The following is a 288,358-nucleotide window of genomic DNA, read 5'->3' as shown; positions in this document are numbered from 1 at the left end:
AATAGTATGGAGGACTGTCAAAAAAACTAAGAATTAATCTACCATATGATCCAGCAAATCCCTCTACTGGGTATTTACCCCAAGGACTTGAAAACCCATATCCGAAAAGATATTTGCATATTGATGTTCATAGCAGTATTATTCACAGTGGCCAGCATATGGAAGCAACTGAAGTGTCCTGATAGATAAAAAGAAGCTGTGGTACATATATACAATAGAATATTACTCAACCATAAGAAGAGATGAAATACTGCCAATTGTGACAACATGGATGGACCTCAAGATAATCGTGCTAAGTAAAATAAGCCAGACAGAAAAAGTTTAAAATCACATGTTATTACTTATATGTGGGATATAAACCTAAAAGCAACAAATGAGCAGGACAAACAACCAGAGGACTATAGACTAATGGTTACTAGTGGCGTAGGGGAGGAGGGGGAAGATAGAAGGGGTAAAGGGGCTCAAATATATGGTACCTGAAGGAAACTAGACTTCGGGTGGTAAACACACAATAGAATATACAGATGTTAAATTAAAATGTACACCTGAAAATTATATAATTGTATTAACCAATGTTACCTCAATAAACTTAATTTTTAAAAAATACGTAAAGAATTATGGAGTTTTACGTATTGCAAAAGTTTAACCAACTGGATCTTTCAACCTTCAAAGCAATTTTCTATGTCCATTTAATGTTTGCCTTTCTTAAACTGAGCAATTTTTCCTCCAACAAACTGGTGCTTAGAAAATTCTTTTTTATGATGCACAATCACCTCTTTAAAGTTTTCTCCAGGTGTTGACAAATATTCACATTTGGTTTTCTTCCTTATAGCAACAGAAGTGGAAATGTGTATCAGAGTGTCAGCATCAAGCCATCTACTCAAGTTTCACAAGGTTCTCCTACTTCATCCATCTACACTTCTACTGCTCTCATTAGACTCTAATTTCGAATTATGGTGGTCCCCTCTTATCCACAGTTTCAATTTCTGCAACTTCAGTTACTCACAGTTAACCACGGTCCAAAATTATCAAAGAGAAAATTCTAGAAATAAACAATTTATAAGTTGTAAATTGCACAATCAGCATACTTTGATGAAATCTCACACTTATTCCATGAAACATGAATCATCCCTTTGCCCAGCATACGCACACTGTATATGCTACTGCCTATTAGTCACTTAGTAGGTGTCTCAGTTATCAGATTGACTGTTAAGGTATAAAGTAACCCATATTTTACTTAATAACATCTCACTCATCTTACTTTATCTAATCATGTAGGAATTTCATCCTTTCTCATTATCACTAGAAGGGTGAACACAATAGAAGAGAGACCACATTCACATAACTTTGATTATGGATTAACTGTTCCACTTTATTAGTAGTTACTGCTAATCTTTAACTGTGCCTAATTTATAAATTAAACTTTATCATAGGTATGCATGTACAGGAAAAAGACATAGTGTACATAAGTTTTAGTACTATCTGTAGTTTCAGGAACCCATTGGAGGTTTTGGAATGTATCCCATGTGAATAGGATGGAATACTGTATCTTCTTTTTATCTGAATTTCAGTTAAAGAAGGTTTTTAAAAATTTATATTATTTGAATTCAAATGGTTATTGTTTACACATGAAACTCTACAGCAAATCCTCAAATGGTCTTATTATTCAGAGTATATGATTGTTTAGTTATCAATCCAGCTGAAGTTAAGGTTTTTAGGAGGTGGAGCAGTGTTCTTTCAGGATGTCATTTAAATAACACTGATTTATATTTATCAGGAGTTAGGCTATGGATTATCACATTTTAAGAGAAAATCATTTCATGGTCAACCTGATTCTTTGAGGCTAAATCTGATTGTTCACCTCTTAGCCAATCCACTTGATTTCCATGCAATTGCTCACTGATAGAATTGAAAAAATGAACTTGACTGTTTTACAATAAATATTGGTCATGGCAAGGAAACAGAACTATGAAGTCTGTAGTAATTTACAGAGAACAGGTTAAATTGCAATTGGGGTGAATTCAGTTTCATTGATACCAACAAGTCATTGTGTGACATTGAAAAAAATGAGGAGAGTAGTTAAATCTCTCTATAGTTCAATCTATCATCTTAAAAAATAGTTTTAATAATTTGTTTCATTGGTCAGGAGCTATGTGGAATCATTATGCTAAAGTCAACCATTTTCAAGGTGATTTATAAAAAAAAATCTTTCTAACATTTGCGAGAAAACAAAAATGTACCTCATTCCTTAAATACTTTCACTAGTTATGAGAGTCTATTAATATCTTCAATTAGTACTCTCCAATAGCTATAAATTATTATGAATAAAAATTATACACATAATTCAAATAATTTTGGAAGATAAATATATGAAGGCATTATTTAAAATGACATATTAAGTTCCATTTCAACATGACATCTAGTCGAGAAATGCTAAAGAAATAGAACATAACATATGTTTGCTTGGGTGGGAACAGAATGTGTAGAAATATTTAGAATATAAGACTCCGGACAACATGAAGAAACTGAGCAACCATACCCTGCTGTTTTATTAGGGGGTGGGGGGGCGTTGAGAGACAGAATAAATTAATGAAAAGGACATTGACAAGAAATGTGTCCTATTTTATAGCTTCGTCTTGGATGAATTCACTATGGGAGCCAAATGGTTTTATTTATCTGTTTGTTTGGTTGGTTGGTTGGTTCTCCACAGTCCAGATCTCCATACTAAATATTTGGAGTGTCTGATCTAAAATTCAAGAATCTGAGAATTATAGAGTTCCAGTCAAGATGGTAAATTAGATAAACCTGGGCTTACCTCCTCCCATGACATCAAAATTACAACTAAATTATAGACAGCCAATTTGGAGACCATCTGAAGAATAACTGAACAGAAGTCCTATAACTAAAGATATAAAGGAGAAACCACATCGAGGATGGTAGGAGGGACAAAGACATGAAATGGGTTAGCTCCACACCCACAAGTGGTGGTAGAGAATCAGGAAGTCTCAGCTGCAGAGGTCCTTCTTAAGAAGTAACAAGTCCCAGCTTCACACCAGACTCCCCAGACTGGAGCACCAGTGTCAGAAAGAGGAGACCCCACAACATCTGGCTATGAAAATCAGCAGGGAATCTGTCTAACTGGATGAGATATAAAGATGCTAGAAACCTAGATACCCTCTTAAAGTGCTCACTCACAAACTCGCTCACTTTTAGACATTCACCCTGGGCTCTGGTAGAGGGACATTAGCTCAGGAGGGGCCAGAGACATACAGGGAGAAATTGAGTTGTGTGGCTTCAAGGTGAAGGCTGAAGGGACAGCCGCCATTTTCCTCTGTGTTGAGTCCTCCTCCCATCTGGCAACTGGCAGGCTGGCACTATCTTTCTTATGTTCAGCCCTAGCAGGTGGGCATCATCTTTCCTGTGTTAAGCCCTGTGTCACATAACCAAATCTGAATCTGCGTTGTCCTGGTGAAATCTACTAGCTCCACCTAGGTGACTCCTTGGAATGCTGCCTCACTCAACCCAGGCACCACCAGAAGCAGTTTTGCTGGCAGGCAGCTGACCTTGGAACACAACGCAGTCTTTCTTAGAACTCCCAAAGGTCCTCAGGCCCCAGGTGAGTGGCAGTTGGCCTTGATGTGTACTGTGCCTTCTGCTCAGTGGTCCCAGGCTCATCATTGGTGCCAAATCTGAATCTGCATTAACCTGATGAATATCACTCACCCTACCTTGGCAACTCTCTGAGACCTTGCTTCACCCAACTCGTGAATCACAAGGCTTTTTCAGAAGTTGAGCCTTACAGGCAGCCAGCATGTGGCAGCAGACCTCAGGGTGCTCTGTGCCTTTTTCTGAGCAACCCCAGGGCTGGTACTAGTGGAAATTGGCTTTGGTTCTCAGTGCAGCCTCTCCTACATGCCTCCGAGACCAGCATAGAAAGCTACCAACTATAGAGTCCTTTGCAGCTCCTACCAGGTATCCTCAGGCCAGCCACAGGTAGAAGCTGACCTTGGCCTGCACTAGAGCCCCTACCACGAGTCCCCAGAACCAACAAACCTGGTAGGTAACTTCAGACCACAAAAGAGCACCTCCCGATTAATTCCAAAAGTGGCACACACTCTCATTTACAAATGCATTAAAAAAAAAAAATACCAGGAATAAATTTAACCAATGAGGTAAAAACTTACAATTTTCTGTACTCAGAAAATTATAAGTCATTGAGGAAAGAAACTGAAGAAGGTACAAATAAATAAAAGCATATACCTTGCTCATGGATAGGAAGAATTAACATCATTAAAATGTCCATACTACCCAAAGCAAGCTACAGATTCAGAGAAATCCCTTTAAAAATACTAATGGCATTTTTCGCAGAACTAGAAAAAATAATCCTAAAATTTATATGGTACCACAAAAGACCCCAAACAGCCACAGCAATCTTGAGAAAAAACAGAGTTGGAAGTATCATGCTATTTGATATCAAACTATACTACAAGGCTATGGTAATCAAAACAGCATGGTACAGGCATAAAAACAGACACATAGCTCAATAAAACAGATATAGAGCTCAGAAATAAACCCACATCTACATGTCAATTAATCTATGAGAAAAAAAGTGAGAATATATAATGGATAAAGATAGTTTATTCAATAAATGGTGTTCTAAAAACTGGACAGATACGCACATAAAAGAGAAACTAGAATACCTTCTTACATCAAATACAAGAATAATCTCAAAATGTATTAAAAACTTAAATATAAAAAAAAAATCCAAAACCATGAAACTCATAGAAAAAAACATAGGCAGTGATCTCTCTGACGTTGCATGTGTGTGTGTGTGTGTGTTTGTGTGTGTGTGTATATTGCTAGCCATAAGATCTCCTTGGGCAAGAGAAACAAACAAAAAAAAAATAGATAAACAAATGAGACTATATCAAACTAAAAAGTTTTTGCACAACAAAGGACACCATCAACAAAACAAAAAGACAATTTATTGAATGGAAGAAGATATTCACCAAAGATACATCTGGTAAAGGGCTAATATCCAAAATTCATAAAAGACTCATAAAACTTAAAACCAAGAAAAAAAAATCCAATTGCAAAATAGGCAGTGGGCTTGAATAGACATTTCTCCAAAGAAGACATACAGATGGTCAATAAACATATGTAAAGATGCTCATGATCACTAATCGTCAGAGAAATGCAAATTAAAATCACAAGATATTACCTTACACCTCTCAGAATGGCTATTATTAATAAATCAACAAACAACAGGTGTTGGCCAGGATAGGGAGAAAAGGGAACCCTCATACACTGTTGGTAGGATTACAAATTGGTGCAGCCACTATGGAAAATAGTATGGAGTTTCCTCAAAACATTGAAAATAGAATTACCTGATAACCCATTAATTCCACTTCTGAATATTTATCTGAAAAAATCAAAACATTCATTCAAAAAGATATATGCACTCATATGTTCATTACAGCATTATTTACAATAGCCAAGATATAGAAGCAACCTAAGTGTCCATGAATAAACAATTGGATAAAGTAGTGCATATATGTAATGGAATATTACTTAGCCATAAGAAAAGAATGAAATCTTACTATTTGCAACATCATGGACATATCTAGAGAGTATTATGCTAAGGGAAATGAGTCAGACAGAGAAAGACAAATACTATATGATTTCACTATTACATGGAATCTAAAGAAAAACAAACGAACAAAACTGAAAGAGACTGAAAAAAAATGGCATAGATGATAGAGGCTCTGTTCATCCCTCTGGCAACCAAATCAAAGTTGTGATGGAAACAAGGAGCAAGCAGCAAGAAAAATCACCTGGGATCTAGAGGAACAAGCCATACATCTAGGGAGAACTCCAAGAAATCACCCTACAACAGCAAAAGGTACGACAGGGCAAGGACGCGGGGCTGCCCAGTCTCCAGCAGCAGAGTGAGACGGAGACTACGGCAGACACCTCTTAAAGGAGCCATGTCTGCAAATGGATTTTCACGGTGACAGACCTGCTCGCTCTGAGCACCAGTGCCCATTCGGCTGTGTGCAGGGGACACCAGGGACTTACAGGGAGATACTGTCGGAGTGGGGGTCGAGGTGAGACTCGCTCAGTTACAGAAGTGCCTGTGGTATCCATTGTTCCCTGTTGAGCTCTCCCCACTCCCAGTGTGCAGACTCAACACTACATTAACCCTTACATCATTAAACTGGATAACAGAGGTAGCTCTGCCCAGAGGATTCCCTGAAACCCTGCCTTTCCCATCTCATGGCCCCACCCAAGCCACATCCAGGTGTAGCCTCAGCGAGTCAGGTGCTCCTTGCTGAGCAATGCCTAGACTTATACTGGCCTCAGTTTCTGGTGTGGCCTTTTGAGGTAACTATAAGCACAGCATCTGTGGATTGCTTGTTGAATCTTAACAGGTGGCCCCGGAGGGGTAGAGAATTGGGCCAAGTTTGGCCTGCAGCTGAACCCTTCTCAGGACTGTGCCACTGAACAGATACTTACTTCACAAATCCACACTAATAAGACTGGGAGACTTAGGACCTTTGCTTATTGCATAGAAACAGACACAGAAATACAGCCAAAATGAGAAGATAAAGAAGAAGAAAACATATGAAAGAATAAAACAGAGATCCAGATATAAAGGAGTCAAGTAATCTAACAGTTGCAGAATTCAAAACACTGGTTATAAAGATGCTCAATGAACTTTTGGGAAGTGTAGATAAATTCAGCAAAGAGATTTAAAAAAATAAACATAAAAATTGAAAGGGTAATTATCAAAGAGAGCCAGTCTGAAATGAAGAACACATTATCTGAGATGAGAAGTATATTAAACGGAATAAACAAAGGAATAAAGAAAAGATCAAATGCCCTACCTAGAGGATGGGAAAGCCAAGAACATGCAAGCAGAATGTCGAGATGAGATGCCAAGACTATAAAAATAATTTAAGGAGCATATAGGACACTATTAAGAGTCCAAATATCTATCTGATCAGCGTAACTGAAGAAAATCAAGATGTTGAACAGTTGTTTGGAGAAATAATGATGGAAAATTTCCCTAACCTGGTGAAAGAAATGGACATAAAACACCAGGAAGCTCAGAGAATTCCAAAAATCAGGGATCCAAAGAGGCCCATATCAAAACACATCATAATTAAGATGTCAAAGTTTAAATACAAGGGAAGAATATTAAAAGTAGCAAGAGAAAAACAGATAATTACTTATAAAAGAACACCCATAAGACTGGCAGCTGATTTCTCAAAAGAAACTATGTGGGACAGAAGGGCTTGGCAAAAAATATTCGACAGGAAGAAGATACAGGATCTACAACCAAGGATAATTTATCCACCAAAGCTATCATTTAGAGTTGAAGAACAGATAAAGAGCTTCCTAGACAAAAATAAGCTAAAGGAATTTATCATCACCAAGCCAGAATTACAGGAAATGTTGGAGGGACTTCTTTAAGAAGAAAAAATACAAAAGACTCACTTCAGACTAAAAGACACACACAGACTAAAAGGAAGGGGTTGGAAAAAGATATTGCTTTGATGGACCTAGAAGGTATTTAAGTCAGACAGAAAAAGATGAACACTATATGGTTTCACTTATATGCGGAATCTAAGGAATAAAAAGAACAAACTAATCAAAAACAGACTCACAAATATAGTGGACAATTTGGTGACAGACAGAGGGGAGGGTGGTTTGAGCGACTGGGAGAATAGGGTAAAGAGTTAAAGAAGTACAAATTAGTAGCCCATGCATGGTCAAGGGGATGGGGAGCACAGTATAGGGAATGTAATTAGCATTAATACGTTGGCTAGGTGGAGGGTCAGGGGAGAGACAGTGTAATCGTGGGCATTGTTTTATGAATTATATAGATTCTAACCAATGTACTGTATACTTGGAACTAATTAAAGTAAATTTTTAAAAAAACTAAAACTGATCACAGATAGAGAGAACAAACTGATGATTGCCCTACGGAAGTGAAGTTCGGGGGCGGGGTAAAAAAGGTGAAAGGAGTAAGAACTCAAATTGGTTGATAAAAAACAGTCTTAGGGATGTATAGTACAGCATAGAGAATATAGTCAATAATATTGTCATAACTATGTATGGTGCCAGGTGGGTACTCAACTTCTCAGGGGGATCACTTCATAATTTATATAAATATCTACTCATCACTTATATAATGTTGTCCACTTAAACTAATATAAAAGTAATATTAAATGTCAACCATAATTAAAAAATAAATAGGGCAATTATTTTTTTGTAGTAATATAAAAAATAGTATAAAAGCTCATAAATTTGAGTAGTTATAACTTTAAAAAATACCTCTAATGTGATCTAAAAATAGGGAAAAGCTCTGTTTTAAGAGCAGCTTACTTCAGTCTACTTACTTCAGCCCTTGCCCCTGGCGTACCCAGGACTAATGGTGATTTGGGAAACACAAGGTGATTAGAGTTAACCCAGGGGAAACACTATATATGATCATATTAAAAGTAAACAATACAGCAAGAACATTTCAGGTTGTGAAAATGAAAGACCTCATGAACAAATAATCATGCAAATGTCATCTTTAGGATGGCAATCAGTGTCATAATCTTACAGACATGTGAAGATATAGGTAAAAAGTTGGCAAAATGCAGTCCTGCAGTGACTACTACAAATAATTTGAAAGTAAATTTCGGCATTTGAATTGCATTTCCAGATGCCTCGATTTCTGATCCTTCAAAGCAGCTAACAAAATCAACCCAATCTTATTGGTACCTTACAGAGACTGACTCCTCACAGTGGTTGCAGATGGCCTGAAAATACAATCTCCGAGGTGCTGCAAAGGGTATATTTTTCATGTTAGTATCATCTGCCAAAAAGTAATCAGAGAAACAAAAAACCTAAATAAATGCTACAGTAAAGGTGGCTACTAAATCCAGTGATTTCTATAGATAATAGGAGTTTCTTAAAATTTTACAAGGAATATTAGGACTTAAACAATTTTTCCTTAGAGTCTACCTAGTTACATGATTAAATTTTTATTTGTTGAAAAGATTGACTTAATGAAGATACTCCTACTTGATATTATATCCAGCTGCTTCGTGAAATTGTTAAGAAATAAGAATTAAATAATCTATGTAGATACAGAAAATTGAATATTAATGAACCATAACCATTTCTCACTTTTATGAATTCTTGAAGCTGCTACTAGCAAGAAACCCAACTTTAAATAAATAAGTGTTTCATTTTTACAGGTAATGAGAAGCCTAAAAGTAGATGATTACAACAAATGTGTCATCAAGGACCCAAGTTTTTATGTTCTTCTGCCTTTCTATTCTTGGTATGTTGGTTTTTATTCTACACTTGTCACTCTATGACTACAAGATGTCTGCTTAGCTTTGGTCTTCGCATCGGCATTTGAAGCAGAAAAGAAGCGAGAGATAGAAGGGAAGCAACATCCTCATCTATTTCTTGTCATTGTAGCCTTGTTTGGGCTACTATAACCAAATATGTTAGACTCAGTGGCTTGAACAAACTCTCTGGAGGCTGGGAAGATGCTAGCAGATTCGATGTCTGGTGAGAGCGCCTTCTTGTAGACAGCCACTTTCTTGCTGTGTGCTCACATGGCCTTCTGTTGGTACATGCTCATGGAGAGACAAAGATAGAGAGAGAAAGAGAGGTGTCTCTCTCTTCTTCTTCTTATAAGAGCACTAATCCTGTTATGAGGGTCCCATCCTCATGACCTAATCTAAACCTAATTATCTCCCAAAGGCCCTACATCACATTAGGGCCTCGATGTATAAATTTTAGGGGGACACATTCAGCCCATAACAGTCAGGGAGGCAAAAGCTTACCCAGGGACACCCAACATAAATCTATTTCTCATTTGTAAGAACTGATCACACAATCCCTTAGTATAAGGACAAGGAAGGTGAATGTTTAATGGAGCACATCATCACTTTAAATAATATTAGGGCTACCCCAACAAGGAAGTAAGAAAAAGGAAATGGATATCTACAGGTAACTACCATTGTCTGCAATACTTGCCTAATCCAGTAGAATTTGTAAAAGTTTTAGAATTTCCTTTTGCTGTAACGAAAGAGATCTTATTATTAAAACTGCAAGATTTCAAAAAATAGCAGAGAGAAAATAAACTAGGAATAACTTAGAAACACTCAATAACACAGTTTTTTCCTCCATATAAAAAAGTTTACCATTCTCTTAAACTTCTAAATCTCACCATGCATACTATAAACTATACACACACACACTCACTCACACACACACACACACACGTGTGTGTGTGTGAGTGAGTGAGTGTGTGTGTGTGTCTTGGGAATTGGTAAGCCATTTTAAGGACTTCAACTATGTGTTTATATATTGAATTTATAAAGGTTGTACCATGAGACAGAGGGAGACAGAGGGTAGCATCTAGTAATATTCTGTGTCTAGAGGAAATAATAAAATATTTCTTATTTATACTGAGGATAACAGTGATGAAATAAAACCCCTGCTAGCATCAGTTCTTCTAACTGGTACTTAAATTCTCTATTGCAGAGAATTCTCTTTGCAAAGAGAATTCCAGGGTTATTTTTTATAATGCTAGTGTTGAGGGACAGAACTAACACTAGCCTTCATGGCAATTCTATTGGGTTTTTATTTCATGTAGATGCTATATTTCAGTAGTTGGAACTAGGCAGGTTTGTATCTCCATTAATGTAATGTCTGCTTTATCACAGTGTTCTACTTCATTTTTATTTTTATTTTTATATGCCTTAAAAGAAATAAAAATAAATTTCAAAAGTGAGGTAGACGAAACAGATCCCATCATGGTTCCTAAAGCAAACTCTAGTACATCATTGTGGCACTGAGTGTCTCATTGAAACATATTTGAATTCGCCAGTAGCTCAAGATCTTTGTGGAGCAACAGACACATAAACCACCCAAGCCAATAGCCCTAGTTATGGTCACATCTACAGCTTTTCAAATATACAGCCTCTTTCTCCTATGCACCACTGTCTGGGGTGCAAAACACTTTCATGAAGAAACACGCCACCCCAATATCCCTGAAAACATTCTCATTTTGAATCAATTTTATAATATTTTCCTAAATGATATTCGATACTATTCAGTAGCATTTAATAAAATCTTACATTGTGCTTGTTATTTTTTCAAGTAGTTTGCATATTCTACTTTGACATAAAATCAGAATAGAAGCAAAAAAAATCAAGACCAAATTTCCCCAAAGTTAAAACTCCTCTTACCTCCCTCACAAGTTCAATAGAATTTGCATTTTTCTGTATTTCTCAGAGATTGAGTAATGTCATTTCTTCAATTTCTAACCTTTATACATAGATTAGATGGACAAAAAGAGTAGAAAGGGAGACAAGCTTAGCAAACTGGAACTACGTACATATATATATATATATCCTGCCTACGTACATATATATATATATATGTACGTATATGTATATATAGATATATATACATATATATGAAAAATTAAGTTATAGGTGTTTTTTTCTAAGATATACCTAAGATAAAAGTGACAAGGTCTCAATTTTCTACAGCCTATTTATCCAGAGATCTCAATTTTACAGAATATAGTTAAGAAAATAGAAAAGAAGCAAAAATGTCTATGACCAGCTAAAATAATTGCTTCATAGTCCATACTCCTAAGATCCTTACTCTGATGCTAAAATAACAGATTTTCGACATAGTTCTAGTAGGCTTGGTTGTCTAGTTTTGTAGTCATCATGATGTTAGACTTTGGGAATTGGAAATGGGTAGGAGTTGCTAGCTTGAGAGAGGCAGTCACAGAGAGAGAAATAAGAAGTGACAGCTGAAAGACTGTTGATGATCACGAAGATGGAAAACTGATCAAAAATAGACACAACAGCTTAAAAAACACTACAGATGGGGCTGCAGGACAAATATCCTTCATACTTCAAAAGTCCCTGAGGGGCTATGACTCATATGACAACACTGGGTTATCAGAACAGCTTGAAAAGTATTTAATATCCTTTATTAAAAGAGTTTATGACAATACCTATAAATAGGACCACACAAAATAACAAAAATTAAGAAGAGTTGCATCAGACGATGAAGACAGGCTCAGGCCTGGGTAGAAGTTTGGTCCTTTCCTCCCCTGCAATCTTAGACAAGTTACTTAACCTCTCAGAGCTCTAGTGTCTTCTCTCCAAATTTTTAATTTGCATATTAAGACTTATTTCTTATAGTTACTGAAGGGTTAAATAAATCAAGGTTTATTATATATGTAATACCATGCCTGGCAAAGCAATACTTAATGATGTGGATTTTCTTCATTTCCCATAAAAGGGTTAATTTTAGTTATCTGGAAAATTCATTCCTATGAGACAAATTATTCCACTAAAATGCCACACGATCAAAGTTATCTTGGTGTTAGGAAAAAGATTAATATGCGATTACCAATTGAAGCCAAAGTCCAAAATGAGAAAGTAATTCGGCCCATTTTATCATGCTCGTCTAACTCCGCTGGAAAGTTGAGCGAATGTGAAAGACTGTACAAGCAATAACTTCTGCTTTATACATCAAAAATCTCTGTCCCTGTGATTTCTCTTAATATTTTTATTTGCTGAGTCTTGCATCTGTAGTGCTATAATTATGGGGGTTCACTAATGAAAATGGTTGCTATCATCTATGCTTACTATTGCTTATTATTATATTATGGGAAGAGGACAGTGAGGAGAAGAAGCAATTTGAAGACAAAGCTAGCCAAGGTGTGACGCTTTTGTAGAAATTTTGGACTGTCTTAAAGACTCTAGGCAATTGAGGATCAGAAGGTCACCCAAAGGGTGGAACAAGACATAACAGAGCAGAAGTAAAAGCAACAGAATGCTGTGGGAGTCTGTTGTACAAAGATCCCCTGTCACATTTCTGTGTGAAAGAACCATTTCTGTTAATTCCCTTTAGTGGCAACTTATTATTTCAGATGTGTGTTTGTCCTCATTCAACTCTGTTTATATTTCTTTGAAGCTCTCATGAATTGCTTAAACATTCAATTGATGCCAAAAGAAAAAAAAAGTTGCCTTGCCAATTTAGGAAAGTCCTTTTATTCCCCATTCCCCCAAAGTTACAACTGCACCAATCAGAGCACATCTAAATCTCTCTTTATATATTCTCATTAATTTCAAAACATAGTGGCTACCTCATTACTATGTGGGTGTGGATATGGAGTGTGTGTGATTGAGAAAGAGAATAAATCGGAAACAGAGAGGCTACCTCGACCCATCGATTAACAACAGCATGACTATTCTATAGTCCAATGTGGTTTGTAAAGGACTTCGGAATTAAACTAAGCCATCCACTTTAAAGAGAGACATTTTTTCCTCAATTTAATTTCTTTGGAAACATAGGATTCATTCATTGTTTTATTAATGTCAAGCAGGCTCACAATTAGAATACCTAGATTATGGATATTCTTTCTACCCTGACCAAATGTCAATATTTACAAATGTTTTATAAATTTTGTAAAAAAAGTTGATTGGAACTTTTTTTACAAAAAAAAAAAAGTTGCACCCATTTACTTATAAACTGTCCATGGCTGCTTTCACACTACCATGGCAAAATGAGTAGTTGCAACACAAACCGTGTGGCTCACAAAGCTGAAAATATTGCTATCGGCACCTTGAGAGGAAAAGGTCTTGCTCTCGACAGGAGATTTGTCCATTTCAATCCAGGTGATCCATTAAATGTGAAATAAAATGTGGGCAGGTCTATTTTAATTTATATTTTCCCTCCAAATGAATAAAAAATTACAGTTTACAATTATTTAATGCATAGATTGACCAGGATACCTCCTGCCTTTCCAAGGATTAGATGATTACATCTAGATAATGTGGATGAGATGTCCTAAGGAAAGAGATGGGATGATCAGGTCAACATCCTCTCTCACTCGTCCACTTCCAGCCCATGGTGACATGGTATATTTTATGTGTGACTAATTAAGTGAGTTTAAAATCATATTATCTAACCAAATCAACCATCACGAAATGGACAGGTCACTGTAAAAGATCCTACAAAGAAACCAAATAGGATTCTCAACTTGCAAGCAGAAGTGACTAACAAGGAAATAAGAGTTGATACCTCCTTCTTTAAGTACAATACTTACTAAAACAATGACAATCTAAAACAGATTTGACAAAAGGTCAGCTCAGATCTTTCAGCAGTCTTAAGAAGACTGAAATACAAATGTGCATCCTCGGTCCTTTCTGATAAAAGTCACCCCATTTATACATTGTGCCATGAATAATTAGAAAGTTAAAGTCTGAAACTATTGTGCTTATAAAAATATTTTTAAAATAAAATTTATTTACTCTTTCAATCTTTTATACTTCTGTTTTTGGGCACATTTTATAATATGTAGTACAGTGCATGCTAATGTTCATACAGAATGTATAAATACACATAAAAGGATGAAGGCTTTTTTTTTTTTTTTTTTACTGATCGGGTACACGAACTAAAAATTTTTGTACCATCACTTAAGAAGATAAAGGGTATTAAAACTTAACTGAAGCATATTAAAAATTTTAAGAGTTTATCTGAGCAAAAATCAATTCCAATCAGGCAGCCCGTAAACCAGAAGTTATTAGAGCACCCTACCGACCACAGCAAGGGGAAAGGCTTTTATGGAGACTACATGGAATCCGAGCAAGGAAACTATTTGATTGGCTATAGCTTAAGCAATCACTTCATTTGGGAAAGACTGGTTTGTAATTAGTTGTCCTTAGGTTTTAATTTCTTAGCCTTGAGGCCTTTATAGGTTTATGTTTCAATAAGCTGTGAAGGCATTAGAACTACCTTGGTCTAATGGCCTCCTTGTCTAAATTTAACAAAAGGTAGAGAGAGAGTTGGCTTCTGTCCAGATTTCCGTCTGCAGTTAATTTTTCAAAAGCATAGAGAGTCAGGGCAAGTTTATTTAGCAGAAGATCTACTAAAATCAAGAACACAGAAGTGCATGCATTGCTTTCCTTATTAAAACAAAATAATTGGAGGCTTTCAGCTTTTTTTTTTAACCAAAGGAAAAAATATTATTTTATTGTTCACAGATTTGATCACTTATTATCTTTGAAAGAGAACTAGATTTTGAAGGCCGATTATACTATAGAAAGCAAAAACCTATGACTATTAAACAAAGACTGATTTTAAAGAATTCTAAAGCATAATAACATTTAGTTAAGGCTGATCTCAAAAAGAAAACTGAAAACAGGGATATAAAAGAAACTACACCTGGAAAATTAAATATCTTCTTAGCATCAGGGTAGTCTCAATTGGCATATAATTTGATAAGCATTTTTTTTTCTTGCACAAACCCTAGGTATTCTTAAGTAATAGATTTTATCAAGAGAATAAGAACCAGAGGGCATGCACATATTGTTAAGCACCTACATGTACCTGTAGTTATGCAAAGTTTGCTCAATTCATGCTCATCATACTTTACATTTTGAAGATTTAAAAATTAAGACTGAGAGAATCTAACCAACTTGGCCACTGTCACTCAGTTTATAAATGACAGAACTGAGATTTTTAACTTGTTTGTCTAATACCAAAGATGAGCCCTTTCTATAGAAGCATGCTGTATCCAAGAAGCAAAACAATGCTACATTGAAGGCTTTTCTCCAGCAATTATGAAAAATGATAATACCTCAAAACCGATTCAGTAGCCCTAGTTATAATTTTGCCATGCACTAAAATTTTATGTTGAGAATCATTTGTTCCAATTTTCTTCACTAAAACAATGCTATTTGTTGTAATTGGGTTATCTCACCTATACAAATTTATTTACTTAATTGTATATTTGAATAATAATTGCAAATGCTTATCATTTTCCAATCCTGGATCTAGAGTCTGTATATGCATCAAGTCATTTAATTCTCATAGCAACTTTTATGTATATACCATATATGTTATCTTTTTTTTACTATTTTGTCTTAATTTGCAATAAATTGGAAGAGACAAATGTTTTCATTTAATATTTTAAATTCTCACTAAATCCCCAATCTTCTACCATGAAACTGATTTAGTATAGAAGAGCTCTCCTCCTCAAAATCACAAAAAGTCCAAAAAGTTTCTAGATTTGACCAAGAATCTATGCATCAGAGAGACTTAACTTTCCCACAAAAAGTATAACAGGTGAAGAACTTCTTTCTGTGGTGCATAGTGAAAATTTCACCGATGAATTCAACAAAAATGCCAGCCCCAAGTACATGTATAACTTACAACCTTCTTTTATTTTCTGTCTGAAAATTTGATTCTTTGATATTTTCAGCAGGTATTTTTAATTTCCTCTGATCTGTGTAAAATTTCCCAGTACCTCTAAAGAGAGCACAATGAGGCAGAACAATAAACAGATTTTTTTCTAAATGTCTTAGGTTTTCTCTGCTTTCATCTTTAACGACAAGCTCATCATTTGGACAACTGATGCTTTAGAATTTGCAATTATAATCATGCTTTTAAAAACTGACAGAGTGAGATTAAGTAAATCAGTGCACTTTACAGTTGGAACAAATTGAGTAATTTTTTTGGCAATTTAATTTTCCCCCTTTTAAACAGCAAGCCTTAATTCAACACATTCAGTATACCTGGCCTAAGGATACATATGTAGCTCTAGTGGAAACTCTGTGAACTGATAATTAAACCCAAAAACTCTTTTACAAATTGTTCACTTAATATCTTGCACTTAACAGAAATTCAAATTTAAATAAATAGATGAAAGGAGAAAATGATGTGAGCACTCTAAACAAGATAAAAATACTTTATATTATATAAACTTTTGCTTTCTGAAGACTCGACCTTTAAAGACTTAGAATCCATTTCTCTATCAGAGTCAGAGATGAAAGATCAAGGTACATTATGAAACACACCTACAGCACCCAGCTCAGGTGACCAGAGAAACTGGGCCCCTGGCCCCCAAAGGACATCTACTGCATAAGACCACTCTACCAAGACCAGGTGCCATAGAAGCTCTACCTAACACAGAGAAACAAACACAGGAAAACAGCAAAAATGGAGAGTTGAAGAAATATGTCCCAAGTGAAAGAACAGAACAAAATTCCAGAAAAAGAACTAAACAAAATAAAGGTAAGCAATCTACCACATGCAAAATTCAAAATACTGATTGTAGAGATACTCAACAATCTTAGTGAGAACTTCAACATAAAAATGGAGATAGAAAACATGAAAAAGAAAAAAGTCAGAGATGGAGACTACAATAACTAAATTGAGGAATACACTATAGGAAATCAAGAGTAGAATAGATGAAGCAGAGGATGTAATCAGCAATTTGGAAGGTAAGGTAGGAGAAAAAACACCCAATCAAACCAGCAAACAGAAAAAATGAATCCAAAAATTAAGATAGTTTAAAGCAGGGATTCCCAACCCTTTTGGCACCAGGGACCAGTGCTCCTATGAGAATCTAATGCCTGATGACCTGAGATGGAGTTGAGGTGGTAATGCTAGCACTGAGGATGCAGCTGCAAATATGGATGAAGCTTCACTGGCTCTCCCGCCTCTCTCCTCCTGTTGTGTGGTCCAGTTCTTAACAGACCATAGACCACTACTGGTCTGAGGTGCAGGAGTGAGGGACCTCTGGTTTAAGGGATCTCTGGGACAACATGAAGCATACCAACATTTATATCATAGGGGTACCAGAAGAAGAAGAAAGAGAGCATGGAATTGAAAACCTATTTCAAAAAATGATGAAAAATTTCCCTAACCTGGTGAAGGAAATAGACATACGAGTCCGGGAAATACAGAAACAAGGTGAACCAACAGAGGCCCTCACCATAATTAAAATGCCAAAGATTAAATACAAAGAGAAAATCTTAAAAGCAGCAAGAGAAAAACATCTAGTTTCCTACAAGGGAGTTCCCATAAGACTATCAGCCGATTTCTCAACAAAAACCTTGCAGGCCAGAAGGGATTGGCATGAAATATTTGAAGCAATGAAAAGGATCTACAACCACTATTACTCTACCCAGCGAAGCTATTGTTTAAAATCAAAGGATAGATAAAGAGATTCCCAGATGAAGAAAAGCTAGAGGAGTTCATCTCCACCAAACCAGCATTACAAAAAAATGTTAAAGGGACTTTTTTAAGAAGAAAAAAGTAAAGATCAAAAATATAAAAAGTAAAATGGCAATAACTACATATCTATCAACAATTATTTTAAATGTAAAACAAATTAAATGCTCCAATCAAAAGACATAGGGTGGCTGAATAGATAAGAAAACAAGACCCCTACGAATGCGGCCTACAAAAAATTCATTTCAGATCAAAAGACACATAAGACTGAAAGTAAAGAGATGGGAAAAGATATTTTATAAAACTGGAAATGAAAAAAGTAAAGCTGACATAGCAATAGTTATACCAGACAAACTAGACTTAAAATGAAGGTTATAACAAGAGACAAAGAAGGACCCAGCAATTCCATTTCTGAGTTTATCCAAAGAAATTCAAACCACTAATTTGAAAAGACATATACATCTACATGTTCATTGCAGCATTATTTATGATAGCCGATATATGGAAGCAACCTAAGTGCCCATCAATAGGTGAATAGATAAAGAAGAGGTGGTACATATATATGGAATATTAATCAGTCATAAAAAAGAATGAAACTCGCTATCTGTAGCAACATGAATGGATCTAGTGGATATTACGCTAAGTTAAATATGTCAGAGAAAAACAAATACCAAATGATTTCACTTATCTGCGGAATCTAAAAAACAAAATAAAGGAACAAAAAAATAAGAACAAACATATAGATACAGATAACATTTTGATAGTTGCTAGATAGAAAGAGGATTAGGAGCAATGGTGATAGAGGGGAAGGGATTAAGAAGTACAAACAGGTAGTTGTAAAATAGTCATGGGGATGTAAAGCATAGCATAAGGAATATAGTCAATAATACTGTAGTACCTATGTATGGTGTCAGATGGGTACTAGATTTATGAGTGTTATATAAATGTAAGTTATATAAATGTCTAATCCCTATGTTGTACACCTGAAACTAATATAATACTGAATGTCGACTATAGTTGAAAAGTTAAAAATATTAAAAGGAAAAAAGATATGATATGAAATTCGATTTTACTCAGTCCAATGAAAAATCAGCACACTTCAAATTTGTGTCATCTTTTTGCTATTTGTAGTTTATCACTAGGTCCTTCCGATTCACTATTTAATTTTGTTAATTAAATTCACTCATGTACTAACTTTCTCTTTCTCTGCAATTTCTTGTTCAATTTCTTAAATATAATGTTAATAAATTTACAATTCTCTTTGTCCTGAGACCACAGAGAAAAATTTTCAAATTTCTGATGAGAATAACAAGAAACTCATCACTTCACTTTACTCCAACTTAATAATGAGGCTTAGAAAGCAAAGCTCCAGAAAATGATATAATTAGATGTACTTTCCCTTTAATGATGAACCATTTATATTTCTTATATTCTGGACATTTTCACTTCACACGTAAAATAAAGTAGTAAGAAAAAACCTTTTGGAGTGTTTTTAAAGAAGCTCCATCTCTATGTTTCACAGAATCCCTTGATGATTTAACTTCAAAAATCGTAGCACATCTTGTCATTTTTTTAAATTCAACAGAAAATGGCTCATATACTTGCATATGCATAAGCACACACAACCAATAAATACACACAATAAGATCACTATGTATTCTCTACTGTTGAATGCCATGCTATCTACACATATACACAGATATATTAAGCCAACAACCAAATGCATATGTGGGTGGAAAACTGCTTGCAGTTTCCTACTCTTCTCGAGTCATAATTAGTTGACTGAATAATTGCTAAAGTTCCTAAAATTTTAGTTGACTCAAACTTTACTGTATATAAGAATAACCTAGTATGCTTGTTAAAACAGATAGATTTCTAGGTCTCACTGGGAAAATTCAAATTTATTTCATCTCTTCTGGGACGCCTCAATACTGAAAACTGTGGTCTGTGGATCATAATTTGATAAACATCCTCCTCGACAATCCTCACTCCATTTCCAAAGGCCATTTACAGTTTATGGAGGAAAATTGGCTCCTGCAAATGTTTTCCTATGGAAAAAGAGCCTGAAAAGGCCTTTTCATCCCTCAAGGCCAGCCCAAGTACCACCTCTTTAGTGAAGTTTCCCTGATGGCCCAAGGCATATTCTACTCATGCTCTGGCAGTAGCAGAGATGGTGTTCATGGCCTTTATCAGTCATCAATGAGGCACTTCTTAGGTGGGTCCAGAACCAACTGCCAGAGTCTTCAATAGGGCAATAGCAGGCACAGGAGTATGTGATTCCACTCAAAGATGGTAGCAGCTTCTGATTTCTGAATGTTACCCCTTCTTTTTTCCCTCTTCTTATTCTCATTCTTATTCTCATTTATTCTTCCAGTCCTTCCAACACCTGTATATTCAATGCCTTATTAGAGATATTAAGAGTGGCTCTAACAATTTTCTTGGATAATTGACCAAAATCTGACCTCAACAATGACCTTAATTCAATGTTTTTGAAATACTATATCTTCCTTGGCATAATTTACAGAAAGGATTCCATACTCATGTCAACCAACAGAGTCAGCAGAGTACTCCCTTCTCTAGAGCAGTGAACAATCTATTAGTAATCTAGAATTTTACATTAATGAGGGGGAGCCCCAGCATCCCGAAAAGCCCTGTGGCGACTGTCATTGCTATGTAAGGAATGACAGTGGATGATGCTATCGTTATACCAGACTCCTCCTGATTTCAATGGACCCAAGTGGGATTTATTAACTGCTATAAATAAGGTAACTATAATTACTCTAATGAGCAGCAAGGACAGAATGGCAATCAGAATGCTTTGTCACAAAGGGACCTTTGCGAATGGCTAATTGATCATTGTATTTCTAGGAATTAAATAATATTTAAATACTATTTGAGATACACACACAAATATATATATACATATACACATATATACATACATACACACTCTCTCTCTCTCTCTCTCTCTCTCTCTCTCTCTCTCTCTCTCTCTCTCTCACACACACACACACACACACACACACACACAATGTCTAGGTCTCATGTAGACCTTGAGGAGTCATGACCTCTTAGCCTGTCCTCAGTCTTAAACCAATTCAAAGACCCAGAGCTCCTTGACTAAATTTGAGGAAAGGCCATGGCAAGCAAGAGACCTACCACAGTGTTACAAATTATATCCTGTGACTTTTTCTCTAAATTTTTCCCTAAAGGGATTTGTAGCTATTTATCATGGTGACTGTTCACTGGAGGAGGAATAACCTGATCATCTGAAATTAAACATTTGCTGTCAGTTGATGTTGCTCTCTGGATACCCAAAACATTTCAATTGCCTGCCTGATCTAATAGGTATTAATGGAGGTCAAGTGATAAAAAGATGTGGGCCTACCCTGTCTTACTGTGGGACCATGGGGTCTGTAGCCTATCTTATGTTTATTTGCTTAGTTCTTAATTATGTGATTGCAACAGTCATATTGAAAGATGACAAAAATCTTCCATTGGCTTCTTGATCAATGGAATGATGTCTGTAATCATAAAAAGGACCAATGGTAAGCCCTGCATTTTTCCTATACCTATCAGTACAGTAAACCTAAAGCAATTCTGCATCCATGAGGGAATTGCAGACATAAGTGGCACCATCAAAGATTTGAAAGGCTGTGTTTTGTGGTTGCTATTATCTCCTTATTTGACTCCCCTATTTGACCTGTACAGAAGATAGATGAGTGCTGAAGAATGACATAAGTGTAATAAAGTGGTGATTTGAATTTAAGCTGCTAAAACATACATGGCCTGTTTCCTGAAGCGAATCAACACAGTAATACTATATTATCTATATCAATGGCAAAGGCCACTAAAAGTAGTTTGGTTTATATGACAGAAACATTACACATTCCCTAACTTACTTCTAGGTCATGTTAAATTTGCAGCTTTCTATCATAATCTAGCACTCAGGGACCTCAATCATTTTGACACCCCACAGACTACTACACAAACCAGCTATGGTCTGTTAAGTCTTTCACATATTGCATCTCTCTGATATTGACTTTCTTGCCTCCCTTTCTTCATTTAAGGATCCTTACGATTACATAAGCCTTAACTGGATGATCCAGGATAATTCCTTATTTTAAGATCAACTAATTAGAAACTTTTATTCCATCTATTACTTAATTTCCTTTTGCCATGGAAGGTAACATATCCATGGGTTCTGGGGATTAGGATATGAACATCTTTGGGAGGCAATTATTCTGCCTGCTCTAGGACCTTATGACCTGGCAGATTCAACAATGCTTGAAGACTTTGTGGGAAATTGGGAATGCTTTATGAAGACTCTGAAAGTCCCCAGTTAGAGAATCAGAGCAGAAATTCCTAGGATTTTGGAGTAAAGCCATGTTCTCTTAGGCATAGATCTGCCTTTTGAAATAATATCTCCTAGCTTGCTAGTGAGCCCTGTTACAGACAAATGTCTGATCAAAGGATATTACATGGTAAGGGATCTACTCTACACATAATGAATTGAGTGCTGTCTTATCCACAGAATCATGAAGTTGGCCATGCACAGCAATATTCCAACATCAAACAGAAATAAAACAGAAATTGAGCTAGTACCAGAGCAACAAGTACTGACTTATAGATTTTTCCATATTACTAGTTGGCTAAGGAATAAAAATCTTGGATCTGGTTTATAGACAGAGTGACATGACATGCTGGCCCATGCTGGAAGTGGGCTGCTATTCCATGATAGTCCTTAAAAGACAGTGGGGAGGGCAAATCACCCTAGTGGGTAGAACTTCAAGAAGTCTATCTGCTTGTCCACTATATAGGGACAGAGAAAAAGCCCAGTGTTCAGATGGTCATTGATTTATAGTGAATGTCTCTGGTTTAAGCAGGTGGTCAGAGATTTGGAAGATATAAGATAACCTGACTAGTGATAAAGAGGTCTCAGGAAGAGACAGGTAAATTTATGGCTCAGAATAAACAAGAATGAAAAGACATCTGGGTCTTATGTTAATACCTACTAAAGGGTATCCACTACAGAGCAAAGGAGGCTCTCAATAATCAAAAGAACAGGATCACACATTTGTAGATGACAACCAGTCCTTTTCCCAGCCACCACAGTGCTTGTTCAGATATAAAGTAAACATCATAATAAGCAAAGAGGACCCAACAACATGGACTTCCCATCACTAAGACTATTCGAATTATTACCACTGGTGAATATTCTACTTACTAACAGTAGAGGACAGTGTGGATCCCTCAACACAGGATCGCCTGTCACCTGGTTGCAGATTGATGACAATGGATCCTTTTTACCAGGGCTCATTCGTGATGGATAGTATGATATAACGAGTTGAATAGTGTCCCCCCAAAATTCACATCTACCCAAATAATGTGACTTTATTTGGAAATAGGGCCTTTTCAGTTATAATTAGTTAAAGATCTCTAGATGAAATTATGCTGGATTTAGGTCAGGCCTTAAATTAAATGACTGGTATCCTTATAAAAGGAGGGAGAAAATGGAAATGTGAAAATAGTGTTACTGGAGTTTGAAGACTGGAGTTACACTACCACAAGCTAAGGAATTCCTGGGGCCACCAGAAGCTGAAAGAAGCAAGAAAGGATTCTTTCCCAGAGTCTTTGGAAGAGGCATGGCCCTGATGACACCCTGATTTCAGACTTCTAACCTCCAGAATTGTGAGAGTAATTTCTGTTGTTTTAAGCACCCCTCCCCCCACCATGTGTGATTTTGTTACAGCAGCCCTAGAAAATTAATACAGTACCCTATTCACTATCATGCAATCCCATACAATATTGCTTCTCATCAAGGGACTCATTTTTCATCAAAATAGTGCAACAATGGACTCACAGCCAGAGATCCACTCTCATTACTATGGTATAACTACATTCAGAGCAGTTGGTGCAAAATGATAATAGAGTGGCTTACAGATGGCTTTTATATTATCTGCAAAGAAGAGGTGCTGTTCTTCAAGGTATGGCATATGCTTTAAATTGGTAACTAATATATGATGTTGTTCTTGCCATGACCAGAAAATATGGATCACAGAACCAAGTGGTGGAATCAGTAGTGGCTCCTCTATAAACCCTATGAACCCACTCACAGAATTTTTGCCATAACCCCATAATAATGGTCTCTGTTATTTTACAGGCCTTTATTCCCAGGAGAGAATTGTTCCACTGAGGGACACAACAATAGCTCAACTGAGCTAAAAGTTGAGACTGCCACCCAGATATTTCAGGCTTCTCATGTCACAAAATCAAATGGCAAAAATGGTAGTTAATTATCAAAAGAAAATTGTATGGCCACCACATAGTAGAAACAAGGAAGACTGCATTCGAAAACTTTGGGATTTCCTAATGCTTCTCTTATTACTTCCATTCCAATAATAAAGGCTAAAAGAAGACAATAGCAACCGAAGAAAAAGAGTATTACTGATTCAGACACTTCAGGAATGAGATGTTAGAACTTTGAAGGGAAAAGAGGCTGGCTCAAAGCAAAGAAAAAAGTGAAATGTTAGTGGAAGAAAAAAATTATAAATATCAACACAGCCTTGCAACAAGCTACAGAAATAAGGATCATATAACTATAATATTTTTCTTCCTTGTTTTTTAGGTAGATATATTTGCATATTGACCCATTTTACTCCCCCTTTCCTCCCTTATTTCTTTATTCAAAGAGGGCTTGTGATAGGTAACTTTATACTTTCCTTTGTAAAATATGGAATATTCAAGAAGAATTGTTCAATTAATTAGATGAAGAAATAGGATTACTGTTTTTAAAAGAAATGTGTGCATTATATAAAATAGGTAGAAAATTTTATGGACATTAAATATGAGTAGAGGATGCTGAATGTCCAAAAGGGTGGGCAATGTCAGTCATTTGTGTCTTTGTTCTCAGTCCCTATCCTCACCCTTCTTTGCTCTGCTGGGTAAGATAGAAAGCTTAGAAGCTAAAAACTACAGTTTGTTGTCCACCTTATCAACTAGACTCCAATAAGCTCCTGCCAGTGGGAGGCAACATGAGATAATGGAAGGAGAAAGACAGGAGAAGTGAATCTGTCTCCGGTTATTAGCAACATCTTTGGCAACAAGAGCAGCATGTACAGCACAGCAATGACAGACAGCATCGATGGAAGGTCCAATCCTGAGAAAAGCAGGCTTCCTAGAAACTGTCTGCAAATTTGTAACCAATGGCTACCAGTCTTTAACACTAAGCAATATGTGTAGACCGTGGATTCCAGCCAGAAACACCAGCTGCTTTTACCTCTGGGTACCATTTTGATTTGTGTTTTCTGATCCGGTTCCTTTTTTCCTGTTTTGCTCTTCCAGTTACCACAACCCTTGTGTATAAATTCTCTATATGAAAGTCCCTGATTAAACTAACATGCCACTGTAGCTTCTGGAAACCTGCCAGGCCTAACTTGGCATAACATTGAACATTTAAAGTCACACATGCAACTTTTCACAGGCAAACTTATCTTGGGTTTTGAGTTTCTAGATTTGTGGAAAATGCCAAAGAGGCTTAGGCTATTTATCCCTCAGGCCTTTCCCTGTGAGAAAGTAACACTGTCTCTGTCAACTGGGCCTTCACTCTTTCTTTATTTCAAAAACTTATTTTTCTTAAATTTACTTCATTTTTCATTAATCATCTTTCCTATATGAAAAAGTGATAAACATTAATTAAGGGGGGAAAAAAAAAGAAAAACTGTAATATGTGTGATCCTAAAGATTTCCATGACACAGCCAGATAGCCATTTATGTCTCTGAATTCAGAGTAGGTCATAGTGGATATAAATAAGGACACTGGAGTCAGACTGACCTCATTCTGAGTGCTGGTCTTGAGTGAATTAACTTTTCTAAGCCTCAGTTACAGTAACTGTGTAACAGGTCTAGTAAAAGTACCTATCTCATTAAGATGTTATAACCAAAGAAGATAATGAACGTAAAACAATTAAGATAGTGTCTGGCAGGTAGCATTAAGTATTTTTCAGCATTACTTATAATGCCTGTATACTGTTCTATCCCATTGTATAATAAATACTAAGGCCCCACTTACTGGATATTTAGCTTGTTTATCTATTTTTTCCTTTACTAAATAAAGCACTTTTATGATAACCTTTACTGCTACATTTTTGCATACAAAAATTGATTATTTCCTTAGAGTAAATACATCTGTTTAATTAATTACTATTCCCTCCAGGAAGTTGTAACTCTTAAAGAGTTAGTATGTGTAAAGAACTTTATAACTCAAATATACTAGACACTATGAGTTAGTCAGGCATTTTCCTTCATCTTTTAGTGGAACTAAAATTTTGAATAATTTTAAAGTACTGATAGATATTCGGTTTTCTAAGCTTTTTGATGTCTAAAAATGACTTTTTTATAGACTTTCCATGTGCAGGTTACCATGATTCAGTAATGATTCTTTAGCTTACAAACTTCTCCATGCCCTCCATACTCTGTGGGTGTAACTCCATTATTTCCAGGATTTTGAGTAGTATTTAATATGTCTAATCCACCTAATTTTTCACTTTATTTTTACTAATCTGCTTTTTTCTAGTAGGTTAATGCAAAAAGGTCATAAATAGACCATTTGCAAAAAAAAAAAAGAAAACAAATACAAATAATTTCATAAAACAAATGAGAAAATGTTCATTCTCTCAAGTAAGCACAAAAACCACAAATTAAAATAGCATATCATTCTTTTACCTAGAAAGTTAGCAAATATTAAAATAAAATTACACAATCTTGCAGCAAATATTTTGAAGGAATTGACACTCTCATTTCCACTGGTGGGAATGCAAATTGATACAGCTCCTCTAGAATACTTTTTGGCAATTTTCTATATCCTTTAATCATGAAAAACTACTTTTAGTTATTAATAGTAAAGAAATAACTATAGATCTTTTTAAAAATGTTGTAAGTATAATGATATTTACCACAGATTCATTACAATATAAAATTAAGAGAGAAGGGGAAAAAGTGGCATCAGCGATAGAGGCTTTTGTTTGCCCCTCTTGCAACCACATCAAAGGTGTGACAGAAACACAGAGAAAACAAGTAGAGTGGCCTAGGGGTCTAGATGAACAAGTCCTACAACTAGGGAGAGAAATAAGAAATCACCCTGCAATAGTAGAAGATAGGAGGAGGAGAAGATAGGCTGCCTGGTCCCAAGCCGCTGAGCGCGACAGAGGCTGCAGCTGCAGCAGCCGGCGATTGCAGGTGCCTCTTAAAGGGGATGTGTCTGCTAGAGGACTTTTGGGGTGACGGACCTGCATGCTCTGAGCACAAGCTTCGGGTCAGATGCTTGGGCTGGGGGTTGGGGATTAGAGACGTATAGGAGGACACTGAGTCTTCAGAGTGAGGGCCAGAGGCGAGTATCTCTCCAGGGCAGAAGTGCAAGCAGTATCCATTCATTTTCTATTGAGTCCTCGCCGCTCCCAGTGTATGAACCCAGTGCCACCACAGCTGAGATGTCATCATACAGGTTACACATTGTTCCTCCCAGAGGATTCCCTGAAACTCAACCTCCCCCAATTCGCGGCCCCACCCAAGCCATATCCAGTTGTGTCCTTTGCAAGTCCAGTGTGCCTTGCTGAGCACAGCCAAGATTCACACTGGTGACAGCTGGCCTTAGCTTGACACGGCCTCTAGAGGGAACTATAAGCACAGTATCTGTGAATTGCTTGTTGAATCTTAACAGGTGGCCCTTAAGGGGAATGGGGTAGGGCTAAACTTGGCCTGCAGCTGAACCCTTCTTGGGACTTTGCCACTGGACACCTACTACACAAAGCTACACTAATAAGGCCAGGAGACTTAGAAGCTTTGCTTAGTACGTAGAAACAGACACAGAAAGGTAGCTAAAATGGGAAGACAAAGAAGCAGAAACCATATGAGAGAACAGAACAGAGATCCAGGAATAATGGAATCACATAATCTAACAGATGCAGAGTTCAAAACACTGGTTATAAAGATGCTCAATGAACTTAGGGGAAGTGTAGATGAATTCAGTGAGAACTTTAACAGAGATTAGAAAAAAAAAAACATAAAAATGGAAATGGAAATTATAAAAGTGAACCAGTTAGAAATGAAGAATACATTAGCGAAGATGAAGAATATTTTAGAGGAAATCCGCAGAGTGGATGAAGAAGCAGATTGAACCACCGATATAGAGGATGGAGAAGCCAAGGACACTCAATCAGAACAGCAAGAAAAAAGAAGCCAAGACTATAATAATAATTTAAGAAGCTTATGGGACACAATTAAATGTAAAAATATCTGTCATAGGGGTACTTGAAGGAAAACAAGACATCAAAGAGCTATTTAAAAAAATAATGATGGAAAACTTTCCTCACCCAGTGAAATAAATAGATATACAACCCCAGGAAGATAAAAAGTCCCAAAAAGGATGAACCCAAAGAGGCCCGCAGTAAGATGCATTAAAATTAACATGCCACAGGTTAAATACAAAGAAAGAATCTTAAAAGCAGCAAGAGAAAAGCAGTTAGTTTTCTACAAGGAGGCTTCCATAAGACTGGCAGCTAATTTCTCAAAAGAAAATACACAGGACAGAAGGGCTGGGCAAAATATATTCAACATGATAAAAACCCAGGACCTACAATCAAGAATACTTTATCCAGCAAAGCTATCATTTAGAGTCGAAGGACAGATAAAGAGCTTCCCAGACAAAAAGAAGGTAAAGAAACTTATCACCACCAAGCCAGTATTACAGGAAATGTTGGAGGGACTCCTTTAAGAAGAAAAACATGTATCAAAAACCTAAATAAAGAATGGTAATAACTACATTTCTATCGACAAGTACCTCAAATGGAAAAGAATTAAGTGCTCCAACCAAAAGATAGAGTGGCTGAATGGATAAGAAAACAAGACCCCTATATATGCTGCCTATAAGAGACATACTTCAGATTAAAAGACACACGCTAAAAGGAAAGGGATGAAAAAAGACATTGCCTTGATGAACCTAGAGGATATTGTGCTGAATGAAATAAATCAGATAGAGAAAGACAAATATCACATGATTTCACGTACGTGTGGAATCTAAAGAACAAAATAAACAACAACAGAAATAAACCCATAGATAAAGAATATTTAAGGGCTACTAGAGAGGAGTTGGGAAGGACAGTGGAAAAGGACAAAGGGATTAAGAAGTACAAATGGATATTTGTACTTGTCTATTACAAAATAGACATGGCGATATAAAATGTAGTATAAGGAAAATAGTTAATAACATTGTAATAAACATGTAAGGGGAAAAGGAGTGCTAGATTTAGTACCCCTTAGTTAATAACATTGTAATAAATATGTAAGGGGAAAAGGGGTACTAGATTTAGTGGTGCAATCACTTCGTGAGTTATATAGATCTCTAATCACTATGTCGTACAACTGAAACAAATATATTATTGTAAGCCAACTATAATTGAAAAAAAAACCTCATTGAATTACACAATGTAAATATGAGCAACTAATTTTCTGCTGAATTTCAATAAAACTGGGGAAAAGTAATAAAATAATAAAAAATTAAAATATAAATGTCTAACAAAAATTAATATATAAATGATAATTCATGAGATTGCTACAGAATGATTAAAATGTAGTAAAGTAGATATATTATTCTGAATAAATGTCTTTTTTACATTATGAAGTGAAAAAAGCAGTTCCCAAGAGAAAAATTGGTATGATTTCCTCTTTTGAGGAAAGGGGAACATCTTCATCTGGTAGATCCTAAAAAAAGTAATAATAGTTATCTTGGGTAGGAATAGGAGGTTTTCATTTGTTTGTTTTGGATGTTCTTATTGTTCTAAAGTTAACTTTCTTTACTTATGTAATTAAAAAATAAAAACAGCTATCATAGTAAATTAATACCACTTATAATTGGCATACAGTAAGATTCTTTCTCCTTTAATATAGCTTTGATTTATCTGTAAGACTTTATTTCCTGGGGAAAATATGTGCTTTTAAAACAAAACGGACTGCCATAAATTATTTCAAACTTTAGCGCACTACATATTTAACAATTCATACATTGATATGCCATCTTCATAGAACTAAAATGTTTATAAATCTATGTTTACATGACCAAATGAAGAAAGAGACAAAGTAGCCCCATTCTGTTCTCATGACAAATATAATTACGGTAGCAATCATGGACTTTATCTGAGTTGCATTTGCTGCCCAATGTCTTCATATCACAAATTAAAAATGTTTCCTCAAGAAACAATCACAGAGTAGTTTTCATTATATTTTCATGAAGATAATTTATCCAAATCATTTCGGGGAGAAAAAGATATTAAAATAAAACAAGAACAGAACAAAGATAAAAAATGAAAAATTGTACCAAGCAATAGAGGGAAGCAAGGCTGAAGGATATTAAAGTAAAAAAGTGTGGGTCTTCACTTGATCTTTGCCAAAAAGTCAATATTTGATAAATCTCTCATATCTTAAAACAGGATCTAAATTATGTAAAGTATCGCTCAAAGTTGGAAGTCCAAATTAATTTATATTCCCACTCCTTATCAGACACTTTAAGAATCTGTATGCTAGTTTAGCCAGTTTTAATAATGCAAGAATTCAGTGATCTACACTGAGAGGGATTTTTTTTTTTAATCGAAGCCAACACTATTAATTTTTCAGCAGCCATTATTACGCTAATGAGCCATTTCTTACCATGTTTAGATGCTCTGGGTATGAGATTCTTATAACTTATGATAACAATTTAAATACTAGGCTAGGTAAAACAGTCAATCAAAGTGAAATACGATTTCTCACACTTTTGCTTCCTTTCTTTGTCCTGTTTGTTTTCTTTAATACTGATACAGTCTAGACCAAGTAAAGTCCACAACTGAGGAAATTACACAGATAGCTCAGTCCCCTAAATATACTATTAGATGCTGAATTTTCTGATTCCAACCCTTTCTTTCTATGATGAAACCATGCACTAAAACATTGAATAAAAACGACTCCTCTTATGTTTGCTTTAAAGATTAAACATTTTTGTATAGCAAAGAAGAATTTCAAGCATGAGTTGTGAATTTCTGGAGAAACGTCATACTTTAATTATAGTAATTTAATCCTGATTCCTTGTAAGAAGCTTACTGAAATGGCAAGATAGATGATTGATAGAGATAGAAAGATGATAGATGAGAGAGAGAGAGAGAGAGAGAGAGAGAGAGAGAGAGAGAGAGAGAGAGAAAGAGAGAGAGACTAGATTATTTTTAATTGGAACATTCTTAAATCAATGTTGTTGTACAGGAGATGATTCAATCTAAGATGAGGGCAATTCACACCATCCTTCATGGTATAATATCCATGTTTCACAGGAAGAGAGAAAAGATCCCAGCAGCACACTATGACAAACAAGTAAGGACAGGCTATGGGACAAATAAAGAGCAATACTCTTGATGCTCATGAACACTCCTACAAAACATACCTAAATATAAAAGAAAAAATTAAAACCCATAAACAGAAGGAATATCTCCTCCTTGACACTAAATTTCAGAATATAACGGTGCAATTTTTTTAGAACGCATTACTGTGTCCCAAGATTCTATATCTAGCCTAGTCATTCTTTAAGCAATGCCCCATCTCACGAATATTATTTACCTTTGTTCCAAAGGTTTCAGTCAATGTGAGAATATAAGGGATATTGGCAGAACCTTAAAAATAAGCTGAAACTGTGCAAGTGGTCTTCGTTCCATGACTTTTAAAAATTTTTGTCAAACATTAAAAACTCACTATTAGTTATAAATTTATATGAGAATAAAAAATAATAAAACTAATACTTATTTGATACATTGTAATTCAAAACATTAGAAGAGCTGAAAATTAAAGTGTCTTATTTCTTTGAAAAAACCTTATCGAGTTTCAGCAGTACTTGCCTTCTCATGGTATACCATACTATACAGAGAGAACATCTCCTTTATGCTTTTGTAAATTATGTTCCTTTCTGAATTGGATCATCTTCTAATATTTTATTCTTTGAACTTACAATGTCATGAAAAATCTCCGAGTGTTCCTTGAATGGGAAGATTTTTCTCTGTGTCACCTCCCCTAGGATATCTTCATCCTTTCCATGACAACCACTTTCCTCATTTATGTTAGTAAGCTGGGCTTCATTAACTAGGTCTGGATGCACATCTAGAATCTCTGGAGCAGCAGCAGTGGCTACATTTCATGGTCAATTATTTCTTGTATAAATCCATTTATGTCCAATTCGAATTTTACTTCCACTCTTTTCACTGTTGGTTTCTTTGCTGCACTTTCATCTTTGTTGATGAAAGAGGGCCACCCGTTTTTTTCAATTATTCATTCTTGTAAAATGTCACATGGGTTTTTCACTGGTAGGCAAGGAGAAAGCACAACTATATGCTCTGCTGTCTGTGCATAAACTAACAGGTGCACAGTGGCCAATCACCAATAGACCATGAAAGAAGTGATGTGATTGGCTAATGATCATGTTGTGCATCTATTACAGGTAGTGATCTGTGGGCTGAAGAGGTAGCAGAAAATTTGTACTTTATTCAAGTTCACAGTTAAAAATCTCATGGTAACTGAAATGTAAGCATTTGGAGCCATTACTATTTGTTAATATTATGATTTAAAATCATAGAGCAAATTAAAAATTTATAGAAACTATTAGAAATTTAAGAAGGTGCAAGATCACAAGATAATTTTACAAAAATTAATTAGTAGTGTTATATCGTGACAACCACTTTTAAAATTTAAGAGTAAATGATCATTTTCACAATAGCAGTAAAATATAAAAATATAAAATAGAATGACAGATGTTATAAACCTGCTTACTTAGCATCAATTTCTACCTTCTTCTAGCTTGCCTTCCTGTATTAGAGAGGCTAGAAGCCGTAAAACTACATGCTCCAGCCTCTTTTGCAGGTAAACTAACATGAAGCCCAGTTTCCACTCAGCAGAAGGACTGCACAAAACTTAGGGAAGAAAATAAACCACAGCGGGCAGCAGCTGCCAGCCAGAAAACCAGATCTTTTGCCAAGCCTAGTGGCTGAGGAATTTTGTTCCTCCAGAGCAAACCCATCTGTGGCAAGGTTTCAGACAACCAGAATTTATCAGAGGTGCTGATGACAGTGGAACATCAGTAGCATGCTTCTGCCAGAATGGCCCCATGATGTGGTTAAGCAGTTTCCACCTGAGTGGTATTTGCATTTCTGGCATCTCAGCCAGGTTCTCCAACTTTCCCAGAGGCTCTGTAAACTGCTATCTTTTTTCCTGCTGACACTTGCTAACCAATACAATTTATAAACATGTAGAATCCATACTATACAACTTTACTAAGGTTTATGAAAATGAAGACTAATAAATGGAAACTACATTAGATTCCTTTCACTATATAACAAAGTACCACAAAGTTAGCAGCTTAAAATGATACCTAATTACTAGCTCATAGTTCTATACATCAGAAGTTGGGTAAGACATGGCTGGGTTCTCAGCTCAGGATATTACAAAGCTAAAATCCAGGTGTTAGAAAGATGTATTTTCACCTGGACCTCAGAGACCTATTTTAGGCTCCTTTAGGTTGATGGCAGAATTTAGTTCTTTGCTGACTGTCAGTCAAAGGGTCCTCTCAGCTCCAGAAGGCCGCTTCCTGGTCTTTGCCACACAGGCCCCCTCCATCTTCAAAGCCAGCAATGGAGAATCTCCCTCAAAGGGAATCCGCCCTCCTTTGAACTTTAAATCTTTTTTTTGGAAAGGGCCCAAGACCTTTAAAGGCCTACCTGGTAAGGGCCAGCCCACCTGGATAATCTCCCTTTTGATTAACTCAAAAGTCAACTAGTTAGTAACCTAATCATAGAACTGATATCTCATAATATTCACAGGTCCCGCTCATATGCAAGGCCCTGCCTAACACAGAAACCATGCTCTGGGGTCCTTAGTAACTCTAAATTACTTCATAAGAATAATGCAAATTTTATCACAATGTTTTGGTGGATTTTTAAAACATACTAATTTTCAAATTAAAAATAAAAAGCAGGCAGAAACATACAATCAATTTAGAAAAAGAAAAAATTTAATGTATCTTACAGATGTAAATTTATATTATTTGTACTTATTTGAAATTTTTCATTTCAAAGTCATTATAACTGAGAGTGCTGCTCTGAAACAGGACTTAAAGGAACAGATAATTGGAACAACAGGAAAAACAATGGAAAGACTAGAAAGAGTGGGAATATATCCAAATATTTATAAATGGTTACGTATGATAAAGGGTTTATGTCTAATCCATAAGAGAAGAATGGATTGCTCATTAAATGTTGGTAAAACTGATTAAATATTTGTGTAAAAATAAAATTGTATGCCTACTTTATATCACACACTAAAGTAAATTTCAGCTAGATTATAAATATAATTCAGAAAATCAAACTATAAAAATACAAGAGGGAAAATAGACTAATATCTCATTTCTGAATGGAGAGAAAAAATACAGAAAAGTACATTTTTGGTGACAAATACAAACCACCACTTAACAGGCAAACAACAAAAGCTTGCAAGTTTTATGAGATGCCTTAATAGTTCTTTAAAGATAATATGAAAAAGCAAAACACTCCAAAGGAAAAAATAAACAATAGACAAAAACAGATAATTTACTTAAAGAAAAACTGAAATTGCTAACAAACAAGCTTTTGAAAAATGTTTAGTAGAACTATTTAAAAACTAATGCAGTTAGTTAAATAACAACGAGCTACTTTTTTTTTCTTTTGCCTTGCAAAATGTAATAAATTTAAAATATGTTGGTAAAGACATTCAGAAACTAACCTCCTTATTCTCTGCCCATGAACATACAAGCCGCTGATGTTTGTGAAAAGCGATATGGTATTGCTAAAGGCTTTTTAAAAATGTGCATACTTCATGTCTTAGAAATTCTGCTTATGATTTTTTGTAGCCTATTATTTTTATTTATGTAGTGTATGCTATCTGCCAGGCTCTGTTTTAAAGGCTTGGCAAATATTGACCCATTCAATCCTCACAATAACCTAATGAGATCGATACTATTATCTTTACCCCCATTTTATGAATAGGTAAGTAAGGCACAGCCAGGTTAAATAACTCAATGTTGTCATAACCACTGAGGAGAAGAGCCAAGATGTAAACCCAGGCAACCTGCTCCACAGCACAAGCTTCTAAACTCTGTGCTATAGAGCCTCTCATACAATCTATGGAATTCAAAATGAACATTCTCAAAATTTGTCCCACAGAAATTATCCCATCAATGCTCAAATTATCTTTTTAAGGTTCTCTTCCCAATATTCCCCTTCAGCTAGTACTAAATTTCTGAACTCCCTCATAGGACAACTTCTTGAAAAAGTTTTCTATACACATTGTCTCCTCTTCACCTTCCGTTTCTTCCTCAGCTCACTCAATCTGGCTTTCACACCCACTACTTTACTAAAAAGATCTTCAGACTCACTAGAGACTTCTGTTGTGAAATCCACTAGACACTTTAAGGTCTTGCCTTATTTGATGTCTCAGCGACACAAAGTTGACCCCTCCATCTTCCTTGCTGTGCTTCCTTTTGGCTTCCATGGCACTGTGCTCTCTTCATATCCTTTTTACTGCCCTAGCAATTCCTTTATCATCTTGCTTGCTGTACCTTCTCCTTTAGTCCACTTCTCCCAACACCTTCTCTTTTGATGATTTTAACCAGTTTCTTGCTTTAACTGTCACCTATGTGCATACTGCTTCCAAAGTTATTTTCCATCCCAAACCCTTCCTCTGAGTTCCAAACGCACTTGTCCAACTATGTTTAGTGTCTGTAAAGATCAATTTTATATGTCAACTTGACTGGGCTAAGGGATGCCCAGATAGTTGGTAAAACATTATTTCTCCATGTGTCTCTCAAGGTTTTTCTGGAATAGGTTAACATTTGAATTGGTGAACCAAGTAAAGCAAATGGCCCTCCCCAATGGGGGTGAGCAGCATCCAATTCAGTGAGGGCCTGAACAGAATAAAATGATAGAGAATAGGCAAATTCCCTCTGGACCCTTGAGCTGAAACATCCACCTTCTCCTGCTCTCAGACATTAGATCTCCTGATTCTCCTGAGGCTTCCAGACTCAGCTCAGGACTTACACCAACAGCCACCCATTTAGCTCTGGACTCAGACTGAATTTTACTATGGTTTTTCTGGTTCTCCAGCTTGTAAAGAGCAGATCATGGGACTTCTGGACTTCCATTACCCCATGAGCTAATTCTTGTAATAAATCTCTTCTTTATATCTATATTTATAGGTATATAGATGTTAGATAGATAGATAGATAGATAGATAGATAGATAGATAGATAATCTTCTATTGGTTCTATTTCTCTGCAGAACTCCGACTAATAACAGCATCTCTACCTGGATGTCTCACAAGCTTATCAAAGCTAACTTGTCAAAATGTAACTCCTGAATCCATCCCACACCTAAACACTGCCACCACTCTCCTTCCAAATCTTTTGCCTCCCTCCACTACTGACCTCATCACTGTAAATGACACCAACATCTACCCCATTGTTCAAGACTTGAAGTTAGTTGGGAATTCTCAGCTCATTCCCTCCTTCAGCCACAATGTTCTGATTGTTTACCGCCTGAGAAAAATTTTTGTAATCATTCACTTGGCTTCATCTTCACTGCCAACCCCCAGTCCAAACCACCACCATATCTATCCTGGACAATCAGGATAACTTGCTAACTAATTACCATCTGCCATGCTTGGCCACCACAATACGCTCTCTACCTAACAGCGAAAGTGGTCTGATAATGTCAGTCAACTGCTTAAAACATATCAGTAACTTTTCCCATTCAGGAGACAATACAAACTTTTTTAAACCATGCCCTGAGGGATCTAGTCCTTTCCTGCCTCAACAATCTCATCTCAGTGCTCACTCCCTCGCTTTCACAATCTTCCTCAAACATAATAAGTTGTTTTAGATTTTCACATGCTATTTCCTTCACAGGCTTCTCCCCCAACTCTTCTCATTCTCAATCTCTGAGTTATATTTCATTCTCAGACTGGGCCTCCCTGACCACCCCAATCTAAATAAACAAAGAAAAACTTCAAAATTATTATTTGTCTTTATAGCATTCCTCAGTTTGTAATTGCCTATTGCAATAAAGAGACTGACACTTTTCTTCCTATTGGCATATAATTGACATGTAACATTGCATAAGTTTAAGATGTACAGCATGTTGGTTTGAAACTATTGTATATTGCTATATAATTACTACCACTCTGTTAGCTAATAGATTTATCACATTATATAATTAGCATTTCTTGTCTATGGTGAGAACAATTAATATCCAGTTTGTAATACAGTATTATTGACTACAATCATACAATGTGTTAGATCTCTAGCACTATTTACCCAATTGCCCCACTCCCCAACCCCTGGTAACCACCATTCTATTTTCTGTGTTTATGAGTTTGGCTTTTTCAGATTCCACCCATATATATAATATAGAATTTGTCTTTGTCTGACTTACCTCACATAGTATAATATCCTCAAGGTCCATCTATGCTGTCTTACATGGCAAGATTTCCTTTCTTATTATGGCTGAATAATATCCATTATATGATATTACATATGCATATAATGAATATACATATATATAGGTATATGTACTTCTTGACTGATATTTCTTTTAATATCAATATCACATGTGACTCCAATTTCCTTCCAGTTCCACTTCTGTTCCTCACACTAAATGCTTAACTTTGCCTTTGCACTAGGATCCAGCCTTATCCTCCCTCAGTTTGAGGCAGAATCGCATCAGTCTTGACAAAGCTTTGTGACCTCACTGACAATCTGAGAAAAAATGGACAAATGAAAGGAGATGAAATCGAACAAAGTTAAGCCTAGTGTATTAGATTCCTCTAGTCTTCTGGGGAAGGTTTGTGGGTGGCGAGGTGGGGAGGGGCAAGTCATAGGCTGAAATAGCCAAACGGGCAGTACTGCCAGATCCTACATGAAAATAAATAAATAAATAAATAAATAAAGTCCTTTATATTACAGAGTATGAAGTATACATTTTGTTTTTATCAACACCAGTACATATTTGACACATATTCTTAAACATCGTTGCTCTTTTTACCACCACCTGCTTGAGCAATAATAGCACTTTGCAGCCAATGCTCACAGTATTCATTTCGCAAACCATCTTTGCTAAGTGCTCTAAATTTCTACTGTACAGGGCAGGCACAGTCTCAGTGAACCATACTCCCAAACTGCGCTATATGATAAGTCCCGAATAAGCACCATTTCTGCAGGGGATAATGCGTGCTCTACCCCATTAACAGTAATAGTGTGAACGACGATAAGCCATTAATTTTGATGAGATCGGGTTCGTATCACCTCAAAGATTCAACGGAAGCCACAGGAGACATTGAAATGTTCCCACTTTGGTTCCTGTAATGAATAAAAATGTGAAAGTAGTTACAGTCCACCTGACAGCCAGGCACCACAGGCCCAAGGAAAAGTTCACCCTGTCAGCCGCTGCAAGAGAAAAGTGCCAAGGAATTATTGCATTAGCTCAGTACGAGTCTAATAGGCAAAAGATGGGGGTAAAAGGCACTGAACACACCAGGCAGAAATTACCCTGGAGTCCTGAAAGGCTTTTTTTAGGGCGAGCAATTTTATTTCTTAAGAATTCAGCAATATGGAACAAATTATTTGCTCAAGATTCTACAGTAATCCTGGGAAAATATATCAAGATCCCAGGGCTCACTTAACCACTTCATGGACAGCTATTTTCAAAATGAAGTGGGATGAGAAGGCTTAGATGGTCTCATCACTCATGCGCACATTTCCAACAGGCGACTTTGTTTCCGACTTTCATTACTCATTATCATTCAATTTAGGTTCCATCTTCTTTAGATGTGTGTGACATTTGTGAGCATCTAGTTTAATTTTGGGTGTCTGCACCAGCTTGCGTGGGTATGAGATAGAATTTCTGACCTGCCGAAAGACGAGATTCACTGCCCCCTCTCCTAAAGGAGTGGGGGGAGGGAGAAAGCAATGATTTTGCTTTTCTGACTTGCAAATATCTTATAAAGGGAAAAACCATAATTCATAGCCCCATATGTACAAAATGTTTCCAACAGATTTCATTTTGGAGATATAAGCAATGAATTTTCTGCTAAATACAGCAGGTCCAGTCACTATAGTTATAAAACAAAATGCATTTAGATTCTGAATATGAAATGTAATCTCTGGGTGCAACTAATTCCAAATTGGCATCAAAAAAAAAAAAACTATGTAAGAGTAACAATAGAAAATTATCTACAATTACTAATTATTGTTCTATTTTAGATCCCATTTCTTTTCTTGTAAGTTCTACTCAGATAAATAGCATGAAAATTAGGTACAGAGATGGATCAATAAACATTATCGTTAATTTTTACTTCCAACATTAGATATACAGTTTCATCATTTTTCATGTAACTAGTATACTAAGATGGGTAACAACCCTACAGATAACCAAATCTGAGTTCCTAGTACCTGTGAATGTTACCTTGCATGGCAAAAATGGATAAGGATCCCGAGATGTGGAGATTACCTTGGATCATCCAGGTGGGCTCTAAATGTAATCACAAGTGTACTTACAAGAGACACTCAGAGAGAGATTTGATTAAACAGAAAGAGAAGAGGAAGTGATATAACAAGCAGAGAGAGACCTAAAGATGCTGCATGCTATACTCCTGGCTTTAAAGATGTAGAAAAAGGCCAGAAGTCAATACAAAGATACAGCTCTAGAAACTGAGAAAGGCAAAAATTAGATTCTTCCCTTGAGCTGCCCAAGAAAGCAAGGCCTCCCCACATCTTGGATGATAATTTCAATCTGACCTCCAGAACTGTAAGAGAATATATATGGGTGTTGTTTTAATTCACCAAGTTTGAAGTGATTTGTTGCCATAGGAAGATAATATAACCACTTATCAAATTTTTTGTTATTATATTGCTGGTGAGATACACGTTTTTGCTTGCCTGCTTTTATCTTTACTTTTAAGGATGTTAATACAAAAGAACTTGGAATCATGAACATCTGGCTATATGATAATAAAGAGAAATCTCTTTCTACCTACTGGTCACATATTTTATGAGATTTTTTCAAACTTTTTCAAATTAAATGAAGAAGTAAATTTAAGAAGCTAATAAAGGTAGATGAGGAAAAAGAAAAAGGAGTGAGACAATGAGAAGGAAGAAGGTAGAGGGGGAAAGAAGGAAGAGAGAGACAGAGACATAGAGAGAAACAGAGAGAAGGGTGAAATGATAGACACTAGACGCTTGGGCTGTTCACTAGTATGTCCAATTCATCCTCTCCAGGGCACTTACCTGCCCCTTAGATTTAGATTTGAATAGTCTATTTGAATAACGTAGCAATGGATGGTGAGCAAAAGGGACATGCACCGCTTCTACATTGGAGCCTTTAATTTCCGATGCAACACTCTTCAGTTCTCCCTTCACACTACTGCAGTGAACAGGAGGTGGAAGCTCCAACAACCTGGGTAGATCTTTGAATAAAAACAGCAAGCCATGGAGCCCTCCCCCATCAAAAAGCTACAGTTTTTATTCAAAAAATTCAAAATAGAATTACCTTATGACCCAGCAATTCCGCTTCTGGGTATTTATCCAAAAAAAAAAACCCCAAACACTAGTTTGTTGAGGTCTATGCAACCCTATGTTTACAGCAGCATTATTTACAATATTCAAGATATGGAAATAACCTAAGTGCCCATCAATAGACAACTGAATAAAGAAGTTATAGTACACATATACAATAGGATATTACTCGGCTATTAAAAAAATTAAATCTTACCATTTGCAATGACTTGGATGGACCTAGAGGGTATTATGCTAAGTGACATAAGTCAGACAAAAAAAGATAAATACCAAAAGATTGTATTCATATACGGAATCTAAGGAACAAAAGAAACAAACAAAATGAATGAAAACAGAGTCACAGATACAGAGCACAACTGGTGATTGCCAGAGGGGAATGGGTTTGAGGGGTTGGGTGGAAAAAGTAAAGGGAAGAAGCACAAATTAGTAGTTACAAAATAGTCATGGGGATTTAGAGTATAGCATAGGGAATATAGACAACATTATTGTAATGGTTATGTGTAGTTCCAGATGGGTGGTAGAGTAATCAAGGTCACATCAGGTTTGTATAAATGTCTAACATTTTTAAATTTAAAATAAAAATTTTTTAAAAGTCTTTAGTTTATCTAAACAAAAAAGTAAAATTCTGCTGGTCAAAGTCACTGATATTGGTTATTGGCTACCACAGCATAATTTAGCCAATACTGTTACAGATGGTTGGATGGAATGATAGGTGAGTGGATACATACATACATGTATGTATACATAGATATATAAGTACACAGACACACTGAGCTAGAGTAATCAATAAAAGAATAACATGATACAATTCTTGCTGACTGTGTGGCAGAGTTTCTTTGGCCATAAAATAGGGAGAAGTAGGAAAAACTTTGCAGACAGAGTGTTTATCTTATTCATATTTATATTTCTAGTGCTCAGCACAATGTCTCATTGGACCTAACTCATTGGACATTAAGTGATTTAATAAATAATGTATTTTGGAAAGATGGTACCAAAAGTTTCTGACAGATGGTACCAAAAGTTTCTGACAGAAAAGTCTCCACCATGACCTCAAAAGGTTTGGTTCGGCCTAACCTAAATAAAACTTGAGTTGCGATTGAACCCAAGTCAGCCCAGGCCAGACTGGAATTTTAAGTTCCTCTGTTTTCACTGGAACCAGAGATTTCCAGGGTCCCTTCTCAGTATCTCATGGATCTTTGGGAGGAAAAAAAAAAAAAAGCCTCTGTGTTTGTAAACCATTGTACTCAAAACTGATAAACCTGATGCCTGAGTTATCCATTAGTCTATTACCAAGTGAAGGAATGGCTGATATTCTGCAGTTCTGCCTAACATGGGTCAACCAGAGTGACAAATACTGTGAACCACAAACTCTTTCAAAAAAAAAATTGAGAGTGTATAAACATATGTGTGACTTGTTTAACCTGCCCTGCATTTTATTTTTACTGTTTTTAAGTGGTCTATGACATAATAGGAAGGTTCTCATGACATTGGGGAGACATCATTTTTTTTTAATTTGCGAAAGAAAAAGCATTGTAGTGCCTGGGATACCTGAGGGCAGTTTTGGATTTAGCACATCACATATCAACTCCATGTGGAGAAAATAATACCCAGGTGACTGTATGAATGCTCACTGGATAAACAAAGAATGGGACCATGACAGGTAAAAAAATGTATTGTTATAATTTAAACCAATTCTGCCTGGTTTAACAAAAAAACAAATTAGCCAAAAATAAAATTTGGAAGAGTGAGGGTGGAGGAGGTAAGCCCAGGGGTGGGAGTATTGTTGCACAGAACCCAAGAAAGAAAAAGCAAAAAGCCTTCAGAAAGACGGAAGTCACTGTGGCTTCAAAACCTCAGCCAGAGAGAACAATAAACCTTCTCTTAAAAATGTCACAGTTCAACATTTCACATTTCTAAGAGAGAGGACCTAACTGGTTCAGCTTGGGTGAGCCTAGCTCTGGATCGAATATTCACTTTTGGCCATCAACGAGCAGTCTTACACACCACCCACGATTAATGTGGCATCCCCTTCTGTTAGGAGAAAAGGAGAAAATTTTTAGTAAAGATGGAGTCACTATGAGGTAGAATATCAATCAGTACATGAAATATCAACTTTAGGAGAGAAAGGAGAAGTGATGAACCAGAGAGTAATGCTTTGAGCTACAAGATAACAGAAAACACTTAAATAATTATGGTTTGGGGATTTGGCAAGGGTTGATTTTTCTGTTTTGTTTCATTTTGGAGGAGTTTTTTTGCATAATAAGTCCAATCAACTGCTTGGTGTCAGAATTTCCAAAATCTGTAGATTCCTCCCTAATAGTCAGAAGCTGGCTGCTGCATCACCAATCATAACCTCTGTAATCTAGGTAGGAAGAAGGAGAAAAGGGAGGCGATGGTGCCTGGAACAAGAAAATATAACTGTCAACTGGATATCCAAATGCAAAAATATGAAGTTGGTCCCTTACCTTATACCATATGCAAATTCTAACCCAAAATGGATCAGACACTTAGATCTAGGAGCTAAAACTATAAACCTTAGAAGAAAACATTTAAGTATAATTTTTTTTGACCTTGGATAATTGTTTATTAGATGTGGTACCTAAAGCACAAGCAACCAAAGGAAAAAGAAATAGATAAATTGGACTCCATGAAAGTTGGAAGCTTGAGCTTCAAAGGAAAAAATTAAGATAGTGAAAAGACAATGCACAGAATGGGAGAAAATATTAGCGATCATATATCTGATAAAACTCTGGTACCTAGAATATATAAATATTATGACTCAACAATATAAAAACAAATAATCCAATTAAAAAAGGGGCAAAAGATTGAAATATTTATCCAAAGATATTAAAATGTCTAATAAGCACATGAAAGCAAGCTCAACATCCCATTCCTAAAGGGAAATGCAAATCAAAACTACAATGAGATACAACTTTACACCCACTAGCATGTCTATAATAAAAAAGACGCACAATAACAAGTGTTGGTAAAGAAGTAGAGAAGTCAGAATTCTCATACATTTCTGATTGAGATATAAAATGGTGTGGTTGCTTTGAAAAACTGTTTGGCAGTTCCTCAAAAAATTATACATAAGGTTAACATATGCCTGAGTAATTCTACCCTAGGTCCAAAAGAATTAAAAATAAATGTTACACAAAATCATATACACAAAAGTTTATAGCATCATAGCAGAAAGTATACACAACCCAAATGTCCATCAACTGATGTCTGGATAAATATGATTTAGTTCATCTTTACAATGTAGTATTATTCAGTCATAAAAACATATGAAGTACTAATACACACTACAATGTGGACGAATCTTTTAAAATATTATGCTAAATGAAACAAGCCAGATGCAAAAGACCACATATTATATACTCCATTTCTATGAAATGTTGATAATAGGCACATGCATAAAGACTGAAAGTAAACTGTCAGGGTCTGAGAGAAGAGAAATGGGGAGTGACTGATAATAAATAAGAAAATTCTTTTTGGGGGGTGATAAAAATGTTCTAAAATTCGATACTGTTGCTGGTTGCAAAACTCTGTAAATATATTAAAAGTCACCAAATTTACATTTTAAATGGGTGAATTGCGTAGTATTTAAAGCCAGTAAAGATAAGATATACATTAAAAACAACAAGTTTTGGTGAGGCTGTGGAGAAAATGGAACTTTTGTACACTGTTGGTGGGATTGCAAATTGATGTGGCCACTATGGAAAATAGTTTGGAGGTTCCTAAAAAATTTAAAAATAGAATTACCTTATTTTATAACTCAGTAATTCCACTCCTGGATATTTATCAAAAAAAAAAAAAAAAAACTAATTCAAAAAGGTACATGCACCTTTGTGTTCACTGCACTACTATTTACAATAGCCAAGATACGGAAGCAACCTAAGTGCCCATTAGTAGATAATTGGATAAAAAAGAGGTGAGACATATATATGATGGAATATTACTCAGCATTAAAAAATGAAATCTTACCACACATAACAACATGGATGGAGCTAGAGGGTATTATGCTAAGTGAAATAAGTCAGACAGAGAAAGATAAATACCATATGATGTCATTTATACATGAAGTCTAAAGAACAAAACAACCAAAACAGAAACAGACTCATTAGGCACAGAGAACAAACTGGTGATTGCCAGAGGGAAAGCAGGTTGGGGTGCTGGGTGAAAAAGTTGAAGGGATTAAGAAGTACAAGTTAGTAGTTACAAAATAGTCATGGGGATGTGAAGTACAGCTTAGGGACTATAGTCAATAATATTATAAAATTATGCATGGTGCCAGGTGAGTACTAGACTAATTAGGGGATCACTTTGTAAATTATGTAAATGTTTAACCACTATGCTGTACACCTGAAACAAATATAAAAAAATATTGGCTATCGACTCCAATCAAAAAAATTAAAATTAAAATAAATTAATTAATTAAATAAAAACTAAAAGAAAAAAAAAGCAAGCAAAAAAAATAATAATAATAAGCTTCCCTAGGAATCCTACAGCAGAATTTTTGATGAGTCTCATTGACATAACTGATTTTACAAGTAGATTTTCTGAGATTATGATTTTGGGGGACTTGGAAAAGTTTCTATGTCACCAACAATCACTGCCCAGGACAACCCAGCATTACTTATAACAAGAAAGACAAAGACCTGGGCTTTTAAGTGAATTAAACCCTGTTTTTCATTGCAGTTCTGCAGCTTTGGAGAAATTCACATCCTCTCATTAGTCCTCTGAAGATGTTGTCAGAACTCCATCCATTTCCACTCTAAATCCTTTCCATTTTTGCGTAGACTGGCCTATGATGTTCTTCCTTCTCAAAGGCCTGTATGGCATCTCTTTGTCAAAAAAGTTCTCAGGTTGACAAACCCCAATGTACCTGAGGATGTACACAAGCTTTGGCCAGTGACTTATGGGTACGGGGGTATAAATGCCACAGTCACCTTGTCCCTCATAAAGATATCTCTGAATTAAGACCCAGAGCTTCTTAAGTCTTATTAGGACCCAAAGGATTTTAATTAAGAATTAAGCGTTTCCTGTGGTTTTTGAACCAAAGCATCTTTGCTTGACTTCTTACCCTTTTCCATCCAAATTTCCCCATCCCACCTAGGAACATTTCCTAGTATCCCTTCCACAGGCAACCTCATCTCAAAGTCTGCTTCTGGGGAACCAAACTTAAGGGAGTCTCAGTTTCCTTTTCATGAAACAACAATTATAGGGATAATGAGAAAAAGGCTCTATGATATCAACAAGGCAGCCCCTTGATAAGTAGATATTCTCCTCTGACTTCTAGCATTGTCATCAGTAGAACATTCTTATCCTTGGATACCTTCCTGTAGACCATGAACAGAAAGTCTACAGGATAACTAAGATAAAGTAGAATGAGAGAGAATATATGGGCAAAAAGGGCAAACAGAAAGTCTTGGAAGCAACATCATAGTGGTTGATAATGTGGACTCACGAAACCTGACCTACGTTTGGATCTCGAGCTACCTGGGCATATTAGTTATTTCTCTAAGTCTCACCTTCCCCCCTCTGTAAAATGGGAGTAATAACAGTACCTACCTCACAAAATTAAATTAGATCATGAATAGACATCACCTGGCATAAGTAAAAAATAACTATTATTATTGTTGTGGTATTGGTAGCAGTATTTTCTTTTGTTGTAGATATACATAGCAGTAGTAGTAGAAGTAATCTGGGGACACTAAAAACAAACTTTACTGACTTCATAATTTTGCCACAAATTTAAGTTAGATCCAATCTGACAACTAGGCTAAATTCCAAACACCTTAAAGCAGATGTGGTTTTAAATTTTATTCCAAAGGATGAAATTCTGTGCCTCTTGTTGAGTGCTAGAAGTGTTTTACCCGGTGGCAGAGGCACTAGGCTTCTGTTTGAGGCAGGTGACACCAGGCAAAGATTTTAATCAGCCCCCAAGGGAGTCTTCTTAACACCACCCAGGCTTCTGGTACTGGGAGAAGCACCCAGGCTGTCAAACTGACACTTTGCTGAGCAGGAAAGCCTCATAAAATAACATAGAGTCTACGTATATATACTTGTTTTTAATTTTAAAAGGGTGACAAAATGCATGGCAGTGGGACTCAGCCAGGCATAAATTATACAGCGTGGCATGTCAGTCAGTAAGCACAACGAGACAGAAGAAGTTTGAGGAATAGGTAAACACCTGTCAAGGGCCTCCTCACACACAGCTCAGACAGAGCACTCTGAAAGGGCATGCTGTGGGGGTGAGGAATACGAAAGGCATCCTAGGGAGTGATATACACCTCCCCGACCTGAAACAACTCCCCCGGGAAACCAAAAACAGGTTTCAGCTGTACCTGTGTAAAGACAGTGACTTGATACAGTCGACTCAGGCTCAGTTCAACAAGTATTCCCACTTCAATCCTACACAGTCTATTTTCCAGCAGATCCCAACAAAACCTGGCCTCTGGGTCCTTAGTTTACCCATTTCCTGCCCCTGTTGTCCTCATTCACTTTATTCCAACCCCCCACTCCCTTCTGTCTTTCTCAAATTTACCAAGCACTCACCCCACTCTGTCCAGACCTTTGCTCCTATTGTCCTTTCTGCCAGGAATGCTTCATTTTTCTCTCCCCAGGTATTTCTGAGGTTCACTCCTCATTGCATTCATATGATACATTTATTTCCTTGTGTATTTATAGCCTTTCTTACCTTGGATGTAAGTTCCATAAGGACAAGGAATTTATTTTATCCACAGCTGTATCTCCAGTGCCTAAGCCTGGCATGTAGCAGAAACTCAGTAGTTGTTTAATGAATATACAGTTGAATAAATAAATTCATCATGTGCATGTTACATACCAGGCAACTGTATTCAACAATAGAATTCCACAGATAAAGGACCTTCGAATCTCGGTCTCCACTGTCTACACCTTCACAGGTGGGTGGCTATTGAGTATCTGGAAAGGTGACCGTTCAAACTGAGATGTGCAGTAAGTGAAACACACACTGGAGTTTGAAGATTTAGCATGAAAAAAAAGGATGTAAATACCCTCAATAATTTTGACATGATAATATTTTTGATATGTTGGGTTAAATAAAATGTGATTAAAATTAATTTTATCTACTTTTCACTTTTTGAAATGTGGCTGTTAAAAATTTTTAAATTACATACTTCATTTACATTTAGGACTTACATTGTATTCCTATCAAGCAGAGATAGTCCAAAGGGAATGGCAGATAGTAAATGAATTATTTCCAAATAGCATGGATTAAGTGAGGGATCACGTGTACGACCTGAACGTTCAAAGCTTGCCGGAGGAACTGATATAATAGTGTGTCGTAGAAAAATGCTTCTCAATTGAATGTTCACCGGATCACCTGGGGATATTATAAACATGCAAATTCCAACTTAATAGTTTGGGAGAGGGGCCTGAGATCCTGTGTTTCTTATAAGATCCCAAGATTTTGTGGACCACACCTTGAATAGAGAAGTTTCAAAGGTCTGTCTAGAGTTGGCCAGGTGAGGAATGATGGGAAAGAATTCCATTCATTAGAAGCCTCCAGCACCTCCCAGAGGCTTGTGGCAGGATCAGAGTTCTTAGCCACTAACACAGCATTTTAAAAATTCCCCATTGCCCAAAGCTGCTGCCCTGCCATGGATGCCTGGAAGAAGTGAATCAGAGAAAGTGGATTTGGGAATTCATATGATGTATAATTAACTAAGACATCACCAAGCAGCTACCCAGGGTGGGAATTACACATGTTGAGCCTGAAACCTGAACTGCCAAAGTCAAGGCCTCTGCTCAGTAAACCCTGCCCTCTTTCCTCCAAACCCACACTCTGGAATCTAGAGTTCTCTGAAGGGGAAAAATGTGGCACTTACAGGTCTAGTTATCCAATGGCTCAGTCTAAGTGGTTATCTTGCAAGTCACCTGCTTTCCCATCAGTTATGGGATTCTGAAGCTCGTAGTGAAGGAATAGCTGGAAGCTTAGCAGATTTATATAGGCTGGTCCCTGCAAAGAGTATTTGGGGTCACAGGCAGGCACTTATGTTCAAATTGTCACATATAATATATTTGGAACTCAGTGCATCACAGCAAGGTAAAAAAATATATTTGAGAGAAAGGGTATAAGAAGATTGACGTGAGAGTGGGAGTATGTGTACCAGGGGTGGGCTGCTGGTGATATGGTAAGCAGATAAGCGAAAGCAGAGAATGATGTGGAGAGTAGTGAAAAAAGGTAATACCAAGGCATAAAACTCACATTAAGGAACATGGACTTTATTTAGCAGGCAAAGGGATATTGATGTCATGAAATAACAAGGCAAGAATTAATTTGGTCAGGACCACCCTGCAAACTGAATGAAAGGAGCATTACTGGATGCAGGACCAGTAAGCAGGTTCTTACATCATTTAGGTAACAAATTGTATAAACTTGAACTTGGAGGACTTCAAAAACCCTTAAGAAATTAAGTCAGCAGGACTTGGAGATTGAAAGTGGGAAGGTGTGCAGAGAGAAAAATATGGGCTGATTCTCTGGGTTTTGGCACAGATAAAAAGATAGGTGGCAGTGCTATGAAAAGAGGTCACACACACACACACACACACACACACACACACACGCCAAAGTTAGTGTTCTTGGTCTTGTCCTTGGAGAGAAAGATGAGCAGTAGTTCACTTTGGAACATGACAATTTCCAAGTTCCCAGAGAATAACAAAGTGCATTGATGCAGCAAACTTAGATGTGTGAATCTGAAGCCCAAGAGAGAAGTCATGCTGGAGACAGGTTTGAGAGTCATTCTGAACCAGGTGGACATTAAAATCATGAGAATAGATAATATTGCCCATGCATAGCATACAGGAAAAGGAAGGCTATGAGCCAAAGACAAAGGCTAAGATGAAGAAGGAAGGGTGCCTGGGATGAAGTGAGGTACTAGCACAATAAAGGGAAAATATTGGCAAGGGATGAATAACGGTTTCAAGATCCAGTGGTGGCTTACATCATCAAATGCGGGACCCAACAAATAGGAATAGTAGATGTCCATTAGATTAGACTACTAGGTTCTCGGTGACCTGTTCACTAGCTGTTTCAATAGAACATTGGGGTCAGAAGTCAAATTACAGAAAATTGAAGAATAATGAAAAATGAAGGAAGTAGAAAAAGTAAATTTATTCACTTCAAAGAAGCATGGTGAGAGGAAAAGATGGAGCATGACAATTACTCAAGACATGGTTAGTGAGAGGATTTGAAGCCTATTTCTGCTTATTTTGGGGTTGTTTTAGAATGAAAGCACATTTTAAACTTCAAACGGAAAGAAATTTGAGTTTGAAACAATTTTTAAATTCTGGGGCTAGAGTCTGGCATCTAAGAGAGAACCTTTGATTCATAGTTACAACACAAACATACACACACTATCATAACACATGGTGATAACATGCTCATACACATACAAACACATAGCCTTAAAGTTATCACAGTGGTATATATACATACACATCAAAGTTATGTCATATAGTGATAATACACACACAAACACACACACAATCAAAATTAGTTTTAGACTAAAATCTTAAAGTGCATGCATTCATTCCAATTGTGAAGTCTAATAAGATAGATTATTTGATTAGAGATCAAAGACCCAGGGAATAGTCCTGGTTCTTCTTCCAAACAGTCACATAATCTTTCAGTCACTTTGTTCATCTGAGATTCAATAACCTGACCTGAAAAATTAGAGGGCTGAACTGGATAGGAATGACATTCTAACTATCAACACTGATGGTTGATACAGACTGCTTGGCCTGATGTATTTAAAAGATTTCTGAGGCTATATTTAAGATAAGCAAGCAAGACTATTATAATCGGCTAGCAAAGTGGACAGGAAAATAGTAGTGCTAAGTGTTTATCACTTCTAAACTCTCAAACTAGAACATTCCATGGCTCATTAAGTGCATTATCATTCTTGTCATACATTATGTCTTTGGCCCAGTAAAATGCTATATAGCCATTTTGACCCTTTATTTAATCTAAACCCCTAATGTTTTTATTAAGGAAAGAATAGATCTGTGATCACTACCTCTATGTTTCTATTCAGAAACTAAGCCTATTTTTTCCTGTTTATCTTCCTAATGGGTTTCTATAACAGTCATACCACTTAGGAAAGTAAATCATTGGTTATAAAAACTCCCTGAGATATTTAGAACTGCATTGTTTACTAACTATATGAGGCCCCAGATACAGTCTAGATATCTTGGACTGTGACAGACCTTATTTTCAAGCCAGATCACTTGGTTCTTTCTTGCTAAATTCAAATGTCATTTTTACAGCATTTCTAATCTCCAAGTGAGAGATCCAATGCCCTGTCCCTTACATCAAAGTTCATGGCCCAGGTGCAATCGCAGAAGTGTATAATAACTAGTTCCTACAGCACAATGATGGAAGATTCCTGCCCCCTCCCTCAACCACCCTAGTCTCTCAGGGATACTTATTTTCTAATTGGCTACCATAAATATAGCTCTGCTTACATCTTCAAGTGGGCTCAGACCCTGCCATTAACATGTGACATTTCTATCTGGTGGCCTGTAGTTTCTGATAATACTGCCTATAGCACTATAGGGAAGCTCAAATGAAATATAAAGGAAAGCATTTTGTCAAGTCCTTGTCATCATATTCACAAACAGTATTATAACTGTTTCTACTCTCTTCCCTAGCACAGAGTCTCTTAAAAGGGAAAGATGGGATATTTTATAACTGCATATTTTATAACTGCATATATTTATTTTTTATTTTTTATTTTCGATGCTCTCTCTGAGTATGTAAAATGGGAGGTAAAGAAATTTAACTCCTTTTATTCTCCAGGCTGAAGATTTCCTCAGACCAACTAGGAAGAAAGTCACATGCTAAGAAAGGTAAAAGCCAAAGATTTGTTAATTATATTTAACATATTACTCCTATAACCATTTTTAATGCATTGTCAAAATGATCTAGTGGAGAGAGAGAAACCCACGATTAAAGAAAGTATAACTGCATATATTTCATAACTGTAATACTTGGTCAAAGAAGCAGAGAGGCAATTCTCTAGGCTTTCAGCAAAATACTCTCTAACTCAGAAGATATTAGTCCAGTGAACTTTGCCATTAATATCCCTCTTTTATTTATATAAATATTTATAAAATATGAGCACTTTTATTTGTAAGAAAGGTTTATTAAACACAAACCAGGGAGTCCCCTACTCTCTGCCATGTGCCTGTCCCCTCAGGAGGTAAGTAGACAATCTTCGGCTGTCTCTGAACATTGCTTCCGTCCCATTTGTTCTTTTATCTCCTGGAGAAGCTTCACTGACCTGTGCACTTCTCCTCCACTGCTCTCTTTGATATCTCTCTTCTTCTCTCTAGTCATTTCCATCTCATTGCCTTTTCTGAGCGTTCGGAGACTCTCTGGAGCAAGTTCTTGGTATTACTGATGCAATTATACACAGGTCTACTTTACTACTACTCCTAATGTATAACCAGATTCTGCCAACTCATTTTTTATTTCAAAGCCATTATTCTTGTTTCTGTCTGACTTCTTTTTTGATTTTTGCCTTCCTGTAAGCAAGCTTACTTTTGATATTTATTGTCTAATCTCATCTTTAATCTCATGTTTCACAGAAGCCAGGCTTAATTGAATTTTATTGAAAGTACAAGCAGATGCTGCTTTAAATTACTTTTGTTTCCTACGGTAAATCTTTTTTCAAGTATGTCCTTCCTTTACCTCCTGTGAGCTCTGTTCTTCTTTCATACTTCAAAGTCTTTTCATAGTCCCCAAATTAATATGTATAAAATTTTCCTCCAGTTTATCCATACTCAAAAATGAGAATTATAAACAGGCTCGAAATCTCCAGAAATGAGTGTGATTAAGATCTAAAAACCAGATGCTTTCTCAGTTTCAGGGAAAGCCCATGCTTTAATAGGGGCAACCAGGACTAACTACATAATTTTCTGGACTGAGTTCAAAGGGTAAATGCAGGGTCCCTTGTTCAAAAATTATCAAGAAGTTCAAGATAATGACAGTAGAACATTAATACAAGCAGAGGGCTCTTTTCAATGGGACCACACACCCATGAAGCCAGACTTGGAGGACGTCACTGGACCACTAAGTAGCACTTATAAGAAACCCCCTATAAACTGGATTTCAAACCTTAGCCCCTCACCCACTTAAAAGGTATAAAGCATTGAATTATAGCAGCTGAAGAATGAGTTGGGAGTTGAAGGATTTCTCTAGAGCTAAATATCAGTGTGCCATGAGAAACCCTTCCTCAATAAGCATGGCTTTATGGAGATTCCTTGAAAAGCTGTATATACAGGGAGGAGATATAAGTAGGCAGTAAGAGAACAGCCACAACCTCATCCAGAGAAGTGCAGTAGAGTGTTCCCACAGAGAAATGTCTGAGAACCTACATAAGTACCCCTGAGAAAAAGTCTCAGCTTTGGATGTCTGCCAAGCCAGGAAAGCACCAGATCATGGGTGTGCCAGCCAAATTTGTCCTTTCCTGTGCCTGTCTCCTGGTCTGGGTGTGGGGTCCAAGAAACGAGCAGAGCAGAGAGAAGAGGAAAGAAAATCTTTATACTGGGGTTTTGACTATTACCCAGTACTGAAAAGAGACCACTTTGTGACTCTATACAATCAGAACCATTTCTATTATCTGAGAGTAACTGGACCAGCCAGATAGTTCACCAAAGGAAAAGGGGAAGAACCAATATCATGGGCTTGCATAGAGTTGCTTTCTAACTAGAACTTCATCATGTTCTGCTTGTTTAAATGCAGAGGGTTGTGGATCTCATCAAATTCTGTTTATTTTGCCTGAGAGAGACTTCTTGCCAGATGTTTAAATTACGCACTAGTTGCCTTTTTCATGACCCAGCAACACAGCCAGAGCAGAATGAGATGGTCTCTGACAACGTCTGCCAGTTTGGTGTAGCCGCAGCCCCAGGTACCAGGCCTGCTGAGAAATGCCTCTGCTGCCTCAGGACACGCTCCCTGACCCCTACCACTGCCTTAGCTGGACTGACGCACCTCCCCACCTGCCTGCCCACCACAGGGGAATCCCCACTAACTTTCTTTTTTTAATTTTTATTTTATTTACTCATTTAAAAGCCTACAGTATTCCTAAGTGTTCTCCCATCCAAGTACTAACCAGGCCCGACCCTACTTTAGCTTCCGAGATCAGCCGAGATTGGCATGTTCGGGGTGGCATGGCTGTAGACTGATTTGAGCCCTTTCTGTACGAACAAATGTCTGCCACACTCTGCCCATGAGCCTGCCCTTCCCTCCAGTCCCAATCTCTTCTGCACTGAGCTACAGCTCCTCAGCGGGCTGCGATGAGGGCAATGGATCCCCATCCTGACCATACAACAGAATCACATAAAGAGCATTTCAAACACCAGTGCCTGGGCCTCACCCTAGACCAGTTGCAACCAAACAACCAGGGTGCACAGCTCAGACATCTGGGCTTTTCATTATTCTCCAGGCAATTCTAATGTGCAGGGCAACTCACAGACTATTTCATCGTTTTGCTCAATTCAGTCTCATCTTGCAAAAATGTCTCATAGCCCTTGGCATGTGGGCGATAATGTTTCCTATTTTTCAGGGCTGACACAGGTTTTTTTTTTTCATATTATTATATTGAGATCAATTCAGATTTGTCTGTAATACAAGGAAGACTCTCCTAACTGTCAGTGTTAGGAAATAACTGCGTAACCTAAGGGAAATATAAAATCTTCTTCTGCAGAGCTTATAAAAACAAGCCAGAGCCGCCTCACATTCTGCAGCTGTTTAGGTGGACAGTTACTAGGCTCAGGTCCTTTCTCAGGCTGTAGATTTATACTGGAATCCCAATCAACCATAGAAGTAGGGGTTCCTCCATCAATAGAAATCCTCTATGGGCATTCTTTTCTTAGTGAAAGGGCAGAAATGAAGGTTCGTCCCTGTGTACAATGAGTAAACAAATCCAGACACATTTATGATCCAAAGTCCTCATCTCTCCATAACTGCAATATTTTATTGACGTTTGAATTTGAAAAACACATTGTTTACTCTAAAGCTAAATTCAAGACTGCCAGAAAATGTAGAACTTCTCCCAGAGGAATAAAATTGATCTTGATGTCTATTCCATGCAAATTTAAATATTAAAATGCAACGATCACAAAATGCATTGGATTGCATTTAGCCTCTAACTTGTCTCTGTCCATTACCCTGAGCATCAGCAATTATTGTCACTTTGTGCCTTAATAAGCTTTCACATTTGTCCATTCTTTAGGCAACCGAGCATGAATTTCCTCAAAGATTTTATTCACCTCCATTTACCTTCAGAGCTTGGAATGGAAATTGCACCATCGTGGATATCTGGCTTTCTCGTGCAGACCTTTTCTACCTCAAGTACAGCAAGCAGATTGCTTTGTTCCCTTGCCATCCTGAGCACAATCCAGGTGCTGAACACAAGAGGCCGTGAATAAATGATGAAACCAAGTTTTAGCTTAGAGCTTGCTGTGTTCCATTTGCATAGCTATAATGTCAGATTCATTATTCATGAGCATATGCTACAATGGCCCTCCCCTTATAGCTCAATCCTCCACTGCCTCTGACTCTCAGATGTGCAAGATGAACCATCTCTCCTGCAGCTTGGAGCAATTTCTCCTTTCCAAGTGCACGGTGGAATGATGGCCCTATTTTTTATGCAAGTTTGGATCCTTGGATGCATAACATTACAACCTAACATAAAATAAAACTGAAGACTTTGATACTGAAAGTCATAAGCATATTGGGTCAACAGAAAACTAAAGGGCAGGGTCACCCTTTAGAATTCTGGTGGAGATAAGGGTTGGTCTGCCCATAAATAAGGAGTAAATTATGATGGTGTATTGTAGGAGGCATACAGGGAAGACTTTCCTAATCAAATATCTCTTCCCCAGTCTCTCATGCCTGGGATTCCACTATTAAAAGTTGTCAGGAAATATCATGGCTTAGAAGGAAAAGATCCTTGGAAAGAATGGCATTGTGGATACTGTGGTTTACTTTAGCAGATCATTATCCCCACTGTTAATAAGACCAGTCCACTCTTATGACACATTTCCTATGTGCCAGGCACTGTTCTGTGTCTTCCACATATTAAGTCATGTGATCCTTAAAAAGCCCTAGGATACAGATGATATCATCATCATTATCATCATCATCATCATCATCATCATCATCTCCATTTTTCAGGTGAAGAAAGTGAAACATAGAAAGGCTGGGGAACTTGCCCAAGGTGACATGCAAGGGTCAAGATTCAAGCCCACATAGACTGATCATAGAATCTAAACATATGCACTGCACATGTAAAGGGTATCTTTCTGTGTGTCTGGAGATAACAGAGAGAGAGGAAAATACTCTGAAAATAAGAAATGTTAAGAGCATGCTGGATGGAGCAGGGGAAAAAGCATTAAGTTTACTATTGTATATGATCTCTCTTCCAACTCTATTATCTTCCTCCTCATCTCCTCTCTCCCCTTAACTTCTATTCTCACCACTCTGGCCTCCCTGGAGCACCTTGAATGCCATGAATGTTTCCATTATAAAGCCTTCACTCTCACTGTTCTCTCTTCCTGAAATGCTCAGAGATTCACATGGCTTAACTCTTTCCCTCTTTTAATTCTTTCAATTGTCACCTCATCAGAGAAGTCTTAACTGACCACAAAATACAAAACAATGCCACACCATCTATCACTTCAATCCATCATCCTCTGTCCCCTTTCCTCCCTGCTTCATCTTCCTTCACAGTGCTTATCACCATCTAACATATTAAATATTTCCTTGTTTGTTTGCATATTAACTGCCCCCTACTACCTGTCACTGTCATGTGAACTGCGGGAGAGAAAGAACATTTTCTTTATTTGGTTCACTGGTGTAGTCCCTCCACCTAAAACTGCGCCTTCCACATTAGAAACTCAATACGGAGTTGCTAAATGAATTGATGAATAACTCTGAACTACTTACTTTACAATTCTTTGAAAGACAACCTCCAACTGAAAGGTAAACCTTGAGATACATTATAGGTCTACCACGTTATATTTGGTTATATTATGTCTAGGGCTATAATTTATCATGGCTCATTGACAAATAAAATCACTGATCTTTGCAGTGATAAGATTAGACCAGAAAAAATTTTAGATGGAAACCAATATAAATACGGTCACTGCATAAGTAAGATATTTTTCGGCAGAGATGCTGATATATTCTTCCTAGTACAGAGTTTAGAAGTGCTGGGCATGCAATCTACAGGTGATAAAAATAAGAAGATAGATTGAGCATTGCAAAAATTATCAAAGTCTGGCATGGGTTCAAGTCTTGACTCTGCTGCTCACTGTTTTATGCCCTTTGGCAAGTGAATTAACCCCACTGGGCTTCATTTTTCTCATCTATAAAATGGGAATGGGTATGGCAACATCGACCTTGCAGACCAATTGGGAAGATCAAGTCAGACAATACAGGTGAATGTATGTAGCACGTAATCAGTTTCCTATGTTTCCTGAGTCTTAAGCAAAGGTGGCATAATTCAGTGCAAGGTTGAAAGCATAAAGTCATCAACGAGACCCTTTATTTAAAAAAGAAAAGCAAAAACATAAAATCCACAAGATCTCTGACCAAATGCAATGAGCCTTTTCTTTATTCCTGACAGCTCCCATAGTTCCACTTTATTAATTTATTTGAGAAATCATTAACAAAAATTAATTTATTTACTGGACTCTCACTAAGCACCAGGTAGCACCACTTAGTAATGGTGTCTTTATAGCTCTCTTTTATGATTAATACTTCACTTGTAGAGGATATCTTTACTGTTCTTTCCAGGAACATGAATGAGAAAGCATTGTCAGCACTTAAGATGTTCAGGGTTGAATAAGGAGAATGGAGATACTCTATGTTAGTTCTGACATAAACAACTAAAAATACCGTGAGAAATACTTGGTGTTTCAGTATTAGAATAAATCTATGAATAGCAAAGAGTGGATGATGCAGCTGCAGCTTAGAGCAGAAATGAAATGATTAGTTTGGGCCCAGAGTCATTTGCTCTTTTAGTTTATATTTAATCACTGTCTACTTCTCTCATGGGAACATTAACTTCCACATGTATGTGCTCGAGCCTAACAAGAAACACTGCATGTAGTAAAGTCTTATTTTATAATTAATTCACTCTCTCCAGCTCAGGGGATGCTCCATATCTTTCTGTTTTTGCTGGGGACCTGGCCATCTCAGAACTGTTGTCTGACAGCCCTTCATTGGCAGAACTGCACAAACAAAGGACTCTTGTTCATTACAAGGGTTGGAACTGCTCTTGCAACTCCAGGAAGGGATCACTGAAAATCACAGCAGAGGTAATCGGGGACACGACACTTGCATTACACAGCCCTTATTCACCTTCTGCGTACTGTGGATAGTGTGTCACCTAGGATAGGCAAGTCCAGGCTACATCTTACCTCTTTCTGACCAACTCTAAGTTTGGGAGACATTGAGGGTGGTCTATGAAGTCAAATCCTTATCCCAGGGCTTATAACTAAGTGGTGACAGAGTTAGAACTAGAGCTCAATCTTTTAAATTCTTGTCAATTTTTCTTTTTTTCACAGGATCCTTCGCTCTTTCACCCACATTCTTTGGTCCACATGTTGAGCTTTTGTGATTTCTCTTCTGTCAAAGATAGCTTATAATTTTACAGGCCGGGTTTCTTTAAGTGATATCTCTTCGAGGGTATATTTGTGAATAACACATAGCAAAATTGTTCCTAAGAAAATCTCTGAAGTAAGTAAGAATTATTCATTCTCACAACTATTATGGTTCCCACTTGAATGATGGGAAAAGTGAAACATGGTCTTCAGGAGCTGGTGAAATCATTTTTGTTTTTGTTTTTTTTAATAAACTAAGTGCAGAGTCAACAGATTACTGCAAAAGAGTGATCCTTTAGTTTTAGCCAAAAAGCAATATTAATTTTTACTTGCGAACATATTTATTTAATGAAAATTTTGGAACTCATGTTGTTATCAGAAAAGAATAAGAATCAGGGAGTTAGTTGCTTTGATGTAAATAAATGCCTGATGCTTCACAAAATCTTTTGAAAAACAACAGAAGGAAATAAAAGAAATAAGAATAACCCACAATTTCCAGTGGATTTTAACTTTATCGAATGAGCAATTTTGGCTTTTTTCAGAAAGTGTAAATACCACATTTTCATTCCCATCAAGTATAACCTTTTTATTGTCCAAAAGAATGTAAACTCTCTCAGAGAGATGACTATGATTTACAATTACAAAAAAAAAAATTTTTTTTTCTTCTTTAGGGGGAATGAGGCTGAATTATCAATAAATCTAAATATAAAATGGTTCTAACTATTATATTATTTCAAATTTATTACTGACAAATTAGAATTACCAACCTTATCTTTCTTCATGGTTGGTTTAATGGATAAATGAGTCATTTTTAATCAGCAGCACTCTTGGGCATTAAAAACAATTTTGTTTAAATTTTTTTAAAATTTATTTTCATAGTAAACAGATACCCTGACTACTACCCCTACTATCGTGAAGAGAAAACATGTTGACACTTCATATTTCCTTAGCAGCCCTTTGTTTCCAGCACCTACAGACTTATCTCTGAATCTTATTCTAAAGCTTAAGTCAACAAGATTGAGCAGTATATGAATTTAATTATAAATGTTTCAGTTCTCAGAAAATAAAATTCCTAAGACATCACCAATAGTCTTAGCACCTATAGACCTATAGTACTGTTACCATTTGGGGGAGATTTGAACTTCGGTGTCACCCCGGCGGCCGGGGGGATAACGATGTAGAAGTGTGGTTAGTATTTTCCCTCAGTTCTTCCTCACCGACACAGTGAAGAATCACAGGTCAATGAGATTGAAAAAGATTTATTAAAAGTATATTATAGAAAGACAAAGCACACTCCAAGGAGAAACATGGTTTTAGCAGAGAGCTGTAACAACTTAGAAGTTGGAATACCTGAATTATATTTGGGCCATGATGGGTGGTTCCAAAGGCATTCTTAGGTGATTGGCAAGTGAGGTCATTTTGATTGACACTTGGCTACTTTATAACTCTGCCTAGTGTGCATGTGCTTACCCAGAATTTAGTCTGTTATAATTAGATTCATGAACTTCCAGGCATAAACATAGCATTATAATGACAGTATAATGAGGCTTAGATTGTGGGCAAATTAGGGTAGTACCTTCCAAGCAGGTGTCTGTGGCCGGATTAAACCAGCTAAGAATATAGCCATCCTGTCTCTGGGGATGCAGGAGGGATTCTCTAACTACCAATGGGGTGTTCTTTGGGTGTTCTCTAAGCTGGGCATCTATTCTTTTGTTACTCTGTAGCTCTTGTCTGACTAGCTACCTAACACTATGACTAGAATTTTTGTCCTGATTTATACCCTTTAGTTTCTTGCTGCTGGTTCTAAAGCAAGTCTCTAAATCTGTTTATTTAACATCAGTTTTCTGATTTCTAACCTGGCTATTCGCTATATTGTAAGATGCTTGGCAGTATCCTGCCCTCTAACTAGACCTCAGTAGCACCCTTTTAGTTTTGATGACCAAATGTCTCTAGATGTTGTCCAATGTTCATTGACAGGCAAAATCACCCCCAATTGAAAACCGTTGGTCTAGTGTTTAGCCTGGGCAACAAGAAATTTCCATACTCTCCAGGAAGATTCTAATGAGCAATTAAGGTTGAGCACTGCTGATCTAGAGAGTGATACGTTTTAAATGTAAATATGCATATGAATCACCTGGGGATTTGTTAAAATGCAGATTCTGAATTAGTGGGTCTGGGGTGGGCCCAAGATTCTGCTTTTTATCATGCTCCTAGGTGGAGGTTCTCAATCCACTCATTGCATAGCAAAAAAGTGGTCTTTACAATTTGCCTGAGGGCTGTACTTACACTTTGTACCTTTACCTTGTGACCCCCAAGTAGCTTACCCCATGCCCCCAGAGAAAAATGGTTATTGGTGATTGTTGAAGCAGGGTACCTACAGTCTCCACAGTAAGCAAAGATGCCTGAATACATGGTCACAGAGAAATTACTTCAAGTGAATTATTCACTTCTTAGGGAATACTGGCCACGGACCACATACTGCATTTCACCAGGGTAGAAGGTGCCAGCAGATTAGAAGAAAACTTCCCTACAGTTTGCAGCTTGCTGTTGCCAAGGAAGAAAGCCAAACAATGCCTTGAGCTGCCAGCCTTATTCAATAATACACTTTACATTGCCAGTCTGCAGAAAGGCTGTGTGTGCGACCGAGATTTCCCTCTGCTGCCCGAGCTCACCTGCAGCATTCCTTCGGCATTTGAAAGTCCACAGCTTTAACATATGTCACAGGGGTTAAACAAACGAGTCAAGAGAGGAAATTTTTAGTTTGAAGAGAGATTTCAGGAAGTCAATTCTAGTCCCTACAGGACAGAGGTCAAACTACAATCCAGTTAAGACAGACTAGCCTTCTGGAATTTACACAAATCTGTGGAAATATTACATTTTCCTATGTTCACAATACAGAAGAAGAGGGTTTGTGCAACTCTGTTCTGCTTTGGCTTTTGTCCAAGAGAAATGCTCTCATTTCATTTTGGTTGTACTTATCTGCACTAAAATCATTTCAGAAGTGTATCCTTTCTCACCTGTAAATTTTAGCCGGGAACTTGACAAATGCTAATGGCTGAGGAATCTTCTGAGCATATTATTTCAATCATACTGGCTCCAAAGAAGAAAATGGCATTTTATTGTTTGGAGATCTACAGTGAAGCATAAAACTATCTATGGATTCTCAGTTTGGCTCAATGCATGATATGTAATAAGACTGTACTTGTCACCTGAAAAGGGGGTGGGGGGATGTGTATAATCTTGACTACTGACTGTCCAGAGAAACCATTCTAATTAATTTTAGAGAGTGCTTTAAGTATAGGTAAAGATTTCTCATCTTCTGTTTTTTATGTCCCTAAGGGACAATTCTAAACCAATTTAAGTACATGGACACTACTTCATTCCAAATAGAATTTACCTATCTTTTTCTGGAAACCTTATACCCAGTCAGACTCCTTAAGTGGCTCCCAGCTGCCTTTTCTCTTGACTATATCCTAGCTCTTCTCAGATCAGCCTCCAGGAACATTCAGCAATGTCTGGAGACATTATTGGTTGTCACAACTGGGGGTTTGCTACTAACATGTCATGGATAGGAGCCGGTGATGCTTCTGGATGCTCTGTAGTACACAAGACAATCCCCCACAACAAAAGATTATCCAACCTAAAATGTCAGTTGTGCTATTGTTGAGAAACCCTGTCTTAGATTTTTAGAAGTTCAAAGAAGATCCTCAGCTCAAGACTGCTGGAGACTCCAGACCTCATCTTACCCCTAAAATTCTGCTCTAGGAGAGAAGACAGAAAAGGGGAAAGAGAAAGAAAAAGAACTCCTACAAGTAACTCTTACTTCTCCGTGAGGACAGAGCACTTCTCATTTCCTGTTTCTCTGTTACCCCAGAGAACAGTGACTGAGACATAGTAGGTACTTAATAAATATTTGTTTAAGGAATAAATCAATCTCACCCTTCAGTTCAAGGATTTCTTCATATAAGAAGGCTATAAAGCAAGCTTTCTTCCTGTGGTCAGCAACCTGAGAAGCACAGTGCTTCTCAGACTTGAATGTGCATATAAGTTACCTGGGGCTCTTGTTAAAAATGCACAGTTAAAAATGCGGGTTATGATTCAGTAACTCCGAGGTGAAGCCTGAGAGTCTGCATTTCCCACAGCTTCCAGGTAAAGTTGACACGTTTCCGGTCACACTGAGCAGCAAGAGCAGGCTACCTCTAGACTTGGAGCTAGGACGTTTTCCATTTTCTCAGCTTCCATGTCCTATTGTAGAAAACAGGGAGGAAACCAAAATTTCTGCTATGCCTACATGAAAAAAAGTATTGTGATGATTAAATTAAAAAAATTATGTCCTGACATGATCTAGAAATTTCACGAGGGACTTCAAAAATCACATAAACTAAACTCTTCAATTTTTAAATGAGGCAACAGAGGCCCAAGGACCTTAACTTGCCCAAGGTCACACTGGTGATTTATTGGCTATAGAGTCTCAACCAGATTCTCACCCTGATTCCAGATCTGGCCATCTCTCTCCTCTCTGCGTGCTGGCTGCACACACTGCCTGGTGCCCAGAACTGTAATTCTGGCTGTTGTTTACTTGTCTCTGCTTTTTTTCTTGATAGTGTTACATAATGCCTTGGCCAAAAATGAACCCCGACTGCTCCTCCTTCAAGTCCACCTGCCACTCCATCCATATCCGATTGCCACATCCAGTGAGATTGGTAGGCTGAAATCAATCATAACATTCTGCTGCTCTATTTTCTGCATCGCAATGTCCTGATAGTTAGTGGGTTTCACTCCCCTGATGTATGAGAGAAACACAAACCAAATTAACCACAGGCAAAAAGAACAGTTAGCCTGGTGCCAAACAACAGAGCAGACATCGAGCTGGGATTGAAACCCCACATTTAGATTCCCTGTGCTTGCTCCAAACCTCTTCAGAGAGAACACAGCCCTTCACTGTTTACATCAAACCCTCATTAGTCCAACAGCCTGTTGTCTTAATACGAAAAACCTGCTGCTCATCAATAGCAATTTAGGTGAAGGGAAGTTATATTTAAAGAGAAACATTCTATCATTTATAGGTTCGCTTTAAGAATCCTACTCTCCAATTGTCTCAAAATAATCTTGGGTCTGTTTTTCTTCTCCTGCAAAGTAGATAATACCGTTTTGAGAACTCAAGTCATATTCCTGTCCTGAGTCTTGTGCCTCCCAGTTGAAGCATTCCTCTGAGTCTCGTGGGTTTTAAGTGCCATCTAGTGGTCAATCTTCAAATGTTAAAAACAATACAATAAAGTAACGAATAGAGCTGAACTGAGTCTCTAGGTGATGGGATAATCTCTGTACCTGAGAATCACCAGATCTGCCACATATGAATTGTCAATATTTGAAATTTTTAAATATGTTTAAATAATCTGCATATAGGTTTAAGCATCCTTTTTAAAAACTCTCTCGTAACTTCTTGATCAAAAAGCACTTGCAAATCCTTATAATTAGTTTTTCTAATTAGTTGTCTAATATATTGGTTGTCTAATATAATAGACAACTGGAGCATTCTATGTAAAAAAATTTTAATTTGAAAGACAAAGTTTTTAAACCATAAAATTAGCTTAGCCCTTCGTACTACCTTTCATCAGTGTTTTCTATTTGTTTTGACAACTCTACCCACTTCTTCAACTACAGAGAGCAACTCAAGATTTTATTCTACAGAGAGATTAAAAAGTCTTTCCTTGCTTCTTTTTCCTTGGAAAAGAGAGAGACGAGAAAGATGGCACTTCCCTCCTCTTCTTCCACCCACATCAGCCCACAGTATCTACTCCTTCCTAGGTCTGGAATCTCCTGGCCCACCTCTTGCACTCAGGGAATCTGACTGAATGCTATACGATTTGGGCTCCTCTGTAATTTCCAGTGTAATGACAGACAAACCGGGGTGGGCAGAAGTTAAGAAATGTGTCTACAGGTTGATCACCAGATCATAACAGAGTTGGAGATATTATTTAGATTTCCAGCTCCTGGTCTTATGATTCTTCTAGAGCAAAAGGAATTGTAGCAGAAATGCACTTATAAAAGTATGCCCCAGGCACTCGGAGAAAATACGTACGAATGAAGGACAGCTAGAGAGATATGAAAACACAAATGGAGAATGCAAAAGGAATTTTCATTAAAAATGATTAGATATCCTTAAACAGCAACTACTATTAAATGCTGGCTTATTATCATTTACTTCATTTGGTTTTTTAATAACATTTGGGTTTTCTAAATAAAAATGTTAAATATAGAAAATATAGAAAATAGCATAAAGTGAAAGTCATACTTATCCCTCATATATCCAATAGAAAGAGGCCTATTAAAATCCTTTGATGTTGTTCCTTCTATGTGTCTAGGTGTGAACATTGGAATCAAATATATACGAGCTTTTGTCATGTTTTTTTAACATGGTTATATATATGAACATTTTCCCATCTCATTAAATATATCCAACACATAAAAATATTCCATCACGCAAAGGCACCATGTTTAATTTAACCAATAAGTACTAGTAAACATTAGATTGTTCCTGAACTCTAGCTCTTATATCTAAATAATTCTAAGAGGAAATTTCCTGCATACAAATAAGAAAATTGTACATATTTATTGCAAATTTATTTCTAGAACTTGAATGCTGGGTAAAAGGATGTGAATGTATTTAAGTTTTGTGATACACAACAACAAACCGATCACTAGAAATGTAACCGTCGATGAACTCTCACCTGGGCTTTGTAAGAGAATAAGGATGACATTTTCTCTGAGGAGTGAGGCCACTGCAAATCACTCTCCCCTCGTCAGAGTGTCTCCTTGAACATCTAGTAGGCCCAGTTAAAACACTCAGTCTTTTAATTTCACAGTACACGCCTGTGGGTCGTCTGGTCTTGAAATTGTAAATACCTCCAGAATTAGCTCAGAGTCTCTCGCAGGCTCCTCTGGTCTCTCAGAAATAAGAGAAGTTGTAGTTGTTCTGTCTTCTACTTTTCTGTATAAATTTGTATAAAATTCTGTTCAAACTTTGCAGTAACTTTTTTTTCACATAGTGCTACTATATGTGCATGAAAGTCTGATAATTCCTCAATATTAAAATTATATTCTTTCTCTCTGTTTCATATTGGTACAAAAGGGTCTTTTGTTTGTGAGACTGTTTTATTCCCCTAACAACCTCATTAGAATACCTGTGTCCTACAAACCAGCATTTCTATGGACATGGATGCCTGGTAACTATTGTAAAGGTAAAACTGACAATGTAACTTGGAGACATTCCATCCAAATTCACTTAATAGACTATTTTACAACTGATAAATTTTAAGAATAACACTCAGGTTTCCCTGACTTCTTATACACTATTTTTTTCTGGGTAATAGGTGGTATTTATTTATTTTTTCTTAAAAAGAAAACAAAATATTTTAAAATATGTACCAAAACCATTACTCAAATTGATAAATTCTATTACAAATTTAAAGAAAAAAAAATTTTTTTTGTTACAGTTTGCTTTTTCATCCCTATTTACGTTCCCTTCAAGAAACAAGAAAAGTTCAACGGTTTGCCTATCATTAAACTAAAGCAGAAGTTAAGGATTTTAGGTGAAAATTCCCAATTTTTCTCCTCTCCAAAACTGTCAGAGGAGATTTTCAGCTCTGAACTCAAACATAATAACAGGATTGGTTGTAAATGACTAAATCCACATTTTAATTAGGTTTAATGCTCTGAAATGGCCAATATTTAACCATTTTTATTTAGAAAAAAAGGCAGCGATTTCATATGGCATGAGCTAATAGGACAATATATAATCACCAAATCGTAAGTAGTAAATCACTAGAAGCAAACATCCAGAAGTGTTCCTACAATGGGTTCTGGTGCTTGCTGTCAGTCCCTCATTGGAGATATGCTGCTGACCACTAAGCCAGGAGTGGCTGGAGGAGTGTTGTCTACAGGACTGTGGCCCCAGGACTCTTTTTCTGCCAACATCTTCTCATATGGTTCTGCATAGATTCCAATTAAGGCCCCTGCTGCTCTGAGCTATTCTACACATGCTGGCCATTTCCTAATATAATGAGTGGGTAAGTGGGGGCAAAGACAAGTAAGGACCCTACCATTTATATAGAAAATGAAAATCACTGGGCTGGACACATCTTCAGGCAGACCAAGAGGGTAGCTACACTGACTGACTCATCTATGATCCACCTGCCATACTCACTGCCTGTGTCTATTAACAAATGACTAGGTTGAGATCCAAAACAATTATAAGAGTTGGGAGCAGTCCCTCTCAAGTGGAGAACTTCAACTTTTCCTCTTCATTGCATAGAATGGTGAGAGGAAGATCTCCCTCCCCAAGTTACCAAGGAAAGCATCACTCACTGAGATGCAAAGGCCTGCAGGAAGGGGAGACACAGCTCATTATAAAGTCAGCTTTTGAAGCAGACTTGCTGATAAGACCTCCTATGTCTATTTGAGCTAGAGGAGGTAAGAATCAATGAGAAGCGACAGAGCAAAATGGGAGCAACAGGAGGAAAGTCTACAGTCCCACCCTATGTCATGCCAAAGATACGTCATTTCCATTGGGTCAGGTGGGCAGGTATGCAAAGTAGCTGGGCCAGAGCTACCTTCTTATTATTCAAGTAGATTCTAGAAACTGTGGGGAGATAGCTGGGAGGCAGGAAGAGGGAAATGGAGTTGAAAAGCAGAAGCCAGAATCACAATTCCTATGGAGGCAACTGTGCACTTTGGAGGCCTTCTTACAAGGACCTCAGAAAAATTCATACGGAAGTCCCAGGATAAAAACAGCACATCCTTGCTTACACAGAGAGATCACCCATCCATTATTGTTGGCTGGGGAAGATGCAGTGCATAAGAAAGGATTACAGTGTCAAGCCAGTAGGTACAAAGGCCTCTGACCTTCTACCCTGTTTCTTCCCCACCACCCCAACCCAGAGTAACCAAGAGAAGTGTAGAAGCTGACCATACCACCTTTCCACTACAATCCATCTAGCCATAGGACAGGTATCTGTGGGAATTAGGTCAGAGATGATATTAGAGTTGGACTCAATTGAGTTTTAACATCTGCAACTGCTCAAGAGGTAGTTAAGAGGCAAGAAAAAGAGATGTAACAGAGCATGATTAAAAGCAATGGATGGAGAAAAAGTATTTTCATATTTCTATATCACCATCAAGTTCAGACTGTTCAATAAGCCAGTTACACTAGCATCTGGACTGATGAACTCATTGAAATTTCTAGGTCTCTGTGGTTTCATTTACTAAAAGTTTAGTCTTTACAGTATAACTGAGTTCAAAGACAAGAAATCACCAGTATCAATTAGAAGAGAGATGAAGATAAACTTTCATTTGGAGAAAAACTACATCAAATTAAACTAAATAGAATTTGTAATTTTGTTTCGGCTCATGCATGTCACATACAATGCCTGAGGAGCAGATAATCAGTCCAAATAACATTATCGACAGAAAAAAAAGAGATGAATTTAGTTTATTTCATTAATGGGGTATAGAGAGAAAAATAAAGCTACTTGCATCTTGTGTTCAAAAAAGTATAGTTAGTTAAATGATTTTTCACTTTTTAGTTCTCTCAAAAATTCTGATTCATGAGTTACAGATCACAATAATACATTTATTCTAACACGGCTGACTTTCAGAATTTGATTTTGTGAAGTCGAGGAAATTGCAGCCTGATATAAAGAGACTACTTCACACAATGCTTTTCCAAGGTTATAAAAGATGTTAACTACTTTACAAATCTTCACCATAGCCCAGCCCCACCACAAGATAAAATCAAATGTACATTATTTACTCATTATTAGAGATATGTCTTTTGTTAAAATCATTACACCCAAATATTATTTTCTCCAGGTCATTAGTTTGGAAATTTTCTTATAAATGTTAATAATATACTTAGCTTCCTGTGAGACCTTATAACTGCATTAGTTATTTTACTCTCTTCACCTTGGGCATTTAGGATCTTGAGTTTAATATCTCTGAAATTGACGAAGCTTGTCTAAAGAGATGTCCACAGTGATTTAACTTATATGATAAATAGCAACTAGATTTTGGTTGATTTCTCATCTGTCCAGAATTCTTGAACTTCAAGTTGTCACATTCCTCCCAATTTTCTTAAGACAGATCTCTGTTCTTCAGACGCTTGAGACAAGTATGTTTCTTCAAAGCAATTCTAAAGTTCAAATATAGCACATTTTTAACCATCTGCTTCTACAAAACTTCAATGAATGTTTCAAACAAGTTTTCTATGTCCTATAGCTAGAAGCAACGTCTGCATATCCTTCCTGTAAGAAACGGGTAGGGCTTCTATTTATTCGGCAATATATAAGTAATGGTAGTTGAGAGAGGCATGGAATTGACAAACTATACTGTTTATTGCATAAAAATTTATAATTCTTTTTTTCATTTCTTCAAGGTTATCATTGCATTTCATAATTTGCCAAAACTTTGTTTCACGTTCAAGGATCAGAAAACACTTATATAACTACCCTTTGAGTACAACTAACTCTCCATGCTGCTACTGAACAGCACAAACCCAGCATTTTGGGCTCTTGACAGCACTCTGCCTAGAAATGGCATAGACCATGCACTAATTTTGCCTTTCACTATACAAGCCTCAAATTAATAAGATAGGGGTTTTTTTTATGAATGATCTCTAATTATAGTCTTTCATTAATCTAATTTAAATTGGTTTCTCCTATAGTAAATACAAAATAGCTGAATTTTACTCTCCATGAAAAAGCGAGATCCAATCTCTCTTCAAGATAAGCAGAGCCAAAGTTGTAAGATCCGGCTGACGTGAATGTATTTCAATGGTCAGAGATTGCAGGGTGAGAAAATTAAGGCTATATTCAGGGCAAATTTAAAAGCCAAGCAAGGAGTCTACCTGAGGGGTGAATGCAAAAAGGCTGAGCAGAGAACCAGGATTCAGCAATAAGGCAATGGGGACATGGAACAAGAACAAGAATGTACTTGGGATGTTATTGGAGGTAGAGCCTAGGTCAATCTCCAGATACTGAATAGCATCTATAGACTCTTTTTATACAGCACCCATGGCCTTAATAGAAAATTTAGAGGCCTCATCAAAATATATTGATATTGTTTTTTAAAGATGAGGCTTAAAATTTTAAGGTAAATCCAGCCTAGATTTTCTGGAGATGGCACAAACCCTAAAATATTTAGAGTTAACTTTTCTCTTTTGGGAAGTTTCTCTCCTATTATTGATTGAATCATGTCTCTCAAAAATACATATGTTAAAGCCTTAATGTCCAGTGTGACTGTGTTTGGAAATAGGGCCTTTAAAAAGTAAGGTTAAGTAAGGTCATAAATTTGAGGCCCTAATTCAATATAAATGGTATCCTTATAAGAAAAGGAAGGGGCACCAGGGCCGCGCACACACAGAGAAAATGCCATGTGAGGACACAGTGAGAAGGCAGTCATCTGCAAGCCAAGAGGAGAGGCCTCAGGAGACACCAATATATCAGCACTTTGATCTAGGACTCTCATCCTCCAAAACTGTGAGAAAATAAATTTTTGTTGTTTAAGCCTCACAGTCTGTGATACAGGCACATCTTAGAGATATTGCAGGTTAGTTTCCAGACAATATAATACTCACAATAAAGTGAGCATCGCATTAAAGCAAATCTTAATCTTTTTTGCTGTAGAGGGTTTTGCTTCCAAGTTTTAAATATGCAACACCTATAAAGTGCAATAAAGCAAAGTGCAATAAAACAAGTTATGACGCCATTTTATTACGGTAGCCCTAAAAAACTAAGATATCTGAACCTACCATATAGATATTAGACCAATTTTCATATATTCTAAGAGAATACACTTAAAAATATGTGAGTACTTTTATTTACCATTCTGACATCTAATTGAACAAATATTAGTTCATTTTCAAGAAAGTAGCATTTCTCTAAGTTCTTTTATAAGCAGTAAAGAACCATACGAGTAAAGAGTATCATTATTATTTTTAGTTTCTTCTGTATTCTTTGTAACCACTTCTACTGTTACAAGATGTAGTCGCTCTAACTGCTAACATCATTTTTAGTGGTATGCAAACTGATGAGTAGATCATCTTCACCTCTAAGCTTACACCTAATTCCTCAAGCTTCCACTCTTAGGCTCCATAGGTGATACCTTTTCTTTTTGTACCTTTTTTAAGTTCACTATCACTGTCACTTTTTCTTCTATTCTCTTACTTATGAATTTATTCTACTGATATTTATTAAGTACCTATTAATGTTGCAGGTTGCAGGTGCTGTATTAGACACTGGGTACAGATACTTTCCTACTCACATGAAATATATAGCCTAGTGGAGGATACAGAAGAGGAAGATTAACGTGAATTCATAAGTATAACTTATCACATGCACTATGAAAAAATGCATAAATTGCAGTGATAGAGAATAATGAGAGGTGGGGTATGTTAGGCAAAAAGGTTTCTAGTGCTTGATATAACCGATGCCATTTAAGAAGCAGGTTATTCTCAGTGACTGCTAGGGAAGGGTGGGCCAATGTCACCTGAAAGGAATGTTCTTACATAGATAAGTAGGTCCATTAAGTTGTTTACTGCTTTGGAATATATGGCTCTTAACAAGCATGTGCCACCTGTCTGTAAGCCACCTGTGTTCCCAGAGGCTGTATGTACATATCAAGCGCCCTCCCCTTTCGGGTACAGAGATCTACCATCTTGCTGTTGCCCAAGACTCTGCTTCTGTCCTTAAGTTCCCTTAATGAACTCTGTTTAATTCTGGACTTGTCAGCCTCTGTCTTTGGTTTCTGGGCCCTGTCCTTCTTTGGAGGTCATTTCCAGAACACCCCAAGAAATTTTCCCAAATTGGAGAGTATAGATATCCTACCATAGTGTTTAGAGAAGGACTCTGGTCTACTTTAAGGTAATGCTAGAAGCTGCTGTAACAGATAAGCTGCAAAATGTCAGTGGTTTAACACAATAGATTTTTCTTTCTCACTCAAATATAATCCAGTCATTTGTTTAGTAGGCAGCCTTCCACACAGTGATTCAGTGACCCAAGCTCTTCTCTTCTCCTCTGTCTCTATCAGCTCCTAGAAATGCAGAGCCCTTCCTTTATTTCAGCCAACGGACTGAAACAGAGAGGAGAAAAAAAACCAAGGCCACTTTTTAAACCCTGCAGCACAGAAATGGCCACATCACTTCTGCACACATTTCACTGGTGAAAACTATTCACATGACTCCATCCAGATGCAAGGAGAACTGGGAAATGTGGTGCCTGGCTCAGCCACTTCCCAGAGACAACTATACGCTATGGAAAGGGAACACAAATGTTGTTGGGGATGTGGTCATCTCTGTCATCGCTTCTCTCTGAGGAAAGAACATTGCAGAAGAAACATGAAGGATAACAAGAATCCGACCTGTGAAGAGCTGTGGGATCGTGGGTCTAGCCAGCCTCAAGATATAAAGAGCTTTCTGTGCTCAGAGGTTGGAAAGAAGAAACTGAAGTGAAGTAGATATGGAAGAAAAAGAAATTACTGATGTTAAAGTAGAAAGAGAACAGACCTGTGAGTGTTATAGGCCATACTGAGGAGTTTGGATGTTTTTATCATTAAAATATCAAAATGCTTTTAGTAGCATAACAGTCTGATCCAAGTTATTTTTGAAAAATATGTATCTAAAAGTGATGAGAAGGTTGGCAAGAGACAAGAGATGAGGTTGAAAGACCAAAACTAAGCCTTAAAAATGAGACTCTATTATTGTCTAAGCCAATGACTATTGTGGATTGAGTGAACGTAGAGACTGAAAATGGAAAGGACAGGATCTGGCCTCCCCAAGAAACACAGTGGGTCTTTTGCTTGACCAATGGGCACATCTTGCTCATCCGATGGGAGGCATATGGCACGTGGGTAGCTGCCAGACCTTGCATTTTGGCAATAGTCAGACAGATCCTGAAGTCCTGAGACTCAGGTGGCCAGAAAGGGAGACCCCAAATGATGCGAGAAGAGACATATAAAGGATAGAAAAGATAGCAGCATCCCCGTACTCACATTTAGAAAGAAATTCTCAATGGCAGTTTAGAAGATAAATATCAACAAACCAGAATGAAGAAATAGATGGTTAGCTCCTTTTATTACCATGGATATGAACACAGGCAAAAAATAATAATAATCTATGTTTCCAGAGCAGCCGTATTTATTTGGCCTTTTTCAGGCTTAGGCAGTAGAATGTCCTTTCTTCATCTGGACTTTCAGAATATTGCTGTGGATGAGAATTTTAAATGTTAAGGGACACACAGCCCTTATTTGATCTAAGACTGGTTTTGAAAAGTAAAACTGTTAGAGTTCCTTTCACACATTGAAATGTCTTGCCACATGAGACGTATCTGAGTACCAAAGGATCTGAGAAAAGAAGGTGAACATAATTTCAAACGTAAAGGATCAGTGAGAATGTTCACCTCTCGGGATTCAGTATGTTGGTCTCCCAATTTACCTGGAGGATTATCTACCGGCTTAGCTGCCTCTGAGGAATTTTCTGAGGAAAGAAAACTAGCCCTCCAGCTTATTTCAGAAATTCATTGAAAGGGGGTTCATTAATGCTCCATTATACTTCTAGTGTATTTGAAATAACCCAAGATTCTACATGTTGTGTACATGGTGTTTTGCAGGAACACGGAAGACTTTCTTTCTGCCTCAAAAGGTTAAGATACAAACAGGTGATTTGTCAAAAGACCTGCTTACTTGATACAGGATTCGTGTAAATAGAATGAATGGGAAAAAGGACATTGGAGGGCTTTACCTAAGGCAGGCAACCCATCTGACATAGAAGCTATTCCATTCACAGCACTAGGTATAACAGCAGAAAAAGGAATCCAATGTGAAATTATGGTAGTAAGGAAAGAATAATAATTATAATTTCTGGGGAAAAAAATGCTCACTAAGAAGTGAAGCTTGATAAGTCATTTCTTAGAAACTCTGGATAATTCTATTAGACTTCCACATGTAAATGGTATTAATGATGTGAATACTTAACTAAATACTCTGGCAGTTTTCATTAAAGCTTTTGAAGAGGATCAAAGTCACCAGCATGTGGATATGAACAGATTCTGATTTTAAAAAAAAAAAAAAAAACAGTAAGTGTGTGTGTGTCTGTGTGTCTGTGTGTCTGTGTGTCTGTGTGTCTGTGTTTTACTTAGTTTATTAGCCACAAGGACCTCAGTCCCTTTGCAAGAACCTTTGTTAAGCTGTTTTGGAAACAGGCTGATTTGCCAAGTACAATGACAACTGCCAAAGGTTGTAAACCACAGACATGCCTCTCTGCAGGTTCTAAACTCCAAGCATAAGAAAAAGAGGTTTTTAAAAAGAAAAGAAAAAGACAACCCTTTTGTCTTCATTTGCAAAGGCAGTCTTACGGACTAGGAAGTTTAACCTAGGAACTAGAAAATTTAGATTGTCTTGCCAGTGGGATGACTCTGGTAAAGTGTTTAACCCCTTTCAAGCCACACCTTCCATTTCTACAAAATGAAGGAGTTGAAATAAATGACCTCTAAACTGACTCTTTTCCCTTCTAATATGGAGCCTCTCAGACACAGTATGGATTGAAAGCTTCATGTTAAGTGGGCAAAGACAAGAGAAAGCACCATTTAGGAAGGTCTTTGAAGATGCCGGCAGGCTTGGAGGCTTTGTCTGTGCCCTCCTGGATGAGAGAGCCGCATTTGGAGGCTCCATGTTTCAGTACTGATCTTCCACCTGCAGACTGAACCTTTTACACACTCAGAGCTCCAACCAGCATTAATTAATGACAAGGTCCGCACACATCGGTGGCGGATCGGTGGCAGTGCTTCAGAAACCCCCAGTATGGAGCCAAAAGGAAAACCACAGCTTTAATTTAAAACTTACCTTTCAAGCAGACTAGATTTAAGTTTAGAAGGAATAAAATGTCCAATTTTATTGCCTCCCAAAGAATTAATTCACTAAAATGTAGTTTTAGTGAATTAATTCTCTCAAAATGATGATCTCGAAGAACAAAAGACTTTGCTATGGTCTCCCAGTGTTTCTGTTCTCACTATATGGCTTGTCTCATCACATGATAATAATCTGGGATGCATGCCACAGAGGAGAATACAGAACCATTTTAAATCATCTTTTTTATTATTATTATTATTATTTCACTAGTAGTATTTACAGAATTGGTAGCACCCTGGCACAGAGCTTTGCAAATCTCGGTCAAGAAATCATTTCAATAGCCTTTGCAGTTTTTGATAAAAATTAATTTGATGATCAGTCAGATACCATCAGCACATGAGATGCTCAGTATATAGAATATAGTATGAAAGGCCAAAGCAGAATGTTAATAGCATTTCAGAGTTTTCTGGGATAAGATGTACTTTTTAAATAAATAGTGAGAAATAGAGGATACATATCATGTAGAATAAGGTTATGTTAAAAGATATTCCTAGTTTATCTGAATATCTAGAGGGGTTCTTTTCTGTCTACTGCCTTTTAAACATCCTGAATTTCTTCCTTTGAATGCAGCAACAATCAAAACTAACATTTATTAAGCATTTTTGTTTTGGATGCTGTTTTAAATATTTCATTTTCTCATTCAACAAGTAGTTATTGAGCACAGACTGCTTGCCTGGCACAGTATGAGGTACTAGGCATGGAGTGGTAAAACCCTTCCCCACCCACACCCTCATGGACCATATACCCTAGAAGAAAAGGCAAATTTTAATAAACACACTCATCCATACATAATTATAAACTATGAATAGTCTGATTAAAAACATAAATAAATTAAGATGCTCTGGGAGAGTATAACTGGAAGGGAAACAAGGGAAACCCTCCCTGAGAAAGCGTCATTCAAGCTGACTTCCTTTAGCAGCTGGTGGAGGGAAGAGCAGTGCATACAGACAGAAAGCATCGGCAAAGGTTTTGGGGGGTTAATACTATCTCTATCCCCATTTTTTAAAAAAAGGGTCAGCTGATGCTTAGAGAGATTAACTACTTTTTCCTTAGGAAATGCAGCTAGTTAAGTGACAAGCTAGGAGTCAAATACAAGTGTAATACCAGAGCTCCAATAATTAAGGAGCCTATGGAAAATAACAGAAAGTTCACTCTTAATTATTACACCGGTGAGTTCATCACATCTCATGCTTCATATCGAATGCTTGTTCTCTGAAGGTATCAAAAACAAAACAAAACAAAAAAACTTCCCAAGTCATGTACTGCATCTTGTAATGCCTGGGCAGATTATTATTGTCATTAGTATTTGGCTCCCTCAGAAGATCCAGGCATTGGAGCACTGCCAACGACAGGAGATATGGGGTTCACTGAACCAAAAGAATCAGATCATAAATCCCGATGTCGTTTTGAGAACAGTAAAAAGCAAACAACCCATAACACTATAGAGCAAGAAGATGAGCAAATATCACCTTCCCCCTGAATATTAGAATAAAGTGCATCAGACAAATAAAAGGCTGACCATCAAATACAAAGGACACAGAGAACCACTGATGGAAAACAGGTGAACAAAACATATTCCATTCTCCAGACCGGAAAAACCAGGTTACACAGTGATTATCTATGGAACTGCCAGAGATGTCTGAACAGGCTGTGCTCTGGATCAGTAACCATTTCTACTATTTGTCTTAATTAGCACCTAAAAAGTTAATAAGTTCTTAACACATGAATCTCTCCAAATCCATACGGTCAAATTTAGAGCAGAGAATGGAACTTGAGAATGCTGACAAAACTGGATTTGTGCCAGATGTTAAAGGCTAATTTCCAAAAATAGGTAAAATCCAGACTCATATAGATATAAAACGAACACATGTTAATGATTTTACCCAGCTCATGACTTAATAAGGAAACTAGTAAGGTGGGAATCTGATTCAAATAAGAAGCCAAAGAAGAAATGTATCTAAAGATCAGGAAAATTAAAATGAATGCGCAAATGGAGGCAAAACTGGACTCTTCCACAGTAGAGGGTAGGTGTCAATGGAACTTCTATTGGACAAGAGAGAATCACACGTCTATACACAGGAATTATTTTGCATTGTTGTCAGTTATCTACAATTTATAGAGTGGCAAAATATCACAAAGACGGTGGAAGTCTGGGATTAGTCAGCCCAAAAGATGGGCTCTAATAAGTGCCTGGCTTTCTGTTGATATACAAGTTTTCCCCGACACAGATGAAATAACCATCATGTCACAATTGGTCATTTCAGCCAGATCACCGCATGATGTCAAGATAAAGAAAATTTTAACATAAGAGGCTTCATTCTCCCTGTTGAAGATAGGGAAAGAGTTTCCTCACCTCCCTTTTTCCTTAGAGGACTGACTTTAGGAAATGTAAAATTGTAGGTACTTTCTCCTCCCTTTGAAACCTATATAAATCTTTTTGAAAACTAGACATCAGTTTTATGACCCAGGAATGTCTTTCAAGGACCTGAGAGCCACTCTTCGAAATGCAAACATCAAGGGAGATAGCACCCCTATTTCTGTGGGAGGCTAGGAGCCGAACATTGATAGGTACCTTGCTCCAAGTTGTAAAACTACCCCTCGTCATAACGGCATAGAAGTGTTTTTCCTCTGGATAAAGCTAATTAGCTAATACAAATGGTCATCACAATTATAAGCTAAAGTTAAGAGAAAACTATGTGTGACCAAGGGTCTGTCAAGTCTTCTCGCTTCAGGATAAGTTATTGCTTATCTTGAGAACACATATATTATGAGATGTATCTGCTTAGCTATATAAGGGGTGAGGTTCCCGTCTGTCTTTGCAATCTCTTAGCAGATTGCTTGTGATGAGTATCACTTTCTGGTTTAAATCCTATTCAATTATAAAACAATTTCCTTTCTCTACTACCTTTGTGAAGAGGTTTTCTATGTTGGAAAAAAATTGTTAGTAACTGTATTTCCCCATCGATAATTGACCTATCCAGATGCACCGCAAATCCCAGAAGCATCCAACCAGATAAGAACCCTGTGAACCAAACTGCTTAGTTCTGCTGGTCATTGCCTCTTTGCTTCCAGGCACGATATGAACCTCTTTTGCAATCACCAAAAGAGCATTGAACAAACTACAACTATGCCAAGCAAACAGTAGGCTGGGAGTAATGTGTATGGGAGGATGCATGCGATCAGGAGGCCTAAGAGCACAAGGTGGCCCTGGGGAAAAGGGAAACATTGGGAGCAAAGGTGGCATCCCTTAATTGTTTTGTTAAAGAGAAAACTAAAATGATATCACTTGTACTGAAGCCCAGGATATAAAACCTAGATTTAATACCTGATCTAATTGCAGTTTCAACCTGTCCCAGAAATGCAATCTTAACCAATCAGTCTGGAATTTTCTGGCCAAAGACCAGGAAGGTGACCTGTCACATGGTCCCTCTCCATCCATCCATTCCATAGTATGAGGAGGCAACCTGCATCATAAAAACCCTTGCCATTCCAATCCCTTCAAAAAATAAAAATAAAATAATACTTTTCTTTTAATAGCTCCCTTGCCCCACCATCTTCCTATAAAAACTTACCATGTTGTACAACTAGATGGAATCCTACTCTATTCATGAATTATTCAATAATATTCAAATTTACTCATTTGAATTTTGTTTCTTAAGATTCATTACTGTGATCTGCAGTAGACAAGTCAAGCAAGGAAAGTTGGCTCCCCAAATATCACCAACACAAACTGTTGATATACAAAGCTGAGTTTATTGCTTTCAACAGGAGGAAACCACCTAGTACTGCTTTGCCAGTGTCTGAAAGAGGGGAGGTAAGGTCAGAAGGTTTCAAGAATTAGAAGTTTGATTTAAGGCAGGTCTTTTGAGGGGGATTCAAGGGGTGACTTTGGGGCTTGATTAAGGTTGTGTAAGAGTTACAATACAATAGTTCAGAACTGGTGGAAAAGGTAAGGTGAGGATTTAGAGAAAAGGAATTTAAAAAATCTTAGGGCTTAAACAATCTGTTGATGTTTTTCATTGAAGAGATGATGAGCCTTTGGGGAAATTCCTTTAATGAACACTCAAACCATTTGTCTGAATTGTATAGTTATGCTAATGAAGACCAAGGACTAGCACAAAGTCATATTAATGTAAACAGTAAGGCATAGCTTTAACTCTCAATGTCTACCCTAAATATGGAGGTAGATAGTTTTTATGACCAGAAATTCAGATCAAACCTCTTATTTGCAGGAAATATTCTCTTTATTTTTCTCTAACTCAGTTTATTTTCTATTTTAAACTCTGTTAAGTTTTTAACATCCCTATTTATTACTACCCTGAATACACACATGAGGTTTCTGGAGCAGAGCAGGTTATCCACAAACACTGAAAAATATAGGAAGATTTATTTTCCCACAGGCCCTAGATTACACTGGAAAATTAATTTCGGCCTATTAGAGGCCATCATCTCACTTTCCCAGGGCTACATCTAGGTTTCAGGGGCTTTCAAAGTACACAACAAGGAAGGGAGCCATTTCTGGTTCTCTATGCCATCTGTCTTCCAAGTAGCCCTCCCATCTAGCCGTTGGTCATCAGTCCATTGTTCACTTCGGAGGTATCCCTTCTTCCTCTCACCTGGCATGGTCACCCTACAACAACTCTCTCTCTCTCACTTCCATGCTGAGATAACTGCAGCTTTGAGTTGGGTATGGTCATTTCTTAGAAGTTGTCCAACTGTCTCTCTTGATTCAGACTCAACTTTCAGCCCTCCCCATCTAAGTCCTTCTGCCTCCGAGAGTTCTATCCAAAGAACATGGCATAGGCCCCTCCACATAGATAAACAGCTTTCTTCTCTTTCCTTCTGTTTTTACTCCCCCAACCCAGGGAACTTTAGAAAATAGGAGAAGCTGTTGCTGCTTCAAACTCCTGATATTCCATCTGTGCCTCTCTATTTTTCTATCCCAGGGTTTCCTCTACCTTGGCACTATCGATATTCTGGATAGATAATTCTCTGTTGGTGGAGGCTAGTCTTGTGAATTGTAGGACATTTAGTAGCATCCTACACATACCCACAAGAAACCCATTAGTTGGGACAATCAGAAATGCAAGATGTTCCCTGAAGAGAGAATAGCCCCATGTTAAGAACCACTACCCTAAAAACTTGAATTTTTGTGAAACAAAAATCAAGAGGAAAGTCCTAAGTCTCCTTTCTGTTTGTCTCATTTATCCTCTGAGATATTGAACTCAGGACAGCCTCCCTTTGTGGATGGGAAGAAGGCAAAAGGGAAAAAAATGATTGAAGGGAAAACATAGATTAGTATTTCATAATAGTATCCCTTCCTCTCACCACCCCGTCTCAGCACTACTCGAGGTCATCTGGAAGTCTCATTACAAATGGAGAATCACGAGCCCCACCCCATACCTACTGAATTAGAATCTTAGAGGTTATAACTCAGCAATTAATATTTTAAAAAGATCTCTGGGTAATTCTTATGCCTAGTAGAAATAAATGAAGACCATCTAAATGAGAATAAACAGAGGCAATTTATTCAGAGCTTGTTATAGCTAGTAAGTCAACTACCATCAGTTAAATCTGGCAGTGATTCAAAGGCAGTATAAGAGCGCAAAAGCTTTATAGTGAAAAAAAGGGAAGGCTTCAGGTGTGTCCTGATTGGAAGTCATTGATGTTAGGAAGCTGGAGGAAGCTAATTGGTAGTGGAGTGTCCTACGTGATTGGTTGGGAAGCATAATTCACTTTCTTGATTGGTCCTGAGTCTGTCTGTACATCCCATCTCTTAGCCACTAAAGCCTGAGAATCATTGCTCTTTCCAAAATACTTGGTTGAGCCAATTGCTGCAGATTCAGAGAAGCTGCCCTTAAGGGGCTGACAGTTGAATAGAGGAGAATGACACTGAAACTACCTGCTGTGCAACCACACGGAGGCAGAGGGCCATAAGGGAGACCATGAGAACAGGAAAGAAGCAGGCATTCCCTGACAGGGAGATCAGGGAAGCCTCCCAGATGGTATGGCATGTTTGTTGAACCTTGAAGGATCAGTGGGATTGCAAAACAAAAAAGAGAACTAAAATAAATCTGCTACTTCTGAAAAAATAAAATAAAATATTTTTAATCAAGGGAGGGTTTTGTAGGGCTCAAAAATAAAATCTGGTCTCTTTAGGTTAGAGGAAAGGGCTTCGTCATACAATTCTTCTAGCAGCCCACCTATTGTTCTGTGCTTTATCTGTCTTTTTGTACCAGAAAAGACATAAAGGCCAGAGCCAGTTACAGATTGACGTGTGTTCCAAAGCAATCAGCCCTTGCCTTCTATCTGGCAAGGAGCACCTCTTCCCCTAGCCAACACTTAAAGACTGAAGACACTCAAATAGCAGCCCATGTATAGCAGGGGAGGCCTTGGAAAGTGCCAAATCCTAGAACAGAAAAAAGGTAGGACTGTTATATGAATAACTTGTGCAGAGAGTGGAAAAGGGACAAACAGGAAGGTCAGAAGGGTGAATGGAGCCACCCCAGGGACAAAAGAGAAGATGCAAAATGTGGAAGGCTAAATGAGGAAGGGAGAACCTGAGGAGGAGTCTTCCCAGGGAACCCATCATAACCCAAAGGTAGAAGGAAGCAATTTCCATGGGGAAAATGAAGGGGCAGTGGACTGTTTTGTACCATCGGGATTACAGGAAAAGTATGAGTGGCAAGTGATCAACTCTCCAGTGCTATATCCCCTCAGCTAGAAAGGTCCTACCACTCAAAGCCTGTTATCCACCATTCCCACCCATAGCACAGAAGTGGGGAGCCCATTGTTTGGAGCTGTTCAGTGAGTCCCAGGGAAGGTGAGAAGAGAGAGCAGCAGCAGCGGCAGCTGGCACAGGGTTTGCCAAGGCTTCCTTCCCAGGGCATAAGAAGAATACAGCAGCCTGTCTGCCCATCTCCACTTCGGAACCTATCATTTCTTTCCCTTTCCCCTTTTTATTCCAGGGTATCCAACTTTCAACTTTACAATATGAGAGAAGCAAGGCGGGGACACAACTATTCTTTTAAACTCTCTTGTCCTCTAGGGAATATGTTAAAAGACAGATCCTCTTAGATTTTAATCAAAGTCCAAATATGGATACTCCCTCAAATCCACAAAAATATTTTCCCTAATTCCTGTCTCAACAGAAAATTGATTTTCCCAGTGAATATCCTGAAGCAAAGAGACATGGCACATTGATTATGCAGGCACAATTGTCACTGAGAAGACCAGCCCTCAGCGAAATGGGTCGATTAAATTAGTCTTTTCATTAGGGAAAATCCAGGAAGGAAATTAATATTTGATAGCAGCAGTTATGTGCCAAGCACTAGGATAAGCATCTTCATATAAATGCATATTTTATTTTAATAACAACCTAGGAAGTCACCAATATGATCCATTATTTACAGCTAAAACACAGTTTGTATTAAGTGGTTAACAAACCAAACCATCCCATCAGAAAATGGTGGAACTGAGGCCTGAACCCTACTATAATGAATCTCAACTTCTACTCCCTTTACCTTTAGGACAACTTTTCTCTTCCAACCTAGGTGCTTAGCTTTCGCAATGTCTACTTCAACTCCCACAGAACTTTGCTCATTGGAAGGAATTGGTTGCCAGTCATTTAATACTGAGTATATTTCCCCAAATGTGTTCTAGAGAATACTGGTACTATGAACTATGGGTTTCATAAGAAAATAAATTTGGGAAGCATTGGACTAAGCAAAGTTAAACATTTGACTTCTAAGAGCCTTGATTATGGTTATGTACATCATGGAATAAAAGCAGAAATAGCAACAAGGTGAAGTGGGGTAATTGGGAAGGTATATTATGATTTTCCAGAAGAAGATATTGTGAGACAATACAATGCAGTGGTTAAGCTCACAGTCTCTGAGGACAGACGTATTAGGTTCAAACCCCAGATCTGTCACTAGGGTCTTAGACAAGTTACTTAGACTTCTTATGCTTTGTAAAATGGAGATAATAATAGAACTTACCACCTTCATAGGTATGTCATAAAAGTTAAGTTAAATAATACATAAAAAGTATTTTTAGAATATAGCCTGTGTAATGGCCATAAAAATGTGTCTCTTAGATCCCCTGCTGCAGTGAGCGAAGTTGACTGACTGACAGTCACACCTGCCAGCCCTCTGCATCCATCACTATATTTGTGCTGAGGCCACATTTTTCTCTCTGGCAATGCATAGTTTGGGTGCCAATGCAAGCTTATGCCCTTGGGCATGGAACCCTTCTAACAGGTGACTTCCACTCTAGAGCTCCCATCTTCACTGAAACTTTCTCAGCACTGCTCAATAATCAGAATTTCTTCCTACCCAATTCTCCTTTCACCGTCTCCTTTTCTTCCTGTGCCTGCTTCTTCCTCTTTATGCTTCAGGCACTTCCCTAATAAATCTCTTGTGTGCATAATACCGTTTTGGCACTTGCTCCCTGGACAACCTGAACTGACAAGGCCTGGTACAGAATGGCTTACACACAAAGTTCATTGCCCATGGAGTCCCTTACTCAGGAAGCATCTCATGGAACGCATTCCATGTAGCACACTTTGAGGAATGAATGAATATATCTGTATGTTAAATTTTCCCATAGGTAGAGGTGTTTTAGGCATTTGTTACTAACAGGAACAAGGGAGGAAACAAAAGCAGAAGAATCTTCAAGTTAATCTAAAATCAAATTGCACATCCACTAACCACCCAACTAAGCACATGTGACTGGCTCTATCCAGCAGAGTAAACAGACTCTGCTGGTATTTAGAGACATGAAATCATCTGTGAAACTTTAAGTTCTCTTCCTGCCTTAGGACTTAATGAATCTGAATTCATTCTACAATAACCCGAATTGCCCTGGTGAGGCTAGGAATAAAATAGGAGGGAAAGTCAAGGATTGTTTAACAGCAGTTCATAGTCATTCCATCATTCACTGGCTCATTCATTCATTTAACAAACAGGTATTGAGCTCTCCCTCTGTGCTGGTTTCCTTACTAGGTGCTGAAGATAAAGTGATGCAAGAATCAGATGTGGAAACAACTTCAACAAATGCCATAAAGGCTGTCAGAGAGTAGTAAGTGCTACGAGACTGCAAGAAAAAACTTGATTTCGTCTAACACTGAGATGGAGGTTTTTGGGGTGACAAGAAGGTAAAAGGCATTCTAGGCAGAAAGAATGCTATGTGAAAAAGATTGAGAGTGTGAAAGAAAAAACACAGATTGCACAGAAAGCTGACACTGATAGCATCATCCAGAATTAGAGTTCATGGTCATAAAGACAGACAGAATTCAGATTCAAATGGGCTTCTTTCTGCACACTAAGGATTTGTGCACTCATTTAGGGGACCCAATGAGCTAGGTGGACCTAGTGAAATGACTGATAAGGGTTCTGAAGATAATATTAGTGAGGACATGCATACATCGCCGTTTGGGGAATCGGTTGGAAGAACAATGTAAAAAATTGTTGGCAATATCTACTAAATTTGTATGTATGCGTGCTCCATAATACAACAGTAATTCATGCACCTGTGCATCAAAATAAAAGTAAAGATTTTTCAGAGAGAGAGAGAGAGAGAGAGAGAGAGAGAGAGAGAGAGAGAGAAAGTGCTAACCATATAGAAAAGAGATGTACGATCCTACTTGATAGTGAGCCCCAAACGCTGGAAACCTCCTTTGAGTGGGTTGGGCCCAAACCAGTAGTTGTAAGGCCCTATCAGTTCATGGTATGGTGTAATAAAGCAGGAATGGAGCACGTGAGAACTTACACGGAAATACATGTGCATTATGGCTTTGTCCCCCTAAAAAAGTAAGTCCATTCTGTTGAAATCACCTATATAGAACTGATTCAAAGCACTTAGAAGTAATTGAAAGGCCCATGTTTTCTCCTATAACAATAAAATAAATGCTAATAAAATATGACTTCAGAGAGAGCTGAGATTTTAGAGATGCCTCTGAATTTTTAATTCTAATAAGTACCAGGGTAATCTGTAGTTAAACAAAAGGAGACAAATTTTCTAAATTTGAAAAAAAAAATAATTTCAGGGCCCTTGTGTCATGTGACTGTTCTTTGTGCCCTTATTTTACTCTGTGCTCAATTTTTTTTTAATCCCCATTTTAAAAAACCGTGAATATTTTATGAGCTGAGCCTAAAAGTCCCATCATCACAGATTCCTGAGACTCTTTCTGCTCTGGAATTGATCATTAATGAATTCATTTTGTATTCTAGTGGTTGTCAAAGGCAGTTCTGAAGGTGTTGCATTGAGTTTTGACATTAATTGATGAACACTTAAACTCATCATAACTCCGCTGGGATTCAGAACAGCAGAAATTAGAAAGATGAATTTCAGGAGATGAATCCACTGAAAAAGAAATGTGACTTCAGAGTCATTACTGAGTTCCATGACATCCACATAGAATGCAATAAGGGCTCCTTGCTGCAGTTGAGCATACAGCTCTACGGAGGAAAAAAGGCTTTTTCTGCATGTGTCAAGCAAAATTGGACCAAATCAGCAGGCCAGCTTCACAGTCCTAAGTCCTGAGCATGCATGAGAAATAGGTTTGCCTCATTCCGTTAACTAGTTAAAGATGAGTGTGTCTCCACAGGGTGGGGAGAAAACTGTTTAGGTGGAAATAATGAAGAGTTCTTATTTCTATTACTACCAAAGGATTTGTAGAAATGGAAAATGTCAGTCTTAGCCTAGCAGATGGGAATCAGGGCTGTGGAATTCCATCAACTTTGACAAGCAAGTATTAAATAAAATTATGGAGCTAAGAAAGAAATAGAGCAGTTTTCCTTGGGGACAATGGGTACTTGCCTCACTATGCTATTTGAATAGCTCATTGGGAACTGGGTAGGTTTCTTAATATTACAGAGTTTTCTAAAAACAGTAAAGATAATGAAATGATAATTAGACACGTTAACATCAGTAAGTATTCAAAATCCATAACTGCCATCTCGATGTGGGTTCAAACTTCTCTGGGGTCCCATTCTTAGAACCAAAAATCTGATAAACAGAATGATTTTCCTTCTGTTTGCTTTAATCACCAAAACTCCACAAAGGAGTTCGTTTTGTTTTGTTTTGCTTGGCTTTCATTTACTCTAATTTAACAGGCTTTCAATTGGTCAAAAGAAAGGCGATGTGCCAAAAGCTGTGGAAGAACACAGAGGAACTTAGAAGGTTTTATGAAGAGCCTCCTCCACAGTGAGGGCAAGAAACTAATTAGCTAAGCTTTTAGGAAATATTGAATTCATTAAAATAATTAATACCTACACCTCCTCTGGCCCTCTTTATACTTTTAATTCTCATAACCTCTGTGCGAGGAAAGGGATACAATTATGTCTAATTTACAAATGAGTAAGCTCAGGCTCGAAAAGTCTATTGAGTATTTAAAGTCATAAAACTGTTTTATTTTGTACATAGGTTTCAATCCCAGGGACCTTAAACTCAGAGCCCGATATACCATTTTATCTCCCAACTCCTGGCTCAGTTGACTTATTTCTCAGGGATGTCTTGAGAGCCCTTCTAGCTGAAAGCAGAAAAGAATTTGAGATACAATAATAAGTTTGGGAATGGATTGATATTCTTATAGATTACAATGGCGTTACTAGTGATCATAGTAATACAAATCATAGAATGGTCATACAACCTTCTTGTGAATATTGCATTCAACCTTGTCCCACAAAACCATTTATAGATTCAGAAGACAACTAAGTAAACCATCATCATGATTACATTTTCTGGAATTTAGCACATACCTCACATTCCTATAAGTTTGTTAACTGTTTTGTATTCTTTTTAAACATTTTTTCTGATAGTGAAAATAATATGAGCTAACACAAAGAATCATATTGTCAAATCAGATGCACAAGAACTAGAGATCTTTTCCAGTTTTGAGTTTTAATTATAACTTCAAGAATTCAAGTAATCACAAGGCACAGATAGAGAATGAAAAAGTCCAAAACTGCCAATACCATAGTTGAGGTTCTTTTTGCTGCATTAGGACAGATAAAATATACGAGGTCTTATATGATGGGTACAGGTAGCATTTATACAAAAGGGAGATAATTTAATCAGGAAATGTCTCTATGTACTTCAGTAAGTACATAATTTATGTGACATCTTCAGCTCCAGAAATCCATAGATTTCAGGTTTATCTACTATAGGCAATTCTAGACAGACCAGACACCTCTTGCTAAAATTGTATCATAGATGAGTATCTCTCACTATTAAATACCACTAATCTGTTTGCTAGAAGGTCCATCATTAGCAATTTAAAAGGGACTTGATAAGGCCGTCTTTCTCTCTTTCTCTAGGCTACCCTCCATAAAGAATAAATGCTGCTAACACTTTCCTTCCCAAATACCAATCATCTTTGAACACATAGAAAAATGCGAGAAGAAAATAGAAATCACCTAAATTATGAAGCATCGCCAATTCAGAAATATTTACCATTAAAAATTCTTTGCTGTGCTTCGCTCTAATCATTTTGCTATACAGATTATATTCCTATGCAAATTGATTACTGAGAATCATCTATTCTTTATACAATGCATTCAAAACACCTTATTACTCATGATAATTCCTTGAGACTATATTACCATTTCTCTAAATAATCTTCTAAAATATTTTTAATGGTTGTATACTATTATGGCATTTGGATAAACCATTCATACTTAATAATAACCATTATTGTGAATTTAGACTGTTATATGCTGGTGGAGTTTTCTTCCCATAAAATTTGCAATTTATTCCATTTGAATATCCAGTCAGGTATTCAAATAGTAGAACCGAGCTGTTTCACAAGGCCTTTTTTTTTTTAATTTTACACTTGACCTCTGAGTGCCTAACACTAGTGGGACCCTTGTCTCACACTGGCTATATTACAAAAACAAGAACTAAACTGTTATGTTAAGTTCTTGATATTTAGAGGCTGTTTGTTACTTTAGCATAACCTAGTTTATTCCTACTGATACATTTTCAAATGTTTTTTTCCAAGTTTATTTTTAATGTAAATTTAGTTAATGGTGTTCTTATTGTATACATTTTTTAGTAAAGGCAAATATCTTGTGCTTTACGAATTATGAATTCTTTTGCTTTTACTAATTGAAAGCTTTCTGCTAAATGGAGATGAAATAAACATTCATGTATGTTTCCTCCTAGTTATTTTATGCTTTAGTTTTTAAATTTAATTCTTTTCTTCTAAATAGCATATACTACATTTTTATAATCATGGGATTAACACATACTTGAAGCAAAAGATCTTAAAAAATGCAACAATGAACAAATAAAATAAAAAACAAAGATCATATATTATGTAAACACCCAAAGATAACCAGTGCTAAATATTAAATTAGTATATTATCGGTAAATCTTTTTCCCATGCAGAGACATATATTTAGGTAAATAAATAGAATAATACTTTATGAAAGATTTTCAAGCTCACTTTTCAATTACAAAAAAACATATTTTCTCAGATAATGATAAATGCTTTTTAAAATATTCTGCTCAGTACTTTGTTATGTGCATACCAAATGTAATTTTTTAATTTATTAATTTGGAACCTTAAAATTATTTTCAGTGTTTCACTATTATAAATGACAGTGTGAAGATTATCCTTATACATTTAGCAGATAGCAATGATAAGGACACCCATTGAATTCTGGTGTTACAATAGCTGACTACTCTTTTGAAGGCTCAGCACAATCTTCAGATGTCCTCTCTTTATATCCTTTCTCATTCCTCTTTCCTTGCCCGTGGCATCTTTTACGTAGTCTGCATATAGGACAAATAAGATCTTGATTCACCTGATTGATTTCATTCCCTCTTCAGTCTTGTTTTTGGTTTATTCCGGAAATATTATTATGACTTGCATTCATCATTTCAGAAGGTCTCGTTTGTGTAAATTTTCATTTTCCCAATCTTATTCTGGTAACATATCTCATATCTAATTAGTTCCATATATTTCAATAGCAGATGATAGTCTGGCTCAACTTAATTACAGCTATTAATGCAAGATAATGATACAGTGGTAATAAAAAGACCACATTTCTTTTCATATTTTGGAATTCACTATAAGCTCCTCTGCAGCTCAAAGAGAATCATGTTTCATTGCTCAGCTCTGAGACGAAAAGCAATGTCAGAAATCACATTTCAGTGAACCATTAATATTTATTTGCCCAACTGGCAGTGTGGGCTTTCAGATTGCAATCTAATTTGTTTTGCAAGCTTTTCTACCTAATTCTTGGCTTTATCCACACAGATTAAACACTGAATATAGTTTTAGCTGCAATTTTCTTGAACAGGCCATCAGTACTACAAAAGAGGCAATGTTTCTCTTTGCGATCACTTCTAAAGTTACAGAGATATCTGGTATAGGTTGCAGTAAAACAGCTAGGAAAATCTATCGATTAATATCCCACTGTTCACAAATCTCTTAGATGTCCAGGGACAGGTGAAGTGAATAATAAAGGGATGGAAAACTGTCGTATAAGAGGCAGAAATGATTGGGGATTCTTTTACATTTGTTTTTAACTTAAAAATGCCAATATAGACAAGATAATATAATTTAAACCTCTAAAATCAGAAAACCCATGAATAATAAGGTAGCCAAGGAGTTGCTGGAGAAATTCCAGAATTTAGTCACATTTGGTTCAAATGGAGGTGAATGAAGAGGAAGAGAGATCATTGATAATCCCAGATTAAAATTTGTCAAAGCACAGTACAAAATGGATTTAAATCCACTTTTCATTCTATAGATGATATGCAAATGTGTTTTTTAAAAGACACGGAAGTTTAAATTAGTCTGTTGTTATGGTTTCTTATAAAAAATAAAGACTAAGAAATGAGAACTGAATTTAGAAAACTAAACATAGAAATTTACCAAGTCTGTCATAAAAGTAAAGCCTAGCCCCTGTTGCCACAAACTGCTCTGGTAGGAAAAAGCTAAAACTCTAAAAGTTTTAATAAACAAATTGCTTGAAAACTCATTCTGTGCCACTGTAACAATTAAAAGTGACTGTAACCTGCCCGAATCACCTAATCCCAAATCATTAAATCCGGTCCCCAAATTACTCTAGCTCTAGACCTCGGCTGATAAAAAATAAATAAATAAAAATAAAAAACTCTTCTGTAAATTCTTTTTTCAGAACACCATTGAGACTGTTCTTAACAGTTGTCTCCCTTGTTGGAAGACCATAAATAAACCGCCTTCTATGGTTTTCATGGGCTTTCCCAGGGATCTTTGAGAGGTCTGCAACCCTTATTAGCTGGTCTTTTATTATTTTCTGGTTTTGTTGTTCTTCCTTTCTTTATTTTTGAGGTAATATTAATTTATTTTTATTGTAGTAAGAGCAGCTAACATGAAGTCACCCTCTCAAAAAATTTTAAGTTTATAATACCATATTGGTAACTGTATAACAATGTTGTGCAGAAGCTTTCTAAAACTTCTGCATCTTGCAAAACTGAACTCTACACCAGTAGATCAACAATTCCCCATTTCCTCCTCCCTCCAGTTCTTGGCATCCACTCTCTGTTTCTGTAAGTTTGACTATCATAGATATCTCACGTAAGTGAAATCACACAGTATTTGTCCTTCTGTGACTGGCTTATTTCACTTAGCATAATGTCTCTAAGTCTCATCCATGTTATCACATATTGTGGCAGAATTTCTTCTTTTCTTAAGTCTGAATCATATTCATTATATGTATGTACCATGTTTTCTTTATCCATTCATCGGTTGATGGATATTTAGGTTGTTTCCACATCTTGACTATTGTGACAGTGCTGCAATGAATATGGCAGTGCGTATATCTCCTCAAGATACTCACTTTAATTCTTTTGAGTAAATACCCATTAGTGGGATTACTGGAGCATATGGTAGTTCTTTTTTAAATTTTTGAGAAACCTTCATACTGTTTTCTATACAGCTGCATCATTTCACATTGCCATCAACCATATATAAGGGTTCCAGTTTCTCTACATCCTAGCCAACACTTGTTGCCTTTTGAACTTTTTTTTTTATAACAGCCACTCTGATGGGTATGAGGTGATATCCTCATTGTGGTTTTGATTTGCATTTCCCTGATGATTGGTGATGTTGAGCTTCTTTTCATGTCCCTGGTGACCATTTATATGTCTTCTTTAGAGAAATGTCTGTTTAAATCCGTTGCCCACTTTTTAATCAGGTATTTTGCATGAGGGGGTTGTTCATTGGAATTTTTTTGTGTTGTTTTGGTTTGGGTTTGGGGTTTGTGTGTGTGTGTGCTATTGAATTGAAGGAGTTCCTTAAGTAGTTTAGACATTAAGCCCTTATATATAGTTTACAAATATAATCTCTCATTCCATAAGTTGCCTTTTCAGTCTTGATTGTTTTCTTTGCTGTGCAGAGGCTTTTCAATGTGATATAGTCCTACTTGTCTATTTTTGCTTTTGGTACTTGTGCTTTTGGTGCCATATCCAAGAAATTATTGCTAAAACCAATATTGTAAAGATTTTAGTCTCTGTTTTCTTCTAGGAATTTTATAGACCTGGAACTTATATTTAAGTTGATTTTAGTGTATGGGAAAATGATTTAATTTTTTTATGAAAATATCCAGTTTTCCCAGCACTATTTGTTGAAGAGACTATCCTTTCCCTGATGACCATTCAAAGTAATCTTGAAATAAACGTAAGCATATACAATCAACTGATCTTTGACGGGAGCACCAAGATCATACAAGTTTTTAAATTGAGGATTAAAATAAAATCAATGCGACATCTGCTTGCCTTTGTGCAAATTGTCCTCCCACCTACTAAACATTCCTGCTACTGTCTTAGAAAACCATTGAATGTTCACACAATGTGTCTTGCTTGCCTTTTATTTTATGCCTCTTCACAAACATCTACCCAATGCTGTGAAACCATTTGCAAAATGTTCAAACCACTCACTTAAAAGTTTCATTACCCTCCTCACTGATATCAGTCTTGCAACATTTTTCTTCTCTTCCTCACAATGTCTCCTGAGTCTAGAAAAGTCACATAAATACTGTGAAAAAGTGCTGGGTCAAAGTTTAAAAGACAAGTTCTAGCCTAAATTCTAACTGTTGTACAGACTCTGTTTCTCAATACCACTATTTCCCCATTTGGACAATTATACTTCTGGAGTAGAGAACGAATAGATATACATAAATTAAGTCACACTCACTCAGGCTTAGAGAGGGGCTACCACTCACACTCACACACACACACACACACACACACACACACACACACCATCACCAACAATGACAACAATGTCGAAATGACTCAACAACTTTACTTTTGTGCCTTGAAAAACAGAAAGAGCCTAGTACCTAATCCACAGAAAGGTTACACAGAAATCTTTACTTTCTTCATATGCAACAAGTGTTCCTGGGCCTCTCTCTGAAACTCTTCTTCTGCCTCCAAGACTACCAGATTTAACTGTCTTCCTCTTTTCCTTTCTCAGTATTTAATTACATAACATGTTCACGTGCATCGGAATCAAGTATTCTGGACTGTCCATAATTGTACGTGCCACACGTTTACAGGCCCCGCAGTGCAGCATCACCACAAACATGTCAAGCATTATGACAGCTCTGGCATCACTAGGCAATTAGGAATGTTTCAGCTTCGTTTTATCAACATATGGGACAACTGTCATATATGCAGTTTGTTGCTAACCAATATGTTATCACACAGCTCATGACTACAGTCTCATTAATAACAATCGTACTGTGACTTGTATAAAATGTGTAACACCATGTATGAATCTTAAAAACACTATTTTAAGAAAATAAGTCAAACACACACACAAAAATCAATGCTGTGTAATTTCATTTACATGAAATCTGAGAAATAAAAGTATAGTGACAGAAGATAGATTAATGGTTGCTTCAGGCTGGGGGCCTTGGAAAGGATTGACAACAAAGGGGCACAAGGGAACTTTTAGGAATGATAAATATGTTCTCAATCATGATTATGCAAGTGGTTTTATAGATGTACACAACTGCCAAAACTCATTAAATTGTACAATTAAAAATGAGTGAATTTATCATATGTAAACTATGCCTCAGTAAATCGGGGAAAACATATATATACATATATACATACAAACACATTTACATACATAAATATCTATCACATATGTATATAATATATGTATAAAATTATACATATATACAAATTTAAAATATTTATCTCCAAAAATAAAAAGATTCTATTTAAATTTTACCAGCGGATTCTGCAAAATTTTCCTCTAATTTTGAAAATGTTTTCTTCTACCCTGTGTGCTAAAGGGCACCTGCTCTTGTTATACTACACACAACCTGTGTCTGAATTAATGAAAATAAGTGAAGCTCTTTCTCATCTCCCTGGCCTGGATTCAAAGGATATCTATAGAATTGTATTTGTTAACTAATGAACACTGGCTACTTTAGTTTTAGTTTGATCATGGTATACCTGATGAAGGAAATGTGACAAAGTTCAACAAAAGAAACAGTGCGTTTAGGTCAGGTCTTCACAAACCTTTCTCTGTGGCAGTGCTTGATGTGGTCCCTTCTTTTCAATCTCCCAGAGGAATAATTACACAAGTTCTGCTTTCTGCTCACCTGCCTCCTTATGTCAAATATGGCATCTCTATTGCAAGATAATTCCTGCCCAGAATATTCAATCAGCTTTTAATTAAATATTGCTCATTATAACTGCAAGACAATAAAACATATGTCATTCGATTAGCCAAAAAATTCAAATATAAATTACATTCATTTTTATGCCAACATGCACTTTACCTAATGAGACATTTGTCGTCCTATTATAAAAAGATTGTATGTGATCTTATTTTCTTCCAGAGATTTTTTTAAATGCCTGTGAGAAAAGTTTAAATAGTATGTGCAGCAATTCATATTCATTCCTTATCTTTACATTTATTATCTAGAACAGAAAGATACATGCAATTATATAAAATGAAACTTCATTACAGCAGATGTTTGGATATTAGCTTAATCCCCAATTTTTGACTATGTCATTTTGTATATCAAAATTTATTATTTGTCAGGGGCCAGATGTCTCTGAATTTAACAATATACTTTTTCTGATTGTAGCAGTAATATATAATTACATAAGAAAACTTTGAGAATACAGAAGGAAAACCTATTGATACATGGATGTCTTTTCTTCTAGTTCTTTTTTTCTGCAAATTTTTTTCTGTTTCTTATTCTGTGTTTAAAACTTAAAATTATAGCATATATTGTAACATTTAATCTTGTTTTTTTTTCATTTAATATTATATTTTGACCATATATGTGTCACTAATTCCCTGAAAATAAAAAGCTACATAATGTTCTATCACATAGATCAACTGTAATTTTTGGACACTAGGATTATTCTATCATTATTCACTATTAAAAGTAAAAGTAAGGCAAATATATTTATGCATAAATCTTGACCACATCTCTGATTATTTCCTTAGAATCAATTTCCAAAAATGGAATTTTGGGATCAGAAGTATTAGGAGAATACTGTATTCTCAGCCCCTTGTGTCTTCACAGGATATGGACAACCAGGTACAAACATTTCCAGTCCCTGTGTACATCCTGAACTTGATCTTCCCATAGAAAGAAAGAGTGACCAATATGGTTGGGGAATTAGACAGACCTGATACCCTCTGGAATAGGTATGGTTTCTGTGAAGCACATTCCATCCCTTGACACTTTGGCTCTCTTAGTTCTTGAAGTAAGATCACCAGGGCAGGGACCTCACCACCACCAACACCGCCACCACCCCAAGACTGACTACTGTTTCAAACCTCAGGACCTATAAGTGGGATAGGATGGGACTGGGTAGTAAAAAGTCAGAGTTAGCGAATCCCAAAGGCTAGGATTAGAAGGAGGAGAAGAGGCCCCACCAAGTTCTCCAATCCATTTTACGCAATAGGCCTATATTTTAAACAGTTTGTATTCTTTGATTCAGTTTCAGACTCTGCCTACAAAAACATAAAAGGGAATAGGGCTAATTAGCAGGATTCAGGCAACAAACTCTTCACTAAACCTCCAATGAAAAGATATAAAGCAAAAACTCAGGGAAGCTAAAGCAGTAAATTCATACCTAGAAATACTCTTTCTGCTCCAAATACATAGCAGTGATAATTATATACATATATATGCATATATATATGTAGAAAGAAAACAAATAATAAAACAAATGAAAACAGTTCAAAAATAAGAGATAAATGAATCAAACATGAAAAAAAATGCAAAATGGGAGCTAGGCTCTGTCTAGATCAAGAAGTAAACAGGAGCAATTAGAAGTTCAGTTCCTGTGAAGTAATGGGGAGTAAAAATGATCCATTAGGCAGAGTAGAGAATCAGAGCAAGAGCCACTGCCAAAGACAGGTTTTGGTGAAGGATCTGCAATTCAAGAAAGCAGGCTGAAGAACACTACTACCACCTCTGCCTAGGCCTGAACATCATAAGAGCTACAGGAAGCCAGAAAACACAGATGAAACAAAACTCCCAATAACAGGTGATATCTAATGCTAGGAAAGATATTCAATAAACTTAATATGTACTTGAATTTATTCTAAGTGAAATTAATGTTATAGAATAGTCTGTATGATTTGATTATTAAATATGTTAAGTCCTTCAATGATATAGTGAAGGAGTATAGACATAAAAAAAAGAAAATTATCAAATAAGCAAGCAGAAATTTCTAAAAGTCAGGTGGACATAGAAAAGAGAGAGTTAGAAATCTTAAAAAATATATATAAACATTAAAAATTTTGTAAATCAATGAAGAAGACAAATTCTATAAAGGTACAGTTGAAGAGAGAATAAGTTAATCAGATAACAGTCTGAGGATTCATTAAAGCACAACAGTGAAGACAGAAGAATATATACACACACATATGCATACATACATATACATATATACATACGTACATGTATGCATGCATGCATACATGCATACACATACATACACATGCACACCCTGCATATGTCTAGAGCGGTAAGGAACATTGAAGGAAAAATTGAGATGCCAACATATGTCAGATAGAAATATCATAGACTAGAGCAAAGAGTAGAGGAGCAATTTTTGTCAAATTAATGGCTGGAATTTTTCCAGAATTGAACGTATGTGTCCTCAAATAAAACGTGGACTCCAACTTTTAAGATAAATTAAAAATAAATTCACATTTAACTCCAGAGTGGAATTATAAAACATCAAAAAATAGAAAATCTTAAAAGATTTTCTACCAGAGAGAAAAGATATATTATTTAAAAGAAACAATAAGATTGACAATAGATTTAGCTTTTCAAGAAAAAGATTTCTGAAGATAATGGAGTAAAATCTTAAAAGTGCTAAAGGTTAATAACTGTCAGTCTTGCTCTTCATATTTTTGGGGAGGTTGTTCTTCATGATCTCTTCAACATTCGAATGTTGGAACATTCCAGGGTTCAATTTTCAGATCTCTTCCTTAATCTCATCTCACTCCGTCATGAGTTCATATAACCTCATAGCTTTAAACATCATCTACATGTCAAAAATTCTGTTTTGTTACCATAACAAACTTCCCTAAAACTGAAAGACTTAAAATAACAATTTATTATTATATATTACTGTTCTGGGGGTAACAGGCTCAGCTGGGTATTCTGAGGCAGGAGGCATATAAGGCATATTCATTACAGATTTGGTGCCTAGACTAGAATGACTCTACAGTTATGAGCCAGTGAGGCATTTCTGCTTCCATGAAGGGTTCTAATTCCTTACAGCATAGTAGTCTCAAAGTCCTAGATCTTCATTCTTGGTGGCTAAAGTACGTATTCGAAAGACCCAGGCAGAAGCTGCAAGTGCTCTTATCACTCATCCTTGGAAGTCTTAGAACATCACTTATGCCTTGTTCTATTGGCTAAACAAGTCACTAAGGCTTAGAGTCTATTAACAACACAATTGCTAGAGTGATTATTTTAAATCTATGGCAGATCATGTTACTTTTTTACTAAACCCCTTCAATGACTTTCCATATCGTTCAGAAAAAAAAAAGAAGGAAAATAAAAGAAGGTAAGTCCTTCACCTCGCTCAGACACAATAGACTACTTGATGTTCCTTGAACACATCAGATATTGGATACTCTCCTACCTCAGGGCTTCATGCTTGTTTCCTCTACTCAGTCCACTCTCCAACCAGATATCTGTAGGCCTTGCTCCCTCACATCCTCAGAGCTTTTCTCATATTTCAGCTTCTTGGTGAGTTTTCCCTTACAAATCTGCCACCACTCAACACTCCTTATCGCCTCCTCCACTTTGTCTTTTCATCATAGCAGTTATGAATATCAGAAGTACTATTTAACTATTTATTTAATTCATTATTGCTATCTCTGTCCACTAGAATATTTAAGTCCCTCAATGCAAGAATTTCATTGTTTCCTGATGGATCTCACAACTAAAACAGGGCCTGGCATATTGTGGGTGCTCAATATACAGTGATGTGCTGGCAACTGTTTAATGACCAGTTCTCAAAACCAAAAGCAATGTGAAACTCTGATTTGAATCATTTGCCAGTTTCCATGATGCATGTATTTCCATCATCAAATTTTAAGGTAAGTGTTACTGAACATTGATTTGGGGAGCAATAGGGACAATTGGTTCTCATCTGCCAGTACGAGTTGGATTCAGCACACCAATGATGTTTGTTAAAAGAATGGGGATGAGGGGGGCAGAAGGAAGAAAAATGTATCTATACTATAATTCCAAATAGAAGTAAATAAAGACTTTTTCAGATAAACAAAGACTATGAGAGTTTACCACCCACAAACAGTTATTGAAAGAAGTACTAAAGAATACTTTATTAGAAGAGCAAAATCAGAGAGATTACATGGAATACAAAAAAAATTGGTAGTATAGAAATTGATAAAAATATATTGATAAATATAATTAATTGTTAACTGTAAATTTTTTTAAATAAAAACTAATTTTACATTTAAAAATAGGCTCACACACTCTAGACAAAAAGGAAGAGATTCAATGATAAACAGACTATTGATATGGCCCTTGTCCTGTTTCAGAATTGAATAGAGATATTAAACTGCAAATTAAATGTTTAAAGATAATCATTAAAAATCTAAAAAATACAACCTATAATTTCCAAACCTTCATAGTGAAAAAATCAGGAAACAATATGGAAAGCTTTATGTTATAGTAAATGAAAGGAAATAGAGCAAGGGGAAAGGATAATAAAGAGAAAACATAAATTAAAATGGTAGAAATAATTTGGAATACATACAAATAGATTAAATGCCTCTGTTTATTAACCAACAGAAGCATTTTTAATTCCAACTTTATATCTAAGACATATACCTAAATGAAAGCAATACAGAGAGTCTGAAATGAATGAATAAAAAGGTATACCATGCTTATAGGTAAAAAAAGAAAATGACAAATGAAACACATAAATTTACTTATGATCCATTTTGAAATCCCACTAAAAATTTCAGTGAAATTTTTAAGGCTTACATTTAAAAAAAAAAAAAAAGACTTGTAAAAGAAACATTAACTAGAAGATTTTAGAAGCTATAAAGCAAATGAATTCTTGGTAATTAACTTAGCTCATAGTAAAAAGATAAGAAAGGAACCTTATTAACAAGGCAGACTCAAAATGATTAGCATTTGGTGGCACCAGGGACCTCTGAAACAGGGAGAAATAATGAAACTTATACTGTAAATAGAAAAACTGGCTGACAGTGTTTAAAAAGGAGTTCCCCCAGATCTTTTCACAGTGCTGTTTGAGGACTATGTGAGTAATATATGTAAAGCACATAGAGAAGTGCCTGGCACAAAGTAAGTGTTCTAAATATGTTTGTTGTTATTGCTTCATAGTAAGAAGCTAATAAAGAATTCTACCAAAAAAGAAAAAAAGTAGCAAGATTAGCATATTATATAGAAAGGGAGGTAAACACTAAAAGACTCAAAAGACTCATCTAAAAGAATTTAAGGCTGTTTCATCAAGGTGGAGGGATATAAGGTCTTACTAGGTTTTTATTACAAGCCTCCGAGAATAATTGGCTCTATAACTGTGTTAAAAGTAAAAACTGAAAGGAAATAGGAATAAAAAGCAGGAAAACTGACTAGCATACTGGCAAATATTCACCAGAAAAAAAAATCTAGTGTGGCAATATTCATACCAGATAAAAATAGAATTCATTTATTTAAGAGGGATAAAGAGGGGCATTTCATAATTATAAAAGTATAATACTTTTTGACTTGTATGTTCTTAGCAGCATAGCTTTATAATAGATAAAGAAAATTATCTATATTATAAGAAGAAATGTTTTTAAAAACACATGCAATCTTATTACCACAGTTAAAAGTTGACATTAAATGAAGAAAAAAATAAGGTATTGATTATTTGAGAAATAAAATTTATAATCTATTAGGTATTCACAGAGCCCTGTACCTGACAAGAATTTAAGGACATGAGCTGTCTACAAAAATTGTCCAGGCTCTGGGTCACCAAGATAGTCTCAACAGTTGAAATAAAATTTAAAAATCCAGATCATACAAACATTCTGTGACCACAGCGAAATTGAATTACTTATCAATAGTGAAAAGAACATTTTTAAAAAGATATATGTTTTAAAACTTTGAAAACTTATCTCTTAAATAACTTGTAGGTTAAAAACAAAATAACAATAGAAATTGTAAAATAGTGGATAATGATGAAATTTCTGTATCAAAATTAGCACATCTAAAGCAATGCTGAGTGTTATATTTATGCCTTTACATGTGTGTGTATACATATATATATGTGTGTGTGTGCACATATATATGTATAGAAAAAATAGAAATTAAATGAATCAGCTGTTTATCTCAAAAGTCAAGGGAAAAAATTGGCAAAAGGAAATAAAACCTAAAGAAAGTAAAGACTATATCAATGTCAGTATCCTGGTTTTAATGTTGTACCATGGTTTTGCAAGATGTTATCATTGAGGGGAAATGGGTAAAAGATACACAGGATCTGTCTGTATTGTTTCTTACAACTCCATGTGAATCTATAATTATCTCAAAATAAAGATATATAATTAAAAGAAAAAAGTAAAGACTCAAAAATTAACTCATTAATTTTTAAAAAGGAAAAACTAGAGACTCACAAACCTAGCAAAAATGGTCAAGAAAAAAAGAGTAAAAAGTATTAGAAACAAAACAATTCACATAGAATTGAGATTTTTATATGAGAGTAATATAAAAAACGTTATCACTCGAAAATTTTATACACGAATAAAATGGACAATTTTCTAGAGAAATAAATTAGTAAAATTGATTCCATATGAAATAAAAACTGGAGCGAATTAATAACCATTACATAAATTAATAAGTTATGATGTTTTTCTTACTCTCCCAACAAGTGACAACAGCCTACATAGCTTCATAGATGAACTTCACCAAACCTTAAAAGAGTATATAATCTAGTGTTTTTCCATAGAAATATTATGTAAACCACCTACGTAATTTTATGTTTTCTAAGAGCTGCACTAAAAAGATGACATTATTTTCGATAACATTTTATTTATAATAACCAAAATATTTCATTTTGATAAATGTCAATAAATTTTATTTTTAAAATATTAATGAGACGTTTCACATACTGTTTGTTCCGCTAAGTCTTTGAAATCCAGTGGGTATTTTATATTTATAATATATTTCAATTCATACTAGCTACATATAACCAGTGATTACCATAGTGTACAGCACAGCTCTCATCTCTGTTTTAGACACACTGATTTACATAATAGAAGAGAAGAATCTATTTAATTTATTTAATGAATCATAAAAATCTCTGATACCAAAACAAGAATAGTACAAGAAAAAACTTATAGACTAATCTCACTTAAAGCATAAAGAAAATTTCTTGAAGATATATATTATATGAAATTCATATGATAAGGCTTGGGGCCAAGAATATCTAAGGTAATTTAAAAACAAACAAGAAAGTAGAACTTTTCCCACCAGATATTAAAACGTTTTTGAAAGCTAGGGTACTGGATTGTGTGATATCGGTGCAGGAGCAGACAAATAGGCTGAAGGAACAGCATAGGGAACATGGTATATAACAGAAGCAACACTGCAAAACAGAAAGTAATAATGCCCCCTGTTCAGTCTACAGTGCTAGAACAATTGGTTACCCATAAGAAAAAAAAAAAAATGTAATTAGGTCTCTCTTTGACATCCTACACAAAAATATTAGCTAAATGTTTTAAAGACCTAAACATGAAATATGAAAGTTTAAAATCCTAAAAGAAAATATGACTTTGTGGTAGGATTTCTTAAACAAAATTTCTTAAACAAGATCCCCAAAAGTACAACTTATTTAGGTAAATATGGATAAATTTTACTACATTAAATTTAAATCTTCTATAAAACATAAAATGTCACAGAAACAAAATTTAAAAACCATTTTCGGGCTGGAAGAAGATTATTTGTAATGATAAAGCTAAAATAGGAATAGATCTGGAATATATAATCAATACCAAAAAATCAATAAGGAAAAGATGAAAAATTCAACAGCAAAGTGGACAGAGAATATTAAGAGAAAAGTTACACACCAAAAAGACAAACAAACAAACAAACAAACAAACAAACACAGAAATGGCCATTAAACATCTAAATAAATTGAATACGTGTTCAACCTTACCAGGGATCAAGTAAATGCAAATTAAAACAATAATGAGATAACATGAATACTCATCAAATTGGTAAAATTTTAGAGTTCGATGATTCTGAGGATCGGTGAGAATATAGAGCAATAGGAATTTATAACTGCAGATGGGAGTTTGAATTTGAATAGGCACCACAGAAGGCAATTTAATAATATCTAGTAAAGTTGAGCATGTGCAGGTTCCATCAATTGTGCTTCTAAATAAACACTCTTAAGAAATTCTACTTGTTCATTATGTAGACTAATTTAATTCTCGCTTTTTGCCATGCCTTTACCTCTCCAGACTAGGTGCAGAGGAGGCTCCAAGTATATTTTGGTGTTTTCTTATAACACATACAAAAACATTTTCCCTGACATTATTAGGCCATTGTCGAATAATATGAATGTTGCTACAGTCAATTTTGTTTAAAACAGCAGTTTTCCTTCCCATTACAGTTATAAATTCCATCATAGTAAGATAATATTGCCAGAAGTAGCAATAAAAATGGAAGTTATCTTTGAGTCCGGCTTCATTTAGAAAAAAAGTCCAAAATCCTTAGCAGGGCAGGTAAGGCCTTGTATTCCCTCTCACTAGTCCACCTCTCCAGCATCATGTTGTCCCACTGTCCGCCAGCTCTTCCCCACTCCAGCACAGTAAACGTCACACAGCTCCTTAAATTCACCACAATTCTCCTATGATTTGTCTTGTTTAACTCTTTGCCTTTCAAAATTTAGTCCAGTATAATGCCCTTCAAAATCAGGTCATGAACTAGGAGCTGCCATTCCTTCTTCCTGAAAGCTGACTTCTCTACCTCTTTGTTTTGCTAACTCGTGCTCATTTATAAGCAGCATTTTTTGGCGAATGATAAATATTTTTGGTCTGACATACACTGGCTGAATACTCAAATGATTTGTCTTGTTTAACTCTTTGCCTTTCAAAATTTAGTCCAGTATAATGCCTTTCAAAATCAGGTCATGAACTAGGAGCTGCGTTTAAACACAAAAAGCGACAGATACAGGGGTGCTATCAGGATGTCAGTAGGAACATGTGCAGGATTGATAAGGTGTGCCATCTCTGAGAAAATGTCCATCACTCCCAAAGCATGACAAAATGGGACTATGAAAAGGGATGTCCTGTAAGTCAAAACCATTTCAAGGGCACACAGCCATTCTTTTAAGGTGTAGGGGTCCTTTCACGGTCCCGCCAGAAATGGTATTTTTGAAACTTAATCTGTAAAGTTTTGCAACTAACAAAAACTCCATTGAGATTATTTTCTGTGGTTTGGCAAACCAAGTGATGTCATGGCATAATCAAAGTACCTCGGTGAGGAACCCCAGAAAGGACAGTCTCCCACTTCTGAGACCAGCCCATCTACCCATTTGACCCTGTCCAGCCTGGCAGCTCCGAGGCTCTGGTTCTGAGAACAGTGCTGTTGTGTGTAGTTATTTGCCTGCTGCTCTTGCCAAGATGTAAAATTCTCAGGCTAGAGGGTTTCTTAGGGTGTAGCTATCTGCTTGAACCTATAGCAAGCACTCTATATGCCTGGACAGAAGTTTAGACTGACAGATAAAGGATAATAAGACATTCAAATAATACCAATAATACCTCTCTAGAGCACTATGAAAGTCCCAGTCTTTCCCAGCTGCCCCAAACTTCGGTGGTCTATGTGTTTTGTTATGGCATGCCATGCTCTCTTGGAGCAGGCTTCAGGCAGCCTAGATGTCAGTAGCAGTATCTTCTCATGAGATAACTGATCTCAAATAGGCCCAAGTTCCTGGAAACTTGGCACATGCACCTTGGGTCCCAAAGTAAACCAGTGCTGGGTCCATCATCACTTAAATGCAAAGCAAAGAACCAACCACCCAGAATTCCATGAAACATCTGTTCCGGTAACCAGGACTAAGGATGTGGTACAAAGTTCCAGAATGTTAAATCCAGCAAGATGAGCATCAACCCACAGGCCCAGCACTCTTGGAGGAACTGGTCTGCCCACTCTAGTGTATGCTTGCCGCCCAGCTTTGCCACAATTAGGAGAATGTTGGCAGGGGTACCAGGACAGCAGCCGCAGCAAGTTGTGGACACAGTACCAGATGTTCCCACTATTTCCAGTAAATATATCTATTCGAAAATTCTCAAGGCCTCAGAAACTCTGGCTAGCACTTGACCCAATGACCCTTGAAACTAGCCCATAGAAAGTTTCAATCACCCAATCCCTAACAGGGTCTGTGCATGGCACTGTTGGCCATTTATGTCAGGCCACCAAACAGATTGTTTGGCTTCAGTTGGAGGTCCAGGTAGTTTTCAAGCAATAGACAAGAGCTGGAGGAGAAGTACTATCCACTTCTTTTTTCCGGTGAGACAAAGAACTGCACCATGCTCAGCAATCATGTAAAATGTAGCCTGACATTTCTAGGTGCAGGAGGGTCAAACAATGGACAAAGGAAACTAAATATCAATGGGCAAGATGTGAAATGTGTTCTTACAGAACCACCAAAACCACAATAGACAGGGCCCTCATGTGGAAAAAAATAAAGAAAACAAACCCCTATGGGTGACCCATTGCTGATGAGTAGTTTTCAGAAATAATCAAAAGGCTACTTATCCTCTACAACCAGGAGCCAATAATCCTCCACAGACCAAAATGGTTAAAATTCTGAAGCCAAAAGCTGTATGACAAAGCACTGTGCTCAAAGAACAAATGATTAACTTTATCATAAAATTTAAACCCAAAAAGTCATCTGAGGTTCAACAAAATTAGGCAACTTATTTTTGATATAAAGAAAGAACTAAATATAACATCTGGTTAATAGAAAATCTATTTTTCCTACTCTCACTAAATAAAGGTGATTTTTAAAAGGTATTTTGAAGAGATGTCTAATTATTAATCTTTCCCTAGGGACCCATTTATATCCACTTGGCCCTAAGGCATAGACACCCTCTTGGAGTGGCAGGAGCAATGGCATCGGGTGCACTAGGCAGTGAGCCAGACCTTTGCTCAATCCCCTGAACACAGGGCACCTGCAAGGGGCTGGGTGGGAAGGAGTCCTCTCTGAAAAGAGAAGCAAAGTCTTGCTTTGGTCCCCAGCAGCTGCATACGGTCTTGCTGGCTAGGTATGTGTAATAATATCTACACCACTTCCATGGAAAGCAGTAAACCTCACAAAGCAGGGCTTTTCTCCTGGAGAATTGACTGTTAAAAGTTTCCTACACACAGCTCTTTATTTACTCTACTGTTCTTAAGCTTTATCGTGCTCTTGTTTCTGCTGCAATTATTCTTTGCCACCTGTAGACTTTCATTCCTTTTCACCTGTCCTGTTTTCCCTATTTGGGACCCCTCCTGGGCCTCTTTTCCTTCCACATCCAGTCTGGACTCCCTGTTCCATCAGACCACTCTGTCACTTCAACCTTTAATGATACAGCCCTGTCCTGTCAAAAAGTCCCCAACCATGACTCCATCAAATCTACTCGCATTTCTCCTACTTCATAGCATTCAAGCACTACTGAAGAAACTGTCATGGCCCTGAGTGTGGACTCATTTACATCTGTGGTACACAGCTTCACAGCATCCTCAGGGCTTCTCAGAAATCTATCTACTTGCGCTTGACCAGCTTAGCTGTTCTGAAATTTACTCACTTTCCCAAAATTGATTATTCTCCTCCACCCTTCCCCACACAGATTCTCCACACGTAATCTCATCTTCTACTTCAAAGGGAAAATATTAAATAAGAGCCATAGCTCAGGAATTCTCTCAACTTCTTGATGGTTATGAATTTAAATTTAAACTGGTCGATTGGGCTTCCAGAAAAAAAGTTCTGTAATTTACAAATTTTGCTAGTCTTTGCCAGTAGGGCTTTCCTCCCCCTCCCCCCCCAATATGGGAGACATAGCTGTTATACTATGCATAAAGAGGGAGCTGGTTTTCCTTACAAGAAATTATTCTTGCCTCTTTGTATAGGTTTCTAGTCATTCTTTTCAGGAGAATATGATTCCTGGCACTTTTAAATTTCTGAAAATCTCTAATAATTATCCTGAAAACACAGGTTAAGTTAATGTGTGACAGACAGATCTATTTCACATAATTAGTTCTACTCTAGTAGGTACATTATATTAACAGCGTAAGTTGATGCAAGAGGAGCAGATGTTTGTTGATTTGGGCATATTCCTCGAATGGAGTTAAAAAGGTCCGGCAAAGCAGGTCGATATGTCTCTAAAGAAAATAAACTGAATGTTGCAGTAAGAATGATTCTAATATTAGTTCTCATTCCTGAAAGACTAGATTTTGCTAATACAGCTGTAATAACTTTAGCAAATGTATTTTGCTAACATGAGGTCAAGATTTAATTGTTATAAGACTAAATACAGGTTAGGATTAATAACATGTGGGAAATTTAAGTTATGGACAGTCCTATAAAAGATAATCTACCTTTTGAAGCGTTTGAATTAGTCAGCCAACAGTTAGCTAAACCTGAGAAAAAAGCATCGTAAAGTTTTTTCTTAAGTAGCTTAGACCATACAGAGTCAAAGTAATAGAATGAAAATAAAAGAGATTATGTTGAGAAGCCTTTTAGTTAGTTAATAGAGGATATCAAAATAAAAATGTAATAAGTAAGATTAATATCAGAGTAAAAGAAAAGCAAGTGGGTATTAAAGAATAAGAAAATTAATCTCCTTCCATTGCCTTAGGTAGAAGCTGCTTTTTCTGCAGTCGACAATGTGTTCTGATATCTTGGGTGGAAGATTCCTATAGTCAGAAGCTTCTGGACAATTCCTAAGACTTCTAAATTTAAAGTCCCTGAATGAGTGGACATCCAATAGTCAGAAGAAAGTGTTGTATATCTTTTAAGTTGAGATCAACAACTTAGAGTTTTAGTAGGATGTCAGTTTTTAACATTACAATGTATAATGTATTCCACTGAGGCTTAAGGTTAGTTTTTTTCTCTAATACATTCTTTAGAAAACTCAATATCCAAGTTTCAGAACATGTAGCATCAACTTAGGTGGATGTTTTAGAATTTCAGCTTGTTGGTGAAAAAGCTATAGGCATATATAAATCTCCTATAATGTTCAGTCATATCAGCTTGAAATAGACCAAAATCTACCATTGGAAAGAATGTCAAAATACATGAGGCAACCTGTTTTTAACTCACAAGGAATAACTGATCTTACTGCTATTAAGGCTAATGGCAATGACAATAAATTGGGCCTTGGAAATTCGAGGTTCCGTAGAGCTTTGATAGTTTTAAAGTGAGAATGGAGTGGATGAAACATCTTGTATTCTTATAATTCTCTCTCTCTCTCCCTCTCTCCCTCCCTCCCTCCCTCCTTAAGTAATTTGAATTGGCGTATGTTATTTACTCCCTTTGGCTGAAGTTGGGATAACTTGATTATTAATTAGAATACGACTAATGGCAATGATCCAAAACACATCCAACATGTTTAAATCATGAGTACATATAAAACTTTGAAATAATACTAATTGGTTACTATTGGAGGATGTTATGCAGCACTTATTATTTTGAAAATTGTTAAATAAAAAGAAAGAAAGAAGAATATATACTTCCTTTTCCTACATGATTGATACCACTGAGTACCCAATATTAAATGAATAATTTCTCTTTTAAAAGTAAGTCACCCAAAGAAATCTACAGATTCAATGAAATCCCTATCAAAATTCTAGTGGTGTTTTTCACAGAAATGGAACAAACAATCCTAAAATTTGTAAGCAACCACAAAAGATCTCAAATGGCCAAAGGAATTTTGAAAGAAAAGAACAAAGCTGGAGGCATTACACTTCTTAATTTTAAACTACATTACAAAGCTATAGTAACCAAAACGGCATCATATTGGCATGAAAACAGACACATAGATCAATGGAACAGAATAGAGAGCCCAGAAATAAACCCATGCATATATGGTCAATTAATTTACAACAAAGGAGCCAAGAATATACAATGGGAAAAAGACAATCTTTTCAATAAATGGTGCTGGGAAAACTAGACAGCCACATGTAAAAGAATGAAATCGTACCACTATCTTACATCATACACAAAAATTAGCTCAAAGTGGATTAAAGACTTGAAAGTAAGACCCAAATCCATCAAACTCCTATAAGAAAACATAAGTGGTTAAGCTCCTTAACATTAGTCTTGGCAATGATTTTTTGGATTTGACACCAAAAGCAAAGGAATAAAAGAAACAAACAAGTGGGCCTACCTCAAAACTTTAGCTACTAACCAAGAAAAAAAGAAAAGACTCAAATAAAGTCAGAAAAAAAAGAAGAGAGATTACAACTGATACTACAAAATACATAGGATCATTAAAGACTACTACAAACAAAAATATGCTACAAAATTGGATAACCTAGACTAAATGGATAAATTCCTAGAAAAATAGAACTTATCAAGATTGAATCATGAAGAAATAGAAAATCTGAACAGACCTAGAACAAGTAAGGATATTGAATCAGGAATCAAAAACCTCCCAACACAGAAAAGCCCAAGACCAGATGGTTTCACTGGTATATTCTACCAAACATTTAAAGAATAACACCAATCCTTCTCCAACTCTTCCCAAGAATTGAAGAGAAAGGAACACTCACGAACATTTTAAAATGCTAGCATTACTCTGATGTCAGATAAGGACATCACAGGAAAAGAAAACTACAGGCCAGTGTATTTGATTTGACAAAATACAACACCCTTTCATGATAAAAAATACCAACAAATTGTGTACAGAAGGAAAACACCTCAACATGATAAAGGCCATAACGAACCCACAGCTAATACCATACTCATCAGTGAAAGATCAAAAGATTTTCCTCTAAGATCAGGAGCAAGACAAGGATGCCCTCTCTCACCATACTACTGAAAATTCTAACTAAAGCAATCAGACAAGACAAAAAATAATAATAAAAAGCATCCAAATCAGAGAGTAATAAGTAAAATTGTCATTATTTGCACATTGTATGATCTCATACACAGGAAATCCTAAAGGCTACACATATACACTATTAGAAAGAATACAGAAATTCAATATAATTGCAGAATACAAAACCAACACACAAAAATCCATTGCATTTCTATATACCAACAATAAATGATCAAAAAAAAAAAAAGGTCAGAGAATAATTCCAAATACAATAGCATCAAAAAGAAAAAAAAAATACCTAGCAATAAATTTAACCAAGGAGGTGAAAGACTTACACACTAAAAACCATAAAACAAGGATGAAAAAAATTAAAGACACAAATGAATGGATAGACACCTTGTGTGCATGGATTGGAAGGTAATATTGTTACTGTGTGTATACTACCCAAATTGACCTAGGGATTCATTGCAATCCCTATTAAAATTCCAATGGCATTTTTTAAACAAAAATATGAAAAATAATCCTAAAATTCATATGGAACCATGAAGCACTCTGAATAGCCAAAACAACCTTAAGAAAGAACAAAGCTAAAAGCATCACATTCCCTGATTTTAAAACATATTGCAAAACTACCATAATTGAAATAGTATGGTGATCCCATGAAGACATACATGTACAACAATCATACAGAATAGAGAGCCCAGAAATAGACCCACACATGTATAGTCAACTAATCTTCAATGAGGGTGGCAAGAATACTCAATGAGAAAAGAATAGTCTTCTCAACAGATGAGGCTGGAAAAACTGGATATCCACATGCAAAAGAATGAAATTAGACCCTTATCCTCACTATACAAAAATATCAGTTCAAAATACATTAAACATTTAAATGTAAGATGTTAAACTTTAAAACTCCTAAAGGAAAATGGAGGGAAATCTTCATTACAATGATCTTGGCAATGATTTCTAGGATATAACACCAAAAACACAGGAAACAATAAAAAATAGATAAGTTGAACTACCTATGAAGAGAATGACTAAACAGAGTGAAAAGACAACCTAGCGAAAGGGATAAATATATTTGCAAACCATATATCTGATAAGGACTTAATATCCAAAAAATACAAAGTACTATTACAATTCAACAGCAATAAAGAAATAAATAGCCTGATTTTAAAATATGCAAAGGATTAGAATAGAATTTGTTCAAAGAAACCAACAGGTATGTGAAAGATGCTCAATATCGCTAGTCATCAGGGAAATGCAAATCAAAACCACAGTGATATTATCACTTCACACCTGTTGGGATGGTAAATATCAAAATAAATAAATAAATAATAAATAAATAAATACATAAATAAATAAATAACAAGTGTTAACAATGTTGTGGAGAAACTGGAACCCTTCCTTGCACACTGTTGACGGGAATACAAAAAGGTGCAGTCGCTATACACGAAGTATGAATTTCCTTAAAAAATTAAAAATTAAAGTACCATATGATCCAGCAATCCCACTTTTGGGTATTTAGCCAAAAGAATTAAAATCAGGATCTTGAAAAGAGGTTTGCCCTGCCATGTTTACTGCACCATTATTCGCAATAACTAAAATGTGGAAATGCTGTAAATGTCCATTGTTCAGTGAATGGATAAAGAAAATGTGGTGTATATACGTAAAATGAAATGTTATTCAGCTTTAAAAAAAAAAAAGGAAACCCTGACATATGCAACAAAAATCCTAACATATGCAGCAACATTGATAAACTTTGAGGACAATATGCTAAGCCACATACTGACAAGTACTTCATGGTTTCACCTTTTAGAGGTATCTAAAAGGGCCAAATTCATAGAAGCAGAAAGTAGAATGGTGGTTGCCAGAGGCTAGTAGGAGGAGGAACGCAGAGTTGATGTATGATAGGTATAAAGTTTCAGTTAAACACAATGGAAACTTTCTAGAGATCTGCTGTAAAACATTGTGCTTATAATCAACAGTACTGTACAATACACTTTAAAATTTTTTTAAGATGGTAGATCTCATGTTAAGTATTTTTACTAAAATTTTTTTTAAATAAAGGAATTTCAATAAGCCAACTTGTAGGGTTAATTTAGCTAATAGCACATGACCATTGGGAATAGGACCCCACATGTATGGTGACCCTCTGGTCCCAGCACAAGTCTCTCATCATAGTAAATGCTCAAAAAAATAGATGCTGAAAAATTGAAAGCTCAACTAAGTCTATATTTTTATGGATGCATTTCTATGATAATTTTTTGTAATTCCCAAAGGAAAGAGTGATATTTTAGTTATAAACGCGACTTTTCAAAATTTTGTACTCTGAAGAAGGTTAACATAGGTTGGCTTAAAAATGAAAATATGTTCATAACTTATAATAGAAGAATGAAAAACTAGTTCTTTAATAAAAAAGGAGAATTCCGAAAGATTTGACACAATCCATCTGTAAGTAGCATACTTCTCACTAGAGGGAGCTCTGAGCCCACAAATCAATGGCAAGAAAAGTTGACTAAAACGATCATTTTACTTCAGGGGAAACAAATGGTCAATGAGTAAATATAACATCTATTTCCAGAAGTTGGGAATTTTTCACATGCCAATTTTCTTCAATTATTAACCACTGCAATTTTAAATTACATAAAGGGTGAATAACGCAAAGCGTTGTAATACCCAATTGGTTTAATAAACATACTATAAATAGGCATGGTGTGGGTCTAATAAGAGATGTGGCATTATCCTTGTTCATTTGGTGGAAAAATTAATTAGTATTCATGAGAAAGAGCAAATAATAGGAGTAGTGATGATTATGGGTACCCAGAAAGGCTTTTGGGGAACTGTAATTCTTGCACTCTGGCTGTTCTTCTCCTGTCTCCATGTATATAACTCTGCAAGCCATTTCCTCCCTCTATAGTTGGGTACACTTGGGGAAAGGGGCTCTCTCATAGGCACTCCTAAGCCAGTGTGCTCAGCAGCAGCTCACTTCTCCTCTGTCACTCACTGCATCAACTCTGGCACTATCAGCTCAGAAACTAAAGAGTCATCACCTGTCCTCATTACGAAGGTGCTGACATCACCCTGACATCAGCCAATAAGTCTTTCATTCTCAACAACAGTGTCGACTCTGTGAAACAAAGTTTCTCTAAAGGCTTGGGCAAAAAATGGCACCATATCTTAAAAGTCCCTTTTCCCTCTAACCCCTGCAATCAGGAGCTTGTCACTAACCACCTCTACTCCTCAGGTTCCAGAACCACTCCCTCCCCCAGGTTGCAAGACCTTACTCTACCTTTTGAAATTTTTCACATTTCTATTTATCTTAGACTAGGGTTCCAATATGTCTATGCAAGTATGTCTCAAATATTATGTGGGACATACTTATAGTAAAAAATTATTCCTTGTTTATCTGAAATTCAAATTTTACTAGGCATTCTATATTTTTTCTAAATCTAACAATTCCACCCTAGAGCCTTTACTCTGCTTTCCCTAGGGTCAGAGGAGGAAACCCAGCGTTCCTTCTTCTTTATTAAATAAGTTCTGTTTCATCCTCTCCCACCCAGGCCATACCCAGAGAAAATCACTTATCTCATTTCTTTCCCTGGGAACATTTGGTTTATGTTTTAAATAGCAGAGTTTTTCTTTCTGTCTCAGTTATACATCTCCTCTCTGTTAACATATTTTCATCCAACAAGTTAAACAGGATAATAGGCTTTCAGGTTTCAGAATCACCTCATCTACACATTTAATTCATTGGATGCATGTTCGTTCAGTGTATGCTTTGCATTAGAAACTATACTAAGTGCAGACATATCAAGGTGCCCTGTCTGTGAAGGCAGCGTAGTCTACAATGAGGAAGTGAGAATTAGCCTTCATCAGCTGATAGCTCTGAACCTGGCTGAAAACAATAAAGTCACATTTCAGTTGGACATGGTTTATGAATTGGTGACATTTACAGGGAAAGGACAGCCTTCTCAAATACCAACATCACACTTATATTATCCTTAAATAAACTCCCCTCTTGACCAAAGCATATGAAAATTTATCCCTTAAAATAATCTTTTTTTATTAACCTCTTGGAAAGTCTTCTTGCACTTAAAGTAGGGAATGAAACATGTGGAGCATGGGGCTAACCCCGGCAAGAGAAATGAACTGAACTGAATGTTTATGTGCCCCATGGATATGGTCAGAGGCACCCAAGTGAGAATGGATTGTACCAAGGGAACCAACAACTCAGATTCCATGTCGAAGGCTTCCTCTCTCTCTCTCTCCACAGTGCTTAATGGCTACAGTTCAAGTTTGCTTCAGCTGTCCTCCTTATCTCTGCATGTCTTTCTAAATAATATCCCCCTTTTTAGATACATTTTTTCCCCTTGTGGCCCAAGCATTTAACTGAACTCTACCGAAGCCTAGAAGCAATCATTTGATTTTTCCTTATTGGTGTACCTATTACTTATGCGTAAATTTTACTGTTTTGCAGCAATACACACATGCACTCCTTTTGTTTGAATTCTTGATCGGAGAGAGAACTTTACTCTCGCCAGAAAGAAGAAAACAGTGGATCTGGTTCTGGTCCAAGACTCAGGCAATAGCTATTCTCAAATAGGGTTTGCAGTACAAGGAGAGCCTATGAGTGACGTTCTCAGTGGCACTCAGTACGTGAAGTCTGCGAAAAAGCTCTTGGCGACCCTCTACACAAGCCGGCCACACAAAGAATACTTGGCATGCTCAGACCCCAGCGCGGTGGAACCGGGTTGGGTAAACCAGATGTGGGGAGGCAAAGCACGCATGCCCACGGCGACCAGGGACCGAGCGGGCGCGCGCACGTGACGGCCGGGCGCGAGGCGGGCGCGCGCACCGGAGCGGAAGGCGGTGATCTGGGCTGCCGAGCACCGAGAAAGAGCGAACGTTGAGGCATTGGCTCCTTTCCATGGCTCACAGGCCGAAAAGGACTTTCCGGCAGCGCCGAGCCGACTCTAGTGACAGCGACGGCGCCGAGGTGCCATCTGCTGAACCGGGGGCGCCGGGGGAGCAGGCGGCCCGGGGCCCTTCGAAGGAAGGTTCGCCTCCTGGAGGAGGCCACGCAGTGGCAGCCGAACCGCGCCTTCGGGGCCGGGGCCGGGGCCGGGGCCGGGTCTGGGCGAGTTCCCGGCGCGCTGCGAGAGCGGCTCTTGGCGCGGACGGCGACTCGGGCATCCCAGGTGATGCGGGCCGGCGGGGTGGGCGCCTGAGAAAACGCATTGAGAGGGGTGGGAGGAGGCCATACGGGTCTTATAGAGATTTCTATACCCAGTGCTGACCATGAGCAACGCTGAATTGCGGTTACTGAGCAAGACAGCCCGCCAGCGGTCACTGGCCCGCTGCCCGCATCTCCACATTGGACTCCTTGGGGGAGTAAAAAGAATACTGTACGTTGGGGCCGGGGTGGGAGTGGGGGGATCGTTCGTGTTTGCATTGTCAGATGGGCCCTCACTAATTATAGCTTTAGTGCAGTACTTGATGTTTCTGTTAAATAGCTACAAAAGAGTTTAAAGTTTTCTAATACTCTTAGCGAAAGTTGCACGTATCTTTCGAAAAGTCCCCAGTTATTTTTATAGAAAACTCTTAGCTAGAATAGTACATTACAAGAATGTAGGGAACAAGCTTCGAAATATTTTCTTTTGCTTATTTTCTTTTTCATCAGCTATTTGCAAAAAGATTAAAAATAACATTTCACTGAGTAACAATAGATTGATGACCGTTGACTGTATCAACAATGATGTGAAATACAATGTAGTAATTTTGAAATACTTTTGCATTCTTAAATACAGGATTCAAGTAGCAAAAAGTTTTTTACGTCGAACGTGTTCTAGTTTGAATTGGGGCTTTATAAAATTCAGTTTTGGGTTACTTTTGAGGTAAAATTTCTCCCCAAATACTTTTAAGTCCAAGTATTTTGATGCTTTCTTAGTTATTGTCTAAATCTCTGATTACTGTATTTTTCTGTTCTGTGTGATTTATCCGATTAGACTTTAATAGGAAGAATTGAGGCTGAGTTGCCTTTTCTCTTGGCTTCTAAAAAAGTGGTTCTGAAACTTGCGTTTTACTACCCTGTTTATATACTCTTAAAAATGATTAAGGATCCCAACAACCTTTAGTTTCTGTAGATTATATCTTTAAATCTGGTATAACCCATAATTATATGGTAAGCCATATTAAAATTTTAAGGTAATTTTTTATTCATTTTTAATTACCCCATTACACCTAAGAATAACATTTTTTGTGAAAAATAACTATTTTCCAAAAAATAGAGTGGCATTGTTTTCATTTTGCACATCTGATGTCTTGCTTAATGGAAAACAGCTCAAATTTCAAATGCTTCCGCATTCAGTCTGTTGTGATTTTTTTTTCACTTGAAGTATGTGAAGAAACCACAAAAGTGTAATCGAGAGTCATACTTAATAGCCTTTTTTAGATCATTGTAGGTATTCTGCTTTAATATTACAACAAAGCTCAAGGAGTAATCGTTTCTTAAAGATTAGTTTGTGACATGGAAGCTAAAACCATCGGTCAATTTTGGTTTTTTTGTACTCCATTACAGTAAAATACACTATTCTGTTTTGTATTTTGGATGGATCTTTTACCCATGCATGGTCGGTAACATCATGCTTTGACTATTTGTAAAGCTTTGGTTCACTGAGTTTGCAGATCTTCAAATGTTGATATGTTTTATTATACTATATTTTTAAAAATCTCTTAATGTTACTATCGATGTCATCAGTCTTTAAGTACTGGAAATTTATCAGGTTCACAGTAGAGGACATAAGTTTTCCAATATTCCAGTTTTCATTTCACATCTCTTAATTCTTGAAGTGAAAGGCACAACTTTGTTTATTTTTGAGAAAATGTCAGCTATCCACATCTGAATAGAGTTTGTCAGTCATTCCAAGTAAAACAATGTACCTCCTGGAAGACAGTGCCTAGTTCAACATACAGATCGTCATACAGGTGCTTTTCATTGAGGCAACCATTGCATTTCAGTATGTCCCAAAAGTGCATTGTGCATGCTTCCATTTTTTCCCATGGATTATTAAAAAGATGTACTTTTTTAATACTTAAGGGTCAAGATTTAATAAAATTAATCATTTTTTGTTGCTTTGTTAAGGACTATAAGTGAAACTGCCTTTTTTTTTTCTTCCCCTGCATGTGCATGGTGGTGAAGAATGCAGTGGTTGCTACTAATGTATACTTTGTGACACTGGACATGTTATTTAGTCTTTCCAGTCCTGATGAGGACACTTCATAGAATTGTGAATATTAAATAAAATAAACCTTTTAAAACATTTCAATTTGCCTAAGATACTAAGTGTACATTAAATTTTTTTCCTATTTATTCATTGCAACATTTTGTTTATTTTCAGTATTCCTTCGCTTTTTCTCAAACATTCCCTTCCCTTTTCTCATTACATCCTTGAAAGAGTATTTAAGTAAGAAGCTAGAACAAATATGGTAATTCTTTACACATTGATTAGACCATCCATTGGTTTCAGAAAGAATGGAAGTTGGAAAAAGATCTGTATATCTACTTTAAACATGTGGAGTAAAATTGAAATACCATATTATATATATGCCATGTGTTGCTCAGAATTTTAATCATTGATTCTACTATCTTGTTATATTCAAAAAATGTCCTGTTAGAATCCAGAACCGTTGATCTTTCAACAGACGAAGAGGACGGAACACATCATGCCTCAGAAAGTAAGGATGATCAGAGTTCATCTTCCAACGGCTCTAGTTCTCTGGAAGAAGAATTTTCATCAATAGGTTGGTAATTTGGAAATTTTGTTTAAGAACTTTTTCTAATACAATATTTTCTATACCAGTGATCTTACTATTGATAACACAGCAAACTCTAGTGAAGTGTGGGGGCAGGTAAGTCATTACTAATGATTATCAAAGTGCCAAAATTGACTGCTCATTTCCACTGCATAACAGGTGTAAGGTCAGACAGCTTGTAAGAGGCAGAGCTGAGATTCAAACCCAGGCAACTTGCTCCAGAACCTACGTTCTTGACCTCTGTGCTATATTAGGCAACTCATGTCAATATTTGAAGGATGGTAAGATTTTGTCAGTTAGGAAGTTTCAGGTACAGATGTAGCACATATACAACTTTAGAGTGTATAACATGGCATAACATAGCTTGTGTAGAGAACTAAAAATAGCTGTTAGACTGAAAACATTTGGAGTTTAAGAAAGAAGAACTAAAAAAAAAGTAAGCAGAAAGACAGATTGGAGTCAGATAATGCAGGTCTTGGGGGGAACTACTGAAAATTTTATGCAACTGGGTGACATGGTCATTTTTGTGTTTTAGAAAGATCAGTCCAGTTCAGAGGTTAGCAGATTACCTCCTGTGGGCCAAATCTAGCTTATCACCAGCTTTTATAAATAAAGTTTTATTAAAGCACAGCCACAATCATTTAATTACATATTTTCTGTGGATGCTTTTGCACTGCAGTAGCAAAGTGGAGAAGTCGACAGACTTTATAGGCCACAAAGCCATAAATATTTATCTGGCCTGTTACTCTAGCTCAAGGGTTCATAATTTGTTTTGTACCATGAACTCTTTTCAGTCTCATGAAACCTAAGACCTCTTTTGAGAAAATAAAGTAAAATACATAGCTTTATAAAGGAAACAATCGCTTTGAAATATAATTGTCAAAATATATTTTAAAAAACAATAATAAGTAATTTATTAACTCATTAAATAACAAACTTTTTTTGTAATTTTTCTTCTTACACAAGTTCACAAGGTACAGGTACTTGGTGATGAATTCAATATTGAGAATTGAAGCCTAGTAGACAAGTGAAGCCTTTCCTGGACATACAGTGTTGTCCAGAAGAACTCTGCTACAATGTAAAAATTCTGTGTCTTCACTATCACAGTAGCCACTAGCCACATGTGACTATAGAGCTCTTGAAATGTGGCAAGTGCAAATAAAAAACATGATTTTTAAGTTGGTTAAATTTAAATAGTCACATATGGCTAGTGGTTACCAAATTGAACAGAGCCTCTGTAGAAAACAGTGTACAGTGTAAGGCAGTAGTTGTAAAGTGTTGGCAGCATTGCACACCTACGGAAAGAAGGCAGCATTTGGAAATTATCATAGGTACTAAGGTATTGCTGGTATGTACTGCTCTGGAAACAAGTGATAATAAATATCTTGCAAAGTGCAGGATAGTTCAGCATGGTGAAGAATCGTCATTCCTCAGATGCTCCTTTGAGAAACACCGATTGAGAGTTGAGAAACGTTTTTTTCCTTCTCTTTTTTCTGGAGAAGAAAGATGAAGAAGGAATGTAATAAGTTTAAGGACTGGTATGTGGAAAGAGTGCATTTATTTATTTATTGATTGATTGATTGATTGATTGATTGTTAGATGTTAGAACTATTAGAATGATCCAGTGATGGAATGTCTGTCTTGAGATGTTCATTGTTGCAGATACTGCTTGCTACCAATGAGACATCATATCTAACCTCTTCCCCTTAGATAGGATGATGCATGTGAAATTATTTATTAGTTATAAAGCTATAAAAAACATGATTTATTATAAAGCAGTGTGCTAACTTTATTAATTAATCTCATGTCCGCCCAACATCTGCTATGAGAGAAACCTTTAAGTTAGGTGTTAGATGTAGACAAGACAAGATAGAGTACTCTTCGCTTGAATCTTTACTTTTTTTATTATAGCTTGAGAGGATTAGCTTTATGTAGTACTAGTATCTCACGAGTGAGTCCATTCCTTGTGACTTATTAATTAAACTCTAACAAGTCATTTGAAGGTGAATCATTTCCAATTCAAGTATTTCTGTTTCTATAGTCATACACTTGAGTATTTGAACCAAAGTGTATGGTCTTAACTTGGTCACACATTAAAATCTCCTAGGGGGCTATAAAAACATACTGTTGCTCAGCTGTACCTCAGGTTAATTAACTCTGAATTGCTGGGCTGGGAGCCTGGGTACCAGTAAATTATCAAGTTTCCCAGGTGATTCTAATGTGTAGTCGGGGTTTGTGAGTGGCTTTGGCAGCACATGTACTAATGTGTAGTCAGGGTCAAGAAATGACAGTGTAACTGGAGATGGTTTTGAATTTTAATTCTGCTTTGGGTTATATTAGCTATATCTCTCAACTCTGAAGACATATCTTCTTGTCTTCAGTCACATCACAATAAAATCATTAAAATAGACAAGACAAAATACAGAGCCCTTTGCAGACTCCTGCATTGCTTCATAATCAACATTTTTTTTTTGAAGTAGTTATTTAACAAGTTAAGAATCCAGTGTGCTGTGTGATTTTCTCCACATGTTTGAACATTATCCACAAGGAAAACCTATAACTGTTAAATGTTTTGAGAGGATGAAGAGACACCTGACTTGTATCATTTTCCTGATACTAGTCTATAAGTACCAGTCTATAAAAAGCAAATCACTTGATTTGATATTCCTTGCTTTTAATGAGCATACCTTGCTTTCTAGTGATTACCACCCACTGCTGCATAATATTTTTCACCTGGTAAATGCACTCGATTATTTCCTTTATACTTTTTAACCTCTTACATTTATTCACATGGGACTCATTTCAGGACCTTGAAGGCTGACTTGGCTCTGTGCTGGTTGTAGTCTGTTTCTCACTCTCTATATGCCTGTATGCCCAAAGGAGAGGGGTAGGTTGTAGTATAATGTCCCTCCTCCTTTTATTTGACTAGTCTATCATCATTATGCTAACCTCTGCAGTTCTCACTAACTGAGTGACTGCATGTTCAGCCCTCTCCATACTCTAACCTGGCAATCTCAGAGCTTCTGGAAGTGAGAAATAACCCTTAATAAAAACTAAGCAACAACATTAATCAATGAGAGTTAAAAGATAAATTGGAGTGATTTTACTATATTTTCTCACACTTCTGGATGTGGTTCATTTCTTTATATTTAATCTCAATAATTTTCCATTACTGATACAGATTTTAAGCCACTTAGTTATATTTTTATCAAAATAGTGAAAAAATTGGCAAAACAGTATCTTTTTTATTGAAATGTGAGGAATATTTATTTCTGTTGGTGCTTGGTTTTCAATGTTCTCCTCTTTGTTTCTTTCAGTAAATATCCCTGATGCAGCTTTTATTCAGGCAGCCCGCAGAAAACGCGAATTGGCCAGGGCCCAAGAAGACTATATTTCTTTGGATGTGAAACATACTTCCACCATCTCTGATATGAGGAAAAACAGTGATGAAGATCCTGAGAGTGAGCCTGACGACCATGAAAAGCGAATACCATTTACCCCAAAGCCTACAACACTCAGGCAAAAAATGGCTGAAGAAACAGGTACATATTTACAATATATGAACACTAAGGCATTTTTATTCAAATAAAATATTATGATAGAAATTCCATAAAAACATAATGTAGTGTCTCATATTCTAAAGGGTGTTAAAGTTGGTTTTTGTTTAATACCTATTTGGTCAATGGCATATTGGCCTATAGAAGACATGCCTGTATCAAAATGTTATTATCAAAGGGTATATATAATAATGTTCACTATTATCTGCTCTCCACTTAATCTTTTGACAGGTTAAAGAAATTTACACTTATTTGTGATATTGAAAACTTTCATTGTCACCTTTATAAAGATTTTTTTTTTAATGTGGAAGCATCTATAGGGATTTTAGGTATCATGTATTAAAATCTTCCCTGCTATAATAAACATTTCCTTAACCAATAATCTTTAGTTCTCACAAGACTATTTTCACATTTCTCATTTATAAACAATAATATGTTTTACCAAAGCGTCAGTGCCTAGCCGACTGAGAAGGGAAAGTTTGGGTGGTGAGATGCCCAGTTAGAATAGTGCACAGGGGGCTGACATGAGAAAGAAACGGCAGGCAGCAACTTTACTGTGGGGAGTGCAGTTCTATTACGAGCGCGTGCCTCTGCTTCTGCTCTTCCTCTGCTCCTTTTCTTGTGCTCCCCTTCTGCTCTCCAGGGGACCGCATAGCTCCACACATATCAGAGTACAATAGTGACATTCAGCCACACATGCATGATACAATAAGCTGAATTATGTTTATATATTTTAGGCGCAAGTACCCTACTACACTAATGTAACAGTCTAAATCCAGGGTCCTGTTCTGGCTACAAGCCTGGATCACAGCCAGACCTGGGACCAGCCAGGCCTGGGACCCACACAAAGCTTTTGTCACTTCAAATAATAATATTTCAGAATGAGGCTTGGTTTCTTATAACCCAGAAATTATTTTTTAAATATTTAGATTCTCAGGTAAAATTGAGAAACTCTGATAAGGAAAACCAAATGTTTCATCTTTTCCAGGCTTTTTTCCTGAGATTTGAGCGAGACACTTAGGCAATGAATGCAGTTTCTGGAGTCACATTGCTAGATGCAAGTTCCAGGTTCAGTATAGTTCTCAGACAAGTTATTTAATCTTCTAGTATCTGAGTTTCCTCATTTATAAAATGAGGGTGATAATAATGCCTTCTTCCCAGAATTATTATGAAGAACGCGTTAACACACATAAAGGACTGCTAAGCCAGCACACTATAAGCCCCCCAAAAATGTTAGCTGCTGCTATTAAAATGGAAAAAATATTGAATATTAATACATGAATTTTTTTTCCCAGCAACCAGAAATGAAGAAACAAGTGAAGAAAGTCAGGAAGATGAAAATCAAGATATTTGGGAACAACAGCAAATGAAGAAAGCAGTTAAAATCACAGAGGTAATAATTTTTTATCCCGTGTATGTTTCCTGTGGCTGCTATAACAAAGTACCAAACTTGACACCTTAAAAGAAAAGAAATTTATTGTCTCACAGTTGTGGAGGCCAGAAGTCTGAAATAAATGTGTTGGCAGGGCCGTACTTCTTTGGAGGCTCTAGAGGAGAATCCTTTTTTGCCTTTTCCAAGTTCTGGTCACTCCAGGTATTCCTTGCCTTGTGACTGGATAATTGCTCTGCCTCCTTCACAGGACCTTCTCTGTGCCTTTACTCTGTGTGTATCTTATAAGGACACTTATTAGATTAAGGGACCATTTGGATAATCCAGGATGATCTTATCTTGACATAGCTCACTTAATTACAACCACAAAGATCCTTTTTCCAAATAAGGTCATACTTGCAAGTTCCAGGGATTAGAACATAGACATATCTTTTGGGAGGCCACCATTCATCCTGCTTCACCATTCATATATGTTCTTTTCCTATCAGCTTATAAATATCTTCCACATATTATAAACCACTTGAGAGAGGACCATATCTTTTTATCTTTAATAGTATAATAATTGACAGTATCTATTATATGGTAAATGCATAAGCGTGAAGCTAAAACTAACTCACAAACAAAAAGAATATTGTATTTGGAGTCAAAAGTCCTAGATTTGGGTTCTGGCACTACCACCAAAATATATACTCCATGAGGTCAAGAATTATTAACTATTGTGTTCAGTTTTATATCTCACAGTGCCTAATATTGTGACTGCTCCATAAATATTTGTATGACTTTGTCAAATCATTTCATTTTTCTAAATTTCAGTTTTCTGGGAAACTATGAAATGATTTCCCATTTCTGAGAAATGGGAATGATAATGTTATCTACCTGAGTAGGCTGTAATGCTCAAAATTATAATGATCTAAATTAAAGTTCTTATAAATTGTATAATAGCACACAGATATAAGGTTTTATTTAGTCCTTTCATCAAGAATGCTTTGAAAGATTATTTGCTCTTTTAAGTAAGAAATTATTGTATAATCTCCATGTTCCTAAAACTGAAAAACTAAAGGTAGGCTTTTGATTGTAATTTAGAAATCTCTGAGCAGAGAAATGATTTAGGGGACTATTTTTATGACTGTAACAGGCTTAGATACCCTGCCTTTTAGGAAAATCAATACAGTGACAGCATTAAAAAAAATACTTAAAAAACATGCCATAGTTCTTACTGTAACTGCTCAGGTTTGCATAATTCCTTTTTAATTGAATATTTGTTTAATTACAGTCATAGTGTACATTAGAAGTTCCCAAACTTTTTCATTCATGGAGCCCCTTAGGCCAAAAGAAGTACCAAACAATTACATTATTAAATAGTTAGGTCCAAATAATGTAATAAGATTTATGTCCTAATAACTTAATAGCCATTTGGAAAAAAATAATAATTAAATTGAAGAAAACAACTTTTGATTTTATTTTTAAGTAACTGCAATTAGTTACTAATGAGATGTGTGTACCTTTTGGGTGCTGCGTGACCTCTCGGACCTTGGAATCAGATTGGAGGCTGTCATTCTCATCTCCTGCTCCACATTGATTTTCAACCATTGCTTTCTGTTACATCATCTGCCAAAAATCCAGCTTCACTAATAAGACTTCATCAAAAGGAATGTAGCACAATCTAATGTTGCAACTATGAACTAATTATAATTGAACTAGCAGTCCAACAAATATTGAGTACTGCTTTGTTTTCCTAAAAAATTTTAAATACCTTATATCACCCCTTTGAGTTCACTAGGATGCCTTGGTATAGTTTGGGACAATATGCATTTGGGACAGTGTACACATTATGCATACTTTTTTGAATTTTGATTTCTTGATATGCTGTAAATGTTTTCTGGTGTTGCTACATAGTTATTATAGTAACTAATTTGAAAAGCTGCATAATATTTATCAGAGTCAATCATGATTTTCTTAGTCATTCTTCCTTTTGGTGAGCATGTTAGGTTAGTCGAAATCTGAATTTTTTTTCTTATTAATAAGAATTGATAAATATTTGCTTTTCTTTTTTTCCTTCCCTTCTTTTTTTCTTTTATTCAGATGTTTGTTTTTGAATTATTCTCTTAAGATAATGGCCAAGAGTGGTAATAAAAGAGATGAACATTTTTATGGCACTTAACTACATTTTTCTATGTTGTTTTCTAAAATTTAGATTGATCCGTAATGTGTGGGACTGTTTCACCACAATCTTGCCAGCTTTAGGTGCAAGTTTAGCTGGTGAAAATGGAATTTCAAATTTATTTAATTTGCATTTTTATTACTAATGTGGGTACATTTACTGATTCCTTTATTGAAGATTTACCAAATGCCACTGTATTGGGTTTGTGACTGCTGTACCAAATTACCACAAACTTGGTGGCTTAAAACAACAGCAGTTTAGTTTCTCACACTTCTGGAGGCCAGAAATCCAAAGTGAAGGTTTCGGTAGAGCTATACTACTTCTAAAAGCTCTATGAGATAATCTGTTCCTTGACTGTTTTAGCTTCTGGTGGCTGATGGCATTCTTTGGCTTTTAGCTACATCTGTCTCTGTTCCATCTTTATACCACGTCTTTTCATTCCATCCCAAAACTTTCTTTCCCTCTCTCTTATGAGCATATGTGTAATCACATTTAGTAGGGCCCATCTAGATAAGTCAGGATAATCTCCTCCTCTCCAGATCCTTAATTTAATCACATCTTTTGCCATATAAGGTAATAGTCACAGGTTTTGGGAGGTTAAGACATGCACGTATCTTTTTGGGGTCACTATTCAGCCTCTACAGCCACTTAACAGTGATAAGCACTAAAATATACCATCTTTGCAGGGGAGAGATAGTGAAATATCATAGTTTCTATGACAGAACTGTCCCCAAGATGGCTGAAAAGAGCAAACGAGTGGTCAGTTTTACAGGCAGAAAGTTGAATGGGAAGAATTTGAAAGGCCTCTACAGAAAGTCATATTTAAATGGGTCTTTGAAAGGTGTTTATGAAGTAAGGAATCAGGGAGAAAATAAGACATCAGTGGTAAAGACATAGATTTGAAATAGTCTGATTAGTTTGGGGTTTTGGAGGTATGATTGGAGCTTAATGGAAGGCTTGGTAAGAATTGATATGAGAAATGATAGTGCCTCATGGAAAATATTAAAAAAGATAGGTAAGCCAATGAATTGGCTAAGTATCTGGTCCACTTCACATATCCTTATCTAAAACAGGTTCTCTAGAACCTTCTCAACATTCTAAGCATGGTAGCAATGAGCTATGATGAGCCAGAAGACAGTAATGTGAAATATACCATGTTTTACAAGATGTATAGTGAAAAATGTATTCCTCTGTACACTATAGAAACCCAATAGCTTAAACAAAATTAAAAGCTTTACCTAGAAACCCACCAGCAGACTTCCCATTTATTTTTTTTTTTTTGACTGTTATGTGGCAACTCTCACGGAAAACAGGTGTTTAGTTTTCTAAGAGTACATTAGATCATAAAACTAGTAGCTTTAAAAACACCGAGAACTAAGCTTTTGTGAAAAATAAGATTTTATAGTTTTCCTCTTGTATGTAAATTTAAAGTTCTAAATTTTAAAACTGAGAATTTGAAAAACATTTTATTATAACTATGAAAAATGTCAATGGCATGGAATTTTGAACTGATAAGATCTTGGAAAAATGTCAATGGCATGGAATTTTGAACTGATAAGATCTTGGAAAAAAGCCAATCTGCTTTTGTGCTATTAATAGTTGTAAGATTAATGAATATTGAAAACAATACGAATTTTCATATTATTTTTAGGGACGAGATATCGACCTTTCTCACAATAGAAAGTCTCAAACAATGAAGAAGTTTGATACTTCCATTTCATTTCCACCGGTAAATTTAGAAATTATAAAGAAGCAATTAAATACTAGGTAAGTAATATTCATCTTAAAATTTACATTTGTCCTAGACATTTAATAGTGAAAAAAAATAGCACTATATATATAAAATCTTTTAAATTAGTAAATATAAATATTAACATTAAACAGATTTATAGGAAAATTAGCATCACACTACCAAAACATTTCCTTTTTTGCGTATGTCTTTTTAATCTTTGTAATAGGTGTATATAATATGGTTAAAATCAAATAAAATATTAAGTTCTGCTTTTTTTTACTTAATGTTTTGATAAACATTTATCTCTATTTAGCTTTTAATTTAAAAAACATGTTGCAAATGATGGCAGCAAGATGCCAAAACATGAAGCTCATTCTGCCACAGAGATACCAACTAAGCAATAATATATGTTTTAAAAAGCCTTTGTGAGACCTCCAGAAATGAATTGCGAAGTTACAGTACCCCTGGCAAGCTCAAAGATAAGAATAGCCACATTGTAATGGGTAAGAAAAGCCATTTCGTTTCAACTGCATCAGCCCCTCCCACAAGCCAGCACTGCTTATGATAGGAAAAACCCTACTTATGGCTTCTCTATTAGAAGAAGACGTGAAACATACATCCAGTATTTTTGCTTTTAGGGGAACTGCCCAAGGAACTCATTTCTGCTTCATCTGTCTCAGGGTGCCAATGAGGAACCCGGAGCCCTGGAAAACAAAAGAGAGCTCAGTGGCTTGTTGCAGAGCCAGAAAGTGTGCATTATATAGATGGACACCAGAGGGAACAAGAGACGGTAGACTCTCTAGAAAAGAAACCCAAAACTCTCTAGCTGGGAAATTTCATGTAAAAGCTCAGAAAAGATGCATTCTCCCATAAAAAGTTTGAAAAGACACCCATCCCCCCACCCCTTAAGAATCTCTAGCCAGGCTGATTGGTGAAGTTCCTTGCATGTATGAAGCAATTTCCTTCAAGTGCATTTTTTAAATACACAAAACAACAACAACAACAAAATAACCAAACACATGAAGAAACACGGGAACATGGTGTAATCAAAGGAACAAAATAAATCTCCAGAACAAATCCTAAAGAAACAGAGATCTGTGAATTACCTAAGAATTCAGAGGCATCCTCTTAAAGAAGCTCAGTGTGCTACAAGAAAACACAGACTAAATGAAATCAGGGAACAGTACATGAACAAAGTTAGGATATCAACAAATATAGATAGAAACTATTAAAAAGAACCAGAGATTCTGGACTTGAAGAATATGATAACTGAACTGAAAAATTCACTAGAGGGACCAACAGTAGACTTGATCAAGCAAAAGAAAGAAGCAGTGACCTCAAATACTAGTCATTTGAAGTAACCTAGTCGGAGAAACATAAAGAAGAATGAAGAGAAGTGAAGAAAGCCTAAGGGGTTTATGAGACACCATCAAGCAGAACAACGTATACATTATAGGAGTCCAAGGAGAAGAGAAGAAGAATGGATCAGAGAACTTATGTAAAGATATAATGGCCAAAAATTTAACTATCCAAGGAAGGAATTGAATATCTAATTTAATGAAACTCAAAAGACCCAAATGAGGATAAACCCTAAGAGGCTTATACTGAGACACATTATAATCGAATTTTTTGAAGGCAAACAATTTTGAGAGCCTTTAGACAAAAGCACCTCTTATGTACAAGGTGCCCTATAAGATTACCAGCAGATATCTCAACAGTATTATAGGCCAAAAGGCAACAGGATGATATAGTCAAAATATTAGCAAACCTAATTCAACAACACATTAAAAGAATTATATATCATGACCAAGTGGGATTGATTCCTGGAACACAGCGATGTTTCATATGAAAAACAGTGTGATACACTATATCAGTATTATGAAGGATGAAAACCACATGACCATCTCAATTATTACAGAAAAAGCATTTGACAAAACTCAACACTCTTTCATGTTAACACTCTACCAGCCAGGAGTAGAAGGAAATTACCTGAACATAGTAAAGGTTATATATGAGAAGCTCACAGCTAACAGGATATATTCAATAGTGAAAAAGTAAAAGCTTTCCCTGTAACATCAGGAACAAGGCAAGGATGCCTATTCTTGCCACTTTTATCCAATGAAGTATTGAAAGTCCTAGCCAGATAATTCAGGCAAGAAAAGGAAATAAAGAGCATCCAAATAGTAAAGGAAAGAATAAAATTATCTCTGTTCACAAATGATATGGTCTTATATGTAGGAAACCCTGAAGACTACACACACACACACTACAAACAAGAAAGAGGTAATTACTAGAGCTAATAAAAGCAAGATTTCAGGATACAAAATCAACACACTAATCAGTTGTTCCTATGCTGTAATAATGGAAAATCCAAAAAGTATAATAAGAAAACACTCTCATTTACATGAGCATCAAAGAGAATGAAACAGGAATAAACTAAGGAGTTGAACGATTTGTATACTGAAAACTATAAAACATTGCTGAAAGAAATTGAAGACAAATGTTTCATATTCATTCATAGATTAGAAAACTTAATGTTGTTGAAATGTCTACATTACCCAAACAATCTATAGATGTAATGCATTCCCTATCAAAATCTCCATGGCATTATTTTTGCAGGAATAAAAAAAAAATCTTAAAATTTAGATGGCACTTGATACAGATTACCTTTCTGACGTACAACCAACCTTTCTTCTACTGCTATTACCTTTTAAATAGTATTAATCTCAATATAAATGGTATTTTTGCTAAAAATAAGGCAATCCTGGTGATACATTGTTTTGTTTTAAATATATTTTCTGTTTTACTGCTCAGGATCTAGTGTGCATCTTTAGATATATGAAAGAATAAGTATGATGGTAAAAATATAGTTCTTATAGCATTTTATACATGGAGAGTTTGTTTCTCCTACGAAAGCAAGTATTTTTAAAGAACATTTTTATTGCCTGTTTTTTCTAGTACCTGAGAATAGGTTCAGAATTTTCTTTCCCTATTTCTTTTGTATAATTCAGCTTTAGAATAGCTTTACGTCTTTATCATATTGCAGCCAAAATGTCTTGGTCATAGTTGTTCGGTTAAATGGTTTGATGTAGAAAATGACATTTTGTAGCGTTTTATAGTGAAATAAATATATGAAAATATTTGTATCGGTTTTTAAATATTAGGTTATCCCTGTATTCTAGGGGCTAGGCAGACTTCCAGCCCACTGCCTGTTTTTATAATTAAAGTTTCTGGAATGCAGCCATGCTTGTGCATTTATGGATTGTCTATGGCTCCTTTTTTGCTACAACACAATTAAATAGTTGCAACAGCAGGCATCTAGCCTCCAAAGACTAAAATGTTTACTGTCTGGACCTTTATATCATTTTTTTTTCAGTAGTGAAGTTAAATGATGAGATTTCTTTGATTCAAGATTATTTTTGTAATAACTTTACTATGGTTTACTGTCCTTTTGATGTTCTTCCTTCAGTTAAAAGAACTAGAATTATAGCTATTGCATCTAATATTGCATATTACTCAGAATTTATGCAAAAGGGAAAGGTTGGAAAGGGCTAAAACCACCCTATGATTACCTTGAGCACCTAATATCCTCTAAGTGTCCTTTCCTACCTTTCCCTCTGAGACCTCTTTCATTGTGATGCTCTCCTTTCCTCATCAAGTCTCATAAACCCAGGTTTATGGAATTATCAGTTTCTTTGGTGGTCTATGTCAGGTAGTGTCAAAAAAGTCTTATCAGAGTAGTACTTATTACAGTAGAAATAAAAGTTTGAAAATCAATTTTTATTTATATTTCTTTATACAGATTAACATTACTGCAAGATACTCACCGCTCACACCTGAGGGAATATGAAAAATATGTACAAGATGTCAAGAGCTCGAAGAGTACAATCCACAACCTAGAGAATTCGTCAAATCAAGCTCTAAATTTTCAATTCTATAAAAGCATGAAAATTTATGTGGAAAATTTAATTGACTGTCTTAATGAAAAGGTACATGGCTATAAATATTTATATCATTTTCTTTTTATGGAGAAATTCTCATATAATTTACGAAAAGCCTAAATCCCACAACTACTTTTCATCTAGTGTTTTTCCTACACATTTTGATATCCTGTAATATTAAGTATTCCCCTAATGTTGGATAGTTAAGGTATTAGCATATAAATGTTTGTGTTAAAATTTTATGTTTAAGAAAAATTTCTAGAAAGTAAATTATTAAGCCAAAAGGTCTAAATGTTTTTAAGACTTATGAAACATTGCTAAACTATTCCAGAAAGATTGGATATTTTATTTTTAGTTTAGTACATTAAAAAATGGTTTTTTGTTTTATATATTTATTTTGATCTCAAACCTGTTGTTTTATTAACACATGTAATTTTTCTTATAAATTGTCTTCTTTACCATGGTTTTTTGTTGCTGTTGTTGTTCATAGTAGGGGTTCTTTTTTTATTTTTTTATTTTTTCCATATATTATGAACAATTTTTTATTACTTAAAATTTTTAGTGCTTTACCCTACTCGATATAGGTAAACTTTCCAGTTTGTTTTGTCTTTTGGTTTTGTTAGCAGCGGTTTTTTGACATCCACATGTTTTGAAATGTTTGTATCAATCAGATTTATAAATCATTCTTTTCTTATGGTTTCTGTTTTTGTTTTATGCATGCTAAGTCCTTACATTGAGGTCTTAAATTGTCCTTTTTAAACCATTTTTAACTATTTTTAAATTGTATTCTACTTTCTGCATTTGTTTTTATTTACTATTTTAAGTTGATTGTCTTTTAATAACACTAGGTAGTTACTTTCTGAAGCATTTACTACAATGTAACTTTCTGTTTTCATCCTTGAAGAATTACACTGTGAAAGTCTTGTCAGCCTACAGTTGATCACTCTTTCCATTTTGCAACTTTCTTACCTGTCAAGTTAGGTCTCTTCTGTTCTCCACTTTTTATAATTTTACCAGTTTCCTCAGGTGCCCCCCTGCAGTTTGCCCCCTCACCCAATGAAGACTGGCTACACCCATCATTTCCTCTTCCTCTTCTGTCTCAAAGAACCCTCATCTGCCCACTCTTATCCGTGTTCCCGACTCTAGGCCATTTGGTTTTATTATTTATATTTATAGCTGTTCTAGTACAGTAAGTTGATATTCTGGTTTTGTTAATATTAAAAGTATTGAAAGCTAGATCTATTCCTCACAGTGTTTTTTTAATTGGCATGTTGTAGATAATGAAAATGTTTCTCTGTGTGAGAATTGAGCATATTCATATGCTAATACATAAATATTACAATTTATTATTTATTATTGATGATACACAAAATGTTATATATGTATTTCAGATTATCAACATCCAAGAAATAGAATCATCCATGCATGCACTCCTTTTAAAACAAGCCATGATCTTTATGAAACGCCGGCAAGATGAATTAAAACATCAATCAACGTATTTACAACAGTTATCACGTTAGTGTTTTCCATGTTCAATGTGATTTGTTATTCATTAAGCTAAATTATCAGCTAGAGAATAAAAATATCTTTATCTCTGTATAAAAAATGCCGTTTGTGTATTTTTCCTCTAACCTTTCATCCATCTCCTTCCCAAAATCTTTAAAGCTAAGGTTTGAAAATGTCTTGGTTCTACGACCAAAAAATAAATATTATAATTCCTAATTACTTAGTATTTGAGACAAAATATTTATATGGCCATTTAATAACTGTTTTGAGAAGAGCTGATATAAGTCTGTAGACTTTATAAAGTTTCCATGGCCCTTCCACAGATCGGTTATGAAGGTTAAAGAAATTCTGGTTGATTTCAATATAGAATCATCTGTAAGATCTCATTATATAAGATTTGTATGCTACCTTTTAATTCTCACGCTGGTTTTGTATTTTTAGAGATGTCTTATTTTGATTAAAGTGCTGTTAGGGAACAGTGAAAGTGATGAGACCATCACAAGTAGTCAATAATAGCAAAAGCAAAATGACTTAGAAACACATGACATTTAGTTGGTCATGCATTATGGTACGTGCCAAAATGGGAAATAACATAAATAACATGGATGATGCAAATATGTCTAGCATTTGGCTACAGGGACAGAAAAAACTGGTGAAAACTGCTAAAAAAGAATATGAAAAGAAACTTAATGGTAGAATTTTGTTAGTGTTCTGAAGTTGCTGAAATATACTCCCCAGACAAGGAACATTTTCTTAAGCTTGCAAACTCAATGCCTATTAACATTGTGATACAGAATTAATATTGCATGATGAAATACAGAATTTAAGCATATTATGTATATACATATATATATATATGTATATGCATATGTACATATATACCTAAGATATAACTCATTTTCAAAGTGTTTCACCTTATTTCTTTTGAGAACAGGCAAAGCTGAGACATCAACAAATGGAGACAAGGCCTTAGATGAAAAAACTCAATGGATTTTAGAAGAGATGGAATCTCGAAGGTAGCTATATAAAGTGAAGACTTAAAGCATCATTGAGCAAGTATTTTGTACTACTTTAATACAATTAACCATATGGTATAGTTAACCATAACCTAACAAATTAGTGTGTGAGAATGATGTAAAACCAAGATTTAGTTAAGCAATCTTAACCAAATTTAAATCTTTAATCCCAGGGTTTAAAAACACATTGGTGTACTTGCATGAATCAAAAGTAATGGGTAAAATGACATTTATCAGTCTGGGAATTGCTGCTAGATAGAAGCCAGTCCTAATTATATTGTTAACCTAATCTTCAAAATCCGGATAGCCTACGGGAATGTCTCATAAGAAATTTAAATTAATGAAGCTAAAGTGTCAAAAGTATTAACATAAAATTGTGTGCTAATATAATGCTGTATTTCTGGGCATTTTAAATAAATTATGACTTCTACTTTTTGTTTTAAAGCATTTACTTTCAGCAAGAGCTATTTGTTTTTAATTGATTTTTGGTTTATTTTAAAATACAGGGCACGAAGAAGACAAGCAAGAGCACTTTCTGGAAATTGTGATCATCAGGAAGGGACATCTAGTGATGATGAACTATCTTCAGCAGACTTGACTGACTTCCAAAAAAGCCAAGGTCAGTCACCACGTTTCTAATGCGTCTTGATCTGAAGTATTGAAATGGTGGGAAGTGCTTTGCAGTGATTGCCCTAAAATATATAAAGTAGTTGGGAAAATTCAGGAAAAAGGAAATACATTTTTATCTCCTTTAAGACTTTTCCCACTGTTGAAAAATGGGATAAAATAGAAGAGCACTGAATACTACTGCTCCTATAGTTTTTCCCTCAGTCTTTCTCACCTATTATAAAGGAACCATGAACATTTTTGGTTTCATTTCTCCACAACATACTTTCTGTATTATAATTTTTAATTTAAAATTATTGAATATAGTCAAGTCATTTTAGCGTTATGAAATAGTAAAATATGTATAGTTGAAAGAGTCGTGGGCTTCACAGTTAGATGTATTTGAAGAGGGCTCTGTATTGTGTGATCTTGTGCAGATTCCTCAACCTCCCTAAATCTCTAAATCTGATATTAGTTTTTGTCTGTAAGTAGGCTAATAACACCTACCTTATAAAGAAGATCATCATGATGAAATGAAATAATGTATTTGTAATGTTTTCGCATGTAGCAAGGACTCAACAAATGCTAAATTTTATTAGTTTCAATCAGTATTGCTTTTATTACTAAAGCGATTTTTAATAAACAGATTTATATGTTAACATGTAATATAGGTAAATTTACATGTTAATATTATGAAATCAAAGGAAAAGTTCAGCTCAGTTGATTACATGGTTATACATGACGATGTTTATAGTAAGCAAAGTTCACAATATTAAAATGCATAATATACAAAGATCCATTTGTTCACAGGTGACATTTTACAAGATCACAAGAAGATTTTTGAAGATGTGCATGATGATTTTTGTAATATCCAGAATATTTTGTCGAAATTTCAACAATGGCGAGAGAAGTTTCCTGATTCTTATTACGAAGCTTTCATTGGTTTATGCATACCGAAACTTTTAAATCCCCTAATACGAGTTCAGTTGATTGATTGGAATCCTCTTAAGGTATTTAAGTTTAACACATGAAAAAACTAATCCTGATCACATTATTTATTTAAATGCCCTTGTTAGTAGATTATAAAATACTTCACTTTTAGAGTTGGAGTTGATAATTAGTGCTTTGGAATAATAGTCTACACCCATCTTTTTTTGGTTCTCACTTTATTTTTGAGGCCAAGTGGCACTAGACACCAGTAAAGGAAACACTTTTTTTAGCTGCCTCTGTGATAAATTTAAGATCACTCAAAAATGTAAAGGTAGTATTTTACCTTAAGAATTTTATATTCTGAGGACATTAGCTACCAAGAGTTCTGAAGCTGGAGATGACATATTGGGAATAGTTGGTTAGGAAAGCCTAATTGAGGAGGAATTTAAAATGGAGATTTTAAATGAGGGTATATAGGATTTAAATAGGATGTTCATATCTTAAGAGATATGAGCTTGCTTTGATGAATAATGGGAGGAGTGACACGATGAAAGTAGTGTTTTATGAAGTCCTAGCAGTAGGCTAACTTGGAGAGAAGGAAGATAAGAGGTAGAGATAGATAGATGATAGATAGATAGATAGATAGATAGATAGATAGATAGATAGATAGATAATAGATAGATAGATAGATAGATAGGTAAGTAGGTAGGTAGATAGATAGATAGATAGATAGATAATAGATAGATAGATGGATAGGTAGGTAGGTAGATAGATAATAGATAGATGGATAGATAGATAGGTAGATAGATAGATGATAGATAGATAGATAGATAGATAGATAGATAGATAGATGGATAGGTAGATAGATAGATAGATAGATAGATAGATAGATAGATAGATAGATAGATGGATAGGTAGGTAGGTAGGTAGATAGATAGATAGATAGATAGATAGATAGATAGATAGATAGATAGACAGACAGACAGACAGACAGACAGAGATATATGAAAGATTTGCTATAGCCCAAGTCCAAGGTTATGAATTCCTTACACAGGGTTATAGTGACAAAGGGAAGAGAAAAAGAGTTGATTACAGGAGGCGGCGTTATGAAATAAGAATGAGTAAAACGCTGAGAATGACCCTAACGCCACATCCAAATATGACCCCATGATTTGGTTTCTGGGTTATTAGAACAATAATAGTTCCATTAATAGAAATGGGGACTTTTCAGAGAGGGAAACATTTTGAAGAAAGTTTCACTTTCCAGATAATGAAGTGATAGCGGGACGTCCATGTGGATATGCCTAATAAGCAAATGGAAATGAGAAAATGAAATTCTAGGAAAAGAGGAGAGCCGAAGGTAAAGATTTAACAAAATGAAGGATAAAGCCATATTCTTTTATCTTTCTCTGCCCTAGTCATGCATGCCTGTTGGTTCTGTGTTACATTCAAGGTTGTAGTCTTCATAATACAGAAACCAAGCCAGCAGCCTAGCTGTTAACCACTCAAGCTGAATAGAGTACTCTGTTATGCCTAGCAGAGATGTGTTTAATCAACAAATAATAATTGGCTATCTGCTATTTGTCTAGTAAGCTAAACCACGTACAAAATACACATTTGTGCCTGTGAGAATTGAGGAAGCCAGAAGGGAATTTTGCTTGAGGTAAATAAATTTTTATAAATAAATTCCATGGTTAGTTTAAATGGTAGTCTAACAAATATATATTTTGCTCCTAATAGCATTTGCAGTATGGTAGGCTTTGAACACACTGTGGGCATTTATAGAGTATTTGTCATAAGAATTAATGTTTGAAATGTATACATATTGCTTAGACATCTTGTCTTATATGTGTCATCCTGCCTGGCCTTGGTAGTGTAGTGCTGTATACATGAAGTTAAAATACGTACTTATTTTCTGATCCTTAGAAAGCTCTGGTGATAACTGAACAAATTAACCATTTAAAAATAAACTAATGGTCTATGGCCGTGCCACCCTGAACACGCCCAGTCCCATCTGATCTTGAAAGCTAAGCAGGGTTGGGCTTGGTTAGTACTGGGATGGGAGACCATCTAGGAAGACTAGGTGCTGTAGGTATTAAAAAATAAATAAAAATAAAAATAATTTAAAAAATAAAAATCTAATATTCGAGAATTTATTTATAACTTTGATAATTTTATTTATAAGTTTGATTCCATAGGTTTAAAACAGATGCCATGGTTCAAATATATAGAAGAATTTATGAATAGTAGTATGGAAGATTCAAAGAAGGAAAATGGTTCTGATAAGAAAATCTTGTCTGCTGTCATCAACAAAACAATTATTCCTCGACTTATAGGTATTGTTTTATAACCTTAATAAAATTAAATTGTTTGGGGGAAGAGCATAAGATTATTAATTTCTGTTATAGTCACAATTTTTTTCTCAGAAGTTTTTGAATAGAAGGAACTGTAATATGCAGTAAAAATGAACAAATTTTTAAAAATGCTTGTTTGTGCAACTGATTTGCTACCAAGTTGTTGATAATCTCTAGCCTTTAGCATTTGTGCTTTTATAACTCCTAGGCCATTTATTAGTGGAACACTTCCATCCCAACTACAGGTATTTCTTTTTCTTAACTATCCCCTTATGTTTCTTCTCTTTTTTTCTTCTTTCTTAAAAAAACATTACTACTATTCCCTCACATCTGTCACTGGCAGTCAGAAGCACTTAGCATTGATGCTGTACTTAAGTCTAAAGACCTTTGTTTTACCAGAAATTGTACTTAGCAAGGATCTCTTGTCACTGAGAATGGATTCTGGCAGCAAAATCTACATAACTCTTAAAAAATGAAGCAGACAGCTTTATATGGCTTCTCAGCCAGCTTTACTAAACGTTAAAGATTTTTCTCAGTGTAATTTGCTGTGCAGTGATGAGGTGTATTAGAAAGTTACTACTTCTAACTACTAGTTGTATTAATGATGGCATAGAATCTGTATGCTTCATTTGAGTACTCTTCTAAAAACTCCAGATACTTCACTAACAATTAAATGGTCCCTCATAAAGTAAGTAACATTATGAGAAATTAACACTGTATATTCTCAAGTCTTACACTGGACCCTCTTCATACCCCCTGGATAATTGCACACTGTCCTTTAGTGCCATCCATATCTATATGGTAACCACTAATTATATGTAGCTATTAAAATATAAATTTGAACTAAGTAAAATTAAAATTCAGTTCCTCAGTTATACTAGCCACATTTTAAGTGCTCAGTGGTCTTATGTAGTTCATGGTTGTCATATGCTGAGCATATCCACTTGGGTGTCCAACAGGCAACTCAGACTCCACGTGCAAAATCATACTTCTCATCTTTGCTGCAGACCTGCTCCTATGTTCCTTATCTAGAAAATGACATCCACAGATTCAAACCAGAATCTTCAAGTTATTTCCTTTCTCCTTTGTTACCTCTTTTTATAAGCAATTGCCAAGTCTGCCGTTTTCTCCTTTTTCCAACCTACTTTCTATACTATAACCATAGTGATTTGTCTCAAGTATGAGTCTGATTCTGTCTTACCTCACTTATAACACTTTAATTATTCTTAACTGCCTGACAGATAGTCTAAACTCATTAACATAGCTTTCTAGGCCTTTCAGAATTCCATCTCTGTTTAGTAATTCTCCAGCCCCTTCTCTTGCCAAGCTCTATTCCTTCCCCTCATCCCCACGTCTTCTATACTTCAGCTGTACTCTCTTAGGCATTTGCATTTTCAGTGCTCCATTCCATTTGACAAACCTCCTAGCCCCACCTCTTTCATTTGGCTAACTAGCTCCTGTTCAACTTTCAGGACTCAGTGTGGACACTATTCTAGGAACTGGTTTAGGCATACCTCTCTGGGTTCCTATAGCACACTGGACTTATACTTATGGTGGCATCTACACACTGAATTCTATGGTTTATCTAAGCATTTGTATTTGCTGTTAGACAAATTGGTCAAAAGCAGCAACTTAGTCTTATTTATTGCTGTGTCTCCTGTATTTAATGTGAGGCACATAGTAAGTTCTCAGTATTAGTGGACTGAACATTTCTAAGGTTATTAGAAGGCTAACCTTCTAGATGTTTGAGAAATATCTGTTTTTGTTTTTGGCTTTTTTTTTTTAACCTGTGTAATTTTTTTATATTATTTAACTTGTATTTTACAAGGGTCTACCCTTTATCAGGCACTGTTATTGTTTCAGCATATACAGCAATGAACAAAATAACAATCCCTGCCCTTGTAGAATTTACTTTCTGTGAAGAAGACATATTAGAAACAAGATAAAATCTAGAGCCTGTTATAAGGCTAAAAAGAAGAATGAAATAAGGGAAAAGGATACAAATTATCAAAGAGGAATGCGATTTAAAGTAAGTTGGCCTTCCTAAGGTCATAATTGAGCAGATTCCAAAAGGAAGTAAAGAAGTGGGCCATATGAATATCTGAGGGAGCAGCATCCAAGGCAGCAGAAAGAGCAAGTGCAAAGGCTCTGAGGCAGGAGCCAGCCTGGTTTGTTTAGCAAACAGCACTTAGGCCAGTTTAGCTATAGCAAGTAAGAAGAGGTTAGCAAGAATGGCAGAAGCTGCATCAGATGGGGCCTTGTTATCACTTGTAAGGACTTTATTTTTTAATGTAAATGAAAGCAAGAAGCATTTGGAGGATTTTAAACAGAGAAGTGATGTGATCTACCTCAATATTTAATAGAATTACTCTGGTTACTGTGTTGAGAATGAACTGTAAACAGATTGGTTAGAAAGCTGCGCAGTAACCCAAGCAACAGAAGATAATGCCCTGGGATAGGGAGTTAAAAGTGGAGGTACCAAAAAGTGGTTGAATTCTGTATATATTTTAAAGGTAGCACTGACAGAATTTGCTAATGCATTGGACGTGGAACAAGAGAGAAAGATAGGAATCAAGAATAACTCCATGGTTGTGGGCCTGAGCAGCTGGTTTTGTTGCCATTTCCTGAAGCAGAAAAGACTGAGAAGAGCAAGTTGAGGGTAGGAAGTGTACCAGGAGCTCAGTATGACATGTGTTGAGCTTGAGATGCCTGTCATCCAGGTGGAGATGTCAACGAGGCTGTTGTGTATATGAGTCCAAAGGAGTGGTCCAGGTAGAAGATATAAATTTGGAACTTATCAAAACATAGATGGCATTTAAAGCCACAAAACTGACTTTAAATACTAAGGATATAGATACAGATAGGAACGTAAAGAGAAAGTGACCTGAGTTCTGAGGTACTGCAACATTTAGAAAGTCATAAAGAGATGACAAGCAGCCAGCAGAGGAGACCAGAAAGGTAGGTGGGAAACCAGGAATGGTATCCTGGAAGCCAAGTCAAGTAAGTATTTCTAGGAGGAAGGTCAACTGTTGTAATTGTTTCTGATAAATCAGATGGGGACTGGGCTCAACTATTAGATTTTACAATGTAACATTCATCTGTGAAATGATGAGTAGTTAGTTTAGTTAGAACAGTTGGAGATAAGGCTTAATTGATGTGAAATCAAGAGTTAATGGGAGGAGAGAAATTGGAAATAGGAAGTTCAGATAGATAGTTTTTTGAAGAATTTTGTTGTAAAATGAAAGAAAACGTGCAGTACTGGAGGGGAAAGTAGGATCAAGAGAGCAATTATTTTTAATCCAAGAGCAATAATTGTGGGCCGATGGGAAACATCTAGTAGAAGTGATGGCAATACCAGAGTGATAACACAGTTCTAGAGCAGGATCTTCAAGTAAGCCAAAGATATTGGAATCTTTTGTATATTCAAAGAGTTGGCTTCATCCATAGGAATGGGAGACAAGTTAGGGCAACCCCCGGGCCTCAGACTGGTAGACTGGTACTGGTCTGTGGCCTGTTAGGAACCAGGCTTCACAGCAGGAGGTGAGTGGCAGGCGAGCAAGTGAAGTTTCATCTGTCTTTGCCGTGGCTCCCCAGCCCTAGCATCACCACTTCAGCTCCAGGTCATCAGGCATTATGTTCCCATAGGAGCACTGGTCCTTGGTGCCAAAAAGGTTGGGGACTGCTGAGTTAGGTCATGTGAGCAGAGATGCAGGTTGGTTTGTGGATACTGTGATAGAGCTTGTGGAGCTTTTCTTCTGCTTGATTCTATTTTCTCATCAAATTAGGAAGTAATCATCTGAGAGCAAGGGAGAAGAAGACAAGGTAAACAGTCATCCAGAAGAGTAAAGTCCAAAAGTTAATGGACTTTACTCTTCTTAATTCCATAAGCAAGGAGGAAGGAGAAGATAGGAAATAATCATCTAGGTGAGAAGAAGGAATGGGCCAGGGAAACAGAATATGATTGCTAGGCAGCATTAAGGGCTCATTAGAGTTTCATGGTGCTGAATTTAAAGTGTATTTTTTTTCCAGCCACATTTTAGCTACCTGGTTGCAAGCATAGACAGTGACAAGGTGGATGTACGTAGGGTTGTGGTTTAGCCAGACAAGTTCAACCAAGCCCAAAAAGGACAAGGAAATTAAGGATGTATACAAATACATAATGGTAATAATTGGTATGGACTTTAAACCACATAAAAATGGAAGTAGTCTTTGCTAAAAGCCTTAGTTATATAGATGTAACAAAGCGATACAGTAAAATAAATTATGAGTCACTGAAATTTTTGTTTCAGACTTTGTAGAATTCATCTGGGATCCCTTGTCGACTTCACAGACAAGAAGTTTAATAACGCACTGCAGAACAATTCTTGAAGAACAGTCCACTTTTGAGAATGAAGTTAGTAAAGGCAAAAAGGTAATAATTTCCAGAGTTATGAATTTTTTTATTTATAAATTGATATAATTTTATAATGAATCTTTGTTTTCAGAAGATACACAAGAACACTATTTGGGGGCAGATATATATAGTTCTGATTTATAGAAACGAGGATTGATCAATTTTTTTTCTTTATAATAGTAAAAGAATATACTTTGATATTTTTGAATATTCTAACAAGAATGGTAATCATCATTAAAGGATACACATACATGTAATAAGACCCAGATATTATTGTTGTCATTCTTATCAGCTTATGTCTCTCTGTTCAGTGGTCTAATTTGTATTCTTATAGCCCAGCCAGCCATTGAGGTTTGTGCAGAAATGAATAAGCATTAAATGCAATAGCGCAGATTCATTCCTTCTAAAAAGAAAAAAAAACCTCATTGCCTTTGTTTGCAAAAATCTAGTGGAATTATGGCCTTGCTATAACAATGGCTGTGGTATAGTTAGATACAAAGAAATTGGTAGAGTTCTCCTAACGGATACTAACAAGTTGGCATATAACTACTTAGGGAGAATCTTTTAATATTAGATATCTACTCAGCTTGAACTGGATGAAGATGTAAAATTCATGCTAATAAAATTTCTCAATGACAAAAAGCTAGGAGATCTGTCATAGATCTATGGATAGCAGAATGAGAATCCAAAAGGATTTCAAAATACTGAGAAAATGAATTGACTCAAAATATAAAAGGAATATACATAGATCCTGCCTTTGTGTTCAAAAATTCAACTGCATAAATAAAAGATGAGAGAGACACAGCTTTGAAACAGCATAGGTAAAACAGAGAGGAATTATAATTGACAGTAAACCCAATGAATCAACAATGTCATTTGAGTAACAGAAAGACTGCTGGGAGTTTATCCTACTACAAATGTGCTGTTTTGAGTAAAAGCATTATATGTGCTCCGCCCACAGATGAGACTTCCCTGGGTATGTTGCATTTAATTCTGGGTATAAGTATGTTAAATGAAGTGTGTTTAAGATGGCATGGGAAAGAGAAAATACAGAAAAGTGAGATATCAATCTAAAATCTGAAGAATTTTCATATGGAAGAGAGATTAGAAACATCCTGTAGGATCTTAAAAGTAAACTAAGACCATGGAGCGAAAGGTGTAAAAGATAGTGTATTTCTCATTGTTAACTAAAATCTAATAGTCCAAAGGTGCCCAGAGATATGGGCGGCCTTAGGAAATAGTGATTCCTATTATTTAATGTTTTTAGGCCTAGGTTGATTAACCAATTAGTGGAAATGTAAAAATGACATTAGTTGGGTATTTAGATAGATTGGTGGTTTTCAACTTCTTTTTTTACAAATAAAATCTTACATACCCCCTATATACAAACATCGCACAAAAACAAAGGTTTTTGTGCGTGTGTTTGTTTTTTTCTGTGGTGAGCACCTGCCTTCATTCTTCCCTGAGGGCCTCAATGTCCACCCAAGTCACCTGGGATTATCTCCATGGATATAAAGAACAGCGTAAAAACAAGTAGCTAGAATTTACAGGTACCTTTTCAAAGCTTTTTAAAAGTACGTATACAGAGGGTCTGTGTGTGTAAACTTCACTATTTGTAGTAACAGAAAGACTGAAGTGTTGTTAAAACTTCACCGTTTGTAGAACTTTTTTTCACCAAATAATGTATTTTAATTGGAAAAGTTAATGAGCTGAGTTTTAAAATATATGGCTTTAGGTTTTCTTTTTGTTTTAAACAATTTATTTAGAAATAATGTCAAATTTACCAAAAAGTCTCATGAATAAAAATAGCATACTCATAGGCCCTTTACCCAGATTCACCTATCATTAATATTTTTCCCCATTTGCATTATTATTTGCTCTCCAGTACATATACTGTACACACACACACACACACACACACACACACACACACACACAGTTTTTTCCTTTGGAACACTTTGAGAGTAAGTCGTGTATTTGCTAAGAATAATGATAGTTGTTAAATAACCATAGTACAGTTGTCAGTTAACTTAATAATGCTTTATTACCATTCATATTCCACTTCTGTCATTTTATTCCATAATACCCTTTATAACATTTTTTAAAGAAATATGTTTAAGAAACAAAAATTTAAACAATATGAAAATATTTCTCAAGGCTGGCATTCACAATTATTTAAATTAAACAAAAAAATCAAAGCATAATTATCTTTTCTAGCACTAATTTAATTGACTCAAGCTCAGATACTGCTTTGAGGGGATATTGCCTAGAAAAATGATCTTATTCTTTTAAAAGAATTTAAAATGTTTAAGAAATAGAATGAAAGAAAATCAAATTTTTGTTTTTAATGTTTATGAAATACTGTTATATAGCATGAGGAATATGTTACAGTTACTTTAGTGGAAAGAGAAATAGGACTTCAGTTAGATAAACTTTTTATGAAAAAATATATTTAGTTGAATTGTATATAAGTAATTTGGTTAGTATATAGGGTATATGACAGCTTAATTTGTGTTACGCACATCGTCACTGATTTAAAAATAACTTTCTAGTGTGCAGTGTGCATTATCATTTTTCAGAATTGGATTCTTTTTTAAGAATAAAAATATCTTATAGAAATTTTGGTAATAAAAGAAAAACTTTTTTAACTCCTGTGATATTTTCATCCAGCCTTTTATTTCAAAGCTATAATCCTAATGGACATGTGTGTTTGTGACATACTTCTACTTAACATGATCTCATTAACTTTTTAAATTTATATGTTACTACAGTCTCCATAAACTGTAGCTAAATAATAGTTCATGCAGCATAAATGGATATAACTTCATGTTCTTAAATGTTCCTGTGATTAAATATTTTGGTTTCCAATTTTTGACATACAAACAATAAAATGAATTTGCTAAGTGAATTTACTGTATCAAAGGACATTGACAAAACAATAAAGAACACTTAACTAGAATATATAAAAAGCTTCTACAAATCAGTAAGAAAAAAATAGACCTAATACATAAACAGATACATTGACAAGCAGCTTAATTAGGTAGTTGGTAAAAGGGCATGTCCAAATAGCAAATAAGAATATGAGAGAATGCTCAACATCACAGTACTCAATAGAAAAATTAAAATATAATAAAACATGACTAAAACTCCACCAGAATTACAAACATTAAAAAAAAAAATCACATTTTAATAAGAGTGTAGGTAAACAAGATTTCTCATACACAGACAGTAGGACTATAAATGGAATACCACTACAGAAAACAATTTGGAGTTCTGTACAAAGCTGAACATATAGACATGAACTATATCCCAGCAGTTCCATTCCTATGTGTATAGCCATTGGAAACATATGCCCATGCATACTAGAAGACATGTATAAGAACTTTTACAACAACTTATTTATAATAGCCCCCAAACTGGAAACCATCTTAAATGTCCTATCAGTATTATTCATGCAACAGAATACTATACAGCAATGAAAATGCATCCGTTATAGTGATATGCAACAATATGGATGGATGAAGTTCTCTTGTACTTGATTGGTAGTTATTTTAACATCTGATTCTGTGAATGTGTACAAATTTGCACTATACCGTTAAAATTACTTCTTTGGGTAAATATATTTCTACATATGACTATCACTGATATTTTTAAATTTTTAAATAGGATTTACTTAAATCCATTGTTTCAAGAATGAAGAAGGCAATAGATGATGATGTGTTTATTCCTCTGTATCCAGAGAGGTAAGAGCTATTAATTTCTAGATTGTATGAAATAGCTAATTCCGTAATACAAATTTGTTTGTAATACAAAAGAAACTGTATAGTTTTCAAAACGTAACCATTTATGTACCCATTAAGATGCAAATTAAGATTTCAACAAATATTTCTCAGTCTCCTTCCCTATATGCCATGTATGATACTTGGCACTTGGACATAGGGTTTTTTTAAAAATATTATTCCTAAGAACATGACAGGTTGCCATACCAGAGTAATTAAAAGGTTCACTATTACTGGACATTAGACCTTGGTCCTTTCTGTGTCCTCAAATGTAAAATAGGGCATTAGATTAATGCCTTTCTCAAAGGACATTTTGAAGATGCAGAATGCTCAGAACAATGCCTGGCACAGAAAAAGCACAGCATAAGGCTTGGAACATCCCTGAGAGACCGTACACTGCATATGTAAATTCTGTATTTACCTTAATTATGAAAGAGGAAGTAATTGATGCATGTTTATATATTTGCCAAGAAGGCATCAGTTATAGTACTAGATCATGAACTAAGCTATCCAGCAAGTATTCATAGGATGGAAGAGCTTTATGGAGGAAAAAAAAAAGGAACTTCTAAGTTTTCTGGTTCATTTGAATCGAGACTATGTGTACATGTAAAAATTCTGCCCTGTTAAGGTTTGTATTTTGATATTGAAGATAAGTAATATATTCACATGTCTTAAAAGTAGGAGTGTATATTTTTAAAATTTTATTTATGTTTAAAATGAAAAGTCTTATTCCCTCCCACTCCTGACCTCCCAATTTTTACCCTGCCTCTTCTGAGCATATACATTCATCCAATAATAATCACTGTTAGTAATATTTTTAACCTTTCCAGAATTTCTTTATGCAATTAGAATAGTTATATGTTGTAATCTTATTTTCCCCTCCTTTCTGTAGCAAAGGAAGTATGTTGTAAACAGCTGTACATTGTTTTGTACCTTACTTTTTTGACTTAGTACATCTTTGAGACCTTTTATGTAGTTCCTCATTTTTTTAAATCTGCATAATATGCCATTATGTAGATGTACTGTAATTGATGGGCATATAAGTAGTAAACCATCCAACAATATTGTGAATAATTTTATAGACATTCTGTATATGTGCAAGTGTATTTACAGAAGGCATTCTCAGAAATGGGTTTGTTGGGTCAAAGTGTGCATGCATTTGTAATTTTGATAGATAACAGATCACTTCTGTTTATATTCCATTAAAGCTTAAACTCTGGTTCCTAAAGATTAATAGTCATTTGCATTTTTTCCTTTCTTTCATTTCAAATTAGTGCTGTAGAAAACAAAACATCACCACAATCAAAGTTCCAAGAAAGACAATTCTGGTCAGGTCTAAAGGTAAGCAGAAAACTGCAAAAATAAAAATATTTTTTTTTCTTTTAAATCCAGTGTACTATAAGGTGGAGATCATTAGCAAACTTCTATAAAGGACCAGAAGGTGAATATTTTAGGTCTTGTAAGCCATATAGTTCCTGTTGAGTTATTCAGCTCTGCCACCATAGTGCAAAAACAGTCATAGACAGTTTGGAAACAAATGAACATGGCTGTGTTCCAATACAACTTCATTTATAGACACTGAAATTTCAATATATTACAATTTTCATATGTCACAAAATTTTCTTCTATTTTTTTCAATCATTTTAAAAATATAAAAACCATTCTTGAGTTCACCAGTTCTACAAAAAAAAAAAAAAAAAACAGGCAGTAAATTGGATTTAACCCACAAGCCATACCTGGCTAACCCCAGTCTAAAAGATAAAGGGTGAAGTCAGTGCTAAGTCAGTGGCAATAGGGATAATAGGGGAAAAGTGGGTTCAAAAAATATTTAGGCTGAACCACTGAAGGAACTTGATGACTAATCAACTATATGTGAAGAATGTAGAGTGCTAATGCTAGCAGAGTTTGACTTCAGCAGCCTGGTTACTTGCGATGACATTCTTTGAGGGCATTGGAGGGGATACAGGAAAAACAGATTTGGGAGGAAAGATAAGATCTGTTTTAGACATAGTGAATTGAAGATACCTATGGGACAAATACAGAAATAGAGGTGTAAGAGGCAGTTGGATATACTAGTGTGAATTGCAGGGGACAAATCTGAGCTGGAGATTTGGGAGTCAACCACATGTAGGTAATATTTGGAGCTATGACCATGAATGACAACCTCTGAGGAGACTGGGTGAAGAATGAGAAGGTCCCTAAGGACCAGAACTTTAGGAAACACTGGCATAAGCAGTGGGCAGAAAAAGTAGAGTTTTCAAAGAAGCCTTAGAATGAATAATGACACTTAGGATGATCACAAGAGAGTGGCATCAGCGTAACTAAGCAAGGGGTTTCCAGGAATGAAGACAAAATGTTAAATGGCACTGAAAAGAATTAGGAGAAAGACTGAAAATGTTTATTGGATTTGACAGTTAGTAGGTCATAGGTGACCTCAGCAAAAATTGTTTCAATAAGGTGAATTTATATTTCTCATGTGGTTGAGTCAGGAAGAGGCTTTCCAGGAAGAGGGAGCAGCGTCTCAATGACAGTATAAAAAAGCATTCCATGCATGCAGTTTAGCTCTTAGAGTAATAAATATAATACAGAAAAGAAAGTGGAAAACACTGTAAAATTAATAGAAAGGCCTGGATTAGAGGAGGAAAAGGTAACCCATGTTAATTTTATTACAATTTTTTTTGAGTATTTTACCCAAGTTATCTCCAAACTTACAGGTTATTATTAATCTTATATATGAGAGCAATGACTTTCTCAGATTTGATTGATTTCTCAAGGTCACACACATTGGTAACAGTGGCACTGGCTTTAATGGTAGTTGTTTATGAATCCTGGTATCCTATGGTCTTGCATCAGATGGCCCCAGGCTCTAGGAGAGTATGGATTGAGGAGGAAGATTTTTCATCTAGAAGGGTTCCAGCAAATTTATTTGATTTGGATTTAGGGTGATTGTCCTAAAAAATGAAAATGAGATAAGCAAATAAATATAAGGAGGTTGGAAAGTATCAGGTATTTGGAAAGATTTTGTTTTTAAAATTAGCAGTTCCAACAGTGCTAATTGTAATAAAAGTTTAAGAGTTTGACCAGTTTTTTATGTTTGTTGGAGACTATTCCAGTTGTCCTTTGGAGAAAAGGTACATAGTCACCTTGCATTTTATTTTATTTTTAGCTCTTCCGCAATATTCTTCTTTGGAATGGACTCCTCTCAGATGATACCTTGCAAGAGCTAGGACTAAGGAAGCTACTAAATCGTTACCTTATCATAGCTCTTCTTAATGCCATACCTGGGCCAGATGTTGTTACAAAGTGCAACCAGGTGAGTCGTGTAGGAAATGATTCTAATTTTATCATTTTTTAAAATTCAGTTATTGAATTTTAAAATCTATTTTATAGCAAAATAATTAAAATCATGATGCTCACATAATAACAAACTTGTTTAACAGACTAGAAACCCAGAAGCAACCCTTAGGTATTTAAAAATTAGTATATTGGTTAACTGTTTACAAAAAAGAATGTTAGATCCTTACCTCTCACTGAATACTTGTATAAACTTCATGTGAAATAAAGAATTAAGTGTTAAAAATGAAATTATAAAATACTGTACTAAAAAGACAAATGTCTGTCCTTTTTGAGCTTAAAAGAAGTAATGATGAAAAAAATAAGATTTAATAAAAATATAACACTGCAGTGGATCAAAACATTAACCAAGGTATCAAGATTATTTAGTCATTGTTAAAACTGGAAGATGGGTTCATCGAGCTCTATACTTATTCTTTCTCCTGTCATTCATGTTTGAAATTTTCTGTAATAAAAAGTTTAAAAAAGGGGAGTTGAAAAACTGAAAAAGTTATACTCTTGATCTTACTAACTGTAGCATAACCTGTTTAATTGTCCAAGAATTTCTTTGAAGAGTATGATTTCAGGTTTGTCCTTCCTCCCCTTTCTCTTCTTTTTATTCTTCTGCTATGAAATTTTTTTATTTTGTTAACATTTTTATATTTTTACCAAAACTTTCCCCTAATTCATGTATTACCTTTAGCATGATGATGATAGTGGGTTTTGTTTTGTTTTGTTTTGTTTTGTTTTGTTTTGTTTTGTTTTAAATTGAATGCACATACACTGACTGTGCTGCCATGGACCTTTAAAACAATGTATGAAATTAGAAGAAAATCAGAGCCATAATTACTTTTGCTTTTATTCTCTGTATCTTAAAATCACCTACTTGATTCCTTAACTCTAATTTGTACGTGTAGATCATATGCTAGGTCACCCAGTATATTAGTGAAATAATACTAAATCTATGTATTTTACAGTTGTCTTAACTAAAAGTATTTTATGTCTAGGCATTTAGTTGTAAATTATGTTTTTTACAGATTTAATGATTCAGTAATACAGAGTATAGAAACAAGTACCACTAAAAAGTATTCATAAAGAGTAGCCTATTTTAACCTCTGGGCATTAAAATATAATTATTTAAGTGTCTAACCCTTGACAGCGGGAAAATTCTTAAAATTTATTTAACCATAAACTATAAAATGGGAGAATAATATGTATCATGTACGATCACTATGAGGGTTATGTTAGCAAAAGTCCTTAGATAATACCTGTCATTGTTAAAAATCATGTGTTTTAATTAACAGATAGCAGCATATTTACCAGAAAAATGGTTTGAAGATTCTACCATGAGAACATCTATTCCCCAGCTAGAAAACTTCATCCAGGTTTTATTGCAGTCTGCACTTAAATTATCTAGAAGTGAATTCAGGTAATGCATATTTAACTGTACCCCCATAAACATAGTTCAAGGATTCTATTCTCAGCAGTTTTTAGAAAGATTTGTACTTTTATTCTACTTTTATAGTATTCTACTATAGAGTTAGTAGATATTTTCATATGCAAACTTTAGAATCACTATTTTATACTCACACCTCATGCATATTAGTTCATATTTTTAAATGTAAATTGCTCCCAAAATAAGCACTTTCAGAAAACTAGATAGCACACAGGAACTTAGAATTAAAAATATAAATCAAATCTTCCTATTAAGTATGTTTATAATGTGTTTAATTTTCCTGGCTATTTTTAAAGTCAACACTTCAAGTAGAGTTCTGTAGCCTGCTGTTTACCCAGCAGTAGCTGAATCTCTGTTTTACATATCTCATTCACAGTATTTGATGTTTAGGGGTGTAAGACAGTGGTGTTCTGGCAAACCACTTCTCCAAAAAAACAAAAATAAAAACCCCAGATTTGTAGCATTAGATGCTATCTGTGGGGTAAATACCCACACCGAGGTTCCCACCAAAACAGCCCATACAGCTGGTAGCAGCACAGCACAACTCAGATTTCTGATGATAGATTTGCTCTGTGCTTCTGCTTTTTAGTCATTCACTTTAAAATTTGCCAGAATACATCCACTAAATAGTGTCTATTTGAACTTTATAATTATGTAGAGAAAGTAGCATCTATGCTATATTAGATGTTGGTTTAAGGTAAAAAGTGTTTTGTTTCAGATTAACAACTAGTAATTTGCTGTGCTCTCAATATTGCATTTTTAAGGGGGAAAATGCTTTTTTGTTGTTTTTCAGAGATGAAGTCAAAGAAGTAATTCTTATTCTGGTGAAAATAAGAGCTTTTAATCAAGCAGAATCCTTCATAGAAGAATATCACCTAGACCATCTTAAATCAGTAATTAAAGAAGTTTGAGTAAACTTTGTAGGAATATACTAAAATGAGATTTTAGTATATTTGGCTCCTTTGCTGGGGGTAGGAGGGTACAGGAAACTGGTGCCTCTTCTTTATTCCTGGTCACGGAGGCAAGGATTTGCAAAAATAAAAATGTGAAAAGGACTTAGTGCCTCCAGACTCTGCACCTTTTACCTTCTGGTATCAGGAAAGGCTGCTCCTCTGGATTCTGTGGTGTTTGCAGGAATTAACCACACAGAGCAGTAGGAGATTAACATGTTTCCCTTTGATTCTTGTGGCTACTTTTCCAGTTTAAGAGAGTAGTTGGGGAAACCTTGATTGTAGCTGCTTTAGCTTTGGTGAGTCTTCTGATCCATAAAAACATCTTAGTTCTCTTCGTTTTAATTATCTCTATTTACAAGTAACTTAAAATGGAAATCTTAACTGGAAGAAATTATTTAAGTATTAACCGATTGAGGCATTTTAAGGCTTTGATAACTAATGAGTATCAAATTGTCCTTCAGAAACCTTTACCTGTGTATTATACAAACACAAGTGCAAGAGAAGCCAATGAATCCCCACCAGCAATAGAAATTACCTTTTTTTAATGCAACACAAATAGGTGAAAAAAATTCTTAATTCTTTGTTTTGGCATTTGAGATTGAATGCTTCTTTGTTTTTCGGCCATTTTTAATTCTTTTTGACATGTCTGTTTATCCTTAGAAATTTGTAAGAGCTTCATATTTTAAAGATATTGGTGTTTTGCCTATTCTTGGTTTTGAATAGCTTTCCTCTTTGCCATTTTTCTTTTAATTCTGTGTATGTCTTTGGTATACTAAGTCATTACTTGTTTGGTAGCTACTACTTTTTGTTATGGTTTTTGTCAGTGGTAAACTTAGAAAAGAAATATGTATTTTAAATATTCAGAACATGTTATTCATTTTTTTGATAAAATATTTTGTATAATTTAGAAAATCTGAGGCAAGGTAATTGAATCAAAAAAGTTGAAGATATTTTTCAGTTTACTAATAATTTTTTGTCTGTTTGAAAAATAACTCAATGGCAATCCTAAATATATATTTCACATATTGTTGACCAAAAGATAATCAGAAAAAAAATTATTGTATATAGGATTTGAGCATGTGGACACTATCACATATAGTTTTGAAGCAATGTATATATTTCTACTTCACTGAAGATATTCACTCAAACAATTTTTTAAAGTTTATTTTATTGACAAAAATTATACAGGAATAGAATCTCATCTACAGAATTCAAGCCATTGCTAAAAGGTATTTAGCATTCCCACACAATTATTGTTCCCAGAGGTAATTGCTGTTTTCATTTTGATATTACCCTTTCAGACTTTTACTTGGAAAAATGTGTGTGTATAGCTTTATGGTTTACATAAATGGCAGATTATATATGAAATTTGTGATTTTTTTTTACTATTAAAGTGCACATTTGTAAATTTCCTTCTGACTTTTGCATTTTAATTAAAGATGTGTTACATGTGTTCCCTATCACTTTTAACTTTGGCAGAGAGATGTCTCTTGCTTTTCATAGGTTGGAAAATACTAGGTCTATTTTCAAAGCTACAAATTGATTTAAACTTCAGAAGCTTTCAACTAAATTTCATTCTGCTTGGAATTTGAACCTCAAGATTTTTATTCATTATATACAATAATTGAAGATATTCAAAAACATTTTTGAAGCTTGCCTAAACCTCAGTGCAGGTTCCCCACTCCTCACCCTCTGCCCCCAGTACTGTGAAATGAATAGAATGAACAGGAGAAACTAACTAGCAAAAACAGAACTTTGACTTAGCAACTCATCACACATCTCAATTCTTTCCCTGGGTTTTTTTCAGTTTTCTGTACATACAGAGATTAAAATTTTTATAGAATGAGACATGACTTTTTAAAACATTTTTCATGATGGCTGTTAGGAAGCAAAAAATGACCATGAAAAACACCTCAAACCAATTGATTTTTGCCTTTCTTAGGCTTGGGACAAAATGATATGACTCCTAAGAAATACCATATGTGATACAAAACCTGAAAAAGATGTTACGAGAAAGTAACAGACCAATATGCCCCCATGAACATAGAAATAAAGGTCCTTAAAATCTTAGCAAATTAAAACCAGCAATGTATAAAAAAGAATATGTCATGCCTAAATAAGGTTTATTCTAGGAAGTCGAGATTATTTTAACAATAGAAAGTCAATCAGTAAAATTCACCCATGAACAGAATAAAAGAGGAAATCATATGATCATCTATTTCAATGATTACAGAAAATGTGTTGGACAATATTCAACACCCTCTCCCAATACAAAAAATAGGGATGTAAATTTCTGTCTGATAAAGAGCATCTGCAAAAACATCTACAGTTAACATCATACTTTATGATAAAATAATCAAGCAAGAACATCTGCTGTCACCATTTCCATTCAACATTGTTCTGTAGATCCTAGCTATACACTCAGTCAAGAAAAAGGCACAAAGATTAAAACAAGAATTAAGACAGTCATTATTTACAAATGACTGTTTACATAGAAAACTCTATGCAGTCTATCAAAAATGTTAAATTTAGCAAGAGATTACAAAAATCAAAAAAGGCATAGTAGTGATCTGATTTGAAACTTAAATTTTAAAAACAACATTTCAGCAGCAGCGAAAAACAACAAATGTCTAGAAACAAATCTACAGAAAGATGTGTAAGATTTTTGCATTGAAAACTACAAAACTTAAAAACCTAAATAAAAGGAGAGCATGTTCACAAAATGAGAAATTCAAATTTTGGTTAAGGTCCCTATTCTCCCTAAACTAGTTTATAGTTAATGCAATCCCTATCAAAGTTCCATCAGGCTTTAAAAATATTAGACTGGTTGATTAAAATACATATTAAAATTTACGTGGAAATGTAAAGACCTTAAACTAGCCAAACTAATCTTGAAAAAGAACGACAGTTGGAAGACCTGATTTCAAGACTTACTGTAATCAAGTCTATGCTATTAAGGTTAAGAATATATTAACATATCAGTAGAACAGAATAAAGAATCCAGAAATAGACTTAAACATATACAATCAATTTTTGACCAACGTGCCAAGTTAATTCAGTAAGAAAAGGAAAGTATAACAATATTAATGGAACAACTGAATATCTAGGAAACAAAATAAGCCTATACCCTTATTTTATACCCTCCCCTCCAAAAAAAAAAAAAAAAAATAGAGATGGGTCATAGATCTAAACGTTAAACTCAGAACAAAAGCTTGCTGAAAAAAAGTGTATTTGACCATGGAGTAGGTAAAGATTTCTCAGGACACAAGAAGCACTAACTAAGAAAAAAGTTGAACTTTAAAAAATTTTTAAATTTATGCAAAAGTAGTCAACACCTTAGATCCTCTGGGAAGTATAAATTAAAACCACAATGATATACCATTGCATTTCCACTAGGATGACTGAAAAAGACTAATATCAACAAATGCTGCTGAGACTGTAAAGCCACTGGAACACTCACATGCTGCTGATAGAAGTGTAAAATTGAATAACCACTTGGAGTTTCTTATTAAATGTTTACTTACCATACAACTCAGCAATTCCGTCCCTAGAAAGTAAAAATATGCTCACAAAAAAAACCTTGTACAAGAGTGTTTACAGGAGACTTATTAATAATAGCCCAAAACTAAACAGAATGGATAAACTGGAAAAACTCAGCATTAGAAATGAACTAATGCATACACTCCAATAAGTAAATCTCAAACACATTGTTAAATGAAAAAAATTAGAAAAGTGCATTATGATTCAACGTATATTAAAGAACAGACAACAAATCATGGAGGAATGAAAAGAAATAAGGAAACAGTAGTGATGGAAATGCTCTATATCTTCATTTGCATGGTGGGTACATGGGTGTATTCAGTTAAAAACTCATTGAACAGAAAACCTAAGATCTGTATTTTACTGTACTTTAAATATACATCACTTTTAAAAAAATACCTTACAGGTCAGATAAGTGTCTGTAATAGACAACTGAGTGTTACCAACTAGCTGAGCACCACTAAAGACCATGCTAATTACCCTTCTTGATGTTTTCAAAGGTCATCAATAAAGGGGAAGTCTCTGGCAAACCAAGACAATGTGGTCACTCTACGGCCCGCATTGAAAAGAACCTGGGTGTTTTGGTTAGCTGCCTAATTTAGAGCAAAGTGGCCTGCCTCAAGTTTCAGCTTTATTCTGCTGTTTCATAGAAGGCAGGATATTAAGTGCAGTGGTTCTCAAAACTAGCTGTACATTAGAATCCCATGGGGAGCTTTTAAAACACTAACACCCATCCTTCACCTTCCCATCATATTCTGAAACAGTCTGGAGACATTTTTTAAAACCAATTTTTAAAGAGTTCAAACTCAGACACTTCTGAGTTTTAACATTAATCTCACCACCTATTTCCTGTGCCACTTTAGCCAAGCTTCTTACCTCTCTAGAGCTCTCTCATTTGAAAAATAAAGTAAAAGCACCTATCTCACTCACAAGGTTTGTGTGAATATTAAGATTCATGAAATGCCTTGCAGAGTCTGGAACACAGGAGGCTTTCTAAAAGTCATAGACTAACCTATCCCTGAAAAACGAAAATTTATTTCAATTTTCGATTTCTAATAGGAAATACATGACTTTTGAACTCTGAATTATACAAGACTAAGATTTAAGCCAGTAATTGACCTACCACAATGCTATACAGAGGTTTAAAAACAACATAAACTTAAGCAAAATGGAGTAGATGAATCCAAGACCTTGTCCTCCCACAGAAACATTGAAGAACAAGCAGGAACGGGCACAACCAACTTTTTCAAAACTCTAGAAAACAGTCCAAAGTTTATAGCAACCAAGCAAATGCTGAATCAAGAAAAAGGCAACTTTTAATATGGTAGATGTCACCAAGAGACAGACAAGTCATATAAGACTTTTCTCCCCCTCAAAAGAACAACTATACTATTGAAAGATAAGACACAACCGAGAAAATCCTAGAACACAGTGGGTGAAGCCGGAGCAACCCCCCCTCCCCGCCCCCACTCCCCCACCTGTGTGCCACAGAGACCAAGACAGGAGGCATTAGGAGGGTAAGGAGCGGCTACACGCTGACTGCTGACCGCGCTGCCCCTTCCCCAGGCCAGGGCAGCACCACACCGAATTTCCTCCAGTGGGAAACGAGTGCCCAGGCTGGACTCCAGCACCCCCACCACAGTTGGACATTTCTTGGGTGTCCCAATCCATTCTCACCTCACAGGGAAAGCCTGGTCGAAACACCTGGAAACTTCATAGCTGAGAAATGCTGGAGCTGAGTAGAGCAGGCAGAGCTGATGGTCTGCAGAGCAAAGTCAGCGACACTGTTCAGGAAATTTGGGGTGCAGGCTGGCTTGAGTCAGACCACAAAGTTTGTCTGGGGTTGGAGCTAGTTCTCTTGCTCCATTCAGACAGAGCTGCTAATTCATAACCCCACCCACTGCTAACTATAGCTCCCAGCCTCTCCTGACCAGAAAGCCTGACCCAGAACACCTGGGAGGATGCTTGGAGCTGGCTTTACTGACTTGTCCCAGCAGGGAAGCTAATTCATAGCCCAACCCACTGCTAAGTGTTGCTCCCAGCCCCACCTAACCCAAAAGTCTAAGGGGGACAACATGGAAAACTGTATGTATAGCCCAGCAACACTCTGACAGAGACTGTCAGGCCTTAAAAAATGGTAAAATAATTTTACCATTTTAAAGTGGAAAAGGACACTAATTAACATCATAAAAACCATAAGGTAGTGTAAAACGCACCGGTAATGACAGTCAGATTCTGTAATATGGTAATGATGGTAAGTAATTCACATACAACTCTAAAAGTTAAAAAGCAAATGTAGTAAAAATAACTATATATATAATAATCTGTTATTGAATAAACAATATAAAAAAGTTTACTATAACATTAACCCTATAATGTGAGAGAAGTCAAGTAAATTTTATGAGATTGAAGTAAGTTATCAATTTAAAACAGGGTGTTATAATTTTAAGATATTTTATGTAAGTCTCATGGCACCTACAAGGGGAAAAGACTTGTAGTAATTACACAGAACATGATACAGAAGTCAAAGCAAACCAAAAGACATCTGTATGATGAAATAAAGATCTCCAGTGAAGGTAAATAGATGTGAAAATATAAAAGCTAGTATTAGTGTAATTCTGTTTTGTAACTCTACTTTTTATCTCCTACATGATTTAAAAGACAAATGTATAGAAAATACTATGACTCTGTTATTGGGCACAATACATAAAGATGTAATTTGTGACATGAATAATATAAAGGGAGAACAGAGCTATATAGTAGAGATTTTGCATGCCATTGAAGTCAAGTTGGTATCAATTCAAACTAGATTATAAATTTATGATGTTAAATGAAATGCCACGATAACTGAAAACATTTAACAAATATACACAAAATGAAATGAGAAGAGAATCAGAACAGTTCACTACAAAAAATCAACAAAGAAGGCAATAACGAGGAAAATTAGAGACAAAATGGTATTATAAGACATAAAGAAAACACATAACAAAATGGCAGAAGCCCTTCATTACACTAATTGCTTTAAATATAGATGGATTAAACTCTCCAAACAAAAGGCAAAAGTTGGCTAAATAAATAAAAAAAACAAAACACATGATCCAGCTATATGCTGTCTACAAGAAGCTCATTTTAGCTCCAAAGACACAAATATGTTGAAAGTGAAAGGATGGAAAAAGATATGGCACGTAAATAGCAACCAAAAGAGAGCAGGGTGGCTAAACTAGTATCGGACAAAATAGACTGTAAGCCAAAAATTGTTGCAAAGAAGAAACAAAGAAGGGTATTATAAGGGTATATCGATGAAAGTCAATTCATCAAACAGATATAATAATGTATGTGACAAATAAACAATAGGGCCCCAAAACATATAAAGCAAAGAGAGAATCCAATAGCTCTATAATTGTTGGAAACTTCAATATTCTGCTGTCATAAAATGGATAAAACATTTAGACAGATCAATAAGTGAATAGAAGAACTGAACAACACTATAAACCAACTAGACCTAACAGAAATATATAAAACATTCTACCCACCACCACCACAATACCCATTTTTCACAAATCCACACAGAACACTCTCCAGGATAGACTGTGTTAGGCCATAAAACTATTTAATCAGTTTTAAAAGACTGAAATTATACTAAGTATCTTCTCTGACTGCAATGGAATAAAAGTGGAAATCAGTAATCAGAGTGGAAAATTGACAACGCACTCTTTAACAACCATGGGTAAAAAAAGAGATTATAAGGAAAATTTAAAAATATGAAAAGATCCAGCAATTCCACTCTAGGGTATATACCTGGAGTATATTTAAAATGAATACAAAAACGGGAACTCAGAGGTACTTTTATGTCAATGTTCATTGTAGTACTATTCACAACATCCAAAAGGTACAAATAACCTATGTTCATCAATAGATGGGTACACAAAATATGGTGTATATACACAATAGAATATTATTTAGCGATAAGTGAAATTCTGATACATGCTATAACATGGAAGAATCTTGAAAACATATTAAGTGAAAAAAGCCAGCCACAAAAGTACAAATACTTTTTGTACTTTTGATGAAGTTTTTGTACTTGTGATGAAGTTTTGAAAATAGTGGTGATGGCTACACAAGAATGTGAATGTAATTAATTCCACTGTACAAATTATACATTTTAAAGTGGCTAAAATGGCAAATTTTTCCTATGCATCTTACTATGATAAAAATGCTTATACTATACACATTTAGCGTATTAAGATTTGCTTTGTTTCGCGGGTGGAAATCACAAGAATTTTCAAGATAATCTTACAGAATGAAAACATGACTGCATTACCAGCACATTATTTATGAGTCGATCATACATTTACACATCTTTAAATACTGAAATGTATCATGTATTTGGCCTTCTACAAAGAAGTCTGAAGTGTGTTTATCAGTGTAAAGAAAACAGACTTTAATGGTTATCTTCCACCAAGTTAAAGAGAAATACAGAATATAGGCTCTTATTAAAATTTTAAGAGACTATAATAGCAAGTAATCTAAATATGGTATGTCTATTGCTTTTAGAAAGGAGTTAGATGGCTGTGTAGCTTCTATTAGTAAAAAAGATCTAAGCACCACTGAATGTTAAGAACCCCAAAGATTACTATTTGAAATTTTCTTCTAGAGAACTATATTACTGAAAAAATGACTAATTAGGTTAATTTGTCAGATAAATTATTCAAATGGCATTAAAATGCACCACAGGGAAAAAGACAATACCAGAGGAAAGAGAGAAAACAGGACAAGGTACAAGCAGTAGAAGTTGAAAAGCATATGGAGAAGACCTAAATCCACAGGAGAGGACAGCATGTCCAGATAAGCCTGGCCCAAACTATCTGTAGACTGGTGTTTGCCATGTGTAACTGATTACCTGCCAGCTTTCCATTCCATTCTCAGGAAGACACTCACCTCACCCTACTGAAGTATTGCTCTGACCTACTCCTACAAGCTGGAGTTTGATTCATCATGAGCTGAGAACCAGAAAATACAGAGCAGTCTACTCTCTCCAACCACATTTCTGCCAGACATCAATTACTCCATCTACGCTACAGCCCTGCCAATGCCCTGTGGTGAGCCTTCTATTTAGCAGAACTCACTCGTGGCCTTAGCCATGAACTTCCTCAAAAGTGTTTTTTTGTAAGCTCATGGAAACTGAAGCTAGACTATGACCCAAACTCTGTGTTATGTTCTTCAACTAAATATATTAAGAACGCATATGTACGTAACAAACTAAAACAAATGCAAGGGAATGATTAACAGTCAGGTTAGTGCCTACAGCTGGGAGAGGGGAGGGATACAAGGGCAGACACACAAGAGTCTTCTTAGATCCTAGTAAATATTCTATTTCTTAACTTTCTTAGATATTACTAAATGTTTTACTTGATGGTGGGTACATGAATGCTCATTTTACTATTATTCCTTAAATCTTACACTTTTCTGTATACTTATTTCACATTCCTTGTTCAGATTCCAGGCTTAATGAAAAGCATTCTGGTAAGAGTTTGACTCTATTGTAGCTTTGCCTGCAGTAAGAGAATCGACACCGGACCACTTGACATGTATATTTCTCTTTTTAAAATAATAAACTGATGTACTCATTTTATTTTTTAAAAAACAGTACTCATAAAATAATGAATGCTTAGCTGATTTAATGACTATGTCCTTACACATGAAATTAAATTGGTCTCTAAAAAAATCTTCCGTGGTCAGTATATCCTCCGTAAGACGCTAAATTCATTCTCAGATCAGGACTTTTTTGATGCTTCAATTTCATCCCATATCGTGGCTTCAATTTTTGAAGTATCATATTCTCTCATCATATCGAACTCAAGCCAAGGCTGACTCCACTTCTGAGCTTCTTTCATTTGCTCTTCAGTTAAAGAAAGATCAAATCTGATTCCTTTAATATTAAATTTTGGACGTTCCCAGCGTTTGGACCAGGGCTTAGGTTTCATTTTTACTTTCAGCTATGGAAGATATTTATAAAAAAGAATAAATTAGGCTGATAGTCATAAGCAAAATTCTTCTAAAAGTTTTCCTTAAGATAACTCTTTTTATTTTATACTTGAACTTCCAGTTCCAAATATACAATTTATACCTGATTAACAGGAACTTCTTGGCTAGATTCTTGTACTACTGGCTGCATATTAATATCAAAAGTGCTGTATTCAGGAAGGGCATCTCGTAAGTATAGCAAGCTGTCATCCAACCGTTTCTCTAATTTGACCACTTGGATCTCCTGGATTCTGGGATTATAAAGTTCAAAGCAAATCTCAACACCTATAAAGAGAAAAAAATGTTTTCTTACAATCGAAATGCAGATCCATGCATAACCCTCATACCATAGTAAAAGCTATTTCATAAAGGAACTAGCAGAGTTTTTCATGAAGGAAACATGACATAACTTTGTAATCTTTAAAATAAAGATGATTGAAAGAAACAAACTAAAATCTATATAGAGTAATAAAATCTGAATTAGAATGATAAAATTCAAAAGAATATCTTCTATAAATATAGTCATGTATCTCTTCAATTTTGATAAGATTAACTTAGTTGAAGAAAATTTGAGTAAATTTTTCAATCTATGTTAATTTATTTCCCAATTACTTAAATAAAACTACCTTCTACATTATAAGCAACAGGACTTAATGATGCAAAAGGAGTAAGTACATTTTTAAGTTCTAACTTTGGTTTAAAAGCTCTCTTAAGGATGGCCTAGGTTTTTAAAACTCCAGAGCCTTCCATATGAAGCAAGCTAAGAATAACTTTGAGTGCTTCCAAGATGCTACAAGCACTAGTTTACTATATAACATCTGTATCATTAAATGCTTAAGGGCAAGAGTGTATTCTGAGGTTTCCTAGAATAAGCCCAAGAGAAATACAAATAGTAAAATAAATAATGAACATTAACATCTAGTGTTTAATAGCAGGAATTTACTATATGATATTTACTGTTCAACTATTTTGGTCCAGGCCCTGACTTAGGAACCCTTTCTAAAGCAAAATCAAAACAGGCTAAGATCCTTCTCCTCTCATAAAGCTTACATTCTAGTGGGTGACAAACAATAAACAAACCAAAAGGGTAATTTCATACAGGGAAAACAATATAGGGTAATGACAATGTGACTGGAGAGAGGTTAACTTTAAACAGTACAGTCAGGGAGAGCCTCTCTGAAAAGATGACATTTGAACTGATACTATAAAGGACCAAGAATACTCCAAGCAGAAAGAATGGCAAATGCAGAGGCCCTGGGGTCTTAATGAACTTGCCATGTTGGAAAAAAAAAAAACAGAAAAAGGCCCATCTGTCTGGAGCAGAGTCACCTGATGGACCAAGAAAGTAAACCAGTGAAACTGTACCATTGCAGGCCAAGGGTGACGGCAGGGACAAGGGCAGTAGCAATGAAGATGGAGAAACAGGCAAAGGCGGGATACGCGTTTTAAAGCTGAGCCATGAAAACTTGCTGACTGACTGGATGTGTGAGACAGAAAAATTAAAAACAGTGCCTAAGTTTTTGGTTTAAATAAATGGTGGGGAGCATACCATTTATAGAAAGAGAAAACATGAAATAACACATTGTGCGGGGAAATAAAGAGTTCTGAATTTGGTTTATGCTTATATAAGACATCCGAATGGAGATGCCAAATCTGGAATTCGGAAAGGGTCAGTGCTCAAGATATATATTTGGGAACTGTCATCATATGGGTGGTATTTAAAGGCACCAGACTAAAAAGAATAAACAAAAAAGGAAGTATCAATGGGAAAGGTACAGGCAGGTTACAAAATCAAATGGTACTGCAGAGAATGGCAAGAGGGAGCTATTACTTTATTTTGTGTCCAGCGCTTCATATACAACCCCACAATCAACTGACCACAACCCTGGGAGGTAGAAACAATTATCATCTCGGCTTCAAAGATCAAACACAGGTTGGTCTGATGCACACCTACACTCATGTCTATGACAAGGTTTCCCTGAGTACACGAACGGAGAAATCATGATTGGAGACACAAGCTTCTGTAATCAGTCAATTCCTGCTGAGCTCTTACATGTACAGCACCCAGGCCATTAAAAGATAAAGAAGACATAAATTGCTCTCATATGTTCAATTTCTTTTGAATATAATACTTCACTGCTGGAGATGATAAAGCATAAGACATTAAGCATAAAAACTACTATTTCTGCCATTTGATTCATAATCTTTCTATAATTTTACCACTTGTTCTCCTGCCTTATTAAGCATAGCAAACAATTTTGCCTTTTTAAAAATTCCTCTGACTTTTATAAAACTGATCCTTGTGGTGACTGCTATAAATAAAAACAAAATGGGGACCATTCGTTTTAGGATAAAGTTACATCATAAGAACATCATTATGTTTATAATGTTCTCATGGGTTATTTGCTCCTAAAATGAATGTCCCCACACTGCTTTATAGTCACTTGTCTCCTCCTGTGATACTGCCATAGCTTGCAAAGTCTACTTCTAACAGTTATTGTCCCTGTAATAAAAGAAGCCTTCAAAGAAAGCAGAGCACCAACCATATTTAATCAGCAACCTCAATTTTCATACCATTTGAGGCCATAGGTTCCATGTCATCCCTCAGAGCCCTTTACACTTTCGAGTCCCAGATGTCTTATCCCAGGATGCAGAAAACAAAAAAGGATCCTGAGACAACATTTTCCAGAAAATCAAAATAATGAAATGGAACCTACCTTGTCCTTCGATAGTGTTCCTAAGGATAAAAGTAGCTCCAAGTCCTGTTCCTGATCTCTGAATACAAATCCCCAGAAACTGGCTGGTTTTTCCACTGGCATATGCGTCAGCTGTAGTTACTCGAAGAATGCTTCCTACAACCAAAGTGAAGTGAACTTTTTCATAAGACACAGAAACAATGGCATTTCTAGGTAATGTCATAACGTCCTGAAGATTTTAATATAATACTAGAAATAAGTACCTCACATGGGCGAAACCCAGATATGTAAAAAACAATCTTCTCTATGCCAAGAAAACTAACCCACAAGCCAGTAATAATAAAAGCATCCAGCTCTTACTGACCAACATAGAACTCTGGGATGTGGAGTATTTTCCTCCTTTCTAACATATCTTTTCTTTCTATTTGAAATTTCAGAGGATTTGTTCTTCCCCTTGGAGGAATAAATTCAGGACTCAAGAACCTGCAGGAAAAAAAATAATAATAATAAAAGGAAACTTTAAAGACCATTAAAAAAGAATCTGCTGCTTTCTAAAAAAAGAAAGATTATGGTTTTGAAGTGTTTTATTCTTCCCTCTCTAAAGAGAATCGATCTTATTTCTAAAATTGTTGAGAGTGCTTATGAAAATAGCTAACAACACTGAGTATTCGCCTGGCTTTTGTGTTAAAAGCTTTATTAAATATCTATAGTATAAATTAATCCTACAACAACCAGATGGGTTTGGTGTCATATCCTTTTCACAGATGAAAAAAACAAAGCTTGGAGAGGGTAATTAACTGACCTATTATTACGTCAGCTATAAACTTATCAAGTCAAGATTTAAATGTAGTCATGTCTATGGAACTCCAAAGCCTACAACCATACTACAGGTCTCATGTTGAGTTACATATATTATAGTAAATTATGTCGGAAAAGATATAAACGCAAATTAACAATTGCAAATTGAATTTAAAATTAATCTCCCTATCCTCTTCAACTGTTTTTAAGGTCATTATGAAATATTTTATCTATAGAAAAGCATCAGTGACATTACAACGTAAATTCATTTAAAAGAGATATTCCTTTTCTACCTTAAAAAAGTTGTGCAAGGAAATCTTCTATGAATTTCTAGGTTCCATAAATTCAATTCAAGTTTATTTCAACTCAGAAGTACAGAATATTTGAAATGTTAAACATTCTCTCTCTCTCACCAAGTCTTCCCCTTTAAAACTTTTTTTTTTAAGAAGGCTGTTAATCAGGTCTACAGAAACACTTTCTACAAACCACAAGTCAACTAAATTTACATGTACCTCCAAAGTTACCACCATTCTTTAAAGTGAATCAGGTTTTTAAGCACACTATTTCAAAGAGCAAATTTCAGATACAAATTAGCAGAAATTTTTACCACTGTATCGCATTTACCAGGAAAGTAAAGCACGGGGAGTCCTGGCCAATCCATTTCCACCAAGCCGAGGAAAGATTGGCTCCTGAACGTAAACAGGTAAAATAAGATGTGCTTCAGACAAAGATTCTTAATACGGGCCAAATGCCGGTGTAAAGAGCTTCATATCTGGGGAATCTCTACTTGAAATTCTGATTTAGTAAGACTACTGAGAAAGTTCAATGCCGGCTTGGGAGAAGCGAGGAAGACAAACCTGAGCTGGGTGTGCTTTACATACACCAGCTTAACAATTTAGCACACAAGTTCGTAGAGTGGGAGTTCAGACCCCGCGTTAGCGCCAGGACCTCTAAAGCAAATACAAGGTCGAAAGCGGACAGACCCCAAAAGAGAGAATCGTGCCCAGGTCCACACCTCACCTTGTTTCCTGGCGTTGGGGGCGGCGCTTGTCCACGATAACAGGTTTAGGCGGCGGCTGGAATGCGCCAGGTTCATTAGGTCTAGTGCTCTGCTGCCGGGCTGGCCCCGCGCGGACCTCTGCGGGAGCAGACAACAGAAATCAAAACTGCTCCGGCCTGCCCTGGCCTCTGGTGGAACCATGCGATATCCCCCAGCGCGGTGCCACGAGAGGCCTCCACTGAGGTCGCCCTTGAGTTCCATGCTTGCCTACCCCCAGCCTGGCCATGAGCCCCTTCTACGAACCGACTCGCAAGCCTCGCTCCACTTACGACAGGTGACAGAGGCCGGCGTAGAGAGCAACGTCCGGGCGGCTCCGACAGTCCGGACTAGGCTCATTGTTGCTCCATAGCACCCTGCAATGGAGGTCGCCATGACTGTCCTCAAAGATAGAGACTACAACTCCCAGTAATCAGTGCGACAAGGTCGCGGCTTACTACGGCCGTACGGCAGCTGTTATGGGACAAAACAGCCGAGTCAATTCTTTTTTTTTTTTTTTTTTTTTTTTTTCTTTTCCTTTTATTTCTAACCCCCTGTCCACCCTCTTTCCTCTGACCCCTTCTCTTGGCCTCGATGTTTTAGGGAAAGTACCTATTTCTCTAGTTTCGCAGGGGTGTTCTCCCAGCCTAGAAAAGCATTCCTCTTTTGAATCAACTCGATCTTCACTTTCTCAGGCAAGTCTTCACTACGTGAAAACCCCACTATGGGCTCTCGTCCTTACTAGATACCTCCTAGCAGCTCTGATATCATGTGAAATTTTAATTTTTAATTTAATTTTTAATTATTTGTGTAATTATTGATTAGGGTCTGACTACGCCATTATACTACAAGCTCAGCAAGGGTATGGACGAGGTAATCTCTTGCTCACCATTTTATCCCAGCACCTTACCTTGCTCTCACTTTTTGTGGAATGCAAGGAGAATATAGTTCCTGACAGGACAGGTATCACAAAGTCCCTGAGTCGACAGACAGCATTACCTCTTCGAGGAATAAAAATTGAATTTGGACTGGGCAGCTGTGGGTGAAGATAAGTGGCAGAGATGAAACCCAAAACGGTAAATCCTAAGTCTTATTAAGAAATTTGGAACTTGTACCCTCGGTAACAGTGAGCCACTGGAAGGATTTCATGCTTAGAGTGATGTATTTTATTACTTATTTGTCATTCCAGTGGAATTAATGCCCCCAAACACTTCAAACCCAACACATAGCTACTGAATGCATCATGTTAACCTCCAAATATCCTCCACAGTATTGGCTATCTCAGGAATGGCTTCAACATCCAATCTGTTACTTAAAGCCAAAAATCTCAGTGCCATCCTTGATTCCTCTCTTTCTTCCTAGGTAAAGTTTCTAAAGCTACACCTGGCACCATCAAATATCTCAAGAATCCTTATACTTTTGCATCCTCCCATCCACTACTTTAATCCAGATCACTAGCCTTTCTCCTCAGGATTACTGCAACTGCCTTCCCATTGGTCTCCCTGCCTCCAATTCCCTCCAGTCCTTCTCCACATAAAAAGCTAAATACATGGTACAGAACTCATACCTAGTCCCTCTCTTTCCCCAGTTTAAAGCTTTCAGTAGTTTTCTGTTGACCATGGGATAAAAATCAAATTCTCAAAAAACAACCAACCTGCCCCACCTACTTGACTTTGCCATCCTGAAGATACATAATCTGTCACATCAGCCTGAGAAAGAGCCATGTTTTAAGACAAGAATTCAAAGTACTTCTATTTTAACTTCATTGCTTAGAAGAAGAATTTATCGTATAATAACAAAGAATTAAACAACCAAAATTTCAGATTAGCAAAATTTTAGGCTTTTTCTGCCATAAAAAAAAAAAAAAAAAAAAAAAAACGGATTTCAAACTCTTAAGAGAAAAAGAGAAGAGAGACAAAGATTATTGTGAGTGGCAGTGATGAGCATTTTTCTGGACTAACTATGCCAAGAACAGTTGGGTCGTCACTCTTGCTGGGACTTGTCCTATGGTTAGGAGCAGAGAAACAAAACACAGACCTTCACAGGAGGAAGGCAGGACTTAGGGAACAATTCTAAGCCGTCCCTGCCGCCTCAACTTTCTAAAGATAAAGGAGTGGTTTTGAAAGTTTTACAAAACTGGAAGAATAAGCCTGAAAACTCTTATCTCATTTTCTCTCATATTCCTGCTTACCTAACTCTAAACTTATCTTAGAGTAAAAAATAAGCTATAGTTTTAATTATTCTACCAAGCAACTTCACAGAACAGAATCAAAGAGCTCGGGGATAACTCAATCATTTTGTGAGCTGATTACAGGAATAGAACTTTAATTATAATACTTCTCTATTTTAGAGTGATAGAAAGGAGAGCATGATCAACATTACCTGGTGTTCAGCCAAGAAAGGAAGTGTTCTAGGCAAACACCCAGCTCCACATTATTGTGATATCAGGATTCTTGCCTATTTTGCTCATTATTGCATCCTCTATGCCTAGCACAGTGCCTGACACTCAATAAATATTTCCAAGTAAAATTAGAAAGAGCACTCTAGTTGCACTTAGAAAATTGATAAGAGGCAGGAAGCTATTGGAATATTCCAAAAGAGAGATGTTTCTAACCTAAATATATGGTCCCTGGATCAGCAGCATCAGTATCAGCTCAGAACATGTTAGAAATGTATTTTCTCAGGCTGCACCCCAAACCTCCTGAATCAGAAACCATGGAAGAAGAGCCCAGCAATCTGTGCTTTAACAAATCCTGCAGACGAATCTGACAATTGTTCAAGTTTGAGAACCATTGGTGTATAGGCAATGGAGACAGCAAAGGTGGTTAGGAAATCACTTTACAAGGTGAATTAAGGCAAAACAAAGTTCTGACTCATATTAGCTATGAGATTTTGAGTTTATCTTCTCTCTGCTTTAGTTTCCTTCTTAGTATAGGACATTAGTATACATTCCTCATTCAGTTATCACATAGAGTAAATTAAGATAAGCCGCAAATAAAGTTCTTAGGAAGTTCTTAATAAATATAATAAGGATTAAACTTACTTTGAAGATGTAAAATGACTCCTAGACCAACAAGAGGAGACCATAACATGGCCTATGTATTAACACACCCACAGAAAGGATCTCTCATTCCAAAGAAGAGCTGGTTATCATCATAGTCTAGAAAACCAGGGTCACAATATGAAATGTTGGCCAGTTACCACCAAGAAAAGGAAGGAGGCTTAGCCAAATGATTAGAGAAATTCCAGGCCCATTGACAAGTCCATCTTGGGACAGAGATAGGCTCATGGAGTTGTAACCCACAGTTGTGGAGGTATCTGGTCCCACTGAAGAAATTATCTCTAGTACGAGGTAGTCCTCTCAGTTTGCTGCCATTAAACCTTTGAAACCTGTATTAAACTCCCTTTGTTCTGAGTCCATCAAACAACTCACTCATTCTTATTTGAATTTGAATTTTACCTTCAGAGAGAGAAAGTGGTTGTCATGGGGACATAAATGTTTTTTGTATGCTGGCTAGCATAATTATTTTTTGTCTCATTGTAAATTTGTAACTAGCATTAGGTGTTGTCATATGAGTCTCATAAGTCTGGATGATGCAAGTCTGAACCAAAGGTGAATCTATTTCATACTGAGCTGACAGATCCGGATTTGGGTTTACAAGCCAAAGGGCAGACCCAGGGCCATGATAAATTCTCCAAGTAAAAAATTTTATATGTGTGGTCTTGCAGTATATATCCTTCCTGGGTAAAATATCTTGATGTTGCCTCATAAGCCCGCTCCCACATATACACACGACCTTTATTAGTTATCTATTGTTGTGTAATAAATTACTCCAAAATTTAGCAGCTTAAAACAACTAACGTTTATGATTTCACAGTTCTGTGGATCAGGAATCCAAGCGTGGCTTAGCCAACTGATTCTTACTCAGGGACTGTCCTAAGGCTGCAATCAAGATGTTAGCTGGGGCTGCAGTCATCTCAAGGCCCAACTGAGGAAAGTCTTGCTTCCAGGCTCATTCACATGGCTAGTGGCAGGTTCTTGCAAGCTATTGGCTGGAGAGACATCAGCTTCTTACCACATAGTTCTTTCCACACGGCAGCTCATAACAGAGTCCCTGCTTCCCTCAGAGCGAGCCAGCAAAAGACGGAGAGACAGTGAACAAGACAGAGTCATGGTCTTTTGTTATCTAATCTCAGAAGCTACATCCCATCATTATTGCTATATGCTATTCATTAGAAACAAGTCACTAGGTCCAGCTCACACTCAAAGGGAGGAGACCAAGGACCATAGGGATTATTGGAAGTCATCTTAGAAGTTGCCTGTCATAAAACCATTTTGAATTCAAGTGTGCAAAAGTATAAAATTTGTGTTAGGCATTTTACATAGTTACAAATACATATTGTTCACCTACTATGAGACTTTTATAGAGATGGACATGGGGACATAATTTACTCTGAAGAAAGCATTATATACAGAATGATGATTGCTGAGATGGAGGTTTGCACACTCTATCTCTAGCACATTGCCCTAGCACATTGCAATGCATTTCATCCAGACTAGGGCAGTCGAGAAGTTTCCCAAAAGAAAGACTTGAGCTGAGCCCTGAAGATATAATGTGCATAACTGAGGAAGTCAGAACGGATTAGGATTAGTCAAGAAAAAATTAGAAAAGAGTATCCCATCCCCATCCCCCGCCTCCCCCACACACATAAATATGAAACTCCATTTAGAAGATAGATGGATGAAAGTGCTATATTTCCACGGGTAGCTCTGGAGTCTTCATCATAGTAAATAACAAATTGTCTGTGAAGTTGAGAGTTACTGGTTTGGGCAACATATAAATATATCTAAAACCAGCAGCGAATACTTTAAAAATGTATCACAGATATCCTTATTACCAAAAACAGATCTTGATAATCTTTCCTAAATTGTTTGTCCTCCTGGTTCTCAATCTTAGGAAATAGGGGAAAAGAACTCCCTGGCCACCTTCCCAGCGGAGTCCATAATTATTTCTGTCACCTATTTTTATAGCATTTAAAGCAAATGGTATATATTCTTTCAGCGGTTCATTTATTTTTTATTTGCCTCCGCTACCAAACTGAGATGTGTGGAATCAGAAATCAGTCCTGTGTTATTCATTCGCATTTTACGTGAGAAGATGATGAGGGTGGCTAGGTCCAGGGCATGAAGGGATTTGGAAGGCATAATAATGATTTTTTCTTCCGGAGGACATTGAGGAGTGTTCAGAGATTTGAAAAAGAACAGAAAAAAAGGATGGCATGATCAGGTTTGCACTTTAGAAAGGTCCTTGGCACTGCAGAGTGGAGAACGGACTGGAGCCGCAGCTTGGGGAGCTGATTTAAGAGGCCGAGGCAGTGATCCCAGCAAGACATGACAGTGCCCTGAGCTCAGGTGGCACCTGGAGGCAAATGAGAAGTGACAGTGGGTATTTAGGACAAAGAGTGAACCCAGCAGACTAACTGATGGAATGGGGGAAGCTTTAGATTCATTCCTGGGCAATTCAGTGGATAGTGGCATCATCTGTTGAGAGAGAGAACATGGCAAGAGGAACGGATTTGTTGGAACAGGTCGAGTGTGATTTGGAACCATTGAGCTAGGGGTACATATGTCACACATAAGCAGAAAAGTTCCCTAGAGAGCCTGAGGGGAGATTGGAGCTTAGGAGAGAGGCCTGGGTGAGGGTAGTAGCAACTGGAGCCACTGGAATAAGGAGGCCACCGAGGAGGGGCTGGGGTGTGAGATAAGAAGGGGGACCTACGACAGAGCCCTGGAAAACAGCAACTTCTACGGGACATGCAGGCGAAATGAGTCAGGAAAGATCCAGAGAAGGAGAAGCCAGAGAGAGGTGAAGGAAACCTGGACATGCTGGAGGACTGATAAAAGAAAGGAGACAGAAGAGGGATGGCCAGTAAGTGCCAAAGGTCCTGAGATGGCAGGTCAGATGAAGCTGACAACTGGCCTTTGCTGTGGTTCCAGGGAGTTGAATGATCACTGTAGTGAGTGCTGTTTAGTAAGAAGCCACATTGCTAGTGTGTGTATATATGTATGTATTTATACTTTTCAGAGAGGTATGGGAGTTGAGGAATTGAAAACATTGAGTACAGATGTTACAAAGAAACTTGCTTGAGATACAGCTAATTAGTCTTAGAGCTTCCTTTTCCCATTCCAACTCTTAAGCAAGCCTCCTTTCTGTTTCTAAAAATGTGGGTTGACCTCCACTTATTCTAACTTCAAGGAAGACTGGAGTTTATGGGTTTCAGGACCTTGAGGAAATTGTGATTCTCCCTGGGGAAGAAAGGGTAGAGTAGAGGCCAAAATTTACAGGCGAGAGAGAAGTCCCTGGACTTAGAGAGATTAGTAGAACCAGCTGCTACTGAAGAATGAGTGGGGGTTGAAGTAATGCACAATATACATGAGACTCCTGCATCAGAGACAAAGGACTTTATTACTCATAACACAGGAAGCAGCATGAGCATCAGCATATTTGCAGTTTCCCTTTGCCCTCATTCAATTCTGAGCTCAGAACACTCCCTGCTCCTCAAGCTGTAGCATATTTCAGGGCTCTTTATATTGCTCTATCACGTGTTCATTATATATCCTTTATTAAATATGCATTGAGTTGCTACTAGGTTAGGAACTCTGGTAGGCAATGAGAACTCACACTTCCCTTCCTCAGGTAACCAAACCTGAGGAAATCTCAGGCACATATTTTTAAACCAAGTGTTCACTATTATGGAAGTCAATGATGTTATGTGATTTTTAAGTAGGTAAACAAGATACTATATTACCAGACAAAATTAAACCTGTAGGAAAAACAATTGTTTGATCTTTTAATTCTTGGGAATAAACTACTAGATTTACATGCCTTGATATTATTAGTAAAGATGCACTTGTGATTTTAATAATGTAGCAGAAAATGAATTAAGTAGAAAGTAAACAAGAAAACACAACAAATCTCTTGCTGTTTTTTTAAAAGGAAGAAAATGTCCAAATTGACCAACAAAATACATAAACCGAGATCTGAGAAGACCATGACTTAGGTTGTGCTCTCCCCATCATTTTGCTAAGAGAAAAAGAGAATGACTACTCAGGTAGCAACACAGGCCAGTTGAGTCACATGCTCTGAGCATTACAGCTCATCATCATGGTACCTGGTCCAGAAATATCTATCCAGTAATGCACATTAAAAATAATCTCTCACAGGGTAGTCATGTCGCTTTTCCCCACCCATGCAACACACTGTCCTGGCAAACCCTTGGAAACAAGTTGTGTTTCTTCTTCTCCCTCTCCCTCTCCCCTCCTCTCTCCCTCCTCCTCCCCTCTCCTCCTCTCCCCTCCCCTCCCCTCCCCCTCCCCTGCCCCCTCCCCCTACCCCTCCTTCTTTCTTCTTCTTTCTTCTTTCTTTCTTCTTCTTCTTCCTTCTTCTTTCTTCTTTCTTCTTTCTTCTTTCTTCTTTCTTCTTTCTTCTTCTTAGATAAAGCTTCTTGGACTCTATTGATTAGTATTTTTTAAAGACGATTTTAGTATCCTAGTTCCAAATTAACAAAATACCATTTAATAGCCAATTACAAGCCAAGTTTCAGCCTACAGCACTAATATTCCTTAGACCAGTTTATCGAAAAAGATGTGAGGGCTGATGATTGTAGGGAAGGAATTTCGTAGTAAACAAATCTTTGAAATGGCAGAACTTTAACTAAACTGTAATTAATTATACCTACTCCCTACCTACCCTTTCCTCCTAGGGCCTCAGCACCAGCCAACCAAAGGAGTGCCTTCCGATCAAGACTGCGCTCACAAAAACCCTGTGTTAGGTATTATTGCTCCTGGTTTGTGGAAAGAATACTGAGTTTAATAACTTATTGAAAGTCACTTTCACATAGCTAAATGAGTGATTCAAATGAGGTCTATCAAATTTCCAAATCTGTGCTTTTCAGGGCAGGAAAGATAGAAAGTTTGCTGAAGGCCAATCCTTACCCCTTCCCAAGCCCTCCAGAGCAGCTCCACTCTGCTCTCGAGCATCTGGCTGAGATTACATTCAAAGAAGTGCTTTTTTTTTTTTTTTTTTTTTTTTTTTTGCTGGTTAAGAAGAAAGAAAAGAAAAGAAAAACAAATACCTTGCATTGCACTACTCAGATATTTTGAGGCTGAATTAAATAAGACCCAATGTTTGTTTATTATCAAAATTCTCAGTGGTTCTCAAATCTTATGTACTTAAGAATCAATTTGAGTGTTTGTTTAACCTGGAGATTTCTAAGCCCCACCCTCAGAGATTAGGTTGAATGGTCTGGGATGAAGCACAGGAATTTGCAGTTTTAATAGGTGCCCCAGGAGAATATGATGCAAGTGGGGAGAGAGCTGCATTTTGAAAAACTGAGCAAAGATAATTTAGAAATAAATGTGAGTGCTGAAAGTTGTCTAATCTGACTCACTCAGTATAAATGCCACCCACTTGGAAAGCCCTCTTTGATTGGCCAGCAAAGATGTGTCTTAAATCCTGGATCTCCACCCTGATTTGAGGTTAGGGAAAGAATAGTTAACTGCAGTGGGAAAGAAAAGACGAGTCTTTGGAGTCAATATATACTTCACTTAAGATGGGGGGGCTAATGAACAAAGGCCGTATAAAGGAGAAAGCTAGAGTGGACTGAAGCCAGCAGAAAGGAAACCCTCAATCAGAAGAACATGTGAGCAGAAACGAAAGAAATGAACAAAGAAATTATCCTCCTGAATAACACTGAGTAGTATTTCTTAGGAACTCAGAGGTGGGCACATTTCTAATCTGCAAATCATGGCTTGAGAGCCAGCTACTGGCTAGTCTTTTTCAGCTGAGAGGATGTTCTGAGAATCCTTCCTCCTTGGGCTCAGTATTGCTGGCACTTCCCAGAAAGGATTATGAACAAGAATGTGAGGTCTACAAAGCAACAGGATGAGATTAGTAGAAGCCCCAGGTTCATGTTGCAGGAGTTAGATATAGCAATCTGTAAGTTAGGGGAGCTTCAAGCTGTGTTTGTTGAGGACTTTATATGACATTGACAAGAATTACAATCTTCAGCAAACTTATCTCCTAGTTGGAGTTAAGTGAGAAGGGTTTGTGGTTTCAATGTCCCCCAGCAGGAAGGGCCCGCTGTGTCTGGTACAGCCAGGAGCCTGGCACACACACTGACAGTCAGGGTCAGCCCAGACTAGATGCGTGGTGGATCATTAAAACCACAGGCAGCTTTCACTACAGAAACATGGCTGGCCTGGGTTGACCAGTGGTCTGTGTGTGTTACTGGGACATTTCCCACAGATGCTAGTTATCCATGTGGATGCGTAGGCAGGCCGTGAGTGGTTCCCAAACCTGGCTGTTCCCTCTCAGCATCTTCTGCGGGATTTTTCTTTTACCTATTTCTTATATGTCTGGAGACTCTTGACCTCCTGGGCACCACGCCCCCAACAATCTCCCACATGGACCTCAAACTCACCATATTCCAAAATGAATTAATTATTTCCTTCCTACCCAGATCTGCTCTTGTATTTCTATCTTAACAGATGAAATCCTGAGCCACCAGCTTCCCAAATTTCAATCTTGGGAATCTTCATTTACTTCTCCCTCTTACTCACCCTGGTCCTGTGGATTTTACTTCATAAATACTTTGTATACTCATCCCCTCCTCTGGATCCTTTGCCATTGCTCTGGAGGAGGGGGTCAAAAGGTACAAACTTCCAGTTATAAAATAAATTTTTAAAAGTATTTAAAATCCTCTCGAAACAAACAAACAAAAAAGCCATGAGAGAGATCAATAAACCTGATTTTATCAATATTGATAGCTCCTGAATAACACAAGACACCATAAACAAAATTAAAGACTGAGTAGTACAACCAAGGACTAATATACAGAAAACTCATACATATGAAATACAGAAAGAACTCATACATACGAGAAAAAAACATATAATTCAATATTTAACTGTGTAAAACATATTAATAAGTATTAACAGAAGAAAATAATACAAATGGCCATTAAATATGAAAAGTTTCCATGTACTTAGTAATCCAGAGAATTAAAGCTAGACCAATGATAAAATTATTTCCCCTCTCTAAATTATGAGAGAGAGAGATTATAAATGGATACAAGATATTTACTTCACACGCTGTTGACAGAGTACAAGCTTTGAGTGCTGAATTAAAAGGAAATTTGGCAGTATCTTAGAACTTAAACATACTTTTTGACTCAGTAATTCCATATCTTATCTGCTCCCAAGGAAAACTCACACATATGCACAAGAAACAAAAAAATGTTCATTGCAGCACTACTTGTAACAGCAAGAAATCGAAAGATATCTAATGGTGAAATACAGAATGACACATCAATGGCTAAAAATACTATGTTTTTTTCTATCTTAAAATACTATACAACAGATTTAAAAAAAAAAAAAAGTAATTACATACATATGTACTGACATGGATATTTGGTGAGAAGATATAGGTCCAAAAATAAAACACTTTTATATACTCTTATAAAAAAACAAACAGAGAAAATCTTTGCCTGATAAAGGAAACTGTTGGTGAAGAGTAGTAATGAAAGAGTTAAACCTTTAATTTAGCTTTTCAAGAGTTTTATTACAAAATACGCCCTTGATGTTGCTTGCCATAAGGAAATTGAAATAAAAGGATACGACCAGATGTTACACCCTTTCCTTGGCTGAAAAAGGAACAAACCGTGAAGATGAAGAACAAAATGTAAGCAATAACATCAGAAAGGAGTCCCTCAGCTTGTGTCCCCTCCCTCCTGAGGAAGAAAAGAACAATCTTCAATGGCAAGCAGTACGTCCGCCAGGTGGCACCACTGGCCAACTTCACACCCAGAAGTGTGCGCTGCGCTCGTCAGGGTCTCTGATGTCCTATACTATTCAGAACCATTTCTCTGGTAACATACTATAGAAATGGTTCCCGAAAGTGTAGTTTTCAGCATCTGCCATTTGCCACTGTGGGGACTGGGAAATCTATTCTTATTTTGTTGATGGAGAGATTTCTCCCACTTCACACCCTCTCTGTCCTTTAGAAAAATATGTTTATTATAATTACATGCCACAAATTTAACAAAGCACTTTAGACTCTATTAAGTATTATTTCTTAAAGTTTACATCACAAAGTTCCTAATTAGCAGGGTACCACCCAACGACCACTAGGAAGCCACCATCATTCAGCGACAACCAGATCTCAGCCCTGAGCTCCTCAGCACACCACAGGGCTCCTCACAGAGAGGAGATATTAGAGACTTGGTGCCACTGCAGCTGGAGTAAACCAGGTATGGCTTGTGTGTAGATCTGAGGTTATTTCTGATCCTCCTTTTTGTCAGGAATTCAGTGTCAATGAAGATTTTTGATGCTCAAAACAGCAAAAATTACGTTGTATCATTCTGTTTCTTTGATATCCAAGTGGAGGTGATGAGTAGACAGTTGATGAGTCTCAGGTACAATGGAAGGATCTGAGCTGGATATAAGGCCCACTTCCGAGAAAGTATAAATAAACTAGTATTAGAATGATATTTTGAGATATTAATATTTTTATCCTTTTGCATATTTCCCCCCCTTTTTTTTTCCTGAACTTCCTCCCCTACCACCTCCACCCAAGAATTTGGACCAGTTTAAGGTAATTGTCTCAGGGGAGGAGAGCAATAGCAGAAAATACAGCCTGCTAGTCTCTGCCTTGGCCCAAACTTGCTAAAGAGATTAAATGAGATGCCTCTGAAGTAAACATCATAATAGTGGGAATACCTTTGAATCTAAAATCATAATTAAGAGTTTCCTTGGGTGGGGTGGGTCTGAGAGGAAGTCTGGCATTGAAGTCTAAAGAGTTAAAAAGTTTCCAGAAAAGAATGGCCACAACCTCCCAGCAATTCCCAAGTCTTAGGGGTCCTGAGGAAAGGACCCATGCGTGGAAGGAACCATGGTACTATCTGGGTAGAGTTCTTGGGGAGAGTAAAGGACGACAGAGCCTCAGAGAAATCTTTGGGGACCTGCAGCCAGTGAGCAGTCAGTAACATTTCTGAGAGTATTTGATAGTTAATTCTCAACAATGGCATAGAGGAGGCAGAGAGCTGTGAGGTGGGGTGGGGATGAACCATAAGATATTGGATTAAATTTCCACTCTTCTTATGGAAGAGCGGCAATGCTAATGGTGGCGGGGCTCCAGATAGAAAATTGTGTTAAATGTAGATAAAGCTACATTTCTTTTACATGAATCCAAGGACTGAGACACCTCCTTGAAACACAGTCAAGTCTTGTTTTCTTATCAATGCTCACAGTAATGCTAATTAATGGGGAGACTCCTGGAACATCTATGCTTATTCTAGCATGAGGTGGCCATATGGCTCCCTTGTGTACTGAATGAGGTCTGGAAAATGAAACTGTAAGTAACGGGAGGCACTGGGCACTGGGTACTGGAGGCTAACTACAAGTAAAGAATGAACATAGACAAAGGATCATACATCTTTTTAAACTTTCAGCTTCAGTATCTTTTAGAGAATTCCCCAGGGCTTCCACTGAAGCCTTATTTGTTCCAGCAACAAATTTCACTTAGCTAGAATCCTACTCTTATCGGTGGCCCCACTGAGCACCTCTTTGCTGATGGCCTCTTGATCTATTTCTTCATCCCAGAAACCTCAGCCCGGCTTCAGATACAGGCCTGCAACTGCTGTCTAGACTCTTCACAGGATTCGTCCTATGAGCCCTGGAACTCGATATGTCCAAACCATCACTCATCTGTGTCATTTATTCTATGAAAGAATAAAATAAAAACCTCCCAACCACTTGAAAATAGAAAGTTCATTAAATTTCCAGGCAAGGAGTATACACCAAAGAAAAAAATTTACTAAGAAATTTACAGATGGGGAACAGTTAGGAACTTTCTGAGTGGTTATGCTAATTAAGGGTCGAATATGTCTGTTTCATTGTTCACTGGTCAGGAAATGTCTTCCAATAGGTCTGTTAGGATCTGTCTTCCCAGGGTCACTTAAGTTCATGGTTTTTTATCAACCAGTTAGGATGAAATATGATATTCAGTTTGGTCATCTCCTGGGAAAATATAAGTGAAAAAAATTTTTTTCCTTTGAAAAGTTTACCTTTTTTTTTTTTTGCCGCAAAAACCAATGATGGGTTTGAATCTAACTACTGCCTGTTTTGTATCTATTGAATAAATCCTTAAAATGAGATTTCTAGGCCAACAGGTATATGGATTTGTAAGTTTATTGGAAATTGTCAGAATATCTTTCATAGTATTATAGCAATTCACCCACCAACGTTTCCTTCCTCTTTGCTGGTTCTGTTTGTTAATTCTTTACAATTTTTTTAATTAAAAATTTTTAAAATGTTGCCATTCTCAGGTGTGAAAATATTTCAGTTTCCATGGGTGAGATTGAGTTTCTTTTTGTAGTTTATTAGTTATTTGCATTTCCTCTTGTATCAGTTGCATGTTCACAGCCTTTGCCCATTTTCTCCTTAGTCTGTTTTTAAGAAGTTCGTAAGCTTTCTTCACATATGAGATATACTACCCTATTTGTCTGTTATGTGTGTTAAAAGTATTTTGTCCACTCTGTTTTTGTTTTGATCTGATTTTCTTTATGATAACTTTTTGTCATACATTTTAAAAAATAGTAGTTCCTCAAATAACATCATTTTGTTCAATGTTCATTCATTATAATATTGATGAGATAAAGTATGAACTTAATTCTTATTTACATCATTAGCCTGTGATAAAACTGGTTCTATTAGACATAGTTTCAGTAGAGTTCCAGAACCTACGTAAGATGTTAAGTGAGACCTTATTTTATAGCAATCTTTTCTTTCATGGTTTCTGGATCTTATACTTTCATAAGGACTCCTCATCCCCAAAGTTTTCAAGTGGTCTCCTAATACCTACGTAAAATACCCTCATTTTCTTTAATTTTTATCTTTTCTTGTGATGTTATTCTTCTTTCCCTAGTGGAGTGCCCAAAGAAGTGGGTTATTTCCCTCCCGTAGCCTGCTAGCCCTTCCAATAGTGTGGGACATTTCCACAACAGACCTCAAGAGCACCAGCTTCACTCATATCACTATGACCAGCCTTGCCCACCCCTCACTCTTTGCCTCGCTTGCCTCATTTAAGACATTACTCTTTCTAGGACTAGAAACCCTCTCTGGAACATGATGCTTTTCTATTTTTCCACCAGCTGCATTTGCATGGCAAAGTTTAGGCAAGAGTTGTTTATGTAACTAGCTTTTTAGAATAAACTAACTGTGCCTGCCTCCTGCCTAGTTCAGGGAAGGGGAGGGATAATTTCGGAAGGAGGCAAAGGAAGTACGAGTAGAGGCTAATGGAGAAAAAACAAGTAAGAGTGGTAACATGGAAGCCAAGGAGTGAAAGAATGCCAGGAAGGAGGAAATTCTCAAAGCTTGGAAAAAGAAACTCCCTGGCAGAAATAATGAGAAAGATAGACATTTCAAGGTTCCTGCTCATTTGGGGTTCCTAAATGGAGCAGAGCCTATTTGGTGGGGGTGGGGAGGGGAGGTTGGCAAGGGTAACCATGGACCAGGCTCAGTAGGGAGGAGTATTTTACTACTGACATCATTTAGAATTGCTGGTGTAATAAAAATCAGACTAACTTTTAGTTGGCTTTATTATTTTTTAAAAATTCTTTACTAACAAGACATTCCCTTATTCTTGTACCCATTCCCACCCTCCATCACTCCCATAAAACACCACTAAAATGGTGGAGGGTGGTATGAACATTAGATTTGTCCAATAAGGATGAGATTGACAGACAGAGGCCCAGAACTAGAAAGGGAAGGGAACTCTAAAATTATCTGTACAATTAAACAAGTTATTGATTTTTAAGTTGTGCCATAAGGGAGAGCCTTGCCTGACCTAAAAAACTAAAAATAAGTAATATTTAGGAGGAGAACACCTAGAAGTATGCTGATATAAATCCTCTCCATCACCCCAAACCTTTGGGAAAAGCCTTGTGGATTGACTTGAGGTTAGAGTTGATGACAAATCATGGAATGGGGCAGAAAAAAAGAGAATAGACTACCATAAAAAATAAATACAAGCGAGGTCAAGAATTCTTAGAAATCTGGGACTTGGAGTCAAAGAGATCATGAGGAAACTGTTGGAATCGTAGAGAGGTCATCAGACTTCACACAGAATTGCATAAGGGATAGAGCATAGTGGATATCAGTGTAAGGAGGTAGAAATCCATGTGTTTCCTCTTAGCTTCAGTGCAGTAATAAGGAGAGGCAAGTGGGCTCAGAGAGGGCTCAGGGAAAGGAAGAGTGGAGCAGGCAGCCCTGCCTGGCCTCTCCAGCCTTAAGCTCATGGTATTGAGGGTCTTTGAGGCTGGAACTGCCAGACCAGACAAAGAGATTCGAGGTAGAAAACTAACAGTGATATTGTGTGGATTTGACTGATGGATGAATTTCTTTCTTTTTTATTTATTTTTAAGTGAGGCAACCTTTTGTTGACCTCACAGATTGCAAGGACCTTTTTAGCTTACAATCCCTTATTTTTTATTTTTTATGCCTACAACACCTGGTCTTCCTAGGTGGTCTCCCATCCAAGTACTAACTAGGCCCAACCTTGCTTAGGTTCAGAGATCAGATAGGATAGGGCTTGTTTAGGGTAGCATGGCTGTAGACTGAATGAATTTCTTAAGAACTAAACCTGGCTAATAGAGCAGTAGACACAAACTTGAGATTTTGATTTCAAACATTACCAACAGTATGCCCTCAATAAAAGTTAGTTGCTTGAATTAAAAACAAACAAACAAAAAAAACTTAATGACCCTGATAGAAAAGTGATGAAAAGTGGTAGGTAGGGTTGGGCTCAAGTAGGTACTGGGGGTAATTACTATGTGAACCCATAACAAACACTTAGTGACGTGCTAGAAACTGGAAATAAACAATTGACTAAAACTAGCCCTCAGCCACATGGAGATTCTGTTATAGAGCATTTCTTTCTGACATGGAGTGATCCCACCTTTCTCTTGTTTCTCTACCAAAGATTTCCTGACCATCCCTCAAAACTCAGCTCAAATCTTACTTGTTCTATGAAACCCTATCCAACAACTCCATGAAAGAAAATTAGCTGCATTTCCTGTTTGCTTGTAGAGCATTCTTTTAAATCCGTATTATGTCATTTGTGCTGCTTTGCTATTTTCTGTTGCTATATTTGTCCTCCTCAGTAGACTGTGCAGAAGAGAAACATTTTGTGTTTGGATTTGAATCTGTTGGTTTTGCGATGTTTATTAAAATGTGCATATTGACTCACAAATGGGTGGTGTAAACAGTAGATTGTACGTGGTATATTTTAAAAATGAAGGAAACAACAGAAACCATCAAAATAATACACTTTGATGAGTAGTTATACAGATGAGTAATGGTTCATCAAATTTGTTTCTGTTATCTATGTGGGAGTTCTGAGTCATAATGTAAAATGCTCTTACTGAGGATCATTTTTTTTTTTAAATAAAATACTGGAAATTCAGTTATGGACTAGACCCTAGGGAGAAAGCTTCAGAGATTCTGAAGCTTTCACACTGCAAGCAGGACTTTAACACACATAGAGAGCAATGGGTGAATTTACACAAGTGTATAGCTTTCGATGATCAAATAAAATAACTACCATGTTCTATAGGTTATGGTAGAGGTCACAAACTATACGCATACCTCAGAGATAGTATGGGTTCAGCTCCAGACCACCGCAATAAAGCTAGTATCGCAATAAAATGAGTTATAATTTTTTTGCTGATGTAGGGTCTTGTCTTCACTTCATAAAAAAAAAAAAGCAACATTCGTGAGGTTCAATAAAGCAAAACAATAAAACAAGATATGTCTTTAAAGATATTCAATATTTTAGGTTTTGTGGACTATAAGGCTTCCATCACAACTACTCAGCTCTGCTATGAAAGGACAAAAGCAGCCACAGACAACATGTGAAGGATTGAGTATGGCTGGGTTCCAATATAATTTGAATTTCATATAATTTTCATGTGTCATGAAATGTTTTTCTTTTGATTCTTTCAACCATTTAAGACTACAAAGCCATTCTTAGCTCATGGCATTTTAAAATATACTGTATTAATAGAAAATTTGAGTTCTAGGGATGCCTACACATCAGGAGATGATTACCATTGAAAAGATAGTTTGTTACTCACAGTTCTCAAGAGAAGAAAGCCCACCAAACCATGGGGGGGGGGGACAATCAGGGAAGCATCAGGGTCAGTTGGGAGGCAAAGAGGGTGAGGGAAGAGCATGGGCAAGAGCCCCTATTGTGGTTTCTTCAGAAAGAAATGGGCAAGGCAGGATAAGCAGGCTTTGGATGGGCTGGTTTGCATAATTTCAGCAGGTTCTGGGGCTTAAAGCCTGTCCCTGGTGGTGTGCTACCTAGCCCTGTGCCGTTAGGGCAGGTGGTTAGTGGCCTGGAGTGTGAGAGCTTAATAAAAGGAGGTGGTGGTTGTGGGCTCTGGATTGGTCAGTTTGTGTGAATTTGAAAAGAACACTCATTTGTTAACCATCTCTAGGAATTGGATAACTCTGGGAGGGGCAGCTCCTTCAGGGTCATCAAGGTCCCAGATGTCAAAGCACCAGACTACAGAAAATGAAAGGCACGGTTAATACACATGGCCATGTAAAACAGCAGGCGGGCCCAATTTAGCCCATGGGTTAAGAAAACTGGACCCTGAGAAAGAAGATACCTACTGAAAAAGGTTTCTAGTGGCTAGCTGGGCTCAAATTTGAAAAACAGAGCCTAACAGCCATTTATACACAGATGCCTCTCACTGAAACTGCACTTCAGGGGGAAGCCTGCACTAACTTGCCTGCCTCCTGCACTGAAGTTTTTCCTGCACTGTGTTTCTGCCATCTTAGCCAGCCCTTATAAAGAAGCTCCTAGAATCCTGTTTCAACCAATAAGACTGAGACTTTCCCCACCAATTGGAGCTGTGTATCAATATCCCCATCAGCAATTTCACCAATCAAACTGCAAGGATTGAAATCTCATTTGCATAAATACGGGCCAATCAGGAACCAGGGCGGGGACTTCCGTCTATATGGGTTAGGTCCCCTCTGGCTGGGAGAGTGCCTGTGAGAGGGCCCTTGCCCCAGACACCCTCCTACAGCCATATAGTTTTGCAGATGCGCTGCTTCATAACTGAACTGTATTACAACTGAGCTGTTTTCACTGAATAGTTTCCTTTTTCACCACACCCTAAATTGGAGATTCCTGTTGGCAGTAAATTAGCACCAAGGACCATCAGGCTGACAAAACAAAGATAATGTAAAATGTCAAAAATGTGATTGCTGTGAAAAATAAAGACTTTGTAGTGAATGTAGTAAATCATGAAGTTTTCTGATTCTTGCTGGTAAATACTGAAGAAAGAAATTGTCATTTGTGATAATAAAAAGCAACCCATATCCATTTAAATTTAAGGAAGACCTTTCCCCATTTAGTCAGTGTATTCTGTTCATTTTGCTCCCATAATCCCATAACATAAACATTCCCTAACCTGATCATTCTCATCTTTACTTAGAAGGGGAATAGCAAGAACAGAACTTGGAATTCTAAAGTAGTTATCAACATGATTAAGTTTTCAGTAAAATATTGGTGTGATCTATCATTTTAACCAAGGCTAAATTAAAGTTTTAGAGCTCATAATCATCTAATCATAACATTGTGAATTCCTTGAGAGCAAGGATGGAGTTTTCCTTCTCATGTTACTTCCTTGCTCACTTCCTTTCACTGACTGCTTATTGCAGTTAGAAGAAAATCTCAAGTCCTGTCAATGGTCCCATGCCATCCCCAATCTGGCTCCTGCCCCTGCCTGTTGTTCTAGACACATCTCTTGATAAGTTCCACACCTTCTCAGTAGCCATGGAGATCTACAAAGGTTTCAGGCCTTTTTGCTATTCCTCAGTCATTCTTGGGGTCTTACCCATCTCATCTAAATCGGCTCCCCTGCAAGTCTTTCTCATGGCTGCCTCTTTTCTTCCTTCACAGCTTACACCCGTACAACTATCAGTGTAATACCATTTTAATGTTTTGCTCTTACATTAGGACTTGGGTCCTTGAGGGCTGAGGGTCTAGTACACAGAAGCTGTTTAATAAACATTCACTGCATGAATGAATGAATGAAGAATGGCATGGCGGCTTGAGAAACAGTAAGAAGTCTTGAGTGCAGAGTGAGGAGTCATTACTGCACTGCTTATATTGGCTTTGACTATTCCTAGAGGCTTTGTATTTCCTCATCCTCATTTGAGAGCACTTTGAAGCACCTGCAGCTCAGTGTAAAAGTGTGTCACACAGACTCTGCAAGAGAATTCTCAGCATGCCAGGAGAGAATCAGAGAGAACTTTAGGGCATTTAAAGAATAATCATAAATGCACATGCAGGGGTGGGCCAGGACCCCTACATGATGCCTCTGGGAGGGGGCAGCAAGTCACACATTCCTTATTTAGTGCAGTCTGGCTAAAATTTTAATACACCTTTTAGACACTTTCCTCTTGTCACATTTGCTTTACTATCATCTAAACATCAATTTATGGCTTCACTGATATTCTTCATTATTCTACTGGATATCATGAGTAAACAAGGAGTATTTACGCTGGTTGCTGGATTGAGAATCCCTTCTTTTTTCCATTTTACTTTCAGTATGTTCTACGATGTGTATGTGTTCATTTCATAATGGAATAAAAATAAATGCACAGTCCCTACCCAGCGCTTTTTTCTACCACTCACTCTTCCTTGGGTAGTGGTGTCTGGACATCTGTGGTGTAGTGTCAAGCATGTGGGCTCCAGAGCAATGGTTCTAAGGTTTATGTGTTGTGCTTTGTGACCTTGAACACCTCACCTAAACTCTCTGGGCCTCAGTTTCCTCATACAGGAAATGGAGATAATAAGGGCAGCTGTCTTCTGTAATCATTATGAAGATTTAATGAGCAAATACATGTACAATATTAAAAATGGCGTCTACAACATAGTAAGAAACAAAAGTAAATGTTAGCTATCATTACTATTTGTAATATGAAATTAAGACCTAAAAAGCAAGCATAGTGAGCCTAATTTGACACAAAATAGTTATAAAACTCTGCAGTGTTATGGTCATTGACTACATAGTTTAGAGACAGCCCGTTCAAAATAATAAAAATAAAATAGTTGTGTTGCTCAAAACCGTAGCTATGGAGACTCAGTTCTCTACACCATGTCCATCCGGGTTCTGGAAGGCCAAGATTTGGCTCTGTTTAGATAACCTTCTGCTGAGGCCTTGTAGGACAGCTGGTGGTTGGAGGACTACCATATTCTCACTGATAAAATAAGATAAAATGAGAACATATACTGTAAGGTTTATATGTTGTTCTTTGTGACCTTGAGCACCTCATACAGGACACAGGACTCCTCTTTACTGCTTGGACAAAGTGACTTTTTAGTGAAACTTTCTGTCTCATTAGTGAACAGCCAGAGCGTGGGCTGGAAGAAGAAATAGCACGCTGTGGATTCTGGGTTCTGGTTGTCAGATGTGCCTCATGGTGAAGCCCCTTGATCTCCCATCACACTCTACAGTGCAGAGTATTTGTTTAATCCTTACAGCAACCCTCGGATGTGCACACTGATCCCCATTTTAATCATGAAGACCCTGAGGTTTATAGAAGGGCAATGACGTGCTCAACGTCACACATCAATATGTTGGGTCATTCATTTATACAATGTGTGAAGTAGACCTGGGAACAAGTTTTGGAAACACCCCCTCACAAGCGTGCAGAGTGCACTATGCGAAAACCATTACTATGCCGTATAGTAATTGCTGGAATGTGGAGAGGAGGACACACCAGTGGACTGAAGGAATAGCTCGGAAATGGCATTTTATACATATTTGAGCAGGAAGAGTCCCCATAAGTGGAGTAATTGAGCTAAGTCTTGTAATAGGTGTGGCACATTGCCAGGTGACAAAAACTGGTGAATCTAGGCCTTTTGACCTTGTAAAATCTACTTTGTAATATAATACCTTGTAATGTAAGTACGATCCATGATAAACTAACTATATATATTTAATCCTTTCGCTATGGTCAGGTTTAAATGTGTAAAATTATTACCTTTTTGCAATTTGAGTTTGTTTTACAATTTTTTGAAAATCACAGAAATAAAATAACAAATATTTTGGTTTCATATTTCGGATCTGTTTTTTCTGCATAAAGGACCATGTATGTATCAACCCAGAGATATGAGAACTATTTCTCCATGCCAATAAGCACGAACTTTTTACATCACTTTTAATGTCTGCAGAGTGTTAAATCGTGTGGTTGCACCACAATTCAGTTGGCTGATACCCTATTGGCAGACATTAGGGGCATTTGCTGTACAACTCTGGAGCTATGTCAACCTGAGCTGGAGAATGTGGCTGAGACAGAGGCAGCCTGGGACAAATCAGGTAACAATTATTCAGTGATCCACCCTTGCCTTTCTTGTAAGTTATTTGCCTTAGATTTATCTGCAATTTTGATAGCTAATCTGAGTGTTTTGCAAGAAAAGCAAATAAACAGAAATACCCTCTGAAGTCTTAGAAGTAGACATGTATTGTGTGCAGTGAAATCTCAGAGCCTTGCCGGTGGAGGGTGGACAAGGGAGAATACTAGACAATTCATCTTCCCAAGGATAAGTTCATTATGGGCATAGATTCTGAAATGCAATACAACCTTGAAAAAAAAAACAAACAAAAACCATAGAACATTTCCACATCATTGAATTTTGCTTTGCAAATGAAATTTATAGCCACCAAAGTGTGGTGTGTTTCTGGCCCAAAGAAACCTTAAAAAATTCTCTGAGGTTCAACACACACATGAGTACTTTAAAGAGTATCAATGCTGTGACTTGAAATCAATGTACCGTGGCTGCTTCTTCCCTCTTTTCTCCTTTTCTCCACTCTCTCCCAGTTTTTTGAGAGCCAATTTTGTGCCAGGTGCTTTGCAGGCACTAAGGATATGTAATGGAAATACACAGATCTTAAGCAGCCCCTTCCCCTTCCCCCCAGCCCTCTGCTCTAAGATCCCTTACAGCGCTAAGGGCTGGGGTTGATGACTGAGGGAATACTAACAATTGAGAAGTACAATGGTTGATGGAGAAAGATTTAAAGAATGAAATGTTCTCCATCTCTCTAAGTGGATGGATCGGAGCCAGAGACTTCCCTTCTAGTCCTGACACTACTACTGAGTGTCCACGTCACGGCTCACCTTCATCAGGCCTCTGTCATCTGTACAATGAGGATGACAGAGGCAGGGGCAGCACATGAGGAGGGAGGGGAGGACTTCAGACCATGGTGACTGTTCATTGATCTGTCCCTGGAGTAAGGAGGATGAGTATGGAACCAGATTAGGGTCCAGAGAGAACTGGATGCTGGACAGGGGGACACTGGTTAGCCATGGGGAAGGAGTTTGTACCTTGCAAATGGCTGGGAATTGTGGCAGGGCAGGGAGAGCAGAGAACAGCTGTGACTTGGGAGAATCCGAGTGGTTCAGGCTGGGACTGCCACTTCTGCCTCTTCCCCAGACCCTGGAGAGTATTTCCAGGCTTGGAGCAGCTCTGGGATGGCAGTGTCTTCCCTAAACTGGGCAGGCCCTCACCATAGAGTCCTCAATGAAGAGAAGAGAGAGAGAGCCTTCAGTATCTCCAAACTCAAGGGCACCCAGCCTGCAGTGACCGCAAGGCCCTGGACTTTCTGTTCTAAGTGTCCCAGAGTAGGCATGAGACCTCACTCTCACATGACTGGAAGGTCCTTGAGGGTAGGGGCTCCAGCTCCACCCCCTCCTGTCCTGCACAGCCCTTGCACAGCACGACATGGTGCAGAGAGAGTGTCTGGTAAACCGTTGTCACTAGATTGCAAACGGTGGAAGGCCTGTCCTCAGTCTTGAGGGAAGGGGAACGCCCCTGCACACTTCGCCAAGGGAAGTGGGCTTGACAGCAAGCATCCTCCCAAGAAATCTTTTCACAAAGCCCCCACCCCGCCCGGGCCCCCTGTGCTCCTTCTCTCCTCTCTAGATACTTTACAGAACCTTCTACATTCTTAAGTAGGGGACATGCTCAAACATTATAGAACCAGTTTAGGATATCACTTTTCTGAATTCTGCACACTGAGGCGGGAGACATCCCATCTAGCAGGCCTGTTACAGGGCAGGTGGAAAACCTCGGAGATTCCCAATTCACTCAAAGGCTGGCTCGCGTGTCACACACAGAGTCTATTCTTTGTCAGGAACCTGGAAACACTCGGGGGACTGGACAGCTCAAGCGTTTAAGCAGTCCTTATTCCATTCGATTTAGATTTTCTTTAAGTTATCAATTCGTAGGTGAGGCTACTGGCTGGAACTCGATTCAGCAAAGAGGATGGAAGTGGTCAAAATTGCTCCACAAACATGGGGTGCAGATCGCTCTCGTTTTCGAGTTTCATGGCCATACCCTCCATCTAGTCAGCAGAAGGGCTGGCAGATTGCTGCGTCCGCCGCTGCCCGGCGCTGCCACACGGTGGCGCTGATGAACGGTCCCTCGGCCTTCCACAAAGCTGCTTTTGTCCATGTCCTCGCGCAGCCATTCGTGTTCGCAGGGAGGATGACCCCATTCCCGCCGCGGTAACCTCAGCCGGGGGTGACCCCACACTTGAGCTCACGAGGTTGCCGCTCAGCTGAGTCTGCCGCCAGTTTTCTTTAACAGCCGCCGTCCAGGTGCCAGCTGGTCCCCGGAGTCCCAGGGCTGCACAGACTCCCAGAATCCCAGAGAGACTATTTTCAACTCAAAACAGTGTCCTGTTATCACCTCCCCTTCCTGGACAACCGGGGTACTTGCCGTCCATCTAGACTTCTGAGAAAAGTACCTTCAGTGACTCCCCCAGGGGATTCCAGATGCTCTACCACTTCAGGTTAACAGCCCAGGAAGGTCAAATTGTTTTTCTGAGTCTACGGGCTGAGAAGTTGGCACTCTTCTCCTTAAAGAAAGGGAGTGCAAATGTAATCTTTTAATCTTTCACAAGCACCCTTCTTGAAAGTCTCTCTGTCTCAAAGTAAAAGTATGTGTAACAAGTTTTAAGACCTGGAACAATCTGCGGCCCTGACCTTCACAGCAGACCTTTGGGAGTAGGTTTGAAAACAGCACAGCAGTCTGACCCCTCTGACTTAAGGAAGTGACTTCAAATTCCAAGGGCTTGTTCATGCATGGCAATTCGTGTTTAAAGGGTAGACTCCATGGAGATGCAGTGTGGAGGGTTTTGTTGCAGTGATGAAAGTCCTGGAGTGCTGGATGTCACCCCAGCAACTAAGGTCTCACCTTTACTGAGTAGGAGCCAGGCACTGAGGGGAGCAGGGTGAGACAAATGTCCCACAATCTGGGATAATAGCTGCCATCTTTGAATATGGGCTATATGCAAAGCATTGGGGGGGGGGCACTTTGCATATGGTATTTCTAATCCTCATGACCACTCTATTTGGTAGATATTTATTATTCCCACTTTACAGATGAGAAAAGTGTGACTCAGAGAAGTTAAGTCACCAGTCCATTGTCACACAGCTAGTTATTAGTGGAACTGGGATTCAAACCCACTTCAGACTCGACAACTCTTTTGCTTCCCTTAATCCTGTTTTCTCTTGAGAATGATGTCCATCTTGGTAGAGGATGGCAAGGAGAAGGTAGCTGGAAATGGATCTTGCCATATTGTATAGTTCCTTGTGAGACTGCAAGTTTAGACAAATGATACCTTTGCTTATGACTCAGTCCTGAAAATTATTCTGACCAATAGTCTCCAGTGGAAAGAGAATGAGTGGGTGGAGCAAAGGGCACAGAATAAACCTGATCATTCTTTTACTTGTCAGTTAGTGGGCTTCTTCTTGATGTCTTCTTTTAGATCTCTGCCTTTTTCCTGCTGCTGTTCCCTTGCCTGGAGTTACCATCCCCCTGCCCTGCTCCACCTGGGAAAGTCTGTCAGCGCTGCAAAAGTAGGCTTTCTTTCTCTGATGGCTCCCCCAACACGCAGGTGGAGGTAGGCACTCTCTCATCTGTGTTCTCATTGTTCTTGCCCAGGCACCAGTGCATTATTCAAGGCACAGTCACTGTTTGTTTAGGCCTGAGGCTGCCTGGGTGGGAGAGGAGTTCTTTTTTACCCAAAATACAAGCAGATGCCAAAAATGATCAGAGTCCCAACCATTCAAGAATGAAGAGATCCAAGCAGAGTTTGCAGAACCCCCAGACCAGAGGGGCCTGTGGGTTAACGGGTGAAGCTGGGGCCCAAAGCCAGGATCCTGGAGAGGCTGACCTCAGGAGCAAGCACTTGCAGGCCAGGCCACAGGCACAGCATCCAGCATGCCACACAGAGATGCTGGGTCCTCAGTATACAGGTGGTGACTGGGACACCAATAGATGAACAGCCTTTATTAAGCCAAACCTGAAGCTCTATTTGTCACAGGCAGTTACTGCAGTCTGGGTTGAAGTCATAATTTTCCCAAGAACTTGTCACGCTTTGGAACTTTCCCCTGTGTTTCCCAACTGACCTCACCACCAGTTTGACCAAAGACCTGGACCACTTGAACTGATAACCACACCAACTGTATGGGCCAGGCGCCCTCTCCAGGCGCCTGCGTGCAGAGCTGGAAACAGCCAAGCCCCACGTGGTGGTGCAGGATGACTCACCCCTCATTTGGGGGCCAGCCGCTACTCCAGGCCATGAATCTAATTGCGTCCAACACCCCCTTGTTCTTCTAACTGGGTGATGGGAATTTCCTTGGTTAAGCCTCCAGGTCTTCCCTCCTTCCGGATTTAATGAGCTCATTTATTTTTCTTTTTCACTTAGCAGTTTTTAGGGCTGGTTAATGAGTGGTGGGGTTCTCTTTAAGAGCCAAGTTGGGCCAAGCTCAGGGTACTTTCCTTGCCATTTCCAGCCCTCAAGTCCCCAGTGTCTCTTGCAGTCAGTCTCTCCCCAACTCTGGCAGCAGCCCTCCTCAGTGCAGTTCCCATCTGTGGAAGTTTCTGGAATACAAAGACACATAGGCCTCAGAGCTTTGTTTTGCTTTTTTTCTCTGTATTTCCCTGGGTCAGTTATTTCAAGATGAGCCTCCACTTTCAAGAGAGAAGAAATCGTTGAAGAAGCTGTTAAAATAAAGAGTTTCTTCTCTGAGTTTTGTCTGAAACTCAGATTTGGGGGTAGGGGTGCTGGTTGTGAATTCCAGGGAGACTCGCCAGAGGCTGTTTAAACCTCCTTTATGTACAGCTGTTGTAACAAGCTGCCAGGAGGGAGCTCTCATGGAAGGGAACTTGGAAGCCTTGCTGTGGTAGTTGGCGCTTGGGAAACTTCCAGCCTGAAGAGAATGAGAATGAATGCAGGGTCTACATGGCAAGAACAGGAATCTACAGACCCAGAGACTGACAGTTCCCAGAAGCCTCTCGAGGTAAGACTTCACAGTTGCTTTGTTGACTCACCTACCACAGAAAGTTTAGCCCAAAGAATCTCACTGTACATTTCTCCATCATTCCATCTGTCGGTCTCTCTGTGCACCCATCTATCCAGCCAGCCAGCTAATAAACAAAGTCTAAGCACTTACTGTAAGGAAGGCATTGGGCTACGCAGGAGGAATGATTGGATACAGCCCTAATGAATGCCCCCAGGTTATCTCTGTACATTTCAGAGTAAGGATTCCTTTGCGGTGGTGGCTGACAGAAAGTGGAGAGGCACTAGAGGATAAGTCACAAAAACCTTAGCATGCCATGTTTGGGTAGTTTGCAGAGCAGTTGTCAAATCCTTGTTTCCTACTGAACCCCTGAAGTTTGGGCACAATGCTTCCCTTCCTAAACTCTACTCCCCATTGTGAAGTCACGGCCCTTGGCCTGCTTCTGCCTGGGGTCCAGGCTACAGGCGGCAATGCCTGCACCTGTGTTGGGTTGCCATGAGTATTAGTTTGCTAGTGCTGCTGTAACAAAGCACCACAGATTGGATGCTTGAACAACAGAAATGTATCGTCTCACAGTTCCGGAAGCTAGAAATGCAAAATTAAGGTGTCAGCAGAGTTGGTTCCTTCCGCGGGCTGTGAGGGAGAATCTGTGCCAGGCCTCTCCCCTAGGTTCTGGTGGTTTTCTGGCAATGATTGGCTTTTAGAAGCACCACCTCAATTTCTTCTTTCATTATCACACGGCATTCTCCCCGTGTATGTGTCTGTGTCTAACTTTCCCCTTTTTTGAGGACGCTAGTCATGTTGGATGAGGGCCCACCCTAATGACCTAACCAATCACATCTGCAACAACTCTGCTTCCAAATAAGGTCACACTTTGAGGTCCTGGCGATTGGGACTTCCATGTGTGACTTTGGGGAGGGTACAGTTCGACCCATAACATGTGTTTCTAACTTTGTCCCCCTTCTGCTGCCATTGGCAGTGCCTATGAAGAGGAGGTCAGAGTGATTCTACCTCAGGAAGGGTCAGGAATGGTGCCCCAGAGAGAAATCAAAGGGAAACATCTGCCGGAGGGAAGTTTGTGCTGGAGAGCAGCATGGCCGTGCAGATCTCACGGGCAGCTACAAAAAAGGGGAGCAGCCATTGGTAGGTTTAGGGATTTGGTCCTCTGTGCCTTTGTACTCAGAGCCACTAGGAACCTGAAGGGGAGGGAAGCCCCAAGCGACAGCCCTTTAGCCTATGACAGAGTTGCCTGAGGAGAGCAGGGGGCAGGCTGCCCCTAGGACCTGGGTGAGGTGACCCCTGGGACTTGAGGGAGAGGGGAAAATGGGGATCAGAGTCCAGAGTTCTGGGAGACTTTGGAGTAGTCTGTTAGGCAGGAAACCGAGTGTGAGACTGTGTGTGTGCACACACAGGGAGACTTGGCTTTCATTCTTGCAGCCATCCAAGATTCACTGAGACTCTCTTAACCACATCCTCTTTGAAAGACAGATGAATTTAATTATAAGGCACAATTACAGTGGGGCATTGCAGTAGAGCATTTGTAGACTTTGATAGATAATTTTGAAAAAGAAAATAGGGGACATTTGCCTTACCAAATATTAAAATTTAAGATACAATGAGTGTCATCAAAAGAATATGTTTTGGCACATGAATAAATAGCTCAATGAAACAGGCCAGATTCCAGGAATGGATGCAGTATGTTTACATACTTAAAAATGATAAAAGCGACATTTGAATTCAGTGGGAAGATTATAATTGATTCAAGAAATGGTATTGACCTAACTGGCTCTCCATCCGGGAGGAAAAAATGGGTAGACACCAACTCATACTATACCCAACAATAAATTCCAGATGGGTTTGGGTTGAAGATCTAACTGTAAGTAAACAAATAAATATGTGCATAAAATATTTGAAGAAAATTTAGTGCAAAATTTATTTTCCAAATTTCAAAATTTGTATAACTTCAGAGTAGAAGGGGTATTTTTAATAATGAGGGACCTCTCAGACGCTGAAGGGAAAAAGAAAAGAACGTATGTTCCTACATATTGTTTCAAATTTTAAGAAAAAAATACACAAAAAGGAAAGTTAAAGGACAAACTGTAGACTCAGATAAACATTTAAAACACATATGAAAGATATTATCTTTAATTTGCCCAAAGTGCATATAACTTGGTAATAAAATGGCAAAAGGCAAGGGGAATACAGAAAAAAAAAATGTGAACAGGCAATTTACAGAGGAGGAAATGAAAATTTAACAGAGTTGAAAAGGATTAGTCAGAGAAAGTCAAATTTAGTTATTTATTCATTAGACTGGCAAAAATTAAAAAGACCAGTAACACCCTGTGCTCAAGAGAATACAGGAGAATAAGCACTTTTATACCTCGCTAGTGGAAGTGTGAACTGCTGGAACCTCTAGGGAAAAATACTCTGGCAACATTTGTTATAGTTCAAGATGTGCATCACCATCTCAGCAACCCCATGTAGGCCATATTTCCAGTTGATATAAAAGCACCAGTACCTAAGAATTTATGGACAAGGATGTGTACAGAAGCACTGTTTGCTGTGGCAAAATACTGGATAACTCAGAATTGTCCATCAATAATAAAATGGTCGATAGAACATGGTGCTACTATGCTGTGGGATATTGTGTAGCTATGAAAAGAAGAATGAATTAAATCTATCAACATATTCACACAGAGAGAGGCTAATACGTTAAGTGCAAAGGCAAGTTATGGAAAAATGTGTATACTATGGTCCCATTTTTGTAAAAACATTGGGTAAGCAAATAAAACCCAATACACATGCCTGTTCTGTGTTTGCATGTATTTATACAGCTTCGAGAGGCCTTCACAGCACAACTTACCTCAGGGCATAGGAATGAGAGGGAGTGAATTTTAACATCCTGTTTCTATATCTTTGGCCTTTTTGCTTATTACAAGAATCATGTTTTTGCTTCGCTTCCTAGAAGCAATTGGATAAAGACAATTTTAAAGGGAAAAGAATGACAAAGTGCCTAAAATACTTTTGTGACTCGTTGAGTCCTCAGGATAAAGTCCACTCTCTTTAATGGACTTACGGGGCCCTGGCATCTGTGGCCTGCGTGTAGCACCAGACATTTTTCCTTTTGTTCTGCCACTTTCTCTTTGTTCCCCAGCTGTGCAGGACCAGGAACATAATTGACAGTTCTCTGCCCTCCCCATACACCTGGACCCCCCTTTCCCATGGTGATCCTGACACTGGGCAAAGTACCTGCCCACCTATTCCTATAGCATCTTGGGCTTATGCCCCTGGTGGTATAATTTCCCCTGCAATTGCCCATGTACCTACTTTTATCCCCCACTGTACCATAGATATCAAGAGGGCAGGAGTAGCATTCTTCGTAGTGTCCCCAGTACCTTGCCTAGTTCATTGGAGATGTTAAGTACAAGAAATGTTTGTCGAATGAATAAAAGAAAGAAAAAAATGGGTGAATGCAAAGCATTAGAGATACAAAGAAGAAAACAGTTTGTGCCCTCAAAATTGTGAGGTGGATAGACAGGCATATAAATAGTACAAATAATAGGACGGGGAACATAAGCTACCCAAATTGCTTGGGGAAAGTCTGGAAGGTTTTACAAGTGAGAATAAATTTATCAGAGATTTGAAGGATAAATAGTCATTTACCAAGAAAATAAGAGGATGGAGTGATGTTCTGGCACAAGGACCATCTCTGCAAGGGCACAGAGGCGTGAAAGAGCATGACATATTCTGAAAACCTAAAGAGATTTAGTACTGCTTGAGCATGAAGTTCAAGGTTGAGAAAAGAAGTATATGAAAGATAATAAATGGAGGTTGTTATACTGGAACCAAATCATTCATGAAGGTTCCTGCAGGCTATGCCCATGAGTTTAGAATTTATGGGAGAGCTACTAAGGAAGGTTTTAAGCAGTGGTGTGATATGAGGAGTTTTAGATTAGAATTACAAATGTGACAGATGGGTTAGGCTGGGGCCAGCAGATGATATTAGATGATGGGAGATTGACCAGGTGTGCAAAATAGAAAGGAGGTTTATTACAGTCTTGTACTGGAGGAGTTACAGGAGTTGACCCAGGGCAGAGACAAGGCTCACAGGAGGAAGGATGGATGAAGTACGAAGGAGGTCAAGTTGACACGATGCAGTGATTGATGGCTGGTATGGGGACAGCGAGGGAGTCGAAGTGGACTCTCAGAGTTCTGATTTGGCAACTTGCTTCATTTGTTACAATAAGAAATACCAAAGGGGAGCAAATCTGAGAAAAGTAGAAAACAAAATTGATTTGGGCCATGTTAAGTGTATTTGTTTCCTAGAGGTGCTAAGTTCCACAATTTGAATGGCTTAGAACAACAGAATTTATTCTCTCCCAGTTTTAGAAGCTGAAGTTCTCAAAATCAAGGTGTGAGCACGGCCATGCCCCCTCTGAAACCTGTGGAGGAGAATCCTTTCGTTCTTGCCACCTTCCAGCTTCAGCGGTGGCCATCAGTCCTTGGCCCTCCTTGGCTTGCAGGTGTGTCACTCCAATCTCTGCCTCTGTTGTCACACGAACTTCTATCTATGCATTTTTGTCCTCATATCACATTTTCCTTTTTTTTTTTTTTTTTTTTTTTAATAAAAATATCATTCACATTGGGTTAGGGCCCACCCCAATGATTTCACCTTAACTTGATTACATTTGCAAATTTCCAAATAAAGTCACAGTCACAGGTACTGGGAATTCAACACATCTTTGGGGGAGATACAATTCAACCTATAACACTGAGTTTAAAGAGGTATGGGACCTTCGGTGGAGATGTCCAGGGGGCTCCTGAGTAGACGTGAGTGAGGGCTCAGGGGAGAGGCCTGAACTGCTTATCTTTATCTAGAATCTGCCAGCAAAGACACTGCAGCATGGAGTGATCCTAGCAAATAGGTAAATACCCTGAGAAGAGAAACTTTCAGGAAGGTCATGGTGAAGTTGCTGCAGGGGGCAGAATAATCCATGCAGTAGGTGGCTAAGAAGGAAAAGCCAGAGTGTATGTGTCTGTGAAGGACGCTGAGGGCATGGCCGTGACGAAGCTGGTCTGTGTCCGTTCTTGGCTGAGAGCTGAGTGTCACCCACTGAGCTCCAGACTGTGTTTCCTGTTGCCTGGTGGTTTCACCTCTGAATCTCACCCCTGTGTTCTACATGGCTTTTCTTCCTTCAGAAAGCATTAAAACCCTGCAGCCATCTCCTGGAGGAGTCAGCAGGGTCATTACAAAATATTGTTGAGGCAGCCGCCTCCCTAAACTCAGCACTACAGTACGGCATTGATGAAGCAAACAAGGCTGGCTTGTTTGTGTTTTGCATTTCTTCAGAAATGAGGGGCAGTTTTGTAATAACACTGAGGAATTACACTTTACTGCTTCACTGAAATATTCCCATATGGTCATAAAAGTGTTGTCCAGAGAATATATAGCCTTTCTCCTCCAATCGCACACCTCTACCCCTAGGAGAGGCTGCAGAGCCAGCTTTCACGTATCAGAGAAAGTTGCAGATTCTAGAATGTGAGACCGAAGGTCTGGGCAGGCCAGAATGGCTCAGCCAAGGGACGCTGGAAAGAGCCCTGTGGTAGAACAATAGCATGTGAATCCCTTGAGGGCAGGGGAGGGGCCTTGGCTGTTCTGTTCACTGCTTAGCCTGGGCACTTGGTAAAGTTGTGGTAGACATTCAACAAAGGCTCTGGGCAGCCTAGGAAGTGAAACCTTTGCCTATATCTGGATCAGTAAATGACTGACCAGTGATGCTCAGCTAATGTGGGACTCTCACTCTGATGCTGGGTGAGCAGGTGTGAGATGCTCGCAGTCATCTTTCCCCTTGTGAGGAGGCCAGTGGTCAGTGGCTTGGCCTGCAGTATGGCAGTCTTGGGCCTCACACTGCTTGCTCTAGCACGATCTGTCTTCACTGGTTCTGGAAAATACACAACAAACAATGACCAGAGTAACCATTGCATTATGACTTAATAAAAATAATGGTTAAGATTTATCAAGTGCCTGTGATGGATTGCGTTTTGTACTAAGTGCTTTATCTGCATTATCTCAAGTAACTCTTACAGCAACTCTACGAGGTCGGTGCTATTTATATCCCCATTCTAAAAGAGAAAAATGAAATTTAAAATATGAAGTCATTTTACCCAAGGTCTTACAGCTAGAATGTGGTGTTGAAGATGTTTAAATCCATACTGTCTGGAACTAGAGCCCATTCATTGAAGCCCTTCATTGTACTCCTCAGCTTTGCCAATCTCATGTTGAAACTTTTTGTCTGCTCATTGCCTGTTTAGCTTATGAGTTATTGCCCAAGAGATGGGGTAAGACTGATGTGGATGGTTAGGAAGCCCTCAGGGCAGCTGCCGTCAGGTTCTGGAAATTAAGATATGACTTGGCTTTGAGGAGAAGAAAGTGAGTTTGGTGGGAAATGCAGAGGAGGCTGTGCTCAAGGTCATTGCTGCCCCGTGAACTATGCATGTCTGTCAGGCTGAGTTCAGCCGTCACCATGTTCAGGCCTACAAAGAGCATGGACTCACAGACTGAGCTTCTTTGTCAATTAGAAAATTATGCATCAGAACCTGTGACTCACAGCCTTTGGGGATTGGCCCACAAAATAATCCATTTTCACTCTTCGATTTCACAGGTGAGGAGCTTGAGGCCCAAAGGGCAGAACAAGGACTATGGTAGATTAAAGATGGCCACAAGTTCTTTGATGCATCTCCCCTTGAGAGTGAGAACTATATCCCGCCCCTCAAGTTTGGGTGGGCTCTTTGGCTACTTAGCTAATAAGGAGCTGTTTAGATGACACTGTGCCCATTTCTGGACTCAAGACTTAAGAGATTGGCAACTTCCACTTCCTGCTCCATAAATTTTTGGAACCCAGATGCCATGCTATAAGGAAGCCCAAGTAGCCGCATAAAGACACACATGGAGAGGAATTGGGGTCCCTGGTCAACAGCCCTTGCTGATCATCAGCATTTTGGGGACAGCTTGGAAATGGATCCTCTAGCTCCAGTCAAGTGTCCCCTGTTAGAAACACATGGAACAAGAACAGCCTTCTCTGCAGAGCCTTGCCCAAAATGCAGATTTATGAGCAAATGAACTGCTTATTGCTATTTTAAGTCACTGACTTTCCGAATTTTGTTTTGGAAAGTTTTGCCATGCAGCCGTAGGTGATCAGAACAAGGATCAAGCAGCATGTGTAGCATGTGTTGTGGCCCTTGGCCAGTGTTGCTTTCACTCTAGAGCACTCACTTCTATTCTGGTCACCCAGGTCATTCACCATTCTCAGTGGTCTGTGAAGTTGGAAAGGCTGGTGTATTACCTGGCACAAAGACTGCTGGACTGAATGTCTTCAGCAAAAGGCACCAAACCTAATGATGATGAGAATCTCTGTGGGCTAAGTATATGGATTCCTGAAGCCCATTCCAGCTGTGTCAAATTGGAATCATTAGGAGTGAGACCCAGGCATTTCTGGTTTTTAAACTTTCTTAGACAATTCTGATGATCAACCACCTTTGGAAACCATTGGTCATAAATTGTTAGTGAGCTACTGGGAGAAATATCCCAGCATTACCTATATGTACAGATTATCCTGACTTGAACAGTGCTAGAATTTTTCTATTTATGTTAAGATTATTGGGCAGGTTAAATTATTTCAACTCCCTGGCTAAGCCAACCTGGGCCTCCAGATTCTTAGCATGCTTACTTTTCATTTAACTTGGTGTCAGACTGGGATCCCCAATGGAGATGTCTCTGATGCATTTGCACGATATCAACATGACAGTTGTCAGTTTCGTTTGCTAAATATCTATGGTTCTTTCCTTTTCTTGGCAAATAATAGAATTATATTTCCTGGCCCTTGTTGTGATTGAGTGAGACCATATAAATAACTCTGGCCAATGAGCAGAAGTGATATCTGTCACTTCTGGGCCACAGCTGTTTATTACGAATGTGACACCCTATAGAATCTTCTCTTTTCATCTGCATTCTGAATAGCAATATTCTGGGTGCTGGTTGTTCTATCAGCATGGACCCCTAAGTGACAATTATGTATAGGGCCTACTTACTGAACTATCACAGACAATATGATGTTAGCAAGAAAGGAATTTCTATTGTTCGAAGCCATGGACAAATTTGGGGGATGCTTGTTACTGTAACATAATCTAACCTAGCCTGACTGATATAGCTAGAGATGGTAGGCTTATCACTTTGAAACCTCCTCACTCTTCTGTGTCTGCTGGGAAGGAGCATGCCTCATAACCAATTTAAATTTTTATGTTTTTCCGCTTTAAGGACTTATTAACCACAAAGTTCTATTTCTACTCTTACATAAAAGAATACCTTTCCCCCTTAAACTGGTCAGGGACCTATCGGTATTCTCAAAACAGGCAGTAAGTGTTGAGAACCTGATGTTATCAGTTGAAAGGCAATGGCTTTTGTTTGCTTATCATATGGAACTCATAATTATGAATACTGAGGCATAAACTAAGTTAAAGAAAATTCTACTTAAATGGCTAAACTTCAGAGAAGTTGAGAGCCTGGTACTCGAAAATGAGAAGTTCTATGTCGTCTCCTGAGCCAACATGTGGTGCTGTATCTATGCAGCTGCAAGTCGTCATTGAATATTATTCTTTTCCTCGTCGAGGAGAAAATAAACTGAGTGCTGCTTTCTTTATCTTAGTCACCAATACTTTTCGGAATCCCTGGTAGTGGCTTTTCTTTATCATCTAATGAGTAATTACTTGCCTATATTTGAATTTGGTTTCTGAATTCAGAAACTTTCTCCCTTTATTTAAATAATATGTGTATATATTCTCTTACGAAATAATTCGGATATTGCAAATAATGCTGTAATCCTTCCTTGCCACCTCCCATTTCCCATTCTCTTCCCCAGGACTGTTTTAATCAATTTATGTCCATCTCATAAAATTCTTATGTAGATATTTGCATGCATATATAGATAGATATATATATATCTATATATATATACCTATAAAATTATATAGTATTTTTGGTTTAATTTTTTTACATACGTGGAATTAATTATACATACTGTCTGCAAATTGCTTTATTCACCTAATAACATATCTTAGAGTTTTTCATATCTCATTGTTTTCTGATCATTTTCTATAATATGACTGTGTCATAATATTATTAAAATGTCCCTATTTGAAGACATTAAGGTATTGCCAAGATTTTGTATTACAAATACTGTGGCCACAAATATCTTTATATATGTGACTTTGTGCACATATGTCAGTGTTTCTCAAGAGCTGATACAGAAGAATGAAATGGTTTTAGTTTTGTTAAATGATCTGAAACTTTGTTTTAATAGATAATCCTCAATTTCCCTCTAAGTGGCTGGATCATTACATAAGAATAGGCATATCCCCTTATTTTTGCCATCATTTTATATTAAGAATTTTTATCTCAAAGATGAAAATATTTCATTTTAATTTGCATTTCTGCAATTAATAATGAGATTAAACTATTTTTATATTTTCATTTCTATAAATTACTTCTTTATAATCTTTTCTTATTTGCTATTAGATTTTAAAAATCTTTTTCTTATTGATTTATTGGAGCTCTTTTTATATTCTTCATATACTTCCTTTATCTGTCATATTCATTACAATTATTTTCTGAGTATGCCTCTTTTAGTTTTGTGGTTGTTTTTTCTGGTTGCCTTATTATCTCTGTTTTCCATTAGTTAAGGTCTTCTATTCCCTTAGTTTGGTATCCTCTTTTTAAGGTGTTAGCCTTTGTCAAATGTTTCATGATTTGTGATTGTGAGTGATTTTCTTGTTTCTCCCTGTTCACTGTTGTCGTGCATTACCTGCTTGCAAGCCTGCATAGGATAAGGTGAGAGGTAGGAGAGAGAGGCATTGCATGCTGCTGTGCTTGTATGCTAGTGTACATAGTGAGCCTGAGAAGGAGCAAATTGCTGCTAAGTATGTTGCTTTGATAATTAGGCTCCTAAGCAGGAAAGCTTCTCAGTCTTGCTGGGGAACATAAATTGCCCAAGGCAAGAGTCTGCCTCTCTGTACAAGCACACATGCTCCTTGCTTATCTCTAAGCACAGACAGTTCTGTTTTCTGCTGGATAAAAGGAGATCTATCCAAATAGAAGAAATGGGTGGAAAGATGGGAAGGTGGAAGGAGAGGAAGGATCCCACACATCTCGTGGCTCTACTATAGAACCTTGGGCAATAATAGTCCAGGGCCACTCTTTCTCTACATTCCTGGCAGGCTATGTCCTATCTTTGCTTCATCTTTTGTACCTGTCCTCTCCTGAGTTCATTTTGGTTGTCGGTTTTTGTTTTTTGTTTTTTTGTTTTTTGTTTTTCAATCCAATTCTATCCATATTCCATGTTTTAGTGATTTCTTTTCTGATTTCTAGTCCACTGAGGGCACATCGTCTTGTTTTCCAGAGTGGATCATCCTTCTTAAGAATTTGGCATGAAAGGTGATGTTGTTTTGTAAAATCTGTCAGCTGTCTTATAGTAGATGATCAGAAGTCATCCTACCTGGTTTATATTGCACTCCTCAGTCTGATACTTGCGAAATATTAAATGTTTTTCTTGAGCGAGAAAGAACAGAGGAAGATTGGAGGATATTCTCATCTGGCCATAGTTGTGCTAGATTATGTAAGCTAAACATGGTAAATAAAAAGAAGGAAACCAGATTACATTAAAAAAATCTATCTTCAAATTTATCTCTAACAGTATTTTCTACTGGAATTTCACCAAAAGCCCTATTCTGACTTATGAGCTGTTTTAGTTCTGTTTGAATATAATTTACATATTTATATCCTAGTCAGTTTTCAAGTTGCAACAGTTTTCAAGTTACAAGTTGCTCACTAGTAAGTCCTCTGGGAACAAAGCTGTCCTCTAACAAACCTGGCTGAATGAAGTGAAAACAAATAGGTCCTAGCTTGTGGCTTGTGGCATGTGGCTTGTGGCTTGTGGCTCAGGGGCGATATTTTGCAAGTTGTACATGCCCCTGACAAATATGTGCCCTTGCAAGTTCTCCTTGAGCAGGCCTCGCTGCATGCACACAGGGGAAATCCTGTTCATGCATGGTGGGCCTTGGCAGGCAGCTCTTAATTTTTTTCTCTCTTCCTCGCTTTCAGGGACCTAGACTCTCTATTACTTCCTCCCACTTATGAAAATGAGGAAAGGATCAAAATGATCAACTCTGTATCTTAATGAGTTTCAGTAGATGTGTTATTTGATCCTCGAGTGACACCTCCGGGGTTGGGCCCCTCCCTACTATTATACACAATACCGTGGAAAATTTTAGTTCATATGTCACAGATGAGCCACCTACTTCTAAAAGTAGAACTGGCATTTACATTTACCTTAACAGAGAAGGTAGGTGACTCCAGCTTCCATTAACCCTCTATGAGGATATCAGGAAATTTTCTCTATGAGTGTTTGTATCACTTTTCTTATATGACAAGAAGGAGAGAGTGAGCAAGGCTGATTTTTCTTCATGATTGTACCTTGAGAGATACTTGAATAAGTTGGAGCAGAGAATAAAAGTCTATTTCATTTAATGTCATCAGAAAAGAGTCACTGAATTTCGTTCTCAAGTCAAGAATTTTGGAAAATGAATATGCCCTAAGAGATCCCATTTATCAGGCTCTCAGTGGCTTAGAGAATTTTACTTCCTAGTCAAATGACGAGATGTTTGAACACATTAACCTTGAAACTGCAAGGGGAAAAGTCAAGAGTATCTCTAATGCTGAAGGAAGTGAAAGTATTCAGATTCAGACTGGACATATTTTCCTTTAGCAAACTGTCCTGAGTCCAGAGGGGATACAAATTTGTGGAAATTATAGATATTTCCTGGAAATGAATTCCGAGTATTAGAAGAGAGTCATAGATATTTAAGCACATAAATTTCATTCTTTAAGTTTCTGTAGCTGCTCTTGAAATGGAAACCTTAGGGTATTCAAAACTGCAGAATATCAGCTCTAAAAGCGTGACCGTTGGGGTTGGTTGAAAATATATTGTATCCACTGGGGAGAAGTCATAACTCTGAGATTTTGAAGACAGGGATATGCATAGTAAACTATGAATATATTCTGTTGGTTTTATAACAACTTAGCCTATTCTACAATAGTTCTACAATTAACAGGGGGAAGAAATTGAACTGAGATTAGTAACAGGCATATAAATGTTTTATAGAAGCAACATTTATTAAAATTTGTTTCGATTTTCTTTGGAATTAAAGCTAAAAACCCCATATTTCTGGCTTGCAAGCAGACTATCAGTAAAACTTATATATGGTCCGTATACACATGTAAGGTCCATCCCTGGAAAAATGAAATGCCCAGCTGGATGGGGTGCTTTTGGGAGGTTACTGATTCATAACTAGTCTCTGCAACAATTTCAATATTCCCAAATACCTAAAGATGGTTGTATAAAATGGGCCCAAGTGTTGGTATCACTTGTCAGACTGCTTTTTCCCATATCAATGAGATGATGCTCTCTTTCATTTTGTGCATGAGATTCTGTTTTTGTCAGTGTTCTGCAAGGAACCATCATGGGGAGGAAGTGACTGGCTCATCCATGGAAGGCTCTCCATGATACAATGCAGCTCTGTATACTTTATGTTTGATGTTTCTGCTTGTGGCATTTCAGCTCCCTGACTTGAATTTTCTCTGCTCTGTATTTGATGGCTACGTGAAACATTTTTGCTAATAAGACTTAAACCTTTGTTCTGGATAAATGCCATCATTAAGTATATGTTTTTCAGCTTGGATTATTGCCACACTTATTTTACGAACATTTGTTTGCACTAAGATGTAATTTTGGTGTTTTGTCCAAGGTCTGTGACAGATTCTAATCCCTCCCCTTCTGGCTTTGTTTTCCATCTTTATATGTGGGACACTCATCAGCAATTGAAGTATCTTTGGCGCACCCTACAATCTTGATGGCTTTCTTGCCTCTAAGCCATTTGTGACTGTTTAGAAGCACGTAGACAGTTTTTTTCCAGCTCTAATGGATTAAGCCATAGTTCATGTTCTTAAAAAAATGCTTGTGAGTTATTTTATGCTGTGCAATCTTCAAACTTTTATTCTCAGTACTTTAATATTCTATATAGTCAGGCAAAGCCTGGGGAGAGAAGAGAGAAGTTGATCCCTAAACTGTTTACATAATGAAACTGGCTCAAATCTTTTCATGGATTTTTTTCTATTATGAAAGTAATATATACATACCTATTAGAGGAAGCTAGAAAATAAAGAACCCAATAACCAGAGAAAATATGTATTAATTTTAAGTTCCTTTTTTTCTAATCTTTTTTTTCTATTCATTTGAATTGCATAATCTCTTGATAGAAGTTAGAGTTACAACTCAGATTTGCATCCAGCTTTTAAATTTCATATTACATCATAAACAGTTCCTCATGTTAATACCAACTTCATAAACATTTGTAATGGCTTCAAGACATTAAATCATAGAGATGTATCATAATTTAACAACTCCTATATTGTTGAACATTTTGTTTCCAAATTTTCACAAGTGTGCATAATGATGTAATGATTATCTTTGTGCATGTGGCTTTTTAAAATTATATTTCTACATTGGTGGATTACTGCCTAGAACTAGACTCAAAACTCCAGAAATTTTACCAATATAAAGCTCAAATATTTGAAAGAGAAAAACAGGGAAATCTGAATAAACATTTTACATAACCATGATAATATATTTAACAAAACTAAGAAATTGATATGTGTGCCATAATTGACTGAAGTATAGACTTTTTCCAGATTGCTCATTTTTTACTGATACCTTTTTTCTGTCCTAGTATGCAATCAAGGAATTATATTATATTTAGGATTAGACTTTTAGAACATGGTGACAATCATTTATTCATTATTCTGAGTCCCTTGAGTATTTCTTCTGTGATCTGGTTCCTCATATGATCTGGCTTCTTGTGCAATATTTGGCAAAGCTTCATGACTCTGACTGCTTGCAGCTTGTCAGAACCTCACTGACAGTAGCTGCCTAGAACTGGATCAACCCTCAGGAAGTCTTAACAACACAGAGTACATGAGAATTTCCACTGCAGCTATCTTCAGCACTTGGCTTTTTGACACAGCCCATGACTACGATACCTCCTTTAGCAGCGGTATCTCTTTGTTGACTCATCTATTCACATAAAATGTTAACATCAAATAAAAAGTTGGTATTAACATGAGGAAATGCTTATGATGCAATATGAATTTGAACATTCCTTATTCAAATAAAATTAAATGCATGGGTTATTTATCCTCTCTTAACCCATGCATCCTCAATGAGAGTGATTAGTGAAAAAAATCTCTGCCTTACAATGGTTTGTGCTCTCCAAAGCTCAGCCTTACCCAACAAAATCTTATTCCTTAGTATTTAATTTCTTTCATGAAGAAATTAAATCAAATTAAAATGTTCTCCTTAGGGGAGATGATAATAAAATTTGTACAGTTATTATCTTCAACAAAATGTAGATTGTCCCCATTTAGTTCTATGGAGGCTTAAATGTATAAATATTTTTACTATGAGTTGATCCAAACCATCAATAAACAATTAACATATTAAACAAGGCAGCACCTTGACTCTATAAACACCTTGGCTACCCTCAAGACTGACGCAGAGTTAGTGGCTTGGTATGATTATTCATAGATCAAAGATTCTTCCTCATATATAACATAATATCATTTTGAGTACAAAAATATCATATAATGAAAGACTCTACTAAATGCTTTAATAAAATAAAGACAGATTAAGGTTAGTAATAACCAAAATTAAATGAAATCAGTCTTAAACAACTACTAGTGAATCTTTCCCAGTCCCTAATGCTCATTGCATTCTCTTGCAAAGCTTATAACTCATCATTATCATCATCATCATCATCACCATTACCATCATCACTACTCTTTCTTGAGCAACTGGTGTGTGCAGATTTAATACTAAATGCCTTACATTCATTATCACTTTTAATCTTCACAAAAAATCCTGTGAGATTGTTATTAATATCTTCATTTTACAGAAAAAGAAACTGAGGCTCAGGAATGTTAAGTAAATTTTCAAGTTCATATTTCTCTTTAAGGGTGGAGCTAGCCTTCAATGCCTGCCTGATTCCAAAACTCATGTGAACATTACCTCTCATTCACATATTCATATTTTTTATTGTCAGTCACTAATGTGTTCTAGACTCCATATAATTGGTATAATCCCTGTTAGAAAATTTGGATATTATTTTATTAATCTTTACTCTTATTTCTTGGAAATTACTGACTACATCCTTGGTCATATTCTACATGTTCCTTTAGCAAACTGGCATGATATAGATTTGGGCCTGGAGAACTAACTTCACTTAATTGGAACCAGCTTACTACTGCTAGCACAATTAGATTAGAATTTACTATAGAAAGAGTTTGGGAATCATTTAGATTAGATAAGGAAATCCTGAGGGGCTCAGGATTTGCTAGGAAAAAACCCTCCCTTCTTACTGATCCTAGATCTGAGGAAATTATTCTAGGTGGAAAAGTGTTCTAGTTTCAGAGTTAGTATGGCTGCAAATTTTGTTAACCACATGGCTCTTTCCAATATGCAACCCTGGTCGGGTTTTCTTAAGCTTTGCCTGTGGGTTAACTTGGCCCTGGTCAACATGTGAGGTATGTAGGCTCTGGAAACAAGAATACTCCTTTAAGGCAGCTGAAGTTGACAGGTTGGTGGCATTCAGCCTGGCTCTTGCAGGATATGGAGCCCTCTTATCAATCAGGGCCACCAACTCCATTGGCCATTTTCTCTTAAAACTTATGGGGATTCTAAATGAGCCTAGTCTCAGTGTTTGGTGCTATTCTGTTTGACTCTCTGTGCAACTTAAAACAGGAAAACATCAAAAAATTTTGATGTATTCACATGCTTTGACTGAAAGGGCAATAGTTCTTTGATTTTTTAATTGGGGAAAAATACAAAAAAAACTAAAGACAATAAATATCAATGTACCCAACTCCAAAAATAAGTAAATGCCAATATTTTATCATATTTATTTTAATGTCTTTTTAAATAAATAAAATATTACAATACAGTTGATTTCTACATTGTTCATGTCCCCAATTCCATTTATCATCTCCTCTCCTCAAAAGCAAGGACTATCATGAACCTGTCATGTAAAGCGTAAATACATATATATCCATGAACAATATATAATTGATTTTGTAAAATGTACATAAATGGTATCATATGGTACATAATGCTATGCCAGTCTTTTCACTCAACATCATGTTGTTAAAATTTATTTTTGCTGATGTATAAAAATTCAGTTCAGTCATTTAAATTATGTTATGATTGCATCCATATCTTTGTAGGTTTTTGTAGGTTATGGTGCAATGAACATAGGCATGCATATATCTTTTCAAATTGACTAATTGAAAAGTTTTTTTAATTAAAAGGAAATTGTTATGATATTATAACATATATGTATACACCAATACTTATCTCTTCTCCTTCTGGTGGACTTTTGGGATATTTCCACTATTTTGTGATTACAAACAGAACTCCCTTCTAGAACAGAGGTTCGGGATTTCATCCAAGGTATTAATCTAGAGTTGGAATTTGCTGGATTGTCAACTTCAAGATTTCAATTATTATGAAACAGGTCTCCAAAGCTGTTGAACTAAATCGAAGTTATATTTGCAGTGTCTTACAATTGCTGTTTTTTTGTTGTTTTTTGTTTTTATCCTGGCCAACAAGACTATGTCAGACTTTCACCTTTTGTCCTGTTGAGAAGTGTTAAATGGAAGCTCAGCATTGTTTTCTGTTTTACTTTCCTGTTACTAGCACTTTCATTTACTGACTATCCATTTATGTTCTTCTGTGAGTATGATAAGGAACACTCATCCCTCTCAACAGAGTGTCCTGTATTGTATTGAAACTTTAGTTTAAATTTAGTCAAATCAATCAAGCCTTTCTGATTTCTGCTTTTGTATCTTGCTTAGGAGTCCCTTCCCTTTCCAAGGTCATATAAATATTGTTATTTTTTTTTTCAGTCAACTCAGAATTTATTTTTAGAATGGTGTGAAGTAGAGACTCAATGATCTTTTTCAGCTATGGAAATTTTCTTATGGCAATCAAGTTGTTTCAGCTTCACTTATTAGTGTGTCTTTCTCGTAGTCATTTACAATGCCTCATCTACCTTATACTTAAGACTCACTTACACTTTAGTCTATTTCTGGGCTGTTTAGAAATTCCATTGATCAAGTCCATATCAACCAATATTTTACATAAGGAAGTTGTGGATTTCAGAAGTTGTGGATCAATATTATTGATCTATTTGTTCATGTTTGGCCTATTATTATCTTACTATCTTACTATCTTACTTTACTGTAACAAGACTGTGTAGCTTGTAGGAGTTCTTTGTTTCAGAATTATCTTGGCTACATCTTGGCCTTTTGTTCTTCCATATGCAATTTATAATCAATTTATCCATTTCAGTGAAAATGCCTATTAAGATTTTGATTAGAATTGCATAGAATATATAGGTTAATTTGATAAGAATATTATATATCTTCCATTTCTTTCTTCAAATTCACCCTTTTCGAAGAAGTAAAACTTTACAATAAAGATGAATTCTCTCTTACTCTAGAAGGCCAACTTTTATTCAGCTATCTTTCTGGACCTCTGGAAACGTATTATTCCCATATCACAGTTTTATGATCTGTAATATGGGAATAACAAGAATACCATTATAGAACTGTTATAAGGAATTAACTATCACATAGTAAGCCCTATATAATAGACTGCTAAATAAATTAATATAATATCTGAAGTGTTGAGACAAAATAATATCTATTAAAAAAGAACAAGAAATTATAAAACAAAAATAATTTAGATGTGATTCTGAAGATGGAAAAATCTTGACAAAATGAAAAAAGGAATCAGAAATCTTGAAAATGTCAGTATATTCTCTGACATTTAAAATACAAATCAATACCTAGAATAAACTCTAGATTGGGAACTCTATTTATACTTGATGAATTAGGATATAGAATAGTAGAAATCACACATAAAGCTATATAGATTGAGATCATAATATGAATAAATGACATGGAAAGGCAAGCAGAAAGGTCCCAACATAAATTCAACAGGAAATCAAGAAGTATGGAAATAAAGGAAATGGCATATGGCATAAAAACAATACTAGAAGCAATAATAACAGAATATCAGAACTATAGAGAAACACGTTTTAAGATCAAAGAACATACAGGGTGCTGAGCAGGATGAAATAAACTTAGAACATATTAATGGGCACTCTAAAACATGAAAGATAAAGAAAAATTGTTAAAATAGAGAGAAAAGTAAGAACACTTAGATTGACAAAAGATATTTTCTTAGTAATGAAATGCCAGAAGACAGAAAAATATCTTCAAAGTTATGAAGGATATCATTATCAACCTAGAATCCATACCCAATTGAACTATTGTACAAGAAGAGAGAAAATAAAGATATTTTCAAAAATATAAAAAATATGAGCATCTACCTTTTATAGACCCTTGAAGAAAGAGTCACTGAAGGATATACTTTAGCAAGAAGTACATTCATAGAGAAGAAATAGGATGTAAGAAAAAAGGCAAAGATAGTGAAACATGTTGGTAAATCTAATGAAATAATTTGGGGGGGCGGGATTAAAAAGATGAAACTAATATAAGGAAGTTGTGGATTTCGGTGAGGAGTTAATACACATAAGACTTTACCTCAGGGTGGGGATGGGTGACATATCACTTGAAATTGGGCAGAGATACTCCACCTTAACAAGCAATAGCCTTAGGTGTGGTCTCAGCTTTTAGTAATTTTTCATGGGATGAGCCCAGCTCTGGTCTCTTGATGGGCACAGGGCTTTTGAGTCTCATCACCCTTCAGGAGTTAAAATTTTTGTTTTAATCAGCTCTGACTATTATATTAAAATGCCGTAGTCTGGATGGCTTAAACAACATACATTTTTGTCCTATAGTTCTGGAGGCTGAGAAGTCTAGATTCAAGGTGCTCACAGATTTAGTTCTTGGGGAGGGCTGGCTTCCTGACTCACAGATGGCTTCCCATCTCACTGTGTGCTCACATAATTTTTTGTGTGCTCTTGGAGAGGATGAGCTCTGTTCTTTCTTCTTCTTCTTTTAGGGATACTAATCCCATTATGAGGACTCCATTCCCATGGCCTCATCTAAACCTGTTACCTTCCAAAGTTTCCACCTTCCAATATCATTGTACGGGGAATTAGGGCTCTAACACTTGAATTTTGTGGGACCATAAATGTTCAGTCCACAGCATCCCTAAAGAAGTAGAATTATGCCTTCTCTGTTTATATTTGGATCCACAGGTTCATGGCTTCCAGCCCTGTTCATTACTCTCTCATTCATTGAAATGTTGTCTTGTTTGTGAGCATGTCTTATATTACTTAATTTTTTTAAAAAATATTTATTACTATCTGTGAAGCATTAGGGTGCATTTCAAGCATTTCAAGCCAAAATACATAGTATTATGCATGTTTCACCAACTGTCTAGGCTGGATTATCTGTGGTCAGTTTAGTATTACTACCACCTGCTTCCACTGACTCCCTGCATCATCGAGGAGAGGCCAAGGGTAACACTTCCCAGAATCCACTTCTTCTTTGACCCTAGGGTACTGTCAGTCAGTGAGAAGCATTTGCATGAAGTTGGAAGGCAGACGTATAGGAGGACCCATACTCTCTGGAAGCAGATGGAGGTTCTCAGGAGCTTCAGGGTACACTATAGTAAATGACCCCCTTTGGTACTGAAGGCAACTGAGATAGCTATCAGTAGCCTCTAGAGAATCCATTACTTCGGAGTTGCTGGCTGAGATGAATGGTAGGAATTTCTCAAAGTTTTCTGATATCTGAAGCAGCTTTTAAGGAAACTCTTCAGAACCTCTTATAATGGCTATACAAGCTGAGATCATTATAAATGGCCTCCTTGACTTTTTGCTCCTAATCCTGCAAACAGATGTGAAAGCCTCAAATATCCTTTTTAAAGACTTTCATACTTGGAGTAGACTGAGGAATGTGATAACCAGCCTCCAAGATGGCCCCTCAGTAGTTGCCTTCCCCTGGTATTCATGACTTTGTAAAGTCCCTTTACACACTGAATCAGGATGGCCCTGATAGGCCACCATAGAATAAAATGGAAAGAATAACCTGTCACTTCTGAGGCTAGATCATAGAAAGTGTTGTGGCTTCTGCTTTAGCCTTTTGAAAGAAATTCTGTTGGGAAAGCCAGTTTTCAAGTCACGAGGATACTCAAACAGCCCTCTGGAGAGGTCCACCTACTGAGGAACTGAGGTCTCCCACCAACAGCCAGCACCAGCTTGCCAGAGGTGTGAGTGAGCTGCCTTGGAGTGGACCCTCCAGTTCCAGGTGATTCTTCAGATGACTTAAGCTCCAGTTGACCCCCTATAATATCCCAAGCAGGAATTACTAAGTTGAGCCATTTTCAAATTCCTGGTCTATAGATGCTATGCTAGATAATAAATGATTATTGTTATCACCCACTCAGTTTTTTTTTGGGGGGGGGGTTATTATGCAGAAAGAGATAATACAGCAGCTTCTGTTTTCCTACCAAAACCTCATTAAACACTTTTAATTCTTATTCTCTCCAAATTATCTTATGTACCTGTAGAGTCACTGAATGCAGGGTTGGACCCATTGCCATTTTCTTGCCTTGAATTATTTGACAAGCCCAGGCAGCTTGTGTTTTTCAAACTGGTTGCCAATTTTTAGCTGGAAGAGTTGTTTGTATTGTTCAAACTAATAAGCATGCCGATTTTCTTTGCAGAACGACAATGACAAGTTTTAGAGAAGTCAGAATGGAACTGGTTGAATTCTATCTCTACTATTTTCTGGCTGTATTACATTGTGCAAATTTCTAAAGCTTTCTTTTAGTTTTCTTGACTATTAAATATGAATAATAGTAACTACCATACAGGTTTATAAGCAGGTTAAAATGTAAAAGTATATTAAAAACTTACGACACAGTGTCTGGCACATAGCAATCATTTACTAATGGTTTCCATCATGATGATGATGATGATGATGATGATGATGACAAAGGGTAGACTTTGGTGTTTGGCATTCAAGGCCTCCCACAAGTTTCTTCCTGTTTCAATTAGCTATTGTTGTATAACATACCACTCCCAAAATTTGTATCTAAGATCAGGACCACTTTATTATCTCCAACAATTCTGTGGGTTGACTGGAACCAGTGGGGTGGGTCTTCTGCTCCATATGCTATCAACTGCAATGGCCTGGGGGCTTGACTGGGTTGGACCGTGCAAGATGGACTCACATGGCTGGTATTAATGCTGCCTGTTGGCTGGGAACTCAGCCGGGGCTTTGATCAAAGAGCCTACACATGGCTTCTCCATATGGCTTGGGCTTCTCACAGCATGGTGGCAGGATTCAAAGAGACCAGTCTCAAGAGCAAAAGTTCCAAGAAGCAGGAAATGAAAGCCACTGATTCTCTTAAAGACTAGGTCCAGAACTGGCACAGTATTATTTCTGCTACGTTCTAGTTGTTAATCAGTCATGGAACCAGCCCAGATTCAAGAACAGGAGAAGTAATGTCTACCTCTCAATAGGAACAGTGACAAAGAATTTGTCACTGTTTTAATCAACTACATTCTCCAAAATATTCCTAAGGGAATCCTATAAAACAAAGTAAGCCTGTTAGCTTTTTCAAAATATGTCTGGTTGTTTCTTGCCTCCATCCATCATAGCAAGCCCACCCCTGTCCAAAAAGCTTTCCCTCGGATACCCTAGGACTGACTGTCAGCATCAGCCGTTGATCAGTGCCTCCTGGGCAGTTTTATTTATGACAACACAGGCACCTGTTACCTGAAGCTTTCCAGGCTTAATTAGTTATTTTGTATCTAGTTTCCCATTGAGTGGGTTTTATATGTCTTGGGTTTCTGCCTAAGCCTGGTACAGATCTTACCATGAATCGATACTTAGTAAATATTTTCTGTTTTAAATGGTATACTGTGGGGAGGCAGCAGTGGGAGGGAACTGGCATTTATTGAACACAGATTCGAGCATGAGGCTAAGTTTACATGCATCATTTCATATATTTTTCATGACCATCCTGTAAGTATTATCATTCCCAGCTGATGGATGAAGAAATTGAGTACTTGACTTGCCTAACTTCACTAATAGTAAGTGATAGAACCAGAACTAAATGCAGGTCTGTTTGATGCCCAGGCCCTTATTTTCATTGGTATTGTCCTGCCTGGAACTCCCTTGAAATGAAACTATCTGGGAGGAGAGAGGAAAAGTATGTAACTAACTATACACTGTGGTTTCTAGACCATTTCAACCATAAACTCCCCACGGCAAGGACATGCTCGCCTCAGCTACGCTGCATGCAGGCATTTACCAGCCCTGGGATCAGAGCTAAACATTAACCCACTCGAGCTCTGCTTTTTCTTTCCTTTTGAACTCCCATAGCTCCCAGTGGCTTTTGTCATAGGCCCTCTGCATTATTATTCCCTTTTAAACAGCTCCTGGGCATCACGATGACATGTTTGGAAACACTGTGGCATAATTGTGGTGATTAAACTTCACTGAAATGTCTGGATTCCCACTTCCGAAGGCCTCCTGGCTCCAGCATTGCCCGGGAGCCCTACTTGTGCCTCCATGTGAGGAATCTCAAGAGTGCTTGTGGCTCCTTCTCCCCAGGCTCGGAGGGGAGCAAAACTGCTGGTCAGGCATTTCCAGAGGGTTTCGAGGGGATCAAAGAGAAAAAAGCAAACACCAAGGAAAAATGTGCTATTTATTCTTGGAATAAAGTTACATTGGCAGCTTTCTCCTCTCCAGTAATACTCGTTTTCCTGAAAGGATTACACGCGCGTTTGCTTCCTCCCATAGGATTTAACCACCACTCAGCTCATGACCTGCAACTTCTATCTCCCACCCCCTCCCAACTAGGCTTTCAGTTTTCTCACAGGCTGGGCAAAAATTAAAGAGATTAAAATCATCCATGAGAGAAAGTGGGTTAGTGCAGCTGCTGCAAATGCCCATGTCAGCAATCCAAGTCAGCAGCTCAGATAAACCCAGCCATGTGAGAGGTGTTCCTGGGCCAGACGGGACGATCCCAGAGATTTTGGGCCTTCCTCCCAGGGGAAGGAATGAGGAGACTGAGGCTGAACGAGGAGGGCTGCTGGGAGGAAGTGTCTTCCTTTGGGAGAGCAATATTTGATTCATGTTTTTTTCATAGACATTACTGCTTTCAATTAAGTAATTGAATAACTTCATTGAAGGTTATGGGGCATTGAGAGATTTTTTCGTGCCTTGTTCTCTTTGCTATAGGCACTCTTCTCTCTGCCTCAAGAAGGTAGTAATAGACCTTGGTATGCCCTTGCTTTCTTTTTTGTTGCTGTTGTTGAAGGACTGAAAACACTTTCTATGGGAGAAGATGTCTTTATTCTTGTTTTTGTTTTCTTTGCCTATAGTCAGTTGAGGGAAATCACGCTGCACTGAGGGCTTTGGGTTTCTGAGGGTGCACAGCCTGCCTGGGGGCTAAGGGAGTGTCTAAAAAGGAAAGAAAGAGCAGGATCACTGGGTGTGTCCATGATGCATGGACATCTGGACCCTGCTTTCCCACAGGTCCCACACAGGGGCGGGACAGGTGCGGGTGGGGTAGAAATGACTAAACATTAAGGGCTGTAGCCTTGAGAATCCCTCTGGGGGAAGAAATATCCCAAGGCCCCAGCCTCAGAAGAAACTGCCCCCTGCTTCCATGCAGGCTTGGACAACAAGCCTGGGTGAGGTGACAAGTGTAAACAGAGTCCGAGGACTCTTTTGCATTCTCTGTATGGTGCAAGTCACCAGGAACCTCCCCCTCACCCTAGGGAGGGTACATGCCCCAATAATGCCTGAGATTAAATTTCCCTGGGGAGAGAGTAAAGTGTTCAGGGTAAATTAAATTCAATTTAGAGAAATATAAGTAGTATGAGATTTCTTGCACCCTAAAATCATATAGTAGCACCTACTAGGTAGTAGGCCCTGCACTAAACTCGAGACAGTTGAACAAGCACCTGTTACCCTCTCAGGACTCAGATCCAGGTGAGGCGACACAGTGCAGAGCTCATAGGGAATATGTGTCACAGATGAAGGGAGCCCAGGTGGGAACACTGCTTCTATTTGGGGACGGGGAAGGCTTCCCAGAATTACTCACCTTCATTCTAAGTCTTAAAAGATGAGCTAGAATTCTTCAGGGAAAGATGAGGGTGGAGTTGAGAACATTCTGTACAGAGGTACAGAAGCATGAAATAATATGGCATGTTTGGAAGACTGTAAAGTGGTTGATATGCTGAAGCATAAGACAGGTTGTTACTGGATGGGTGAGAGCATCAGGCAGGGACCGACCCAAATGGCCGTAAGTCTCATGCAAAGGAGTCCGGGTTTTACCCTGTAAGAGGTGACGTGAATAGATATATTTGTTTTGAAGCAAAGCCAGTTAAAGAAGATCACAAAAGAGGAGTGATCACAACGGTAGGAGGGTATCTAGGAAATAGGGAAGTGCACAAGTGAAGAGAGAGAGCTTGTGAAGAAGGAAGTAATCAACAGTGGAAAACACTGCAAGAGGTCACCACCGCAAGTTCGGGGGCAGCCACTGGATTTCCAAATTTGGAGGCTGTTGGAGACTTCTATGAGGGTAGTTTCAGTGGAGTGTTGGGAACAGAAACCAGATTACTGTGAGCTGAGGATTGAATGGAGGTAAAGAAAGTGACAATAACAAATATACCTATTTGTCTGAGGTTTGGTTACGAAAAGACATAAAGATAAATATAAATGAGTACAGAATGTGGAAGACTTATGTAATAATAATGTATTAATGAGTTTTAAATGATGGAGCAGGTTTAGGGATGTTCAAGGTTGAGGGGAGGGAGACAGTGGGAAGATCAAAGACAAGGGAAGGGGGAGTGGAGCGAGGAAGAAAGGTCTGGCAAGCGGGGCTTGAGACACAGAGAAGACCCCCTGAGCTGACCAAACTTCCCATGTGCCCCAGGGGTTTGAGGTCACACATGTATGAGGAAGCTCTGTCACCCTGTACATCTCATTACAGCATTCTCCTCTTGTCAGGGGGGAATATGTTCTAAGACCCCAGTGGATGCCTGAAACTGCAGGTAGTGCCGAACTCCATATATATATTCAATTTTTTCTTATATGTACATACCTATGATAAAGTTTATACATTAGGCAAAGCAAGAGATTAACAGCAATAACCAAGAAGAAAATAGAACAATTATAACAATATATACAATTGTATATAATTATATAGAATTATAACAATAATAAAAATTATATGAATGTGGTTTCTCTTTCTCTCAAAATATCTTATTATACTGTACTCATCTTTTCATTCAATGGGAGCGCTTCATGGCTTCTCTTTGGCATATCTGAATTACCAGCATCATGACTCTTGCACTGTGGGGCCATTATTAAGTGAAATAGGGTTATTTGAATATGAGCACTGAGATACTGAGACAGTCAATCTGATAACCTAAATCAGCGGTCCCCAACCTTTTTAACACCAGGGACCAGTGCTCCCATGAGAATCTAATGCCTGATGATATGAGGTGGAGCTGAGGCAGTGAGGCTGGTGCTTGAGAGAGGCTGCAAATACAGATGAAGTCTACTCGTTTGCCCACCGCTTACCACCTACTTTGCAGGCCAGATCCTAACAGGCCACAGACCAGGGTACCTGTCCACAGCCAGGGGATTGGGGACTCCTGACCTAGATGGCGAGTAAGTGACTAATGGGCCAGAAGTGCATACAGCATGGATATGAAGGAGGGGTGAGGGGGGTGGGGGGCGGTGTGTGACAAAGGGGTGATTCATGTCCTGAGCGAGAAGGAGCGAGACTGGGCGAGATTTCTTCACCCTACACAGAATGGCGCGCACTTTAAAACTTATGAATCGTTTATTTCTGGAATTTTCCACTTCATATTTTCAGACCACAGTTGGCCTTGGGTAACTGAAATCGCAGAAGTGAAACGGTAGATAAGGGGTATACTCTACGAGTAACCCCTATGCTTCTGAGAAGTGTAGTAAACTATTAAAAATAAATCAAATGGATCATATTGTAAATACATTAATCATACTAGATAATTTAACAGATTCCTAGTGTGAACCTTCTGGTGAAGTAAGTGAATCAGACTCTCATTTATGACCTCTTTTTCTCTTAAGACTATAATCTTAGGTCCCTTGTTCACATCCAAAGTAGCTCCTGATCTCCATCAGCTGTGTCCAGACACAGAAGGCTAACTGGTCGCTGGTGGCAGATACCGGTTTAGAAATGGAAATCACTCCAATTTGAGCACTGGAGTAATGAACAGGTTGGTATCCCTTTGGTTTGATTAGATCTAGCACACCTATGCATAAGAACACCATGTTCCAAAACTTGTTACCATGAAATTTATGAATCAGAGAACTGGTTAGATGAATACTCTGTGGGGTTTCTAGAAGTTTCACCCCCTGCCACAATCTGTTCTAGTTAGTGCACACTTTTCAAAAAAATCTTCCGTGGTTGCTCATTTATCTTCCAGAATAAATCACTCTATTAATTTCAGAAACTCACACCTTTCCTGGAGTTACAGGAAAGGAGTCTCTGAGGGGTTTTGGAAGGGTTGCAGGCAGTCTTGCGAGGGAACATTGAAACAGAACTCAGTGTTCAGTTCAATTATGCCGGTAGGTTGAGCTACTTTAATTCACAGTTTATATTTTGAACTCTAGTGCTTCTTAATCCTCTAAAAACTGTGATTTTTAATAGTTTGCTACATATGAAGCATAATTTTTAATAGGTCATGAAACTAACTTATAGCAGAAGGTCTCAATTTTATAATGAGAGTCAATGGTATTTTCAATATAAAAATAGACGTTTATTTTATAGACAACTATTTAGGGTCTGATAGGTTGCATAGGACTCTAGCTTGCATTTTCTTAAAAAGCAATTATTAGGAATTTCACTGGGCACCTTTCATAGTCCTATTGTCTCTTTTATTACAATTGAAATCTCTCGTTTTTACAGTGGCTTCCCTGTAACAGTATTTTGTGTAGATGATTTATTAAAGTCCTGTTCATGCTTATTTAACCTTGTTGGCCAAGATGAAAAAGTAGAGGAGTTGTCAGCCTGGGCATGAAAATCTCCCTATGGAAAATGGAAGGAGCTGAGGGAAAGCAGCAAAATTTATACTTGGCTATGTTTATAGTTTAACTGGTGGATATGTTTTGATTTAAAACCTTTCATTAATCAGGTAATGTATTGGGCAGCAGCAAGTGCCTAGAGAAATATTTTGATTACTACTCTATTACCCTGAGCAAGATAAAGTAGTTGGGCCAGAGTATTTAGATCTCTATTCTTTTGACTGGGGCTATGAGGAAATAATTCAATGAGATAAGCCTCTCCTTCGCAGTAGACGAAGACGTGTTTAATTGATGCTTGTTCCTCATTATCTCATCCCTTCTGGGCACATAATCTTTAAAGAAAGGTGGGAGAGGTGATTAGGACACCGAGGGGACTCAGCTGTGCACTTATACTCCTTGGGCTTTTTACCTCTATTAAGATTTCATTGAAACAACTGCATGGTGTTCCCAGCACGTCCTCATATTCCTCTGTACAGGTAAAATGTTGCTCTCTGAAAAAAAAAAAAAAAAAAAGAGAAGGCCTGGTGTACATGGATTGTATAATTTGGTTGTCTACGTCTGGAAACTATAACTTCAGAGGGGCATAACCATCAATATGGATTTATTCGCTGATTAAAGGCATCCATTAAACCTTTTAAAAAGTTGGTGAAAGGTTGGACTGTACACGTGTGGTGCTGCATTCTTCCACCGTTGGTGTCTAGGAGGTGTTAGTGGCTAATTCTATCAAAAGGCTGGTTTCATTTCAGCAAGCCACTGTGGAATGAATGAATTTAAATGCCACCTGGTTAATGGCTATCCATGGGCCTTAACAGAAACCTCATTACTTTGCCAGGGAATAAAATGCCAAGAGTGAGACACTGGGCTGAAAAAAAGAGGAAGAAAAGCAAAAGAGAAATGGTCCTGTTTCCCCTAACTGATGTTTTAAACAAGTACACATTTTCTTTTCAAGCTTGCTTACCTTTGCTAAGATAAATAAATATGAAATGACCGTAGGGTAAAACATTAAAAAAAATTCTCAGCCTCCTGATTCTCTTAAAGTGACATCATTAATGGTGACACATTGGTGTCTCTGTCTGCACATCCATTAGCCTCTCATCGGGGCATGAGGCAATTTCCGTTGTCTTTCATTATTCAGTTTACATGACCACCTTGCTCTGATGCTCCTGGAGCTCACTACTTCTGGAATTCATAATCACTGGATGTTTGATGGCTTCTTGTAAATAGTACCATAGGAGAAGGGGCAAGGATTCTGGTTTCAATCATTTTTTGGGATGGAATGAGATTTCCTACCCTTGACCATGTGGGGATGACCCCACTCACTCAAGGCTAAGTCCAAGGATTTTTGTCAGCTTAGCATTGTCTTAACATGCTTTGGATAAGGGGGAAATTTCAATATTTTTCTTTTCCTGATGACTTTTGGAGATCGTCTACTACTAGACTGAGCTGCTTAGTGTTTTGCAAACCTCTCATCTGTTAGGACCTAGGCTTTGTCTCTACATTTCCTACAGAAGTGTTTCTCAATTCTGACTGCACATTTTAATTACTGGCAGGGATTTAGAAATAAATAAATAAATAAATAAATAAATAAATAAATAAAGGCCCCACCCCTAGAGATTCTGATTCAAAGGGCCTGGTCTGGAGTCCAACTTATTTCAAAATACTCCCCAGTCGAGGGCTGATTGTATTATGCAGGTTGCCTCTGGCGTCTAGGGCTATTCTCCCTGGAAGGGGAGGTGGTCTCTAGGAGATGGCAGTTAAATTGGACTGCTTTGATAGACAAAGGGGCTACATAGGAGCAGATGATTTGGGGCAAGGATATATCTACATATTTCATTGCAGGTATGGTTGCCTTCAGTAGCCCATCATTTTGAGGTAAAATTATAGGGGCCTGAAGGTCACACCTTAGTTTGGCTGGTAACTCCACTTTGTTTTATTGTCCTCCTTTGGGTGCTGTGCCTTAGTTTCCTTATCAGTAAAATGGGGATAATTATATCTGAGGTCATACTTTTGTTTGAGGCAAAAACTGGTACCAGTAAAAATTTGCCACAAAGAGCTTTGTGTAAAATTATCAAATTGCTGTCATGCAAACACAGATGGGAGCTGGGGAAGTGGAAGCAGTAGAACTGAATCTGTGTTCTTGTCAAAGCCGACTGATGGGGCTCAGAGATGACACTCGAAACCTCCTATCAAATCCTAGCATTGTGACATTTGTGTCGCCGAAGGAATGCCACAGCCCTCCCTCACTGAGAGCTGAAACTGCCATATCACCTTTGTGCTAACTGAAGAAGTTCTGGGGGCTACACCTTTTCCATGAGTCGGAAGTGCTATTGGCCAGGACCTCAGCGTGAGGGGTGATGATGGAGCCCTGCTCTGACCGCCAGTGCCTTGGGGACCCTGCACTCTGCAGGGAGGCCCAGGCCTGCAGCCATCCACATCAGCAAAAGTGCTCAACCGAGTGCCCAGCTCACAGATGTGGAGTGATTACTTCAGATCCTGATTTCCTGGGATGAATCCCTTTCCTCTTCAAATTCCCCAGCCCTAGCTATAACTGGAGCTTCTCCCTATGTGTGCACGGCTCACGTTTACTTCTGCCCCTGCCGGACATGTCCCATGGATCTCAACACTACTTGTGTTCCTATCCACCTCTACCTAAAGCCAGTCCAGCCAACACTATAGGACTACAGGGAGCAGCTTCATGAGGGAGCCACTGAGCCACCTGCCCCACCCTGTCCCCGGGGCTTAATGTCCCTCATATCTGACTTAAAGTCTGAATTGCTATGTAATGTTATTCTTTAATTATGTCTCCCTAGAGATAAAAACTAGATGATTCCCTCTTCTATGGTAGTTGTGCTATTAGTGAAGTCCTGGACCCTCTCACCTTGGAATAAATCTCCCCAGTACTTTCAGTTTCTCTTAACAGTCTATGTATTATCTCCCCCCATCTCCTCTCAGCTATGGAGTCTCAAGGCACACACAGGGCCTTAGTAACGACACTCAAGGACAACTTACTTTACAGATGGGAAAATGAGGCACAGACTTTTGATAATGTGTAACTTTAACAAGTGAATGGGACCTGAAATGAGGACTCTCATTTCCCTGGAAGGGGCAGAGTGGAAGGCAGGGGTGGTGGTAGATAAGGACAACAGTGACAGTAAAGAGTACCATTTAAGGAAACTTGGGTTGCACAGGCAAACATCTTCACTTTATGATGGACATCTCATTTTTCACACTTATAAAATAAGAAAAAAAGAGTACTTAACCTGTCAGGATGCTGCGAGGATTACAAGAAATATATGTGAAAAGAACTGGCACAAGTTTTGGCACCTAAGAGGCGCTTGTTAAAAGGCAGTCCATACATACACATGTGTGCATGCACGACATGCACCCAGGAAGCCGGGAGCTGTGAGGAGTCCCTTTCCAAGGTTTAGACATAATCCACAGGTCCTCCGAGATAGCTTCTGGGAACATCTGCTTCTGTAGGACCCTGAAACAGTCATTTCAAAGCCCTTCCTTCAAGATTGGTCTCTGTGCAAGGATTCAGGCTGTAGAAAATGACCTGTAAGACCCCCAAGATGGCTCTCCCTGGCCATCTGCATTCAGTTGCACAACCAGAGGCAGAGGCTGCCCAGATGGCAGCTCTCATCCCTCCATAACTGTGATCCTGAAATAATTTGGAGTACAGAGGTTCAACAGCATCTTTATAATGAAATGAGGTGATCCTAAGCAAAGCATTTAGCCCAATGCAGGATGTGTAGTAAGCATTCAACGAATGTTAGCAGTTCTTAATAGTACATAGTATTTCTTAACCAAAACTAGGTTCATGGGTCAGAGTGCCTCCAAATGTCCATCTTTTGGCTTAGGGGACAAATGAATAGGCTCTGCATTAGGGACAGTCCACGGAAAGTCTATCCCACCTACTGGCATCTGTGCCATATTTATTTATTCATTCATTTAGTACACATTTATTGAGCACCAATTATACGTGTAGCCCTGGTGTTCGTTCATGGCTGTGTACAGCGTTGGTATTAGCACACATAGTTCTACACCAAGAAAATCCATTTCTCAACACCACCTCTCGCTCTGCCTGCTGATGAAGATATAGAGTTAGGGGGAGCTCTGCTGATGACACTTTGCATCCTAGGGTAGAGTATGGGTTTAGCCAGGTGTGTATTTTACAGGTAAGGAAACAGGCCTCAGAGGGGAATACTTGCCCAAGATCAATAGCAACTTAGTGGCCATCTGAGGCTGGGATCGGGTTTTCTGATTCAGAAACAAAGGCCCTTTCTACAGCTGCCTCTGTATTAAGGATACAACTTGTCACATGTTTTTATCCACATACAGGTGTTCTTTTCCTTTTTGAAGAGCTGCATTTTAGGCTTAAATGAAGTAGCTCTTGAATAAGTCTAGAACAGTGGTTCTCAGCACTGACTGTATTAGATCATCTGGAAAGCATTTCAAAAATACTGATGTTGGAGCCCCACCCCAAACCAATTAAATAAGCATTTGTGTGGGTGGAACAAGAGCCTCATATTGGTTTTTAAAGCTATCCAGGTGTTTCTAATATACAGTCTGCGGTCCAGAGAGCAGTGCTTCCAAAACGTTAATGCACATTTCAATTACCAGGGGATCTTGTTAAAATGACCATCAGGTCAAGTGGGGTTGGAAAGTCCCCATATCTAACAAGTTCCCAACTGATTTTAATACTTCCCAGGCCACACTTGGAGTGGCAGCTCCAGAAGGTGCTCTGGGATTCTAGTCATCCACTGGTCACTGGTTACTCCAGCCAGAAGCCCAGAGTAACCTCTATCTTTCATTCTCTCCTCATCCCCACCCTACTGCGGTTTTGGTCACTAAGTCTTGTCAACTCCATCCCAGAGCCCCCTACAGCTCCCATCATCTCTTCATGGACTGGTTCAACATTTTCTTCTCTATTCTTACACCATCACTGCCTGTCCTGGCTGTGTTCTCTGCTAGACTGGGTCCAGATGTCTTATTTCTTCTTTCCTCTGTCCATGCTGTTTTTACTCCACAGAAAGTTCTTCCAGTCCTTGACTTATCTCATCGCTGGACCTCCTCTCTGCCCACACTAACCACAGATGCCAATTGTCTAGAAACAATATGCCCTTCTGGTTAGTTTCTGCCCAGCTCAGTGCCTATCAGGCTCTCAATAAATAGTTATTAAATTAACAAACGAAACCCCAACTCTGAATAAGTAAGGCCAAAGACCTCAGCTGCTCTCCTTCCAATCGAAATGAACATTCCTTCGAGATTATGCATTAGGCTTTAGATTTCTCATTGTGGGAAAAAGACAAAAAAAAAAAAAAGGATTGATCAAATTAACAAGTAAGTACTTATTTCCTGTCTGGGTTAGGTGGTTTAATATAGGCTCAAAAGCAGGTAATAGGACAGGAATGAGAGGGTGGATGCTAGCAGGCGCTTGGAGGTCTGCTTTTAAATCCGGGCTCGTCCCTGCATGGGGAAAAGCCACAGCTCCGTGACGAGGGTGGGCACGACGGACGGGGAAGCTTCCGGGCCCTGGAGGTGGTAGTGCGAGGAGGCAGGCAGGAGTTCGCGAGCGTGAACTAACTTGGCGGGGAGGGAGGCGCCGCACGCTGCAGCCGTTCAGGTTTCGCGTCTTCCGAGCGCCCACATGAGCCGCAGGCTTGGGGAAGGGGGCGGGGGAGAGGGAGGGCAGGGCCGGAGCAGAGGGGGCGGAGGAGTGGGGAGACTGAAGGAAATGAGACAACCTTTTCCTCCCACTGACTCGGGCTCCTCCAGTGTCTGCGGGGCTCCGCACGGCCGCCCGTGAGCACCGAGGCCGGGACCCTGCTCCCCGCGCTGCCCCCGGCGGCTCCTCCGCTGGGATTTCTTTCCCAGGCTCCAGCGCCAGCCTAAACTCGGGGCAGCGCTTTGTCGCGTCCTCCCCTCGGGGACCCGCGCCAGGTCCCCGGCTCGGCCCCGTGCGCCCCGCGCGCAGCCCCCGGAAGTGCGTGCCGGCAGCCCCGGCGAAGGTAAGCGGCGTCCGAGCGCGCGCCGGGGGCGCAGGGGTGCCCGGCATCCCCGGCGGGTCCCGGCTTCCCCGGAGCGCCCCCTCTGCGGAGACACGCGGAGCACTTCTGACCTAAAGCCGCTGCTTTGTTCCCGACCCCCTGCCCAGGTGTTGTCGGCTAGGTCCCCCGGGGAACTCTGCTTCCCAACGCTTTCTTTTTGCCTCCCCTTCCTCCTACTTTCTTGTTGCTTCCTTTGCCCACTTTTTTCTTTTCTTTTTTATTATTATTATTTTTTTTTCTGGATCCAACAACTCTCAGTTCCTTGCCTCTGCAGCCTGGCTTTGGGGTGGGTGCTTTCCAAATCTCGGCGCTTCTCTGCCACGGGCAGGGGCTGAGCTGGCCGGCACGCGGCAGAGACTGGTTTTGACCCCTGGCCCCTGCTGGGTGCAGACCTGCGTGAAATTTCCATGCTTCACATTGAACTCATTTACATGCCTCCTTTCGGAGGCACCCAGCTCGCCGCGCGCTTTTGGAGACTTCTAGGACCCCGAAATTAGAGCTGATTGGGAAGTGAAAAGACTGTTGGCGCCCCCTAAAGCCTCAGTGGAACGCTCTGTTGGTGGAAAGGGTGCATTCAGCTCGTTGCTGCTCTGAGGTTACCGAAAATTGGGTTGGGGGGCGAGGGAGGAGGAGCACTCGGTAAGAGTCGCGCAGTGGGCGTGGAGATAATACGAAAGGTTCCCAAGGCTGGGAGGACCAACCACATGGTGCTAACGTGCCAGCTTGCCATTTTGCTCTTATTAACATCTGCCTGAGTTCTCACAGAAAGCTTATGAATAAGAACTTCTATTCCTATTTTCCAAACGGGCAAGATGAGAAGCAGAAAGGTTAAGTAATGCTCTCATGGATACGCGGCTGGGAAGGGGCCCAGCCAGGATTTGGGTACCAGCTGGTTTGTACCACACATCCCACATCCTGCCCTACAGTGGGTTCCTCTGTCCAGTCATCAGGAACCTACCACTTCACGCTGGCTTATATCACAGGGGAACCAGGCATTTTCCTTTTTGAGCCAGTACATTTTGATTCCATTCAGATCCAAAGGATTTATTTAGTACCTACTATCCTCCCAATTCAGTGGCAAGCACTGAGATTTCACCTTTGAACTTCACTCTTCCATCCTCTTTTCCTCAACCAGTCTGTCATCAATATAATTCTTCCCCAGAAGGCTAGATTGAGTCGCTGTACCTGAAAGGCAGTGAAGCTAGATGGCTAAAAGTCCGGGCCCTGGAGCTGGACCACTGGCATTTGAATCCTGCCTGAGGCCTTTCTGTGGCTGGATTTCCTCATCTGTAAAGTAGGGATAGGAGGATTTAAAGCAGTGATTCTCAACTGGGGTTTTGATTTTGCATCCCAAGTGACATCTGGCAATGTCTGGAAACATTTTTGGCTGTCTACATGTAAGTGGGGGAGAATGCTATTCATCTGGTGGGCAGAGGCCAGGGATGCGGCTAAATTTCCTGTGATGCACAGGGCAGCATCCCCACCCCCGCACAACGAAGAACTATCAGCCCCAAATGTTAATAGAGCCGAGACTGAGAAACCCTGGTATTATGTGTCAGTTCACGAAGAGTGCTGTTATTCCCAGCTCTCACCCTCTTATCTGCTCCAGTTCGGCCAATTACACCACCCTCTGTCCCCAAATCTTCCTTCATTCCAGTGCCAGAATTCTGTTGTTAAAACCCCAGCAGGACATACTACTACACCATCTTAATACCCTTGTCCCCAAGTGCTAGCAGAAGGGATGGGGAACTGCACCTGTTTTACAAATATCAAAGGCAGATCCTGTGCATATTAAAGTTTGACCATTGCTTTCTTACAGAATAAAATCTAACTTCTGACATTGGCACCCATGGCTGTTCGTGACTGGCCTCAGCTTACCTTTTCCAGCCTCATTTAAATGCTGTTTCTTTTGTGTTCCTGCCATACCACCCAGTTCACCATTCTTTTGGTCTTCTAGGTCTTGACTTTTTGAAACACCCTTCCTCCTCCTCAGCCGGCAAATTCTTCATCTTTTTTGGAGGCTGAGCCCGAGTCCCCTTCTGAGTGGAGCATTCTTCAGGTTCTGCAGATTGTAACTCCCTGCTACCCCAGACCCAGCGTCCCCTTTTTAAATATATCTCTCTTGTAGTGTGTACCACACTGCATAAGGATCCCTAGTCCATCTTCCCATGGGTCTCTATGTACCTAGAACCTAGCAAGTACCATGCTCACAGTGGTGCTTAAACTTGTGGGCTTTGGACTCAGACTGCCTGCATTCAGGTCCCAGCTCTGCCACTTATTAACTCTGTGACCTTGAGGAAGTTGACTAAGTCTCTCAAAGCCTTATTGGTAAAATAAGAAGAAAGAGTCAGCCTTCTCTTTAGACAAATGTGACTAATTAAGGAGATAATAACTGTTCATGTTAGTACTGAGTGCCAACTCTGTGCCAGGACATGGTTCAAGTTTAGCATTTTGTATTTTTACTCATTTAATCCTTGTAATACCCCTTTAAAATTAGCGGTGGTATTACCCTATTTTCCAGATGAAGAAATGGAGGCACGGAGTAGCTAAGCAGTTTGGACAAAGTCACACAGCTAATGAGCATTAGGGCAAGGCTATCTGGACTGCAGAACACACACTCTTCACGCTCTGCAGGTAAAGGGCTTATCCCTGTGCTTTCTCTGCATGTAGTAAAGGCTCAGTAAATGTGAGCCGAGATTCATGTGCAGAGCTGAAGTCCATTGGGTTTTCCACCTGCGCCACACTTGTGATTTAAGTCTGTGCCATTATTTTTACAATTCCTGTTCCTTTCCTCTCTTCTTTACCCTGCCCTTAGCCACAGAAGGACGGGACATTGGGGTCAGTCCCCTCTCACAGTGCCAGGTCAGCACTAATGAACTTGAGGCTAAATGGAGCCTTAAGTGTGCCTGGTCAGGATCAGAACATCATTAGCTCTCTAGGGATGGAGTATGGAGTCAACACACCTGTCTGGAGGAGAGAGGTGCAGACGTGGGGTCAAGAATTCCATCTTTGTTCTTTCCAAGCTTGTGCCCCATGCACTGTGCACCTAGCATATCAATGAGGTTAAATCAATCAGTAAATGTGGGATGGATGGATGGATGCCACTAGGTGGGTCTCCCATCTTATACTTGATCAGATGCAGAGGACACCTTCTCTCCAGGTGTTATGAGGAACATGTCTATTAAAGGTAAACCTCGTCAAGAGAATTTAATCACCCATATGGAGTTTTGGAGAACCAGGTTTGGAACCAGTCACTGATCCCCTGTGTGAGTTATATGCGACACCAGATACTAGGTTACGACTGATCACTTCACCTGCTTGGAATATTTTATTTTCCTGAATGCAATCTTGGGTTTGAAAGCTGAGCCCCCTCCTTGCTGGTCCTTTGGCCACTTGCTTGGTAGGCCAGAATGTCTCACACACATACCTGCACATTTGTCTACTCTGGCTTCCTCCACAGCTGCTCCACACAGCTGTGATTCCCCTTAATTTGCTTATTTTGGCAGATTGTCCCCAAAACTTCAGTGAGATGAGGTTACCTGGTATGTGCAAGGACTTGCAGTTTTGTTAGGGGTCGCAGAAATAGTCTAGTAAGGCGGCTTTTAGGGTGGAGCGGGGTGAGAACTTCCCTGTCCATCAACACATCAGACCTTTCAGACCTCGTGTGGCGCTGCCCCCAACTTCAGACCCAGACTTTTACTGCCCTCTGGCATCATCCCGTCTCCTGGGTCACCAGCTGCCTGATCTGAGAAACAGTTTCCCCAGGGGTGATACTGACTGGAGGAAAGGTCAGACCCAAGATCTTTGGACATCACTTGCATTTTCACTGAGGTTTTTATAGTTTGGTCCAGAAGATAAACTAGCTCAGGGGGGAACGTCAGACCTGGTGCCAGGTTTTCAGACCTCTAATGTCATACTTGTTGGCTGCTGTCTTCAGTAGCACCCCTTAATTGACCAGATTCGTAATGAAGCCGGTTCCTGTTTGTGTGTCTGTTTCTAGGAGAGACACCTCAACCTGTTAGGTCTTCGTCTGTGTTCCCTGTGAAATGTACCTTTGTTGTTTGACTCTATGTGAAATTCTGTTACGTGCTATAAGGAGTATTTAGTCTAGACCATACTAGAGTGGTGAAGGAATCTTGAGGTATTAGGGTGGACTTGGAATACATGTGGGGTTAGTAGCTTTGTGCTGGGTGCCAGAGACACAAACATGAAGAAGATATGGTCCTTATCATCAGGACCATGATGTGTGATAGACATGTAAACAGATCATCAGAGTAGGTTAAGTGGAATAGGAGAGATCTGAGCAGAGAACTGGGAGCTCAAAGGAACCAGATAGTCTCTGCCAAAGGAGTCAGGAGAGGCTTCCAGGGGAAGAGGATGCTTGAGCTGGGTCTTAATGGACAAGTAGGAGCTTGCTGGGTTTGGAGGAAACTGCACTTACATGATGTCTAGCAAAGAAAGGGCCTGGTAGACACGGAGGTAATGGTGTGACTGGGGGACTGGAGATGGGCTGGGGGTGGCTTTGACTTTTCAGCAGTACAGGAACCTGTTCTTGTTTATTGGAAGACAATGGAGTGGGCATTTAGAGCTCAGGTGTGCCAAGCTTTTGAATGGTGGCTCTGCCTTTTGTCTCTGCTGGCCCATTTCCTCCTGGGGCAGTGGGACCAGAGCCCTGGGGAGGGACATTATCTCCAGTAAGCAAAGAAACCACAGTCACAAAGCTTACCTAGGGGGCCGGGGACTGTTTTGTTTTCTGTTCAGAGCCCTGGCTGGTGAACTATGATGGCTCCTTCTATATCTGGGGTTTTGAACATTACCTTTAGAGCATCCAAAAGTCTGAGTGAATTATTAAGTAATTGACAAGTTTCTCAGGACTTAGAGGGAGGGCGGGAGAGAGAGAAAGAGAAAGAGACACACACACACACACACACACACACACACACACACACACACACAGCTATTGATCAGGTTTGTTTTACATAAACTCCGGCATATGACCCAGCAGATCAACTGTCAGGATGGACACATTTCCTGGGAATCAAGTTTACATTTGCAGTCCTTCTCTTTGAGCCCAAAACCTTTGCACAGAGTTTGCCACAGGTGATAGCTACCTATGCTCATTGATTGGTCAATTGGTAAAGGTGCTTCTACAAGTTGTCCCTAGACTTCACTCATTTATTCACCACTTAATGATCCCTTGATATATAGGAGGCATTTAGTGGGTGACAAATAAATGAATGAATGTTCTAGTATGAAAGTCACATTTGGAACCTCAAGGTGATTATGGCATGAAAGGGGAGACAGACAAGAAAACAGACCAATGACAGAGAAGACACGGGTGCAGAGGAAGACCCAATCCAGCAGAAGTCAGGAATGGAGGCAGAGGGGAGGGTGGTCTCCTCCAAATATCCTCCCTCCAGAGAACGTTGTCCCATGTACTTTTCCTCTTGGCCGATTACAATAGTGGCACCTGGGGTGGGTGCCAGGCCTCATGTTAAGGGCTCTATATACCTGTACTGAACTGATCCCCACAGCCACCCTCTGAGGTTGCTATCAGAGGAGGAAACAGGGTCCCACACACAGCTAAAAGGTTGACCTGGGATCAGATCCAGGCCACCAGGCTCCAAGTCTTTCACCACTGCCCCAGACAGTCTCAAGATGGTCATATTATCATCAGATAGGATGCTTTTAGAAAATCTAGTTTTCAGAAAGAAAAGTACAGATGTGTGGGCTGCTGTGGTCAGGGGCGGGGGGGTGGGGATGGCCGTTTCCTCCCTGTTTTACCCCTTCTCCTTGCCCCTCCCGGAGGCCCTGCCCTGGGTGGTTAGAAGCACTCTGCTCTGGGGTTCAGCACCTCTCTCTTCCTCCTCTCGCCCCCACTTTGATCAACCAGGCAGCTTGTACTTTGTCCTCCATGGTGAGAGGAGGCGGAAATGCCACTCAGCAGAGAAGTCACCATAAACTTGCGAGGAAAAGAAGGCTTTTTAGAAAACACCTGCTGTAATTTAAGCCTCTCCCCTTTGCCCTGTGCCCTCCTGCCTGTGTCACTCAGGCGGGCAGTCGCTGCAGGGAACAAATTTCAGGGGATCTTGTTTCTGCACAGGGACTCTGATCAAAAGGGCTGCCTAAAGCTGTCTTCCCCTGGGCACAGACACTAACACGGCTGGCTTGTCCTTTCACTCGCTCATCTTGTTAGGATAAGACAGGCCGCGGCCACCCGTGGCAGGGGGTGGGGAGGGCTTCTTACTGCAAGATGTATGCATTGCTTTTCTGAAGCTCCTGACCTATGTGCCACATGGCTGAGCAACCTCTGTCAGAGGCTCTCTCTTTTGCTGCTGTGAAATGTGACAGTAAGCCTGTGGGTGGGCAGGAAGAGTGCTCAATAGTGTGTCAGTACTGCCACTTACCTGCTGTGAGGACTTGGTCTCTTCATTTCTCAGCGGGTCAGTTCCATGGGCAGGGATGGGTGGCCTGGAAATCCTCCTGTTAGAACCTGTGGCATGTCAAAGCAGCAGGGTGCACTGTGAGGACCTTGTGAAAATATGGAAAACAATGACTTGGACATGTACAGTCTGGAAAGACACACATGAAAGTGGAGTGTCCCTGTGGGTGGGCTTGTGTGCTCACAGAGATGGCTTGGTGGCCTTATGAGTCTACTCAGCTCAGACTGTCATTGTTTACTGACACCCGTGTGTGCCAAGCGCAGTTTTAGGCCCTGGAGATACAAAGATGAACAAGATACTCTTCCCGCCCTAGAACCTCAGCAATCTAGTGTGGAGACAGGAGGATCAGAGATATTAATGAAGCATTTTGCTGCCCATCTCTCTTATTGTGAAGTGAGTTTTCTGAAAGCAGGGCATATGTCTTTCTGATTTCCAAATCACTCTGGCCTACTGGGAACTCTGGCACAAAGTCAGTACTTGATCAATGAATGTTGCACTGTTTTGAAATTCTGTGCTAGAGACAATCACAGAGTGCCGTGGGCATGCAGATGAAGGACACCTAACTAAACTCAGCTTGGACAGCAGGTGGGTTCAAGAGGACATATCTAGGAGGCTGAGCTGAAGGCATCACACTGATGAGAGCAGGGCATCCTAGGTAGAGGGACTGGCGAGAAGTACAGCCAGTAGGCAAGTAGGCAAGCATGGTATTCTCCCAGAAAAGAAAGCACTGAGCTATCATTGGAAAGAAGGGAGGCAGGATCCACAAATGGATGAAGTGACCACATCAGTTATAGGCTTGCTGAAGAATTTGGGCTTTATTCTGCAGGCACTGGGGGGCTGCTATAGAATTTCACATAGAGAGCCTAGGTCAGAATTTCATTGTAAAAATAGACACCTCTAGCAAAAGAGTAGATTTTGGAAAAGAATAAAACAGGTGGCAAGAAGACCCGTTAGGATGCCATTGCAGTTTATAGGGTGTGGAAACTCAGGGTCTGGAGTCAGACAGACCTCAGTCTACATCCCAGCCACGCCATGTCTTTATGTAACTTAGGCTTGTAGTTTGATGTCTCTGACCCTCTGTCTTCACATCTGAAAATAGGGACTCTGCTTCTTCCATGATGGATGGTATGGACGGTGGTCAGGATTATGTACGATGAAGTATGTGAAGTGTCTACTAAAGTGATTGATCCATAATTGGCATGTGATAATAGTGGCCAGTATTATTTTTAATGTGGTTACTTTTTATCATCCAGGTGAGAAATAATGAGATTCTATCTAAGACACTGGTAATAGGGGTGGAGAATTGGGCACAGAGTCAAGAAATACTTTGGCAATAAAGTCGTCACGATTTGGTGACTGATCTAGCGGGGGAGTGAGGAAGGTCGGGAGTCTAGGATGACTGGGATTTTGGCCTGGACAACCAAAAGGAAGGATAGTAAGGCTATTCATTAGGAGAGGTAATAGAGAAGGAGGAGCATTTACAGGAAAAGGTGATGAGCTCAGTTTCAGACACCCTGAATCCGAAGCATCTCAGGGATGGCTAGGGAGCATGACTAGTGGGCAAATGGTTTTGTAGGTTTGACATTCTGAAGAAAAGTCTTAAAGGAGATTCACGTGTACACTTCTAACCAGAGATCATGATGTCATGATGTGACTCAGTTGCTCAAGGAGAGTCTGCAGCATGGGAAGAGTAATTATAATGGTTAATGCTAATTGTGTATGTACTGTGTGCTCTAAATGCTATATGTGTATATCAAGAACCATTGCCAAGAAAGACTGTTATTATACCTATTTTACCAATGAACAAACTGAAGCACAGGGATGGTAAGTGACTTTTCAGGATCATACAGATATGAGACCTAGGATTTTAGCCCAGGCGGCCAGGATCCAGGGCCAGTCAGGATCAACATCTGTGCCAGACTCTGCCGCTGGGAACGGGGGACCTAAGATACAACACTGGCCTCTGAGGGAGGGGAAAGAGAGGACCTGGTGAAGGCAACAGGGGAAGGGACCCGGCAGAGAGGTGGAAGGAAATGGGAGACGGGAATGTGGGAGAAGAGAGTTTCTAGGAGGGTGGAATCAATAGCATCAATCCACTAAACATAGAAATAAAATATCCATGGATTTGAGATTTAGGAAACTACTGGTTACTTAGCGAAGTGAGTTTAAAAGATGAGGCAGGTCGAGGAACAAATGTGGGGCGAGGAAGTAGAAACATCAAGCACAGGCAATTTTTTACAGAAACTCGGCTATGAAAGTAACAAGAGAGAAGATGGTAACTCTAGGTATTAGGTAGAGAAAAAGTGTTTTGGAGATGGAAAAGGCCTGTTAATATACATATGGAGAGGGACAGGGCCAGAAGAGACCCCATGACGTGGCCACAAACGTACCATGCATACTGGGAGAAGTATTTCTGTGTTTGCTTTTCTCTTCCATGCAGATCTGAAATTTCTCCCCATGTCTGGACAGCTTCCAGGTGTAGAAATTATTATGAAGTCTCTGATGGTTGTTTTGGATCCTCATCTTTTATTAGACGGAATAGAGAAAATTTATTTCACAACACCCAATCATGAATTATCACATGTTAAATCTAGACCATATCAGATTCATGTACAATATGCCTTCCTCTGAATTTGTCTATAATGTATTCTCTGCGAAGGCACAGTGTAATAGAAATTGGTATCTGGTCTGTAGATACCAGGGTGGTGAGGGTGATGGGTGGCACGAAGCCTTGAGAGGAGAGAAGGGGACACAGAGCATAGTTTAGGGGAGTTGTGGAGAAGGGACACTGGCGTTGAACTGAACATGAGACACCTGATCCTCTGAGCAGAGAGAAAGTTCAGTCTGTAGAAGGAGACAGAATTGCTCGGATCTTACGGAAATGGGAGATACATTATAAGGAGTTTTGCTGGGTGACAACCTATGCTTAGAATGACCTTAGATAATTTGACTCCTGCCATTTAAGTTCTTAATAATGGAAAAGACTGATATTTCCTTATGAATGCTTTGCCACCGTGCTTAAAGGACACAGGTCCAACAGGCTCTGAAAAGATTTATTTATCTAGAGCCAAAGTTGATCTCTGTGTTTTAATACATAAGATTCTTTTGTTGTTCTGAGGTAGATACCTTAGAGGGTTAATGCTTGACTTAAGAAAACAGAAACTCAGCTTTGCCTTGGTTCATGGTGTTGACATCCCTGAGGCTCAGGGCTAGAATTAGGATTTGGCTCCCAACTTTATAAATTTCTCCTTGGTTGAAAGAGCCTCTTTGCTCTTCTTGGAAACATCTCATGAAATGCACACACAGAAGGCCTTTATGAATGGGGCTCTCCCAAAGAGACACTGTCCAGAAAGGTCACACAGGAAATGCCTTGGGATGTATATTTTTGTATAAATTACACACACACATACACATATATAATATATGTATATGTTAATATTCTCCACACGAAGCAGCAACTCAGCAGAATTATTTGCTTCATCTTGAGCTTTGGGTATCAGGAAAAGTCAACAGTACGTCTCTTAAGGATTACATTTCAAACTTGAAGTTTCTTTTGGAACTGGACACTGTGAGGCAAGGGAGGCTCATTCCTACTAAGTCCCTCCCCACCCCATCTTGCCAAGATCTCTTAACTGGCTGTGAGGAAGACTCGGAGCACCCTTTGGCTGGGTGCAGGTATGATGGACATACAGAACACTCTCCTTAGGAACAGAGGGTTGAAGCTGCAGGAATCTTGCCCATCTTTCCTTAGTAGGCAGGAGGCAGAGGATATCCTTCTCCAGATGGCACAGCCCAGATATTGCATGGTTCGGTGCAAATGTGGACTCAATTATATAATCCTATGTGTGGCTTTATTCCACTTCCGCAGAGTATGAATTTGCTCTATGTAAATGTTCCATATTGATTCCAAGAATGAGTGAATAGGGCTGGATGCATGCCGCGAAGTTCTCAGTGCTCTTTATGCCCATCCAATCTTTTGGACCATGGGGCTGCCAGAGGCCCTGAGTGGCAGTATCCAGTAAAAGCTTTGATACTTAGATTCTTTCATTTTTATCTAATTAATTCATTTTTTTTTATTCACCCAATTATTTGTTCATTCGACAAATTGAACAACTACTACGTGGCCAGTTCCAGGCCAGCTGACGGTAATGTGGTAGTGAATTAAACAGGCTTAGTTCCTGCTTTGTTGGAGCTCACAGTTGTTAGGTAAAGATTTTAAATAAAAAGATTTTGAATAAAAACACGAAGAAATACATGATTACAAATTATGGTAGGTGCTGTGCTGGATACTCCAGAGGGGAACAAGAGAGGACAGGCTAGAGTGAGGGATCTGATGAGGACGATAGATACATAGACCTGTTTCTACTGTATATGACATGCCACTTATTGGCGGGACATCACTGCTAAGGAAGGAGTGCCTGACTCTTGGACAGGGCTAGGGGGCAGTTATGGAAGTCTTCATAAATGAAGGGATATTTAAGAAGAAACTTGAAGAATAGCTAGAAGTTTTTTTATTTCTTTGTAGGAAGAAGTGGTATTCTACTTGAAGGGAGGACTCTCATTCAGCGAGGATGATGTTTAGGCTGCACGTAGTGGGAGTAATGAGAGATGAGCCAGGAAAGATAGGCAAGGGCCAAGGAGCACAGCTTACACTTTATCTTAGAGAAAACTCACTGGAGAGAGGGATGAGCTACCATGGAGAGCATTCTAGAACAAGTTACCAAGGGTCCAGCAAATTTTTTTCTGTAAAGGACCACCTGGTAAGTATTTTAAGTTTGAAGGCTGCATCACAACTACTCATTTCTGCCCCTGTAATGCGAAAGTAGCTGAGGACAGTGTGTAAATGAATGTGTGGCTCTCTTCCAACAAAACTTGATATACAAAACGTAGGCAGCGGGCTGGATTTGCCTGTGAGCTATAGTTTACCAAGCCCTACTTAAGAATGATCATTTGGGTGGCTCAGTGGAGGATGGATTGGAGGATGGGAAGAATGGAGGTGGGGAAGCCAGTTAGGAGCTGATGCTTTAATTCAGGGGAACTAAGGAAGTGACCATGGGGAAAAAATGGTTTGTGGCATGCTCCAAGGTAAAAATGACAGGACTACATGACCAATTTGATGGGGAGATGCCCAGTTATTTCTTTAATAGTCAGCAAACTGATTCTTCCAGTGAAGAAAAAAAATTGTGGGAGTTCTAGGTGTGTGACTCAGAACCATGTGCACATCTCGGGAGGTCACCTGCTGATCACAAGACACCATGCTGGGTGCATTACATAGATTACCTCAGTGGTAAGCATAATTCTTAAGAATTCTTAAGAATATCAAGTTGTATTTCCTATTTTCCAAACTGAAGTTTAGAAATGGTCAGTCATTTGCCCAAAGTCACATAGCTGAGTAAATAGAAAGACTGAACTCAGGCATGGTGTTAAAGCCTGTGCCATTTCTAACATGTAGTCTCTTCTCTCCTCCTCGCCTGTGCAGGTCCCTCCTCTCCTATCTCTTTGTCCAGTTAAGACCCATCTAACCTTTTAAGGTTCTCGATGAGTCTCTGGTATATCAAGGACTGGACCTGTGTTTTAGCTACAAAAATTGTTAGGTGTGAGATTATTCTGTGTTTGACAGAGGACATCCATCAAAACGCAGACTTGGACTTGGAGTTCTAAACTGACAATTTTGTTCATGTTACAATATGGAGAAGACAACGTGGTATTGGGCTCTGGATTAGGGAATCCCTGAATTTAAGTGCCTAGATTAGAACATTGTTTTACTCACTGACGAACATAGATACCCAAGAGATGTTTGCCAAATTGAGGTGATAGTATCAGATAAAGGAAAACTTGTAGGTTTAAACCCTGGAGATCAAAGTTATCTGAAAAGACAAATCTGACCAGTGTGGTCAAGGAAATCAATGCAGTCACCATTCTCTATTAAGTTGTCTAGTAATGCCACTGATCACTAATTTAGTGTCTGTTCAAGTTCAAATAAAGACTGCCTCCGTGCTGAATATTTTAAACCAGACTTTAGAGACATCGAAATGTCCAAGAACAACTGAATTATAACATGGATACAGCAGTCCTCTTAGCGAGATCAGGATTGGGTCACATGGTAAACAGAATGGCACAGAGACTCCCGTAATAGATGTGAATCAACTGCATGACCCACGTCTTGGACCGAAGATGGACACACGACAAAGCGGGGCCCTCGCAGCACAGAGGAGGGGACGCCCGTTGAAGAGAAAAATATCAGTGTCCGCCGCAGTCGTTGATCTGTTTTGCCTACTGGCCTGTATTAGTTTCCTAGAGCTGCCGTAACAAACCGGATGGCTTAGAACAACGGAAACTTATTGTCTCACGGTTCTGGAGATCAGAAAAAGTGTTAGCAGGGCCGTGCTCCCTCTCAAGGCGCCAGGGAAGAATCTGTTTCATGTTTCTGCTCTGGCTCTGGTGGCCTTGGGCATTATGTCTTCTCCCTAGGTCTCTTCACATTGTCTCCGCTCCCTGTGGGTCCATGTCTGATGTCCCGCTTTTAATAAAGACACACAGTCATGTTGGATGAGGGCCCACACTAATGACCTCATCTTAACTTGGAAAAATCTGCTAAGACCCTATTTCCAAATAAGGTCACATTCTGAGGTCCTGAGGAGTAGGACTTCAGCGCATCTTTTTTGAGGGTCATAATTCAACCCATAACATGTCCCTGTCCCAAGAAGAAGTCAGACTGCTTCCTCAGACTGAGGTGACTAAGTGGGACTCAGCCTAGCTCCTACTCCAAGATATCTTTATCTGTGGTCATTTTTCTGTTCACTTCCTCTATACGCTGCTTGGGAAATGGGGATTCTGTCTCTATTTACTCATAGTTATTATATTTCAGATGGTTTCCTGTCCTAACTCCTCAGCCTTTGCGCTAGCCAGCGTTCTCTAGGCCACACTCACTGCACCTGTGCCCCCAGCCTCTCCTTTCCCTACTTTGCACTTTGCTCATTCATTTTTTAGTTCATATAACAGTAAATGTTGAATTCCTATTGCATTCCAGACAATACACTAAGCTATGAGGATGAAAAAGGTGAAAAAGACATGTTCTGCTCTCTGGGAGTTCTCGTGGGAGGCCACACAAGCAAACAGTGTGAAACGATTGAAAAGGGGAGTGAATGTGCAGGTTCTTACCATGCTGTCCCCGGCACAGCATCCCCCTTGGCTCCTAGAGCTGACAGGAGAGAGTCCGAGCTCCATAGCAATGTGCATCAGGCCCCTTCAGCAGATTTATCTCTTGTCATTCCTTCCCTTTTGCTTTGTACTGCACCCATGTTTGATCCACTTGCTGTATCCCAGCTATGCAGTTTTCTCTCAAATCTTGTCTTTCTACACAAACGCCCCCTCTGTTGGAATGTGCTCCCCCTCCACCAGCCTCAGCTCTTATCCACTTGATTAAGTCCTATTTCTTAACTTTGAGACTCATCTCTAGAGCTGCCTCTTGTAGAACGTTGACTCTGCTCCCCCATCCTAATCTTCTCTTAGTTCCCTGTGATCCCCTTTGGGAACAATACTGCCCTCCCCTCTCCAGAAAGAGACACTGATCAAGGCTTGTTTATCTTCATAACTTTAGTACCTAGTATCATACCTATATTAACAGATGCTTAATTAATAAATGAGTGAATGAATGAATGAATGAATGAATCCTAATCTTTCTTTGCTTCTGCTCTCCAGGGTGTACTTTTTTGTTCAACTCTTATGTATGGTCTCCCCTTTTTCTCAAAAATAAGTCCAAAGACCTCACTGCTCATGACATTCTTTCTGTTATGCTGACACCTCAGCCCTGCTGGCTGTAATGGTCGTCGTCTCTTGGTGTGACCTGCTTCACACAAAGCAAGGCCTGCCCACCTACCTGCAGGAAGGTGGTCCTCATAGGAAAAGCAAAACTTCTACTCCAGATTTTCTTGTTTTTCCATTTCCAAAGTGTTCCCCTTCCCGATTCCAGGAGCAAGGACACACTATTTCTGCTGTATTAATTAATTCAACGAGCATTTGTTTAAACCCTAAGTTTATACCTGGGGCTGTATGCAATGCATACTAACTCATACCTAGTTTATTCCTTTATAACCCAAAAGATCTGTTTCTTAATCCCTTCCTGCTTCATTCACTGGGTTTCTCCCATGTATTGAACAAAATGGTGACTTTCAGTTTTTTTTTCTTTACCATTAAAACTCTTCAAATGAAATCTTATGTGGAATATCAATGAGTAAAGACAGAAGAAAGTACTATTTTGTTGTATATATCCTTATTTTCTTTGATAATTCTCATTTATAATATATAGTTAATGAAAACGAGACTGTTATAATGAATATGAAAACTTGACATTGAGGATTTGGGATGGCAGTTGCAGCTCACGGCACCCTCACCCTGCACACATCCGTGTATCTCGTGTCGGCCGGACAGCCCTGAGAACGTCGGGACAGTGAGACACTGCAAGCGATTGCACTCTGAGCCAGGATGCCTTGCAGATTCAGGTTTTCCCAACTAAAATAATCCAGAATCTTAAAAAAATATATAGGTAAATTTGAGTCTGATGTTGGTTCACTACTGCCGTGTGACAACTGTTTGCACTCCTTAATTATAGAGGAATGGACAAACAGGTTCTTTAACCAAGTTATAGCTTTGACAGAAAATATTTCCCCAAAATATATTGGGCCATTATGAGATGTCAATTATGTTATTAAACTGTTTTCAGAAACTTTAGTGCCTGTTTCTCTCTAGCATTCACTTACAACCTTTAACACAGCAAAAAAAAAAAAAAAAAATTAATTTGGCACGTTGAAGTTGAAACTTCCATTGTCATTTTTATCACTGATGCTTTATTGACTGTAGGAGGAATAGTTACAGCATGGCTCTGCATTGCCGACTCGGGCTTGTCTGGCTTTTCAAAAGCCTGCCAGGTGCTCTAAGAATAAAACAAGTGTGAGAGCTGCCAGTAATTCCTTACCATGGTGCCACATGTCATGTGGCCACTTATTACTGTACAGTTTATTATATCTTTTTGCGAGCATGGGTATCCCCGAGCCTTGCCTGGCATTTAGTCAAGCGTGGCACACATGAGCCAGAGTGGCGCTACTGTGCCTGCTCATACGATTTCACAGCATGAGAAGACTTGCATGGATCTGAATTGTTAAAAGACACTTTTGGAACTACAGTCTTCCTAAGTAATGACATATACCTATATGTGTTCAAACATATTCATGGTGTCAGCAACAGAACCTTTATTCTGAAGTGGGTACAGAACCTTTATTCTTGAACCTGTAGCTCTCAGGGTCTGTGATTGTTCATGTTTAGCATATCACACACTTAAGTGTATCTGTTTACAGCTAAAGTACATTTTTAAAATGTGATTTAAACCAAACAGTTGTGGACCCCTTGAAACAAATTGGTTGAACTCCATTGCGTTGGAGTAAGGTGTAAGGCAGTTGAGATTTCAACTGCAGAGCTGGCTTGAGAGGGCCTCTCTGTTAGAATCAGAAGAATATCTGTCTGGCCCAGGGCTCTTTATATCCCAGGCATGAAACTGAGTTGCATAAGCATGGAGCAGGTCCTGTGTGGCTGAGAGCCTAGCAGCCCCTGGTGAGGAGATATCGGGAAGGTCTCAGGGAGAAGCTGCCCACCTCCCCGGGGATCCACACAGTTCCCACAAAGGAAGACTGGTATCCCACTCCCTAGAATTTCCCTTTCTTCTAGCTCCATGAGGGATGGCCCTGGGCTTCCAGACTCCCTATAGTCAGGGTTTTTGACTCACCTTTCTGACTTTCTCAGGGTCTCTGTGTTTATGCTCTGACTTTAATAATTATACTGGACTTAGAAGTCAGCTTGGGACTCATTAGCCAAAACAACAAAGCATTAGGTGACAAGGAATGCTTCTTGTTCCTATTCGCACGTTTCTCGATTAGGTATTATTTCTATGATTGGGCATTTACAGATGCCTCAGATATGCTGGACTTGGGAGGCCCCACTGGTGGTAGACTGAATCCTTTGCCTAAATACTAGTTACGAATAAAGTGGCAAGCGGGTCACCTTTATAATGGCCTGGATTAAAGATCCACAAGTCTGCCAGCATGTTCTACCCTACTTGGAATTCGAGAGGGAAAGCCACACAGGATTTGGTCAGAATTATTCAAGCACATGTTGATGTGGCTGACCAATAGGACTGAAATTCTTTTCATGCCCAGTGTGGTACGAAGTTTGTGATTCTGTCTGACCACTTCCTGCCAATCTCCATGACGATTTCTTCCTTCCCCGTCTGACATTGGTTTCCTCCAGGGTCTAGCCATGAGCCTCTTCCTTTATATTTGGTGTTCTTTGTCAGGGTTGCCTCATCTATCTTCATACTTCAGCTGATGATTCTGAATGCTTATAATTATCACTCCAGGATCTCAGTAGGACTATAATATTGTTTCCAAAGTTATTCCCCCAAATTCTTTGCATTTCTTACAAGCTGGCCAAACTCAGTGTTCTTGGGTCTGCCTATACCTCCTCTATGAAAGAGAATCTGATGTAAGGCCTTTCTTCTCAAAGAGCTTATGGCCTAATACAAATGTATAAAAAGCCCATACTTTTACCATCTGCAAAAGATTATGGAAGTCCAAAAAAGGGAGCAATTATGTATTCAGGGGAAGATCAGAGAACATTCTGGCAGGATGGGATGTGCCATGGATCTTGAAGGATAGATAGGACCCAGAAATACAATCGTGTAAAGAAATTCATTCAGCAGAGCAAAACCCAGAGGTAGTACCAGGTGGGAAGTGTATGGAGAAGAGGGCAATTCCATTTGCCTGGACATTAGGCTGTGTTGGAAAGATTGGGAAGAACTCATGAAGAGCCTTGATTTATAGGCTCACATTTGAATTTTACTCTGTAGGTGACAATTTTAGAACAAAGGAGTGACATTATTTCCTATCGTTCCATCTGGCACCAGTATATGATACTGGGGTAGAGGGAGAAAATGTTGGAACTCCTGAGTTAGGCAAGTGGTAGTGAGGATGGAGAGTTAAAATGGACATAAGAATAGAATTTTCAGAGCAAGAGAGAGGAAAGGTTCATGATGACCCCCAAGTTTGAGTCGGAGTTTGGAAGGCTCAGAAATTAAGAGGAAGCAGATTGGTGGGGAGAATGAATTTAGGACATTTTGGGCTGGAGAGATCTCTGGGAAATCCAGGTGGAGGCTTCCATTCCCCCCTCATCCAACTTCAGTGTTCTGGACTCCCCTTTGAGGTCAGGATGGTCTGGGTTCCTGCCCTACTCTTCATAGCAAAGACCAGATCTGGCTATTGCCCAGGCTTATCTGACTTGGAGCAGTAAACCCTTGCGACCTGACCCTTTGGGCATAGATATAAGGGCATCGTCTTGATGGACCAGCTGAAGGCTGGTCATGAGAACCTCGCTGCCTATCTCCAGCCATGCGCTCTGCCTCAGAGGATCAACTTTTGCTTATCTTCTTTCTAAATCCCTATCCCCTTTCTGATGTTCTCACTCATAGAGACCTTCCTGGGACAGAAACCCCTGCCCCCAGGCTGGTGCCAGGGCCCCAATCCCCATCCATGGACAGAACCCAAAGGCTGAAAGCGAGTCTTTAAAGATAACTTCCTGGTTTTTCTGTCTGTTTCACTTATCTAGGGGACACTTTGTGGCTTCTGGTCATTGACCATTTTTAAGACTCATGGGATTGGCACAACTCTTTCCTGCAAGACCCAATCTCTAGTGCCTGTATCATCCTCAGGAATGGGCCCTGGCCTTGTTCTTACACCCAGGTGCTATTTCAAGCCCAGGTGCTACTTCAAGTTCAAGTGCTGCCACCTCAACAGTAACTCCCAGGAAATGTGACGTGTCCAGCAGGTACACAGCGCACACTGCACCTTGCACTCACCTATGACCTTTGATGAAAGCATCTTGCGTCCTGCCTCCCAGGTTTTGAGCACTCCTTTGGCTTCTCATCCCTCTGTCTGTCCCTACCATGGTGGTTCTTCCACGACTGGACGCCTGACCTTCACACCATACCGGAGGGCTTTGAACCGCTAGTGCTGATGTTTCTTGCCTTGGTGGTTTCTGCCGCTAGTTGCGCTTTGGTTCTGACAGTACCATCATCCAACTCCATGGGAGCTTCCTTTGTGTTACGGTTTGAGATCACGAAAATAAACTGAAACTGGGGAAAGAGCTGGGAATATCCAGAGCCTCTGTGATTTAGTCAAACATCTTCAATTACTTTCTTCTCATTCTGAAGACTCCACATAATTAAAACCATTCCTGGCCAACACTAAATAAATTTTGCACATGCTGCTTGAATTACTGTGCAGTCTTACCCCAGTGCGGCTTTTTTAGAGATTAATATTTCATTGAAACTATTCCTCTGGGTAGGCTGAAGCCAGCAGCTGTGGAAACTCAACATTTGCTTTATACAGTGAAACTTTAGGACAAGGCTGCTTTTCACATTTCTCAGATATGCTGCTCACTTGGAAAAAATAACCATTCCTGGCAGAGTCCATGTGGCATGAGCCAAATATCCCAGCTTGTGTTTCTGTATATTGAGATATAAAGTAATGAGAAAATGTGGTTCAAAATGGCCATCGTAAAACTGGTGCAAAAAAGTTATAATTACCGTTTATTGAGCACCACTATGTGCTGGGCATCTTACATGTTCTGCATCCTCACAGACACCCCTTGAGTGGGTCTCTTTGCCTCTGATCTCTGCTCTGCCCTGGATAGCAGAGGCTGACCTGGAGGCCACCTGTCTCAGGCTCCAGGGTGCTCTGACTTCCTGCTAGGTTTGGCCAAGGGAGGCACCAGTGGGAGGCTGAGAATAGAGGAAAGGAGGAAGCCAGAGTATATCCTCCCGCTCGCTCTTCATCAAGCATTTTCTCCAGTAGCGACTGCACCTCCATAGTTCCATAACCCACTGTTTGAGTCCTCCACGGTGCCAGATTCTTCCTGGTGACCCTGGCTCCTGGGTGGCACTGCTCCTCCTTCTATCCCAGTGACCCTCGTTCTCTGCTAACACTACTTCCTCCCTTTGTTCCTTCAGCTCCCTGCTGCACGTTCTTGCTAATCTCTGGAATACCTCATGGTCTCATCCCGTTCGACCTAACTCCAGCTAATTTCATTTTTTAAAAGTCATACCAATTCAAAATATTTATTTATTTATTTTAATTTTTATATTTTTACTTTTTTCAATTATAGTTGACATACGATATTACATGAGTTTCAGGTGTACAACACAATGATTAGACATTTATATAACTTTTGAAGTGATCAACCCGATAAATCCAGAACACATCTGACACCATACGTAGTTATTACCATGCTACCGACTATATTCCCCAAGCTATACACTGCATCCCCATGACTATTTTGTAGCCACCAATTTGTACCTCTTAATACTCTCTCCCTCCAGTTATCCTCCAACTCCCAATCGGACAGCCATCAAAATGCTCTTTGTATCTTTGAGCTTGTTTCTGTTGTTTGTTTGTTTATCCTGTTCTCTAGATTCCACATATCAATTTGAGATATTTAAACTCTTGACTTCGTTGTTTCTTGCAGCAGCCTTCAAATCTCAGCTCCTCTATCACCTTCAACCTGTATTTCTATCTTTATCACTATAACCAATCCCCTGCATTATAATTCTTCTGATGCAAACACTTGAAGCAGTGTCTGTTTACTTAGGTGGATTGAGGTAGGAACCATAAGCCTCATTTCAATGGGGAGGCAACAGAGTCAGAGAGTTAGCTAACTCAACCAGTCTTAAGATAGGAAATAGTGGAGCTCAGGTTTAAGCTTAGCCCTCATCAATCTTGAAGCTTCTGCTCTTTCCCATACCTGAGCCTATGTTCTGTTGTTTGGTGTCTCACAAACAAAGTCTAATTTCTCCTGTATAATCTCTTCCTATTCCGCAAAAAGAAAAATCATCTCCTCTAAGATTTTCCTAGATGAAACATCCTCTTCCTTTAACTGTTCCTTTTGAAGGATAGAAGATTCTGGTTGGAGAGTAGAATTTCCAAGTGTGAGTCACTCATCCAATTGTCACTCAGTGTCAGCTCTGTGTGCTTACTGTGGGAGACTCTGGGGACGATGAGAAAAGTGAAGACATGGTGTCTGTCCTTAAGGAGTTCACAGCCCAGATTTCAGAGTCAGCTCTTTGCAGATACCAACAAGGTCAGGGGTCTGTCCCTGGAAATGGTTTGCTGCAGTGGCTTGGAGGGGAAGGTTGCAGGGATCAGAAGCAAAGGAAGCCCTGCAGCTGGCAGGCCGGCATGCAGGATGTGTCATCCACAGGTGTTTGCCAGTCATGCAGAGAAAATTGGATTTCTCTCTGCTCAGTCGTTTCTTTGGGGCCACGTGTATCCTCTTCCCATCCCCTGATGTGGGAGCTATTTTCAGTTGTGGCCTTTGCATCTCAGATTCTGTGCGACCACTCTGAGGTCAGTCCTTAGGGTAATTTTCATTAGCGTAGAGTGGAGGGTGAAGGCATCTCAAAAAGCTGCTTCCACGCTTTGGCACATGAGTCTCTAAAGAACTATAGATCCTGTGCTTCAAGTTTCCTTTCCTTTCTTGCCCTTAATTTCTTTACCAGAAAAACGGAGATAGGAAGGTCTACGAATCCTTTGTGAGGCAAAGGCAGCTGGGATGGGATAAGTATCTATAGAGACGTAAATAAACCAGCGGCAGTCGGATGCTGCAAGAGTCAGCAGGAAGCGGTGATAACACATGAATGAGTGTGTCTGCATGGAGCAGGGGGACTCCTCAGGGCTCTGTGAGCTCTGTGACTGATTTCGTTCTTTCTACACACTTCTAAATGAAGCTGGCCAATAAAGGAGTTGTGTGGGATCCAGACCTTTCAGAAGCCCCACTGGCTTCCCTAGTTGGGTGAGCAGAGGCCTTGAGACTTCTGGATGAAAGGGAAGGCTGCGGGAATCCACATGTCAGCATTTCCATGTTTTTGGTGCCCACACAGAATTCTTGAGACTTCACTCCACAGCCCATCTGAACACTACTCTCTGGGAACTGAATCCCTTCCTTTCCTGTTCTAGAGAGGCTGGCCTGAAACCTTCACTGACTAGGGGCCACATGGACACATCTCACTCTAGCCATTTTATGGATTTTGGCCAAGAAGAGGGAAGAGGAAATATGCATCTTTGATTTATATTCCTAGTTTTCCTTTCTGCTATGATGTTGGAAGGTCAGTTTCTCTAGCTGTCTGGTTCAAATTCCAGATCAAACTCTGGCAGTGGGCTATACCCTCTCAGGGGATGGTATTCTATCTCCTCAGGGGTCCATACAAACATCACCACAAATATCACTGAGGCTGGTCTGCTCAGCAGTTCATGCACCAAGTCTAATGCATGATGTGATCTCCTAGGTATGCAATACTCTCTGATGATTTTTGTCCCATTTCTCTTTTTTTTCAGAGCCTAAGAAGCCAACTGGGACCACCCAAGTTTCAGAACTTGTATTGCTGATACCAGCATCACTGGGGATGAATTGTTCTTACCAGAGACTCCTCTGTTCCTGACAGCACACCTCTCCCTAGGTAGCTAAGGAGATAATGAGTTTTTTTTTTTTTTTTTTTTTTACCACTCTCTGCACACTGTGCAATGAGATAGTCCCCTGCATGAGGGTTTACACACCAGAGATGCTTACTGCTGCTACTGTAATATAAGACAAGATGTATCATCATCAGGCACATTTCATTTTGTACAGTCAGTGATTACACTAGGTATAAATGGGTTTCAGAGAAGATAAATCTGTAGCACTGGAAATGAGGCTACCTCTAAAATGAAAGCCAGTGAAAAATAGTATATAATGCATGCAATTAGCCATTTAGTCTAAGAGGCGGTGTTCATAAAACAGGTTGTCATCTTGACCAAGAGACCAGCATGGGTTCAGGAAGACAAAATTCTGCAATGTAAGTCATGAAAAGAAGCTACCTCTTTTCAATTGTGTTGCAGTTTTTCAGCAATTAGGTGAAGGAAATTTGGGTCATGGATGAAAGAAAGCTGTCAGAGAGTAAGATTTATAAGAATTTGTAGGTTCTGTCCAAAGAGACTGTGCTGGCCCTAGAGTGTTCTGTAGACATGATTTTTCCCTGGAATAGTGTAGGGTTAATCCAACCGGTTATCCCTGGAAGAAAGCCCTGGTGTTGAAAATATGTAGCTCCTTAGTCCCATTTTGTACTCACCAAGACAATCCCTGGGGTCAAGAAGAGGACCTGACCTGGATATCATGCCAGGTGGCTCTCCAGTTATGGATCGATGAACTGGTATTGGTTGATGATGTGCTCTCCTGAGGACTTGGTTAATGTGAGCTATTTTCCCAGAGCCCATTCACTTCTGTTCACTGGGATCACTGAGTTGCTGGCCTAGGCCTTGGACTTGTGGCGTCCTGTTCAAGACTGCAGGGAGCTTCCAAGCAGCCCCTCTCACTGACACCTTTCCAATTATATCGGTGATGTACGTGAGGTTCATAAACACTGAAAACCATTTAGACTGGTCAATGAAGTAATGATATTTGTTCTGGAACAGAGTTTCTCAGCTACAATACATTAATAGTTTGGGCTAGATAGTTTTATTATTGTGGGAGGCTGTTGTGCATTGTAGGATGTTTAGAAGAATCCTTGCCCCCTACTCACTAGATGCCATGTCAACCCCCACTGCAACCTTGATAGCCAAAAATGTCTCCAGACATTGTCAAGTGTTCCCTGGGGGGCAAACTGTCCAAAGTTGAGAATTACTGTATTAAGAGGTAGCCAGTGATAAGGAGCTTCCTTAGGGAATAGAGCACGAAATTGCACTTGGGGGTGAATGTGTGGTTCAGGCCTCTTACATTTATATTGGCAGGTGTATTAGGGTTCTCCAGAGAAACAGACCAGGAGAATAAAGATTATATACATATAAAGCCAGTGGTGTAATTTGGTCTGAGTCTCAGGGCCCAGGGACCAGAGGAGCTGATGGTGTAAAGCTCAATCTGAGGTCCAGAGAAGATGAGATGAGATGTGATGGGGCATCTCAGTTCAAACATTGAGGCAGGAAAAAAGGGGCAAGTTCCTCCTTCCTCCACCTTTTCTTCTCTTCAGACCTTCAGTAGGTTGGAGGACACCCACCCACATTGGGGAGGGCAATCTACTTTTGCAGGTCCATTGATTCAAATCATAATTTCTTCTGGAAATACCCTCACAGACACGCCCCAAAATAATGTGTAATCTGGATGCCCCATGGCCAATAAAGTTAACTCATGAAATTAACCATCACAGTAGGATATGCAGAAATATTTTAATTAGAGTGCAAACGGCCAGCAGAAAGTGTCCGCAGCTCCCTGGAGCTGTTCCATCGCTATTAAGGGGAGAGCTTGGGGAGGAGGATTGGGGAATAGTGTTTGGCTCTGGGGTTCATCACGCTCCTAACTTCTGCACACCTTGTCTCATTGGCTGTTGTCCTGAACAGAATCTCTTTTGCCGAGTCATGATCTCAGTCTCAGTGTCCTCACTAAGATGCTGTTACCACTTAGAGAACTGACTGTGCAACAGGGCCGGTGAGGACTTGCTTTCCTACCCTGGATCAGGTGTATAAAGGAGGCACTAAGTGTTATAGCATCTTAGTGCTCAGACTGAAGGGGATCACAGAAGTCAGGTAGAGCACTTAGCAAACTCTACTGAGCGTCATGTAAAATGAGATTTTGATTCCGAAGGTCTTAGGTGGTACCTAAGATTATACAGATTTAACAAACTCCCAGGTGATGGCAGTGCTGCTGGTCCTTGAACCATGCTTTGATTAATAAGAACTAGGCTAGAGGTCTGCAAACCATGAGCCAAACTAAGTCCATCACCTATTTAAACAATAACAAAGTTTAATTGGAACACAGCCACACTCGTTCATTTACATGTCGTCCGTGGTGGCTTTTGTACCACGATAGCAAAGATGAGTAGTGGAGACAGAGACTATACAGCCCTCCAAGCTTGAAATGTTTACTCTCTGGCCCATACGGAGAGATGTCCTGACCCCTGCTCTAGGCTGGCTCGTGCCACGTGTACCGGAGGGGCTTTCTGTTTGCTCTTTAGGGTGGAGTATGCAGAGGTTGTCTTTCCTCAGCCTTGGCCTGCCTTCTTTGTCCCTCTTCCTCTTTCCTCTGACTCTTGCAGCCCTCTCCATTGTCATCCGGGGCATGAGGTGACTTGCAGGAAGAATTTCTGTGCCACAGTGCAGCTTCCATCTTTCATGTGATCCCCTCATAGTCCTGAGGGAGCACTCTCTTGGAGCGCTTGGCACCCCTCTTGGAGCCAGTCAGCCCTGGGATCCTTTTAGTGTTCAAGATGGCTCACCCTCAGACCTGCTCGGAAAGAGGCTCTGAGACTTATGCACACAAAGCTCATGCCTAATTGCTCTTTTTGGTTTTAAGCCAGCCAGCTAGCCACCATTTACTTAGGACCTCCTTCATCAGAAACCACATTAGGTACTTGAGTAACAAGGATTTGTAAAATGCCTCTTCAGTCTAGGAGACAAACATGTAAACCAATAATTCCGATTACAATACCATAGTGCATATTAGAAGAATATTTGGATACTTTGATACCCAAAGAAAAGAGTCAGGAGGATTTGGAACTTCACTGCAGTGGGGTTTTTTTTTTCAATCATGGATTTTTATTAAATTTTACACAAACGCATTTTTGTACCTATCGATGTGATATTTTTTCCTTTAACCTTAAATGTGATAGATTATAATTACTAATTGTTTAAATAAGTGAGATAACATCTTTTACTAAAATTATTGTTATAATTATTAATTTTTTAAATTGTGGTAAAATACATACAACAAAATTTACCATCTTAACCATTTCAGTGGTGTTAAGTACATTTACATTGTTGTACAGCCATCACCACCATCATCTCCAGAATACTTTTCATCTTGCAAAACTGAAACTTTGTACTCTGTATCCATTAAGCAATAACTCCTCAATTCCCTCCCCTTCTCCTAACCACTGACAACCACCACTGTACTTTCTATCTCTATGAATTTGACTATTCTAGGTACTTCATGTAAGTAGAATCATATAGTATTTGTTCTTTTGTGATTGTTTTATTTCATTTAGCATAATGTTCTCAAGGTTCATCCATGTTGTAGTATGTGTCAGAAATTTTTTTTTAAGGCTGTGAGTAATAATGCATTGAATGTACATACCACATTTTTTTATTCATTCCTGTGGATGGACACTTTGATTGATTCTACCTTTAGGCTGCTAGGAATGATGCTCCATAATAACAATTGGTGTACAAATAGTCATTCGACTTTCTGTTTTCAGTTCTTTTGGATAGAAACCTTAAAGTGCAGGTGTAGAGTTGGGTAGGAGATTGATTAAGTAGGGGTCAGATATTCTACAAGTGCATGTGTGTTGTATTAAGAAGTTTAATAGGGATTATTTGAAGGATTGGGCTATAGAGTAAAGTGATCAGATTTATACTTTATAAAGATGCCCTTGTTGGTGCTAAATTAAACAGGAATAGGTGTTGGCAGAACCAGGTAGGAGACTGTTGCAAAATTCCCAGAAATAAAATGATATTTGCTTCATGGTAGAATAGTGGGGATAGATAGGAGGGAATGGATCTGAAATAGTCTCGTCCCTCTAAATACTCAGACATTTTCCAGTGGCTTCACTCTCTGCTTGGGTCCTGCAGTCCTCAGACCTGATTTAAAGTTTCCGGACTCAGGGCGGTGGTTCCAAGTATTCACCCGTATAATCTAATTGTCACTTTTTAGGAACTCAGATGGTTGTTGAAGGGAGCTCTGTGTTCTTGCTCAGAGTAGCCAAGTGTAGTAGCCAGTCCCTTCTCAGAACCCCCAAGCTCCCACTCCTCATCCTATCACTCTCAGGGTCTCTGGCTGCTCTAAAGACCTTGTGGTGATTTCTCTCTTACCTTCATGTTGGCCTGTCTTTCCTTGTTTTGGTCTTCCTTGAGCCCATGGGAGTCCACCAGAGTGAGAGATGCCTTTTCTGTTGTGACCCATGCCATCCACCCGTGCAGTCACAGCTCTCCAAGCCCTCTAAATGTGGCCCTTGTTACTGACGTCTGTGATGTGCCTGAGAACCCATTTCTTCTACAGAGACTGGAGCCTTCTGCTTCTCTAGCTTCCCCCTTCCAGACATCCCTCCACACCCTGTGACTCAGTTCCCTACCCTTAGCTCAGAACAGCATTGAATAGGCATCATCAAAATCTTTGCCACATCTACCCTCTTCTATCCTCAGGAGCTCTCTGAGGGCTTCGTTGAGTGAACTGAGTAATTATAATGCCACAACTGGGGAGTTAATGTGCTCCAGCCAGAGGCTGAGCTCCCTGGACACTGAGATCCCAAGTCTGTGGTCTGTACCCTGGTGGGCAATCTGTGGCAATGCATGTGTGTTAGGTTAGCCCATCACATCACAGATGAAGTCATGAGCTGTGGGCAGGAAGCAGGCTTGAGCTCCCACGTTCTTGTGGACATTTGAGAATAGGAGCCACTTTGGCAGGTCTGGAGTAGCCAGCTCAGATTCATTGCCAAAGACACACATTGGGTGACCTGTGGGATGAGGCAAGCTGATCAAAGTACATAGGTGCTGTCAGTGCAGAGGAAGCAGAGCCAGGTAAGAGCAGGCTGGGCTTGGGGTTACAGTGCAGTAATTAAAGTGATGATGGCCTGTGCTTGAAAGGTGAACAAGGAGAATGCAATAAAAAGTATCAGGAAAGGTGAGGGAGAAGTGCTAACATGCAAAGTTGGGACGCCATGGAGCAGAGAGAGGAGAAAGGCCAGGAAAATCAGAGATATAAACAGGTGCTTCTTCCTTGAAAGCCAAAAAGCTTGCTAGAGCAACAAAGACAAGACCCCAGATCCCTAGATGGGAAGGCTGGCTGGCACTTGGGAGATTGGCTCTTTGTTTTGAGCTCAGGCTACCTGGAATGCAGCCTCAGGAAAGCAGAATGTGTTCTCATCACTCACTTTGTGTTCCCAAACAGAAGAGAAGAGAGGGAGGGGCCACATTGATCCGGCTGAAGCATCTCCAGAAGGCTCCTGTGGATGCCACGTGGAAGCCACCCTTCTGCCGCAGCTCAGAGCCGGTGATCACAGCGCGGGGACATGGCTTTACTCAGCAACATCCTAGCGGCCTATTCCTTTGTCTCAGGTAGTTGTCTGGTCTGTTCTGGGCTGGGCCAGGGCTGAAGCCTGGGGCTGAGGCCAGGGCACATGCAGAAGAGAAATGCTATGCAATCATAGCAGAGCATCTCTGCCCTGCTGAGTTTTGAGATGAAAGATCCTCTGGTTTGATAGTTAAGTGTGGCATTCTTTAATTTGGCAAGTGGGGCTAGGGGTTTTAAGAGCTTTATCTTGCTGAATATGTTTTGTTTCCTTTTGGGCTTAAGTCAGTGAATGAAGTAGCCTGGGACTATTGTCTATTTCTGTCGTTATGCATTTAACTCTGATGTGAAAGGCCAGAGTGGGGTATCCTCAGCCTGGCTATTTCTATGCAGTGGTTCTCAACCCCACCCAGGTTTTGTGGTGGGGAGGTGGGGGGTGGGAGGGAGGGCTGTGTTTGGGGGGCTGTGTGAGGTGTTTGAGAACCTCCTGGAAGGCATGGAGAGAGTGAGTATGTGAGTCTGGAAGAGTCTGATATTTGCCCCTTCCTTGGTTCAAAGTTGTACTCGTTTAAGAAAATGGCTGACTTTTCCCTTAAGATCATTTATTGAGATGCTCTTCATATAAGAGGAGCCATTTAAAAATACATGAAAATACACCTCAACCAAGCTGATTTTTTAAAAAAATACATGAAAATGCTCACTGATTTGATGACCAGAGTGATTTTATGCTGCTTGAATGTTTTTAATTTTTTGATCATTTGTTTTTACTTCTCTTTGTTTCACCCGATGTGTCTGGATGTTATAAAAAAAAGGAAGGGATTAAAGTTTTGATTAGGTTTCCTCTCACAAAGACTGGTTTTGCTTTCTAGTTCTTGAGCCAGGATTGATATGTGCTGACCTAAGAGTTCAGATGCAAAACCTGACATTTCTATTTATAATGGAAAATCTGAGCCAGAGTTGAAAATAAAGGAAGCTCATGGCTTCTGTTTGTGAGACAATCTTGGATGACACACAACCTGATTTTAGAAAGGAGGACTTCTCAGGTCATACCTGGCTGGCTCCTTTGTGTTTGGCAAGATGCAACATGTAGTCTGCACATGCTCCAAATCCAGGCTTCTCCCTCCTCAGTTCAACAAAGCCCAGGTCCTCAGTCAGCTCCTCACCTTCCTAAAAAGCCCAGTGCCTGGGATCTCCTTCACTGGACACTCACGCATCTCAGCTTTACTCTTTCTTTGAGGCTGTTCTTGGAAGAAAGGACATTGGAGCTAGAAAAGAGATGTTTGAAACTCTGGTTCATGTTTTCACAAGGAATTGGATGATGATCCCCTCAACTCTATAGGGAAGTCACCCCCAAAATGAATTGGGAGTGCCAGGGAGGGCCTGGAGTTTCCAGAGCCTCAGAGGACACTTGTAAATCAGCTGTTGCAAGAAAATATCTCTGGTGAGCGCAAACAGGGTACTGGACTTTGGAACTCCACTCAGCACGGAAGGTACCTGGCAGTTTTCCATTTTGGCCAGCATGACCCTGGGTTGTGACCACTGAGTGTGGTAACTCATCAAATGGTCTGGTGTTTACTGTGTGTTTTGTGATGTCGTTAAGGCCGAAAGGGTGCACGGCCCTGTGTTTCTCTCCCTTCCAACTTTTCTCCTTCCCACTCCACACTCTGGAATTAAATATTGCTTAGGACGCAGGAAGACAATGCTTCTTTGAAGTAAATATGGGCTAAGATAAAAAGATAATGCAAGGAAATGGAAAGTAGAGTGGCTGAAATAAAATGTGTTCAATCCAATCAATAGACTTGACAGTTGAAAATTGATTCTGAGTGTGATGGGGGAACACTGCCTGCCTGTAAAGGAAATGAATAAAGAAATTATGAAATATGAAAGTGAATATAACAGTTACAAATAATCATTGTTTTAAAAGAAGAAAATAGAATAAATGGATCAAAAGCAATAGTGAAAAGTAGAATAGAAGAAAGTTGTAGAAAATCTCCTAATCTTATAACTCTGCCATATTCTCATTTGGCTGTCTTATCTTCAGCTCTGTGGGGCCCCGACCCCTCTTATTTTCTCCTGGTACATCAGCTACTTCTTTTCTTGTCCCATGTGATCCATCATTTCAGCAACACACTTGCTAGTACATTAACTCTCTTATTCCTTTATCCAGGTCTGGTTGAACCGACAAGCAAATCCTAACTCTAAGTGAATCCTACTTTCTCCCTCTGCACTCGAGTAACCAAATGCAGCTACGACTTTGCAGATTTGAGTTATTAGAAATTCATGCTATCTGACCTCAGCTTAGCCTTTCAAATAGTACTTCAGTCTCTATATTTGCTTGTGGATACATCATGTTACCTTTCTTTATAATAAACAATTCAAACTATGATCATTTCTATAGTTTCAAATATCTGTTCATCAAAATGTACCCTAAAATTAAATGGCAAATGCAAACTAAGAAAAAAAATGCAGCATTGATGAAGAAGAGCTAAAGTTTATAATATATAAAGAGCTCTTACAAATCAATAAAAGATACGTATAGCAAAAAATAAGTGGACAAAGGACAGGAATCAGCAGTTTGCCATAGAAAAAATACAGATTGCTGGTAAAACATAGTAAAACAGCTCAAAATCTAGCAATTAAACAAATGCCAAAACGAAAACAACAGTGAAATTAACACTTTATTTTACCAAATTCTCAAAGGTATGCGTAATTAAGTATACAACTTCAGTTTTGAAGAAAGAGTAGGGAGGTGAGTACTTGCACATAATCCTGATGAGATCGTAAATTGCTAGAGTCTCTCCAGAGGATGATTTAGGAATATCTGTCAAAAACCTTAAAAACGCATATGCCATCTAGCCAGCAAGTCTACATCTGGGAATTTATCTTGAGGAAATAATTATGGATATGGGCAAAAATTTTCCTCTGAGGACAGTTGATCTCAGAACTGTTTATAATAGTCAAAAATCAGAAAAATGGGTGAACGTTAATTGAAATAGGAAGATGTTTATGATATGCTCTTAAGTGAATAAAGCCTGTTACCATATAGCATGGGCTATGCCATTTATGTGTATGTATTCACATGTATATGTAACCACATTTTACTGCAAATTATACTTGGATGCTGGAGTCATGTAAGTGTGTGTCTGTGTATTTTTAATTTGCTTTTGTGTAGCTATATTTTTAAGTATTCTATACTTTATCTGTGTTACTTCAGTAATAAGTAATGTTATTTTATTGGAACTTAAAACTTTGAATTCTATTATACATATATATTTTTTAAAATTACCACTCTCGTACTCTTCTGACTTTCAGAGCTGTGTATATCTATGCCTTAAACATTACCACTTGGATGTGCCATAAACATTTCAAATTCAACCCGGCCTAGAATGGAATATTATCCTTCTTTTTAAATATGCTGCCGCTTTTGTGCACCATCTAGGGGATCACCTATACCAGAAATATAATTTTTAATCTTTGATGTATCTTCACTCTCCATATCCAATTGCTTAGGGTCGGTCCACTTTGCCTCTTAATGCCCCTTGGATGTGTCCCATCCCCTTTATTCCTACCACTACGGAGTTGGTTCAAGCCTCATCTTATTTTTGCCTGCCTTGCCATAATAGCATTTTCCATGGCTACTTGCCTCCAGTCTTGCTTCATAGTCTATGTTTTGTAGCAAAATAATCTTTCCAAAATGTAGTTGTGATAATCCAATTCTTTTTACTTTTTAGAATCCTGTAGTGGATTCCCATTCTCTCTCTGATAAAATCCAAACACTTTTATATGGTTTCACAGTTAGGATGATTTTCAGTGTAAATAATAGAAAACCTCAGCTTAGTGGCCTAAACACATAGGAGTTACCTTACCCACAGCTACAAGGGATGCTGGAAAAATGAGAATTTTAGTTTTTTGAACCTCCAAACCAGTGGTTCACAACCAGGAGTGATTTTACCCTACAGGGAGATTTCAGGCAATGTCTGGATACATTGTTGGTTGTTGCAACTGGGGCAGGAGGAATGGCTGCTACTGGCATCTGGTGGGAGAAACATCCTGCAATGCACAAGACAACTCCTGATGACACCCAACTGGTTCAAGGTATCAGTAGTGCCAAAGTTGAAAAGACATGCTCTAGAGTGAGGCGAGCAAAGGAGAAGGGACTTGGGGATGGCTTGAGGTACTCCAAATTAGTTTCTTACGTGCCTTCCCAAGGCTCTTAGTGTCTGACCTTGACATCTCCTTTCCTGTATTCGGTTATAGCCCTCCCTGACCAAAACCTCACTCCAGCCTTTTTAAACCATTTGCCAGGCCTTTTCTCATGCCTTCACTTTTGCAGTCATTTCCTTTCCCAAGAATTCTCCCCTTCAGTCCTAGATGGGACAACTCCCTCCCCATCTTCAGAGCGCGCTCAGCGTCATCTTCTCCCCTTATTCTACACGCGGGCTTAGGTGCCCATCTATTTCCTCCCCCCGTGTTTTGTTTCCTTCTATCTCAGCACTTGGATTGGAGAAGTTAACATTTCTTGTTTCAACTAGTTGCAAGCAACCCCTTGGGATGATAATGTAATAATTTATAATGAGGATAATAATCTCATTAATATTAATAACTTCTAATAGAGTTGTTATGAAGATTAAATGGAATGATTGCTCTTTTTAATTTAATGGTTCAACTGATAACACATTTTCCAGGTTCACTTTTCCATTTCCTTAGATTTTTCCCTAAAAGTCACCTTTTCAGCAAGGTTTTCTCTACTCACTGTCTACCTCCTCCCCTCCAGGATTGTCAGCACTTCACATCCTTCTACTTATTTTTCCTGTTTTCTCCTCATCACCATCTAATGTACTACCTGTTTTATTCACATATCTTGTTTATTATCTATCCCCTACTAGAATAAAAGTTCCCAGGAGCACAGAGATTTTTTGTTTCTTTTATTGACTACTATATTGTGCGCATCTAGTCTAGTGCTTGGCACCCAATTAGATACTCAGCGCATTAGTGCATGAACATGACTCAATGATCAAATAATATAAAAAGATACATACTGAGAACTCTTGCCTCAGAGCTGCCCCCTCATCCAGTCCCCAGGTTTGACCCATCACTGGGTTTCTCTGCATCCTTCTAGAGCTCTTCGCACAGATGTAGGAAAATATAAATGTATAATCTTACCTCTCAACTTTTAACTTAGGTAGTATCGCATACATACTATTTTGTACTGTAATTTTTTCACTGAACAATATATTGTTAAGATATGTCATATTGCTGTATAGAGAGCTTCCTCATTCATTTAGACAGCTACATACTATTCCATTGTAGAGACAAACTGTAGTTTAATCAGTTTGCTATTGATAGCCAGTGGGAATGGTTCAGATCTTTTCAAACAGGGCAACAAAGTTGTTGCAATAAATAACTATCGCCTACATACATGTTCAAGTATATTTGTAGAATTAATTCCCAAAAGTGGACTTGTTAGATCAAAGTGTATATAAATCATTAATTAAGATAAATATTACCAAATTGTCATTTAAAGAGTTTTATCAATTTACTCTTTATAAGAAGTATGAGAAGGTCTTGCAATAGTATTTTCAAATGTCAGATTTTGGACAGTCTGGTAAATGAAAATTAATATCTAAATGTCATTTAATTCTTTTTCTCTAAGTTATGGGTCAGCAAATTTTTTTTGTAAAGAACCAGATAGTAAATATTTTCAGCTTTGAGAGCCATTCAGTCTCTGTTCTAACTATTCAACTCTGCAATGTAGCATTAGGCAGACATGGATGAAACATAAATGAATGTGCATGGTTCTGTGCCAATAATAAATAGTAGCTGGCCAGTGAACCATAGTGTGCCAATCTGTTTTAGGTGAGCATCTTTTCATATTTTTAATGCCATTTGCATTGATTTTTCTGTGGACCGTTCATCTCTTTTATCCATTTTCTTTATTGGTTGTTGGTCTTTTTCTTAATGCTCTTTTTAGTGCTTTTTGTTTATTATTCCTTTGTCTGTGTTAAATATTTTAAATATTTTTCCTAATTTGGCATTTTAACCTTTGATTTTCCTTACAGTAATTTTTTCCAATGTAGAAGTTTTTAGGGATTTTCTTTTTTCATTTAACTAATATCCTTGCGGGGACAGTAGTATGGACCATGTAGTAGTTGGCCAGAAAACACATCATGTTTCCTATGAGACTGTCATAAGTGAGATGGCCTCTTAGTAGTGAGGGAGCCTAGCCTGCCATAACTCCATCAATAGTCACAAATTGGGGGATTTTTGAAAATACCGTAGTTTCTATTTTATATTATTCCCCTTTTTACTGGGAATCCTGTGAGGGCTGAGAATTTTTGTGTCTCTAGCCCTGAAGGCATTGTAGACTCACAGTAAATTTTGTGAAATAAATAAAGTAACCATTTATTGACCTATAAAATATTTTTAAAAGTTTAACAGTTGTAATATCCCTCCAGGATGAAAGTGGTACTTTCATACACAGCTGATGGCAAGGTAAATTAATGTACCACTTTTGAAAAACTACTTGGTAATGTGTATCAAAAAGTATAAAAATATGTATCCTCTTTGACTCAGAGATTTCTGTATATATATTCTGACTATAACCAAATAAATGCAAATAAATATTTACATATTTATGTGAGAGAAAAAAGAACAGAAGAAAACTCATTTCACTATACTGCATATTCAAATTGTGAGATTATGGTGATTTTAGAATTTTTTCCATCTCCTACTCTTTTAATGTTGTACTAATATATACACATTTATATGCACATATATATACATATTTATTTATCTACACATAATAATTTTATTAGCTGGACTTTTAGAAATTGCATATTCATGTATTTGTGATTTGATTCAATAAATATTTGTAAGATATGCGCCATGAGCAAGGGACTATGTTGTATGTTGTGGAAATCCAAAATGATTCATATGGATTCTACCCTCAAATTCATCAGTGTCATGTGGGGAAAATAATGGTTATATAACTAATTATAATACAACTACATAAAATGCTGCCTAAATTTGAGGGGCTAATTAGTCACATTCTTCCTCCCTCCCAGACTCAAAAGCCAGAAAAGCATCGGAATATGGTATCAACTTATGTGATGGTTAACCCAGAAAGAGAGGATGGGTCAGAGCTTCTGCCTAGCTCTCTTTGAGTCCTAGGGCTGTAGGACTGCAGGTTTGTCCTATTGTAGGTGAAGAAAAGTGAAGAGGATGGATGAGGATGATGGTAGAGTACTGGAAGGCCTCTTCTGGGGTGTTTATTTCTGGGGCATGATGGGTAGGTGGAGGGAAGAGAAGGGAAGATGAAAGAAGTAAAAGCCAAATAACACACACCAGAAGCAGCCTAGTGGGAACAGTGATTCTCCAATACTTCTTATTCCAGAGGAAGAGCAAGTCAGGGATGGGAGGAGAAGGAAGGAAGCTTCCTCCAACATTTCAGAGAGGGAAAAAGTGTTAGCAGAAACTTTGCTTTTCTATGGGGAGGAGCAGAATCCCATAAAGAGACAAGTGCCTTAAGAGTTCAGAGAAGAAATTATGTCGAATAATTCCTGATTCCACACAAGCCCCACTATTATCTCTAAGGCCCATTTTTAAAACTTTTTTTCTTTCTATTGAAAGGATTGCAAGCTTTGGGGCCAACAAAGTAGTCCAGGCAAGGAAAAGGTTCCATTTGCATGGAGACCAGCTGACCTGGTGTGGGCTGGCGTTGCTCTTCTATCCTGCAGAGTCTACTGGTGGACATGATCTGACCTCTGAGGGTGCAAATGAAATTAACCCTAGGACCTCCACATAGGGCCTCTTCCTGCCCAGGAAAACAATGACCCTGCAGGAAGCAAGATACAGCAATACAGTTATTTTTATTTATTAAGGGAAAACAACTGACAATAGCCTTCCCCACTTTGCTTCCTGGGCAATTAACAGCTGTCTGGATCTGCTCAAGATCAGGTTGGATCATTGGCCAAGAGGAAGTGACCTGGAGCAGAAAAGAGAAAAAAACAACCACAATAGAGCTACAGTTTTGACTTTTGCAGAGGAATGATGAAGAGAAACAGTACAAATTACATCAGCTCTGAAAATCAGCCCTAAATCACCTGCTCAGGACCCGGTGAGGCCCAGTAAACTCCCTTGCCCTCTCTGGTTGCTTTTACTGCGCTTCTCCGGGAATCCATTTCTGAGACTGTTACAGGCAAAAAAGATAGTATCTGATGAAGTAGCAGGGCAGGAATGACTAGTTAAGCTAGAGAGAGAACAGCAGTTTCCAAAATTCACTTCAGTAACTATCTTCGAAGTTAAACTTTGTAATAGATGGAATGAAGGCAAGACATGAAAGAGACAGAGATGTACTCTCACAGGGACAGGTGGTTGGGAGGAGAAAAGGAAGGAAGGAAAGAAGGAAAAGAAGGAAAGAGAGAGAGAAATAGCTATACCAGATAGATGGATGAGTGGGAGACAGAAAAGGGAGAGGGAGGGGGGCAGACAGGGAGAAAGAGGGGGAAGGAGGGAGGGAGGGAGGGAGGGAGGAAGGAAGGAAGGAAGGAAGGAAGGAAGGAAGGAAGGAAGGAAGGAAGGAAGGAAGGAAGGAAGGAAGGAAAGAAGGAAGGAAGAAGGTGGGCAGGAGGACAGGAATAGAGTGAGCTATCATTTATTGAATGCCTCTCTTAAGAAGCTGATCTGCCTGACAGTTTTCCACCCTGATAAAAGCATGGATTTGGGTACCTTTTTCTAGAAAGTCTCCTCATATCCTCATATCTGAACTTAGTTTTCCAAACACCTTTGCGTTTCTAAAGATTGCTCTTCATATTTCTATAGCAGCACTTCCTTTTAGTAATAAAACGGGCGGGTCAGCTTTCCTGCTGGATTCTTAAGCAACTCAAGGCAAGAGCTCCCTCAATCCTCTCTGTTTGCTGAATATCAATGAAACAGAGTTCAGTTTCAGCCTCTTTTACTTCATTCATTCATTCATTCATTCATTTATTCATACATTTTAGTGAGGTATAATTGACATCTAATATTATTAATTTAAGGTGACAATGTTGATTTGATACATTTACATATTGCAATATAATTACTATCATAGCATTAGGTAACACCTCTTTTATGTTTACATAATTATTATCTCTTTTTTTGTGGTGACAATAATTAAGATCTAGTTTCTTAGGCTCTGCTAAAACTATAACTGAGTCTTAAGATCACTAGGAACAGAATTGCCCAGTCATATGGTAAATCTGTGATTAACTTAAGAAACTTCCAAACTGTTTTTGCAAAGTGGCTGCATCATTTTACATTTCCACGAGCAATGTATGAGAGTTCCAATTTCACCATATTCTTGCCAACACTTGTTATAGTCCATCTTTTTTATTGTAGCCATTCTAATGGGTGAAAAATTAATCTCATTGTGGTTTCAATTTCTATTTCCCTAATTAATAATGATGATGACAATCTTTCCATGTGCTTATTTGCTGTTTATATATATATTTTTGAGAAATGTCTATTCAAATCTTTTGCCCATTTTTAAATTGGGTTTTCTTATTATTGACTTGTAATAGTTCTTTATATATTCTGGACACAAGTCCTTTATTGGATATATGATTTGCAAATATTTTCTCCCAGTCTATGGGTTGACTTTTCCCTTTCTTCATATGTCTCTGAACCAAAAGGTTTTTTATTTGAGCAAATCTCTTTTGAACTCTTAATGGGGTACAGCATTCTATCAGTTCTGAATAAAATTGTTTAAAGAGCCAGAAAGAAAGAGAAGTGAGACAAAGAAGAGTTGTTTTGCTAAACCATTTCCTTTAAAATAATCTGAAAGCTTTCACTAGCAAAAGTTTTGTTTTGTTTTTAGCTCTTCATTGCTAAATTTATGTGGCCCATTTGAATCTTTTCTTAACTAGGATGGCAGAAATTCAAAATTTAGCCTCACTGAGGTCATAAATGGTTTTGAACAACACACATGTATAAATGAACACAAAGCCACAAATTCTTTGTGTTTCTATCTTCGAGTAACAGTAAATAGCTGAAAAAAATCAGGATGCAGAGAAGCTTATTCTCGAGCAGGAGATCCTGAGTTTTGGCCTCCTGGGCTCACTGCGTAACCTTATTTACGAAATGTCTTCTTAGGTCCACCCACATAAGAGGCTAGTAGCAGCAGCAACTTTACAGCCACTGCTGAATGCTAAATTTTCCAGACAAATTTAGTAGAGATATGAATAAAACTGTTAGCAATAAATGCATCTATTTAAAAGTTCCTCGTGGAGGAGAAAAAGAAAAAAAGAGAGAGTGAAATTTTTTTTAAAAAAACCTACCGATGAGGCAGACCTAGAACTTGTTTGAAATACCCAAGGCTCTGCTCTAGTGTAGCAGAGGTGTGTGGACCTTGCTTTTAGCATAACATGGCAAGAATTTCAATACTTTCCAGAGCCTACAATTTAAAAGTACTCAGAAGTAAATCCTTTAGAAAAAAAATCATTAACTGTTAATAGGTTTACTTTGCAAGTCAAGATTTTCATCTGGCATTTGTTGTATATCATAAACAAGACACACACACACACATGCATATATATATGTATATATATACACACATATATGGGTCTGTGTGTGTGTGTGTGTATTGCCATTTAGTTGCCTCTTGCTTCTTTCCCAACTTCATATCATTATGAATTTAGTTACTGATACCCAAAAAAGTACATATGATTGCACAAAATATTGAGAAGTACTCTTATTTGACTTTATAGTCAACTTGTGTGCGTGTGTGTGTGTGTGTGTGTGTGTGTGTTTAGGTGAGGCAACCCTTGGTTGACCTCACAGATTGCAAGGACCTTGTCAGCTCACAATCCCTTATTTTTTATTTTTTATGCCTATAGCACTTAGTCTTCCTAGGTGGTCTCCCATCCCAGTACTAACCATGTCTGACCCTGCTTAGCTTCTGAGATCAGACAGGATTGGGCTTGTTCAGAGTGGCATGATTGTAGACTGTGTTTTTTTTTTTTTTTTAAATGAAAACTCTGGATACAACTAAGAATTCAGTAACTACCATTGTTACATTTTATCTTATAGATGCAAATGTTGTTGCAAGTGTAAAAAGAAAAGAAAAGAAAAGAGCTAGTCGCTTAGCAACTCTGAAGTCTATAATACAATACTGTTGTCTATAATCACCATGCTGTGCTTTAGCTCTCCAGGACTTATTTATCTACTAATTGCAAATTTGTACCCTTAAACAACAGGTCGCCAGTTCCTCACTCCCCATCCCCTGGTAACCAGCATTCTACTGTTTTTATGAATTCAGCCTTTTTTAGGTTCCACATATTAGTGATATAATACAGTATTTACACTTATTAATTTATCTCAGAATTTTCTTCTTTTTTATGGCTGAGTTTTTTGTTTTATACATACACACTACGTTTTCTTTTGGTATTCATCTCTTGATGGACACAGGTTGTTTCCATGTCTTGGTTATTATGAATAATGCTGCCATGAATATGGGAATTCAGATCTCTCTTAGAGATAGTAATTTTATCTCCCGCTTTGTCCTTTATCATCTCAATAGATACAGGAAAAGCATTTGACAAAATACGACATTCTTTCATGATAAATCCTTCAACAAATTGGGTACAAAAGGAATATAAATGACAAACCCACAGCTACCATCATACTCATTGGTGAGAGACTGACAGCTTTTCAGTCACATACAAAAGTTCCATTTTTTTATTACCCTCTTTATATTTTTGATGTTACAATTTACCTCTTTTTATGTTGTGTATTTATTAACAGGTTATAGTAGCTACAGTTATTTTAATTATAACTCTTCCTTGAACCTTTATCCTATAGCCAAATAATTATATACTTATCTTTACCAGTGGGTTGTATACTTTCATATGTTTTCATGTCACTATTTAGTATTGTTTCCTTTTGTTCTGAAAAACCCCTTTCAGCATTTCTTACGAGGCAGGTGATGAACTTCCTCATATTTTGTTTCTCTGGAAGAGTCTTTACTTCTCCTTCATATCTGAAGGATAACTTTGCCAAATAGAGTATTCTTGGCTGGCAATTATTTTCCTTTCAACACTTTGAATATGTCTTCCATCCTCTCCTGGCTTGTAGGGTTTCTGCCGAAAAATCTGCTGATAGCCTAAAGGGAGTTCCTTTGAAGGTTATAATATTTTCTCTGGATGCTTTTAGAATTCTTTTCTTTTCTTTGATTTTTGACAGTTTCATTATAATGTGTCTTGGAGAAGATCTTTTTGCATTGAGATGAAAGGGTGATATCTTAGCTTTGTGAACTTGGATGTCTAAGTCTCTCTCAGGTTTATTTCTTTAAATAAACTTTCTGACCCCTTACTCCCTTTTCTCCTTCTGGGACCCTGATTATACTAATATTTGTACATTTGATTGAGTCCCATAGATCATGTATGCTTTCTTCACTTTTTTTTTTATTATTTTTTTCTCTGTTTGCCTCTAATTGAGTTATTTCAAAATCCCCATCATCTGGGTCACTTATTTTGGCTTCTACTTGATCTACCCCAATGCAGATTCCCTTGATTTTTTATTTAATTCATTGAATTTTCAGCTCCAGAATGTTTGTTTCATTCTTTTTCATAGTTTTTATCTCTTTGCTAAATTTCTCATTTTATTCATGTATATTTTTCCTGATTTTGTTGACTTGTCTTCTGTGTTTTCTTAGAGCTCATTGTTTTCTCAGAACAGCTATTTTGAATTCTTTATCCAGTCGATTGCAAGATTTTGTGTTTTTGAGCTCAGTTATTTGAAGAATTATTACCTTTTTGCGATGACTTTTTTTTCTGATTTTTTATGTTCCTTGAGTTTTTGCATTGCTGATTTGCCTTTGATGGAGCAGACACCTCCTCAAATCTTTAATAGTTGCCTTCAAGTGGGGAACTGTTTGTTGAACCTGTTATTTCTGGGGTTCTCTCTGACCCTGTATGTACATACCTGCTCTGCACATTTTGCTCCACTTTGTGGCAGATTTCTTAAGCTTTTATGTCTTCTCTGGTTCTTACAATTCACCTGCCTGGCTGCTGAAAACCTCTCTTTCATTTTCCAGAAGGTGGCGCTTTAGCTCAAGTTTCTGGTTTTCCATTGCCCAATATTCTGGGTTCATTTGCTGAAGAGAAATGGGGTAATCCTGCAGCATCTGGCACAGCTCAGGTAGCCGGGTACTACACTCCTCTCCATTTCCAGCTATGGAGAGGTCATCATGAGATAGTTCAGTCTTGTGCTTTATCACCTTGGGGCGGGGGGAGGAGGGGCAGTGCTCGAAAGTTTCTCTTCCCCTCTCTGCTGAATCCTAATTCATTTTATTTATTTGTTTGCTCCAATGGTTTGCTGGAATCTCTCCTCTAGAGGGATGAATTTACAAATTTTCTCTCTTCTGTGAATATTTTCCCAAGTCAGCACTCTCCAGGTTTTCCCCAACCTCTCTGGGCAGGTTTGGGGCAAGTTCTCTGCCTATTATTACCAGATGAACAGGTGGGCGAGACTCCTCCCAGGGTCCTCGGCATAGGCCATTGGATCACACAACTCTCACAGAAACACTTCTCTTTGTGGATAGATGCCTAGTTAGTTGTTAAAAAGTGGGAGACAGAAAGTAGGGTTGTCTCACATGCCACGATGCTGGTGTCACTCCTTTTTCACTGCATTTACATCGTTTATTGATTACTCTTGTATTGGCTGTTTGTGTTTCCTATTTTCTTCTCTACTCATCTCTTTGTACTTATAATTTACATTTGTTTTATCTACATCCCTGTCATTTTTGTGAGGGTTTCAGAGAAAAGGGAGGATCACAGACACATGTGCTCAATATGCTGTGTTTAGACTGATGGAGCCTTTTGAGGTACACTTTAGAATAAATAAAACTTCAAAATGCCTATGCTTTTAATGCAATTGTTCTATTTCTCAATAACTAACCTGTAGAAATAATTTTGCTTGCATGTCAAGAGATGCGTTCAAGGACACAAGGACATGGACTATCACATTGATCATAATAGTGAAAAATTGGAAACAATTTATATGCTATTAATAAAAAATGGTTAAATAAACTTTGAAAGATCTATACTACAGAACATTATGCATCAGGCAAAAAGAATGCTATGAATACATCTAGAAATCTCTTTAAGAAATGCTCTTAAATTTAAAAAGCAAATGTGTGTCCTATATGAACCTACTTATATTCTTTAAAAACCCACAAAACAACATATATTTCAATTAGTACTCACCAGTGAATGTAGATTATGGAAAACTGAATTGCAGGTGTCAGTCATGGGTCCTGTCAGAATAACCATGGCCTGTGACTCCAGACCAGGCATGTCCTCATGTTCTCACACTTACCTAGAAAGAAAAAGCTGTTCACCCAAAGGCTCTAATTGTATTGAGCTCGTCATATGGGGATCATACTGGGCCCACTCAGCATAGTCCTCATCACAGAATGACTTTTTCCTATCTCAACCAGGGAGAGCTCAAATTTCTCCCCAAAAAATTAACCTGATAAAGTCATTCCAAAATGTCTACATTGGCTTTCAGTCTATGGTTGTATAAATTATCTATTGCTGCAAATTATCTCAAAATGTAGTGACCTAAAACAACATACATTTATTATCCCTCAGTTTCCAAGAGTTGGGAATCTGGGTTTGGTTTGGCTGAGTTCTCTAATCCAAGTTCTCCCGCAGGTTGCTGTGGTCACCTCAAGGCTTCACCACGGGGTGATTCACGTGCTCACTGACATGGCTCTTGGCATGATTCACTTCTTAGCAGGCTGTTAGCCAGAGACCATGCTCGGTTCCTTGCTATGTGGACCTCTCTGTAGGGCAGCTCATTACATGTCAGCTGGCTACAGCAGAGCAAGAGAGTGAGAAAAGCCAGAGAGAGTGTAAGCAAGTTGAAACCAGTCTTATGTCACTTAATCTTAGACTCATCCATCACTTTTGCCACATTCTATTTGTCAGAAGTAAGTCACTGGATCTGGCCCACTAGGTCCAGCCCTCAAAGGACAGGTCTTGCATAAGCATGTGAATACCAGGAGTTGGGGAGCACCTTAGAAGCTACCTACATTTATTGACAGGCCTGTAATGGTATACTGAAAATAAAAGAGATTGTTTGTCCTTGATTTTATTTATAAATTTTCCAGCAAAAAGAAGGAAGAGGAAGAGAGGGAAGGGGAGAGGGAGGAGGGAGAGTAGAAGCAGAAGCAAAACAGCTGCCTGCAACTGTGGTTAAAAGGTTATTCAAGGGATTGTGAGAGCAAATTCAGATGCAAAGATTTTTCTAGTATAGGCTGAAATAGGCTTTGGACAGATACATCTCATATTCGATTGACATTTAAACATGGTCACTTGCTTATAGTAGGTGCTAAATAGTCTTCCTTTAACTTTTCGTTTTGAAATAATTTCAAATTTAAAGTTGCATAAATAACAAAAGAATCTCATATACCCTTTACCCAGATTCCCTATTTGTAGATAATTATGTTTTTGAATACATTATGCAGTTTGTCACATGGGAGGCACTATTTGTAACTATCAAAGGGTCTGGTGAGAGGTATGCAAGGTACTCTGGAGTCATATTTCCTCTCTGCATATGGAATTGTCATGTCTTGAATGCTCTCTCCTTCCTCCTCCAGAGAACCCTGAGCGAGCAGCTCTGTACTTCGTCTCCGGTGTGTGCATTGGGCTGCTCCTCACCCTGGCTGCCCTGGTGATGAGGATCTCTTGCCACGCAGACTGTCGCCGGCATCCCCGGAAGAAATTCCTTCAAGACCAGGAGAGCAGCAGCGACAGCAGTGACAGCGAGGATGGCAGCTCGGACACAGCATCTGACATCTCGGTCAGGAGACACCGCCGCTTCGAGAGGACTTTGAATAAGAACGTCTTCACGTCGGCGGAGGAGCTGGAGCGCGCGCAGCGGCTTGAGGAGCGAGAGCGCATTATCAGGGAGATCTGGATGAACGGGCAGCCCGAGGTGCCCGCGACCAGGAGCCTGAACCGCTACTACTAGGGGCAGGAGCGTGAACCTGCACACTGCTGGAAGCCGCTAGGAAGGGAGAGGGCCTGCCAGGAGGGTGGCTGCAGAGCTGAATGCGGTTCTACTGCGGTTACTGCTGGCAGCAGAGATGAGCAGAAAACACCTTCGTTTTCTAGTCAGGAGGACTGATTTCTCCTTTGTGACTAAATGTATGGAGAAGAAGAAAAATCAAGTCGGCTCATCAACCTTTCCAGGTCTTGGAATGGTGCTGAAAACCCCTCTCCAACCATGTGGATGGAGATTAGAGAAATAGGACTGTGGTTTCTCTTAATTTCTGAGGATCTCAGAAGTTGCTGCAGACTTCATTGCTATATGTTATTCCTTTACAAAAGGAAAAATGATCATAGCGTGAAGGCTAGGAACAGCAGGGTGAACTTAACCCAGTAAAAGCAATTTTCAAAATGACTCCATGCTATGGAAGTGATTGTGATCCAAATAGCATGAGCCATGCTTGTTATTTAAGGCTGATTTTTAAAGAAATCTTGTGTTGCAATAGCAACCTCGTCCATTTTAACTGGCACCTCAGGGATTAAAATCCTATTTTTTAGTATAGTTCCCACCTCATTCATGAAAATGAATACAATTAATGTCTTACAGGAGATGTGTCAATGAGCTAGACAATAACCTCAAAGGATGAAGGGTTTTATTTTAAATAGTTTATAAAATATATATTAACATGCATATTTGAAAATGCTGCATAAGAATAACAGCTGTGTTTTTCCCTTTTGGAGAGAAGAAAATTTTATGATTCTAGATAATCATGATTTCAAACATTTCATTAAAAAAAATCCAAAGTTGGATTTCCAAGAAAAGAATAGGAACGGGAGGTGAGGAATAAAGCCAAAATAAGGATGGGATAAAAAATAAATGTTTTGCAAAATCTTTTTTTGTTTCATGTCTGTCTCTGTGATTACCTTAAATAGCAGCCCTTTTAGATAGATGGGTTTGGTCTTTTGCCAGACCCTTCAAATAATTGGAGAATTGGGAGAAATGAAGAAACTGGGGAATGCAGAAATGGTCCCGTATGACTAGGGGCTTTTCATTTTCTATATGTTGTATGTTATGGCTACAGTATAATTAAGTGATTGTTAAACAAATAGAAAAATAGAAGACTTACCTAAGGCTGGAAATAAGATGGTGGCCCCTTATGGAGAAGGGAAGTTGGTAGGGAAGACAGGCAGAGCTGCACCAACTCAGAAATGGGTTACAAAGGAGGAAGCAACCTCCTCCAGCCTCATACGATAGGTGCAGTGGGTTCTATCTGTCGACTCCCTTCTCTTGACATGCGTGGGCCCCTTAGAGTGTCTGGACGCTCCAGAGCCTTCCCACTAGGAGGAGCTCCCCTGTCCTCATACATACCTGAGTGGATGGTTGGGAGACGTCCTGTACTGGGGTCTCTACTGCTTTAACAACCTACTCTCTGAGATAGGGGCTTGGAGGACTGTCTTAAGACATGAATAAGCACAAATCTTTATTTGCCGAGAGGGGAATAGAGTTTACTTAAAATCCTCAGTGGCTGGCTTGATTATATCATTTTTGGTGGCCTCATTTGTTAGTAACAACTTCCAAAAAATCTTTTATCCTTAAATCAGCACCTCTGAATCTGGGTTCTCACCCTTGTAGATTCGGTCCTTTGACATTTATGCAGGAATCATCCCATCCTTCTGGGCATTAGATGAATATCATCTATCTTGGTCTCTGCCTCTTAGAAAAATGAAACAGTGGGTACCTGCCTTCCTCCCAGCATGCACACAAAGCTGGTGACAAGGAGGGATATGGCCCTTGTAAAGGCAGGGGCTACAGGGACTGCAGTGGCAAGGCTCTAGAACATCCAGCTTTCTCAGTTCTCACTCCAGTATCCCTATGACTTTATAGCAAGTTCAAGTACATAAAGTTGCCATTTTTAGGGTGGTGGGGGCCTTGCCTGAGGCACAAAATATACTAGGTAACAATTTAACCCACTGCTTCACTTCCATATAACAACAATTCCAGCTTTTCAGCCAAAAATACAGAAATCTCCACTGTTGCCTTCTTCCCTGTCTTGACTCAAGCAGTTTCACATTTTGGGTCTGTCACTCACTCCTGGTTTCAGTTTATATGTTAGGACACTAATTTGCAACAGAAAGATACCTAACTTCAGAGTATTTGTGGAGTTATGTAATTGGGTCCGGCACTGTTGGATCCAGCTTCAGGGATGTTTGGGTCCTAAGGCTCAAATGCTATCAAGGGTTAGTCTTTCTCAGCTCTTAATCTCTGCTTCTCTCTGTTGCTGGTCTCATTTTCTTCTACTTCTTGTGAAACTGTAGTACACCTGTACCAGTATACTATGTGTACTGTGTTGCATTACCTGCTACTGATCAAGCACCCACACAGCTCACAGATGTGTGTCAGGGTGTGGTGGGGGTGGCACAGTTTAAAGCCAGCTCAGAAGACAGCATGAAAGGGATGCTTTTGGTGCAGCTTCCCTGGTCTTCTGTGGTTCCATAGAAAAACACTAACCAATAGTTAAATATCTGAGAAGACTTTAGGATGTATAGATGCCTTAGGAAGCTCCCACCGACTCCCCTTAAGAGCTTTTTTCTGCGCTGCAAGGCATAGGTGGTCATTATCAACTCATGGCACATCTAAACCTACTCAGCTGAAGCTTTGCCATTGGCAGGGAGCATGCCATAGGCAATTCTGGGCTTACATCATTCCAATATAAAAGGACACAAAAGAGAAGAAGCATTTTGCTTCGAGGTTCAAAGTTATAATCACAAGAAAAGACTACTTGGCATATCTTGTGTAGTGTGCCCATCTACGGACCAGTCATTGTGGCCCAGAAGATGGGTCTAAGAGAAGAGACAAGGTGTTGGGCAGATGTTAGCAATAGCCACTGCACCACTTTTTTTCCTCTCTCTCTCTCGGTTTTTCTACTATCTCTCTTGATTTCTTTCAGCTTTCTTAATGTTCTCTCTTCTCCTTACCCCACCTCAATATGGGTCTGTGCTTCCAACCTCGACTCACTTATCTCATTCCAAATATCCCAAGATGTCTTATAGATCACAGTGGCTCTAATGACTTACAGGCTGATGGTTTGCAACGTCATTCTCCAGTCCTGGTTAAGTTTCAGACTCATAGTCCACTGTCTCTCAACTGTCTCCAACAGGAGACGCTTGTTGTACAGGTAATATTGGCAATGTCAGGCATTTTGGTTGTCACAAGTGGGTAGGTGGGTTGCATTTGTTATCTTGTAAGTCGAGGGCAGGGTCACTGCTAAACATTCTACGGCATCGAACTCAGGCTTCCAACCATTCCCATCAAGGCCCTAGCATGTGAGTTAAGAAATCTCCTTATAACTCCACTATATGTCTCTTTCAAACCAAAGCCTCAGACGTGGTAGAATAGACAAAAAGCACTTCTGCTCAAAGGCAGAATCTGTCTTTTTCATCTCAGGTCCTAGCAAGGTGCACAGAGCATGCCAAGTCATATGCTTTTAGCAACTATTTATTGAGCTCTAGTAAAGACTGTGTTGCATTCACCAAACATGATTTCCTCTGCCTCCCGGGCACAGAGATGGACTTCATTTCCTAGTCTCCCTCATAGTTATTAGGCGTGGCCAGGTGACCAAGTTCTATCCTATGGACTATAGCAGAACTAAATGACATTTGTTCTAAATGACACTTGCATTTCTATGTTGTCTGGCTCATAAGCTTCCACATCAGCGGTCCCTAATCTTTTTGGCACCTGGGACTGGTGCCCCCATGAGAATCTAAAGCCTGATGACCTGAGGTGGAGCTGAGGCAGTGAAGCTAGCGCTGGGGAGTGGTTGCAAATACAGACGAAGCTTCACTCGCTCATCTGCCGCTCACCTTCTGTTGTGTGGCCCAGTTACTAACCAGGCACAGATCAGTATTAGTCCACAACCCCGGGGTTGGGGACACCTGTTCCATATGATCCTCTATACTCCCTTTCTCCCTGTGTGCTCACCGGATGCACTAGATCCAGCAAAGAATTCTGAGGTTCTAAGGAGCGGCGGAGTCACAAATAGAAGGGGCCTGGGTTTCACATGACCACCCAGAAGGCTACCCACTAGCCAGGAATATGCACGTTGTACTTTGTGTGAGCAGAGAGAAGTTAATGAAATAAATTTCTGAAGGCTGGAGGACTCTTGAAGTCTGGTTCCAACTCACCATTTCTAGATAGACTTACTTCTACCTCATTCTTCATGAGTAAAATTGATTCTAAACCTTTAAAGGGAATTCTACTTATTTGGGGAACTATCCTTTTACTACTTTTAAATTCCTTTTTAAAGAAATTTAAATTTGATAGGCATTTTTTTATGAAACAATTGCCACAATAAGGTCAGTTAACATGTTCTTCACTCGCATAGTTACCTTCTTTTTCTGTGTGGTAAGAACATTTAAGATTTACTCTATTAGCAAATTTCAAGTATACAACAAAAATTTGTGAACTAGAGTCACCATGCTATACATTACATCCCCAGAGCTTATTCATCTTATAACTGAAAGTTTGTACCCTTTGACCAAAATCTCTGTTTTTTCCACCTCTAGTCTTGGAAACCACCAATCCACTCTCTGTTTCTATGAGTTCAGCATTTTTAGATTCCAGGTATAAGTGAGATCATGTAGTATTTCTCTTTCCCTGCTTGACTTATTTCACTTAGCATAATGCCTTTGAGTTTAATCCATGTCGTCACAAATGGCAGGATTTCCTTTTCATGGCTAAATAATATTCCATAGTATATACCACATCTTCTTTATCCATGCATCCATCATTTATGTTGATTCTTTGCCTTTGCTATTGTTAATAATGCTTCAATGAACATGAAGATGCAAGTATCTTCTCATGATAGTGACTTCATTTCTTTTGGTCATGTACCCAGAAGTGGGATTGCTGAATCACGTAGTAGTTCCATTTTTAATTTTTTGAGGACCCACTATACTGTTTCCATAGTCACTGTACCAACTGACTTTCGCAGTCGCGTGGTTTCCTTTTTCTCCATATTCTTTCCAACACTTATCTCATCATTTTGATAATAGCCCTTCTAACAAGTGTGAAGTTATATCTTATTGTGCTTTTGATTTATATTTCCTGGATGATTGGTGATATTGAACATCTTTTTATGTACCTGTTGGCCATTTGTATATCTTTTTTTTTTTTGAAAAATGTCTATTAAATCCTCTGTACATTTTTAAATCAGATTAATTAGTTTGTTACTGAATTGTATGAGTTTCTTAGATATTTTAGAAATTAATCCCTTATCAGATATACAGTTTATAAATATTTTCTCCGGTTCCATAGGCTGCCTTTTCATTTCATTGATTTTTTTTTTTTTCCTATGCAGAAGCTCTTTAGTTCGATGTGGTCCCATTTGTTTCTTTTTGCTTTTCTTGCTTGTGCTTTTGGTGTCACATCCAAAAAGTCATTGCCAAGACCAATGCCATGGAGATTTCCCCCTATGTTTTCTTCTAAAAGTTTTACCATTTCAGAATTAAGTCTTAAATCCACCTTGAGTTGGTCCAATTGTATTCTTTTGTACGTGAATATTTAATTTTACCAACTCCATTAATTAGAGAGATTATCCTTTCCCACTTGAGTATTCTTGACTCCCTTGTCAAATATTGTTTATATATGCATAGGTTTATTTCTAGGTTCTCGATTCCATTCCATTGGTAAGCCTTTCTTCCAGTGTCATGTAGTTTTCATTACTATAGCTTTGTAATATAATTTGAAACCAAGATATGTGATGTCTCAAGCTTTGATCTTATTGCTCAAACTTGATTTGGCTATTTGGGATTTTTCATAGTTTCATATGAATTTTAGATTTTTTTTTTAGTTCTGTGGAAAATGCCATTGGAATTTTTATAGGAATTGCATTGAATTTATAGATGGCTTTGGATAGTATGGACATTTTAACAATATTAACTTTTCTAATTCATATACACAGGCTATTTTTTTCATTTATTTGTGTCTTCTTTGGTTTCTTCCATCAAAGTTTTATAGTTTTTCATGTACAGATTTATCAACTTCTTGGGTAAATTTGTTCCTAAACTTTATAGCACTTCTGATAAAAATACTAATGTAAATGGTATCATTTTCTTACTTTCTTTTTCAGATAGTTAGTTGTTAGTGTAGAGATATACAATAAATTTTTGTATTTTGATTTTATATCCTGCAACTTTACTTAATATGTTAGTTCTAAGAGGGGTTTTTTTTGTGTGTGTGTGAAATTTTTAAAATTTTCTATATGGAAGATCATGTCACCTGCAGAGATAATTTTACTTCTTCCATTTCTATTTGGTTGCCTTTTATTTCTTTTTCTTGTTGAATTTCTCTGGCTAGAACCTCTAATATTATGTTGAATAGGAGTGGTGAAATTGGGCATTCTTGTACCTGATCTTAGAGAAAAAGTTTTCAACCTTTCCACACTGAGTATAATATTAGCTGTGGGCTTATCATATATGGCCTTTGTTATGTATTTGTTGAGCATTTTTATCATGAAATGATACTTTTAAATCCTTATGTTTCTTGTAGTTACTTTATGTTTATCAAGGATATTCATGCCAAATATTTTCAGATTTATTTGTACGTTTCCCATGGTATTACTTCCCTTATATCCTAATATTTTGTTTACATGTAAACATTTCTTATATTCACCTTGTTGAAGTAAAATGGGTCAGGCAATACTTCCTGCATTTTGTCATAGCTTTCAAAAAAGCTGAAGCATCATTCTTATCAGAGTGGCAGTTCTGATAAAGGCAGTTATACTTACTCTTGTAATCAGCTTTGGGCAGAGCATAATTAGCCTCATTTTTTTATGTCTTTCCTCATCTTCTCAACCTATTTTTAGATTGCACAAATTATAAAATGGGCTCTTCTTGAAAACTGGGGTCAGAAAAGAGGTATCAATTTTCTAATTGTTTGCCAGTTCAAACCAGTCTTTATAAAACAGGATACATTATTCCCTTGCCTTAAATATTGGATTTAACATTAAAAAAATATATAACATCAGAAGTATCAGCCTGCAAACTGATAGTTTCCCTAAGTTTTCTGGGGAATCATTTTATGAACAATATAGTTGTCTAACCAATGTACTGTATACTTGAAACTAATTTAAATAAATATATTTAAAAACGTAAAAAAAATCAATGAATCAAACTTTAAAAAAATCTGCATTATGACTTCACTTTATCACTAATTGTTGATTTAAAAATTTATGCTTTTAAAAAAAGTTTTGAATTAATAGAGTAACAAAGACTCAGAGAATGAGAAATAGGATCAATTGCAGTGCGCTGTTCTTCAGAGTCTCAAAGCCTTAATTGTTCATGACAAAGATGGTTTTAAGTTTGTAAAGGTCTGCTTTATCTGCTTTCATTTATTCTTTTCTCTACTGTTAACTATTTCCTTGTCTCTTTCAAATTTGGAGTCTCCCATCTTCTGGAATGGATGTTTATTCTTGAAATAACAATGGCTGTTCTTAACCTCATTGATTACCAATTTTTCAGTCCCTCAGGTTTGAACAAATAAAGGGAAAGTTTTAAAGCTTAACCACTAGAGCGTGCCTCTGTGCCTCCAAAATAGTTAGTCACATCTATCCTTTATTATTCCTTTCAAGATCTAGTTTCACTTTATCTGAGGCATTTGACCATAAGATGCATTTAAAATCTCCTTTCTATAGGAAAAACCATCATTTGGTCACAGAGAGGGAACAGCCAGATAAAGTCTCTTTCCCTAGCCATTTGTTCCATTTTATTTTTTCGTTTGTTTGTTCAGCTGTAGAAAGAAACAGTGGTCCCAACAGTGGCAACATTGAAATTAAAAAGGACCTGCACTTCCAGTTCCCATTTGAAGAGCACAAGGAACCTCTGAGGTTCTAAGAAAAAAGATTTCTCTGGGCCTGAGTCCAAGCACCACATTTGGAAGTCCATTCGGACTCAGAATTGTGCAACCAACTCCACATAGTACAACAGACAAGATGATAAACTAAAAAATTTCTTTTTTATTCCTGAAAATTTGTATTTCTATTCATAGACTCAGGTCTTTTCATGGAAAGTATTTGATGCCTCATACCATGTTACTACACTAAATCTTATATATGTTTTTGGAATGGAAAAACTGTTACGATATCTGTATATTCATATATTTGCAAGTGAATTCTTTGAATGGGAAGAATGCATATCTGAATTAGGAACTTTTGATAGAGATGCATGAATAGAAAGATATTTTCTCTTTATGATGTTATTGTTACTTTGCAGAATTAGAGTTTTGCACGGGACTCAAGAGGCTGTTTCTGCTTTTTTGGGTACTTCTCCAAGTGAGAGTTTCATCGGTGTGTATGAAACAGTCACCAGGATATCTGCAGGTGACGAAGCCAAATTAAAATAGAAGTGTTTTCTTTGTCTCATCCTTAGCACTATCATCCTCCTCACCTGAGGCCACATCTTTAGTCTTGGGCTTCTCATCGTCTTTATCTTCCTCTTTTTTCTCACCTTTCTCTTCCTCTGCTTCAACATCAATGATTTAATAAAGGGCGATGGGATAACCTATGACCTGTGAGTGCTACTTTACGACTTCTTTGACCTGCCTCTCCTCTTAAGTACTCTGGTTGGCTGTCCATGATGAGATGCCCCTACCCTATGCCAAGGATGATGAGGATGCCTCTGGCATGGAAGCAGTAAACTAGGAATTTCTACCTACAGACCTTGTGCCCTCTGTATAGTATCTTCATGGATCCCCCAGAGACCCTGAGCAGCTCCAGGTTTTTTCTCTCCTGTCTTTCTGCCTAAGGCAGGATACAAGGGCCTCAAGCCTTCCCTTTCTACATTTAACATCAGGTTTGTATGTTGTGTATTGTATTTGTTTGTTTGTTTACTTAGTTCTGAAATTAAAGAATGCAAAAAAAAAAAAACAACGTAGAAGTAATCTAGTTGAATGACATGAGCTTCTAAGGAAATATTTTATTAGAGAATGGAGGGCAGAATTTGGCTAAATATAGTGCGTAGGCCAAATCCAGCCCACTAACTGTTTTACGTAAGCTAAGAATGGGTTTTACGTTTTAAAATAGTTACATTTAAAATGGTTATAAAAGTACCCACATAATAGCCTCGATTTGCCATAGGGCTCACACAAAGCCTAAAATATTTACTACCTCACCCTTTAAGGAAAAAGTTTGCTGATACCTGTTGTCAAGTAACACCCTAGAACTATCAACAGAGGCCAGGACTAGTGTAGCATCCTATTCCCTCCGCAACTCTGGTAGGCTGATTAATAACCCTAAAGATTTTCATATCCAAATCCTTGGAACCTGTTAATATGTTACCTTATGTGGCAAAAGAGACTTTATGTGATTAAATTAAGCATCTTGAGATGTGAGAATATGCTGAATTATCCGGGTGAGTCCAATGTAAGCACAAAGGTCCTTGTAAGAGGGAAACAGAAGAGTCAGAGTCAGACAGAAGCAGAGGTTTCAGTGATGCAACTGCTAGCCAAAGAACACGAGCAGCCTCTAGGAGCTGGAAAAGGCAAGGAAATAGATTCTCCCCTAGAGTTTCCAGAGGGATTCGGCCCTGATGACATCTTCATGTTAGCCTTATAGGACTCATTTTGGACTTCTAAACTCCAGAACTATAAGATAATAAATTTGTGTTGTTTTAAGCCATTAGATTTGTGGTAATTTCTTAGAGCAGCAATAGGAAATCTGTACCTTTGTCAGCCCCGTGCTCTTTGAGTTGTAGAAGAATCATAGGCTTTACCATAGAGCTTCGCAAAATATAGTGAGTTTCCACAAGCAAGCTAAGTAAGAGAAGGAGGTAAAGTTGTGAGAGAATATTTAGAGTGTAGGACATGTAGCTGATCGCAGATTGATGTTAGAGAGCATTTAGAAAAGTCACCCAAAGAAGAACTTAATTGTAATCTGTTAGGGAAAGAAAAACTGCTGAAGGGAATGGGGCTGAAAGTCAAGGAAAAGTAAATGATTGAAAGACCTGGGAGATGAGACATAGTAGCATTAGCTAGCGTCAGCCTTCAAATGGCCTCCACCCAGGTGAACTCCAATGATGTCTCCACTGTCAGAAAAAGAGAAAGATAGAAAGCCCTTAGAGTTATAAGGGTGTGTTTGTGTCGGCCATATAAACCCTGAGAATTCCCTTCCAATCAGAATATTTATCTCCACCTGCCTCTTAAGTTCAGATGTATTTTCCTCCCTCCAACTAAGAATCCATCTGTTCATTGTGTTTTCAGTAATTTGTATACAGTGGTATCCTTGGCAACCAGTCATTTGTTGTAGATACAGCCTTTAGAGTTCAAAATTATGTCCCTATTCCAGAAACTATTCACTAAAACAACCAGTATTTTTTAAGACAACATTTCTCAAATTACGTCCTACAGATCACTGATTACCATTCCTTGGAACTAGGGGTCCATAGAACACAGTTTGAAAAGCACCGCCTTAAATCATTAAAACTGAATGCAAAACACAGATTAAAAGGGAAATTTGGACTAAGTTCCTGCTTATGTTCCAGGCCTTGGAAGAGATATTAGAACATGGAATTCCTGAGGCTTTTTTAGAAATCTGAGTCCATACTAAACGGATCCTACAATTCAAAATTATTTATGAACAATATGAATATAATTGCATGAGAACACAAATCTACTTTAGAAGGTTCTCTCCAAATTTCTGCATGTGAGTACAATGACCCATGATATCTCTTTTCCTAAGATGCCTGCAGCCCACAATCACCAGTCCCTTCTAGGTGATGAGGACCATTGTCAAGACTTCACCAGGGAACAGCAAGTTAGCAGGTGCTGCTCAAAGTCTCCTGGACATGCAAGATGCCCAACTCTACCCCTTTGCCTAACTTAGAAAGTGTGAAGGATTGTAAAAATGTTGATGCTCCCTAGTCGGACTTGAAACAGAGCCCTACGATCAACCTTGAGATATTGCAAATAGAGGCAGGTAATTTCTCAATTGAGTTTAACTGCTCAATGTACCCAGTGTTTAAGGGGTATTTTGAGGCAGGTAATTTCTTGTCTGTCTCCTCTGGTAGACTCTAAGTTCTCTGAGGCAAACAAATTTGTCTTTTCAGTATTCTTAGCGCAACGCCATGCCTTAGTATGTACTCAGTAAACATGTATTGAATAAATGGATGTTAAGTTTTAGCATCCAAAAGCTCTTTTGAAACTCAGAGGCAGTTTTGGTGTTATTGCTATTGATATACAAGGCAGCAATACTAATCGTATTTTATTGAGTTATTTTCTACCAGGCTACATGAGTTGCTAATAGGGAGAAAAGATCTTCTTTTGGTAAAAATGAACAAATAAATAAAATGACCTCTGGTTATATTTGAAGATACTATTAATATGAGAAAAGTAGAATGCCTATGAAAGAGCAGAATGTTTATAAAACACACTTTTTTTTTTTTTTAGCCCTGAAAATCCATGGCATAGGTTTCAGAGCTTCTGCTGACATCATTTCAACAAGTGTTCACTGAGTACTTACTATGTTCAAGACACCAAGAGAATTGTGTCTTCTACCTCAACCTGCTAAAGAGATAAGAAAGAAATACATAATGCTTGCTTTGTAAAATGTAATATGATGATGATAAGACTGGAAGATACAAAGCGCTGGAACTTCCAAGCACAGAGAGAACGTTGACAGCTGGAGAAAATAGCCATGGAGCCATCTCCATTTCCATGAAGTGCTCAGGGAGGATGATGACCCAGAGACACAGGAAGGCCAAGTAAATACTCATCAAAGTAAATACATATCCGAGCCATGTTTTCTTTAAGCCATTACCTCGTAGCCAGTAGAGAAAATAGCATATGCTCCTAGTATTTGCTTCTTTCGTAGGAAGGGCAATCTTATCCGTACGTTCTAGTTATCAGTGATGTTCACTTTTTGGTGCTCCATGCACTAACATGCAGGATTATTTCTTGTTTACCGAAGTCCTTTGTGGGTAAATAAGGTGTCCTCAGATATGAGAGAATCTTATAAGACAGATATCTATCATCCAAGATTAGCAGAAGATGTCCATCTGATCCAGGCTTTCTGTTTATTTAAAATCATTTTCAATGACTGTGAAACAATCCCTTTCTGAAAAACCCACAGAAGTCTTGGAGTTGGGCCTAAAGAGTGGTAAATGCACTGACAGAGAAGGGGAGGGGTAGCACCTTGGTTGTAGGAAGCAGCTAAAGAAAGTTTCAGAGGCAGAATGAGGGACAGTGAGTATTTCCAGTTGGCTAGAGGCACGGGGTATATTTAGGGAAGTGATGGGAAGTCAGTCTGGAAAGATAGGTCAGATCTAATTAATGGAGGCTTGGCCTTTCAGAACTGGCTAATAAGATTGACTGTTTGTCCTTAGGCAATGAACAGCAAGGAAAGATTTATAAACCAGCAAGTTATATGACCAGCAAGTGCTTTGAAAAAAGTTAATCTGGACTAGAAAGGGTAGAGTCTTGTGGGAAGGGGTTTAGGTAGAAGACTTTTGCAATAGTTTTGTTACAGAATCAAGATGATCTGACAAATGATCAAATTTGATGGAAGACAATGGAGAAGAAGATGAAGAAGTCAAGAAGGATCTGAGAGTTGAAGTTGGAATTATTTAAATGTGAGACATTAAAATAGTAGTAGTAAGAGTAATAAGACTTGAGGAGTACAGTTAGTTTATATAATGTTTTACAAACGTTATCTCATTTGACAGAACCAAGTGAATCAGTAGGGAAAACTGATTCACTTGGGGAGTGGATTATAGTTGACATTGGTTGTTTTGCCTGTTTAACATACTTTCTCCTTTTTCTCAATTTTCTATAGAGCACTACAGTTTATGGTCAATAATTAGCATATTTCCATCCCTGTAAAGGTGGTGTTCAAGATGGTCACTCAGATTAAGAAGATTCCTGCTATTCCAAGATAGCAGGCCAGCGAAATTCAATTGTAGGGAAAAAGAAGTTCTTTCTGTAGGTTTGCTAAGGCAATGAAAGTAAGCCTAGTGCTTAAGACAGCTATAATATGAACGGATAATAATAGGGAGACCCACACTTAGAAAGAAATCAACACATACACACACAAAAAAGAGGGGGTGGTGGGGTAAGAGAGAAGAAGAGGGAAGGGAAGAGGAAGGGGAAGGAGGAGAGGGGAAAGAAGAAAAGAGGCTCAATATCAGACAACACCGTTTGAGCTTCTGGATCAAGCTCAGGGTTCTCATGGTTACACAGGGAAATATATTTCTCTTTTCCCACTTAAGCTGCTTTAAGTTCGATTTGTCACTTGAATTACAAGAGATCTTGGTAGATAACAGTGATGATGTGTTTGACTTTAAACATATAGAACTTCAGTTTCCAGAATTATATTTTGGTGGACTGTAACTCAGAAAAGAAGTTATAATCAAGGTTAAATATTTGAGGATCATTTGCATGAAAAATGATATTAAACCTGTGGTAATGACTGAGGTCCCAAGAGAAAGAATGTAGAGAAAGATGGGAGGGAACAAAGAGCAGAATAATGCTTGATAATAGGAACTGAGAGAAATTGGAGAGAAAAGAGAAATGGTCAAAAAGAAGTGAAATAGAATGAAAACTGCCACTGGGTTGGCAACTGGAAATTATTAGCTGTCATTAAGGAAGTGATTTGTATGGTTATGGTCTTAAAAATGATTACGAAAACATACGATTTGGATCTCTCTCTATATAGCACTTTACCTAAGTCTCTGTTGGCATTTCAATAAGACTTGAGTAAGATATTCTTGTCTTATCTACCTGTTAATACTCTGTGTCTGGTACACAATAGATGCTCAATAAGTGAATGTATGAAACAAAAATTGTTTCTGGTTTACATTTTCCTCCTTCCTTTAGAAAGGAAGGCATTTCAGAATGAGACGGAAGAGGCTTGATCATGCATGTTAACACCAACCAAATAGCAATGATGGCCTGGAGTGCTGATAAAAGGATCATATAACTCCCTGGAAAAGAATCCATGGCTCTGATTGAGCGTTTCTGTCCGCCATGGACAAGAGAAGGAGGAAAGATCATTTAATTCAGACCTCTGTTCAATGACACCTCTTCAGAGGGGCCTTCCTGGATCATTCTATGTAAAATTATCTTCATATTTTTATGACATTTAGCATGATTCAATATTATATCATGTATGCATGTTTATTATCCACCGTCTCTTCCCTGGAATATGAGACCCACAGGGAGGTCACTGCTATATTCTCAGCTCTTAAAACAGAGCCTTCTCAACAAATATTTGCTGGGTAAGTGAATGGTTTTCATTCTCTGTATTAGTCAAACTTGGCTAAGATAAAGTTGATCTTTGAGAACAGAAAATTCAGAGGCTAGGACAGCATACAGGCAGTTACACCCCTATCATTAAATATTTTTTACTGTGTTTTAGCAAGAGGTAAGGAGAGTAGAATCCTTACAACTCATGTGTACAAGTACCAACATATACCGAAAATTAAGTTTTAGGAAAGTATGAACAAGCAAAACTTTCCTTCCCTCCCCTTCTCAGGGGCTGCATATGGAACACAAGGCTGGACCACCCACGGAGCTGGAGATGTGGGCTGACACACGTGTGTTTTCTACGCTGGCTCTTCCGCCTTAATGGAAGCGCTGCTTAAAAAAACAACCACGATCTAGAGAGAGAGTTAGAGCAATGAATCATAACATTGTAGTGACACTAATTTAAGATTCAAAAGGTTTGAGAGGCACAACTGTCAAACAGTGGGACTAGCGATGCTGGGCTTGAAAGCCTCAGCTGTGAATGAGCGCGAATGTATTTACCAAGCAGCAGGACAGACATACACAAAGGGAGACCTCGGCTAAGCTATTTCACTGCTTAGGGTCAGAGGTCAGGGTGTAAGAATCCAAGAACTATGTCCCAGTTAGTCTTCCCCTAACTGAATGTTCGATTTCTCTGGAAAAATCTATTATGGACAGAAAGGTGATTCTGATCCCAGTCGAGAGGAATGGATGTCAGGGTGGCCAATATCTGGGAGCCAGAGGAGGCATCAGAGCCCGGGTAGAGTACCGAATGCTAAACTTAGGGGTCAGAGCAGGGTAGGGAGCCAGAAGCAAGGCCAGCAAGTAGAAAGCAAGGAGAAAATAAAGGAAGTGAGAGGTTCCAAGAGTATATTGGTGCCTGCCGTGGATAGTAACAAAAGGTGATTATGGAGATTAGGGAGAGGCCAAAGGAAGAGGTAATGATTACATGGCAATGTGACTGTGGTCACAGCAAGGGTTAAGGGATGGCTGGATGGGAGAAAATAGACACATGTGTTCTATTTATTCATAATTTATGTCTGCTTAAAACTTTCAAAAAATTTAAAACAGTTTTCAAGAATAGAAACAATTGCAGTGCGGCTGTTAAAATATAAATATATATATTTATATATATATTGAAATAAGGAAAAGAAACAGGAAACAAATTTACAAAAGGCCTAGAAAAATCTGGTTATTTAAACTGGGTATTGACTTGGGCTCTGAATTTGCTAGTAGCCAAGGGTAAAAAGAGGACGGTTCTCATAGTTGGCAGTCAAAGAAAAGAGAACAGCAAGATTAAAATAAAGAGAAGGGACCTGCCTGTAGGACGAGATGAAGTACCAAGCCGAAAGCAAAGGGGAAGACAGGGTCGATGTGGACAGGACCACGCTTGGCTGAAGCCTCCTTCCCGCTCTGACGCAGTCAAACTTTCACCCGTGGTCTGTCTTCTTTCCACCTGTCTGACTGCGGGCTGCTCTGTGGGAATGTAAACTTCTCACACCCCACTTTCTGCGGTGCTCTGAGCAAGCACACCTCCCTTTTCTACTTTGTGGTTTTTGCTACTTGTGGCTCTGGGTGAGGCTTCAGATGCCACAGAGACCCGGAGAGTGTCCTTCCTCCTGCTGACATTGAAACGTAAATGGTTCCAGGCTTCTGTCCTGGTGTCCGCATTCTGTGAATGAGGTAGAGCACTCCAAGCCCTGTTATATCCCACTTCTATTCCCACGGGTGGCGCCGGGTCTACCTCCACTTCCCTGGCCTGAATCTTGGGTCTGACAGACTGTGTGAGCTTCCCTGTGTCTGTATTAGGGAGAGAAGGGGGCCATCATCACCTAATGATGAAGACGGGGGTGTCAGACCTTTCCCTTTCTTCAGTAGCCTCCAAGCTGATGTCCATGAACCCTAATCTTATTCTCACCTGGTGACCTTTTTATCATAATATTCTTCACACTTGATTATAATTGCTTGTTTATTCTGCCAAGTCTGCTGTCTCTCTACTAACCTTCCTCAAATACCAGAGGCCATGAACCAAACAGGCCTGTGCTTGTCTGGTTTACTGGTTCATCCCCAGCACTTAGCCCAGTGCCTGGCACAAAGCATTTAAAAAACATTCCATTTGTTTAACAAACATTTATTCAGCAACTGCGATGTGAGTATTCTTCTAAGAATTTGGGATGCATAGTGCACAGCATAGACAAATCTGCTTTTTCTTATAGACCTGACATTCTCATGGCTTTTGGCAAGTGAATGACTAAAGGTCGAGACAGAAATAAGAAACAACCCATTAAGGAGCAAGGAGAGCAGTCAGGACATTCCGATAGTGACTCTCAAACTGGAATGTGCCCGAGAGCATATGGGGACTTGATAAACATTCCCAGCCCTGCACTAGAGACCCTGAGGCTCGAGGCTAGGAGAGGGTCTCTCCCCTGTGGGTGGTCCTCAGACCGCACTTGGAGAACTCTTGCCTGGCCTCCTGGTGGGGGAGGCTTGAGAGAGGGATCTTGATGGATGGGGTCAGGCTTCATGCTCAGGTCAAAAGTCTTGACAGAGCATTGATTTGTGAAATGGTTAAAAAATAATAGTAAAAGCAAGTCAGGCTGTCTTTGGTCACAAGTGAAAAGACTTTGGCTGACTTCTGCCCTAAATCACCACAGGAACTTGTGCCACCTCTGCTGGCACGGACAACCGGGCATCAGAGAAGCCTCGGAGAGGACATAGGAAAAGGCCTGTGCCATACTTTGTTGAGAGGCCAGGGTGCACCTATCAATTTCTGGCTCAAACTTTCTGTTTTCTCCTCCCACATATATGAAGGTGGGTAGAGAGCGAATCTATTTCATGCTGTTCATGTTCTTTGGAACTCGAGGCATGTGGCTGGATGGCCAAAGCACCAGTCTCTGGGCTTTCTCTACCCGAATGGCTCCCCTCTCTCACTCTCAGTTCTTCATGCAATTCTTGGTAAGAAAACACATTGCAAATGGGAAGAGAACCATCCTCCCCTCACGTCCCTACTACCTCCCCCTTCTCACTTGGCCCTAGCCAGCCCATACCTCAGCATCTGAGGACCAGATGCCAGCACTCGAAACCCTCAGCCTAAACTAGCCAGGAAAACCCGGGGGATCAGTAGGGCAAGTGTCTCCCCTCTGCCACCAAATGCCTGCAATGCCTGTAATGCAAGCCCTCTGGTGGGCCATTATGTCCTGGTCTCTCTTTTCTGTACAATCCTTGCTTTCCTTCCTCTCTTATTTCCAAGCTTTTCTACTATGCCCTGTGGAAGCCCTATTATAAGGTGAAAAATAATTATCCTATATCATCAACCTCTTTCCTGAGGGTTTCCTACACATCTTCTTAGAATGGAAACCTCACTTTTCGCTCCAGCCCTCTGGGTGAAGGCCGCGAAGTCCCCCAAATTCCAGAAAGCGCAGGCCCTGGCGAGGTCTGCCCTCTCCAAGTCGTTCGTTGCTTCATTAAAATCATCTTCTTTGAAGTGTGTGCCATCCAGAGAAACCCAACCATTTATTTTGTTGTTGTTGTTCTAACATACAAACCACAGATTAAAAACAAAAATTACCCCAGGGTGCAGATGAGTGCTTCTACAAACTCCTGCTCTCCTGTGTGCCCCTCTGTCTTTTTAATCAGAGCTAGTTAGGTCTCTCTCTCTCTCTCTCTCTCTCTCTCTCTCTCTCTCTCTCTCTCTCTGCACCGCCCCCCCGCCCCCACCTCAGCTCTCCAATTTAATTTCGAACATTTACCAGATTGGTTAACCTTACTCACTTCATTCTCGGCAGGTGAGTTTATGCTCTACTATGTGATAGAGCTCCGGAGACTGGCCCAAGCAGTTTGAACTTGGGCACCCTTCCACTTCTTGGCTGCTTAACTTTGGGCATTTTTTTTTTTCCTTCTCTGTGCTTCAGTTTCCTTCTGCAATATGGGGATGATAACATTTATTTTTGTAGGGCTATTGTGAAGATCAATGAGTTAACGCATAGAAAAATAAGAACAGAGTCTAGAATATTACACAAACTCAACTTTGTTTATCATCTTCTTGGGTGCTCGCAGGACTCCCCTTCTCCCCAGGAATGTAAGCTTCCAGGCGTAGAACCTCCAAGTGCAGGGCAGAGGTGGCTCATATTTGCAGAATACCGGGAAGCTTTATCTATGTTTGCACTTACGTTCTTGTCATGAACAGGCCATGTGACATCTTAAGTCTAGGTCACAGGCAATTTGCACGAAAGTTTGTATAGCTAATAACCTCCCTCCCATTGCATAATCCCCTCCCTGTTTAATCTTTTTTCATCACTCTAACAACTCATATCCTTTAATAAGCATAAGAGGAATTTTTAGGAAAAATGCAGTCTTTGCCTTGATTAAGAATTTTTCACCCTCAGGGGTGTAATTTCTGCATTTCGTGGCATACAGAACCTGTTCATGAGCTCTGAACAATCCACCAGGTGGATCCAGGGGAGTCTAATATCTCTGTACCAGTGTCCAGTATTTCCCAATGCATCTAAGTCACAAGAGGAGTTCATGCTGCATGGCAAACAAACTGTTACAAAGACCCCATTCTAAAGGGCCGGGGGATGCACTCCTAGGCAGGAGCTGGGGCTCTGGGTTTGAGTACCTAACTAACCCAGCTCACCTTCATCTCAAGTGCGCTGACATCTTCTGTAAATCTTCCTGACATTGGTACACTTTGTCTTTATATGAAAGTTTTTATGTTGCAAATCGAAGTGCTATAGATTCCAAATAGTTCAGCCCGGCACCAGGGAGGGACACAGTGATCCACAGTGAGACACAAATATCAGATCCCAGAGATGGAGCCACAGATGCTTGTGGCTCCACCACAAGCATAGGCCGATCCTACTGGCTGCCTCACACAGAACACCTGGAAGAAAAACAGACCTGACTCTCCTAAGAAAAGGGACACCAAGGGGACTCAAAGTATCTGATCTGCAAGAGAGTCCCTCATCTCTTACGAAAAAGAAGTAAGAAAAAATAAGAACACGGAAAATGTGTCATCTTAAGATCTCTCCTTACCACTTTTCTTTCCACATAATCTCAAATATTTTGTCACTGCTCTCTTGTTATAGACAGTGGAGATCCACTTTCTTTTTTCCAATGCCTTAAGCCAAATCTTGCCCGCCTCTCTTTGTATGGCTTATAAACTGAAAATGGCTTTCAAATGAACTTTAAATGGTTGAAACAAATCAAACAAAGAATAATATTTTGTAATATATGAAAATTATATGAAATTCAAATTTTGGTGTCCATAAATAAGGTTTTATTGGAATCCAGCCATGCCCATTCATTTATGTATTATTCGTGGTTGCTTTTGCACTACGAATGCAGAGTTGAGTACAGTAGTTTCTCCTTTTCCATGGTTTTCCTTTCTAAGGTTAAATGGAAGATTCCAGAAATAAACAATGAATAAGTTTTAAATCGCTCACTATTCTGAGTAGCATGATGAAATTTCATGCTGCCAACCCTCCTGGGACATGGGTCATCCATTTGTCCAGAGTGTCCACGGTGCATATGCTACCCACCTACCTACGAGTCACTTAGTAGCTGTCTAGGTTATGAGATCAATTGTCTCAGTAACCCTTCCTTTACTTACTAATGGCCCCAAAGCACAAGAGTCATGATGCTGGCAATTCAGATATGCCAAAGAGAAGCTGTAAAGTACTTCCTTTAAGTGAAAAGATGAAAGTTCTCAACTTAATAAGGAAAGAAAAAAATTGTATGCTGAGGTTGCTAAGGTCTACGGTAAATACAAATCTATCTATGGAATTGCCTAATGTATAAATTAAACTTCCTCAAAGGTATGTATGTAGGGGAAAAAGCATAGTTTGGCACTACCTGTGGTTTCAGGCAGTCACCAGTGGTCTTGGAATGTGCACTTGCAACATAACCTATACAGCCTTCAAAGCCTAAAATATTTACTATCTGGCTCTTTGCAGAAATAGTTTGCCAACCCTTAGTCTAGGGTGACTGGCAGAGGTTGTTTTTGGGTTATAGAGCAAGGGACAGTGCCTTCAGAGGCCTGAGTCTGAGCAGTGGCTCTCTCCTGTAACTCTCTCTCTGCTAGTTTCTTCTCAAGATCTCTAGTGGGACTCTTGGGGCTCTCAGGGCCTCCAGACAGAGACACTTGAAGACCTTTGCAGGCCCTAGACCCTCCTACTTTACCACGTCAAACTTCATCAAACGTATTACATCCCTCAATTAATGTAATTTCTATGCAACTTAAGGGTTGTGTTGGACTGCAGTTCCTAGGTGATGAAACCTTCTATTTTGTAGATATTTAAATTGAAATGCTCTATTTAGAGAAACATCCTGGCCTAGAGATTCAGGATTAAGGACTCAGAAACCAGATGCTTGGGTTCAAATCCTGGTCCTACCACTTACTAGCAGAGTGACTGACTACTTTGTGCCTCAGTTTGCTCAACTGTAGCATAGAGATGAAAATAACAGCACCCGAGGGACGCTGAGGAGAAGCTCTCAGAACAGAGCCTAGGACATGGCAACAGCTAGAGAGATGTCTGCCAACATTTCCATTTTATTTTGCAGTTCTCTTTTCATAATTTGGAGGCTATACAGTTTTTAAATCAGTTCTTAAGAGCTTTTTAAAATAAGCCCTTAAAAATCCATTAGGCCTCGAGCACTGTGTCTGTAGCCTGTAATGGTTTAGACAAGCTGCATTGGTCTTTAGGAAGCAATGATCCCCTCCTATTGTGAGTACGTATTTCCCTCAGGTCTACCTCTCATTTGGTTTACCTTTATTCACCAGCAGAGGAACAAGATCTAGAAGGCTGAAATTAGGGTTAAACCCTTCGGAGGAAAGAACTGGAAAAGCCACGAGGCCTGTTTTAGTTCTAAACCTCTGCTTAAGACTGCATGAAGTCAGCTTAATTCAGCAGAACACAGTTTTAAAGTAATCATGATTAGGATGTGGTATTCTGTACGCCATGTAGGTTCTGAATCCTGGGTGCTACTCAGGATGTTATTATTCAAAATGTTAATTCACAGAATATATTTAAAGTAAAATAATTTATCTGACTACCATCATCCCTGAATGTAGAAATTCCCTGTATCTCATTAGCTTGAACATCTTAGGCTGGAGACCTGTGTCTTTTGCTAGTGACTCTACTCTCAGACTGGGTTATGTGCTCATATCTGTCTGTAGCTGAGGCACTTTGGACTGAAGAGAATTTTGCTGGGATCTCCAAAAGCTTAATTGCTGTGTCGCCATTTCTTTTTTTTCTACCTATTATATTTAGGTAGACTTCAAGCCAAAAACAACCCCAGCTGGTGTGATTTTATACCAAACTATTTTTCAAGTTCTTATTTTCATTCTTTTCCCCATGTAAATCTGAGTGTTACTATGTAATGAATATTATCTTTGTAAGCAAGTGAGAGACCTCCCTCTACTGGGCAGACACATAACTGCTGCCCACATTTAGAATGAAGGATACGCATTTTTACATTGTGTATTGAAAAAGAAAATGATTTATGTCTTGGGGGGATGGGGTGGGGAAAGCTTAACAATATAACTAACTTTGCCCTAGGAGGAATTGCCACAAAATCGCTGCTGTTTTTCTCTGCTTTCCTTTATCTTTTGCCCAAAATAGAGGAAGGAGTTTTGCCATGACCCCTCACAGTAATGACCGAAACCACACCAACCCATTGTCAGCTTTCTTAACGCAGTGATGTGAAAAATTGATGCAGAGCTGGCAGGCAGGGTCAAAGTGTTTTTAACTTGGTCTTGAAATGAAGAAATTTACTCTAAAGCCAGTTCGATTGTAGATTCAGGCTACACATGGGTTCAGCCCAGATGGGTGCTAAGTTCTGTGGCTTTCTAAT

At 38.2% G+C, this 288,358-nt stretch overlaps 3 protein-coding genes and 3 pseudogenes across 13 annotated transcripts; 3 read left to right on the top strand and 3 right to left on the bottom strand.

The window, feature by feature from the left end:
• The first annotated feature begins 112,749 nt into the window (after window positions 1-112,749).
• On the top strand, window positions 112,750-150,231 carry GCFC2 (GC-rich sequence DNA-binding factor 2). 8 transcript variants are annotated; one of them, XM_036224238.1, is made up of 17 exons: window positions 112,750-113,098; window positions 115,602-115,700; window positions 119,030-119,254; window positions 120,565-120,662; window positions 124,472-124,587; window positions 128,355-128,541; window positions 129,885-130,008; window positions 130,934-131,015; window positions 131,522-131,634; window positions 132,432-132,631; window positions 134,737-134,887; window positions 139,195-139,316; window positions 142,965-143,041; window positions 144,352-144,418; window positions 146,244-146,390; window positions 147,715-147,839; window positions 148,660-150,231. In XM_036224238.1, the coding sequence occupies exons 1-17, from the start codon at window positions 112,828-112,830 to the stop codon at window positions 148,775-148,777; spliced, it is 2,322 nt and encodes a 773-aa protein (XP_036080131.1). In that variant the 5' UTR covers window positions 112,750-112,827; the 3' UTR covers window positions 148,778-150,231. The 8 variants fall into 8 exon arrangements, 5 of the variants coding, with proteins under 5 accessions (XP_036080131.1, XP_015986120.2, XP_015986124.2 ...); XM_016130634.2 differs by having other exon boundaries at window positions 115,575-115,700; XM_016130635.2 differs by lacking the exon at window positions 112,750-113,098 and adding an exon at window positions 113,124-113,305 and having other exon boundaries at window positions 115,575-115,700.
• On the top strand, window positions 134,528-134,646 carry LOC118605796 (annotated as a pseudogene).
• Window positions 150,232-155,950: 5,719 nt separating the features above from the next.
• MRPL19 (mitochondrial ribosomal protein L19) lies at window positions 155,951-163,345 on the bottom strand. The gene is made up of 6 exons (XM_016130640.2): window positions 163,207-163,345; window positions 162,898-163,015; window positions 161,444-161,562; window positions 161,101-161,235; window positions 158,487-158,668; window positions 155,951-158,355 (listed from the first exon to the last, which is right to left on the bottom strand). Exons 1-6 carry the CDS (start codon window positions 163,307-163,309, stop codon window positions 158,134-158,136), a joined length of 879 nt encoding a protein of 292 aa, XP_015986126.2. The 5' UTR covers window positions 163,310-163,345; the 3' UTR covers window positions 155,951-158,133.
• Window positions 163,346-173,680: 10,335 nt separating this feature from the next.
• LOC118605833 lies at window positions 173,681-173,881 on the bottom strand (annotated as a pseudogene).
• Window positions 173,882-178,470: 4,589 nt separating this feature from the next.
• Window positions 178,471-178,589, bottom strand: LOC118605627 (annotated as a pseudogene).
• A 10,253-nt stretch (window positions 178,590-188,842) lies between these two features.
• Window positions 188,843-267,129, top strand: EVA1A (eva-1 homolog A, regulator of programmed cell death). Of its 4 annotated transcripts, XM_036224468.1 has the most exons (5): window positions 188,843-189,362; window positions 193,746-193,885; window positions 244,516-244,637; window positions 250,088-250,254; window positions 265,845-267,129. In XM_036224468.1, the coding sequence occupies exons 4-5, from the start codon at window positions 250,209-250,211 to the stop codon at window positions 266,216-266,218; spliced, it is 420 nt and encodes a 139-aa protein (XP_036080361.1). In that variant the 5' UTR covers window positions 188,843-189,362; window positions 193,746-193,885; window positions 244,516-244,637; window positions 250,088-250,208; the 3' UTR covers window positions 266,219-267,129. The 4 variants fall into 4 exon arrangements, with proteins under 4 accessions (XP_036080361.1, XP_036080360.1, XP_036080362.1 ...); XM_036224467.1 differs by lacking the exons at window positions 188,843-189,362; window positions 193,746-193,885 and adding an exon at window positions 222,057-222,599; XM_036224469.1 differs by lacking the exons at window positions 188,843-189,362; window positions 193,746-193,885 and adding an exon at window positions 243,772-244,286.
• The last annotated feature ends 21,229 nt before the right edge of the window (window positions 267,130-288,358 follow it).

Source organism: Rousettus aegyptiacus, unplaced genomic scaffold, assembly GCF_014176215.1.
Source record: "Rousettus aegyptiacus isolate mRouAeg1 unplaced genomic scaffold, mRouAeg1.p scaffold_m13_p_7, whole genome shotgun sequence".
Classification (NCBI taxonomy): Eukaryota; Metazoa; Chordata; class Mammalia; order Chiroptera; family Pteropodidae; genus Rousettus; species Rousettus aegyptiacus.
The sequence above is the reverse complement of the archived record's forward strand: the minus strand, read 5'-3'. Positions and strand labels throughout refer to the sequence as shown.

Bases quoted from the DNA above. Each gene is read 5' to 3' on its own strand.
- EVA1A (XM_036224468.1), top strand. From the start codon at position 250,209: ATGGCTTTACTCAGCAACATCCTAGCGGCCTATTCCTTTGTCTCAG. The intron at 250,255-265,844 runs GTAGTTGTCTGG...TTCCTCCTCCAG, and splicing joins GGCCTATTCCTTTGTCTCAG to AGAACCCTGAGCGAGCAGCT.
- MRPL19 (XM_016130640.2), bottom strand. From the start codon at position 163,309: ATGGCGACCTCCATTGCAGGGTGCTATGGAGCAACAATGAGCCTAGTC. The intron at 161,563-162,897 runs GTGAGGTGTGGA...TTTTTCCTGCAG, and splicing joins CCCCAACGCCAGGAAACAAG to GTTCTTGAGTCCTGAATTTA. The intron at 161,236-161,443 runs GTCAGTAAGAGC...CTTTGGTTGTAG, and splicing joins CATCCCAGAGTTCTATGTTG to GAAGCATTCTTCGAGTAACT.
- GCFC2 (XM_016130634.2), top strand. From the start codon at position 112,828: ATGGCTCACAGGCCGAAAAGGACTTTCCGGCAGCGCCGAGCCGACTCT. The intron at 120,663-124,471 runs GTAATAATTTTT...TATTATTTTTAG, and splicing joins AAGCAGTTAAAATCACAGAG to GGACGAGATATCGACCTTTC. The intron at 147,840-148,659 runs GTAATGCATATT...GTTGTTTTTCAG, and splicing joins TTATCTAGAAGTGAATTCAG to AGATGAAGTCAAAGAAGTAA.